Raw genomic sequence first — 288,358 nt, 5'->3', positions numbered from 1 at the left:
CCCAGGACCACTCTGTTAAGTTATTGAGGTTCCCTAAAGTGTCCCAAGGTGTGAAGATACACCACTTAATTGGTCCAATGAATACCTATCCAGGTGCATCTAGTTTCATGAACAATGTAACATGAGAATTGTACAAAGTTCTGTAGATTTATATACACTGGTCTAACAGGTTACATGAATGATTTTATCAGACTGTTATTCTTCTGATCTAACTGTAAACCTTAGTTAATGGCCTATATATCTTATTTTAGATGTCTCAGTTAAGATTTTGTCAGGGTGTTATAAGATGTTTGATAGATATATGATTATTTTCTCTGGTTAGTCTATATATATAGCAGTCATAGTAAGCTAGGTAAATGGCACTTAAATAGAAGCAATTCAAATGATGAGAATGTATCCTACATAATATCTATTTAATTTGTATTATATTATTCTTATCACCACTATACTTCTCTTAAACTCATGTCATGTATGTTTTCTTCTGCCCCCTTTATTTTCTCTTCAAAGAACAAGCTGGCTGGGGTTTAGCTTCACGCCTGCGTTCTGTGTGTCTCCCAGTCAAATCTGTGTTATAGGTGTGCATCAGCTCCCATCACGCACACATTCTTAGAAGCTGTCTGGAAAGATCGCGTGGAAACGCTTGCTTATGCACCACGCACGCACGCTGTCAACTAGCTAGTCAATCATACGACGGAGCCACAGTTATGTCTGGCAAACTAAACAGCTTGCAGGCCACGGTGAGGGAATGATATCCATGTGCCAGTCTTATTCATTGCTGTGCGCACGTCCTGAATTTAGTGTTGTCACAAGCATGCAGCTCTATCAAAGAAAGGTCTTGTTCTACATTAATTGGGCTAGCATTGTTTTTTTCTACTTCTGCAAAACGCACCAAGGCTCTGGATGTTATTGTTAAGAGACTTTTCCCTAGATCCGCCCCTAGAAGGTGGAATTACATGTCCTGTTTGGTGAACACGGTTAAAGTAAAGCATACTGTGAATCTCTTTTCGAACTGCTCCATCACATCAAAAGTAAAAGATCCAAGATCGCAGGATGGATTTAATTTACAAATAAGACAAATATTATTATTATATTATTATTTCTGTTCTGGCCTGCCGAGGCCTCGCGTGTTTGGGGGAGGGGGTCCGGGTTCTTGGAAACACAAGGCAGGGATATGGTGAATGCAGTAGTTATTTATTATGTACAGTGCTCTGACACACACGAATCCAAAACAAACATCTAGATCCTTGTTGAGCCTAACTAAACTGCTCTACAGGTCCCTCCCCAAATAAATAACTAATAAATACTAACACACTGACAAAACAATCCAAGTCCGTAATCCAATCCATAGGCAATGCTCACAAAGCAAAGTTACGATACCGTTTCTCAAACCTCGTCTCTCACTCACGCTGGCACTCCTCCCTGCCCCCCCCCTCATCGGGAATCCACACCTGTTTTATTGAGGCAGGAATCCATTCACGGAGAAGCAGTGGATCAGGTGTTTCCCCTTGTTAGGTCACCTCCCCGGTTTCCACTTACTGCTATACACTATGAGATAATAAAGGTGTAAACTATGTCATTTTACAGCAATGTTAATTTATTATCATTATAATAATAGTTTGGTGTTCTACAAGTGGTTACATGTACTGTTTATAAGGAAGACTTTGACATAGACTTCAGCTAGATAACAAACAAATCAAGAGGATTCATTCAAAAAATATTGTTACACTGAGCTTGTTATATTGTTATATTGTGTGGATTCAGTAATCGGGACACAAGTGAAAATCTTAATATTGTTATAAACAGTTAATAGTAGCAAAAGTAATACTATTAATGTTGCTACTAAATATTGTAGCTAATTATAATTAAACCATAATGGGCAATGGTTTTCACTCCTCAGACTGTTCCTATACTAGTAGTGTTGTTAGATCTTGCACTCAGAATAATCTTGTAACAGGTTTTCAGCTAGCCGAGATGTTGAAATACAGCGTATATGGGGGGAGGGGGGAAACACTCATGTTTTTTTCATACTGTTTTAATAAGATCTTCTTTATTTTTTTATTTGGGGGCGATCTTATTAAAATAGGCTATAAAAAAAACTGAGGTTGTTATTAAGGTTGGTCTTTTCTCAGCTCCCTCACTTTGAAGAGACCATGTTGTATAAGAAGAAAGTTTATTAGCAATTCTCCTTACCTGTCAAACTTACAGAGTGACCCATTCATCTTAGTTTGGCAATTCAAAGCTTTAGGTTTTCCCAATCTTCCACAGATTCCATGTGAAATAACACACTGTCTGAGTCAACTGCTACTCAGCAATGCATCTGACACTAGAAAAAAAAATCAGTGGGGTGCCTTTACCCCACACTGCCATCCAAACATTACCCCCGTTTGATCCTTTTACACACATTCCCAGAATAAAACATTAGTTGAATGAAGAACAGGATCTGTTTCTAAGTGCAATTTGATGTACTCTAGGATTGTTCTCATTACTGCAGTCACAATAAAAGCATTTTTACAAAGTGCACAATTCTCTATTTTCTAACAGAAACTTTATAAAGCTCCATTGAAATACAGCATGTTTAGCGACCCCAGAATATATTACTGTATATTTTCAGCTCACTTTTAAAGTAGTAACCTAAACATTCTACCAGTATCAAATTTCATTATATAGAATTGAACGTGATGTTCCAATCAGCTGTTACTGTACACGGCTTGTTAGAACCCAAAAGGCATTTTAATATCTAACTATGAATTATTTCAACAGCTCCTACTGTTTTGAAGATTTCAACATGAATATTTGCCATTAGGTACCCTCAGTCCGTGTGATGATTGCTTGTGCTTTTTGAACAGATCAGATTATTAACACTTAATGTCTGGCATCCTCTATTCAAGTGTTTCACATTAATATAGGCTAAGCTACACATATACATAAACATAAACAGTTCTTTCTTTACTCCACAGCCGTAACCTCTCTTCACAACATTTCAGAGCTGGGGTGGGTAGAATCAGCAAACATTTTCACATTTATAATGACCTATCTGCAATATTTTATACCAGGCATTCATTTTGCGGTTAAGCAATTCATCATCAAGACTTCTTAGTATTGAAAATATTACACAACCGGCTTTGCAGGACATTCTGTAACATTACAAACATCAGAAACACAAAATGCAGCCTCCACAAGCATTCCCCTAAGTTAAGCTATGGCACAGGCATGTCCGTTCCTTGTGGGGACAGGTCTAGTTCATTCATTTAGTTTTTAGTAGAAGCCCTTACTTAGAGTGACTTATAGTTTTCACAATGATACAAAGAATTAGGGTAAAATCACAATGAATTACAATACTTTCACTTAGGTCCAGCATCTTGACATTGTGGATTTGATACTTATTTAGTGGGCAGTGGGTTCATACACTCAGTGGTGCAAGTGAGATGGTGGTTTCAATACAGGATGCAACTGCATTAATAACATTGTTCACTTAAATGTCTTCTTTTAAATAATTAACATTATTCGGTTTGAATAACTAACCCTTCAGTTAATTGGAATTAACATTCACAGACATCCACATAATCCCTTCTGAATTTGTTTTGCTGTCAAAAATATCCATGTGAGTTTCTTTGCCATTTTATTTTTTATTGATTGTGATATCATACAACTCTCCTTTAATCTGGAAAAGGTCATCTGCAAGTTGAATTGAGTCAGGCTTTTTCTGTGAATGTTTACACTTCAGATTCCAAAACACACTTTATGTGCTGACTTTGAACAGCTTTATAGCAATGGAATTTCCATCCCATTTTTCATTGTCTTCTGACACTACACTAACTTATCACAGTTTAATAGATTCTGCCCTTTTACTCCATACCTTGTCTAGGTCTTCAAAGTTAATTGAGAGCCTTGGCTCCTCAACAGACACATTACAAAGCTTTATTAGAGTCAATGAAATCCAAAGAGAACATATTATGCATACAATATCTGTCTGCTGCTTAATCAGCAGATTAATCATATAACATACCACTGACCGTCGATTGAATTCTGTCAGATTACCATCTAAAACAGCTGTTATTTGTCCTGAAACATTGTCTGAATATTCAATAAAACATGTAATTGAATGTGGGTCATGCATCAATTTTCTGGTAAATTAATAATTGGTATTTCTCTGATAATAATTATTTTAAGAAACAACAACAATCCCTGAGCTGTAAAAAAACATTAACTAATCTAATTCTCATCTGTACCCAGTTATATTTACTATAAATTAACTCATCCTGACCCATAAACATGTGAATTATCTAATTTGGCCCATTCATTTGCCAAATTTGTGAAATTAAAACCAGCATGAATGAATTATTGATGGGTAATAATCTAATAATAATCTAAGTGGCGGCTTAACTGTAAATCAGAGAATTATTTTTCATATAATCATTGTTGTTATTGTACCATGGGGAAAACATAATTGCCTGTTTCGTCTTTGACTCTAAATAGTTCAATATTGTTGGAATGATTCACCAGCTGTAGCCAGACTCTCAATGAACTTTTTGTCCCTCCTCCATGTCCCCTTGTTGACCCTGCTCAAGGAGTCATCTCTTACCGTTTGCTGCAGACAGAATATGCATGACTGCTTCCCTACATGCTTGCTCCCAATTGGATGTTGAACAAATTATGTGTAAGATTTTTGATATTACTTGTGTGTGTAACATTCTCTTGCATGAAATTTAAGTAGGGATCCCTCCAGTGCAAACGCTAGTTGTGAGTGCTCAGTACTAAATTCAAGTTCAACACTGCAGTAATAGCGCCTTTCGGGGTGGAAGGATATGCTGTGCCATGTTAAACAGGCACAAAGGTTTTTCATTGTGTTCCCCAAATCTCTGATAATCTGCAGGATTAGTATTTTATGGACAGAATGAGATCATAATTGGAGAAATTAAATGCCTCTGATCCCCTTTTCTAAGGAGGATGAGCTCCAAACATGATACACCTTGAATGTATAGAATAGAGTTCAGAAGGTAAACACCTCGGAGTCTCTTTTAGGTATGTATGAAGCTATCCTTTAGACATTCTTCTGCTCTTCGGTAAAAACGATAGAACATACGTCCCTGCATTATATTCCATAAGGTTTGTATGTAATAGCAAGTATATTGTGCTAATTGTGTATATCAATTGGGTGGAAATGTTAAGTTAAGTGCCTGCTTCCAATTGTGCTACCTAACCAAAATTATTTTATAATATATATATTATATATTTTTGAAGAACTTCTTATATTCAGGATTCTTTCTATGTGTGTACAAAATCTCAACACAGCGTGTTCTATCAAGGTTGGAATTAATCTGCCTATAGCAGTCGATCTGATACTGTGCTGAAAAATTCCAGTGATCTGAATATGACTGGAAGCAATGATCGAAAAAAGACTTTGTTTAGCATAAGCCACATTGAATTCTAAGGTGCCTCAGTAGCAGAGAAACATAATATGTTGTGGTTATAATTTACATGTGTAGCCACACATCCACTGTACTTGCATTAGAGGATTGTGTGATAGAACAACAGTATTATTTATATACTGCTAAGTTATCCAATCCACATTAGTGTAGGGGTAGGATTTATCATAGAAAATTCATGGTTTATTGGAGCCTCAGGGAGAGTGCAGTGAATTTGTTAAGAGAACAGATTGTATATTCTGTTTAGGTCAGACATACACTCTGGTACTTCCCTGGCTTAATGCGAGAGATTATTGCTACTTATAGAACAACATTTAACTCTTCACTCACCATAGCCCTGGGCAGATTCACTGTAGACCACTCTTGTACAAGATGTGCTTCTGAATAGAACATCAGCAAAAAAATGTGCAGCCCTTTCATTTAAGGGCCTTATTGGGTTAAATAAAGAAATCACAGGCAGTTGCATGACTTATATATTTGTTATAATTACAAACTCACTATTATCAGTGAAGTTTTAATTTGATTTGAGATGACATGATGGATCCAATACTGACAGTTTTTTATTGGAACACCTGATTTGTAAAAGCAAGATTTAGTCTCTTAGCTAAGGTTCTTAAAAAGGTAGTGTTGACCTGATGTCTATGATGCCAAGCACATCCTCCATCAATTCCTTCAGTCTGTTTTTTAGCCCCACCACAGTACAGAAACTGCACTTCTGAAGTCTGTCAGTGCTGACACAGATGCACCCTCTTGTTTTCACGATATCACAGCAGCTTTTAAAATATTTGATCAGACAGTGCGACTAGGTCACCTGGGCAAATTAATTGGCCTGTCTGGTCCAGGATATGTTCCTCCTTGTTCATGCAGACTTCCCCTTCTGAAGTCATTTGTATTGTCCCTTAGGTTCTCCAAATAAACTTAAATTAATAGTCTAAATAATCCAGAGACCAGTTGTACGTAGTCTATATTGACCAGAACAACGTACTGAAGTTATCACAACAGTTATTAGATTGCCTGTACATTTTAAAATTACTTTATTTCATTTTAAGGAACATTAAGTCACAAAGCCCACATTTGTATCATTGGATTTCAGAACTATCTGAAAACTCAGTGAAACCAATGTTGGTGTTTTTAATGTTGGGGGGCTATGTTTTCTCAAGACATATTAGGAGGTTGCACAATAACAAAAAAATATAAAATGATTGAGGAGAAATTTTTGCTTCTGTAAGCATTGAGCACTTGTAGCTGAGGGGTAAATGCTATATCGATTGAGAAACTAGGAAACTGAAGTCATTACTCACCACTGGCTAAAGAGTAATTGCTAATGCTCTGGCAGAAAGATTAAAAACAGTTTCTGGAAGTATTTCTTACAATGATCAATGGGATATCATCCTAGGCCATTGGAACTCGAATAACAATTCATCCTTTTGGGAGGAGATCGATTTTTATAATATGATTCATTTGCCAGTTGGCACACTTTCCCTTTGCAATGAAAAGGCATTTAGGAGTCTCAAATTGGTAGACGTTGTTGTTATGAAGTGAGTCTTGACATAGATTTAACTCATATCCTTATTTATCTCAATATATCACACAGATAATATGCAAGACTAAGAAAGAAATGCATCCCTAGTGGTGAATTTCCCATTAATGATCAACAGAACTTAATTCAAACATTTAATCAACTTTGAAGTGTCTTGTTATCATTTCCTGCCTATGGAAGAGAAGCATGTTTCCTAGCTGGTCTCGAACATAAAAGAGGTTATGTTGGTATATTAAAATGAGACCCCACCATGCCTCTTTCAAATTAAGATATATGATCATCTAAAGTGAAGATCAAAATGTTTAAATTTACCTTATTCACTAAGACAGGGCCCACAGGACTGCAGACTACATGCTTGAGCCAATGGACACAAAAGGCTGAACTCTTGCAATGAGAATGTTTCATATAACCTGATCAAAACACTGTAGTCCATGGTAAAACTGTAATTACATTCTTTTTCCTTCTCCATTTACCATGGTTGCCAGTGACAATGTACCCAATTTATTTTACTATTAACACTTATTAACACTGATAATAATTAAAATAATACATTGCAAATTATGCATTACCTATGGCAGTTGGCTAATACAGCCTGAGTATTTGAAAATATATACAATAATTGTGCATTTACATATTCACCAAAAATAAGTATAAATATTTTATAATTTTATAACTATTTACCGTGGGAATTGGAACACTACAACTGTGCTGTCTGCATTTATATTAAGAAACACCCAGCAGTAGCCCACAAGAGAACGAGAGTCTTCAAATAAACTAATTCACCTGATAAGCTCATCAGCATGTCCTTTCAATGTTTAAGCAGCCTAATAGTTATTGCTAGGTGACAGATCGTTACAGCTATCTACTCTATCAACAGAAATGAAGAAATAATTTGTTCAAAATAACCTTCAAATGACCTCCTGGCAGAAGATGGTCTTAAAAGCACTATCGCCCATTACCTGTCAAGCGAGTGTGCAGAGAGTTCTTTTGGCCTGCAGTAATAGCAGGCTGCTGTCGAACAGGGTAATAAACTCCTACTGAGTGGGATGTAGCGTGAAAAGATCTCATCACCTGCCATTAACACGCAGCTGATGAATAATTCAGCAAGGCCTGCTGGAGAAATAGTACCCACTACAGTTGGTAGGTATAAGTGAGAGAGTGTTATGGTGGTTGCATGGGTAATTCATGCTTGAGTTATGGCCACAGTAAAGCTTGCTGATTATCAGTGGGCACCATACAGGATGGACAACACTGCTCATATTGATTTTAGATCATGTATTTCTTGTCAACAAATACATAATACAAATACTGATTGATCTGCCAGCCAGTCTACACCAGTGAAAAATATGAATTGTGATGGTAAAATGCACTCTTCTCAAAGATTTTTAATACCCCTTATTCAATAAATACATACATAAAAAATCATTAGTCAAGTCTACATGTAATGGAGCTCACTTTTCAATCATTTATTTGAATTAGTCTAGCAACATTCAATTCAGCTCAGAGGTCAAGAATAATTTCCTTACACAATAACTGGAGACAATCCACTCCTGAGTAGAATCGATGCCTCAGAGACACCCTGAGCTGTATGTCCACAGAAAAGGTACTGTTTTATAAATTATGCAGAATGGAGTTTCTCAAAGTGGAACAGTGCACATGCCATATAGAATACAAGTGCTTTTCTTTTTGTTTCTTATCATAGTTTCACTATCCCCTAAATATATTATATTGGTGTGGCTAAGAAGCAGAATCATAACCTCATAACTATATCCTAACATAATCCCTTAGACTGTACTGTAAAACAGTCCAGTTATCTTCCAACAAGAATGGTAGTTCAAATGCTTTAGGTAAGGTTTGGGACACAATAGAGTCTCAATAGTTAACATTTCTCATGGGTTTCATTCAGTGCCAAAGACAAGAGAGCTACACATCAGTAAAGAAGCAGGTATGTTTATCTCGGGAAAGAGTGTCTTTATGACACTGATGCGGTCTGATGAATTCACTAATGTGAAATTTCTGACTCAATAAGCAGTGATTGTACAGGGCTGAGATTCCACATATCATTCATAAAGTATGTGCCATACGGTGTGATCCCTCTCCCTGCAGACCGATTGCAAAGCAATTATTCATTTCCATCACTTTTCATGTATGTGTGTGTCTCCTTGTATTCAGTACACTTCAGAAAGCAGGCATTCGTGTTAAAATGAAATGATGCTTGTCTTGTTTGATTTTAAATAGGATAGCACTTCCATGTTTTAAAATATTGATGCTGCTTTATGCTTTAAGAGTGGCCTACGAGCTCAGAGAGAAGCTGGTTCATGTAGAAACATCTTTGCCTCTAAATTTTACATTTTAAGTAATTTTGATTGATTATCAAATATCAAGTTAATCTATTATATGCATTTCAAGACACCAACATCAATATAATGGTTTTCTTTACGTAAAACAATGTGTTTTGTGTGTGTGTGTGTTTTTGTATTAATGGTTCACATATTTTTCCCAAGCTGCTGGCTGGAGCTACATACTTCTGTTCCTTAAAGATTGTGTGCAACCCTCTAGACATGTACACAGCCAAGTACAAACTCACACTAGCAGCATAGATGGCTGAGTGACTGATATATATTTTATTATTATTTCCCCCTTTTCACCTCAGTTTGGTATGGCCATTTAATGATTATGACTGCTTTAAGAGGGATGCGACAGCACATGATATTGTTAACCTATTTGTGTAAAAGCTTGTTTTTATTTTTTATCAGCATGACATTATAAATTGCTTGGTGATAGTGTTCACCATGAATTTTGCTCTACACAGTCATGTCTAGAAAAAGTGTTCTGATAGCATTTGCATTGTGATACCCAAAACAGTTCTGTGCCTTTGACTGTTCCTATACTGAACGACCCATTTTCAAATGGTGTTTTTTAAATCTATTAAAATTCCCCTTACTTCAAGTAATACAGTTGCCAAGTGAATTAAGGGCAGAGTGATGTTTCACAGCCTAAAGCTTTTGTTGGGACATACATTTATGCAGTTGACTCAACCTTTACAAGGTACATTTGAGGACAGAAAGATCAGCCCTCAGAGAAATTTTAGCATTTACTTAGGGCTTTTAAGGCTGTATTATCCTATTTCTGTTGACCAAAGACATGTACAACCTCTTCAGGAATTGTATTTGAAATAAAAAAGAACAAAGCAAAACATGTTTGTATCATTTTGTTTGGTGAATGTTAGCCACAGTGCATGGGCAATACTTGTTGTTATTGTAATAGAGTAATTGTTGTCATTATGACTGTTATCAAAATTATCTGAATGTAGGCTGTAGGTACCTATATAAATTAAGTATAGTATCTTATTATGTAGTGACTGCAAAAAGGCATATCCAAGAGTTAGGACAAGAATTACCAAAAAAATAAAAACACATAAAGAAAGCCAGAAGCCTTTCTTTCTCCATGTCATAGACATTTGTAATAAAAGTATGTACATGTAAAGGTAAAAAATAAATCCTAACACTGACCATTTGAAACTGAAGAAGCATATGTGTACATAAGCATTCCCTTCAATTATAAATTGGCTGTTTAAGTAATCGTTACTCATTTTGATCTCTGATGATTCGTGTGGGCATCTGGTGGTCATTAACAGGACTAGATTTGTCAAACGCATCTACCGAGCTTAATTAGGTGGTTAGCTGGTCAACCTTGCAGAATACGGTTACAGTGACAGGAAGCTCTGTAATGCGCTGCCTAATGTTTTCCGACAACTAATTTAAGACATTTAGCACGTATTAATTTAATATAAACAAGAACACTTTTCTATAACCTTTATATATTCATAACATTCTGAGGTTTATGCTTTCATTTCAGAAATGAAAATGCAACATATTGACACAGCTGTCATTTAAGGATTTATCAGTTATTTGCATGATTGAAAATGTACACAGAAGGTACAACCTAGTTATTCCCATGAAGATTTTCAAATATGCGCATTTTAATATAAAAATCTAAAGAGTGGTTTTGCATTAAATGTACAATTAAACAAGGTTGAAGAATAACACAAGATACATATATTTTTGTTTTTCATGCATGTCCAGGTCAGTACAATTATTGGGGGTTACAATTGATGCTGCTTTATGCTTTAAGAGTGGCCTACGAGCTCAGAGAGAAGCTGGTTCATGTAGAAACATCTTTGCCTCTAAATTTTACATTTTAAGTAATTTTGATTGATTATCAAATATCAAGTTAATCTATTATATGCATTTCAAGACACCAACATCAATATAATGTACAATTATTGGGGGTTACAATTGTCAGACTAAGAGCTAGACCAAATTAAAACTTTTAGCTTTGCGATTCACAGGTAGGCCAAAGGTAGGCCCATACCACATCAACTTACCAGTACTGTCATTTGCCAATCAGAAACGACAGTACTGGTATTCAATGTCATCTTTTTATATGAGATCGGCTACCTCCCTATAGCTATTGTCTACCCCAAACCGAGGGCTATGTGTTTAATTTGCAATTGGTGTGTGGGTTGAATCAAAGGCTTGTGTTTTCCTCCACCTGCAGAACACAATTTCTCATCCCTCTGACAGCGCTGGGTAGAGCGAAACAGAAAGCAACTCTCATGTGAGGAGCATGTGGGTTGAAGTTCATATTTATTCCCTAAAGAAGGATGATTGAAATTGCAATACACACACATTAAAAACTGTTAGCTTTGCATTTTTCAGTAACCCCCCCCCCCACACACACTTTCCCCTGTTATGCACTTCTTTCATTTTCTTTAAGGGTTTGGGATGTAGTGTAAGCATGGAGTCACTGTGAATCAACACAACCCTTTTATCACCTACATAATATCAGACAGACAAGAAGAAGTCAGAAATTGGTGTGAGATGTTTATGTATTCAAAGATGTCACTGGCAGATGGAGTTAGTCAAGCAGTGATTTATCTGTGCCCAGGTTGAATGCTCTGAGTAGAAGCTGTATTAGATGGAAGCCCTGAGGCAGCTGATTTGATGATTTTCATTGAACTGGAAAGATTTCAGATTTAATAAGTTCTTTCCTGTGATGTTATTTTTCTAAGAGAAGGTGACACCATTAAGAGGGAATACATAACAGAAAAAGAATGTCTGTTTATGTAAAAATATTGTCTACTCAGCTTACACTAAAGAAGATGCCCAAAAGGGAATCGTGAATTATTTAAAATATATAAATAAAGTAGAGAGTAATGTCAAATCAGAAGATTCACATGTTCTGCTTGGGATTTACAGTGTTGGTGTAGAATTATTATATTATATTCTGTTTGAACTCCTCGGCTCCCTTTTGGGAGTTTTACAGAAATGACTGTAATAGGCCAAAAAAATATTAGTTTACTTGCACGTCTGACATACAGGACATCATAATGTAATACAAAGCTAACAGCAATATCCACTCGCAGTAAGGGCAGAACACACAGCTAGGTCTAAGTAAAAGCAGGTTGAATATTTTATGTAAAAACTAAAATATATTCCAAATGCTTTGAAATTCAGTTCGGTGTAGGTAATAAATGTATTTGGATGAAATATCTGGATAACTTTACTATTATTTATGTATATTTTCTTGCTTGCAGGTTTGGAATAGGTAAGTAGAGTCAATACCCCAGAGTACTGTTGTACAATCAGCCTACAGTACTAACCATCTGTAAGTTTCACTTTAGCAAACTATAAAACATCAAATTAACAGATTACTACTTTCACAGCTCATCAATTGTCACCTGGTGACTCGAATGCCAAAGGCCCTATATTAATCTTTCCTTAGTTTTGGATTGATTTGCCCTGTTTGTTTCTTACTTACAAGTGCTCTGTTTACATTTCAGGCCAGAGGCATAAAAATGATGTAAGAGACTAAGCAAGGGGTGCTGGGAAGTGTATTTCTTCACTAGAATGGATTCACGTTGGTTTCATTGTCACGATCAAGGACAATTTTGTCTTTCTGAGCAGATCTGCAGTTTTAGTATATGGTATGGATCCCATAAAATAACTTCACGGGAATATACCCGAGCCCCATGATAGCAGCTAAAGACAACCAATTCCAGGGCAACATTTATTTTATCTTTGGACTCACCAGGGGCATTATACCTGCTGTGGTTTTCAAAAAGATTCCTTACCTGTTATGGGAACTTATCTTATTGCTTGATTGTTTTCATGGTATGGAGTGTCCTGCAAATATTAAGTAATCAAGTGTAATTTGGGCTATATATTTTTCTTTTTTTTTTGTATACTGGTAATAATAATACATATTCATTAAGTTCCAAAGCCTATGTGCAGCTTAATGTTTATTTACAATTAATTTAAAGGGTAGCAAGATTTAGTCTTTTTTTTATTAATTATCTTATTTTAGAGTGGATGTATTTCTATATTTGAGTACATCAAATATACATAACTGTGTCATGGTTAGAGAGTATCACATTTGTATATGTCGTTAAGAAATAAACAACTCACACAAACAAATACATATATTTTAATGTATATGTGTAAAGTACTTATTATATTGTTGAATTACAATTTGAGTCATGACATTGATCTTAGAATGATAATAAGGTGAAAGACTGAAGAGAAACTTATTTAAAGGTGGTAAAAATGGGCCTTTGGTCATTTATAAAGATTTCTTTATTACATTTTTTATGCATCTCTCTTTAGAATTCCTTAGTCGATCCTTCAAAGGTGCTGCATTGTAATGCTTGGTTGCATCTCTGCCTGTTTCTCAAATACTTTGAATTCACTGCACAAGGTTCTTCAACCTAGCTTCCAATGTATGAATAAAAAAACATAAAAAAGCTGGTGCTTCACTTCTTAGAGAGACAGTTCAGTTTGATATTGAAAAAGGAAAAATATACCTAAAATAATAAAAAATAGATGCACAATACACTTGGCAAGCACAAGAAACAGCCTGAGGTAAATCTTAAGTAAATGTTTCAGTACTGTTTCTGTATTGTCACATGAGTATGGATTCAAATGTGTAAGTCAATTAATAAAGTTGATTGACGAAGTAAATGTTATATCGAACATTGATATATTAACATTGCAATTAGTAGCAGGTGGTTGGTAATACGCACAAGATAAATCCTTGCTAGTACTTTAAATACTCAGGCTAGATTACAGATGTTCTCACTCTGTCTAATTATGGTTGTATTGATCTGAAAATGAACATTTTTTCCAATGTAACAGATCCACTGATTCAACCTATTCACTGTTCTCGGTTCAATCATTGGGAGTATAGTTACCAGCATTACTTTACAGATGATGGTCACATTTATTAACTTCCCTCTCCAGCCCTGGAGAATACAAATATGTATTAAAAGATCTTGGTTTTTATATCTAATTTTAGGTTATGTGTATACCCCCAGTGAACAAGGTGAGTGAAGAGTAAATAGTTTACTAATAAAATGAAATGCCTTACAGATTAAAAAAGAGATACTGATGGTTTATGTTTTTGTTTCATTTTTTAAAAAGCACCTAGATACATTCCAGTCAATGCCAATATACACATATTTTTGATCAATTGTATAAAAATTTACATTGAGCATGTAGCGGTCTAATTTACGCAGGGATATATAAAATAGTGCCGCCTTCTCACAAAATGACCCTTAAATTACCTACTGTTATGTGACCTGGAAAGAGCCGGCTAGTGGTGGGTAATAAATTAGAGATCTTATTTATTTAAGCACCTGGGGGATATTGAGACAGTGCATTCTCTCAGAAAGCACAAAGGCACTTCCCAGTTGTATAGCAATTTATGGGCCTGTTAATAGCTTTCAGTATTTCCGGCGTGCAAGATGCCCCCAAAGCCTGTGCACCAAAATAATATAAAACTACAGAGAGGAATAAATCGATAGCTAGTAATACGTTTTTCACAAAGGAGACACTGTGTTCTGTCCTCCTAGCTATTAGCAGGTGTGCTCATCGCATACAGATGAGTTGATAAAAGGCCAGTGCCAAGCACTGATGAAAAAGACTTGCTTTGCTAGAGATGATTTTTTAAGTCTCTATACATCAAACAGGCAGTGTCAGCCTTTGAGGATAAACCTGTGATGGCTTGTTGTGTCTCACTGAACCACCTCCAAGGCCAAGGGAGCAGAAAAGTGCATGAGCGTCCTACTAAATCTACTGGGGGAAATAACTGCTTCAAAGATGCTAGAGGTGGCTGATGTGTGTGGTGGGGGTAGGGTGTGAGTGTGTGTGTGTGGGGGGGGTTGCACTGATTGAAGGAAACAGTCTGAGACTATTTCATAATAATTACTACAGAGCCAAAGCCGACTACATTTTTTGCTGACCTATATTTTATCTTTATTGGATTAACTGTGACACAGTAGGTTAAGTCAAAGGGAATCTGCATGAACAGTAAAAGTAAATGTGGTGTGAATAATAGATAACGTACATTAGATGCACTAGCATGTAGTGATGCCTTTATTTCTCCCCCAGGTAATTAGATCAATATAAATCTGCTGTCTAAAATGCATATCTCGAGTCCAATCTATTTTTTTATAAATCATATCATGCAGTAACTTGGTCCCAAAGCAAAAAAAAATCATGGGCACAGTTCAAACTGACAACATGAATAAGAAATTCATAATATAACTTTCCCAGTATCATCACTAGAGTTCAAGTTCTGCTGAATCAATTTCCTCCAGAAAATCAAAGAGAAAAAAGCAGTCAACAGCCCTTTTATTTACTATCTAGAGCAACAAATACGACAAGACTTTTAAGATTTGAATTCCCTGAATGTTATATATATATATATATATTAAGCATAAGATAATACTTCTGTTTAAGCGAAACACAGTAAATTGTGTCTTTAACTATCTTATTTTATAACTGTGCTCTGATTCAAAGGTATTTCAAAATTGCTGCATTTTCAGGTATACGTGATAGGGCAGTGGGGGATTTGTGCTTATTTATATAGGTAAACTATAATAGGGTGAGTGACACATTATCAATGGTAAATTATAGAGTTTTAATTCACCATCATTTAAATAAAAGGTTTGTTGTTGTTGTTTGTATGATAAGCAAGTATAGCCTGACATAGGGACAAATAACTAATGCCTTTCTAAATAAGAAATTGCTGAGTCTGATCCAAATTTTTGAGTTGACGTAAAATGTGGAGACTTTTCATAGGAGAAAATGAATCACATTAAAAAAAAAGTTACAGCATATAAAGATATTCATTATAAATATCAATGCTGTTCTTCATGAAATATGAGCCTCTTATGACCTTTATTATGTTAAAGCTCAATTAATGTAGACTGATCATTTTTATAATAAGCCATTGTGTATATTTTATTAGTTCAAATTAAGTGCAATAAGACTTTATTTAAAATTGTCTGCACTGGTTCATCAACATTTCTGATACATTTCTTCAATGTCAGATTTATATACGTTGGAGCAGCACTGCAAGACATTGATGATATTCCACAATATCTACCCAAATTAAGCTTTAATGTAACCCAAGGGTGTTTTAAAATAAAATAAAACTCTAATCAGCAGCATACTTAAATGAAGTATACCCAAGCGTTTTGAAAGATAAAAATGTGTCACTATTACTAAAGGAAACATTGTAAAATCTTCAGTTTTACACATGTCCTGTGTTACATTCTATAGTAAATGTATAGCTTATATATAAGTTAAATAAGATAAACCGGAAGTGAAATGGCATTTCAAATATTTACTCAACAGAGGAAAAAGCTACTATTTAACAATTAATATTGTATACAAATGTACATTTTGTTAAAAGTCATGGTTGATATATTGTCTCAGAGTATGGTAACTATTCTGACTTGAGTTTGACACTTCTAAATTCTAAAATGATAAGACATACCATGTTTGGAACTGCACGTGCACAATCTGTTAGTTGATGCAGGATTACAAGTTGCCCTTTTTAGAAGAAAGATATTAAGACTGTGTTTTACATATGCAATATTACATTTGCAAAAGTAAAGTAGTAACATTGTCAAAGTACACAAATTCTTAATAATATATTTTGCCTGGCATTTGCATAAATGTCTAGGTTGCACCGATATATACGATATCAGTAATACACATATCGTGACCATGAAAATACATTTCAACAGGTATTCTATTCTCATATCTTTCAAATGAAAAAAAAACAAAAAATAATTTAGAAAGTATATAATTACTGACCTGTAAAATAAAGCAAGCAAACAGATGTTTAGTTTCACTGGTATTGTTGACTCTTACTTACTTACTGGTCAGGAGGAGAAACAGGCGATAGTTGCTAACCTGAATATATATATCCTTCTAGGACTTCTAGAGAAAAAAAAACACTACACAATGTGTCAAAATAAAATGGACAGGAAGATTTTCAATATCCCAATTACTTCAAAAGTATTGAATGTGCTTATAAAGCTTCACACCTACCAACAGACCCAATAGGTTTTAGGAAGTCTTGGTGTTTATTTAGTTTAAAAATCAACATATTTTGCATTTAAGCATAAAACTGTAAATGTGATCTGGTACATACATCATGAAAGACTTAACTATGACCATTAAAAGGATGCTCTGTAATTAAGACATCAATATTGTCCTATCTAAACTATATACCTTATTCTGCTAACAATCCTGCTCAAATACTTCCTGAAGGGATATTTTAAGGATTGTTGTTGATCATTTTAATGCAACACAATCTATTAAGAGCTAATAAACAGTATTACTAGATTCATAGAAACAAAACCAAATATATATATATATATATATATATATATATATATATATATATATATATATATATATATAGTGGAAGTGGGAGAAATATCAGATTCAAAAATATAACATTTTGAAAACAAATACATCAGATAAGTGGGTATTAATAAAAAATAGAAAAGAAGGGTGGCTAATGTCCTTAATGTAATTTCCAAAATGAAAGTCACATTTTCACTATTCATTTTCTTTTGTTAATAGCATGCCAGAAATAATGCATTGAGGGAAAATAGGGTGGCTGTGTGTTGGTAATTTTTATGCAAATGCACCTAGCTTGTGATTCTGTTTTCAGACAGAACACAGGAGGTTTACATTTGAATTTGAATTAAATATGTGAACTGTAGATACAATGGCTATATTAGAGTGCTTTGAAATGACATTTTCCCTCTGCATATTTTTCCAGTTTAATTACATGCATGCCACCTATAAACATAAACAAATGTCCCCTTGTGAAATGCACCACAGTGAAAGATACTTTCATTTTAACCATGGCTGAGTCAACCCCCAACCCCCAACCCCCACCCTTTTGCCATAACACTAAATCTTCTCCTCCTGGGCACTGACTCAACAGAATACAGTCTTTTATGAATACAGGATGTGAGAAATATACCTGTACTTCTTTTCTCATTAATACTTAGAGAGCATGACACATTATCTCTTCTGTGCTCAGAAATCCTTACTTTTCTTGCAGAGGTATAATTAACAATTTTAATGGCATGTACTCCTGTCTTTGGAGTACAGTGACAGTTTAAATGTAACAAGCACCTCACAATTTAAGGCTTAATTAGTTTGCAGGTCAATCTAATAAGCTTTGATCTTCCCTAAAACGCTTAGTACTTAATGAACTGTTCTGTCATTTGCTACAGCAGTTCTTAATTGTGCCTCATTATGCCAGGGCGATCATTATTCTACTTGTCTACCTGATTTAGAGACCAGTAAAAATGTCTTTTAACAAATGCCATCTTCCACCGAACAATCCTTGAACTCTTCCCTCGTTATTCACATGCCATCTAATCATTTGCAATTAAAGCAATAAAAAAAGGTCTATTGCAGAATCATGGGAGGTCACACTGTCAGAACCTCACTGAGCCAAAATAAATAAATAAAACCTCACGCTGCTTTTAAGGCACTGAAAAATGCAATACATTATAATACAAGTAGTACCCCACATGCAGTTAGCTGTAAACTGCAATGATATACACAACGTAAGGATAACAAGACAAATAATATACATATAACATGACTTAAGGTACGCCCCCAATGAGACCCGTAAAGCTTGTCTTTCTTTTATAATTACTGGCTTTCTGGGAGATTGTAACTGTCCCGAAAACATAAAGCATCCTTCACTGTGGAATAATTGGATACATGCAATGAAATGCCCAGGCTCTGTGCAACTCCAATAGTACACCAGCCTGGGGAGTAGTCTAACTGCATAAACAGCAGGTAATGAAAACTCCAGGTTGAAAGCAATCCTTCCAGCTACTCTGAAGATGGAATATCTCACGGTTGACCCAGAATGAAGAACTGCGATGCACTTAATATGGGCAAGGTTTCTACTCAGTCACATCATATATCCATGCTGACCAAGTAAATGGTAATGACAGGGGGTGCCTGACTCAAGCATTGCAGCTACTATTGAAGAGCTACTTCTACCCTGGACATGAAATGAATTATATTTGTTGTGAGAAAGTTTGGCTCGTGTTGTGAAATGGCACACTGAGAGAGATGGTACATGCAGTGTTCTTTTTCCGATGAAGGCCAATATTTCAGTTATGTTATAATGACCTTATATTATGGTGCACAGCTTAACAAAAATAAAAATCGTATCTTACTAGAAAGGATACTGCCTCCGAGTTCCGGTTTGTAGTTCTCTTTTAGTGGGTGGGTTAAAGTTTGTATTTAATCCCAACCTTTGTCTGACTTTGGTACATCCATGTGGTGTTCAAATCACAGATTATTTTTTAATCATCATCTTTAAACATGACAATATCAAAACACATCTACTAAAAACTTACCTGAAAAAAATATGCTGTCTCCTAAGAATGGTATTGTTTATTTTCTGTAAACTTCATTTAAATCATAAATAACCTTGCTGACACTTGGTTGTATTAATGTCAAATGTATCAGAGAACAGTAATTGAAAGGTGCTCCTTGTATTAAATATTAACCATTACCATTAAAACTGAACATAAAGGCAATCATTTGTCTGTGCTTTTTATTAAGTGTTTTAAGCCAGTTATGGTGCTAGTGCAGGTCTTCTCTCCACTGAGAGCTTAAAAGTTAAAAATTAATAACTGCTTCGATATTTTAGTGCCCATATTGCATACAGCAGTCTTTTTAATATATAGAGGGAGACCAACTAAATTATTTATAACTGTTAAATATTTCAGATCTCTTCAATTACAAATTGAAAAAAGAAACACCAGATATCAAGAGACCACAGAAAAAATAATTTCATAAATAAATCACAGCAAATATATTAATAAAGTTTAAATTGACTCTGCCTCAGATTTAATCTCATATGGTTTAATTGATTAAGTTAAACACACCAGTAATTAGAACAAAGCTGTTTGTATGATATTTTAACTACTGCTTTACAATTTAGATAAGCAATATTTGTTTTCAATGAAAACAGGAGCAATATACACTAAATAAGAAGTATATAACATTTAATTTGTGGTTAATTAAAAGTACATGTACATTAACGTATACAGCTGGTTCTTAAGGCTAAAACATTAATTGACTGCTGTGGGAATCAAGTACTGTGATATCTTTTTTTTTTTTTTCTGATCAAGCAGTGAATTGTAGCTCTCCCAAAATGTGCCTTTTTATATTATTCTGTTTTGTTTTTGTGTTTTATGTACTGGCAAACCAAAAAACAAATGTAGGCCTATGTTGTATCTCAACAAAACCTGCCCTCCTTACTTTAGATTCTGTTTTCATGGCTTGGTTTGCATTAATGTCATTATTTGAAGGTGGGAGAGTAAGTACAATGCAGTACAAAACACCATGCAGAATGAACCAGCAAATAAATACATACATAGAAACGTTTGGTCTTACTAATTTGCACAAGGGTTTGAAATATCATTGATATCGTAAGCATAACTGCAATTCTGCAGGACAATTTTGTTTGCCAAAGTACAGCATGGTGTCACTTTCCTGCTTCTATTTAAAAAAAGAAACAAATTCAGGATACAACAGGAAAAGAGACAGCTAGTTAACAGGAGTCTGAGGGCAGATACACTTAAGAGAATGCCCATTGACCTCGCTGAGTATTATCCCCAATGGCTCTGAGCTCACTTTAAGATAACCTTGGTGGTGTAAAGGTACCAATTTGCCATCAGTCTCTTGCTGCTCACGGCAGAAGATAACAGCAGGCTGTGTGCACTCATTACGCTCAATTTTTAATAATACCTCAAAAACCAATCCATGAAATCTTGAAAATCAATACCCATCCAGAGGGGTGGGTTTTGGTGTGATGATACATCATACAGAAAATCACTGTCGTCTGTGAGTGTAAAATGAACACACTGATACAGCTGAACAGCATGCTTTGCGTAGTTCACATAAGGGAGGCTTATTTTATGGGCTGTCAGGTTTTTTTTTCTCCCCTCTCCCTTCTTGTTAGTATCTTTTGGTTACCGATGAAAGAAGAATGCCAAAGAAATAGCCTGAAAACAAATTAATAAACGTTGCAACATGTAAATATTCAATGGATCTGTCAGTCTTTATCCTGCAATGTTGTATTGTTATTGTCAGAACATGCTACTTCACCTGACAAACACTTTTGTACTTTAGAGAAGCTCATTATATATTTTAAATTCTATTATACACAGTTTATTATTAGTATTATAGGTTTATTTATTATTATTATTGTCCAGAGCATTTTATGTAATATTATTATGACAATGATAATAATGACAGGAATTATTTTTGTTTTTGAATGCAAGATACATATAAATAAATACATAAATAAAATGTATTATTAAAGCACTGCATGTTACCATTTGTAACATGTGTCTCCCACACACAAACTCACAGGTATTTTGATATGTAGGTCAAGGTAGAGTTTACTGTTTGGAGGTGTCTGATTGACAGTCTAATTTTCTCTCCATTTGATCAATAAAATAAATGCTTTCTAAAACAAAATTAGTGTAGGGCTGAGTCAAAATGAAAAGTATTCAGGTATGCATTGGAAATGCCCTTTTTACGAGGGTGAAGGGGTTACAGTCTAATAAAGTGTAAACTGGAGACACAGGAATGCTGTCCTGAAACATAACAAACTGCTGTCCAGAATCCATCTGTCAGGAGAGACAGTTCAACCCTACAACAGTCCCAGCACAGCCAATCAGACAAGCTGTTGCATGTCAGCAGGTGCCATTTACTTCTTGTGAAATTCATCAAACCAACAACCCATGAAACGCCAGCAGACAGGGCAATTCATTAATGTGAGATGCGATTTGTGCAGTGTGCATGGATGACTTCCTCGAAGTGACAAGAACATGGGGAAAAATGTATCAGATGTGCTGCAGGAAAATATTTATTTGATAAATAAATAAATAAATAAATAAATAAGTAAACAAACAAACAAAACTGGCCATATTTATTTAGTGCAATTATCCTGGTGAGTGAAGCAGACACTGTGTTCTGCTTCCAAAGTGTTTAGCGTTATGTTTTAAACATAAATAACATAAAATAAGTGCGATGTTAGTCTTAATCCAAACACCTCAATATTTCACTTTAAATTAAAGCATAAATTCTGAAATTCTCCAAGAAATATCAGTTTAAATGTAGTACATACACTGTCATTAATGTTGTTATGTTATGTTGTTTTGAAAGACATTGAGTTATTTTACTAATTTCAAACAAGGATTTGCTATAAAGTTTTTTGGGGAAAGAGACTCATTTGCACCTACATGCAGATGATATCATTTTCTAAAGTGCTACATAGAAGGGGTGTGTAACTAAATGATCGAAATCCTGCTCCTTAGGCAAGTCTTCACTTGCCCTCAAAATCATCTCTTTAACAAAACCACAACTGGTTCAACAGAACTAGTAGCAAACACCATATCTGATCATCGAGTACAAATACAAAACGAACACCAGGATGCTACAAACATTCTCAAAGCTGGCTCTGTGCAGATTACTGTGCACACATTTACAGACATTAATCACTCACCAGCAGACTGCAGATGAAGCATTAGTGAACTATTTTGTTCTTGTGTTTTTAAAAAAGCAACAGAATCACACTCACATGCACTCCTATATCATAGAGTCCTATATAAATGACAATTCTAATGTTTCAGTTCTATGATTTTAAATATGATCAAATAGTATACAGTGAGGGAAAAAAGTATTTGATCCCCTGCTGATTTTGTACGTTTGCCCACTGACAAAGAAATGATCAGTCTATAATTTTAATGGTAGGTGTATTTTAACAGTGAGAGACAGAATAACAACAAAAAAATCCAGAAAAACACATTTCAAAAAAGTTATAAATTGATTTGCATGTTAATGAGGGAAATAAGTATTTGATCCCCTATCAATCAGCAAGATTTCTGGCTCCCAGGTGTCTTTTATACAGGTAACGAGCTGAGATTAGGAGCACTCTCTTAAAGGAAGTGCTCCTAATCTCAGCTCGTTACCTGTATAAAAGACACCTGTCCACAGAAGCAATCAATCAATCAGATTCCAAACTCTCCACCATGGCCAAGACCAAAGAGCTGTCCAAGGATGTCAGGGACAAGATTGTAGACCTACACAAGGCTGGAATGGGCTACAAGACCATCGCCAAGCAGCTTGGTGAGAAGGTGACAACAGTTGGTGCGATTATTCGCAAATGGAAGAAACACAAAATAACTGTCAGTCTCCCTCGGTCAGGGGCTCCATGCAAGATCTCACCTCGTGGAGTTTCAATGATCATGAGAACGGTGAGGAATCAGCCCAGAACTACACAGGAGGATCTTGTTAATGATCTCAAGGCAGCTGGGACCATAGTCACCAAGAAAACAATTGGTAACACACTACGCCGTGAAGGACTGAAATCCTGCAGCACCCGCAAGGTCCCCCTGCTCAAGAAAGCACATGTACAGGCCCATCTGAAGTTTGCCAACATTTGAATGATTCAGAGGAGAACTGGGTGAAAGTGTTGTGGTCAGATGAGACCAAAATCGAGCTCTTTGGCATCAACTCAACTCGCCTTGTTTGGAGGAGGAGGAATGACCCCAAGAACATCATCCCCACCGTCAAACATGGAGGTCGAAACACTATGCTTTGGGGGTGTTTTTCTGCTAAGGGGACAGGACAACTGCACCGCATCAAAGGGACGATGGACGGGGCCATGTACCGTCAAATCTTGGGTGAGAACCTCCTTCCCTCAGCCAGGGCATTGAAAATGGGTCGTGGATGGGTATTCCAGCATGACAATGACCCAAAACACACAGCCAAGGCAACAAAGGAGTGGCTCAGGAAGAAGCACATTAAGGTCCTGGAGTGGCCTAGCCAGTCTCCAGACCTTAATCCCATAGAAAATCTGTGGAGGGAGCTGAAGGTTCGAGTTGCCAAACGTCAGCCTCGAAACCTTAATGACTTGGAGAGGATCTGCAAAGAGGAGTGGGACAAAATCCCTCCTGAGATGTGTGCAAACCTGGTGGCCAACTACAAGAAACGTCTGACCTCTGTGATTGCCAACAAGGGTTTTGCCACCAAGTACTAAGTCGAAGGGGTCAAATACTTATTTCCCTCATTAACATGCAAATCAATGTATAACTTTTTTTAAATGCGTTTTTCTGGATTTTTGTTGTGTTATTCTGTCTCTCACTGTTAAAATACACCTACCATTAAAATTATAGACTGATCATTACTTTGTACAAAATCAGGAGGGGATCAAATACTTTTTTCCCTCACTGTATATATTCCTTTAGAATAATAGGGTTGTGAGCTGAAAAAGGACAAAGTTTCAGTTCCTTTTCCATATAGATCACGCAACCATGTCTTTTTCATAATAAAAATAATAATACAATTATAATCAATAAAACAATTTGCAAGGTATGTGTAACAGGGCTCATGGTGTATGAGCTCATTACAGTAACGTAATCCCTCTCCAAACAAAGCTGTGTGTACAAATCTTTTTGCCGTAGTGGGTTTGTCCTTCTGGAGGTGTGCCCGAGTACCAACAGCTCAAATCCGAGCAGGGGCTCTGACCGCACACGCCGCGTATCTTTCAGATTGTAGGTTCTGATCAACTGGAAACAAAATGTATTCAAGGATTAAAGGTTTTAAATATATTTTTATTTACGTTTTGATCAGCTGTAATAGACAAGTGTGTAAACAATAAACAGTACTGTTTTATTGGAGAAACACAAATTTTTAGATGGATATCTTTAGTTGGCTCAAGATCTTACTGCAGTCTCGGGCCCTGCCTTTATCCGGGCATTTCACATTGATTGTTTTCTCCACAGTTATAAAAATTGAATGCATACTCCCACGGTCTCTTCGCTTTTAGTAATAATTTGCACATAATGGAAGAGCCTGAGGGGGGTTTGATCAATGACCTCTGTCTCAGAGATGCTGTTCAGAGGGAAACACATCTGCCAACATAAAGTATTGGTGCAATCATAGCTCAGTGAGTGCTGTAATAAGCAACTGTTACACTGGAGCCATCATTCATGTTTGGTTACAGACCTGAAAGGATACAGCACCTGAGGGAGCAATGTCCTTCTATAAATTTAGGTTGCAATGAAGAATGATTTGCAATCAAGCAGTAAAAGGGCACAAAGGTCCACCCTGCATGCTAACATTCAGCACACCCGCGACAAATAAAAAGGATCTCTTGAAAAGGACGAGGCTTGTAAGGCTGTGTTCTTCTGTGACTTCAGCTGTTCTCGTAATTAAGCTTGAATCTGAAACCATTTGCTTATTGACTTTGCCTAGCAGCTCTGCCCCATGAAAAAGCAAAGTGCTATTTGTTGAGTTTGAGGAAATCTGTCAGGTGTAATAGAACCATTAAGCATGGGATAGAGCAGGAAACATGCAGACATCAATATCTATAGCATCCTGGTTCTTAGGTAAATTAAGGACACTTACCCTGAAGCATCTCGGCATGGAAGCAAATAGATTAGGCTACATGTCTGTCTGTAAGATGGTACAAAGCAACACATGTAGTGAATGTATGTTTAACATTGACTTTGATCAGTTTAACGTTTGTTTGTTTGTTGCAAGATGTTGTATCACTAATAGACGATAGACTACAGTGAAACAAATGCCCTTCGTACACAGGTAGACATTGGCCTGCTTAAATTGAGTTTTCTACCATATAATTATTAGCATTAACTCAGACGTAATGTTGAAAGTTTACTTTTTTATATACCATAGACCCCTCTCATAAAGAGCAGCATCTCCATTACCCTTCAGTGGGTTTATGTGAAGATGGAAGCTGGTGCCTCCCTACCGGCTCATAGATTTATCACTGTCTGTTAGTGCGGTAGACAGTCCAAGCACCTGCTGTCACCGTCAAGTCGCTCAGGAATGGGCTTCAGCATTTTTCATTATTTTCATGCCTTGACAATTTTTCCCTTTCAGACACCTCCTAAATCAGGACCCGGCTACAATGCTGTAACATAAACTGGCACTGAGCTCCTCTCTTCTTTTTATCTCCCACATCTCCCAGCTCGGCTAACGTTTATTGAAACCGTAACCATTCTTTAAGGCCACACTACATAACTATTTACTATCTTCTGATTGCGTGTGTGATTTAATAATCTTCAACTCTTGAATTACAAGTAATCATTAACATTTGATCAAACTGCCATTTGTAGTAATTTAGGAATTTGCGGGTTAAATCCTGTAACATTGTCTAGAATTAAATCAGAGGTTTGCTTGACCTATGCCCTAATAACAAACTGACAACCTTTTCTCAGTGGCGCCTTTTGTTTTTGTCAGATTTGTTTTCCTTCTGTGCAAAAAAACAAACAAACAAAAAAAACACAACCTGCCGTCAAGTCTAGGATTATTATTTGCAATTTGGAGATGGGTCAAAGTTTTGATTTAATCTCAGCCACTATATGAATGAACAAGTAACAACAAACAGAAATGCAGTTTATCATTGTATTTACAGTACAAAAATATGAAATTGCTGAGAAAACTGTTTTCAATTTTTTGTACTGTAAATACAATGATAAACTGCAATTCAAAGGCAAGATTGTATTCAAATTATTTTACCATTTACATATATATTTTCAGGTAGACTACAATAAATAAATAAATGTGTGTATATAGGAAGAGAGAGATTTGTATTCATCTTGAAGTATATATGTTTTTTCTTAGAGTTTAAAGTATAAACAGGTGTTCTTTAACATAAGAGACTGTGAGGTCTTGTGTGTTATGTTTCCATTTACACACAATAAAGTTTTGGTACAAAATTAATCTGTGTTGGGGTTTACCAGTTTGTGTATATGGTGCTCCAGTTCTCAGAGAGTTCTCTTCTCCACCTGCTTTTGAATTCATCGTCTAATTAGATGTGTACCTAAAAATATACAGAAACAGATAACAAGGGAAAGAATTAGCTGACAAAAACAGTTTTAACTTGTTATGTATAGTTAAAATGAAAGCATCCTGCTTGCTTCTTGCTTAAAAGGGTTGTGAGCTTAAATCAAAAGTATTCTTCAAGCGTATTCTTTATTCAAACATCTGCTCATAACACTACAATCAGTTTGTCTGAAAATATTATTTTAAAGAGATTGAAAGGCTCCTTTGTAGTTTTTTTACATGACTAAGATTTGAACTCTGCCACCTATAAAATGTTGCTGTTTTAACGCCTACTTTGTTGCCTTGTTTTGATTAATAATTTAACTTTCTTGATTATTTCTACTGCCCATTGAAATACCAGTGTTATGTCTATATAGAATTGTGAAAGAAATCATTCAGCTGTCTGTTGAATTAAATGATTGATACATATTGCAATCTAAGGAGGCCTGCTATAAAATATTTAAAGATTTAATATCGGTTTATAAACAATCCAGTCTAGACATCATTGGTTTGATTATGAGCTGTCATGGTCAATTCTGATGTCATGGGTTGATGTGTACCTGGCTAAATACTGCCAGGGTTACGTGGACTTGAGTTGCCCAGGGGTCTCTCCGCCTGGTGATTAACAACACCTCCTGTGGCTTATGGGTTCCTGTGGGCCCACCGTGTTTTCAGCTGAAGCTGCTGCAGTTTACCTATGATGCAAAAGCCCTGCTATTTCCACTGTGGATGTCCTGTGTGAAAATAAGTATGTGACTCAGTTGCATATGTTAGCGGTCTACATTTGTACTTTGCAAATATAAACAGTCACATGGAGCAGTGCATTCTATTGCTTACACTCCAACAACATGCACGTGCTCTTCTCACTGGAATGGCCTTCTTGCTGCTTGTATGCTGAAGTGTTTTATCACATGAGACCTGTAGGATTTATTCTTGTTTCACTACATGAATTCCATATACTTTATAACTTGAGACTTAGACTGAGATAACAGCATCAGTGAATTTCATATATGTGTATTATTATTTGTGTTAACTGAGAACTGGGATTAAAATAAAAGTTGTATTTCAATGGTCCTTTGCTATTCAGTTGCAATATTTACATGTTCATTTATGTCTATTGCCATTATGTCCATGAAATGAGAAAAAAAGTGGTTTAACTCATCATTTTAAAGGACACGGTTAGACTAAACTAAATAAAATCCATTTGTTTATATGTATTGTTGGACACAATACTCAAAATACTGCAGTAACGCAGGCTTGCCCCTAGAGGGGATCCTTTTTTGTTTCGTTTTTCTAGAAATCATTGAGACAATAAGGAGATGTATCAAGCTTAAAACAAAGCATGTACTTTCCAAAAATCATTCATTTTTAAAAACCCTTTTAAGGTGTAGATTTTGGAAAGTATGTTTACATTTAATTAAACCAAAAAATCCCTCCACAAAAGTCTCATAGAATAGGCCTCCACAATTGTGGTGACATTTATTTACAAATGAAGGTTCAAGCCTGCTGCATAAAACTCACTACAAGAAAGATGCACGGCAACATGTGATTATTAATTTTTGCATTGCTTAGTATACATACTTTTTCCAAAACTTATGTGCTGTTTAAAATTACGTGTCATTATATATATATATATATATATATATATATATATATTACATAGAAGATGTGAAGATCAGAAACATTGCTGACATTACCAGTAAAGAGATGCTATTGATCAAAACATGTTGATGTACCAGCACAAACTATACTTAAAAAAAAGCATGTGCATGTCATATAAACAATGAAAAGTAAACAGTTCTAACAAGTATCAAGATACTAGTTTCAGTAGTGTTATACCTGTGGAGAAAACAATCAAGGTTTTAAAAAATGACTTTTCCTGTGTGTACTTATCTGAACTATGACTTCCATTTAATGAAAAAGTTCAATCGCATTTGAGTTGGCTGGTTTCATTTTTAATGGCAGAGACATATTTCATCTCTTCAGAAAGGCCCATCCTTTATTGCCTTCCTTGTCTCTCTTTGTTTACAAGTCCCTTCCATTCTTCTTTGTGACCTGAATGCTAATCTTTCCCAGGAGAGACATTACGTTGCTTACCGAATGCTGCAGCAGATGGTCCTTCCTGTTGTAACAGAAGGATGTGATTACACCTGAGTACTTCAAAAACTCCAGCTCACACATTAAAAGTCAACTGAAGGTCTTAAAGGATTACTCCGTCAATACTCCATTTGAAAGAGTTCCCTTTCAATCATGTAATTGTATTATTTTAAAGGTCTGTTAAATTGTTGTATGAAAAGACTAGGCTTTTAATTATCACAAAGTGCAATTCAGCAGCTGCTTGTTGTGCCTTAAATTCTTTGCTCTGTTTAGTTTGTTAATTTATTTAAAAAAGGGATGTCTTGTTTTCTGATATGCTAAATATGTCACATTCCTTACTGCTGTTGACGTTACTCCAATATGTTTGGTCCCTGCATATTCCATTCCAGCAGGAACTGAACAATCAAAAGATGGAAACTGGTCACAGTACCTCACGCCTGGGAGGATGTTTTTAATCTGCAGACTGCAATAATGATAACAGTACTCCACTTTAAAACTGCAATGCCAGCTGCTATCTGGCAAAACAAATCTCATTTCACTAAATGCATTAAGTAGACACCTTTTCCTTCAGTGGAGGATGCATCCCAGCTTTTAGCTCTCTCTTGTTTTTTTTTTTTTGTTTTTTTCGAGCCACTCAACACTTGACCTGCAGGCAAATGAAGCCATTCAAATATTTGCTTATCTTGTCATCTGTTCTCATCAGACCTTGCAATTCCAGTCATGCCCAGCATGTCAGTTTAAAGCATAACGTCATTAATACCTCCACCACACTAATGGATGCTTCACACATGAGCGCGTTAATGAAATGTGTTATTGTTTTCCCTCACAGGACATTTACCATTGCGTTTATGCTGCAGCCCCAGGACCCAGCACTGCTGGGGACCGCTAGATATCAAATGAACCCTCAGTTACGCCTCAGTTACTTTAAGTTCAAGTTTATCACTAAAGCGTCACTCATGTGTAAAGAGGATACAACTGTCTCAGAGGCCTTTGGGGCCCAGTTCCAGTTACCATTATGAGTAACATGAGGCTCTAGCTGCAAGAGAAATGCTATCACATAAATGAAGCCTTGTCAAGATTAAAGAGGGAAGATATATAGGTGTCATTGTACTGATTTGTTTCTAATTTTTTGCCTTTGAAAGAAATCTAATGGCATGAATGATTCAGAGAGGATTGATTTCCTATAGAGCGTTCGTTTGGGTGGCCTATTTAATTTGATGTGGTCTATGGTCTATTAGTGCTTGGTTACTGCAGTTGCTGAAGGGAGGCAACACAGTTAAAAATGTAAATCAATTATCCTCTCCGCTACGCCATTGTAAGTTTAGTTAGGATGGCCTATTTAATTTGATATGGTGCTCTCAGCAGAACAAAAACAAGAGAGGTATTATTAATGTATGGGTCATTTGTTATGGGAGCACATCAATTAAAATGACCCTAATTCCCAATTCTGCTGACAAAGGGGAGATATTTACAGATCAGCTTGCAATATAGAAAACATAGCTGGATTGTCTTGTTCTTCTCTGTGTCTTTGCTGTGAAACAAAGGATCTGGTTTTAGTTAACAGAACAAAGCATATACTCGTCTTCCACAAAAATACTCAAAATACCTACAAGCACTAAATGTGTGTAAAGGTTAACACCATAGACCTGAAGGGTTTGACTCCTTCTGCAAGAATGATCTCAAAATGTATGGAAATGTTTTGCTTCATTACAATTATTGTGCACCGAACGTGAAACTCAACAAAACCAACTCATGATGTGAAGGGGAATAGAAAAGCTAAAACAACACAAGAGGGGAAAAAAATAGAACATAATGGAATCAAAGTCAACATGAACAACAAAAACAGCAGCAGCAGCCTATCCAGACAGACCAGGCCACACACACACACAGAGACTACACTCTTGACCTTGGCAGTCAGCTGGAACTGATTCATGACAGGTAACAACCAATCTTTTAAAAGATGCCATCTTATCTATTGTGAAAATGAAACATTAGCTTCCCAACAGTAGGAATGAGCGGAGTGCTCACAGGCACGGCTTCTCTCTTGCAGATGGCAGCATTATTGGAGTAATTAGCTACCTGGGCAGAGGCAGTAGCAGTCCTTTGACTATTTGACCAGCGTGTCTTTTTTCATACATGGCTGTTTCATCCAGTGGACACGTGTGAAGGCCTGCAGTGGAAGTGTCATGTATACACCTGTTCTGTACAGTGAAGATTTCTCAACACGGCTACTCTTCTTGACAGAGAAATGCGGCACACTGTTTCATTGGACAAAAAGATGTTAATGCAAACAAAGACACGACTGTGCTTACTAACATTAGTATTTTTCTGAGTAAGAACAGGTGATATGCTTTATTTCGTTTTTTACATATTTTTACCAAACTGCACTATTTAATCAACTTTTCTTTCCTGCCTTTATTCATTGTTATTTTTCTATTTCCTGAACATAACTGTACTTTTCTTTCCCTCAAGCACAAACTAATTCCATGCCTATCTTTGATCAGGAGGAACTGCTCTAAGAAGACCTACAGTCAAACGATGCAGCTGTCACATTGATTACCACTATATTGAAATTTTGTCAGATTGACTTTCTTATCCTGGGAAACAATTCACTTCAAACTGGCTCTGACACATTGGGATAAGCATATATTCCTCTCACTGTCCTTCAAAGGAGAGAAGGAGATTATTGTTTCAGTTGTTTCTTTATGCCTCTAGGTGCATCACTGATGAGGTTGTCACATTTCTTTGGCCTAAATATAGTTTATGTATTTTTAACATTGGTACATTTTCAAAATGTATAATGATGCATGTAATATTTTGATAACATCTTTTTAAAAACATCTTTCTTTCACTGTACACTGCATTTGCTATGTAACACATTAAGCATCGTTCCCTCACAATCAATCCCTCAGAGTATTCCTAGCTTAGCACTGTTAACCATTTGAGGACTGTCGATTACCATTTTCCATGAGTCTGTATTCAGAAATGTAGAATCAATTGTTACCTCATTGAATTAGGACGTGTGCTCATTATATTGTGTATCCATTGAACAACTGCACTGTTGGGATGCTTTAAATTGTCTTTTGTATTGATTTTATTACTGCACTTTTGTACTGCTTTATAATGCTTCTCATATCCAGGTTGCCTGGATAAGAGAGTCAGCTAATAAATAAATAATAATCAACGTGTTTGTTCTGAAAAATGTGCTATATAGCTTCTTGAAGATCACACACATAACTCCATTTAAAAAAGTGGAAATACGGCATGGCAGTACGCAGTGAGCAGTGGCAGTACGCAGTGAGCAGTGGCAGTACGCAGTGAGCAGTGGCAGTACGCAGTGGCAGTGGCAGTATGCAGTGAGCAGTGCCAGTACGCAGTGGCAGTATGCAGTGAGCAGTGCCAGTACGCAGTGGCAGTATGCAGTGAGCAGTGGCAGTACGCAGTCAGCAGTGGCAGTACGCAGTCAGCATTGGCAGTATGCAGTGAGCATTGGCAGTACACAGTGAGCAGTGGCAGTGGCAGTACGCAGTGAGCAGTGCCAGTACGCAGTGAGCAGTGACAGTACGCAGTCAGAAGTGGCAGTACGTAGTGAGCAGTGGCAGTACGCAGCGAGCAGTGGCAGTACGCAGTGGCAGTATGCAGTGAGCAGTACGCAGTGAGCAGTGGCAGTATGCAGTGGCAGTACGCAGTGAGCAGTGGCAGTATGCAGTGGCAGTACGCAGTGAGCAGTGGTAGTGAGCAGTGGCAGTGAGCAGTGGAAGTATGCAGTGAGCAGTGAGCAGTGAGCAGTGGCAGTACACAGTGAGCAGTGAGCAGTGACAGCATGCAGTGAGCAGTACGCAGTGAGCAGTGGCAGTACGCAGTGAGCAGTGGCAGTGAGCAGTGACAGTACGCAGTGAGCAGTGGCAGTACGCAGTGGCAGTATGCAGTGAGCAGTGGCAGTACGCAGTGAGCAGTGACAGTACGCAGTCAGAAGTGGCAGTACGCAGTGAGCAGTGGCAGTACGCAGTGAGCAGTGGCAGTATGCAGTGGCAGTACGCAGTGAGCAGTGAGCAGTGGCAGTATGCAGTGAGTAGTGGCAGTATGCAGTGAGCAGTGAGCAGTGGCAGTGAGCAGTGAGCAGTATGCAGTGAGCAGTGCCAGTATGCAGTGAGCAGTGAGCAGTGAGCAGTGGCAGTGAGCAGTGACAGCATGCAGTGAGTAGTGCCAGTATGCAGTGAGCAGTGAGCAGTGGCAGTACGCAGTGAGCAGTGACAGCATGCAGTGAGCAGTGGTAGTGAGCAGTGGCAGTGAGCAGTGAGCAGTGGCAGTACGCAGTGAACAGTGGTAGTGAGCAGTGGCAGTGAGCAGTGAGCAGTGGCAGTACGCAGTGAACAGTGGTAGTGAGCAGTGGCAGTGAGCAGTGAGCAGTGGTAGTGAGCAGTGGCAGTATGCAGTGAGCAGTGCCAGTATGCAGTGAGCAGTGAGCAGTGGCAGTACGCAATGAGCAGTGAGCAGTGACAGTATGCAGTGAGCAGTGAGCAGTGGCAGTACGCAGTGAGCAGTGAGCAGTGGCAGTACGCAGTGAGCAGTGACAGCATGCAGTGAGCAGTGGCAGTACGCAGTGAGCAGTGCCAGTATGCAGTGAGCAGTGAGCAGTGGCAGTACGCAGTGAGCAGTGACAGCATGCAGTGAGCAGTGGCAGTATGCAGTGAGCAGTGGCAGTACGCAGTGAGCAGTGGCAGTATGCAGTGAGCAGTGAGCAGTGACAGCATGCAGTGAGCAGTGACAGTACGCAGTGAGCAGTGGCAGTATGCAGTGGAAGTACGCAGTGAGCAGTGGCAGTGAGCAGTGGCAGTACGCAGTGAGCAGTGGCAGTGAGCAGTATGCAGTGAGCAGTAGCAGTACGCAGTGAGCAGTGACAGTATGTATTATGCAGTGGCAGTATGCAGTGGAAGTATGCAGTGAGCAGTGGAAGTACGCAGTGAGCAGTGACAGTATGTAGTATGCAGTGAGCAGTGGCACCCCGTGTCTGTTGGCGCTCACACCCGGCTGTGCATGCGCATGACCGCTCGCCTCAGCACAGTGAACCTCCTCCTCAAGCACAGAACACAACGCGCATGACCGTCTCCACAGCAGCCGATCTGTGACGTAGCAGGCGCCGAGTTTTTCAATTCCCGGGGGGGCTGAGTTACTAAGCCGAAACCCCTACGACCACTGTCAGAAAAAATACTTAGCAAGAGCGGTAAAGTAAAGTAAAGTAAAGTAACTTATCAAAATTCGTGGGGGGGCTCTGACCCAATTTTTAATGTTCTGGGGGGGGGGGGGGGGTGCTGAAGCCCTTGAGCCCCCGCGTAGTCGGCGCCAATGAAAAGGTCCTGTTCAAATATAGCGCCAAACCCCGCGCACGGGTCCGACAGGAACTCACTGACGATAAAAGCCCGCCCACAACACGGTACAATCTGATTGGTTAGTCAAACAATCACTCCTAGGTTACTGCGCTATACAGGTTGTGGGAGCACCCACAGCATATTGTTTATCAGCATTTTAGATTGGCTATACCCTCTTATTATTCTTCCCATTTAAAAATACACAGGGAAAACTATGGGAGGGTTAATTTACTATTCAGTTTTGCTAATGATACTGTAAAAATGCTATATTATTCTTTACATTAATTTATTATACAAGATTTTTTTTTTCATTTGCTATATCCTAGGTCTTCACTGAAGGTCTTGAAGGCCCTAACGGTATGACACTGATGCATTGATCAAATACTTTTCTCTTCAGGCAAGTGGGGAGATTTCCTATCAACAGCGTGCTGTTTCTTCCAAATGTCCTCTGTCCCATTTTTACTCTTCCTTTGATTTCTTCCATAATCCCCAAGCTGTGCTGATTTGTTGTCCAAGACAGACATAACTTTTGACTTCGAGTATATGTTGATCTACTTCAGTTTTCTTAGATTTAACTAAGCTGTTAAACATGACTTTTGTTTTGCTCAGGTTCAAGTCCATTTTTCTTGCTGCATCCTTAGATTGAAGCTGCAGGTCTTCAGGTGTTTTTGCAAATATGACAATGTCATCAGAAAATTTTAAGTTGATCAAATAAGCTCTGCTTAAAAGGGCATGTACATCAGCACTGCTTATACGGAAATGGCCATAATTAGGCTCATTCGAAAGCTAGAGACCTGTGGTTTTCGGGAGTGGCAGCGTTGAGCACCTATGGGAGACAGGATTAGAGTAATATGACGTAGAACGCTCGGCCCATCCCCGGGACGATTTGCATAGGGCGGACCCCAGAGAGTTAACTCGGTTCCTTTATCTTCCCAGTCCAAAGTCTTGAACACTGTTTCAAGAGTTGCCGTGAAGATTTTTGGAGAGGTTGTGTCTCCTTGTCGTACTCCTTTACAAATCCAGATCTTGATATAGTCAGTGTCTTGGTGGAGTTGGATTGTTGACATAGCATTGTTGTAGATATATTTAATATATAGAGTTATATAGGTTTCCTCAATATTTTGATTTCTCAGAGGCTCTGATGACTGGGTTTGTATAGATTGAATCAAATGCTTTCTCACAGTCAACAAAGCCCAGAGACAGCAGAAGCTCATATTCTCTGTATCTTTCCAATACTTTTCATACAACTTGTATATGATCCAGTAGTAATATGTTTCCTTATAGCTTTGCACAGCTCAATGTAATTAACATTTGATTTGGGCACTTACTGTATTTTATTTCTCTTGTTTCTTGGGATCTTTTTATCTTCTTATGATGTGCTAGTTCCTCCAAATTCTCTTGCAATTTCCATGGTGTCACTCAATATTTTGTCACAAAACTGTGATGCATCCTAGGTTCTCTTGTTGGTCATAACTTACACTAAATCAGTTCTTCAATTCTAATGTGTACTTGGCTTTCAGCGGTTTGAGATGTTGATGGTCTTGTTTGGTTTTTTCATTAGATCTCTGCTTTCCACTTTGGCATTGATATGAAATCTGCACCGAACCATTCTGTGGTCACTTCAAGTACTGAATCTGTTTAGGACTGTGCAATCTTCTATTATATGTTCACGGTTTGTTAAGATGTAATCTATTTCACTCTTCCCTCCAGTAGGACGTCTCCAGGTCCATTGGCTTTTTCTTGGAGAGAATTTTTCAGCTTCACTCTAAGTAGCCATACATCCACCTGATATTAATTAATATTAGCTTTGCAAAACCAGCACACAATAATAACATTTAAATCACAACATTTACCTCATTTTCTGAGTGTACATTGATTGGTATCACTACAGGCCCTGTCTCAGCTGAAACATTTCTCTGCTTCGCTATATATATAAATATACACATATGTAATTTATTTATTTATTTATGAATGAGAACAGATTTAGGACATTTTCCAGTATGAATATTGTTTTTTCATCAAGCCTTTTAAGATGTATTAGCACATCATAATAGCTTAGATACATATAAAAAAATTAAACTTTATTTAAACCCTAAGTAAAGCGTTCTAGAAAATCAACTGTTTTAATATCATTTAGGAAAAAAAAAAAAACATTTCCTTCAGGATTAAGCTTTGAAAATCTGACCCATCAACTACATTATTTATTTGTCACTTATAATTCTGTTCTCCTCCATCTCTCTCTCAGTCCCTGTCTAGCCTTCCCTTTGGTGCTTTTTTACACTACCTTGCTTCTTAGCACTTCATACGATAATATGAAATATCATTCAGCCCAAATTGTGCTTGTTGTTTTTTGTTGAAGCCCTTGCCACCTGCTATTTGCACACCTTGTTTACATTGTGGGAATTGCCTTGGAGGGAATGGTAAAAACACTTCAGGATATAGGTAAGTCTTGGCCATGACCCAGTGACCCAGAGGGAAAGCCCAACTTCCCAGATACACATATTCACAAGTATCATGGGTGATCTGTCACATCACCGAAGCGTGAGGGTTCAGTAATCAGTGAAGCAGAAGGCCATGCTATTACATGGATTAATGCTCTCAAGTTACTCCTGCATCACACAAAAAAGAAGCCTTGACACATGACATACTGATTCATCGTGAAATCATTAGCAATACTGGTATAATATATACACTCACCTAAAGGATTATTAGGAACACCTGTTCAGTTTCTCATTAATGCAATTATCTAACCAACCAATCACATGGCAGTAGCTTCAATGCATTTAGGGGTGTGGTCCTGGTCAAGACAATCTCCTGAACTCCAAACTGAATGTCTGAATGGGAAAGAAAGGTGATTTAAGCAATTTTGAGCGTGGCATGGTTGTTGGTGCCAGACGGGCCGGTCTGAGTATTTCACAATCTGCTCAGTTACTGGGATTTTCACGCACAATCATTTCTAGGGTTTACAAAGAATGGTGTGAAAAGGGGAAAAACATCCAGTATGCGGCAGTCCTGTGGGCGAAAATGCCTTGTTGATGCTAGAGGTCAGAGGAGAATGGGCCGACTGATTCAAGCTGATAGAAGAGCAACTTTGACTGAAATAACCACTCGTTACAACCGAGGTATGCAGCAAAGCATTTGTGAAGCCACAACATGTACAGCCTTGAGGCGGATGGGCTACAACAGCAGAAGACCCCACCGGGTACCACTCATCTCCACTACAAATAGGAAAAAGAGGCTACAATTTGCACAAGCTCACCAAAATTGGACAGTTGAAGACTGGAAAAATGTTGCCTGGTCTGATGAGTCTCGATTTCTGTTGAGACATTCAGATGGTAGAGTGAGAATTTGGCGTAAACAGAATGAGAACATGGATCCATCATGCCTTGTTACCACTGTGCAGGCTGGTGGTGGTGGTGTAATGGTGTGGGGGATGTTTTCTTGGCACACTTTAGGCCCCTTAGTGCCAATTTGGCATCGTTTAAATGCCACGGCCTACCTGAGCATTGTTTCTGACCATGTCCATCCCTTTATGACCACCATGTACCCATCCTCTGATGGCTACTTCCAGCAGGATAATGCACCATGTCACAAAGGTCGAATCATTTCAAATTGGTTTCTTGAACATGACAATGAGTTCACTGTACTAAACTGGCCCCCACAGTCACCAGATCTCAACCCAATAGAGCATCTTTGGGATGTGGTGGAACGGGAGCTTCGTGCCCTGGATGTGCATCCCACAAATCTCCATCAACTGCAAGATGCTATCCTATCAATATGGGCCAACATTTCTAAAGAATGCTTTCAGCACCTTGTTGAATCAATGCCACGTAGAATTAAGGCAGTTCTGAAGGCGAAAGAGGGTCAAACACAGTATTAGTATGGTGTTCCTAATAATCCTTTAGGTGAGTGTATATATATATATAATTGAAAAGTTCAGATGAACAATCATGTGTCTTAGAAAGCACTAATGGTGTGTTTTCAGTTGGTTTGTTTTGTTTTAGTGTTCTTCACGAGTCATGGGGTAAAATAATGAGAAAGAACATTTTTGTTTCTATAGACACATTTATATAGAGGCCTCATATCCTTATGATAATTGCCCATTCGATCTTATGGTTTTATTCCCTGATTTTTTACTGTCCACCAATACTTTCAAGTTAAGTATTTGTTTTGTAAACCATACATGTTATTACAATGAAGAAGATTGCATGAACCTACATTGATGTGTGAGAGATGATGTACTATTTTTTAATCGCCAAAAGGAGTCCCTATCTGAACAAAACTATTTTATAATGACTGTGTTATTATGCTTTACTGGCACTGTGGGTGGATATACATGACATTTCCTTTAAAGTGTACATTGCCAGTCAGCATTAAGCAATCTTTAATACCTGCTGGCAAGCACAAAGAATGGGGTTTTTATAATGCAAAGTAATTTTAGAGTTTCTTTCATCATTTAAAATGTGGAAATGTGAGGATTGTTATCAAGGGATAATGAAAGGAGAATTTAATCTTATTAAAGTTAGGAAACTTGATATGTCTTTAGTTATCCACCTATTAGACTATACACGATAACGTTCTTAAAATTCAAATCAACTTGTACTTCTATTCATGATGAATTTAAAACATGCCAAAAAAGCCAGTAATTGAAATGTATTATACAGACACTAATGATGGGTTCGAGACAGGGAGGTGTTTTTTTGTGTGTTTTGGGTATCATTTGTACTGATCCTGTTGGACAATGCTGCCCTCAAGTGGAAGTAAATGAAAATTCCTGCTCTGCTTGAAACATGTTTATAAAGATTCGAATCCCGGAAAACACAAATTTCTTTCAATTATGTTTGATAAATGATAAATGATTTCTTATAATGGCTTATTGATGATTTATAAATTGAATTATTAATGGTTCCCAACTGTTTTTTACACTATTTACCAAACGTGTTAATGACAAGGTAATATAAGGTGTTACCTAAATAGTGCCTTAGTTGTGTTGTACTGAAATAAATGTTACATTCCCCATTTTCTTGGAATAAAGAGAAGTAACTCTGAGTCCATGTAGATGCATAATATATGTATGCCATTCGAAAATAATTATAATTTAAGAGTATTTTTCTTTTAATACATATTCAGGTATATTCCCTAAAATCTAAATTAAGTCACAATGAAATCTGGATATCTTCCATATAAATTAACTTTTCCAAAAGAGGATGAAAATACATAAATAAATCAAGAAGAAGAAGAAGAAGAAGAAGAAGAAGAAGAAGAAGAAGAAGAAGAAGAAGAAGAAGAAGAAGAAGAAGAAGAAGAAGAAGAAGAAGAAGAAGAAGAAGAAGAAGAAGAAGAAGAAGAAGAAGAAGAAGAAGAAGAAGAAGAAGAAGAAGAAGAAGAAGAAGAAGAAGAAGAAGAAGAAGAAAGAAAATATTACAGTTGATTGCAGAGAGTATAGTAAGAACACATAATTGTTTTACATACACATTATGTATTCTGGTGTGTTCAACACTCATTCCGCTTCAGAGACTCTGTGTACACTTTTACAGGGACAGCTAGATAAAAATGCATAAAAATAAAGCAGAGACTATGACAGAAAATCTAAGAAAGCACCGTTCCTACTACAATAGCAAAAATCACAGTCAGGTTAAAATAGCAGGATACGTACTTCTTATGGAAACTTCTCCTTTAATATTTGGTCATGAATTTCTCTGTAAGAAAATAATATTTTAACAGAAGGTCAATTATCCCATAAGATCAATGAAAACATTTGCTTTGTATAATTCTTTTTTTTAATTGCCAATGCATTCTATTTTTGTGTAGACTGTTTAATTGTGCTGTTGAAAGAAATGCACTATTCCTCAACAACAGGTTGTCAAGTTGGTCTACAAAATATAATAGTTGCCTAGAGAAAATCATGGTGCTTTAATTTTGGGGCCAACACTACACAGTATTTAAAATGTAATCATAATAAAGCCTTATCCAGTTTTAGTTTGATCCCCACTTTCAATATGCATTTTAATTTGATAATTATAATTATAAGCAGGATGATTCATTTCTGGGAGATTCCTATTTTGCACAACACACACATATAAAAACCTTCTGTTTCAGCCCTGTCTGGAGCTTTGTAATGCTTACATCACAGGATAAACCTGCACAGATAGAAGGTTTGCTTTTATTTTCAGTTTCACAGAGACTGAGCCTGTAGCTCCAACATCCTTTACTTTGTCATTTTTAAAGCAAATGAAAGACTTGACTTAAAACAAGTACAAAAATATCTACAAAGAATGTATGTTCATTCATTACATATCATTAATGCAAACATTCTTTCTGTAGCAGTCATCTAACAACTGATATGAGCTGAACATTCAGATCTTGGGCAAATTTAGTGTTTCAGCCTGTGACTTTAATGACATTCCCATCTCTAGCTGTTGCTGTCTTTTATGTGCCATATGCTTTGATTATCAAAAATAATGTACTTAACACTGAGAACACTTCTGTCACTGCAACTAATACCAGTTAATGTATAGGAGCAAAACTGAAATTGTGATGCATTGAAATGGAGAATTTTAATTGTAAACAACAGTTCACGAAAAATACAAAAAACTGAAATGTCTTGCTTAGAGAAGTAACACAACTAAAACCACCATTTCCTAACTGCATCCACTCTGTTAACTATCATACTCAGCTGCTTTAATGTGTATGTCTGGACTGATTTTCATTTTACACTGTGCCGTCATTCACACCGAGCTGTTTAGACCCTTTGACATTGATGAGTAATTGTGGGTTGGATTCCCTTGCTGAATTACACCCTGATGTTTATGTATGACTTGTGATTTGTTATGGTAGGTGTCATTCACAATAAACCCTGGGAGTGACAGGTGGGTTGGACACAACCAGTAACTGGGCTCAAATGGCAAGGCAGGTTCTGTGTCGAGGGTGCAGGGGTATAATGAGAGAGAGTCTGAGGCATGTTTATAATAATTACTGAGGTCCTGTCTGTGCCCTCTCAAGCTGCAGTACTAGAGAAGGGGACAATGACAGTTCCAGTTCTAAGTGTGAGTTCATGCCTAAATCTTCCCCTTCTAGCTATTTTACTGTCATAAAATAAATCTAGACTTTGTTTTGCCTGTATGTATTCAGGTTAAAACAATCACTTCCTGGAAAAAGGCATAGCAGCCAAAATGTAAATTAATTTTGGTATCTGCTGCCTTGATCTTTACAATTCATTTAAAAATGGAATTGAAAGCAATACAATTAAGTTTGAGTATTTTTTCATATGTAATGAAGTTAAAATATGGCAATGAGGTTAATATAAAACATCTTTCTGAAGGACTTGAGCTTCTGATTTGTAAAATGTTGTCAGCAAATAACGAACATCCATTTATTTAAATGAAAAGCAGTTTTCAGAGAGAATAAGAGATATGCAGAAAATCACTTGCTATACATACGTCTGCTTATCAATTTAATATAACATAACAGAGGAAGAAGGGAGTTAATCAAAAAACATGATTCCCCTTTTATATGCGCAAAACAAATAGCTGATTTAGAAAAGCAGATCTGTCTGGTGTAAAGTAGTTTCTTATTGGGTTCCAGACTTTCTCAGTTGATTTCCTCGACAATCAGTGCAAAGTAACATAAATCAGCTCCAGACCATTTTCTTCATATTTATTCTGCTTCTCATGCTGGTTCTTTTAGTTCACTTCACAATAGCATTTTAACTCTAAGAACTATTTTCAGAGAGAGACTGATTTCAAAGGCTACGCTGAAAGAGCATGTAATTCTGCATGCTCTATGTGAAATCTACAGGGCAGTGTAAGTGCCATGATAGATATTCGGCAACATATTTGTTACATTTCTTTTGAAGACAAGATTCACACTAAATTCCACACTGTCATGTTTCACACTGCAAAGGGTATTTGCAGTATGCTTGGTTAGTATAATCACAAAGTCACAAATATAACCTTTGAGTAGACAAGTCAACTGTTTCGTAGTGTTCACGTTCCATTTCTTCTTGGAAGCCTCTGCCAATGTGTTAATTCTATAGGAAATATACAACAAGACATGTTGAATCGGGTACAGTTCCTGATACATAACAGCTCTCGAAATGGTGCATTACCTTCACTGATCCAGGTTCCAGGTTTAATTGATAACTATTCTGAGACTTTAGTATTAATTTGGTCATTGGATTTGGTTGTCAACCTTTGTTTTGCTTGGGACGAATACCTAATGTCCATGTAATTTTGGAGGATTGGCTAAGTGATGATAAAATAGCTCTTTCTCCTCCTGTCCAGCAGAAATGTGAAATAAGAATTACAAAAGGGGGTATTTGCATATAACGGAGTTTGTAATTATCTGTACTTGAGTGTTTCATATACACCGATCAGCCATAACATTATAACCACCTGCCTAATATTGTGTAGGTCCCCCTTTTGCCGCCAAAACAGCCCTGACCCGTCGAGGCATGGACTCCACTAGACCTCTGAAGGTGTGCTGTGGTATCTGGCACCAAGACGTTAGCAGCAGATCCTTTAAGTCCTGTAAGTTGCGAGGTGGGGCCTCCATGGATCGGACTTGTTTGTCCAGCACATCCCACAGATGCTCGATTGGATTGAGATCTGGGGAGTTTGGAGGCCAAGTCAACACCTTGAACTCGTGATTCATCAGACCAGGCCACCTTCTTCCATTGCTCCGTGGTCCAGTTCTGATGCTCACGTGCCCATTGTAGGCGCTTTCGGCAGTGGACAGGGATCAGCATGGGCACCCTGACTGGTCTGCGGCTACGCAGCCTCATACGCAACAAACTGCGATGCACTGTGTGTTCTGACACCTTTCTATCAGATCCAGCATTCACTTTTTCAGCAATCTGAGCTACAGTAGCTCGTCTGTTGGATCGGACCACACGGGCCAGCCTTCGCTCCCCACGTGCATCAATGAGCCTTGGCCGCCCATGACCCTGTCGCTGGTTCACCGCTTTTCCTTCCTTGGACCACTTTTGATAGGTACTGACCACTGCAGACCGAGAACAGCCCACAAGAGCTGCAGTTTTGGAGATGCTCTGACCCAGTCGTCTAGCCATCACAATTTGGCCCTTGTCAAAGTCGCTCAGATCCTTATGCTTGCCCATTTTTCCAGGTCATTTTTCTTTGAGGACAAAATGTTCACTAATATATCCCACCCACTGACAGGTGCCATGATAACGAGATTATCAGTGTTATTCACTTCACCTGTCAGTGGTCATAATGTTATGGCTGATCGGTGTATATGATATGTATTACTATTGCTAAACTATCTTAAAATGCTAAACTGAAGTTACATCTGAGTGTTGACATCATTGTTGTGTAAGACAAAAAGCCTGGCCCTAGCTCTAGTTTTCTCTCTCAGACTTATTCCTCACCCTTCACTAGTGGAATAACACCTCCACATATAAAAACATAGTTCCTGCAGCTTCAATTAACACATACCAGTTTATTGTCAACAATGCCTGCATGAATATACCTAGATATTATACTCCAGCCTATATAAACTATGAATGCCCCAATGCTAGCAAAACAATAATGCATATTTTCATTTTTGTTGATATACAGCACTCTGCTTGTCAATGCCCTGTACCTCTGTAGAATTTATGTGAGTATATATTTATTGGAGCATGAATTGCACACAGTAGTGTGTCACATGTTATTGTTCTCCACTACAAATTACATGATTTGGCCTTTAGCATCACCCTTCAAGGTACCAATGCTCTCAGAGACATTCATTGAGGCTTAGTGTGCCTGACCGGCCTGACCAAGCCCAGGGCAGGGAGGCAGTCTAGCTGTCACTCCTCCAGTCAGATCAAATCAATTCTCAGGTAAGAACACATGGGTATGTTTAAATAGTTGAAATAAAAATGCTGCTTCAAAGAACAGTTTATGTAAATGGCACTGCAGTGTAAAGACTATTAACAACTCCTCTCTAATTTTCCATGGAGGAATAGTTTAGAGGGAGACTGTTTGCAAAAATCATTAGCTAATAGTATGAAAGAGTACCTTTTTTTTTTGAGAATTGCATATATTAACAAGCAGTCAAAGCCAGTACAAAGCAATTGGAGCAGATTAAAAGCACGGTGTTAGTCACATCTTATCTGAACTCTTGTTGCAATGATAACCCTCGTCATTTCCTCAGACAACTGGCAACTACACTTCACACTAAGGACCACAACACACAAAAGACTTCTACTGAGAATGAAACATGACAGCCTTTAAATTAAATGTGATTTGTAGTTTTAATTAAATCAGTATCACCTGCCCTCAATAATTTATGAACAAGATCAGTGAAAACGTAATCCAGTAAAGACTATAATTGTCAGTATCCTGTACAAATCTGTCAGACCATAATAGATACATGCATGTTATGATTTCGTAGAAGAGGTATATTGTTTATACCGATTATCTAATTTGTCCATCTGTATTAAATTTATTACGAGCATTAACCTTTTTCTGACACAGATTTCTTTTTAATTAAAATATCCAACCCATTCATTCAAATTGTGACAAATTACTTTTTATGGCTCATTAGAAGCATGACAATGTAAACAGATGGGCTTGTGACGGTAATGCCCAACAGTGGGAATGAACTGCTGAGTCTTGATTAGAGCTTTTCAAATGAACTAAAACAAATACAAAAAATAATCTTTCATTGAAAAGCTTTAGAACAAATGCAAACCCAATAATGCAAGACTTTTAAATGTGTAATGGCTGGGTCTAGAGTTGATGAAAATACCAACCGTGTTTCTGCAATACATCATAATAAATATATTATGTTTTAAATCTACATACAAATACATGCATATGTATAGAGAAAGACTAAAAAGTAATCTTTTATAAGCAAAACTGAAGGCTAAGTACTCTGTGAACACGACTACAAAGCTCGGCCAGTGTGGCGATTATGGGGTCATTCCAGATTGGTCTATAAATATACATATACAATGTTTTATAACCTCTTAATAGTAAAACAGTTCATACATTTGATCAGTCTGGGGGAACATACATTCCTGCATAAGCCAAAAGTATTTGAATAAATACAAATAATTATAATTATAGTGTTGGACTCCTGGCAACTTTAAACCTGATCCAGGGCTGTATCAGTTGTGCAGTAGTATGGAGACACAATGTTAAAACTAGGAGAAGAAAGAGCAGACATGGAGAGGGTGAAGAACTAAAAAGGAAATTAAATTTGGGAAAGATAAACATAATAAATTACTGAAGAGAGATGTATTGATCTCCATGTTTAAGACTCTTCTTCACATGATGTCAATCCTCTTACGGCACACAATTAATAGAGAAAAACACCCACCAATGAAGCATGAGGCAGTGAGAAATCTACTAGTTCGATGTACTGATTGACATGAAAGGATAAACCATGTTTAGGAACAAAGGCTGGATTAATCTTCAGAGAAGCTTTACTCCAAGATTTCCTCATCTCAACAAAGGGTTTGGAGCTGCAACCCTGTCCATCATAATATCTTTTCAATTGCAAATCTTCACTCGTTCATTTGATATCAAAAGATACGGGTAGGGATGTGCACCAAGTGAAGTGCTGGTTAGCAACGGATTAGACTTGGTCCTCCCTGTTAGTTGTTTTACGTGATATGTATAACCTTAAGTTTAACACTGAAAGAAAATCTCACATCATATATTTGCAGTAGGGAAACGCCAGTATGCACTTGTTTAATTTGTTTTAATTATAAAAACAAAAAGCTTTGACGGTGTAAAGGAAACTGAAATTGTAAAGATATGCATTCTGCAATAAAGACTTAAGTTACTATTAAACAAGGAATGTAAAAACAATCTTATCAATGCATGTTAAAGGGTGCACACATTTATAGTACTGGTACACTTCTTTTACTACATAAAAACTGTCATCTTGATTGGAAGAAACAGTTCAACTGCACAATATTCAGGTTTAAGTAACTTTAAAAAACACCTGCAAGATTAGATGAAAACAATAATACTTATTTGCAGGTAACAAAAAATAACATTTAATCTGCTGAAACGACATTTGTAAAGCACACAAATGGTTATTTCACAAAATAAATATCAAAGTGCATGTATTCTGTGGTGAAAACACTTTGCTGAATTAAATTAATCATAAATCTCTTCTCCGGGGATGTTTCATACATATAATCCAAACATGACTACCACAATAAACCTATATACTTAAAATATGTAGCTGTAAACAGAAATTCTTTAACTAAATCATGTGCGGTATAAGGTACATAGTTTATTTAGCCTTACAAGTAGCTTAATTAAAAAACTGTAGGTTGCTATCCATCATTATGTGTAAAACAAATTGAATTAGGAAATGTTCTTAAAACCAGAAGAGCATGTAGCAAATTTACATTTTCTGATTTTGTGTTTCTTTTTTTACCACTAGAGGGAGATAATATCAAGGAAATGTAGATGTACAGAAAACTCCAAAACAAGCTATTGTGCCAGGTATTGAGATGCAAAAATCCCACACTGAAAGGCAACTCACTGGATGTGAATGAATACTCCCACTCCTGCAAGACATATAATAAAACAGACACTTGCCTTTGTTAATATTCTCATATTCCTTACTCATATTTATAATACACCTAGCTTGCCAATTTCAAGTTCCACATTTAAGATGAGGGTCAATGGCACGGTACAAACACAGGAGTGTCAGAAATCTATGAATCAAAGCATGGGCTGGACCAATGGGACAAAGGCATATTTGTATTGAGTATATTTATTAAAAAATACAATATAATAAAATCTTTAAATCTTTTAACGATCAGGGCTAATGTTTCTTGATATAATTTTGTTTTAAACCAAGATTTGAAATGTCAGCTGCTGGAGTTGTTCAGATAAATACTGTATTATGTAACCATTTCAAAAATTGTTTTAAAAATTATGTATTTGTTTGTTTCATTGTTACTAGCATAACACGTGGCGTCACATTACCAAGTCCATTCCAGTCCCTTAATATCTACTGAGTCATCATGGTTAGGAAAGAGACCGATGGTTAACCGCAGATCTGTGTTTGTTTAGGACTGGGAAGGGCAGTTCCTGGGATCCTTCTTTCGGCACTTAATATTGCCCAGTAGGAAAAAAACGAATGGAAATGCAAATAACCCAACTGAACTAGTTCACTACTAATTTTTTTTTTTAAAGAAAGTATATCGCCTATTTGTGTAACATATCTGAACACTACCCTCATGGCATCAAAAGACATATTGAAAACTACCTAGGATTAAATCTTAAAGGAATTACTGTAGGTGTTCTGTAAGTTGAGACAACCACTCTAGGCATTTCACATTCAGGAGGTCACATTGTTGAAAAAAAAATATATACAACATAAATATTTGTTTAAATGTCCTAATATTGAGTAGTTTTTTGGTTTCTTTTTCATTATAATTATTATTTTTAATGATATTCTATTAAAAAGCTTAACTGTGCAGCAGTTGATCACATTTTCAGATGTCATGTTAAAACTAATATTTTTTGGTATAGGTGCCAGAGTGATGGACAAATCACTTCATTTATATAAGCATTCTGTGTGCCACACTTTTCTCTGTACATTCTTGGGTTTCCCAAAGTTGCAGCTACTATGTAGTCCACATATAGTTCACACAGTATAAACCTAATATTAAAAGTGGACATCCAAACAAGAACAAAGGAAAGCCTTTGGAACTGATCATTCCAGCCATAGAGAATGTAAAACTCCAGACCCAAGATGATAATGTTCTTCTTGTACTTCCATTATTCTTGAGATGGTTACCAGTCAGTCACAAGAAAATGAAAAAAAAAATCGTTTCTTCAAAAGCAGTCACTAATGGAGTCCTTAGACTGTGCAACATGTCTTCATATTTGTTGGTTTCTTGTTATAGTTTGAAGAGAGGGCTGCCACAGACTCCGGATCTCCGTCAGCACGACTCTGTTTTGTCACTTGGCTGGGAGATGGAACAACAAATTGTATTGGTTTACTGACATAACAACTGACTGTTTATTTTACTAAATGACCTCAAAGCTCCACTTACATACCCATACGCCAATTTCAAACTCCAATGTACCAACAATGACTAAGAATGCAAATATTATAGAAACTACGTGTGGTTCCAAGCAGAAACAACGCTGTTGATGTTGTCTGCCTGAAGTTAAACACTACTTCCAGTGAGTGATGCATTTCAAATAATACTTTGTGACAAAATTAATAATTGAATGGGTATTGCATTTGATCAGGTGACAAACCAATGGTATTTAATGGAACATTCGTGACGAAGAAGAAACGTCATTTTCAAAATCAAAAAGCAAATTCCAATGATTCGTTCTTAAACTAGGTAGGTGTTCATTAATTGAACTACTTGTACTGTACTATTACTAATGCTATGAATAACAGAATCAATGTTTGCATCAACCTGTCCAACTTAATTGCATGATATGTTGAATAGAAGGAATAAAGGAAAAATAATTAAATAAATTAGAGTAACCACCAGCAAAGGTAAAATACAGATAGTCTTACGCCCCTTGCCTGTTTTACAATATAGACATTTCCAAGATCACAACTGAATTTTCCAGAAATAAATATTCAGCCAAGAGACATAAAATTGTTAATCTTTTGATCTTATCTAAAATCGACACTAAAACCAACTCACATATTTCCGGCATAAAGTAACTACTTCTTCTATCAATGCTACAACAAACTACAAATACAACATTTCATGTAGTAACTGATAGATTAAATCAGTAATGTTTTACCACTGAAAAACACAACAGACTTGTTTGTACTGCAGGTAGTGTGGAGGAACTAAATTCACAAACAAAAAGCATTTCTATGACTTACCGGGCCAAATGTAGCACAGCTTCAATAATATTTGAACCATCTTTAGCACTTGTTTCACAAAACAGAGAGTTGTATGTCTGAATGCAAAAAGAAATGGAAGTGATTAATATGCATGACTCACGTTATACAGCACATTATACAAAGTAATTAATGTACAATAACTGTAAACCTGACAGACATTTTCTTGTTACAAACATATACATGTTTAAAAGACATCATTCCAGTTTAAGTTGGAACTCACCATTGCTAGCTTTTCTCCATAGCTGGTTGGAATACACTTTATTCCCTCCTCAGTTGCTTGTTTGCGTAGGTCTGCCTTATTTCCTACAAGCATAATGGGGATCTCACCTTGAGAGGCATCCTAAGAAATAAAATTGAAAAATAACTTTAAGCCCAAAAATTTTAATGAGGAAAGAACAAAAGAAGAAGAAATGAAACATGTAAAAGAGGTAAAGTATTTAATAACACACTGTGTATTATTATACAAACAAGTGAGTGAAAACCCAGGAGGTTGTCTGAGGCTATGTGACCCATGTAACATACCTCAATCATGTCCACCCATTCTCGAACATTGAGAAAGCTTCTCTCGCAAGTGACATCATATAACAATAATACTCCATCTGCCCGTCTGAAATATGATTTGGCAATACTTCGAAATCTGAAATAGGACCACATTTTAATCCTTAACAAAACCAAACAGAATCAATGTGATTATATACGAAAAGACAGACAATAACAATCACTGCCCATCCAAATCTGTAGGATCCTCACTGGCAAATCACAGATTGACATATATTCTGATTTTTTCATTTATGTTATATAAAACATTTTGCCATAGATATATTGCTGTTTTTTCATCAAGTAAATAATGGTAAACAAAGTGCTCTTCTGAAGAAGGCAATACCTTATTACCTTACTGCACTGCATTGAAATGAATCAAAATCCTATTGTAATGTAGACTGCAGAGAAATCATATTGTACATTATTCTAATGTTAGCCTTCATATCAAGAAAATGAAGGGAAGGGTGCTGACTAGGGAGAAGGAGTGAATATGAAAAGTGTTTTTTGATATACAATTCTGAGGCACCTTCCAAGGAGCACTGAGTAGGAGGTAATTTATATAGTGAATTTTATTACGACTGATATCAGTAAATATTTAGAACCTAACTTAGTGTCTAACGTAACACCAAGAAGTGGTTTGCTTGGTTGAGTTTTAGTATTATATTTCCATCGTTCATGATTGACAGAATATTCTAATACAGACTAAATCAAGATAATTACCTTTCCTGCCCAGCTGTGTCCCAAAGCTGCAGAACTGTAGGCTCTCCATCAACAACTAGTGTCTTCATTTGAAAGTCAACACCTAATTGTTAGAAAAGAAGATTTTAAAGAACATAAATACTGAAGCATTCACAGGGTTCAGATAATAAAACGTCTTATGGCCGCTTTATCTCCAGGTTTCCCTGTGTGCTTAGATGTTGAAAACATTTCTGAAGTGCACATTAAATCATTTATAAATAAGCAAATACATCGGTCTTGATACACAAGATACTAGTGACTACTGTGGCTGTTAAAAAGAAAAACTATGGCCTGAGCCAAAAGGTCTCGGTTTCTTTATTCATAAGTGATTAATGACATTTTAAACAGGTTGGCAAATTCTGAAATGATACTGATCATTTTTAAATATTATGTATTTTATTTGGTCAATATTTGAAAAATGGCCAAATATGAGATAATATCAAAAATAAAGCTAATTTTAAATGTTTTACTGCTCTGTGTCAGCATTTGGGGGGAAAAGAAAACTGACATTAGGTATCACAATATATAATTCTATTTAGTATGTCTCACCAGTTCAGGTCTCCGAGTCTATGCAGGACATGCACATATTATTAATCTTATAATTTGGATAGAACATATGTGTTGACAGCTTTTTAAAAGGGTGTTCTTTATTTTTGAACCAAAAATATAACATGTAGTTAATTTATGTATTTATTTATTTTATTTTACCATACATACCTAGTGTGGCACTGGTGTTTCCTCGGAACTCATTTTTGCAAAGCCGCAGTAGAAAACTGGACTTGCCGACCGCTGCGTCTCCGGCTAAGACTATCTTGTATGCTTTATCCGAATTTGGATATTTGAAGTCACTGTCAGCTTTGTCTGCCTGATAAAATAAAATACAACATAACAATAAGTAATCATGAATACATATCAAAACTAATTTAATGAAAAGCCTGACTCATATGGTTAAAATCTTCTATTTGCCATGTAATTCATGTATAAGTACTGCTCCAAGAGGGGCAAATATAATGGTTAAGAATAACATTATGCACATCCTGTATTTAGAGGCAGTCCAGTAGTACCAGGAACAAGTCAAAACATATTAGTCATGACAATAACCCATGGTGTTTCAGTTGAATGTCAAATGTGTCTTCTTTAATCAGTTGATGAAAGGGATTTTTTTCTAATTAAAAAGTATTCATTACTAATCAAAACCCACAGAGCCTTGTATAGTTGTTCTAGGGTGACAAAATATTAAGCATGATGTTATTTTGCCAACCAGAAACATTTTTATATAAAGCTGACTTCATTTATACATTGACTTCTTGTTTCATCTGCTTGTATGTTTTATAAGGCCTTTTTTCATTCTTGCCTTGAAATGTGTTCTTGTGTTGTGTTTACACCTATCCTTCTGTTTTGAGTGTTAACTATCGGGGACATGCACACAGGTCTGCATTTTGGATTATCTAAAGAGTACAAATGTAAAGAGTGCAAGCACAGTGATTATTATCTTCTGATTTACTGTGAAGACAGAGAATGCAGAATGAAGATATTTTTGTGAAACTAGAAAAAAATATGTGTATGAGTGTTGATGGGCTTGCATGGTGCAATTATTATGGAATGTAACCAGGAGATAAAATTAACTTTTTTAGCCACTATCCACCGTGTCTGGTAGAAGGAAAAAACTTACCAGCCACTTGGTATTTTTACCAGCCAAAGGCAAACATCACCAGAAATGCATGAGGGTGCGTAAATGTGTGGTGAACATGTTAAAACATGGCATTTATTCAGGTAATTAATCAATCACCATAACAAAAGCTATTTGCACACCTGCATAGACTAGACAGATGTGTATGACGGAAAAGGATCTGGATTGAAAAAACATGCTCCCACACAGTTTCTACTTGCAGGCGTTATATGGTATTTGATCAAAACATTGCATTCTATTGAATTATGACACTTGCTAGTAGAGACCGTGTACAGGAGCATTGTCTTCAAATTAATCAATCACATATGCAATAACATGGCACCTAATGGGGATCTGTATAAACACACTAAACTAACACATGAGCAGCGGTGTTATATGGTGGCACATTATTGCTCTTCATACTACTCTTCCTCTTCAGTGCTACTCCCTTCTCTGGGTTTCTGCAAGTCATTAAAAGGATTTCATTGGTTTGGCTAGATATTCATAGTCACGCTCTGTGGTTGGGTAAAAATATATAATCTCTAGGAATGATGACAGACAGTGACATCCTTTCCATTGGTCAGTACCATGCACGCCAGCAAAGACGCAATATTATAAACAAGCTGCACGTTTCTCTTCAGCAGCATCTCCGCTACGCAGCAAAACATGCATGTCTCTATCACAAATCGTTTCCCCATAAATTAATACGTTGTAATTGATGCAACAGATGAATACTTATCTAACACAACAACTTTGTTAAATAAATATCTATGTAAATAAACATCAGAAGACGTATGGAAATAGCATAATAACAGCAGACCTGTCAACTCTCACGCACCTCATGTCAGACTCTTGTATTATTGTCCCAACATTATCACGACTTTTTATTGTCACAATTTCAAATTAACTATAAGGGTTGTGACTATTTGTTTTAAAAAGGAATATTTTGCAATTACAGCTGTAATTGACTGAACAATATGTTTTTCTTTTAAATTTTTTATACATTTTCATTCAATTGACAGTTTAACAATGTGAGCTGCAATGAAAATGCCTTAACATTAGCATCCTTGTGGCAATGTTTTCCGGTCACAACAGCGAAATACAAAATGTATAAGACCTATCTAGCTTGCTAATTGACACAATCTACTTCTAAACGATTGACTTTTCCTCTCCAAACCACACTCAGACTGCTGCTCTACATTTGGAAACATAACTGTGCGCTCGAGTTACAGCGAATACAAAATAAATAGCAATAGCTGGCTGTGTATGTATTAATGTGTTTGTTGCTCCTCTTTCCTTTTCTGTCTTATTATAATTCTGACACACTTTGATCCAGGTATTTAATTCAGTAATTATGACTATGAAAAGTAATTAAAAGTCATTATTTTTCCACATCCTTAACCACCCTATTTCTGCTTCATTGCTCTCCATGAAGTATGTCTTCCCGGACCAAAGACTGTCCAGATGCCATATATTAAAAAAAACAACAACATGATATTGTGGTTTGCCAAATCGACTAACATACCAACACTACAATGTCAACAAATTAATTCGTATTTTGAAAAATACCAAATTCTGGTCCCAGTACAACCCACAAACAATTGGTTCCAAAATTTAGATTCAATAATTACTACATTTTACTGGAAGAATAAAAAACCTCAGATTAAGTTAACCACACTACATAAAAGTAAGCTACAAGGAGGTCTAGATGCACCGAATTGTTATCATTACTACCTGGCTAACCAACTACAATATATTACAAAATGGCTGTACTCAAATAAACAGATCAATCCGTGGATAGAAATTGAACAGTTTGTATCCAATGAAATTTCAATTAATGACTTACCTTTCATAAGCCCAACTGTTAAATGTCATAACTGCTTTAAGAACACTGCAATCTTCACAACCCTGACAGCTTGGTGTAAATTGAACAAAATCACAAATTCTACCATGACACCCTGCAACTTGCACCCCCAATATGGTCTAATCCTGACTTCCTGATTAATAAAATGCCAACAGTCTTCAGCATTTGGAAAAGGAAAGGTATCACACATTTACATCATATATTTGAAAATAATAACCTCCTCACATTCAATGATTTGGAACAGAAGTTTGGTATCGGTAAAGAACAATATCTCCAATATCTCCAATAAAAAAATGCTATCAAATAAAAAATGTAAATAATCAATAACAATCTACAACCCCCCCTTTCATGGAAACAATCGACAAATTAACCCTCTCCAAGAAATCATTATCAAAATTATATAATCTCTTATCCAAAAATGACAAATCTGCAAGAATATATTTACAATGAGTAATAACACCCTCACACAACTGATACAATTCAAAGTCATTCACAGAACGCACATTACCCAGCACAAAATGTTTAGAATGGGTTTCATAGGGTCTGATACTTGTTCACACTGTACACAGAACACCCCTGACAATTACATTCATGCCTTCATGCTGCAGCATCCCGCTCTCTCCATCCACGTCTACTCGGAGACCTGACCACACTCAACCTCCCTGAACAAAACCCAACTCAAGTTCTCATAGCGTTAACTATTGCCAAGAAGCGATACTGCTGAACTGGAAAAGCAGACACAAACTTAGCATCACACAATGGCTAAACCCGTTAACAGATTTTATTAAACAGGAAAAAACATAACCACCAACAATAACCAAGAAAACAGATTTACTGAAACTTGGGCACAATTTCTAATTTTTTTCCATTTACCATTGTAACTAATGCTTCATGCACACACACACACACACACACAACCCCAAACAGTCTGTTTAATTTATTATTATTTTTATTTATTCATTCATTTTTGGGTGTTTGTGTTCCCTCTTTTTTTTTCTTTATTATGCTTGGACATGAGTGATATATCTCAACTGGTCTCCTATAAGCGAACAATTTTATGTTCATATCCTAGGTTTACTTTTTTCTTTCTTTTTTTTTTTTTTTTACTAACTGTTAAAGTGATGAAATTAACAATAAAGTTGTGGGTGGGGGGAGGGGTGTGGCAGTGGCCATCAAGATCCTGAAGAGCAAACATGCCTATGAGGAGCAGGGCCTGAGAGCAGAGAGAGCCCCGACCAATACAACCTCGTCCGGGCTTACGAGTACTTCAGGTACAAGGGCCACTTGTGCCTGGTGTTCGAGATGCTGGATCAGAACCTGTACGACGTCCTCAGCTTCGGGCCCCTGCCCCTCAAGCACATCAGGCCCATCCTGCAGCAGGTCGCCACTTCCCTGAGGAAGCTGGAGAGTTTGGAGATGATCCACACCGACCTCAAGCCTGACAACATTATGCTGGTGGACTTATGCAGCCCCTCCGAGTCAAGCTGATCCACTTCGGCCTGGCCATCCATGTCTCAGAGGCAGTGTGCTCTGCCTGCATGCAGGCCGCATATTTCAGGGCTCCAGAGATCATCCTTGGCCTGCCCTACAATCAAGCCATCGATATGTGGTCGCTGGGCTGCATCATTGCGGGGCTGTTTCTGGGGTGGCCTCTGTACCCTGGGGCATCGGTGTACGATCAAATCCGCTACATTGTTGAGATGCAGGGTTTGCCTGCGGAGAACCTGCTCAGTGCCGGGAAGAAGACAAGAGAGTTCTTTAAGAGAGACTCGGCCGACTCTCTGTGGAGACTGAAGATGCCAGAGGAGCATGAGGGAGAGACTGGGATCCAGTCAAAGGAGCAGCGGCTGTACATGTCCAGTAGTTTTGATGACATGGCGCTGCTCCATATGCCAATGGATCTGGAAGGGAATGACTTGCTGGCAGAATTGACAGACCGGCTGCAGTTCATCGATCTGCTGAAGAGGATGCTGAAGACGGACCCAGATGACAGGATTACCCCTATCCAAGTCCAGAACCATCCATTTGTCACCTTGACACATCTAGGCGAGTTCCTCCCCAGCACATATGTCATGTCTTGTGCCCAGGACATGGAGGTCTGCTATAGTTGAGTTAATACCAACACAGCCCCCAGCACGACATCCAACAGCCAGCTCAAGGCAGCCCCCAACACGACGTCCAACAGCCAGCTCAACACAGTGCCCAACACGACATCCAACAGCCAGCTCAACGCTGCACCCAACACGACGTCTAACAGCCAGCTCAACACAGTGCCCAACACGACATCCAACAGCCAGCTCAACACAGTGCCCAACACGACATCCAACAGCCAGCTCAACGCTGCACCCAACACGATGTCCAACAGCCAGCTCAACACTGCACCAACCAGGCACATCAACTTGTGGCTGCAGAGGGGAATGAAGGGCACCAGATATAATCATCCCCACCATCGTACAGGCACCGGCAACAGACGCCCAACTGTACAACCCCCCCAGGCCAGGCACTATGGGCAGGGCTTGGCTCACCACGCGGGCCACGAGAAACATCCCCCCCGCCCCGGGCACTATGGGCAGGGCTTGGCCCACCATACGGGCCACGAGATTGTGCATTTGAGATACTGCTTCAAATTTTCACACAGGGCCAGTTGGTGTTGGATAACTTTTTTCCTTCAATAAATAAATTGATCTTAAAAAAAAAAAAAAAAAGTACTTCGTAGCAGTTATTAGGAGAATAAAGAAGCATGTGACTTATTATTATTATAATATTTAATTCCAAAAATCACTAGTCACACCTTTGTGATATGAAACGTCATCAGAATCTAGGCTACATACAATTTTTCCATTTCCACTGTAACTAAAGCTTCATGTACACACACACACACAACCCCAAACAGTCTGTTAAAAACTTTTTTATGTATTATTATTTATTTATTTATTCATTTATTCTTGTGTGTGTGTGTGTGTGTTTCCTCTTTTTTTCCCTTCTTTATTATGCTTGGACATTACTGATACATCTCTACTGGTCTCCTATACGTGCACAATTTTATGTTTATATCTTAGTTTGTTGACGTGTCATCGGGCTGTCTGTCTGTTTGTCTGTCTAATTGTCCACCTGTTGATTTTTTGATTACTCTGTTGGTTGTTTGTATGGCTGTCTGTCTCCTGGGCACGGACGGTTTTGGATGGGTAGGGAAGGGCAGTAGGGGAGGGTGGGTCGAAGAGGGTGGGATGGGGTTAGAGGGGCTATTGGGGGGTAGGGAAGGGTAAAGAAACTGTCAGTGTTTTTTTTTTTTTTTTTTTTTTTTTTTACCAACTGTTAAAGTGATGAAATAAAGTTAATTCATATTTTGAAAAATACCAACAACCATACCATACTCTATCAGAAAATAAAAGTTGAGTTCCCATACACTTGTTGGCTGTTGGTTGTAAATGTTATTCTCTGAATGTAACTTTAATTTAGATAATAGACATCAACACTAATACTTGGCCTAAACTGGCTATATTACTATTTACAACTTGGAGCGTTAGGCTGGTGTGTCAATTGACCCTGAAGCATTTCCAGTCAGACAGGTTAGTCTGCTCTTGAGTTGGCCTGCAGGTAGCGTCCAAAGTGAGTTGCTAGTCAACCTGTGATCACTGAACTGCTTTTTCCAGTCTCCTCCGAGGCATTCAATTGTTGATTCTCTTTCAAAGAGCAATTAAACCTAATGGGATTGATACTATTTTTTTTTGAGCGAAACACAAACACAGAAGTATATCACCATTTCCGAACCAACTGTAATACAAGAGTGTCACAATAATAATAATGTTAATAATAATCATCATAATAATGCCCTAGTAGTTATCCTAATTTGCTGTGGAATCCCCCATTTCAAATCCTTTAAAAAAATAAAGCAGACCATATAGACTACACAGAACCACATGTATGAAAAATGAACTAGAACCTATTACAACCTTTTAAACACCTGCCCCTCAGATCTTGCATTTTTTTTTCTGAATCTTGGAGGTGGATCTGCTTTCTAACACTACTTCTGACTGAACTGTATGGATTACACACACTAAAGACTTGCACCATGATGTTTTAGGGCCTTCAGTCAGTTGGTGGGCACTGCTAGATAATTAAGTGACAAAAATGAATCACAATAAATGTAGTTCCCGACAAAAGTGGTACTGTGTGAAACTGGTATTAAAAAGATGCTGGTTAATCTGTGAAACAAGCTAATATTTGATTCATACATTTGGAACAGTGAAAAGTGAACACCTTGTTATATTTTTCTACATCTTCTTTTAAGCATTCAAAGACTTGCCACACTTCTCACAAGACTGCACCACTATGAAAGCCTGCCAGACATTTTTCACAATTCAAGTTAATATGGGATGCTGTACCTGTGGAGAAATTGCAGAAATACATCTGCGAGTTGAGGCTCCTGAACTGCTCCTGCTGACCGGATTTGACGGTTTCCAGTCTAATACTGAGCCGCTGTCAGAACCACAGACCACCTCATCTCGGATCTCTGGCACCTATCAATGGAAATTAAGCTGTTTAGTTCCATTTCATTTCAAGACAATCCTATTTTTCTTCTCTCTGTGCACGTATGAAGCAAGAAACGTCTGTGTGTCTAATCATGCAGCATAAACTGAACCAATGAACAAACTACATCAAACACAGAGTTGCAACTGGGATGCATTAGACAAATGTACAGTTGAAATGTGTCTTCAGTAATTATACATTTATGCTAGAAGCACTGGAACACATGTATAATTTTATCCGTTTCGAGCCCAATGGTTCTATAAAGCTAGACTTCGAGCTCCTACTAAAGATCAATCCCAAAAGAAGAGCATTCGGTGGTTGTCCTTCCTGGGAAAGATCAACCTGCTTTATGCATAAATGAGCAGTAAAGGTCACACTTCAGAGGGTGAGCATCATACATCTGTGTCAGAAGCGTCTCCCCCCAGGCTCTCTGCCATCTCCTGTGACCTTTGGAAGGCCTTTTGAAGCCGGGTCTCGGCCTCCGAGTCGCAGTCATTGGAGTCTCTGAGGGTGGAGAGGCCACTGTCGAAGCAGCTCTCCGCCAGGCTCTCCACCTCGCAGCTCACCCTGCGCATGGGGTCGCACATGGCCAGGGAGTCACAGTCCTCATCCATGTAGGAAGAGTGAGAAGACCTGAGACGGTTCAAGACAACACCAAGGGAAGACTCCAATAAGAACATGACACACTTTCCAGGAAACTGTTCTGAAATTTGTCAAGGCATAAATTATGAACCTGATTTTCCATGTTGTTAAAGGAATTACTAATGAGTACACGTTAATTACAGTTATTGTAAAATACTTACAACTTACCTTCTCTCTCAAAACAATTGGTAAAAGCCCCAATGATTTATGCTTTTTTTTTTAAACTGCAAAATGTAATCAACTGAATTCAAACTGCGCTCTATGATTATTTGTTTATGTAACTGCACTTCAAAATTCCCTGTATTAATGCATCTCAGTCTCCTTTTCTCCCACAATCCACCTACATACAATTATTTAATTCTGCACTAAGTTCCTATAGAAAGCTACTATGAATTACTTAATGTTGTACATCATGTTGGGTTCTCTATTATTAACATTTAACCAATTAAAGGAAACAATATTACTATATAGAAGGGTTTAAATTAATGTCTAAATTCACATTATGTTTTATACTTCCTAATTCCTCAATATTTAATAAAAAAGTAGATACCAGCCATGTCTCACCTGTCAAAAAATGGAGATCTGGATCTTGAAATTGTACTTCCTGGGGACGTGTTGGGCAAACGCTGGAATATCAACATTAACATTTTAAATCAATCAGGAGAAAGACAAAAACCTTTGCTTTATATATGTCCAGTTTAAAACGTATGCTTATTTTGTGTTCATGTTTACAAACCTAAAAAGTAAAGAATATTTTCTTTAAATCCATCCAGTTATCCAAGAGAAATACATGGAAGCATTGGCATTATATATTTGACTGTATCCATAAACAATACAAAATCAATGTTTTTGTTTTATTTTGTAGCCTCTTTATGCCTGGTTGTTTTTGTTTTGCTTTATTTGGAAATTACATAAATAGAATATATATATTATATTATAAAAATCAACAGATAATCAGGTGACATAAACACAACAAATATGAGCTAGATAAGCTAGGACCATGGCCCCATGTTCTATGCAGCAACACCTAGACAGGATAAAGGATCAACAGCACTGTATAATTAATTAAACAAGGCTACACATCCAACACATACAGGTATTTCGATAATTGCCCAACCACTATATTATATTACAGTAACTGAAACCTATCATCAAGTGCAGGCTGTGGCATGCTGTGTTATGCTGTGTTCACATTGATCACCAAAACCCATGGCCACACCTGCACCCTGTGCTCATATCTGCAATATCTGCCACTAATCAAGAATTATAGGACCATTTGGACATCCTATATGGTCTTCCACAAGCCCCACATGGTGGCTTTGTCATATCACCAGACAATGTTGAATAGATGCCATAGTTGGGCCAGCCCAACATCGTAAACAAACATCAATTTAACATCCTTGTGGTTATTATAGAAATGCATCCAATACGCTCCCTGACTCTCATCATATGTTTAACGCATGACCCACAAATGGGTCTTATGGGAGACAAAATGTGATAATTTTCTATATATATGCTCATGTGATATAGTGATTAGCGTCATGTCAGCTGCTGGAACCTAATCAAGCAAAGAAGAAGTCGCAAAATGTTTCAGAAAGAGAAGTATGCTACAGTTTCAAGTAGAAAGTTCTCTGAGAAATTGCAAATAAAATAGCAAATCCTCAGTGCCCAAAAGTGATGAAGCACCTCTTTGTCCATTTTGATCTACACTAGAGCAATGGCTGCTGTATTAGGAATTACACATTGATTCACTAATGTGCTTAAACACAGTGATAATTGTTTGTCCCTGGAATCTCTCTGTCTCAACTGGGGGATATCCACAGAGCCTAGGTGGCTGCTGAGCCTCAAAGGCAGTTATTTAAAAGGAAACCCCACTGGCACAGCTGGCAGAACGAAGAGTGGGTGACAAATACATTAAAAATAAGGAACAATGTTAAGGTGGTTAACTGTTGATGCTTAATAATATATCCCTATAAAACATGCAGAGTTGTCACTAGAGAAGGCGTGTTTGATGTCTTCCTTGACAAGATACTGTACAAAAATACAAAATACAAATAAATCCGTTGATACTTACTAAGCTTTTATTGTATTTGCTGAAACTCTGTTCCAGTGCACTTCTTAGCCCATCATTACTGTCATGGAGCTTCCTATTAGCGGACCTTTAAACATTAAGAAATAACATTTCAGGTATTCATCAAAATGAAATAATTGAACTAAATTAGGATTTACATTACATTTTTCATATTTCTTTCCATTATCAGGTTTTCATTAGTGCAATTGTTTTCTAATTAGTATCTACAGTGAGATAAAAAATTAGGTGTCTAAATTATGTTACTACAAAAGTCACAAAGCCTAAAATAGAAGTCTGCAGTAATAAACAGCTTAGAAAAGTATGTGAAAAAATGTTGTATGGGTCTATAACCAACTAATCTTCAGAACATAGACACACCCTATATTTGTATATACTCTTACATACTTATATACTTATCATTATTGCAACATTAGCAAAGACAAATAACAAAATAAAAGAACAGAGCTCAGTAAATCTGAAAGCCTTATCTTCACAGATGGTTTTAAACTTACTGCAGCATCTCGATTTGCCGAGCTAAATTATCCCTTTCATCGCTGTATTCTCTGATAAAGTCTTCATCCCTGAAAAGATTGTAAAAAGGCTATCAGTAAAGAAAAACATTATTTTTAACCTATATTTAATAACAATAATAATAAGAAAATCTGAACTTTTGAAACAGATTAGTGCATGGAGAGCTTGAATTTTGATTACAGGAGTTTACTGCCAAGTAATTAAGTCCTGAAAGAAGAACTGCTGTGACACCCGTAATCTAAATGTCAGGCTCAGCGGAGTCATTTCAGGATATCCTGTTACCACCTTCCTCACTTAGTAAGTGATAGAAAACAAGCCAAAGGGATTTCTTACACTCACTCTCTCACTACAGCTAGAGTGCTTAACAAACATTATGAAACTGATAGAGAGGCTTTCAGTTTCTTCAGAAGCATATCTAAACGTGCTGTAATAAAAAAACAGCTGTGTATGTCTCACTGTGTGGTACATTCTGATCACATTGGCCCCGGAGCCATACAAACAGCACTGTATGAAACCAGAAATCACACACACAGATGGAACATAAACTCATATCCATATCCAGATTATGTGTGTAAATAGTTGCTATCATCACAGAAAGGGCTACTGAAGAACAGTAAAGTTGCTGTGCAGCGTGATCCGAAACTAATTTAAAGTTCAAGTTCAACATAAATTCAAAATCTGAATCTCAAACTTAAATTGTTAAATGCTTTCAATGTACTTCAATGGCTATCATTAAATTTAGCATGGTAATTAATGCAAGCTGTTCTCTCACCTTTCAAAGTTCATACTCTGATCTGTGAAAACACTTTTCAAAGAATCCAGTTCACTTTGGAGGGTTGCAATATTAGTTTGAGACTGAAGCAGATCCTTCTTCAGTCGCTGATTCTCCTACAAGAGAGACCCATATTATATCTCAAAACTATTTCCTACAGTAATGTTTTGTTTCTTGTTTTTGTTTTTTGTAAATCTGAACATTTTTAAACATTATCGGGGAATAAACATCAACCACTTACCAATGTCAGCTCATTTATTTTTCTTTTTAATCCCACAACCTCATCCTTAAGATTGATATTTTTGTATTGTTCTTCTATCTGAAAGACAAAGAGTATCTTGATTGCTGACCCTAAATTCTGTAGTCGGAATGCATAATTCAGCTCATGTATTGTCTTTAGATGTTTAATTACAGAGATACACTAACATACAACATACATACAACATACAACAAATAATTATTTCAGATTTTACTCATTTATGTATTATTTATGAATAATGTGACTTTCCTAAACTTAAACATTTTCCATAGGCCTACCCCCTCTCAATGTTCTTACTTTCTTTATGCATATTAATGACCATAATAAACGAGAGACCTTTTAAACTAAAATGTTGAATCTAAATTAAATTCACTATTTAAGACAGAGCACTTCATAGTTTATAATTTTCTTTCTGAAAGCTAATAATACCAGAGTTGGATTAAGAATCCTGCTATCAAATAAACTAGATAGCTAATTAATTTAATGAAATAAATGATGCCCCCTGCTAGAACAATAATAACAATAATAATAATAACAATCGATTCTGTTACGCGATGTAATTCCCGTCACACATTTTCAATAGAATATGCCACAAGAAACAAACATACTAAAGGCTGTTAATATAGTAAATGGCAGCTCTAAAAATTATTTAAGTGTACAGGTAAATAAAGGTCTAAAAAAAGACTAGTATAGTCTACACTTTTATGCATACTTTCAATTACTAACGTCTGCATTAGTAAAATGAATCCCGTAAATTACCAATTTCATCTTCTGGATTTTCATCTGTAATTCACAGACCTCGGATTCATACTGACTTTTGAGGTCATACAGCGCAGCTTCAGCTTTTTTGTTTTCCTGTAAAACACAAAATAAGCCAATTACTCTCTAGAGTGTTGAGATTCACAGTATTCACAGACAATGAGCTTTTAAAGAACCTTCTATACCTAAAACATTGTAATAATTGTCTAAGCAATCTGGTCACATATGCCTGTTGAAGAATGTCTTCATCTGACAGACAATATATGTCAAGTATTCCTAACCAGCAAAACATTTTCTATGTACACAAGAAACTGTTCTTTAATAGACTGGCTTAAGAAATCTATGAAGGAGATTAATGTAGGACTTTCAAAAGTGACAAACTAAGAGGCTGGTGGCAATATAATTTCTAAAATCAAATTGGGGCCTCTTAATAAACTCCACGCAAAGGGTTTATATGAAATGTATCATGTATCAACTTTCTGCCTCTTAAAAATATAAATTAAGTGGCCTGTTTAATTTCTTTTGAATACCATGTGGAAACTCTGCTGCAACATAACGCAACTTGTCTGCTATTATAACTGATTGTATTTCACTTTCCCTTACACTGCTACTATTTCAGAACAACTTTGTTTGCAATCCAGAAACATTTAGGTCAACACAGAATGTACTGAATACAAACGTTACTTTCTGTGCTTGCAGGCATTACTTTTATCAGTTTCATGCAAAACCTTGAACGTTAGCCAAGAAACAGGTGAAGTACACTTAAATGAGTAGCTTAGGCTAAAATTAATTATTATGTAATTCTTTCCACTGAGAAGCCAGAAGTCTACTACAGGAAAAATGTACAGGGGGTAACCCATATAAAACGGCCCATTAGCTTCACTATATAATAATAATAACAATGTCTTTCTAAACAGATGAATAGTTGCACCTGCACTAGAGGTCAAAATGTTATATGCTATGGTACATTTGGTACTTTCAGAAAGAGCACATTTTGGGAGACTCCTTAAATAGAGTCTGACAGGTGTAAATGCACATCCAGAGTGCACATATTTGATAAACCACTGCATCTTATCCAATCATTTGGAGATCCAATTTTAAAATCATAATTTTATTGATAGGTTTATACCACCTCTTGAAAACATCTTTATAACTTTCCCGCCAATGAATAATTAAATAAATATTTATAAAGGGCACAGTACATGATACAAGTGAGATTACATATTTGTCTCTATTTCTTATCTAGTGTCTATTGTTACGCAGTTATTTAAAAAATAAACCAAACAGAAAAACATAGCCTACTTAAGTAGACACCAAGCATTCATGTGACCTTTAGCAAACTGACAGGTTTTTAAAATGGGTGTCAGCTGCATAAGACACTGGGACACTCCACCCTCAATGCACTGGTGACATGAGTGTGTGTAGATGTGTTTGCTTATGTGCTGTATTGCAGGAAACAAGCAACTGTTTCAAAACAAATATGCAAATGTCAATGGCAAGACAGAAGCCACGCTTAAACCAGTCCTGGACAACCGTTACTAGGCCTAGAAAGTAAATCGTTAAACACAAACATAAATAAATACACAGTATACAAAAAGTCCTTAGTTAACTGTTGTTTTGTAACAGACTTCTGTATCGTGATACCAAAACCAATAAGGACTATTTGTACATTTATGCAGGATGACATCCCACTGCAAATAAAGTATACAATGTGCAAACAGGTAGAGATTCATTTTCAGAATATCAGGATGCTTGATTCATAAAAAGCTAAGCGAAAGGAAACAAATCCTTCAGTCTGATACGTACTTGTTGTCTAATGTTGTTTTCTGTTGCTTGTATTCGCTGATCCATCTCTTCCTCCATTTCACTGAGCTGCATTGCTGCTTTATCCTGAGCTCTGGGGTTTGGGTGAAAAAGTATAGCTTTTACATCACTGGTTATATAGTAGCATGTTGTGATTACAGAGGTAGAATTGTGTTATACCAAGGATTATACTTGTTTTGGTCAATGGGCATTTCACGACATCAAAAAACATAGCAGCGACCAAACCAACTTTCATGGTATAAAAAAGTAAAACCAAGCATATTTAAGTAGGCTTAATTACTTTTAAACGTGTAAAAACATAAAACTACTGAAAATTCAGAAGAAATAAACAACACACAAATGGTGTTTCCCTGTCAATGTGGTGCTCTGTCTTGTGACAACCAGATGTCTGTCACAAGGGTAAAACAAGCATTGCTAAGCTGTTCCCTCAGATTTGGTCCGATAAAATCCTGTTTCAAGGGTAATCAACGGAGGACTCAAGCTGTCCTAGTTGGATGAAGAAGCTCTCTATATGAGTTAGAAAAGGGCCTTGACTGGTTTGGCAGCTAGCAGTAGTCTTGAATAATAATAATTAAATATATTTTGTTTTCTAGATTATTTTAATGATTGGTTTAACACAATTAACTGAATTTTGAGCACTTCTGTTGTCTTCTGAGATGCTGTATGTCGTGCATGATGATCTTTTGCTATCCATACATTATACACTAAAGAAATGTATGGATAAAGGGGCCAGGTTTAGTTTCAGAATTGGAGGGGACGCTGTCAATATGAATATATTCTATTAAGACAACTTAACATTCTGGGTGGGACAATTTAACATTCTCTCAACATTGGGGGGGACATGTACCCCCGTCCCCCACTAAACCTATGCCTATGTATGGATAGCAATTAACATGTAACCTAATTCACTGATGATAAAACTGACATGTTGGGAACCTGCACCAAAAAAAGGGGAAGGCATTGAATTTGCATTTAGCTAGAAATCACCATTCTCTGTAAAGAAATTAATACAATTAAAAGGAATTATGGACAAAGAATCTGAATGTTAAGCAATTTTAACATCCACATGGCTTACCTTTTCACAGCCAGCGCTAGGTTCTCCATCTCCGAATTCTGAAGCTTGATTTCTCGAACAAAGTTCATTATGACTCGTTCATACTGAGGCACCATTCTGGGCTCGGTGAGGTTGATATTCTGGTACAAGGTGGCCACTTGTTCCGCTCTGTAAATAAATAAACATACATGAAAAGACTGTCTCTTTCCATTTTTATTTTGGAAAAAAATAAAATAATGTGTATGAATTGCAGGTCAGGGAAGCTCAACTGTTTGTTTTTTTAGAGTATGTAAATTAATTTCACAATGTAAAAATAAAAAATCATGCTGAAGGTGTCAATTCAGTGCAATGCTTAGAGAAAAATGCAATGTTCAGAACAGAACAACATTGTTTTTTGCATTAGTGTATGAATAAAAATGGAAGCAAAGGGGGGTATTGCAATGTTTCTGTATAAATAGGAGTGCATTTCCATCTTTCAATCATCGAATACAATTGGCAGAATTGGGGCAACCTAATACAAATATTTAAAAGTTCAATGTAAACATCTGCATTTCAAATGCAGTCAAGCATAGAATACAACTATCACCCAAACTGGTTTTCTTACATGGACATACTAGTCAGCTGATTCATTGAAAACAAATGTGAAAGTTAAAACAAGAGTAAATATGCAAAAGGGAAAATGGATTCATAATTGTTCACAGTTACGCAAGTTTCTGTTAAGCTTCTGTTAAGTCATACAATCACCACTTGTTTTTCCCATTTTAGAGATGGAGTAGCCAATTACTACCTAACCCAACCGACATCTACAACCCTTATGCCCAACCACACTAGAGATGAAACCACACTTGGGTGCTACTTCCTCATGTATGTGGCAAATAAAAATCCATAACTATCAGTGAGACAGCATTATTCTATGAACTACAGCCCTGATTGAGCAGTGCAGATTGCATTGTCAATGAGTGGAAGTGAATGAATAACTGTACAGCACATGAAATCCCTAAAAAAACATAAGCAATAGAAATTATCTGAAATAGAAGGGCAACAATACAGAAAGGGCTGGTAGCTACTCCTTGTGTAATGAAAACAGCACTCTCAAAGCATATGCCACCTGAACTTCCTGCCTAGCAATTTCACTGCATTTTCACTCTCGAGTTGCTCACACAAAGCTATACAAACATACTGCTAAAATTAATTTATGTTGCAATGTTATAACAAGAAAAACCTATTAATCCAATCTTGCTCATTTACTTTGTATAAGCAAAAACTATACAACAAATCCATCCAGCACTTTCTTGAAGGAACTTCAAGTCAGCTTCAGCTACACTCCTGGGTAGTTTGTTCCAGACACCCATTATTCCCTGCAAGCTCCTCCTAATTTCAGTCCTAAACATTTAACTTTGTGGGAGATCACAGGTGGGATGAAAACATTTTGTATTTGTAGTAAAACGACCACCTATTTGTGTGACAAATTGTGGTCATGTTGATTTTATTATAAAAGAAGCAACATGCAGAGAACTATATATTTGTAAATACTCAAAAGCTAAGCACTTAGTGGAATATTGTACATTTTGTATTTGTATTTGATTAGCTCTTCTCATGACTGCCTTTGTGTTAAAAAGTAATTAACAGTTATATAGCTAATATATTTGACCTATCAGACCATTCACTGGATAAATTATAGATCTTATCCAAACATATTCTGCCAACACGAAACCAAATTAAACAAAAATTGTATGCACGAGTTAGTGGGATGTATTCATAAAGCATGATATTTTCCTTCATGCTATGTTAAATAACCATAATTGTTACTATTTTCTCAATTTCTCACCCCAATCATTAATCTTGGTTCAGTGCTACAACCCCCTTCTTCAGGAGGTGCTGTGCCAATGCTCTACAGGAACCCCTGATCAGAGACGGGCAAAGGCAGGATTGGACCTCTATATTTGACTCTTATGAGTTAAAAAAGCATTTAAAGAATGTATGATCAATGCCTAACTAGTGCAATGATGACATAAGCCTGCACAGACCCATAAAAAGCTTGGCAGAGACTGAACAACTGCATTTTTGTATTTGTAAAAGCAATGGGGGGGAAAACACAGAAAAAGACACTAATAGAGATCCAGGGTAATTCCATCTCACATCAAACAAGGCAATTCCAGCATCCAGAACAAGGCCGGACATTTGCAACAGGATTTGGAATGCAGTTAAACAGAAACACCAATGTTTCCCAGGAAGGTACTGTAAATTCAGGATGGGCAGATAACACTAACATCTGTGTTTTTGGGGACACCATATTAAATGCAGAAAGTACTCCTAGGATTCTTCAATTTTTCCAACACAATAATACATAATAAAACATCATAAATATACCCTGAACTAGAGCCAAACCATTTTCTCATAATTAATCTTTGTAATTAATAAAGAATGTGTGTGACTTTTCATTAATTCAAAGATGATTGGACTACTAACCAAACCTTTCGATACCAAAACCTCATCTGTTGGAGCTTGACCATGACCACGTTTAATTCCAAAACTAAAGAATGGGTTGATTGAATGGGTTTTCTGAATCCTCAAATAACCATTCTGTGGGTCAGAAAACTTAGCATCCAAATTGCTTGTATTCATGTACATGGTGCCTCAATTCCAATAACGTGTATAATGTATTTCAAGGTTTCACTCAGCATTGTCTAATTAACAAATGCAAATAAATGATTGCACACGTTTGTCAACTAGCATACTTCTGAATGTCTTTTTTTCATGAACAGTAGCAAGCATACAACTGGTTAAGTTTACGTTTTAAATCATCACTTTTCCATCCCAAATCAACCCTAAAGAAAATGGACCAAGATATGCAACTCCATTAGCATTGTGTCAGTAGACTAGACAGGCATGTGTTTGGTCTTGGATTAATTGTGACAAAACATTGTTTCTTCTAAAAAAATAAATATTTTTTTTTTTATTTTGACTCACTGCCTAGGCTGTATCCTTGCAATCTGTAACTTTCTACCCAGCATTGGTGAGTTCAAATACCAATACAAGCATGCATTGAAATTTACTCCTAATCCTAATGCTTATCATTATTATTTGAACAACATGTTTGACGTACATGACAAAGATATGCTCAGGAACAGGACTAACTAAAATTAACCTGAAGAATTATAAACCTCTTATGTTGATAAAAGATAAGCTTTTTTCCATGTGGTGAAGGAATCTCATGGCTTTGCTCCTGACAGAAAGGGTTGTACTGAAAAAAGTAGGAAATATTACATCTAAGTGCCTAGTTAACTGCTGTCATCGTTAGATTTATTTTCACAAACAAAAACAACAGCTTATTCAAAATCTGAATGTATTGCTTGAATAAGAACTACACTTAAAATACAATTATAAAAGCTGTATGGCCTTCCTCAGGATAATGTGCACTTGTTTTAGGACAATAATCCTCTCAAAGCGTCCGGTTTTCCTTTACTGTGGTAACTGAACTATTTACTTTTTGAATAAGTCTACACATTGTAGATATTTTGCTAAAGCTATAAAGATTGAATGGATTCACCATATTTTTTATTATGGAAATTAAATATGCAAACATATTATAAGATTGTCAAATCTTACTCAGCCTCATCATCGTTTTTTTTTTTATTATTATTATTAAAACTGTGTCTTCTGTGCCCTGTTACAGGGACCTATAACTAAAGGTAAATGAATTCAACTAACTGGAAAAAAGGCTTATGGTTGTCCAACAAGTTCCTCGGAAGCAAAACATATCTACTTAACATAAACCTGTTCATAATGTAACCACAAGACAGACACAAGTATTGTAAAGTATTGTGCTTTTAAGATACATATTCCAAGTTCATGTTAAACGAGTTTGAGAAATATGTGAATAAAGTATAAAAGTAGGCAGTGATGAAAGTCTAGCAGATATTTCACCTTGGGATGAATTTCGCCTGCTCCCCGAGTCTGTGGTGAAACTGCTCCCAAGCCTGGCGAAAGTCCCCGTTTTCGCTCTCCATCCCTCGGAGGGAGATGAGGTCGGATACTCCTTGAAACCCGTTAGTAAACTCCTCAAAGTTAATGGACCCGTCCCTGTCCACGTCCAGCTTTGTGAAGATGGTCTCTATCTCAGCCGCCTGGACGTGCAGCTCTGAGCAAACGGTGAAAAACTCCTCTTTTTCAATTCGCCCCGAATTATTGAGATCACAGGCGTGAAACAGAAAGCGCAGTGTGTCCAGATCCTCTTCTTCCTCCATCGGGGAAGAAAAGCGAGAAGCCAATGTTTAACTGAAGGGACTTTTCTTCTCCCTTAGATGAAAACATACATGTGTCATATTCATTAAAAGTCTTTTCTATATCCCAAACGCCAGATGCAAGCAGATAATCTCCGTTTAAAGTGGCAACATATGCATGTGAAGAAGAAGAAAAAAACGTTTACAACAAATGAAAGATAAATGTAAATGATATTGAAGGCTTCAAAACAGTCCAGTTATGCATGCTTTTCCAGGTGTTCTTCCCCAGCTTTACTATCCCTAGTTCAGGCTCACCTTGCACGAAGGTAATTGTTTTTTTCCTACTTTTCCAAATGGGAGGAGTGCGTTTTGCTGACGCGGGACTAACCTGGTTTTGCTCTTTTTCTTGCCTGTAAAACTTTTATATAACAGGAGGAAAGAACAAACACTGGCTGGGCACACAGCCATTTAATACAATTAATCGCATGAATATAGAACAAGACCTTTCAATTAACACTGGTTAAATACATACAATAATAATAATAATAATAATAATAATAATAATAAAGTAATTAATATGCAGTTTGCTTATGCAGTACATCATATTATTATTCACATTTAAGGTGGATATGTATTCTGAAACTGGTAAACTAAATATGCTGAATAGAAAAGATAATTTAAAGTTCAATTCTTCACACATTGTGCATAAGTGGGACATTCAACTGATTTCTCATGCAAAGGCTAATTGTAGACAACAGTAATTGTAGTATTGTAGTAATTGTAGTAATTGTTAATTGTAGTATTTTTGTATTATTCATTCATATGCTTAACCAAACAAATTACAACACAGGTGTCTTGTAGCTTTTCAAATGAAATGCCACAACTATGCAAAGTTCTATGGAAATTCTCTTCCAATTTACTGTGACCTGGATAGAACCAGAATAACAAGCTTTTTTATTACTTTCACTTTTTAAGGAAATCATAAAAATGGTATACTTACTTTATGAGCCATTATTCTTCGAAGTAGATCTTAAAATATGTAGTATTACAATATTCAAAGCTTAATACATGTTGTGGTTTATATTTAAATATTTCTGACCATGCTCTTTGTATTTGTTTTTCTTTGCAAAAAGTGCACAGAAAACTACTGAAAATATTTGTTTTGTTTTTCATTCAACCCACCAATTTCTTCAAAAGTAAGTAAAGTCAAAGTTTTAATGTTAAACTACAAAAGTCAAATTCAATTGGTTAACTTCCTGGTATAATATGCTTATTCCTTAATAGTAGTTATTGATTGACTTATGTCCTTGATTACAGACATTAGTGTCATTGTGCAGCTATACTTAATTTCCTACCAATTTCATGGCTTTGTTCAGCTAAATATAACAGAATGATTTATTATTTATTAAATATCAATTGAAACATGCTCTTTTGCTGGATCCAGAGTCGGTGACTTGCAGAGTACTAGCAGAAAATATATGAAACAGGAGAGAGATTATTATCTTGAGAGAAACCTGCACAATAAATCTAAACAACCTTCATCATATTACTGACATTATGTTGGAACAAGATATTGAATGGATCCCAAGAGATGAAAAAAGACATAGAAGACGACCACATCCATTACCGGTTAAATGGTTTAGAACACCCCCATTGTTCCAGTTTTTAGACATTTAAGCACAGTTTTTAAGTACAGTTTCCTACACCATCAAAAGGCACTTGGAAACTGGAAGAAACTCTGTCAGGAAGAGGTCTGGCAGACCCAAAGCCACAACACAATCAGAAGACAAGTTTCTGTGAGTCAACAGCTTGTGTGACAGGCGGCTCACAGGCAAAAGCTGGAAGCACAGCTTAACACTGGTCGAAGTAAGCAAGTCTGTTTCAAGTGTGAAGAGAAGACTTCAAGCTGCAGGTTTGACAGGTCCAGTTGCAGTAAGAAGGCCATTGCTAAGATGGCAAAATAAGAAAAAGAGGGTTGCCTGGGCCATGAAGCACCACCAATGGACTACCAAAGACTGGAAGGTCTTATGGACCGATGAATCAAAATTTGAAATCTTTGGTTCATCACGCAGGGTTTTTGTACGCTGTTCTGTAGGCGAAAGGATGGTTCCTCAGTGTGTGACACCAACTGTCAAACATGGAGGAGGTGATGGTCTGGGGCTCTTTTGCTGGATCCAGAGTCGGCGACTTGCACAGTGTAAATGGCACCCTGAACCAAAATGGCTACCACGGCATTTTGCAGCGCAATGCAATACCCTCTGGTATACAAGTTGGTCAGGGGTTCATTCTACAGCAAGATAATGACCCAAAACATGGGATGAACTGGACAGAAGGGTGAAAGAAAAAGCAACCTACAAGTGCAACACATTTGTGGGAACTTCTGCAACAGTATTGGGAAGAACTTTACGAACATTGTAGAAAGAATACATTGAGACATTAAACTGCGTAAATTTAAATAAAAACTGGAAAAATGTAGGTGTTCTAAAACTTTTGACCGGCAGTGTAGAAGATGAGAAGATGAAATCATACACTTTGCAGGCAAGTCGTGGAAAAGAGAAGCTGTAGATCGAAGCAAGTGGAAACACCTTGGGGAGGTCTTCAACCAGCAGTAGATCGATATAGGCTGATGGTGATGTATAGTTCATTTTAGGAGACATAGTAAGAATGAACAACATTGTGGAAATAGATTCTATGTGGTCGATAAACACACTCGACATAAGTAAGCATCCATGTGTGAAGGAACACGTTTAGTCTGGCAGCAATGCACACCATGAATGACCGTGTGGATGATGTGACTCGTCTCAGGAGCACAGCCCATTCATGAAACAGAATCTGTATTATGCAATCCTGGAAAGTGGGTTAACTTGCTTTTATAGGGATCAGTGAATTATAGCTTCCCCAACCTTACTGGGGTAATATGCAGTTAATGGCAAGGTCATGGATGAGCTGTGATGTCTTATTTCCCTTTCCATCTTTGTGTGTCTTGGATGGTGTGAGCTGGTCTGTTATCAAAGCTAAAAACACTGCTCTCTGTGGACTAGATGACATATAGCATTGGCATAGGCAGAAGTCCATATTAAAGAATTAGCCCCTTCACAGACCACCTGATGTGACCTTCCAATGGGCCAAATCACACCATACACCAGTCATGGTCTGCAGTTGGTTCCCTGTGGCAGACTTTGCAACAGCTACACAAAACCAGCAGGTCTTGGCAGTGTTTGTGCTGCCCACTGCAGCTGATGACAGACATTGTGCGTAGTTTTGCAACAGTGTGCATGTACTACTGTGTCCAATGCTGTGTAAATAATGTCGGCTGGTTCTCATGGACTCCTGCACGTAATCTATCACATTTGCAGCCTTTTATCAGGGTTGGGTTTGTACACTCTTCTTCACAACATAAGCTTTCCCCTTGCTTTGAATGTCTAACACGCATAGGCACTGTTGTTCTTCGCTTCTCTTGAACCCGGCAATCATACTGAAACATTTGTCACCCAGTTTCATTGCCTGCTGACTTGTAATAGTATACTCCATGGCTCAAAGTCAAAAGATCCTCAGACTTGATTCTGTGAGGTTTATTTGAATCTCAGTGGGTTTCTTATTACTTATGTCAAGTCTCACATGTTAATATCCAGTTCAGGCTGAACACACACACTAACACAAACTCCCCAGCAATGTGGTTGAAGCTGAAAATTTGGTAACATTTAAAATCAGACTGGATAGGATCCTTGGATCACTTAGTTATTAATGGACACCAAACGAGCACGATGGGTCGAATGGCAAACTTCCTTATGTTCTTAATGAAATGTATTAATAACTGCATTATTTATGCATTATTGTATACTATATTGTATTGTATAGTGTTTTAAAAATAGCATTTTAGTACCTTATAGTATAGTATGTACAGTTAATATATTTTGTTCCTTCTTGTAGTTAATTGAAAATATTAATTTGACTATATTTTAGCAAGCAAATATGTTAAAAGTAATCAAATTTTACATTATAATGTGTTTTGTATCTAGACAGATTAACTGTAGCTCATTGCAGCATAAACAGCAGACCCATAATCTAATTCCAACCATGGTTTGAAACTTTCATTCCCAATTAAGAAGAGAAATTAGGTGAACTAAACTGTACAAAAAAATTATAATAATAAAATCAAATACAATAATTGCAAATTACTTGAACATTGTCAATTAATTAAACTAAGAGATACAATTAGGACAATATGTGTTGTATATAATGGATAAATATATTATAAACTTACATTGAATAGCAATTACTTGAGTACAATATGTTTAGTAATATAACAATGCTAAGACAGTAGGAGTGAAAAATATCCTGCTTAAATTAAATCACAAACTGCAGATTGGTTTGTTTAGAATACTTGTATAAACATCCATGAATTATAGAGACACTTATATGATTATAAAGACATTTTTAAGATTATTTTGAAAGACAACGTATTAAGATTTTTTGATAAAAAGCAGGGTTTTGCCATCAGTTCACTCCCTTATTTGGTACGATGTGCTGAGTGAAAGGTCATGATGCACTTCGACCTTGTGATTGATTTCCCTGATGTCCTTCACATTGCGGATACTGTGGCAGCCATAGAGGTGCAGCAGCTTCAATCTGGAAAGAAATACATTGAATGTGCTGGTTAATGGGATTTAACATGCCTTATATGCTGGGACACTAAATAAAGATTTGGAGTGCTAGGTGGGTGGTCTAAGATGGATGGATCACTGCTCACCTTTAGGATATTTACCCCCCCATGTTTACTAAATGTCTTGAAATACCTTTTTAGCTGAACACACAACTCAGTCAAATGCCATACAATGTAAGAGGAATACACATAACTGCCACTAAAATAAGTAACATATGCACAACATGGGTCTCCCAATTGACTCAGAGAGTAAATACCCCAGTACAGGACAAGTATCGCCTGGAGATAACTGATTTGAATCCAGGGTGTGCCACTCACTTGTTGAGGGAGTTTTTCAGCAATGGTACAGAATGGGCCAAGTACAGTTAGATGGGGGAAGAGTGATACCTGTCATTGCCAATATACTGGCAGGACTGGGAGATAGAGAAGGAAAGTGTAGACATGAATATATTCCTGTTGTATTTCAATCTGAATTAATAAAAGGTACTTTCTAAATTAACCATTTTAAATTTTTCTGCATTGGATTGCATGTTTTTTTTAAGCTTTACATTCCCTTGGAAATTCGTGTGATATGTCTTATCTGGAATTTGTATGTAATCCACAAACATAGACAGTTTATCAAAGGCTCTTTCTAAAGGTTATAAAAGGACTGAATTTGCAGTTTAATATAAAAGGGAAACACTGAAAACAATGAAAGGTTCATTTATGTATGTAATAATATGTAATTATGTAATATTAAGGGTATCAATTATCCCTCTGATTAAGAAATTAGACAAAAGTGGTGAGTATTGTGATTTTTTTTTTTAAATATCATAAAAGCTCACTAAATTCCAATGATTATAACCCAAATAAAATATGAAAATAGTACTGAAGGCAACTATTAAAAAAACTGACGAAATCTGTATAATGCTTTTTGAACAAGTCATTAACACAACACTATTCTTAATCAATACATTTCCATTGTGTCCAGGTTTAATACTTATGTAATGTCTTATTTAAGCTTTTTTGGGGGGTGAAAATAATATGTTATTATAACCAGGGTTGGGGAGTAACGGAATACAAGTAGCGGCGTTACGTAATCAGATTACAGAATTTTGATACTTGTATTCCCGTTACGTTCCTCCTGTCAGACGAGTATTCTGATGACTGATACTTTTTAAAAGAGTAAGATATAACTGAATACTTATACATAATTTACATTAAGTTCAAGTGTACAAGTGTAAGGGAATCTGAAGGGGCCCGTGTGTAGTTTATTTGCAACATAGTTTTTATTTACGGTCTCTGGCCAAAGAGTGGCTGATTTGGCGCCATTCTGCAACGAGTAGCAGAATGGAGCTGCAGTCAGCGCTATCCCAGCCAGTAACACACAGCTCTACTGCAGCTGCTGTGACAACAGTGTGTGTGAGCAGGGATTGAACTTGTGCAGGTACAGGCAATTGTTCACTTCCAAAGAAAGAAAATGCAACAAATATTAAAGTGCAATACAAGATGTGCCTACCACAGGACAATGTCTGCTTCCAAGGACTAAACTTAAAATAATAATAATAAAAAAAAAACATCTGGAGGTAAGATTTTATTTTTTAAATGTGTGCAACTGTAATACAGTTATGCTTGACATGCGAGTAGAAAATATAATTTTAATTTCTTAATTATAATAAATATGATTTAATAATTACTTATTTTTAAAGCATAATAAGCAAAACAGCAGCACAGAAATAGTATAACCAAAAATGTCATCGATAGGATAACTTATTACTGCAAATACAAACTATCTTAATTTAATATACTTCCACGTACATTACAAATAGTTCCTGTGCATCCTAGCTGGTTCGGTGACCTTAACAATGAAATAATAAAATACAAAAAAAAAAAATTGTTATCACCGGTTTCAATTCACCAGCACCGAAACCACAGTTTGAAATCAATGCAATTAGGATTTAATTTTTAAATATCAATGAATGTTATGCATCTTGTTTCTGCAATTAACACATTATTGATATGTTTGATTTATGTCGGTTTGTAAAAAATGTAAGGGTATCAAGATCAGGCCCGGCGCCATGGGCGGTTATTAAGTGTCCATGTGGAAATGTCTTATGGTAATGTGCATTCTTGTTACAAAACTGACGTGCGTTGCCATAGATTGTCTGTAATTGTACTCCCCCCCACTGCACTTCGCCCGGCACCTTCCAACCCCCCCACCGCACTTCGCCAGCAACATTCAACCCCCCCACCACACTTCGCCAGCAACATTCAACCCCCCCCACCGCACTTCGCCAGCACCATATCCAATCCCCCCCCTCCACCTCACTTCGCCGGCACCATACACCCCCCACCCACCCAGCAAATCCTAAATACCATTTTAATTGTTTGAACTGTGGATACAAATAAACAATTTCAATCCGTCATCCATATTAGAATGTGTAGTACATTTTTTTTCACTTCTTAAACTCAGCTGCTTTTGTTTTATAATAAAGAAAAAAAAAGTATTTCCAAAAGTAATCTAAAAGTATTCTGATTACCTTACTGACTGAAGTAATGTATCGGATTAGGTTACAGATTATTTTCAAAACAAGGTAGTCAGTATTCTGTAACAGAATACTTTTTAAAAGTAACCCTCCCAACCCTGATTATACATTATTATTACTCCATAATGATTGTTTGAATTTGGATATGTTAAAAATGTTCTTGTAAAAGGGCCATTTGCCTGATACCTTTTATGTAATAAACATGGCAATGGTTTAATAACTATTAATTGTACTTAAAACTGTACTAAATGACACTAACTGTATGCAGTATAAACACATGATAAGCAAGATCAGTAAACTGTGAAAACTATTTACTGCTCACATAATAAATCGGAGCTATGTCCAAGCTGGTTTCCACACTACAGTTTTAACTATTGTGCCTTGTACTATGTGGGAAAGGATCTGAAACCCAGTACAGCTAGGAATAAGAGTCTCATTGTATCCCTTACAAAAGAAAAAAAAAATCATGTGAAAATACCACTAGCATTTTATCTGGTTCTTTGCGAGCCAGGAGCATGTAAAATTAGATCTGATACTGCATGAATGCATTAAAGGAAATCAACACAAATACACACCAGTGTGGTCACACTCTATTCTGGGCCCAGAGAGAAAAAACATTTCTAGGGTCAATCCATATCAAGTGTGCCATTACCCAGAGAGGTTAAGTGGGTGCAATAGCATATGTTAAGATGTGAAATGAACGAGGAGGGGCAATAGAACAATTCAGACTTCTTTCCCATATCCAAGATGACTGGGGAAATGAACCCTTAGCATCTGTGTGTTAATTTGCCTCCTGAAAATAAGCATGATGTCTGAGCTTCACCTGATTCCCATAAACATAACGTCTCAGCTGACAGGGAAATCGATTTGACTAACTATGACTTAGTCATAAGTAAATCACAATCTCAAACTGATATGTGAAACAGACATTAGACTTTAACAGTAAGATGTTGTCAGAATCTTAACAAAGAAGAGAAAACATATCTTGTCTAGAGTAATAGTAAAACATGGAGACATGTATTGCAATATTGTTAGTGAAGGTAGCTGCTCCTTAATTTGCCAAAGCACACTGGGGCTAAAATAGATCAAGGGTACCATTCTGAATCATATTTTAAGCAAATTGTTGTGTTAGTAAAACAGAAACACTTAAGTAAAGTTTATGAAGCAGTGATCAATAAAAGGTGTTCACCTTTTACAGTTTCTGCACAGTTTCTTAACAGAATCCTCTGATAGCGCTTTGCAGAAGCTAAGTTTCAAACATTCCAGGCTTCTGCTGCAGTAATTAGCCAGGAGACAGACACTTCAATGGAAAAACAGAAGACAATAAACCATTTAATGTGATGAAAAGGAAAACACAGAGCTGAAATTGCTGTCAGATTTAACATGATTAATCTCAAATCAACTAACTTGCAAGACAACTAATTAACTAACATAAGTGTCTCAACTAGTAATATTCTTCCACACAGAATTTGGGCCCTATACTATATCTTTGTGATTCATTAAGAGCTATCACACAATAAAGTAAGCATCATTATTGTAATTATTATTACTGTAAAATGATAGTCATCATTTATATAGGAATATTTTTTTTCAGATGTCTGAATGTCTTAAGGGACATTATAAAAAATACAAGCAGGTTTATTTCAAACATGTCATAACAAACCAGAATGTTTTGAAGAAATCTGCATGATATTCATAATACAAAACACATTCATAATACACTGGACTACTTACACTCTTGTAAAATAGTTAGTGAGGTCAGTCAGTAAATAAAGCAACAGCAACACATAAACACATTGACACAAACTGAGATTACTGACAATATGAAAGACCTGAAATAAGCTGTTACTATGGTGATGCAGAATCCAGTGTGGTATTCTAATGTGCTACAATTCATCAATTATAATTGACACTGGATTGAAACATCTCCTTGGTTGTTCTTATTGGGGAATTTTAATAAGCATGCTTCTCCCTGTGTAAATGACACTGTGATGAAAGGAGATATTTTTTAATTCATCTGCAAGCAACTGTCCCGTCATCACAGAATACACTCCCTTTGACACAAACCGGACATTGGGATTCTTTTTCTCTTTGTAATCAAGGCATAATCAGGCCATTCAAAAAAATGAAAATCGTGCAAGAGCCTCTTACTAACACAGGAAAAACAGGCCCTACATCTGTGCTTTGGAGAATCACTGTATTTACAATACATTCTGTATTTAAAAGTAACCTAGTGGGGGGTGGAAATAGAAATATAAATTAATGTAATTCCTGATGCGCTAATTTTTGCCCTGATATTACTGTGTAACCTTGTCTAATAATGGGTTACATTTGAATGCCAGCAAATTCCAAACTATTGAGCAGTGACATTATCCCTTACCCTCGCTTTGCAGCCCCTGTTGAGCTGAGGTCAAGGTACTGTAGATGGTGGCAAGTCAGAGCAATTGCCTGCACTCCAGTGTCAGTCACTTTTCTACAGCCGCTTACATCCAGATACCTTAATCACAGAGGGGGAAGACATTATGAGCATCCTGCTGCTGAAAAAAACATGCCATTATAGTTAATTTATTTTTGTCTTGATTTATGCCTATCAAGGCAACTAGTTGAAACATACAGAATGTTCCTGCGTCTTAATCTGCTGTTCTATTCTTTAACAAGGACTATTGCTGTCACTGGGTTCATGGATTTAAACTAAAATTGAAGAACTTCTTATATTTGCATTTTCAGTTTAGAAATTGGTGCTCTTTGGTAAAATAGGAGGATTGGAACAGTATTTGGATTCTAATACACAATATAGTCTATTATCTTTGCTTCGTGCTTCTTGCCATACACATTAGTTAATTGGTGTTTTATATCTGTATATGGACTGTGATTTATTCATGGGAGAATATGTTTTGTAAAGCAGCCTAATCACACATCCTGTTTTGACCGATGTGTACTGACTTACTACCTGACAGATCATGTCACATGGGAGTGAACGTTTGTGATGTGTTCTGTACTAAAACAGAGAGACTGGCAAGAACACCAGCTGTCACCCTGACTTCATTAGAAATTCTGAGGTGTGGCAATATTTGAGGGAAGTAAGACAAAACTGAATTTGCATACCTGTTAGAGGAAAGGCCAAATGCACATTGTACCCCGTGCTGTTTTTATTTATTGTCAGACTATAAATAAATATACAAGGTACTGTAAGATTAAGGGAATTTCATGCTTCTAGTAGCACTGACTGTGTTATATTTGCAGATTCTTGTCTTATTTAACTACAAATTGATTATGTTTCTAAAATCAAATAATAGAGTGGATGACGGTGTTTAATGCTTTTTCAACATCAACTATATCCATTGGAACAATACACAATAAGACAAATATGTGAAGTGTGTGTATGGAGGGGGGGTGGTTAAAAAGAGGTCAGCAATGTTCTGGAACGGGTGAAAAGGGTAGTCCATGCCAAATACCAAGAGGGAGAAATAATGCACTTGTTTTAATCTGCTCAGAACATATTGTGGCTGAATTGCTGTCACAGACAAGATTATTTTATACAATTTTGATCTGAATGACTTACCTAATTGTGGGTAAATACGTGCTTATTTCAACCAGGCTGACATCAGTGACTAAGGGACAGGAACTCAGAATCAAACTGTCCATCTTAGGACAGTGCCTTGCGATGTAGTGGACAGTCCGGTCACGTACCTGCAGTTTGGCATTAAACAGCTGGTCTTGCGAAAAGCTTGGCAACTCAGAATAAAAGCAGAACTAATCAGTAAAGAAAACTATATGGGTGACATACGCAGAAAGACACTTTTTGGAATCCACATTAACTGGGATTTGGAAAGTGCAGAATTTTACAATGGGCCAGACACTGCTCAAACATTTTAGGGTGAAAATGTACAGCTCACATACTAACAAAGTCAAATTGCACTCTCCCATTCGTCGATTATAATACATTGATAAGTTTCACATGTTTGAGATGGTTCTCAGAAAGCTGACAAAAGCCTAAAGTTTCAAGAGACAAGCTTTTGTCATGAAGAGATTTTAAAAGCCAAAAACGTACCACGTTCAGGCCTGTCACATTAAGCCATGTTAGATGTTTGAAGCGGGGAATCATATGTGCCAGACAGATATCTGTAATCTTTGGTATCTGACCAATGTTCAAGACTTTCAGGTTAGGACATTCATCGGCCAAGGAGCGCATGCACTTTGCACTGAGGGCATGGCATCCAAACATCTCCAACCTGTTAAGACTAAACATTAAAATACACTATTTAATGCCAGTGTTGTCTAAATATATAAATGCTATTTCTGAATGAGCACAACAAGGAAGCTTGCTAACTTCATTTGAGTTTATATAGGAAACAATGTCAGCTAATGTCTGCTAAATACATGCTTTAATAAACCAATATTGTAGGTATTTTACTTGTAAAAGGTAAGTATGCATTGTCATATAATGTATATATTTGTCAAATTTTCTTATCATAGGTTGTGACTAAATCTAACAATTACATTGCTAAATCTTTCATTAAAACACTTAATCAAATAAACAGAATACAAATTTAATTATTCACCCACTTAATCATATTAGAGCACAATACAGTATTTCTAATTCATACCGCATCATTAAGTAAGAACCTCTTTAATTAAAAAAAAAAAAAGAGAACTGAAAATAAGAGCTCTAAAACCTGAAACAACACAGAAAAGGTAATTTGAATACCCACAGTACCTTTTCCCATGTCCTTTAACAAGAGCATTAAGGGCATCATCAGTCATTTGGCATCCATTGACTGCTAAACTTTGTAAGCTGCAAAAATGTCAAACTATAATCATTCAACTGATAACATGTAATGAAAAGATTATTATTGAAAGTGCCATATTTATTTACATATTGCCTACATGCTGTACAAATAAATTCACAAACTATAAAATATATAATTTGTAAAGATAAACATATAAGTAATTATAGTATAGTATAGTAACAAGTTAAAAGTCTTAGAAACACAAGCACACAATTAGCAACATGACAGGCTACTGAATCCTGTAGAGGCAGTTAGTGCTGTTGGAGCCATCTGCCTAGGATGTCCCAAATGTCTGGGCACTTTGCTTGTCTAGTTAAGTTTTGGATATTCCACCAAGGAAGTAGACCAAAACTATAGGGACTTTGAGCATGTTGATGAACGACTAAGATGTGTGATTCATTGGCTTTAAATCCTTCAGCTTTGCAGTATTTCAATGCCTCCCTGCTTTCCTTTTCACTTAGATTCTCCATGGTCACCACAGAAAAAAATCACTGAATGCATATTCTGTTACAACTCTTTTGTAATCACTTATGCCCTTTTGACATATCTTACACACCACGTTACTGCCATGAATTTAGACATGCACTAGTTTTTGTGAGCAGTATATTTATATATATATATATATATATATATATATATATATATATAGTTTTACAGATTAGAGACAATTACCACAAGTGGTAAAATGTGCATGAAGGACAGTCTCTAGACCATAAAAGCCTTATGTTTTCATAGAAAAAAAGTGTTATACAATAACCCATTCTTCTGAGTTTTAGTAAACCTCTGTAACCAAAAATGGCAATGAAGGATCCTGTGGGAAAGTGAATAAATTGCTACATGCATAACTTAGTTATAAATCCTTTAATCAAGTGTTCATTCATTAAGCATGCTTCAACTTCAATGCACATTACCTGGGACAAGCATTTACAAGAGATTTGATGCCTGTATCTGTGGCTCCTGTCCAGCTAATGTCAGCTGATTTCAGATTAATACAGTGCCTACTGCAATGAACTAGCACAGAGTTTCCATTGAGCTTGGGCCCACTGCAGCTTGTGATGTTCAGTTCCTAAATAAACAAAATGTAAACAAAAGATGAAGAATTAAGTTTAAAAAATAACTAATAAACATAAGTGACATAAGAGCACCTAGACCCCCCAAAATGGAATAGCTACTTCCAGTAAAAAGACAAATAGATTTGTTTAATGATGGTACACACAGTATGATTTTATATTTAAAAAAATATATTCTTAAAAGTACAATCAAGATTAGCAGAAAAAAAATGCACTACACTACAGTAATCCAATACCTAGGATTGATATATTGTTTTATTTTGAAAAAACATATACAGTATAATCTCTAGTTATTTATCAACAGAATTTTAGGTGACTTCACACATGCGCACAATTATGTAATGGTTGAAAAGTGTTTTTCAGTCAGTCCATGGCCCTGGTTGCTATCAGTTCTCTGTGACATCTGACACTATTCTCAGCTGCTTGTGCCACTGACTGTGCACAGTGCATTTGGTTGATATTAGAAATGGAAGAACTTTCAATTAAAATATTCAGATATATGCACTGTGTATTGATGAATGTGGATTAGAAAAATCTCTATAGTTGAAACATACTTTTATGTTTGTTTTTTAATTAGACAATGTCTACTGTTTTTCTCTTCTTCAACTGTCACAACTCCTTGAAATGTGTTTAGTGTTTCTGGATTTATTCATTAAAGAAATATCAGAAGGATGCACCTGATTAAAAAAACAACAATGTTCTTTATGCTTTGTAAATAGGATAAGTAGTGATAGATAAACCATTTACCATAGAAGTTGTATTTTCTTGACAATGTTTCAGTTCAATCGAATACATTTGTACTAATGTATTCCCATAAAGAATACTACAATAGAGCATTTTGCCATACAAAATCTAGAGAGGACAGCCTTCAAAAGGTCTCCTACGTGAGTGATGACTAATGCACAAGTTGGCATAGCAACCATTAACATTATATGACAACCAGTAATAGAAAAGAGTCTGAAGTGCTGCAGACTTTCAAAGAATAAAAGGCCTCATTTGTATTCAATTCTTTATATATTTTCTGTGAGGGGGGTTCAGCAGTGCAAAAACAGCGGAAACAGCAGGAATGCACTTCACATTCAGAATTGTACATGGTTCTATTCAATACAGAGGTTAATCTTTCATATTGAGAGAGGGGTTTTGGAAATCCCGGGCAGTCATATTAATATATCATCCTTAACGGTAATAACCGTGAAAAATTCTGTCACATTGACTGATCTTGTACAGGTAAATTGTAGGTTGAAGCTGGCATGTTGTGTAAGATTTTTTTAAACACTGTCAGTGCTTTTAAATACACCACACATTTTCTTTGTCTATATATGAATAAAGAATGTAAATAATAAGATGTGAAATGCAGGACAGTATATTTTAGTACATATACTATGGTTGTGTCTATGTCTATTTTGGATCATCACATTCACCTGTTATTCGAATGCCTTTTTGATTTTCTGGGAATAGCCTCACTGTTTCAATCCTATTATAAACTGTAAAGTAGATTCCTTATCTAGAAATCTATCTTACCTCGAGACAAAGTTATAGTCTCTGATAGGTCCTTCTACTGGCAGCACTCAATCTAAACACAATGCAAAGTTTGTTTAGCACTGTTTCCAGGATGTGGGTTCAAAACACAAAAGCACCCAATTATAGAGCTGAGCTATTGTTTATTTAAATGTGATGTTCACAGAACCTTAAAGATATATCCAAATATATGTTTTCTTTCTATACTAGTATTATAAGAACATAGGAAATCTGCAGCATTTACATTAATCAAATTCTTGTTTTTCTGTTTGGTTTTATTGTGATTTTAATTCTATCTTTAATTACATTAAGCACTGGGCATGTATTTATATATATTAAACGAAAATTACAAATGTGTACAGCTGGTTTCTATTTTCCGTGTGATTGCAATATACAAACTGACAATATACACTCACCTAAAGGATTATTAGGAACACCATACTAATACTGTGTTTGACCCCCTTTCACCTTCAGAACTGCCTTAATTCTACGTGGCATTGATTCAACAAGGTGCTGAAAGCATTCTTTAGAAATGTTGGCCCATATTGATAGGATAGCATCTTGCAGTTGATGGAGATTTGTGGGATGCACATCCAGGGCACGAAGCTCCCGTTCCACCACATCCCAAAGATGCTCTATTGGGTTGAGATCTGGTGACTGTGGGGGCCAGTTTAGTACAGTGAACTCATTGTCATGTTCAAGAAACCAATTTTAAATGATTCGACCTTTGTGACATGGTGCATTATCCTGCTGGAAGTAGCCATCAGAGGATGGGTACATGGTGGTCATAAAGGGATGAACATGGTCAGAAACAATGCTCAGGTAGGCCGTGGCATTTAAACGATGCCCAATTGGCACTAAGGGGCCTAAAGTGTGCCAAGAAAACATCCCCCACACCATTACACCACCACCACCAGCCTGTACAGTGGTAACGAGGCATGATGGATCCATGTTCTCATTCTGTTTACGCCAAATTCTGACTCTACCATCTGAATGTCTCAACAGAAATTGAGACTCATCAGACCAGGCAACATTTTTCCAGTCTTCAACTGTCCAATTTTGGTGAGCTTGTGCAAATTGTAGCCTCTTTTTCCTATTTGTAGTGGAGATGAGTGGTACCCGGTGGGGTCTTCTGCTGTTGTAGCCCATCCGCCTCAAGGTTGTACGTGTTGTGGCTTCACAAATGCTTTGCTGCATACCTCGGTTGTAACGAGTGGTTATTTCAGTCAAAGTTGCTCTTCTATCAGCTTGAATCAGTCGGCCCATTCTCCTCTGACCTCTAGCATCAACAAGGCATTTTCGCCCACAGGACTGCCGCATACTGGATGTTTTTCCCTTTTCACACCATTCTTTGTAAACCCTAGAAATGGTTGTGCGTGAAAATCCCAGTAATTGAGCAGATTGTGAAATACTCAGACCGGCCCGTCTGGCACCAACAACCATGCCACGCTCAAAATTGCTTAAATCACCTTTCTTTCCCATTCAGACATTCAGTTTGGAGTTCAGGAGATTGTCTTGACCAGGACCACACCCCTAAATGCATTGAAGCAACTGCCATGTGATTGGTAGGTTAGATAATTGCATTAATGAGAAATTGAACAGGTGTTCCTAATAATCCTTTAGGTGAGTGTATACTGGCAGTCAAAATGAATGATTTACATGAATACCTTGGTGAAATCCAAGTAGGAATGGATCATTATATGTAACCATTGACTTAGTACAATCTATGATCTCTTTATGGTGAGTTATGATGGCTCTAAATAAGGACATTAAATACAAATGCGCACCTATAATAATTTTTCACAAGGAAAGTAAAGTGATGGAAACTTGCATGAAAATGTGCATGAAGTGTCGCCTGATCTTAGCTCCTCAAAGGTGAAATACGAGTAAGACACAAACTTGGTTTCATCCAAATCATCTTTTTTCTTGCATTAATCTAAGGCAGCAATTCTCAAACTTGGGGTCGCAACCCCACGTGGGTTCGCCTGACATGCAAATGGGGTCGCGAGAGAATGCCCGAAATTTACTTTCAAATCAAATTACTGCACCTCGCCAGCATTCCCCTGCCCTGGACCGTACTTCATTTGCGTGTCTGCCTTCCCGGACCACACTTTGCCAGTGCTAGCCTGACCCCCCCCCCCAGACTGCACTTTGCCAGCGCTTCACCACCCCCCCATCAAGCAACTAAATAGAAACAGATATATTCACAATTGTATTCCCAATGCTAGATGCTAGAGATTACAGAGAAGTACTGAATGCACTACTATTAATTAGTGAATATGCAAGCCAAAAATACATTTCTATGAGGTCCCTTATTCTGCAGATTTTATATTGCAGTGCTTTCATTGGTACAGCAATCTGTAACCAGACACCTAGATCTACACAGAAGGTACTCTTTCACAGAATAAATCAGAATAGAATAGAAGCCTTTGTTGGAAACACAAAGTGTACTGTCAAGAGCAGGCTTCCACAACACATAATTGTTTCACAGTCCAGGAGATGTCTGTATGAAAACTCAGCTAATATTTCAATGTGCAATGTCTTTGCCTCAACGGGTCAGGGCTGTTTTGGCGGCAAAAGGGGGACCTACACAATATTAGGCAGGTGGTCATAATGTTATGGCTGATCAGTGTGTATATATATATATTTAAAAAAAAATGCTATCAATACAAGCTGAAGGCTTGGAATTAAGAATTTGAAACACTGAGTAGAATGACTGAAAGGTTTAAAATACGAATATCCTAATGATGCTGGCTGTGCAATTACACCGGCTCCCAAGCATTCTTGGGACTCCAAATAGTTCCCGAGTATGGATATACAGTTATATGGGCACCAAACTGAATAATTGTATTTGATTGAACATCACTGGGGAACTTCACTGACTCACGTAGATAGAAAATTCAAGAAAAATGAAACCATATAGGCCGCAAGGGTGACTGAAAGAATAATCAGTCACTTTAAAGAAATACCATCCATCAAGGAGGCATATAAAAGCAGCATGTCTTCTAATATAATTTCCTCAGTGCTACAAGTTCAACACTGTCAAGAGGGTGTGTAACACAGGAACATCTTTTTATCCCAGTCATACAAAGTTGTGGTATAGCACAGCTGTCTGGAGTAAGATTCAGAAGATGTGTAGTGTAGTGGATGTAGACGTCATGCTGAATATCATTACCTTAAGTGAGTCCTTGCATTGGCTAAATAAGTCATCCAGCCCGCCATCAGTAATGGCCTCCCCCTGACAACGGTATAGTGTGAGGCTCTGGGGGCAATGTCTGCCAATGCTGGAAAGCCAGTTGTCATTCAAGCTCACACTATTTTCAATCTGAACAACCTGCCCTGTAAGTGGTAAGAAAAGCAAAAGCAGGTTAACACTGCAAAGGAACAGATCTGAGAAATTTGTGATTTTTTTGCATAGACTCGTGCTCCAGAACTGACAGGATGCAATACAGTTGATTTTAAGGATGTAATTCTCCGCTTTTTTATGAAAAGGTTAAATTTAGAGTCAATAGTAAGCTTTCTATGATTAAACTGAGTTGTTTTATAATGACTTAACAATGTGCAATTTCTTACAATGGCAGTACATTACTCTTTTCAAGGAAACAGCTTAAACGTTTTAAAAATGTATACATTTCTCTTTTTTAATATATTTTTACAATTATCTTTAAAATTAAAAAGTAATCACATTGGTAATATATTAAGACGGAAATAATGTATTGAGTAATTGACCTGAAACATATATTTTCTGATAAGTGTTTTTAGAAAACTCTGAGATAAAGATATAAATAAATGTTCACTTCATACATGATACATATACAAAAAAGTAATTTACCTAATACCTAAATAATCATCAGAATCTTTATTCTTTAAAACATTTATTTGATGCCAGTAGGTTACCTATACAATTTCAGGCACAAATGACAGCCTAAGAGCAGGCAGCCTGAAAAGCAACCCTATAATTTGTACACTAGTCATTTTCAGTGTTTCAAGCATTGGTGTACGGTACTTTAACTGAACCAGATATCTGACTTAACTTCTTAGTTTGTTTAAAAAAAGGTTTATAATCCATGGTTTCACTATGAAACCATTTCAACAAAATCTGAAGTGACTGGTATTTTTCTTCCCAGCTTCTATGAAAACATTATATGTAGCACTTTGAATCGGTGCTCATCATGAAAAGGCATAATATTAAATAAATAACATTGCTGACAGGACCCTCAGCTGGGCACCTAGGGCTTCTATATTAAAATCTTCACAGATTCAGTCTTAAAATGAAAAAACAATATAAAATGAAACAATAAGAAAATCCAGTATTACTGTATTGGTTCCTGGCTTACAACTTTTGTCCCCATGGACGTCATATATCAGACCATACTGAGGTAAGGGTGTAACCCAACATTCCTCTACAGTGTACAGTAACTATGCTATCAGTATTTCATACTAATGCCGGTCTCCAAGGAAGTGTTAGCACTGTATCTAATTCCCTGTGCTTGTAGGAGCAGCATTATTCTTTACCGCTGTATTGTAGGCCTATGACGTCACCTAGTGCTTTCTGGTTATCTTTTTTGTTTGCTGAAGGTGTGGGTACTGCAGGAATTCAATGTGAGAATGGAGCATGTGGTCAACTGGAGCCAGTAACAAAGATTTTATAGCCTGATAGGGATCTGGGATATTGGAACATTTTGTGTAAACAGTAGGGAAAGTCTGGGGAAGCACTGGGGTAATCCCTGTGAAATGACAAATAACTATTTATTAACACAGATATTGTAGCGGTTTATTGCAATGCACTGAATTTAGAATCTACAGTTTTTTTGTATTATTAAACAAAACATATTATTCAAAATCTTTTCAAAGATTTGGTTGTTTCAGATTATAAATTCATGTTTTAAAGGCCCTTCACATCTTCACATGCATGTCAGTGCTCAATGTGGTTTGCATCCCTTAATAGTAGATCAGCTTAATGAGCACATAACCTAATGATTAATGTAACAGAAAAAAGATATGCTAAAACACTGTCCTCTGTGAAAGCATAGCAAGAACAGCCATTGAAATACATCCCTTGGTTTGTCATGACTGTCATGGGCTAATAATCCTCTCAGTAACACAATTCTCATACAAATACACAAATTCTTTGTTTTATTGGTGTTTTATTTTAAATTTGTTCAAGCATCATTACTCAGTATTTCATGGAGTGTAGATGTTTTCTAGACATTAATCTTCATATATAACAACATTTATAATAATGAAGTTGTATCTGTATTTTGGGACTTGAAAATATCTAATGTCTCTCATATTAAATTCATGTCTAATAATTGCACTGGTCTGAAGTATATATTTAGAGTTTACAGCATCCCGAGTCGTTCAGATTTAATCTGCAGGACACATCACAGACATATCATATCAAGAGCTTTATTGCAGGGCAAACATCAACCAGATGGCTTTCCCTATAAAGTGTCATGTGAATGTCATGCTACTTCATTTTCTGCATTGTACAGTAATTGTCCTGCTCTAAAAAAATTGTTTTTATTTGCAAAGGGACACAAACAAACAAATTATACAATCAGCTGTCCTTTCCTGCTTACACTCAGTGAAGAACATGTAATACCATGCCTACCCCACTGAATTAGTTGCCTATATAACCACAGATCTAAATGTTATTCTGAACAAAAATAGCAAGAGCACTAAGAGCTGTATCTGCTTCCTTGTAAAACAGTGACTGGTAGTAAGTGAATCAATGTTTCTAGCTGAGGCTTCTGTTTAAACAGAGACACTGGGAACAGATTCTAAACTGTACTTTTTATCTTCCCTGATTTATGATTTTCCATTTCGAATGATTTGCTATGCATCTCTAGCCATACTACAATAGACTGCTGTTTAGCCAAGCAGGACAAAAATCCCAAATTAAAGCAAGTAGTGTAATTAAATAACAGAGGCCAAAGAAAACAGAGGAATACTAAGCCAGAAACGATTACAGAAGAGAGCTACTTACAAAGGGTTTTATCATCTGCCAAACGATGAAAGCGACGGCAAGTTTGTGCAACTTTAGAGAGGTCCTTGTGAGAAATCATTGACAGGATTAAAATCCACAACTCATCAGGAAGGGAAAGCCATGAAATGTGATCATCATCACCTGTCTGGAATTACACAAAAATACATTTGAAAAAATGAAATGCTTAATAACAAGATTGTAGATTTTATTGCTGATCATGATCTATGAAACAAATGGAGCATCTCTACTGCACAATACCTTTAACCTACTAAGTAGAAATCAGAAGTAAAATGTTATTATCCTCCAGTATGGGGAAACAAGCAAACAGATTTCATTATGAATGGCAACATATTGTTTTTCTTTCATATTTACATTAGATAGATTTACTCTTAAAAAATCCATACATATCTTTTTACTGTTATTATTTCATTTAGGTTGTCAAGTCATTTGTTATTCTGGGGGACTCATATTCTATAACCGAGAAAAATAAGATTCTTCATTTGCAAACATATAAAGTCTGTAATCCTGTATATGTTTTTCATGTGGTTTCAGTGGATTCAGTTTGTTTCATACTTACATGATATAATTAACCATAAATATACCAGATAGAGAAAAGTCTTACCACAAGTTTCTGTTTTCTGGGATTTGGGAAAACATTTGTCACAAAATTTCGTTGTACAGCCCCTGTAAAATGTGAGTTATGAAATCTGGTTAATGTTTTTTGGTTTTATTTAGATTTTTCATAAAAGAGAACATTTTACAAGAAAGTAATGGAGGTAAAACGACTAATTGAAATGCACAGTATTGTCATTTTAGTGTTAATTTTATTGATGGACTATGTTGTAAACATATACACTATCTACAATTAAGTTTTGCACAGAATTGAGAAGGTTTGTAAAAATAAAATCACACAAGTTAGGAACTCCTGCCATCTGTTCACAGATCAAGAAAAGTATATTATTTTCACATCAAATCAGCAAAATAATCACATTAATACTCACATGTTTTTCTTTGACAGGTGTCTGCAGCATTGTGAATGTCAGTTAATGTTGCTTGTGTACAGTTCACATTACCAGCACTAGAAGATCTCTTCATAATATGTGTTTCAGGGGACGTGAAACCATAAAGAGCTAAATAATAATAATAATAATAATAATAATAATAATAATAATAATAATAATAATAATAATAATAATAATAATAATAAATGTTAACCTCTAAAAAATGGGAACAACAAGAAGTCTGATGCACTAAACATGTAATATAAAGGAACCCAATGAATAACCTGTTCAGGGTCACAAACATTTTTAGGGGATTTTTTCTTCCATGAGATGAATACACATTTGCTTTTTTGTTAACTGCAATATACAGGTTTGTTTCCTTCCATCAAATACTTACTTACTCAGTATCTGCTTTTGAGTGATATGCATTATTAATTTGCAATGCACAACTGTGACCATCTGTTGCTTTCCCAATTATAAAAACAAGCTATTTATACTACATACTATAACATTATCTGAATAAAGGAAGGAGGAAGGAGAGGTAGGAGAGTGTGGTGGTAATAAAAGTCCGCTTTTTAATTGCAGCTATTCCTTTCATTACAGCATCAAAGCATCGTGCTGCTTGATTAACTTTTTATCATGCAAATTTTATTTTTGCCTTGTTTTGATTCTCGCATGTGGAATTATAATATTCTGCGCCCCAAAAGGCTACAAAAGTGTGTGTGACATATAATTAAGGTTGTGAAATTACACTATATAATGTATTAAGAAAGGGTTATTTTGTTGAATGCCTAATTGGGGCAAAGCAAAAATTATTGTTTATTTGAATGATAACTCCTCAATAAGAGCAAGCAAGTTTTAAGCAGGAAATTGTTATTTTAAAAAAAAGCACACACACACACAAACATAGGAGACATGATTCATAAACCAAAACTGGAAAACTGCTGAATTCACTAATTAACATTTTCCTGCGAGACATTAATTACACAATGTATCAAGGATCCATATGTGTGTCTTTCAGAATGAAAAAGTTAGTTTTATGTTACAATTTTGGGGAATTCTGAATGTGTAATTAAAGACACCCAACAAAACAGCCCTAGTCATTTTAGAGAGACATTATTTTTGTTTGTTTAATATATATATATATATATATATATATATATATATATATATATATATACCGATCAGCCATAACATTATGACCACCTGCCTAATATTGTGTAGGTCTCCCTTTTGCCACCTAAACAGCCCTGACCCGTCGAGGCATGGACTCCACTAGACCTCTGAAGGTGTGCTGTGGTTTCTGGCACCAAGACGTTAGCAGCAGATCCTTTAAGTCCTGTAAGTTGCGAGGTGTGGCCTCCATGGATTGGACTTGTTTGTCCAGCACATCCCACAGATGCTCAATATGATTGAGATCTGGGGAATTTGGAGGCCAAGTCAACACCTTGAACTCGTGATTAATCAGAACAGGTCACCTTCTTCCATTGCTCCGTGGTCCAGTTCTGATGCTCACGTGCCCATTGTAGGGGCTTTTGGCAGTAGACAGGGGTCAGCATGGGCACCCTGACTGCTTTGCGGCTACGCAGCCCCATACACAACAAACTGCGATGCACTGTGTGTTCTGACACCTTTCTATCAGAACCAGCATGAACTTTTTCAGCAATTTGAGCTACAGTAGCTCGTCTGTTGGATCGGACCACACATGCATCAATGAGCCTTGGCTGCCCATGACCCTGTCTCCGGTTCACCAATTTTCCTTCCTTGGACCACTTTTGATAGGTACTGACCACTGCAGACCGGGAACACCCCACAAGAGCTGCAGTTTTGGAGATGCTCTGACCCAGTTGTCTAGCCATCACAATTTGACCCTTGTCAAAGTCGCTCAGATCCTTACGCTTGTCCATTTTTCCTGCTTCTAACACATCAACTTTGGGGACAAAATGTTCACTTGCTGCCTAATATATCCCACCCACTGACAGGTGCCATGATAACGAGATTATCAGTGTTATTCACTTCACCTGTCAGTGGTCATAATGTTATGGCTGATCGGTGTATATATTATATATATATATATATGTATTTGTAGTGAGTTGTTTCAGTGTTTCATATTGGACTCAGGGTTCATTTGATTATAAGGGTTTTTTTTAATATATTTGATGCTGAGAGTGGTTTAGTTGATTGTGTACTGTGTTCCGATCTGGGAACTATTGGTATCTTCACAGAAATAGCTGTTTTTCTTTTGCTGCAGCTGTTCATCGTATTTTCATTTTTATGAATTTGCCACAGTTAACCGTCTACATTTTGCTCTGCATTAGAACAGTCATGCTGGCAATGAAAAGGCTGTATTTATGGCTGCATATAAATTTAGCTCATATTGATATTTAGACAGTTTACCGCCATACCCACAAACAAAATTGACCTGATGCAAAATACTTATTCATAAGCTGCCCTTAAAACCTTCCAATTATTTTACTGAAATGAGCCCAGGCAAAACAAGACATACTATTTTTCTGTACAATTCATTGCTTAAAGCCTTCAGATCATCTGTTGAGGTTTCTTTATTTTGTTTACAGCTAAATGACCCAAATAAAGGACAGCACTGACCTTCAGAAGCCTTCCGACCATTTTAATCGATTCTTAGAACACTGCTTTGAAAATGTGAAACTGAGTGCGTTTGTCCTTCTGGGAAGGATCCCATGGAAACGGGTTATTAAAGCACACATAGAACAGATAGGGTACATTTCTTAAATACTACACAAAATAGAAGAAAAGCTGCAATTAGAACATAAGTACATGATAAAGGTTACAGACAGAAAGGAGGCTTTTTTGTCTCATCCAATCGGTTAATAGTTACTTATTGAACGAACAACCATTTATAGAAAGAGCCCGTGGAATCTGCTTCAACAACATAGCTGAGTAGTCTGTTCCTGACACACTCCTCCTCCTGTTTCCTGTGCTAACCAGTTCATAACCCCACATGCATAAATTACCTTGGATTCCTAGAGTATGTATTATGGGAAATAATCTACCATGTGCAACTTTATCAGAAACCTTCTGGAAATATAAATACATTGTATGATATGCCTCACTCTTATCCACAGCCACTGTTGCCTGCTCAAAGAAATCTAACAAGAACAGCAGATTTTGAAACCCACGCCTCCTTTATCATAGTATACTGTACCTTTAGAGATAATCTTCTAACTTTGCTCATATTAATGTTTCCACTGTTTAGAACATAGCATACTAGTAGCAGAACTGATTGTAGCGGATTCAGTTTTGTCACTCTTTCGAAGAAGGATTTAGACATGCAATGCTCTGATGTGAAAGTTGACAAAATTTAGTATTTTTTGTGTAATGAAATAAAAGCACATTCTAGTGTCGATCCTAATCAAATCATCAATAACATTGAAATACTCTTCTGAAGAATGTATTTAGGTCATTTCATATTTTGGTGAAGTGGCCCATTTTTGGGTCAAGAACTGTACCTAATTTACAGAGCATTACCGGCACTAATCTTAATGGTATCACAGGACCCATAAATCATTAATGGAAATGATGCATAACAATATTCAGAATCTAGACACTCTTTACATAAGATTTGGGAGTGTAAGAGCCACACCAGCAGGTCCTGTGGTAGATGCTGAATTACTGGGGATTTCAAAATTAGTTTTGGACAAGGGCATCTGCTAAGAAATAATAATAGTAATAACAATAATAATACTAGCAAAGTAATTTAGAAAAAAAATATATAATAACATAGTTTCACATTTTCCTTAGAATACTCTGTATGTCTCTATAGAAACAAACCTGCTTGGGTTGTGGTCTTTTGCGGAGGTGTTTCAGTTCCAGATGTTCTGCATCTCCCTGCTGATAATGGTCTGTTTGTTAGGTTAGATCTGCAAGAAAATACATAAACAGCATGAATATCAATATTATATTTGGAAGTGTACATTAAAACAGTTTAATTTGCATAAATGCGTATATGTTTAATTTCATGAGATGTGATCGTATGATATAAAGTATTGTTCTCCTTATTTATAATTAGAGGGTTGGCTAAAGTTTTAATTTGATCTGGGTCATAATGTATAACGGTATTTTGGTGTTGAATGTGAGTTCCCAGTGATAAAAAACCTCTATCAATAAATAAATTCCATCCATCTTCAAAACCACTTATCCTGGTGAGAGTCACAGGAGCACAAGGCAGGAATACACTCAGGACAGGATGCCAGTCCATCATTGGGTAACACAATTTAGAGAGACCAATGAACCTAACCCACAGGAAACCATAGTGGTTGGAAGAAAACCTACACAGACACGGGGAGAACATCCAAACTCCACTCACACAGGCCTCCCGAACCAGGACTTGAACCTGGGACACTGGAGCTGTAAGGCAGCAGCACTAACCACCGTACCACCATGGCTTATTAACTTTTACTTTATTAGTGAATGCACATGTTTTAGGTGCAATCTACATTAATAAATCAGATATATTAGATGGATCAAAAATTTGAATGGATAAGCATTCCAAGTGGACAGGTACTCTAACATCATGTATTTAACTGCTGCCACCCAGTGTCTGTTTCATACCAAGAAGAGGAAAGTGTCTTTCTTAGCTACATTTAGCCAAGAAAGAATCATTCTAAGCTACATATAGATTTGGATTACTCAAAATCATATATTTCTAAGATAACAATAAGTTTTAATTTAATTTTAAATAAATCAAAATCATTAGACTTCCTTTTATACATACATTTCCAAGTGTAGGATCTAATGAACATATCCATGCAGACATGCAGTTCGAATAGCCCAGTAGGTGGCAGTCTTGCCATTCTAAACAGAGACAGGGTTCCAATAGTCAGCATTTGTCAGGTGCAGGAGCCCAATTAGCAATTTTTGTATTTTTTTTTTTATACTAAACAGATAGCTTGTTATTTGTTTGTTTGGTTAGAGATATAATTGTTATTGGTATTCTTCAGTTTGCTGCTCTGTTATGCACTACGCTCCCAGATGTTACTGTATATGTATTTCCCAGTATATATACACTCACCTAAAGGATTATTAGGAACACCTGTTCAATTTCTCATTAATGCAATTATCTAACCAACCAATCACATGGCAGTTGCTTCAATGCATTTAGGGGTGTGGTCCTGGTCAAGACAATCTCCTGAACTCCAAACTGAATGTCTGAATGGGAAAGAAAGGTGATTTAAGCAATTTTGAGCGTGGCATGGTTGTTGGTGCCAGACGGGCCAGTCTGAGTATTTCACAATCTGCTCAGTTACTGGGATTTTCACGCACAACCATTTCTAGGGTTTACAAAGAATGGTGTGAAAAGGGAAAAACATCCAGTATGCGGCAGTCCTGTGGGCGAAAATGCCTTGTTGATGCTAGAGGTCAGAGGAGAATGGGCCGACTGATTCAAGCTGATAGAAGAGCAACTTTGACTGAAATAACCACTCGTTACAACCGAGGTATGCAGCAAAGCATTTGTGAAGCCACAACACGTACAACCTTGAGGCGGATGGGCTACAACAGCAGAAGACCCCACCGGGTACCACTCATCTCCACTACAAATAGGAAAAAGAGGCTACAATTTGCACAAGCTCACCAAAATTGGACAGATGAAGACTGGAAAAATGTTGCCTGGTCTGATGAGTCTCGATTTCTGTTGAGACATTCAGATGGTAGAGTCCGAATTTGGCATAAACAGAATGAGAACATGGATCCATCATGCCTTGTTACCACTGTGCAGGCTGGTGGTGGTGGTGTAATGGTGTGGGGGATGTTTTCTTGGCACACTTTAGGCCCCTTAGTGCCAATTGGGCATCGTTTAAATGCCACGGCCTACCTGAGCATTGTTTCTGACCATGTCCATCCCTTTATGACCACCATGTACCCATCCTCTGATGGCTACTTCCAGCAGGATAATGCACCATGTCACAAAGGTCGAATCATTTCAAATTGGTTTCTTGAACATGACAATGAGTTCACTGTACTAAACTAGCCCCCACAGTCACCAGATCTCAACCCAATAGAGCATCTTTGGGATGTGGTGGAACGGGAGCTTCGTGCCCTGGATGTGCATCCCACAAATCTCCATCAACTGCAAGATGCTATCCTATCAATATGGGCCAACATTTCTAAAGAATGCTTTCAGCACCTTGTTGAATCAATGCCACGTAGAATTAAGGCAGTTCTGAAGGCGAAAGGGGGTCAAACACAGTATCAGTATGGTGTTCCTAATAATCCTTTAGGTGAGTGTATATAGTATAGATATGCCTTTGAGCACTGAATGGTGACAGAGTTGGATGCCACGTTTCAACCGTTATTTTCTTTGTTATTTTGTTACTTGTTATCACATTACTTGATATTTATCATCTTTATGGTTATTTTATTATTTCATCTTTACTGTTAAATTAATAAATTGAGAATTATGGAGGCCGTATTGATTAATTATCCAGACATTATATTTTCAATTGTAAACAAATGAACTTTTACACTATGGCATTAGTTAATGGATTTGTCTGGTTTTACAAGAACAATTGTTCTTGTAATTGTTATTGTAACCAGAAAGACGCGTCGTAAAAGTATTGGTAACCCCACTACCACCAGGAAGTCGTATGTTTACTTGTTAAGAAGGCACCATAGTCAGGTGTTTGGTGATAGTGAATATATATATATTTTAAAAAAATAATAATCATCCACAAGTACAAACAAGTTATTTGACTCTCTTGGTCCAATTATATGATTTTCCAAACTATTCCAGACATTTGAGTTTATTTCTATTTTTCAGGACTTATCTTCTTCCATTACACAAAGATTTTAAAAAATATATATTTGTTTGTTTTGTTGTGACCTCTGTCAAATCTGCAACATCATCCAGAGACAGGTCTGCTGTTATTAGGGCCCTGTGTTCTGAACATTCTGACCATATAATTGATATGGCAAATTGACCAAACACTGGTCTCTAGTCATAAACAGATCTGTCACTAGATATCTACAACTCCCCATCCTTTTTAGCTGAAATATCATTTTTTGTGTAATCTCTAATTGGTTAAGAATTAATCTGCATTGTCAATTTATATTAACATCTTATATTATTATATTATTTAATATCTTAGGCAGCGACAGAAATTGATACCTTTGTTTTTAAGATCATAATATATTGACATACCCCAGTAGGTAAGCCAGTAAGTATTATACTTTGTAGCTGCTATAGTAAGGTTTCTAGTCTAAAATTAACTCTTCCAGCATTACTATGTAAACACTTAATCAATTATAATACCTATTTGTTTATTATACATTCAGAACACTCACAAAATACCTATTACTTCCATTTAATTTATTTAAATTTAGAAGCACACATGAGTTTTCATCTTATATAACCACTAATTTGGAACAGACATTTTTTTTTTTACTCAACCCAAATCACCACTACCACCCCCACACCAGTTGGGAAGAGATGACGACATACACATCCTCCAAGGTTTTGAAGCTATGCACTTTTTTATTCTCTTTCTTTCTTTCTTTCTTTCTTTCTTTTTTAACAGGAAAATAAACAGCTTTTGTACTGAACACATGATTAACATCACTACAACATTTGGACTCACAGGCACACAAATAGTGACAGGGGACACTGCAGCACAGTGGAACACAGATCCCCCAATTATCTCAACACCACCCAACCCAAGTGGGCTCCTGCCAAATCTTTCTCGCACCTTGGGGGTTGCCAAGAACATGAGTTAATGGGAGAATGTGGATTTAAACCAATACAGGGCACAACAATCTGCAGTGCAAGTGGAGCCTTTTGCCTATTACTGGATGTGCTAGGACCTCTGAAGTACATGGAGAACCAAAATGGTTTAATGGAAGTATGCTAAAAAATATCAAGAGAAAGAAAATGTTGTATAGTACCTAGAAAAGGGATAGAGATTAATCAAAATACAAAGAATATGTTGAATTGCAAAGAGATCTTAAGAAAGGGACCAGGAAAGCAAAGAGGGAAATAGAAACATAGCTATTGGAGCTAAAACTAATGCTAAGAGCTTTTTTCAATACTACAACAGCAAGAGGTCAATAAAGGAGGAAGTGAAACAGATAAAGGGCAAAAATTGAAGTATCTTGGAAAACAAACAAGATGTGGCACATATTCTAAATGAGTATTTCACAGAGGTTTTTACAAAATAAAAAACAGATAACATGCCACAGGTTGACAATCAGTCCAGTCAAACCCTAAGAGGGATCAGGATAAATGAGGAGGAGGTACTAAAGGGACTAGCAGAATTAAAAACAAACAAATCACCCAGGCTAGATGGTATATATCCAACAGTACTTAAAGAAAAGAGGGAAATTATTTAAAGGCCACTAACTAAAATATTCCAAATGACACTTAGAACAGGGGACGTTCCAACTGACTGAAAGATGGCAAATGTCACCAATCCACAAGAAAGGGGACAAAACTGAGCCAGGAAATTACAGACCAATCAGTCTCACCTGCATCACTTGTAAAATGTTGGAAAAAAAATTAAGACAGAAAATACAGGAGAATCTTAATGAAAACCATATTCTTGGAGATAGTCAACATGGGTTTAGATGAGGCAGATCATGTCTTACTAATTTATTATAATTTTTTGAACATGCAATTGCAGCTGTAGATCACGTGAAAGCATGAGAAAGATCTAGGAGTCTACAAGGACTCCTCACTTTCTCTGTCCAAACAATGTGGGGAAGCAATAAAAAAGGCAAACAGAGTGTTAGGGTATATTGTCAAAAGTGTAGAATTGAGAACAAGGGCAGTAATGTTCAGACTGTACAATGCACTAGTTAGAGCTCATCTGGATACTGTGTACAGTTCTGGGCTCCACACTTCAAGAAAGATATCGCTGCTCTAGAGGCAGTTCAGAGGAGAGCAACCAGACTTATTCCAGGTCTGAAGGGAAAGTCCTACTGAGAGACTGAGGAACTGAACCTTTTCACCCTGGAACAGAGGAGACTATGTGGGGACTTGATTCAAGTCATCAAAATCATGAAAGGCATCGACCACATCAAACCAGAAGAGCTTTTCCAGATCAGCAGGAATGCATGGACACAAATATAAATTGGGCTTCAAGGCATTCAAGACGGAAAACAGGAGACACTTCTTCACACAGAGTTGTCACAATCTGGAACAAACTCCCCAAGCGCTGTGGTTGAAGCTGACAATTTGGGAACATTTAAAAATAGACTGGATAGGATCCTTCGCTAACTTAGTTATTAATGGATACCAAAGAAGCACAATGGGTCGAATGGCCTCCTCTCATTTGTAAACTTTCTTAAGTAAACCATGGCACAGTCCATAATAGAAGTGGGTAGTTTAAGATATGAAAAATAACTAATTGAAATGAAAAACATTTTGAAAAAACCTTAAAAGGGAGTCTTTACGCAATGGAACTCCATCATGTCTTTCAAACAAGCATACATCTGGGATTGTATGGGTGCTTGGTGGATGTGAAAGGCCTTTGTAGTCACATTTCCCAAGACAGGGTTAATTAAAATAAACAAAGTAAACTCATCACAGGCCAATTCCTTCTTTACAAGACACAAAGTTTTAGCTGGCAGAAAACAAAAAAATCTTACCTTGGCTTTAGTTCCCCAGGACCATAAGATGACCAGGCAATACTTGACTTCTTCCAGTATCTTTTGCTGCCTGCCAGACTGGGACCATTGTTTTGACTCCTTTTGGGCTTAATTACTAAATAGAATTAAATAAACAAGTTTTATATATAAAATAAAATTAAAGTTTGCAATGTTCAACATATTACCAGGACTATCTATTTAACTACTCAATTTTATATTGCGAAAGGTATGTTTATTTTGTATGGCTTGGACAAATTCTAAACCAATAACCCACCTGGCAATCATTGTATTTGAGAGATCAAGTACTGTGTTCATAATTTGTGACAGGTGGGCAGCTTTGAAGATTTTATTTAATCCAGTTCTTATTTTATTCATTTTAGACCATAGTGGAAAATTGAATTTGCAAGGGAATCTTTACTGAATAAGACAAAGTTGTGTTAAAACAAATGTAGAAGGACAGTGTAAGTCACAACCAAGTACACTTATCTAACATTTTGTGTCTGGGAATTCAACATCCAGACAGGACAATTACATTTCACGTAGCCAAGGAATGTGGTTGTTAATTTCATTGGTTTGCTTTCCCCATCATGACATTAAAATGGCTTATACACCCATCTAAGCCCTAGGGATGTAGGCCCTGGACATTGACAATGAAGAAAATATGGAATTAAATGAGAAGCAAAGTTGAAGCTATTAAAGACAAATATGGTTCTTACACATAAATATCATATTGATTAAATCAGTTTGAATTATTTTTATTTAGTATTTTGTTAGAGATATGCTTTGCTATGAATCAATTCAAGTTTGCATTATCAATGTCCAAACAATGTTTTAAAATATAGGAAAACTAAACTGTTTGCTATATTCCGTTACATTATACTATTATTATATTGTATAATGTTGGATAATACCTAAACAAATAACAGAAAACTAGTTTAATTAATTATGTCTAAAGGTGAAGAAAAGCAGTGATTTTTTTCAGTGCCATTCCATTTGCTGATGATGTTTATCTTTTAGTTCATTCAGAACAAATCCTAAAAGTAGTATCATTTTATCATTGGTCAAAATAAATAAGAGTGGGTGAGCATGCAATGCTGATGTTATTGAAACCCCATCACTATGTATTATAGTGACTTTTGTACTGTTGGAACCCAAAACTGAGATTTATCTGCTGTTTTCACAATAATCAAAAACAAGGGAGTCTCGGTTATTTTGCCTTTGTGGGATACTGTTAATTACTTTTGCGATTGATAAATATACTAATCAAAATATTTCCTTCATATCAATCTTTTTATGTACATTTTTTTTCATAGAAAATATGCCTTGTGGCACAAGAATTTCTAGATCAAATGTCAAATGTTATCCCTTACATCATTCTTTACCACATTTCAAAGAATCTTATACGAAGTAGGGCAATAAATGAATAGGCCCCTGCGTGTTGTTTATGTATTACCTTGTATTATTTTACCTTTTGATTTGCTGGGCATTTGTGCTCTGCTTTGGTTCTCACCATGATCAAACGTTTTCTCAGCAACACTTCTGAACTGAGATGGTGCAGTTTGCTCTGTAGCATTCTGAACAGAAGGCATAACTACATTCTCTTCACAAGTAACAACATTGTCCTCCGACGAGAAGGATAAACCAAGATTTCTGCTATCTTCAAAATCCAGATCACAAGCATTTGACTGTTTTGTTTTTCTGGATTCCTGCTGCTGCAGAAATGCATTTTCACTCATATTTGCAGATTTACTTTCAGATTTCCCATATCCATCTGCTAGAGAATCAATGCACTCGAGTTCAGGCCCATTTCTCTGATCAGTGTCTCTGCCGTTGTTCAGTTCAGTCCCTTTTCTGCTGCACTGCTTTTTTGTGCTATTGAGATGGTCGACACACATGAGGTATTTGTCATAAACACTTAAATCAGATGATAGGTCTACATGGGAGTTTATGGCAATTTGTGCGTTTCGTTCAGTATCTTCAAAATCAGCAAAATTACGAACACTTGTTCTCTGAATGTTTGTTTTTTCTGAATCCCTAGAAAAATCTACACTTTCAGTATTTAAATTATATACATACATAGGAATGTTTTGTGATCCACTGTCATCTTTATCAGCTCTAGGAATAATGCCAATCAAAGCACATCCACAGATCATGCACCAATTTATATCAGACTCGTTTGGACTGGAACAATCAGGACAGAACTTAATCAAACCACTGTTTGGCTTTTTGTTTGTGCAGTGGGCAAATTGTTCAACTTTGTTGCCTGAACACAAAGCATACATCTCGTTGCCATTTCTGGTTGTGCCATCTTTAATTTCTTCTACCTCTGCTGTATATGTTGAATTAGTCTTCATCTCTGTGCGTTGTCCTTGATTCCCATCCATTGGCAGTGATTTGTTAAAAAAGTTGAACCCAGGAATTTCCTCAAAGTGTTTCCTTGGATCATTAATCCTAGCACCATTTTCTTCAATCTCATCAGCCCAGCAGCTCTGTTTTGAAGTATGCCCTACAGGGGCTGTGCCATTATCTTCCTTCGTTTCCAAGGAGGGAAGCTGTAAATGCCACCTAGAGGTAGTTTCTGACAGCCTGTAGGTTTGTCTACCTGGTGCATCTGCTGACCTATGCCCATTCATCACCGTCTCTTTTTTTAATGAAGGTTCTGAGAAATAATCCTTTAGAACATTTACATCAAAAGCTGATTCCTTTGAAAGCCGAGTACTTATTGTGGAACTGCACGCAAACCCACTTTCTGCAGAAATATCTTCAAGAAGGCTCCAAAAGTCATGTTGCCTAAAGTCACTGGAAGCTGATATACAAGGAGATATATGTTCTTTCCTGGGGCTGTCATTCATAGACATGTTTTGCACTTCAACTGACTTTAAGTCAATACACCTCGATTGATCCACTTCATCTAAACATTCATACCTATCTCCTTGCAGATCACTAAGGAGAAAAATCTGTCCATCTGTCTGCCTTTCTTGTTGGGCACACTTACCAAGAGCAGTACGGGCTGAACTGTCACAACTTGCTTGATTCAGGCAACAATTAGCAACAGGGAAAACAGGTGATTTGTCTTCACTGTCCCTATATGTCCATTTGATTTTTTCCTGGTCAGCGATCTTTATTTTCTCTGTATCAAACTCACTGTATTGTAAATAGTAGTCCTCTGGCATATGACTAATGAATAGACTAGGTGTAGCAGGTGGGCAATCTCTCATCTGGTCACTGCTAGAAGAGCTTATGTTACTCTCACTGAGTGTGCTGCTGTTAACCTCACCTGAACTCAATAAACCTGAAGGCTCATGATCTTTAGAAATCATAGATGTTTTACTACCAACTGTACTTGGGTTTTTTATGACATCACTCTCATCACTAAATGGAGTGTTTAAAAATGTCTGAGCCCAGCTTAAAACATGTCTCAGCTTCTGATTTTCTGGAACCTGTGTGTCCTGTAGCAAATGATAGTCAAGATCATAAGCACTTCCTCTTGCAAGAGACTGACTATCCAATATTGTTTCTTTATGGAGACAAATTCCCAAATCTTGGATTGGACTGTGATCACTTTGATCCTTCTCTGTCAAACAGTCGGAGAAGTCCTTAAGGCCAGTACTGCTCAGATCAGTAGCCGTGTTTGAATTTGACAGCACTGTACCACAATTAGTCTCGTTTACTCCCCCTTCACTAGCTGTAGTTGGCTTTTTCCCTAATTTCATGAAGTACGCCAGACGTTTTGCTCTCAGAGTTTTCAGGTCCCGTGTTCTTGGACTGTCTGTGGGAAACACAGTCTCAGCATGCAGACGTCTCTTTGTTCTTGCAGTGAACGGCTGATTCTAACAATACAAAATAAAGCAATAAATACTGTGAAACAATGAAAAAGAACATGAAAAGGAATTACTTGGGAGTATACTGCATATTGGTTTATACACCGATCAGCCATAACATTATAACCACCTGCCTAATATTGTGTAGGTCCCCCTTTTGCCACCAAAACAGCCCTGACCCGTCGAGGCATGGACTCCACTAGACCTCTGAAGGTGTGCTGTGGGATCTGGCACCAAGACGTTAGCAGCAGATCCTTTAAGTCCTGTAAGTTGCGAGGTGGGGCCTCCATGGATCGGACTTGTTTGTCCAGCACATCCCACAGATGCTCGATATGATTGAGATCTGGGGAATTTGGAGGCCAAGTCAACACCTTGAACTCGTGATTCATCAGACCAAGCCACCTTCTTCCATTGCTCCGTGGTCCAGTTCTGATGCTCATGTGCCCATTGTAGGCGCTTTCGGCAGTGGACAGGGGTCAGCATGGGCACCCTGACTGGTCTGCGGCTACGCAGCCCCATACGCAACAAACTGCGATGCACTGTGTGTTCTGACGCCTTTCTATCAGAACCAGCATGAACTTTTTCAGCAATTTGATCTACAGTAGCTCGTTTGTTGGATCGGACCACACGGGCCAGCCTTCTCTCCCCACGTGCATCAATGAGCCTTGGCCGCCCATGACCCTGTCGCCGGTTCACCGCTTTTCCTTCCTTGGACCACTTTTGATAGGTACTGAGCACTGCAGACCGGGAACACCCCACAAGAGCTGCAGTTTTGGAGATGCTCTGACAGTCGTCTAGCCATCACAATTTGGCCCTTGTCAAAGTCGCTCAGATCCTTACACTTGCCCATTTTTCCTGCTTCTAACACATCAACTTTGAGGACAAAATGTTCACTTGCTGCCTAATATATCCCACCCACTGACAGGTGCCATGATAACGAGATTATCAGTGTTATTCACTTCACCTGTCAGTGCTCATAATGTTATGGCTGATCAGTGTATATACTGTGTGAATTAAACTGCGTAGGTCTTGGATTTTATTAAGAAACGAGTTGTGCACACCTGATTTTGTGGTGATGAAGAGGCGTGGTCCTCAGGAGGGAGCAAAGCTGCCATGCTTGCCTTCCTGTCAACAAACCTGGAGGCACAAATTATAATCAAACGTTTTTCTTCTTAGTTTTCCATTTTTGCCCCAATATAACTAAACTAGCTTACCACCCAGTAATACTGCCAATGAAAATAGACTCAGTGGTGTTTATTACCTTCTCAATCCTGATGTAAATAATCAAACGTAAGTAAAATATAGAGATGCATGTGTATAGAAGGAGACATAATTCGGAAAGATCAGAAAATATAACATGAAAAAGCCTTTACGTTACGCAGCATGCGGGTAATAATATCAATAAGAAAACCAGTACTGGCTATTACGATTGTCGCTTGTTGTTTTTAGTTATTTGACATTAAAGTAGTTTAAAAACAAACTTCGGCTGTACAACATCAAACCAAAAGCATTCAAATGGCATTTTATTTTACCTGTGTTGTTTTCAAGGTCAGTAAACAACCTCCAGTAAATGAGAGCGCATTTCCAGCGCCTTACAAACTTCTGCAGGACTTTGTTGCTGTATCGAGCCGTCTCTGTGGAAACAGGGCGGGGCCTAATCCGGAAGTCATGGCTGACACGTGTTGTAATTATTATTATTATTATTATTATTATTATTATTATTATTATTATTATTAGCTATTTAGCGTGAGAGAGACAGAAAAGGCAGTTTATACAGAAGTGATGCACTCTGTGTGTCCTGTACTACACATATGGAATCGTCCATCGTAATTAGTTTTTTACTTTTAGTTTACATATTCACATTCTTTATGGATCAATGATATCTTGTCAGTTTGTCGACTACGGATTCAGATTAAAGAAAACCCAGTTCATATACCTGAATATACACAAAGAAGAACAAGAATACTAATTCAGTCTGAAGTTATGCAGTTAAATGATGTGTTGCATTTGTCTGACGAACACCATTGACTCTTGTGGGCAAATATTGTGAAGCTAGTCTTCCTATTTTTGGAGTCCCTTTCAAAATGTAAAGATGTAGAGGTATGAGTTTTGTGTAGACTGAAAAGCTTAAATAGACCTTTTTAATTATATTAATAGTCACATTCATACTGAAAAAGGAACAACAATAAAGGATCAATATAATAAATATATATATAGATAGATGTATATATATATTAATTTGGGGGGGTTTATTGTGGCAGTACTAACATATAAAACAATCCATATTTTGTTTGAACATACAAACATTAATTCAAAATTCACTTATCAAAGTTCATAAGGCTTGTTCCAGCATGGGTCAGACTGTATTTTTTTTAATTCCTCCCAGAGTTGAGTTTACAAACAGATTAATTAACAAAACATCTCCTACTAACAAATGACAACAAACAGCTACAGTTGAGAGAAAAATACAGTAATCTGTGCCAAAATAATCTGTACAGAGTAGGCACACTATTTTTGTATATTTTACATTAAAAAAACAAAACAAAAATTCCCTTTTCCATTTCAATCCACACATCCAGGAACAAAATCAGAAATTTCCATTACATTAATCTGTATTCTATAAATGTATTGTTAACCTGGAACATAGATTTATTTTAATATAATAGCAATTGTGTGCAGTGAATATGAATTGTTTATAGTACTAGTAGGGTTCTCTATTTTAAGCCATAATTGTGGTTAGGTCTTTTAAATATGCTGCTGGCATTTCTTGAGTCCCACATATTATTCTTTCATGTGCCTTTTGTTTTGTTTGATCAAATGTCCTTTTATCATTATACTGACAGTCATAGCATTAAAGTTAATATAAACAAACAGAAAGCTACATATTTCAGATGGTAATTTACAAAATGAAAACAAAACTACATTTCTTCCCCATGCAAAATATAGGCAAACGGGTTCAACTTAAAGGGGGAGCAGGCAGGTAAGGGGTTGATTACAGCAAATATCTATGATTGTATAATAAAGAGCATAACTATATTACATTAAATCAATGTCTTTTTGCTTCTCAAATGCTCATATGAATCCTTTTCCTCTTTCATTTGTCTGTTATGATTGCTATGAACATGGATAAAGCTTAGCAAAGCATGCCAAAACATAGACCAACTGTATTCCATTGGTAAACAATGCGAGTAAATGTTTTGTTCTTGTTTTCAGTCAGACAGGGTTATCAAAAAATAGCAGTAAGAAGATGTTTAAAGATTCCTTCATTTGTCGACTATGTAAACCCTAAAACAAACTTGTAAACATTTGGTTTTATGTTCTTCTTTTAGCGGAAATCCCAAAGACAACAACAGGTAAGTATATGCATGTTCTTATAGATAATCTAAATGGAATATGTAATTTTTGCTCAAATGTACCTAGTTAAAGCAGGTCATCAAGTGCAAATTACAAGGATTATGAGAAGTGTATGTCATGAAACACAAGCTGACCTTGTCTTGGGCAAACTAGTTACTGGCAATGCAGTTACAATGGACAAGTGGCCTTGGCAGACGTTTTGGGAAAATTCTGGTAACAGAAGCCTATTGAATATAAATAAACAACCTCTTATGTTGAATTGCAAGGTCATGATTAATTATAAAAGCCATGCACATGTTTAAGGGGATTTCAAATGAAGGAACATATTTTTTATAATTTGTATTACTATTTTAGGGCAATCACTTGAGAATCACAGTACTACAATATTTGTATTACTACTTGCTAAGTCTCTCAATTTTACATTATATACATCAATATGCATGCAATCAAAATATCCATAATTGTCCTTGAGTGAAGACCATTCATTCATTTGGTTTTTCTTTGCTGGTATCAGAAGATACAAAAAAACAATACAAAGCGCACACACACACAAAAATAAGCAACAAAATGAGAAAGTATGAAATCTATGTTGAAATCAGTTGACTACTGTATAAACCTATTAAGTGCCTCTTAAATAAGATTAACTTTAAAACATGGTAATATATATATAGGCATATAGGTTGACTGCAGCAGGATTTTGTACAGTATGTTAAAAACTCATCATTATTCCTGCATGTTCAATTCTTTTATATTTTTCTACATTATAGTACATTATGGAGTATTGCATGCTTTGGATTTAATTCATAATATGTTATTACAGCATGTATAATGTATGATAGTATCCTTGAATAATTTCTGAAGTATGAAAAAAGCAGGATGTTTTTTATATATATTTAGGACAACAGTACCTAACTAATATGCTGAGATACATACACTACAGTAATGAATAAAAATTTAAGGTGGAATGCAACTCCACAGCTTTATGAAAATATGAAGTTAGTACAGTGTCAGCTGAATTGTGAATCATTACTAAAATGCGAAAAAAGGAAAAGGTTATACTCATCACATACAGAGTATAATGCTTTGTGTGGAGGGGGTGGGCTAATGAAGCATATATTATATAGATCTACTGAGGAATTCAATACAAGAAGCTGATCGCAACACCTTGGGAATATCTGTCTGTCTATCTATTATCTACACAAGGACATTATCGTTCATCTGGTTATTTTCCTACATGAGAATGTAGTTCAGCTCAAATAGTTTTTTCATGATTTAAAATACTTACCTGTATTTTTAAAACTTATTTTTATTTTCAGTGGGCTGGTCCATTTTTGCATTAACCTTTCCTAAAAAGAACAATAACATGTCCAATGTATGATGATGACATTTTTCAGCTTCGAGGAAACCCATCACCTCAGGATATTGTTCCTATTGATCATTAGGTAATCCACACAACTGATTATAGTATCCCTATATCCCTTTCCCATATCCCATATGCATATCTGAGACTGATAGGTAACTGCCTTTGTTTGGAGCCAACTAATAATCTAATTCCTGATTTTGTAAAAATTATCCCTGCTTCTCCGGTTTTATGCTTTTACACAACTTTGTGAGATCTAATGCAGCACACTTTTAAAATGACAATCTCTTATATTCAGTGATAGTTTCTTCAGTGACATCTTTAATCTCCAACAATTTCTGTCTTAAAAGATTGTGCTATAACTTTTAACAAAACCAAAATGCTACCTACTAAGGTAAAACAGGCTGTTTTCATTAAAAAATTTGCTTTGCCCCATGCCCCTGTCATCAACAAATCTATATACTTAAATAAGTTAAAGTAGATTATCTGACTAAAAAAATTCCTGAAATACTTTTATCACATAAAAATGTACAAAACATTAAAAACAGCATAAACAAAGTTGTTTGTATAGGCCATGGTTGATTTTTTTTTTTTTTAATTATTATTTGTTTTGAACAAGAGTTGCTTTCAGACTTTGATGTGCTATTTCTGGTCAACAGATAAACAATAGAAATGTCTTTTATGTATTTTTTTTATTTATCATACCTATATTCTGTTTCATAATGTTTTAAATATTTAAATTTGGTTCTGCCAATAACAGGTCTAGATCAAATCAAAACACTGGCCTACCTTTGAACTGAAAGTTACAAACAGGTATAGGTTCGTAATTTGTGATTTGTGAGTAAGTCAAAATGTTGTTTTGGTCGAGACCATAGTTCGATTCTTGGATATCTTGCTGTAGCAGCATTATTTATTTATTAATTTGTTATTTATTAATTTATTTATTTATTGCTATCTTAAAAAATAAGAAATATATTCTGCCACCAAATGATGCTCCTCTTAGGGACTTCACATTTAAAGTGATGCCCACACATAACCTTTCAGCTATTATCTTTCAGCAATTAACATTGCCCAAAAACTGAACCATAACCTTAAATCTGTCCTACCTGATTTGCCTATTAACTTACATTCATATTCTACTTGAAGAGTAAAAATGGTAAAAAGTGACTGATTTATGTAAAAAAAAAAAAACAGCATTTTCTGCAATATAGCCTACTAGGCTTTCAACACAAAAGGTTGGTTTCACAGCGATTAACCCTCGGCTACGACTACCCTACCTAAATTAACATTGGCTAGTCCATGATTAGGGCTATTTTGAGTCTGTGAATCATTTTATTATGCATATAATGTAATTCCTATGTGATGGAAATATATATTGTATTACCCTTTTATTTAAAGAGTAAAGCATTATATACTCTAGCTCTATAATTTAAGTTGTATTTAATTTGAATCACTTTTCATCTCATCTTTATAGAACACTGGCTATAACTCTACAACCCACCACCTTCACCTTCTAATCTTTTAGACTTACTCCACAATACCCAAATACCCCCTTGAAATTGTCACTCACCGATACATTTCATATTGTCATAACCTTTGGTTACAGCCCAGCCCAACATGTTAATATTATCTAGTTACTTTCTCTTGATACATAAAGTTTATGGAGATCCCCATTACTGTAGCAACCAAAATGTTAATAAAACCTGCAGAATTAATATTTTAAACGTGAATTCTCCTTTACAGAGATGATTTTTACAACATTATGAGCCCTTCACATTTAAAAAGCTGAATTTAAAATAATGACTGAATCTCTGGTGTTATACTCTCACCAGAAATCACAGAAATAACCCACCAGTAAGTGAAAGCAACCCTGTTTTTTTTTACGTTTAAACATTTCAGGATAATGACGCTGCCACCATTTGCTCTTTAGGTGCCTCCCAGCTTGTCGAGGATAAGGTTCATTTTACAGGCCATCCACTGCCGGAGTGGACAGTAGTACTCGTAGTGGAACTGCTCAAACTCCGGGGTCTGGCGGATCTCATGGAGAAAGGAGATGTCAATGTCAGACTCCAGGAGCACCAGGAGAAGAGGAACGGCAAGCAGCAGCAGGCCGAGGCCCACGGCCAGGAGGCGGGCGAAGCTACGCATGCAGGCATTCAGCTGTTTGTTGCCTGTCAGCAGTTTGTAGCTGCAGCCAAGCACTCTCTTCACTTCTTTCATCTCCTCCTCCTCTGCAATCAGGAAGGCCCTCTCGTCGGCCTCCAGCTCTTCATAGGACTCCTGGTCGGCCTCAGGCTCCTTCACTGGTTTCACAGGGGTATCAAAGAGCAGGTCAATCCCTCCATCCTCCACCGGTGTGGGAAGCACACTGGCGCAGGGGTTGTACATCAGCTCTGAGATGGTTAGTGCTTCATCTTCCCCTCCTGGAAGTTCCTCTTTCCCCCCCTCATCCCTGGGCTTCTCTCCCAAAGCTCTGAATTCGCCGAAGTCCCCAGCGTCCACCTGCAACACTGGTGGTTTCAGTGGGGATAAGTGGACAGTATCCCTCAAAGCTAGCAGGCCTATACAGACGCAACAAAAGAAAATGAAACAAAGATTCTCAATAGAAATATTCAAAAGGCAGAATGAGAACAAATACAAATGTTACTTATCCATTCATTACTTTGTGTTAACCTTAAACCACCATGGATTCCCTTGGCTTTTTGTTAATCTTTGTTTTAAATGATTGAACATTTGCCCATGGTTATCTTCATGTGATTCACTTTCATTATCTTCCCCCTATGCAAATACATTGCAAGAACATACAGATGTGTATTATATGTAAAAAAGCTACAGTTGTGCCTAACAATAGCTTTAACAGGTTGATCTGCTTTCTTTGCTTAAACCTTAATGAAATAAGCCTGTAGGAATGCCATCCCCATCGATAATCAGTCAGTGACTAGTGCAGCATGTTTCTGGAAGAGCAAAGCAAGAGAAAAAATCCTCCACTGTCAGTCACTGCCAATTGTAATGTCAGGAGCAGTTTCTGGCTGAAGTTACACACATCAAGGTTTTGATTTTGATTTCCATTTTCACCTGAAAAAGATAAATGGTCTTAAATATACTGAAGTTGTGAAGCTTCTTAAACAAAACTTCTTAAAACTATTCTTCTCTTGTTTCTCTTGTATATTGCATTCCCATTTTAAGAACATCTCAATGATCCCATATGTGATCTCTGCAAACAAAGTTATACATAAGGATGCTTTTAACTTTGCCTAGCTGAAGATGTATGAATATGCAATATGTACCTTTGTTGGTAAGGAGATTGGGAAACTTGTATTATGTCACTACTTTCTTACTAACTACTATGTTACTCTTTTTAGTTACAAAAATATGTTATTAGTGATTTTGCGAAGAAACAAAAAATATATATTAGCAGTAGTAGTAGTAGATTTATTTGATTCATTTATTAATAATTCACAATACATACAACACATATAAAATATATATTTTTTATAGCTGTATCCAGGGAGAAAGTTGGTGTGCGTTTGTCAACAAATACACTCTCACCCCTGTACATTTTTAGTAAGCAATCAGATATGTCAGATATGTGTTAGTTTTGACACAGTGTGCATAGAGATTGTTGAGCGGTGAAAAATGTACCAGAAGCCAAGAAAGCCAAAATAAAACATTTATTTGTGTAATATGGGGATGTTGCTCAAGAACAGAATAAAATGTTGATAGTTTCAGGGTAAAAGTACGGCTCTTGGGCCCATCATTTTATTTCCTTGTTTACTCAGATCCAACATAACTACCTTTCAAAATGTTTCTGCATTGACAAGGATACCGAATCCGGGTTGAGGAGCCAGTGCATGTAAGCTTTTATCATCCAAGAATACTGACTAAGGAGACAAGTGATTTCTATTGATTTCTTGTCATGACTAACGTTATAAAGTCCTTCAAAACCTGCAGGATATACTGTGCTTATCTATGTTAAAGTAATACTTGATGGCACTTTCCTGTTTCCACACATATCCAACCTTTAAGATAATAATAATAATATATAATATAATCTAAATAACATACAACAGTTAAAATAATTCCAAGAAATAAAATCAAAATCAACAAGAGAAGTTTGATTAAACTAGTAAGATACAACTACTTGAAGATGTAAAACTTTGGGTTCCCAATTAACTGCAAACAATTTGCAACATTTAATCTATGACTCACTCCCTGAAATTCCTTCCTGATTATAAACATTACCCTTTTCCCCACACATATTTAATATACAAAACTATATATTTCCTGCCCTGAAACGTGATGTGTGGCCATTGGGCATAGCATCAAATGATGTTGCTGGTTTGAGTAGCCAATTATTATCCCTAAAGCTAGAAACCCAATACTAGCAAACAATATGAAGCTATGTCTAATCCTCAACTCAATAGTTAAGCCAATAGAAATAGAAATGCAACCCTTTACAATAAAACATGTCATCAAAAAGTGAAAAGGGATTTCCACCTCTGTTACAACAATCTATGAGAAGGTTTCATCAGATGTATGAAAACATTAATTGTAACATACATTTTTCATAGAATTACATTAATCACAGAAAGCCTGGTGCTATTCATCTTCACTAAAACACACTGGCAGTTAGGTTGTCATGCAGAGGAAAGTGGGGAAAGAGATGGGCTCATAAAATATACAAGAGCCACGATTAATAACAATGGTCTATGGCTGTCTGGACAAAATCCCATTGGACATAATCTCATATTACATCATCTACATGGACAAAAAAAGACAAGTAAAATCTCCCAATTAGCAAAATGGACAGAACTGTACATGATCTATACTTAAAGATCACACAATTAGGATAATGGTTAGGTCAACTCAAAGGGAATCTATTGGTATTGCAGGATGTATGTAAAGTATTTTTGGCAAACACTTCTGGTAAAGTACATAATTTGTTTAAATGTCCCCACATGCTTTGGAGCATCATGGAATCCCATTGTGATGGTTTCACTATGGCGACGCTGTGTTTCCCTCACAGCTTGATAATGTAATTGCATGTGGAGCCCCTCAGATCAAGTTACAGAGCAGGCTGAGATTGCTACCACAGGCTTTCCTTATACATATTTAAAACAACTCTTCTTTACAGTTTAAAAATGTTTCTATTATACCACAACAATATGTCTACATAGTTTAGTTTTATTGGATCAAAGAGAGAGGACATGATTTTAAATTCAAAAACATGGGGATACTCTGCTAGATGTTTTCTGTTACATGGCAATGTACATAATACTTCTGACTCACTGCAGTTGAGCTGTAGTGTTCTATTTTAAAACAATTACAAAGACATGTACTACTTCTAACATAAGCCAATAAAGAATACAGTCTTTAATGATGTCGTCAAGAAACAATAGGGGTTAACCTTAAAAAACAGCAAGCATAATAAATCTTCTCACTACTGTACACACAAACACACAAACATATATTTATGTTTTCCTACGGTATCTGTAGATATTTATCCATAGTGGCTTTGCCAGCAGAGAACAGTCCTTTTTTAAATAAAAGAGTTCTCTCTACCCTTTCCAGAAATCCTGTCTCCGTGCCCCAGCAGTCGGACGTACACATCCCTAGCGGTGTAGTTTGTCATTCGCAGCTGGACGCTTCTCCTGGTCGTGAGTTTTACCTGACATTTCATTTTTATCGACTCTCCCAGTCCTTCACCAGACCAGAAAGCACAGTACATGCTGCCTATGCCCTTTCACAGAGTGCTGCTGTGAAGTTTCATAAAGGACCAGCCCCTATCCCTGGGAATGAATCAGATGTCAGTACCCTAAAAGCTCTCACAAAGATAGGGCATTAGGGAGCAGATAACTCCTAATGCAAGATGTTATTTATATATCATCCTCCTAATGCTAGTTACTCAATCTCTAGCCTATGAATGCCCAACAGGCCCACCATAAGTTCCATTCAGTTAGAAACTTTAAGAGGTCAAACCAAATCTTAAAAATGCTTCAATGATTATTATGTTATGTTTATGTTGTTTATTTATACGTTTCTAGATTTTTTTTTTAAATGCTGGTAAGTAGCCTTTGGTGTTTGAGTACTTGCAGTGTACTGACAAAACATGGTAATAAGAAGCACTTTTCCCCATGTTTTCAACTTTATTATAATCTGAGCCAAAACAACCTTCAAATAATTATTTTTATTTTTATCATATTATATTATTTCCATTTTTCACACTTTATTTAGAAGAACCTTCATCACTTTAGATAGATTAATCAAGTAATATTTTGAGTACATTCTATCTTTATCTTTTCCTTAATAACAACGCCATCATATTGTTCCTCTATGACTATACCAGGAACTTAATCCTTACTTTGACTTTTGCATCTCAAATAAAGCCCTTTAATAACAGTTTACAACAGTTTAATGATGCAATGCAAGTAGAGACCTACAGTCTAGGAAGGAAACATTCGTATCGAATTATGCCTGCTTGAATTGCACATCCAGTGTTCTTGATCTGCCGTTTATTGCTTTGATATGAAACGTTTCACTGAGCTTTTTAATCACTCTACCATATTTTAACAGCACACTAATTTCAAACTACTGCTAGAGGGTTCAGGTTCCACATGCCTCTTACTGCTTCATTACATTCAGATGAGCCGGTGCTGATGGGCTTTGTAATTTTCCAGTTCACTCTCTTTGTTTATCTGTCTGTCTTCTTCAAATAGCTGAAGTTTGACAAAGGGCATTCACAGGAACTGCACGCTTTCATCTCAGATCCTCCTTCTTGTGGGTAATACCAAGATACCCGTTATCTCAAGATATGAAAACGTGTGATATAACCATCCAAAAGATCATTCAAATTCCTGCTTTTTATAATTATCAGTTGACAAATTTACTGATCATAATGCAATAGTATTTCCTTAAATGCAAGAACACTTTCATAATATACAGTTGGCAGGACAATGAGGCATGATTCCCTCTGCTTGTTGTAACAAGCAAAAATACAAAAATGGGAAAACAAATGTCAGCTAAACCCCATAAGGGAAGCTTGAACTGAAGCCTGCGGTGATCGAGTACGCACCAGTAAACAGCACTTGGAGGAGCTTTCCGATCAATTTAACTCACTAGCTGTACAAGAAGCACGCACCCTAATCCCCTGGCCTCCTTCATATTGTTCTTAGAACATTGTCTCTCTCGGTACCACCAGAAATAAAAAATAATACGAATAACATGACAAGATTTCTTTAGGAGCATTAAAAGTCACCTAGGTATAGATGTTCCTTGGATAGTACTTTTGTTCGGGATGATTTACGCTGGCCATCAAATTATACTACCAGATTCAAATATAAGCTTCTCTGTAAACTTCTCCCAGGATACTCCATAATCAGACTTGCAACTTCACAACCCAATCCCTCATTTCAAAAGCTGCTATGGTCAAATATCTATCTTCGGCACCCAAACATGGACCTCTCTGCCTCCCTCTCTAGTTGTTTGACCGGCAGCCAACAGCACTAACAACTGATTTCATGCATCCGTTACCAGTTACAGTTGTAGACAAGTTGTGGTCTATGAATAGAGTGTGAACTAGTAATGCAGTATTGTAATACTCAATGGGGAACATACTCTGGCAATTGTTCCCCAGTGCTAAAAAGCCTTCTTTAAAAGACAATGATTATGATTCTCAAGAGAGACCTGGGCATGGCCGAGTGCTGAAATCTAGCACTGTAGCTGATGGATGAGCGATAAAGCACTCCAAACAACAGCAGTTCACAGTTTGCAGTTCCCTGTATTTAGCTTTGGTTGTTCAGGCTTCAATGTCATTGTGACTGCCTGGCAGCAGAGAACCTGAGGGAAGGCGATCCTAATGGATTTAAAAATTAATCTGCGTGTCATCAATGGAGTGGCAGCTATATGGGCCATGCTGATGCATCAGTTCCCCCAGCAGGAGAGGGAAAATGTTAGAAAACAGGGGTCTGAGTAAAGAGCCAGGCCCGACTGCACACACAGAGGACAGGGAAACCTCTTTGAAAAAAATTATAACTGAGCCCAACAGAGAGGAATTCCATTGAACCAAAACTGGATTCATTAGCCTATATGTCTATGACATTTGAAAAACTCAAGAGATACAGTGCTTTACAAAAGTATTCAGACCCTCAAAGTTTTCACATTTTGTTGCTTTAAATCTTGCAGTCATGACACTTTGAAATGTGAATTCATATACACAACCAAATCCACACATTCAAAGCAAAAATTAAAATAAAGAAGTAAATAAATTATTAATATGAAATAAAAATGCAAAAGTCATGCATAAATATTCAAAAACTATTCTGTGTGCACACCTAAATGAATGAACAAGCCCCGCCATTAGTTGAATGTCCTGTCTGTGTGCAATAATAGTGGTTCACATGATTTCAGAATAAAAACATCTGTCTCCTTGAGGTTCCTTGGTCAGCTAATGATATTCTAGTAAAGACTCAACCATGAAGACCAAGGAGCTTTCAAAGCAAGTCGTGGATAAAGTCATTGAAGAACACTTGCTGACATTTACTGTAACTTATATTATACTTAGAAGGTCTACAGCTGAATCATTGAAGTATTGCAAAACATATTAACTTAAAAAACATGTGTTTTCATCATTTTGTAACTTCACAAAATGGGACACCACAGGAAGATTCTGAACCCTTTCGCACGGCACTGTATGTGACTGGAAGTCTAGTCATGATATAATTTACTTTAATGAAATGAAGTGATGCTCCATTGTTGGTGTCTCTGGTGTTTGCTAAATGTATACTGTAAGTTTCTCGACTTGCTAATGGTGGCTTTCTTTATTGTTAAACATCTCCTATACTTTGACCTTCAGTAGTTCACTAGTCACAAATATCCATGTAATTATATACAGCAAAAGACAGTGTTGTAAAGTATCAAGTTATAATCTTGTCCTTCATGAACAAATATAAAGTAAATAGACAAGATAGTGTTTTATTGTATGTATTATTAAACTAGTTATAGTAGGAGGAGGACGAAGAAGTCTGCAGTCCACATTTTGTCTTTCATTGAAAAGTGGTTGACCGCTCATAAAGCAGTGGCTTCTGAGTGGGTGCCCTCTATTTGTCTCAAAGTGAAACAGCACAATGTTTTGTACATCCAAATAAAGGCAGCAGGAAGGCTGCTAATGAAGCTTTCATTAGAGTTAAACCAGCCCAGTGAGATTGGGACCCCAAAACGTTTCCATGATGTCAGCTGATACATAGGCTGGTCATTAGCACAGTCTCCCCTTGGTATTTCTCAGATAAATATATAACTCTCTGATTGGGAGTACACATTCACTGGCCCTTGGGGAGAAAGGCTGACAGAAACATCAGCTGCTCACTTTTCACAGGGGCTGACAGAATACATCTCCAAACACCTGTTGCTGGAATGTAATACAAGCAAAAGGCCGCTCGCTTTTAAATGCATCCAGTATGACATGGGAGCAATTTGGAAAAGACTGTTTCTGAGCATTGTTTCTAACACTGAGAGCACAGCTGGGTTGTTCGTCACATATCATAAAAAAACAGGTTATAAATGTCAATCATAATACTGGGTCCTCCAAAAAGAAACACTCTGATCTTTGCCATTGATTTTCTGTTGGTAAAAATATTGAAATATAAAACAACCAAGGCAAAACATCACAAACCACAATAGTGCTTCTTAAGCCAGTACTATGCTTTCCCATTGGTTTATTGCCTAACCACTAAAACATATGTTGCAATACCTGTCCACTCCATTCTCCATCATGATCATGACTGTAGAAACAAGCAAAAAGAGTTCCTCTTACCATTCTCTGATTCCATCTCTTCATTCTCACTGGGAGTGGGAAGGGCTGGCAAAAGAGGCTCCACATTCATGATCAGTTGCTTGTTATTCAAAGAGTTAAAACTCTTGCTCTGACCAATGGTGGACCTGAAAGAAATTCAATTACTGTGGTCATTCTTTTGTTATAATTATTCATCAATCAAAAAGAAAAACAAAGCCCAGACGAAAAAGCTAAGGTGTGAAAGTCAATTTCTTCAATTCACATTTTTGGGTCTTACCTGTGCACTTCAGGAGGGTCCCTCTGAATTTTTGAGCTGGCCTCTATTACTTCTTTAGCCACTCTTCCACTACAAAAATACACATAATTGTATAGCTTAGTATAACAGTACAGTAGAGTATAGATCTTAAAAAAAAGTGTAAAGCATTTAATTTTTTAATTAGTAATCACATAGACATTCAATAATATGTCATGTTCTATCATGTCTATAGAATCACTTCACTTTCAATGTTGTTAATGAGCATGCTAAAAGCATCAGCTTTAATAATACAGCCTGGAAGGGGGGGGGGGGATCATGATGAATGTAATAGAATGACCATCTGTAAATGTATGGGTGAGGAGGTTAATAGTTGTGTAAATGTATGCCATGCTTTTCATTCTGTTACTTTGTTGATAGCGTTGTATGTGCTTATGTGTGATATATGGTTATGTTTTATGTGAAATGTGTTATTTGTGTTTTTTCTTCTTATGGGACGTATGGGATGTTGAAAGGATCTTAAACACTAAACACATTAACTTATATTCATATCTTTCACAAATCACCTCAAATTTAAATTCCAGCTTGAAGATGCAATAAAAATGACATCTTACCTGTATCTGAATCTACTCCCCTTAAAAAATATATTACTGCTGGACACTGTCTTGATCTGACTGGACTTTGCACATCTAGTAAAGGAGAAAAGTAGGTAATACGAGTAAGTTGAATGCATGGTATGTGCCTGAATGAAAGTGGTTGCCTGACCTTTATATGATTAATACAAAGCTTTAATCAGAATTCTTCCACAGTAACATAAGACAGTACAGACTTTTGAAATCCAATATGTCAATCCGGGCTCCTGAATGAGGATACAAAATCAACATCCTTTAATTAGAGCTCCCAATGTGTCATAGCATTGAAAGCGCTGTGCTTGTATCTAACTTGAGGCATAGACAGTAGTCGTATTCACTGGATAAAGTACTCCTCTCACCTGTGGAGTTACAGAAGAATAAAACCTTCACCTCTCCTGCAGATGTCAAATGCATAAAGACATATATGAAAACTAACGTAGGTTTTATGGTTAAACCCTATTGAATTTGTATATTGCCCTCCACAACATTGATACTAATTTTACATTTTATCTTGAGCTTTATGTTTAAAAGAAAATAGAAGAATATATTTGTTGTACTTCTAACAGTATAGATCAGAAATAGTCAGAGGCAGAGTACCATAAAAAAGCCTTTGAAAGATAATTTTAAATCCACTAAGTATTTCTTTAAGTGGCTCTACAGAATAAAAGTGTACAAATGGAAAGAGTAGGTGCATAAAAAAAAGGAGACTGCACTGCATGAATGAATCATCTAATTGGCTACCTGAGTCCATTTCCTCCATTTAAGATCCTCACTATGTACCTTGTAGATTGTAATTTATAAAAAGTACAGTTTCATAAGTACCCATATGTAGAGAGAAAGTGTTTTGAATAATATACATATACTAGACTATGAATAATGGCATTTTGCATAAACTATATTTCTCTGCAGGTGTACCAGAACCAGAACCAGAACCAGAACCAGAATATATTGTATTGTAACATCCTACAATACATTTAGATCTCTTATATGCTCATGTAGCTCTGGGCACTTAAACTGCAACATGAATAAGCTGAGAGTTACTTGTTAACCATCATCAGTGGCTGTGCCTAATGTAGAAGACTCCTCCATTCTTACTGACTGTAATGGTCTCTAATAAACAAGACCGAATCAGTGTTTTGCGTCCATTATGTCAGTAGTAGTAAGTACTACACAATTACAATACAATTTGGTATACTGTTTTTTTTTCCTGTTGTTTAACCTGATTTGATTTAAATGGCTGTGTCAGTTGTACCCCAAAACTCAGCCTGCCAGAGAAGCCAGCTGGATTGAACTGCATTTTGCTAACTTTGTCAGTAAAATCTGATTTCCACACGAATGCTTATTCTTTCTTGTTGGATTAAGACAATTTCACCAGATATTAAATAATTTGCTATTAAATAATTGCGTAAAAGAAAAAATATATATCATACAAACCACATAATATAATAATTGAGAAAAAATGTTTTTCCTTTAATGCAATGGCATCAGTGTCAATCCTCTTCCAATTAAATGTAATAACCTCTCTCCAAGGCTCCGGCAAAGTTATGTTGCAATAATGCATCAGATATACAGGAAGTCCAAGCAACCATACATACTTGTAGAAAGCTTGGTTTTCCACCCCACATTTCCAGAGGTGCTTGCAGGCTGCTGGTGTGGAGGTGTGGAATGTCAGGACAAGTTTCTTCTGTTAAATTATAGAAAGAAGAAGGATGTAAATGCATGCTGCTGATTCATTAAAAAGGGAATGCATGAGAGAGAGCTGAACAATAAGCTGGCAGAGCCCAATGAGAGGGAATAGAAGCTTACAGGGGACTTCGACTTTACCTGTACTAAGCAATTTGCACATAGCTTTCTTATGGCTATTGTAATGTTGATATATCTTGTGGATAAATAACCAGAATTTAGTGACTTGCTATACAACTTGATCTTTAATTCAGGTGTGTGTAATCAATGTTAATCGCAAGCTTAATATATTTTGTCATTCATACTGCAAGCGTTCCGAAACAATGACAGTGTCTGTGTCAGATGAATAACTGTTCCTACATACAGTGCGAAATGAGGACAGGGACATTTGAAAGGTCTGGGCTGTAGATCTTAAATTGTCTCAGCAGTCGCTCAACCTCTCTCAGAGTCTTATGCTTTCAATGCATGCCGATAGTGGGTACATGCATGTCAATTGTGTATTCACGAGTAATCTCTTATTTATCAAGCTACTCCTGATTTTCAGAAATAGTACAGAAATAGCAGCATCTTAAAATCAATAATTGCCTAATTGAAATATTCACATTTACAATCACTTTATGTTTAGCAGCGAAATGTGGGAAAGAAAGCAAATTGTTCACTAAATTGCACACATTTAAAACCTTGGTAATTGCTCAGAATACAAAATCATTTGTTAATTTTCCAGAATGCCAGTGTGCTTTAACTGCCAAACTGCAGTATAACAGCTACAACTGTTTAAAGAAGCATTCAATATATGTAAATCTTTATTTATAAAGTAGTAACATACATATCAATATTTAAGCATAATGTGTTAGTAATATTTATTTATATCCTACAGGAACTTAAATTTCCTTATATTACTCATGGATAACAACATTTGAAGGAGGAAAAAACAACACAGAATTCTGTACACGCTCTTCGATCACTCTATGGTATGTTTTACTCACCGTTAATGGATATGTATACACATAAAAAGAAAAACACAAAAATAGCTGTATATCAGTGAAATTTCACAATAATAACAGAAAATGAATGACATTTACATCATGCAAATACAACATGTACATTGATGGTTAAGTCAATAATTTGCAACAGTGAACACTTAAAAAGATGATATTCTGAGGCAAAGGATCCACAATGGAGAGACAGATATGCATAACAACAAACACAAAAAGTGTAGAGGCTCTCAGATAAACAACAGCACAAGTGTAAATTAGGTGCTTACGAAAATTGAAGAAAATAATTGATAGTTTGCCGTTCAGTATGCACAATCACCATGCTGGCAAGAGAGAGGGAACTACAGGAGCCTAACATAGCATAACATCTATTGTGACTAACACAAAACCACTATGCAATTAGTATGAATTATCAGGCTATACATAGAACAGAGCGCACTGGCAGTCAAATCCATGGGGTCACCTGAAAACCTTAGTAAAATTCTACTGAGAAAGGAAAATTATAGACAAAACATTGACTATTGCAGAGTTCATATTCATGTCTAAATATCATATGTAGTGGATATGCTTTACTGGAACGTTTCTTCCACAAAAGTGTAGTAGGATTGTACAGTCAACGAGTGACAACTTTTTACATAAGGACGACCTCAAGTGTTTTAAAAAGAAGGTGAAAGAAAGAAGTGCAATGCATGTTAAAATCGATGCTCTATTCTCCCTAGTTGCCTAACTTTAATATAATCAAAATGTTATGGTACGATATTTGATGAGAAACGTATGCAGACAAAGATACGGATGATAGCTCTGCAGTTAAATCAATGATTTATTCTGATACTTCCTTTTTCTCAGTTGTATTTCATTAAGATTTGTAAGATTTCTAGGTGATATTTTATGACATTTTGACAGCCACTGTATATTCTAGTAAATCATAATCATAAACCAATTCCTCAAATTAAATAGAAAATCCCTCAATAAATTAATGTAATCATTAGTCTTCTTGAACATCAAAGACTGTCAGTTCACTTTTTAAGAAAAGATGAGCCAAGTGAAATTTAACTTTCTAAAGATGTGAGGTATACCATATAGGGAAGGTGAGAATGAGTTTTAAAGTGACACTAAAAACACGATTCTAAGAACTTTTTACGGGTGAAAGTTAGTTTCATGATCTGTAACACAACCTTAGTTAGGCTCAATGGCATCAACTGTAAGTCTATAAACATGAAGCTATGTCATGTTGATCATTAAAATTAAATTGTTGGGTTCCTGCAGTTAATTGCAAAGAGTCTACTGTAGTTCCACTCTTGCAAACAATATTATTGCCATTCTCTTTAGGAATCTGAAAGGTCAAGGGTCAAGGGGCTATGGTGCACAGCAGGCCTCTAAGAATCTAAGACCCACCAGTTTATTACAATGCATCCTGCCTTTGAAAGAGATCTGTAACAAACATGTTATTCATTTAACAGGATGGGATAAGAGAGCAAATAAATACCTATGTATTTTAAAACACATAGCATATCAATAGTAGAGAATTGCATCTGAATTAAAAAAAATATATATATTAAAATCTCATAATAGTGAGGGATGGAATTATATTATCTGATACGAATACTAGGAAGCATCATTACTGAGAGACAGAGTACTCTTAGCATCATCTAGCACCAGAGAAGAAGTGATGTTAAGAGTACTACTTACATCCCTCAGTGGTGACACTTAAATATGTAGTTATTGAGCACATTTTCATAATTATATCATTCACAATTGCACCCCAGGACAAAGGAAACAAGCAATATGTAAACAAAGTAAACAATGAGACATAATAAATGACACCGATGGTGTTTTTTTGGGGGGTGGGGGGTAAGATTTAAAATCTTAAGTATATGGTATATATAACAGCTACCACAACATATAAAGAATAACAATTTATAAAGTATGAACAATTATACAGTCAAATACATTTTCAGCACTGTTGTAAAACAAACTGCACAATAAGGGATATGTAGCCATACTAACTAACCAATTAACTACTATCATAATAAACAAGATTAATAAGTATGATGTAAAGCCTAAAACAGTTATTAAGGAAGGCAAAGAATTCACATATGAAACAGAAATATTTGGTACCATTAGAAGTGCTATGGTATTAATTATTAATAAGTCACATGAAAAGATACAACCAGGAACCTACCTAGGGCTAATTTAGAAATAGATATTTATTAATCAAGTGCATATTTTTCATTTTATGCAAGAGTGAAAGAGTCCTTTGTTTCAAAATTATAGAAACTGGGTAGATAAAAATAATAGCATATTAACAAAACTTTGGTTTGGACTTTGACCCATCTGTCAATCATAAATTACAATTACAATACTTGATTGTGTGTTTTTTCTTTATATTTCACTTATGTTGTAAGTCACCCTGGATAAGGGCATCTGCCAAGAAATAATAATAATAATAATAATAATAATAATAATAATAATAATAATAATAATAATTCTTCCTTGTACCTAATGCAAACCGACCTTCAAGTTTCATGTCTTTAATGGGTGATTGGAGGACAATTTAAACATTGGTATGATCTGGGTCTGGTAAGATAGAACATTTGGGTGAAAGACTGAAGAGTAAAGAGTTCTCATTTTGCTTACCTCTTTCTGAATTCCAATCACATAGAAAGTCTTCCCTTCAAATTTCAGCTTGCTCACATCAGACCTACAATGAAAAGCAAATGCTACATTTGGAAAAAAAAAAGATCTTTCTAAAATAATAGTAGACATTGGTGTCTTATTTCTTAATCTTATCTTAAAATAAATAATTTCACACGCATTCCACTCAACTGCATGCAATAATGCAGTTTTCTCACTGTGCAGAATCAAGTATTTTACAACATAAAAAGGTGAAGCAATGAGGCAATTTAAAACAAAGGTTGCCAAAGAGTCTCTGAACTTTGAACAATATATTTTTCTAATTAAAGAGCAATACATTTTCATGGTTAATTAAGTCGAACTACTTGAAATTTTCAGATTGTCAGTTGATGTTTTTCCAGATCAAACAACATAATTGTATTTTCAATAATCTTTTAAACTTCTACAAAATACCATTGATATTCAAAAAGATAATGGACAGCCCTGCAGTCAATAAAACAGCCAGGATTCAATTATTGTTTTTTTTTTTTTTTTTTAATTCAATACTTTTTTCCATGTTAGAATGTATTACACGATCTCACTGTAAGTTATTATGCAGTATGTTCATGCAATACATTAATATTTTGTACGTTTTTTTTTTTTTTTTTGTTTTTTTTTAATCACTACAAACATATATGCCAAATGAAACAACAACTTAGGATTGAATACTTTCCTGACAGCCAACCCGATTAAAGTGCCTAAAGGTTTATTTCATAGTGACTGACGAAAATAGTTCTCAGTTTTATGTGACATACAGTATACAGTGCCATGGGACAGGAATAACAAATGTGACAATGTGCGTTTGTCAGCGGCTTTCTTCACATTCCCTGCAGAGAGATAAAAGATGCATGGATTCTTATTTATTTGACAGCTGGGAGTGTAACAAGCACCTCGGCTACTGAATCTGATGCTTGACGCTGCTATCATTTCAGATGAAAAAACCTAAGGCCCTGGCTATCCCCAAATTGTCTACATTAGGCCTTTGTATACAGCTGTATTTATGGGGTCTGTGTGAATACCATTTCAGCAGGTGAATCCGCTTATTGCCTTGGAAAACCACAAAGCCTGTGGCAGTGAATCCCAGGAAGGCCGTGGATCCAGTGAAATCCTGCAAAACGAGACACAAAATAAACCAGACAATTGTACAGTGTAAGCAGTGTTTGAGTGATACTGTACAAATTAAGTTATGGGGCCAGATTAAATCAAAACTTTGACCCACCCGCTAACAGAAAACTACAAACCTGCACATCATAGCGGTTACATTTATGATTAGACGAAAGTGGCTTCTAACTACAAATGAAGCTACAACGGAGTACAGTTCTGTAGTTTTCTATTAGTGGGTGGGTCAAAGTTTTGATTTAATCCGGCCCATGAACTAAGTCATGAATTGGTTAATCAGTTGAGTGTCAGTATGGAATAAAAAAACATTTGCCAGTTTTTTCCTTCTCAAAAACAAACGTTTTTTTATGTATTGTTACTCTAACCTCTTTGATATAATGTATTTTAAAGGTCAAATACTCTACATATTTGCATTACTTTGAAAACATCAGTTTGGAACTGTATTCACACCTTAACGATCCTACACAATAACACTTTCAGAGGGCAATGTCATGATTTATCTTAACCGAATGTCTGTCCATAGGATTAATTATGTATTATGAAACAGCCAAATGATGATTTACATTTCTTTTTTAAATCTCAAACTAACCTTGACACAAAAAGACAAGAACTACATTTAAATTGCTAATGGAACACCAGATAAATGAACTCATCAAATTGCTAAAATGGAAAGATAAGGTAAGAATTAACCATATAACGATAAGAAAGCACTTAAGACAACAGATAATAAAATATATTTATCAGCAGGCCTTTATTTGGGATTTACATACTGAAACACAATTTCAATATTTATGATGGACACTTTAGAATTACATGAGATTACTGAAGCAGAAGGTAAATAAGAGTTTATTTTGGCCTAGACTCACTTGACTAATGACACTGTGACCTGGCCATGAGGACGAGGCCATCAGAGCCCCCCCACTAGGTTGGAATGAGCCAAGGACCTGCTGCAGCGGCGATGTTAGGGGTGGAGGAGGGATGCAAACAAACAAATTATGCGCTTGTTGCTAGATACTTATGTTTGGTGAGGCAGAAGTCAGGCATGAGATGGCTGTCCCTCTACTGAACTTCAGTTTAATACTGAACAGATTATAGATTTGTACTGCCACATCCTGTATTATTCTCATTTTATATCAATGAAAGAAGACTGTTCATTATAAATTAACTAATTCAAAAAGTATTGATGGAGACATTATGCATTTTATGTTATCCTGGTAAGATTGTTGATTAATAATTGATAATTTCCTGCTCTTTCAGCAATATCTTATTTGACAAAAAGGTTTTTAGTTTAAGCTTACAGTTCTAAGATTTGGGGTCAGGGGTTATGTTGAGAGAAGTTCCTAATTACACCTCAATGAGGTGGTGCATTACAGCAGTTTAATTACCTTGCATGGGTGAGGGTCTACCCCATAGGTCTCTAATGAATGGGCTCTCTGCAGCAGATTTAATTCAGCAACTGCAGGACACTGACCTCTGCAAGGACAGAACAGAGAAGATGAAATACTGCATTATACAGAATTGTAGAAATATTACAAAAACTCTAAACCTTTAAAAGCCACGAGGTGATGATTTAATGTGGTCCAAACTTGTTACAGATGTGTACAATTTTTACTAACTCTTGTTTTCTAAACAAAACTAAAAATATGGGATCCAATGGAAATTAACTCATATAGGATATTCATAAACAGGAAGGAGGAAGGACTGTGATTAGAGTTCTTGGTAAACCCTAGCTACATATGAATTGTGTGAAATTTAAAACTCCACTGAAATCCACATATACTGCAATTCAGAGGGGCATGGAAGAAGGTGTTGAGTAGTGACTGATTTAATAGGGATTCCCTCTGGATAGCAATTGGTGCTTAGCAATTAGGGAGATTATTGAGGAATGAGAGTCCAACCATGCCTCCATGCCTCTTATAACCTTGTGCTCTTATCTGAGAATAAGGCACTCCAACAACAAGTGGGTGAATGGCTCTCACATTTCACACACTTAGGTTCTTATTCCAATTGCATATCATATTCTTTAGGTGTATGCCATGCATGTCATTTAAACACGATACAGTTTCTGTGGGAAAACAAATAAGAATGATAATTTGTATTAATCTTACTGCAGATGTAGGGAGAGTTTTGTTGTCTACGTTACATATATAGAAGGTTTATAGTAGGCTATCGGGCTAAAGTAAGAATTTGAGGAATAATGTGTTTAATATATGTTTTATACAATGAATAATCTTGGTCTGTGAAACCAGTCCGAATATTTCATTTTTTAATTTTTTTTACATCAGCTCTGTAACTGAAACAACACTGTACTGATCACATACTGCACAACGTATGTCCATTCACATACACCTTTACCTAAGTTCATTTTTATGAATTTCCACAATCTTCTTTTCCAGTTTCTGTGTCTGTTTCGGAAACAGTTTGAATTCCGTGATATAATCTTCAGGGTGTTCATCCAAGTCATAATCCCCCAGCTCAGCTGAAACAAAATAAAGCAGAAAATCCTTTGCAATGAGTGCCTGTTTAATTAAAAATGAACCTGACCATCTTGTCATAATTCAGTTGGCTTCAGATTGAATTAATTAAAAATAAACTAGGCAGAGGTGCAAAAGATAAAGAACTTCTCTTGTTACTAATTAATACAGGGGACAATATGGTTTATTATACTGACTTCTCTTCTCTGAGGCCTAAAATATCTCTCTGACCCTGGGATGAAATAGTCACTCTGCTGCATAACATAATTCAGTGCAAGTCATATAGTATTTCTTAATGCAAAAGAGTGAAAAGCCTTTATCCTTTATCATTAAGCTTTGTCACTTTAATCCATAATTAATTGTGTGTTTCTAAGGCCAATTCAGATTCACATTTTTCATTTGGAAGGTTTGGTCAAACACTGGTAGAAGAACACCATGGCAGAGGCCAATTCACCTTTCACTGGCTGGTACGTACTAATGTTAAAGGTAAACTATTGTATCCCAAAACTTACCCTGGACAATGAAGGCACCCAAATAGGCAGCATCAGAGAAGGAACACAACAGGCGCCCGTGGAAAATGTCTCTTTTCAACTGAAGATACAACAAATACCTGGAAAGACAGAATTATGGTAACACCTTAGTGGTGACATCACTTAATTGTGGACACTACTCAACAGACACATAAATAACTATTCTTTTAAAATCCATAGTATAACATGTGACCTAGTATTTATGTTATAGAGAAGAATGTTTAATGTTATCCAACTATAACATTATTATTAATAACAGGTTAGGGATTTCAGATCATTCATATAATATTAATCATGTGTGGTGAAAATATATCACTATTACAATTGAGGAGTACTGGATTAAATCAATCCTAAATTGACCTATACAGAAAGGGGGTTTGTGTTTCCTAATAGTTAGTGAACTGCTCACTTTTATACAAAAAAAATGCATGGTTCTTAAAATTTGAGTAGAAAACAACTTAACCATGAATAAATTCATTATTTTCCTATGGACAAACTATGACACTGACCGGCTAAATATTCAGAAGTTGAATTGTGTGGTATTCATCTCCAGCATTAATTAATGTTGACAGTAGAGGGAGCACCACAGTTGTACAATGCTTGGGTAGGATTAATTCTCTGCATTTGCCACTGAATGAATGGAGCATGCCGCACATTTTCATTGAAAAGGTTGCAGGAGATATTTCAGGGGTGTAACATTCAACATCATCTCCTTCAATATTACGAATCTAAACCTGAAGAATATGAGCTGAGGTTCTGACAGTATTCAGATCTAATACCCTGCTCATGTATTGCTACAGCATGGTGTGGTTACAGTCCCAGCCTGTTTCCAGGACCCAATCAATGGAAAGGTAAGTATAATATGGTGCTTTTTCAGGGTCACATTTTTCATAGTTAACATAATTGTACATACACACACTGAAAACTAACTCTGCAATAGAGCATTTCAAATAACTAAATTAAAAGATCTAATGAGGGGATCAAATAATGTGCTTCAGCATAGCCCAAAAACAGAGTGAATGTTGCCCATCTGTATAGGCTGACATCTGATGATAAGAAAAAACTAATGCCTGTGGAAATTAAACAGCTTTTCAGACATATTTATCCTTGAGCCTAAGGACTAGTGAATTAATTCCCTGCCAGTCAATGTATAGAGGTTTTGCTCCTTTTTGAGTGTACGAAACCTTAATCAGTTTTATGGGTCGTTCAGAAACATTTTCAAACATCTACACCGGAGGTCAGAATTATGGCAACACATGAAAAGTTTTTGTAAGATAAAACTAGGGAAGAAAAAAATGGGCATAACCTATTGATTGAAATAGAAATGTGATCCATCTCCAAAATTTCATTATGAGCATATCCCAGTCATTTTTTAGCAATCACTGCGGCACATACTCAGTGGCAGTTATTTTGTCAAACAACTTCCATTAGTGCTATATTTCCATTAACTATACTGGAACAACTAACGCAATACAAACAACAGCTGTGCACAATGAACAGAATTGAATAGGGTGTGGACTCACCCTTGACCTTCATGATTGCTGCAATCGATACAATAGATGCCGAGAGAATTACTATTCTATCCACAGCAGTTTCTAGTGGACTGAGAGAAGATGAATCTCTACAGTTTCTTACTAATTCCTATAGGTACTCTCTGGGTTTAAGGTCATGACTCTAGTGATCCTGGTCCTGGTCTAGTGATAAGGCATTGTGCCTTATCACTAGACCAGGACCAGGATCACTAGAGTCCTGACCTTAAACCCAGAGAGTACCTATAGGAATTAGGTACATGCTGGGAGGAGTAAAGGCACTCAGTATAAAGTCAGTGTTGATTTAGCACTCAGTGAAACTTCTGGTTTTATTCTTGTAAGTGTCAATTTTGGTGTTTAAACTCTCACAATTCTATCTACCTTTTGGTGAAATGGAATCTTCAAAACAACAAATCACAGAACATAAAGTCTCAAAAAAGGTGCAGCTTTTTTGCTTTTAAGCAATTCAAATCTTTAAACAGATCTCAAAGCAATGTAATTTCAGATACATCCATTCCTTTCTGTGGCTGTGTGACAGAAAAAATATCAGCAATATCAATTACATTTCTGCGCCCCCATCTCGCCACCAAGAAACTACTCTCTTAAGCTTGTAGTGCATTAAAATTTCAACTGAGCGTCTCTGAACGTCTCTGAATGGATGTATTTTTAGAATTCCAAAACATGAGGACTAACTTCATCTTAGACATGTGCAATAGTGCAGTCTTAAATGTATTGCTTGAATAGCCACAGTACTAAATGTTTGCCCCACTAATTTCAACGATATATAGAATCATAAACTATTTCTATGGCTTGAAATCAACTGGTATATAAGAGGACAACAATGCATGCAACAATAATAATAGTTGTACATTGCTGTGTAATAATTGCTGAACATTTAATTATTTTCATTAGTGTAGGCACAGTCAGATACCAGCCTTTTTCATCTATTACAGTGTAGGATTTTGGCAGGATCCTCCAATATTGATTAGAACTTTACATACATATATATTTGTACACGTTTTGTAAATACAGAGTGTGACCACCTCAAGCTGCCAACTAAGAGAAATGGAGTTCTATGTGTTTCCTCCAGCTCCCAGAGAAGTAAAAAATTAATAGCCTGCATGAAAAAAACACTACCGAGCTTATTTGTCTAAACTCTGGTAGATAATGTTTTCCTGTCTTCTCCCAGATCTTCCAGAGATCGCCCAACTCCCAAAACCTAATAAAACATTTAACGACCCGTGCACTTAAAAAGGCATCATCTTTAAAATGTCTTTCTCTGGGGATCACACTAAAGCAGAATATTTCTCTGCTACTACTTATAATGTCCACATATATTTTTGCTTTGTTTCCACTGCAACAAGAATGTTTATATCCATTATACATATATACAAGTCAATGAAAACAGATTACTGGTGATCAATTCCTTGGTCAATTTTCTCATGCGCAAAACAAAGGGAACTACAAATCGATAACCAAGTAGTTTTTTTTAAAGTGAACTTTATAATTGTCTGTCTTCATAGGCCACTACCCTTTCTCTGAGTAACTGCTTCATGCTCTCTCCCACAAATGGGTTAATGGGAAATACGTCTCTAAAACTGCTGAGATTTTATGCAATTAGAATCACCTCTTGAGTGAGACAGATTTATAGCCCAGTCTCTCAGAAGCCCCCTATCCAGAGTCTATCTACAAACTGCTGGTTACTTCATCGCAGCCCAGGGCGTGCACTACGGTCCACTTGCTTCTGATGCATGGCAGCTTGAAGGATTGTTCATCACAGAGTCGTATGGCAGAATGGTTCCTGGCCAGATGTTGTCATCTGCTATGCAAGCAGAGCAGAGAAGCTCACCGACAAAAAAACATACAGCGCTCTGGACAGCTGTGCGGTCATTGTCACAGCACTACCAGTTGATCGTCCCATTGGCAGGAAGGCTGATAATGCACCCCCCCCCCCCCCCCCCAGAGTCATCCCCCCCTGAGGGCCGGCAAGAGGCCCCCACCAGATGGAAGACCACAGCCAGCAGCACTGTTTAAGAACTTCATGATCTTCTTGCTGCTATATCACAGAATTATACAAATATTTTTGTATTTGTATGCCTCAGTAAACACCATGTAATACACCTGGTTAGGAATGATCAAGGAGCTGTGGTTATGAAGATAAGCCATTTTATTTCTTATTTTTTGTAATTATTTTGTAACTCATTGTTATTAATTGTGAACTACTGTTTATTGTTTTAAAATGAATGGCTGCTTTAATATTTATTGTTTCTCCTAATCTGTAGTAATCTTCAGTTTTTATATACTTTATTATAACCATGTTTGTCTTTGGGTACTTAAAAGTATGTTTTTAAATGAATGAATATTTATTTTGTATCATTCTTTCTTTGTAGCATTGAGTGTCCACATCCTAACAAGCTGCACAAGACAGAATTAAGTAGAAGACTGTGGAGTTATTTTCAGTGTGCATTGGACTGTGATCAAAACACACTCCTCCCTTTCAACAGCAAGCCAGCGATCAAAGGCTTCTCCTCTCCTGCAGCATCAAACAAAGCCAAATTCATAATGCATTTGTTTGGAATATATCAGACTACTACTTGGCTCCATTAAACTGATAAGGCCTAATTGAGGTCTACTGATTTATTTATTTATTTATTGTAATTACAAAGAACCCAGTACCAGATTTCACAAGTAATCTAATCACAGTTCATCATACACAAGCCTTTGATTTTATTATAGCTGTCTCTTCGGTCCTTACAGATGCAATATGGTTAATGAGATTGTTCATTGAATATGATGTAATGCAATGCACCTTGTACTACTCTGTTTTATAGCTTTATAATTTAATCTGCGACCCTAAGGTGGTTTTTCTTGATCTTTTACAAGAAACGTGATAATATGCCCCTGACACCTTGTTTCCCTTGTTTCAGAAAACCATTACAAATTATTGTGCATATATATTGTGACACCACACTGGGTGGCACGGCAGGAGACCACCCCAAACTGCACTGTAACAATTTATCTGGATTACTGGCTCCCCTCTCGATAAAACAGGAAGCGACCCGCTTGCTGGTGAGGAGAGGCAGGAGGAGAGCCTGGGAGGTGGAGTGGAGTGTTGTTTGTGATTGAGAGAGAGAGAAGAGTATTGAACTGATCGATCATGGTACAGGAATTTTGCTTGAGCATTACCACGACTACGGAATACGGACTGGCTTGTTTGCTGTTCATCTTGTTCGCGTTTTCATTAGTTATATGCATAGGATAGGGATCTGTTTAACTGTGTTTAGTTTAGGCTGGGGAGGAGCTAGGGTTTTATTTGGAGTTGCCCGTCTGACCTTTTGTTCGGAGCATGGCACACTGTATTTAATAAAAATTATACATTTTAATTATCTTTCTTCCCCTCATCCATATCTGTCACTATTCACTTAAAAATATATTTTTTAACACTGCTGTGGAACATGGATATCAAAATCTGTCGGCTCATGTCATTAGAATTAATTAATAATCTTGTAATTATTTTCTGTGTTCAGTTCTGGCCAGGAAATTAAATAATTTCTGTACTGCCACAAACTGGTTTGATTGACTAGTAAGGCTTATTAAGCAGTATGTTAATTCAAAGTAGCTGTTGTTACTGTCACTGGTTAAGACAGCTATGCTGTACCTGTGCCAGCTAAGTCTTGACAGAAATGGCACAAATATTGTTTGGCATCTAAATGCTTCATATATTGTTACATGCAATGCCTTTTAGTGGATTGACGTACCCCACGATTACTGCCATGCTAGTGGGTCTGAACATTTTGGTGATGTGGCCCTATTAGTTAGATCAGGGTTCAATTTCCAGTGCTGAATGCCAAACCCATCCATCATTACATTGATGTCAGATTTAAAACCTGTGGTGTCTGTTCTGTCTGTGTGGTCCAGTGGACCTTTTGCTGATGCAGCTGGGGTGTGGGAGATCAGGGCTTGATTTCTAACACTAAAATGTTTTTCTCTAAGAGCATCAATACACGGATTAAGGAACATAATGGGGGAGCTCTGACAAATACTACATTGTTCACATCCGGAATTTCAAGGCGTCCGGTTGCATTCATACAAGGGGTTTGTCCTCAAAGGTTCCGTCTGTCTTACATATCTCATAGCTTCTGCCAATCACAGTCACATCCCTTCCAAATACCTTTTATTGGAGGAAGGATTTCCCTTAGTGAAGCTGTGAATGAAGTTTATCTGACAGCAGCTTCAAGGAAATATGACTGTGAATGCAAGCTGACATCTGGAAAGTGATTGAACTCACTCTGTAACAAGTTTAAGTATCCCAATGCAGGAAGGTGAACAGTGAACCCCAAAAAATACAACCCAGTGTGGTGTGGAATTGTAAACACAATTAATCTCTCTTTAACACCCATCTGATAGATCCTTCGAATACTACAAGAAATACAACATGGACATTTGCACTCAGTCCTTATCAGCTTTATTATGATGCTGGGACAACAAGCAAGGACAAGACAATCTAGAGAAGCCTTAAGGAAAACTCTGTTATACATGTATGTTACACTTACATTTTCAGCCTGTCATTGTCAACTCCAGGGCAAACAACTGCACTGTAAAACTAAACATTTTATCTCCTTTTACATTCTTTAAAATGTAAATGCTCGGTCTCTCATCTTATATCTCAACTTATTCCAAAGTCATGACTTTCCTATGCTCATTAAAGGAATTTCCAGGGGAGCAAATTTATCTTTACGAAATATGACTCGAATTCCTCTGGGCTGCAATCTGTTTCCTCTCAGCCTTAATCTCAGTATTGAGTAAGAACTTCAAAAATGGCACACTCCCGCTTAATTCTTCCATCACTTAATTGAATGCATTGTATTCTGGATTTTTAAATTTACTTTAACAGCCTGAACGACATTTGCCTTTTCTCTGGTTGAAAATCCAGGTCAAATAAGAAAGAGCTCACTATCTGATATAGAGAACGTTTGTAGCTATGAACATTTATCCACAACAAAACATTTCACAGAAATCACACCAGTCACTTAATTTTCAATGTGAAAAAAGACTTTTATAGGTGATCCTTTGTGATTTCAAAAGAACTGGAGGACAGTCAACTTTCATAAGCACATGAAAAAATAAGAGACGGAGACTGAGAACAAACTTCTGTCTTAGTTTCTTATTGTTCACATGTTCTCACAATGATGTACTGTATAATATTACAATGCGAAGACAGCAACTGAAACTTAGTCAATTAATAAAAAACATTAATTGACCTTAAACCTTTAATTATTTTTTAAACATGTTCTAGTAATAAACACATTTCAGCATACTTCAACAGATATACTGACATTTGACAAATGCAGCAGTATGTAAACTTATGTAAGCATATGCAGTCACCATCTGTTCATACAGCAGATTGTCCAAAATAACTCTGTTAAGAACTAATGATGCAAGGAAAAGGATCATGTATATCAATGCTTGTGTCAGAAAAGTATCTCAAAGTAAATCTCATAATATTAATCTTTCCCCTAAACAAATGAATAAGTAAAGAAATCAGACACTATGCTGGTATTTCCACTGCTGTGGAGATTGTGTGAACTGACCACCTTCTGTTTCTCTTAGGGCTAATTTATGTCCATTGCAACATAAAGATGAATTAATGTGCATTTTATGTAATATCTTTTGCCCTGCCTCTTATGCACTGCTTTAAATAAAATACAGTTAAAAACAACATAACTAAAAAAAAATACCTTGTAAGTTCTTCTTTAATCTTCATGGGCTCATGGGGGTAGAATTTCACTCTAAAGCACATGGTGTACGGTGGATGCGCTGAAAGAATGCAATCAAAACCATGAGAACAAGTAACAAAAATAAATTGCTAACACATAAATAGGTGTAAAGAAATCTGTGCATTCAAAATAATTATAGCTGAGGTTTGAAATTACTATCAAAAGTGCAATACAGCAAGCAGCAAACACCCTGATAGAGTACATTAAGGTTATCTGGTATAAAAATGGGAAGGAAACTCCACTACTAAGGTTTTAAATCATCATAACAGAGCTGACGTGCTCTCAGAGTTTATTTAAAGTATGTTTCCACAATGTACCAACTCCCCTGTGATTTAAATGTCATTTTAAATTAATTAATAATAACATCATATCATATGCATTGTTTTATGAACCGAATAGTAATATGTGTTACTTAATCAAAACAAATTAATTGGAAATAGTTATTTATTATAATGTACTGCCCAAATATTAAATCATGATTATAGGATTAGCTGTAAGACAAATTTGTCTTTGTAAATAGGCTGTTATGGTCACACTTACAATAATGGGCACGGATTTGCAATTAATTAATGTATAATACCACAGGAATACCACATGAATACCTTATGTACTTCATCTGAGGTCTTCTGTTAATCACATGTATAACAAGGTGAGGGTCAGGGTGAGGGATAGGGTTACAGACTGGATTTGGGGTTAGGGCTTATACACATGATCCTGATCAGAATTCAGTGGGAGTGCTTGAGGCATTAATATGTTATTCCTGTAGGATTCATACATTTACTCATTAAGAATTGGTGTGCATTATGTTAAAGAGTTTCCATTATTATGAAACAAAGGAAAAAAGCCTTGAAAATCCATAGTATCTGTTTAACAAGTCAATTTCAATTATACACTGGAGTGGAATAGAAAGTATACAAGCCTAAACAGACATTTATTTCAAAATCACATAAGTCAATAAGACAAGCTTATTACATTATGCTGAAATTAAAGGGTTAATTTAAAAACTATAAATATAAAATTGCATACCTTACTAATAATGAGTACTTTTATTGTTTTATTGTTGTTACTATTATTATTATTATTATTATTATTATTATTATTATTATTATTATATTATGAGTAGTAGTAGTAGTAGTAGTAGTAGAACATTCATTGTTGTTAATAATAAAAATACTATATTTAACAAATAAAGTATGTTCACAGCTGACTTTCTCTAGGATAGGTTTTTTGAAAATATACTTCTGACAGCTGTCCTTTGCATTCAATGGTTTACAGTCACTGCCTTGCTTTACAGCTAGTTCTTAATTCAATGGCAGCAGCATGGGTACATAAATATTCATTATAGCATCATGCCCTGTGGCTAGATGTTTACCCAAAAATCTATCTTTCCATTTTAGGAATGACATAATGATACATGGCACCTTGACTGATTCTAAGCCCTATCTTTCTGTCTTTCAGAGGCCTGTCTGGCACAAGAGCAGAGAAAACCTGCAAATCATTGGCAACTGACACTACTTAATGAAGCATAACCTGGTTGTGCAAAACACGTCCTCCCAATAAACATACATGTTGCCAGGAGAAGCTAAAACATTTCAGAGAATTGCTTTCATAAAATGTAAAACGGACATCTCTAAATAACACTATGCAAGGAACACTGCCACTTTGTATGGCACGGGTAAGAAATCGGCAAACCCAGTTCATCAGCAGACCAGTACCTAAGTGTGGGGGATTTATATACCTTTGAGAACCACTTTTAGTGATGACACCAAGCTGAACTACACAATGAGCACCTGCTACAGAAATATACCCCGCGTTTAAGCTTGTTTTGTTAGTTCCTTGTAACCACCACTAGACGTTGCCCTAATTTTTATGATAAACGCACCACATATGAGTAATAGTTGTACAATGGTGGCCTTTGTTAAAAGCAGAAACATGAACAGTACCACATCAAAGCACATGGATGTTGACAAACATGGACATGCATGGTAAATAACAGCTAAAACCCTTTATGCAGACAAGAAAGAGGCAACTGAGGCCTTCAGACAACAGATGTTACCCTCACTGAGTTCACTGCACAATATGTTTTCAAGCAGTTATGCAAGACATTGAGGGGACATTTTCCATGGCTTTGGACAAATCATGCTATTCCAATCATAGCTAGCTGGTAATGACTGACCATTTGATTGATGGAGAACAATTAGTTTAGAGTTTGTTGTCCATTACACTGCACACCAATACCATGGCAGGAAAGCATTTGTTTAATTGTGTTAAACCCACTTTGCCTAATGAAGGTTTTGACATGAGGTAGATAGTGTCAATCATAAAAAAGCACTCCGTAGTGAAATGTGCAAAGCCTAGTGACGCACTTGCTAATGTCTGGCAATAAAAATGTAGGATTTTCAATGTTCCAAGTCTGGATATACACGCAGGCAGTTTAAAAGCTCTCTGTTGGAAAATATCTGCCAATTATGATGACCTATTGGTGCACAGTGATATCTGCAGGCTATGCAGAGGGCAAGTAATAAATAAGCTGAAGGAAATCTGAATATCTGTCAAAGAAATGATATGAAATTCCAGGACATAAAGCCTTGCATCTGTGGATGTAGCGAGTAACTGAGTGTATCTCTTCCTTCACTACACTTACGTTAAAACTCATCAAGTGGACCTATTACTATCTATGAAGAGTTTTTGATATTCTCATGCTATTGTTTTCAGGACCAAACTCAGTTAATCTTAAACTCAGTTCTTTTAAAACAAAATGTGTCATTGGGAGTTGTCAGAGCTGATTGAGACTACATTTGTGATAGAAAACAGAATTAGTTACAATTCCCTCAGAACATATTTAGTACATGACATTTCTCCAAGGTCAAACCACGATAGGGTCAAACAAGTACAGATGTCTGAGGCCTTTATCTCTGCTACCAGGCAGCCAGTTGACAATGTATGTAGCCAAGCCTTTCTAAGCATATTCAAATGTGCTGTAAAGCAAAAATAAAAACTTAATCCTTTTCAGGGTTTGAGTTTGGCATTGGAAAAAGCCTGCACCATCTGGGCAAATGTTTTAAAGAAGAGTTATTTTTAACAGAAAATCAAAAAGAAAGCCATCAACACTTACATTTCATTTGCTTCACAATACACTTGTTGGGCTCTAGCCAGTGCTGAAAGGGAAAAACGGACAGCGCATTAGTTCATGTGAGCAAGAGTCTGAACAAAAAGCAGTTTACCAGAGCCCCGAATGCCACAGGTGTCTGAGATGGCAGCGATCCAAACAGGCATGCGTCAGTGGGCACACATGTACAGACAGCAAGCGCCATGTCAGTTGTAAAAGCTCAGGAACACAGCAGTTTTCTGATGTCTTGGGAGACAATAGAGGTTTGTGATATAAAAGCTTGATTATATAAACCCCACAAGAGTCTGGGAAAGGCAGTGGCACTGTTAAACCAAATCAAAGAAAATAAAGAACAGAAGTTGGCTGAGGCTAGGAAAGCTTTTGATTTCCCTACACTAAAACACTACAAGGCTTGCATCAGTTGTTAAAGCGTGTTTTTACAGTTTTAAAAGGGGAGGGGGGTGGAAAAGTAATTTACATCTTACATAACATCACTACAGTAAAGTAATTACTAAAGTAACTCAGTTTCTTTATCTGCATCACTTTCACAAAAGAAGATATCTGTATCATTGTGATAAAAATAACTCTCCCTTTCCTTAAAAAAATAAAAATAATCTATTGTTTCACCATCTAAGACTGCCTGAAACCTAATACCAGAATAATGATCCAGGATGCTGACAAACAAAAGGAGTTTATGTTTCAAAAGTACAAGTTAATTACATTCAAGTGAAATTGCTGCTATGGACGAATAATGCTGCTGACACAAACAGCAGCAGCTCCGCAATAAAGAACTGAAAGACCAATATCAAGTAAAAAATAAATAAATGTCAAGAAATAATATGATGAACAGAAATACCCATATCCATTTAATAACTGGACTGGAATATGTCCAGTTTCCAAAACTGAAGAAATTGAACATGGTGTTTGAAAATTATTTTATTTAATGGAACTGTATAATAATAATAAAAAATCTTTAAAATATATATAATTAAATGTATATTGGAATATGTATGCAAAATACATTTTATAAATAGTGTGCATGTGTGTATGTATGTATAGTTAAATAATTGATACATTTTTTAGTTCAGCAATTGCAAATGCAATAAACCAGGGAAAATGTTAACACTAAATAAACTGATTAGATTTTACATATTTGCACATTTGTACTGCATTGACTGTTTTCTGGTTAAAAAGCATGAGGTAAAAACTGAAAGGAGATTCAGACTGTTTCATATGCTGAAGGAGATAAGAGTAAATACTATATTGTGGTAATTGCTATTATACCTAATATACCTCGAACACATAAAAGCTAGGTGTAACAGCTTTTGTTCACAGGATTTATTTATAGCTCTTTACCCTAATCCCTTACAAAATATTTTAATAAAGGCATTATTCTGGGGTGAAATCTTAGTCAGTGTACTATGAGTCATATTGTTTCTCCCACCAATTAAAAATGGAAGTTTTTCTATGTTCAAGATTCAGTAGCTTGCCTCCTGGGCTGAGTGGTGCATAATTCTTGCATAAAAGCATTCATATTAAAGCATACAGAGACGTTAATAATTCAAAATCAGTTACTAGGATCAGCATGCACAGTGTTGTCTGAATTGCGTTAGATATATTAGGAAACTGCTGTACAGTCTCTCTCATATGTATGCTATTGCCATGGTAACTGAGCCTAAAACTTCAGCACTGTCAGAGCTTTTGCTTTTACTGGCTTTTCACGTCATCCTCAGAACATGGATAAACATTTTTTTTTCTTTCCTGAAGCTGATCCTACGTCTTCTAATTACAAACTGAATCTAATAAGGGAAGATTAGTTATTTCATTTACAATAACATTTACACATTACTAAACACAAAATCCATCCTGATGGCAAAATGCTAAATTTCACTCTTGCGAATTAAAAGGAAAGTAGCAAGGGTGATAAATAGTGGATTATAGTCCTCTGAGTGAAAGAATTAAACTGTAAGGCGTGTGTGGGAGGCTTTCAGCTGTCATCAGTGTATCAATGTAGGAGTAAACTTGGAAGCTGAGGAGTACAATGACAAGCTTTGATGAAGTCCCAGGCATATTGCTTCTTTCACTCAGGAATTTAAAGACAGGGTTCTTTTTCATTTATGCCAACAGCATCCCTGTAATTAAATGACCATAATTCCTCAAATTCTTTACACATCATTATACATGAAAATACTTGTTGTGCATTGACCAACCTGAATGTCCAAATAGTCATTTTAATTTCAAGCACCCATAGTTTGAATGTATGACAATATTGGGTGGAAATGGAAATAAAAATAAAAAGCTCAGACCTTTGAACTGTCCATCTATATTGAGTGTAGTAAGCTGTTGTAAAACAAGACCTCTTACTTAGCCTTGTAATGCCCACCAAAGAAAAACCCTTAGAAAAACCCGTCTGCTGTTCTCACCTTCTGTGTGGGACAAGTAATTTATAAGAGTGGCTAATAATGGAAACATATGATCTCAACACAACTAATTGCCTTTCTAAAAATCTACAGTTGCCGAGGCTTTATTATGATAACTTCATCTCTGCCAGCTTGCCAATGGCAACCTGCTTGTTGTATTCAGAATGACTTGCATTAAATGTAAAAGCTCAGAAGTATGTTTTTATCTCATTGTGCTAATTGGAGTTTTTCTCCATATGTCCTACCACTAAATATGCTTTCCCCATAGAAAGCCATACACATTGTTGAGATTAAGTAAAAGAAAAGTCCAAACAGGTTAGGTTACTGTATCATTGTATTGAAGTCTGCATTTGTACTATTTATAATAAAGCTACTTTAATTTGATCTGACATGCTTCTGGTCACCTACCCTTTGTTTTTCAGGATCAACATATCTGATGCCGAAATAGTCCTTCTCCAGGAGACTGTAATGGTTGCAAACATGATCCAAGAGAAACTGGCCTTTCGTATCTCTCTGAAAAATAAAAACATGAATAAGACAAAATGAGAAAAACATAATTTACAATTTGCACAAATGATTTATCTGTTTAAAGACCCAACATCCAACACACGTAAATTAATATAAGAAACAGAGGGGGAAAATGCAGACACTGAAAGAAGCAGTGACCTCATTACAGAGTTGAAATTAGAAATGGAGCTTAAAAATTTGTACCAGCCATCACACATCCGACTACAGAAGCAATTTGAGAGTAATAGTATATAATATTTTTCTGATTTTCAAAAGGGCATAACAAGGAGTAGTTTGCCAAGGTTTTCCTAAACTTTACTCATGTCACTTAATAAACTGCTATCAAATGGGTTTATATAACATTTATCTGTCCAGTTTCTGCAACTTTTCAAGTATAACTGAGGTGATCTGGTTACATAAATTAGGCTTTACAAATGAGGCTTCTCATAAATTTCCACTTTCACAAATCATGCTGTAAAGGTCAGCATTCAAACATGCAGACTTTTCCTTTCAAAAGTAAAAAAAAAAAATCAAGAACAGAAAAAACGAATTCCTTATAGAGCCCAATTAAGTACATGTATGATTCCAAATGATCCATGTAAAGATTATATGCTGAAACACAGCCAGATCTACAATGGACAATTTTCTTTTGTACCATCCACTATGATACTACAAATACACTGAAAATGGATCAGAAGACAAACTATGTGACAAATACCTGTCAATGGAGGCAAACCTTTAGGATTATTCATTTATTTCCTTCAAGCTTTAGTTCTGTCAGGCAATTCTGTCTGCTTGACAATTAATGATTTTAAGACAGGGAAAAGCTAAGTGAATGAACTGATCCAAGCTAAAGCTAAATTAAATATCATGGCAGAAGGAGTCTGTCAAGAATAAAAAGAAAAAAAAAATGGAAGACCTGCTGCCTACCCAAGTATTAAAACAGTAATGTTACAGGTGACAGGTCAGCACCCCAGAGAATTATACCTTAATAATCCTACTGCTGTTTTTGTTTATGTAGCTGAAAGTACAGTAAGAGCGCTTAGGGAGCTAAGGTAGTCAATTGCTATGCTGTCATAAAGTACGAGCACATCAGAAATTGGTTGTTAGCACATGCTGCAGTTTGGTGCATACCATTTTATCAATAGCCTTACCATCACGACAACTTATAGTTATAATCGGCTTTATGTTCGTAAAAAGGTGTGCCGTTTCAATTTAATGTAATAATATTTTTACCTATGCCACAGTAGAATGCACAAAAATGGAGCAGTTCCTCTACTGAGAATTTAAAACATCCTGATATAAGAGGAATTCTAATTGCCAGTCATATTTAACTTTTAATATTGAGGACCATTAAGAATTGCACATAAATTAAGACACCAGAGTCCAGAGGAGTTGCATCCTCTATGTCAGAATGCTGCCAGTCTTCATTATTTCAATTGAAATGGCCTTCCAGAAAGCTGCGATACTTTAAGACCACTCTATCATACTACTGTCTTGGAAAAAGTGTCAGTCTTGCTGAATTTACAATAAACAAGGGCTATTAGCTGAGCATTATTACATACTGAATGCAGGAAATTGCACAAGTAATTGCAATGTATTGATCCACGATTACAACTAGGCAATATATTAGCCCATCCCAGGTGGTAATTATCAGCATCACTATATGGATCACAGTGCTCAGCAAAGGCAATTATTGACAAGTATAGACAGAAATTGCTATGCAGATGACAGGCTAAACACAACTGGGGCACTTATGAACTAATAAACCCATTTTATAGATGTCTTAATTCAGCACTGTGTGTGACATCTTTGGGACCCCAGATGAAGAGGAATTTAACCACATTGTTTTTCATTGAATTACCCAAGGTCAAAATGGAGACACTGCTATTTTCTCTCACCAATCTGCTTTAAATTAAAATATTATGATCATACTGAATATTCAGTTTAAATGTCACAATTAACACAATTACAGGAGGTCAACCAAGGAAGCTGAAAAGTTATCTTTGTGCTGCTCATAAAGCTTGCATCACTGTACCCTGGCAACCAGTTAAGATTTCTGACCCTGCAAGGTTGTCCTGGAGTCTCCAGGAATTAAGAGATTATTCATCGGGATACTGATGGGAGCAACCTAGAAGCACAAGCATTCATTATAATAATATGAGTACCTATGGAATAGTGATTAACAGATCCTGTTATTGGACTTTGTTATTTTATATAGCCTATACAGATTTTAAATGTTAAATTATTTTGTGTTTGTCCTCTCTGCTCATCTTATCTGTTTTGATAAAGACATCAGTTTATAACAGCTTCATTTTTACTCAGTTTAAACAGACTGAGTGATTGATAGTGGATTTGCTGTAACAAATTCTGAAGTTGGATTGATTTGGGGTTCTGGCTTGACATACAGTCAGTATGGACTGAAGCAGATGCAACTCTTGCCCCCACCATGAAAACAAGTAATCAGCTTGACAAAATCCTTTGTCTTGTATATTTTAGAAGAGGATTTATTTTCCAGCTACATTAAATTACAGACCATGATTAGAACTCATGTTGAGATGTAATCTGGTTTGTGAGGCAGAGATTGATCTTTACTGATCCATTTTAAGTATTTTACTAGTGCTCACTATCCTCGCATTACTTCAGTTTTGTAAAGGTATTGAACTATATGAAGAGTTTGGATTACAGAAATAATATATTTTACCAATTCCTTCAAACTGTAATTATCTTTTTATTTAACTATTTAAAAAAATATATACTATTTCTATAAGAACACATTATATTATAATATTATATCACATAAATAACATCAATACATTTGTAAAGACATGCAAAATCTGTTTCAGAGTGAATGCACCGCTTCTTTAAATTAGTTTGCAATAAATACTACAATAATTAGTCCCTTGACACTTACTGTGGTTTTGCGTTTCTACAGCCTCTAGGTAGTGTCACATTCTGCACATGGGTGATGATATTTTTTTAATGTCTATTTAGTTTCTTAAAACTGGGCTAAGATTTTAATAAACCTCGTGAAAATAGTAGCAGATACTTATTTAATCATTTACAGCTCTGTGTATCTTTCAGGAATAATAATAATACAAAAATGTCTGTCTCGGAAATAAAATAAAAACAATAAGTCAGATCTTGAACTACTTTCTTCTTTAATTATGGGATCAAGCTTTTCTTATTTTTTTCAGAAGACATTTAATTCAGCTGGTACATGTTTAAATGTCCTGAAGGTAGAAAACTAATTAATGGATCCTTTTATACTACAGCTGCTGTCAGGAAGGTGTAGGTGTAGATCAATGTAAAAAAAAAACTTGCATAGATATCACTGAAGTAAATGTAATAGATTTGTTGGATTTACAAACATATTTTTGAAATATTTCATTTGAAAATGATCTCCCATACAATGACAAAAATATAAAAATGAAACTGTCCAAAGCATTTGGTTGTGAATTATAGCATGCATTTGTTGAGAAACCTAATATTTTATGGCTGTTTTGCAAGTTGTTATTTATTACACTACTTCTCAGAACTGAAGAGATTAATGCATGCAGGATTTTATATCATGATGAGTGAAATAAAGAATTTAGTGTACCAGACTCCATATGCATTCATTGTTGGCATTTCTCCTGCAGTACCTAGAAAGAGTACTCTATCTAATCAATCACATACTTTTCAAATCCTGTCGGATACACACTTTGTTCCGTTTGTGAAGGCAAACTACTGATGCTCTTAAATTATAATGTAAGTCTTCTCAACCACAGCACGATCCTTCTCATTCCTCTGGAGTTGAACACATTCAGTATGTAATGATATAATTTAATGTTATATTTTTTTTCGTCATGTTAGCATTTTTAAACTGGCCTGTAATTGTCTTTTTGTTTATTTCAATAGTAACATCACAAGAATGTTTCTCTACTTTTCTTACCCACTCTGCTTTGTGAAGAGTTTCAAAAGACAATACCTTACTTTACAGGCAAAATGTGCTGCTTGTAAAAATACATATTTTTTTAAATATATAATAAAGTGCTTTGTGGTTTCTAAATCCATTATAGGAGATGCAAAATCAAAAAAAGAGACTCAATCAAGCATTTGACAGGAGTCAGGACCTTTGCTGCATGTACCATTCATCAGGAAAAGGTAAAGATAGGCCCAGACCATATCAAGTATTTATATGACAGTATAATTGTGTATCTCTGTGTTGCGCTCGCTGTAAATTTCAAAGGGCAGGCAGAGTTGCACTGCTCATGCTGGTAACAGACAGACTGGAAATAATGAAATGCCAGTTTTCTATATTAAAAAAACAGGATGAAAGGAGAAACACTGTCAAAGACAATGCATATTGTCATGAATTTCCATATTGAAAGTATGTCAGGAAAAATACATATGTCTATATATTTGTGTTTGATTGTTTTTTGTTTTGTTTTTTCACAGGGGAACATTTTCACAGCAAATTAAATATGTGCATACATACATATTCTTAACTACAAGCAGATAGATACAGACACACTAATTAAATGCATATTGTGTAAGTGCATTAAAACACCTCTTGCTCAATAATAAGTAAATATTTGGATTATTATTTTGCTAAATGTCATTAAAAAGTTTGCTAAACAAAGACTCCAGATTAATATATGGGTTTAAATTACATACTTTTTGCATTTCACTTTCCCCCCATATTTTGTAGCACATTTTAAAAGGGGAAAATGGGCAAAAAAGGGCACTATGTACTGTATAAAAGTCTCCCAAATAACCTGTACCAGGAACATGTAAACGCTCAATAGCTATGTAAAGCCATGACTAGCTCCTCTGTCCTGTATAGCATTCAAGTTGTCAATAACAAACTGAAGTGATCCGTAACATGGGTTCAAAAATATCTATGGGGGAGTTTGCTGCAAAACATTACCTCTACATGAACATCCTAGCCCAGCAATAAGTGAGAGTACAGTACCATGAAGAGGGCAGGCCTGCTAACAGGGTAATGTACTACAAACTCATCTTGCTACTTTTTCCTCTATCGGCTCCATTGCAAATTACATTTTAAACTCACTGAAGAACCAGACAACCACAGGAGAAGCAAGTGAACCATGATCTGGAGAACTAAATGGCAAATGCACTTTTCTCCACTCTGAAAATGGATATAGATTTAGCTCCGAAGAGACATATTTGCCAGACATAGGGAGAGTCTAAGACTAAAAACAATGTGAAAAGGTGTTTGATTTAATTTTAATACATACAGAATTATGGTTCTCTACAGAAGAATGCCGAAGCTTGTCTTGGTCCAGAACAAAATGTTGACAGACAGACAGAACAATTTCCATCAAGGAGACTTTCACATTGGTTTCATAGCACTCTGTGGCATTGAAGTTAACCTTCGCATTAGCCTTTTGCCCTCATAAAAAATCAATGTTTTGGAATTGGCCAGGAAAACTTCTCCTGAGGTAAATATATCATATGTCCCACATGAGACAGCTGAAGGTCTTCATCTGATACGGGCCAATAAGGTGACATGAAATACCATCCCCAACAACTGATGGTTTCATTATCACTCTTAAGACAAGAACCTTAATCACTGACATCCCAGGATGCAGAAAAAAGGCTTGGAGAGTGTTCCCCCCCGCTCCTATGATTTATATTATCTTACTGAGGCCCACATTAGTGTTTAGATACTGGAACCAATCTTGGCCCCTATTTAGAACCCAGTATCAGATGCATTACCAGTCTTCATTATGTAACAGTGTCCACTAATTTACTAAATTTGGCATATACATTACTATAAACTATATATATGCATAAGTAGCCTGGACAGTGGAGAACGAGATTCATACAAAGCGTGAAATTCAATCCGTTATCTGCAGATGTTTCGGGCTACACAGTCGCACTTCCATGAGTCTTTAAATGAGGCAGTAAATCTCCGAAGCTGCTGTGATAAAAGACATGGGTAACTGGGTCCTGTTTGGGTAATTAAAAAAAATAATAAGAGGATAATAAATATTTATATGCAGGTGCTAATTACATAGTTAAATAATACACATTGTATTTCTTCAGGTCTGTAGACTTGTAGATTTTCCAGACTAAATACAAAGAAAGAGATCTAAGCACACCAGACTGAACAAAGCTATTAAATGTGCTTCATGGTGCAGGATGCTTTGAAACATATGCACTGGCTGTGTTCTGCTCTTACTGCTGTTAGCACTATTTTGTATTTCACATATATTAACAAAGCAGCAACACAGCATAAACCAGAAGAGTGTTGTGTGGGATTTTTGTACTTAAGGAGCCGAGACCACAATTTACACGGTCTGCTAATATTTAATTCAACAAAGTTGTACCTGCTCCCTGCTTTGTTTACTGTAGTGTATTTATCTGGATGACAACACACATTATTTGTGTGTGCTTTATAGGGCACAATGCCAACACTATTTTTGCTAGCTAGCTACTTTTTATTAAGTGGGCTATGAATGATATCTGCACAATACCTGTAGCTAAAGTGATCTAATTGTGGATTGTGTAAATATACAGCAAAGAAGGTGTATTGTTAAGGAATTTTACATGGTGCGTAATAAATATGAATACAAAGTAGTTAAGATGTGATATAAACCTCTAGCACGAAATAGAAGAAGGCCTCAATAATTACTGTGCTGAGCTGTGGTCAAAGTGTGTCGTATTCTGTAAAACCTTGATCAGTGAGGAAGCTCCAACATTAATGCAATGCTGATTTCAAAGGGAATGTGATTATATGACTGTACTTCTGATATATTTGCCCCCATTTACATGGAACATCTCTATGTAAAAATATATACCCAAGTAGTAAAAAAAACACCCAGGTCTCAAAGAGAGATAACCCAAGTTTTTGGGTACCAGTGCCAGCCTCTAATTTATATAATGGGGACTATTAAAATGCCGGTTACTTTGGTGTTCTAACAAATGCAGCCCCATGCTTTTCCCTTGCAAAGTTAATTAATACTTTGTTCCAACGCCCCGGCATTATCACACAGCACCAGCACTGGGAATAGCATGGTTCAAAAGCTGGAATAAACAAAGTTCTTTGCATCTGCCTCAGCTCTCTGCAGTGTACAGTTGTCATGGGAATAGTGCTAAAGCAACATGCCATATAAAAAATAACAAAAGAGGAGTAAGATCAGGCTCTGGAGACTCCACAATGGAGGAGCAGCAAGGCTTAGACCAGTATAGCTTACTAAGGCCAAAGCAAATTAATATGTCCTGAATGTAGTTTCTTCTGGTCAAGTTAATTTAGGGCCAGCAACAGCCAGCAACTCTGAAATTGTATGAGAACCTGAGAAATCACAGAAGGCCTACTCTCTTCTAGGGGAGGAGAGACCTGCAATAAACATGTCTTTGGTGTTATAACTAGACAACATAAACCAATGTTATAGTTCTGCTTCATCATAATTAGCTCAACAGAGCACCCGTTTCCTTTGCAGTGCTGTATGTATTGCAGTGCAGCATGTAGGTATCATGGGAATGCATCTATATCTCATATTAGGTTTATATATGTTTGTCATACAGTAAATCTGGAAAATGTGTATAATTACCTCCATATCAAACTTTAACACCCCTCTGTATTTTTTGTAAAGTATATGAATGACTAAAGTACACAGATTGACCTATGGACTTTGGTTGTAGGGAAGATAGAAAAGTTGGACAATGCCTTGGGAAGGTCTGGCGAGTGTAATTAAATTATGAAAGCCATTGTTACACCCGTGTTCAGTTTTGACAAAGGCTGCTACATCTTCCTGTTTACGAGTGTAATAAATCAACAATATCCGCACACAAATTGAGCCAAGGACATCAGAGTAGAATAAATCACATTGCCATATTCTTTACAGTACTGAAACTGCCCCCAGAAGCATTGCATCGCCATGCCTACTGCTTTCTGATGATGCACTGGAAAATGCATCTGCTTTCACACAACTTAATACAGGATGAGAATTCTGGAGGAAACCATACACCTAGACAACTCTCTCTTCCCTTTACACAAACTGTATCGAACGGAAAGCAGCTCCAAATATAAGTGTGTAAGTGTTGCCACCAACAGATATATTGTTGGTGGAAAATTTCAGCCAGTAAATTTCAGTCATAATCTAGTTCAAGAGATATAAAAAGTATTTTTTAATGTGACAGTTGAAGCCTGTAGGCTGTGAACTCAGGTGATAGACTGCGCTCCCTTTACACCACACTCACAGATCATGGGGAGAGACATTCACTCAGTTTCTCTTGGGCAGCTGGCGATGATCCACATGGAGATGCCTTCCTATCTTTTCAAGTTTTTAGCGGTTTTAGTTTTCCATTCTTTTTCATATCAGATATTAAATATGACAAAGGTGTGCTGTTAGAGCAGATGAATAATGAACATTAGACACAAATGGAGTAAACAATCTCTATAAACCAAAATAATTATTCTGAACACTTATTCCATCTTTCCAAACCCATCTAAATTATGATTGCTACATTATACAATACATAACCGGTCTTTAATGAAATGATACAGCTGACAATTATTATTTTATAATTGTGTAAATACAGTATATCATACTGTATTTTAACACAAACTTGCAGTTTTCCTCCTTTTTCAGTTGTCTATATAACAGCAAGGATTTCAGAAATGTTTCGGTATTTATCAACAGTATACAGTTTCGGTTTCACCCGAAACTGACACGATGCAGACTAAAAACGTATTCCCCTTCAGGACTCTTACAGATTACACTGTCTGTTCGTGCCAGATGGGGGCTGTGGCATAAAGTCCTGCCAGCCTCTACTGGAAAGAATTTGCTGCTTATTGTCCTCTGTGAGGGGGGGGGGGGGGGGAAACTCATGTTTCACATGCAACTCAAATAACTCTGAAAACCTGCAGGTTCTCTAGCTTTGATTTCCACGATAATGGATTTTTTGGCCTTCGTCTGTTGTATCTGCCAAATTGTAAAAAGAACCCCTGAATTAAATAATGCATGTGAAAGGCTAGCTAGAGAAGTTCATTTATTCTAACCCTATCTCTTTCATTTGGAGTTATTAGGATAATGACAAATATTGTAATTTTCAGGCAGACAGGTTGCCAGGTAACTGCAGATCAGTCCCTGAGCAGTAAGTCACCACGTGCACCGTGTATGATAATAGCACACAAAACCTGATAATACAGGATCTCACAGGACCCGTGTGGTGTTAGGGATTACACAACTGTTATTATTATTTATTTCTTAGCAGATGCCCTTATCCAGGGCGACTTACAAAATATAAGCGCAATACAAAGTCCAACAATACAGTGCAGTTCAAGGCATAAAACTATACAAATTCCAATTTATATAATACAGTGGAATTCAAAGCATAATACTTTTTACGAATTCCAATTTACGCAAGTGAATACAATATGAGGTCTTACATCCTGGATTGTAAAGGCAGAGTGCAGACAAGATGTTAGGTCATAGTCAAGGGCCAAAGGAAAGGGAGCAAACGGGAAATCAAAATAACAATACGAGTACTAGTAACTATCTTATAGGAAAGTAAATGACTAAATTACAAGTACTGTCTGAAAAGATGTGTTTTGAGTAAGCGCCGGAAGGAGGTCAAGGACTCTGCTGTTTTGACTTCAGTGGGAAGGTCGTTCTACCACTTAGGGGCCAGGGATGAGAAGGAGCGGGTTCTGTAGGAAGGAGAGTGGAGAGGAGGCAGAGTTAGTCTTCTGGCACTGTAAGACCGGAGTGGCCTGGAGGGGATGTATGGAGAGACAAGGGTCTGAAGGTAACTTGGTGCAGTGTGGTCGAGACAGCGGTAGGTGAGGGTCAATGACTTGAACTGAATGCGTGCCGGTATCGGGAGCCAGTGGAGGGAGCGGGGCAGTGGAGTAGTGTGTGCGAATCGGGGCAGAGAGAATACCAGACGAGCCGCAGTGTTCTGGATGAGCAGGAGCGGCGGGTAGTAGTTGCAGGTAGGCCGGCCAGGAGGGAGTTGCAGTAGTCCAGGCGGGAGAGGACCAGTGACTGGACGAGCAGATGAGTCGAGTAGTTGGTGAGGAAGGGACGGATTCGGCGTATGTTGCTCAGGAAGAATCTGGAGGTGCGTGTCAGCGTGATGATGTGTTGGGTGTAGGAGAGCGCAGGATCGAGGGTGACTCCTAGGTTCTTAGCGGAAGAAGGAGAGAGTGTTGTGGATTCCAAGGGGATTGAGATGGAGAGATCAGCAGAAGGTGAGGAAGAGGGGGAAAAACAGGAGATCCGATTTGGAGAGGTTGAGCTTGAGGTGGTGTGAGTGTATCCAGGCGGAGACAGCAGACAAACAGGAAGAGATGTGAGAGGGGATGAGAGGGTCAGTGGAGGGAAAAGACAGGAAGATCTGGGCATCATCTGCATAGAAGTGGTAGGAGAAACCATGGGATGTGATGAGGGGTCCCAGGGAGCAATTGTAGAGAGAGAACAGGAGGGGGCCCAGGGCGGAGCCTTGGGGAACGCCTGTGAGGAGAGGTTGGGGGGTGGATGAGGAACCTCGCCATGTCAATTGATAGGTCTGATCGTTGAGGTAGGAGGAGAACCAGGTGAGAGCAGTCCCAGAGATTCCAAGGTCAGCGAGGCAGGAGAGGAGGATAGAGTGATCGACAGGGTCAAATGCTGCGGAGAGACCAAGAAGGATGAGGACTGAGGAGTGGGAAGCTACTGAAGCACAGCTGAGGGAGTCATTGACTTCCATGAGAGCAGTCTCAGTGGAGTGAGCTGTGTGGAAGCCGGATTGCAGAAGATCCAGGAGTGAGTGATGGGAAAGAAAGGCAGAGAGCTGACAGCACAGTTGAGGGTCTTTGAGAGGAAGGGGAGTAGGGAGACAGCGGTAGTTCTGAGGAGAGGTGGGGTCAAGGGTAGGTTTCTTGAGGAGTGGGATGACAGCAGCGAGGAGGAGGGGAGAGGGATTAGGGAGGCAATTAGGGAGGTGCACACTGAGTGGAAGGAGAGAGCAGGACAGGAATCGGAGCGATCGTCACGGCTTCTTATAGTTGCTGTGCGGTGTCTTCTCGCTGGAGTGCCACAGCTAGAGTCCCTGCCCTTTGTAAGCATGGCCCTTCGGAAGGGGGGCACTGAAGGCTGCTGGCGCTGACTGCTGGCACGGAGGTCCAGGGGGCTCTTAAATACTCCACCTGTAGCTAATTAGGACGGTACACACCTGCGTTGCGTTGAATGACAAAAGGCTGTCGTGATGGCACAATCCCTCCCAGGCAGGACTGCTAATAGTACACTTAATGGCTGCTTTGAATGTCAATACAGACAAAGACCATGCCAGACACATGCAGTTACACTGAACAGTAGCTCACAACAATACTAAATAATAACAGCCTACAATGTAACTGTTACCCACATGACTAACTCCCATTAGAAAGTCTCATACTTTATTTTTCTATACTACCACTCAAGTAAAACAGTGGAAAATCAAATGTGAATTAACTGAAGTAAACACTGGTGTGGTGTAAATCTCATAGCAGTAATCATATTCACAACACCACCAATGTGTTTCTACAAAAAAAAAAAAAAAAAAAACTTACTACTGCATGCCAACAGTCTATAAATAACTAGATTATATCAAATCTCAGACCAACTCACTAATGGCAAATTAGAACCAAATCACAAAAGGCCTCCACAGAGTAAGAATTTGTAATTTGTAATTAACGGCTAGGACAATTATTTTGAGAACATCTAGATTATTCACTAACTTTATTAACAGATATGGTTAAAGTTGTTCTCTGCACATAGAAGCTAAACTATCCCAGGTGGGAAAATCACACATTCTCTATTTTTAAACTGTATGCTGTTTTCACAGGGGAAAAATGTGCAGTGGTTTATCTTAGCTACTGAACAGTGTTCAAAAATGTAAAATTTGTACTTTATAGTAGACATCAATTAGGCTTATTTTTTTTTATTATTATTATTCTGTTCTGGAGCTGCCAGTTTTTCCTATCCGCTGTGCAGTTTTCAACAGGTGACATTTCTGAAGACAGAGTACAGCGTATCCAGCACCTTTTGAAACTGTTATTATAAAATGCAAGTGCTTTACATGATCTTTTTATGGAAATGTGTCAATGATTCCAGCCATCTTAACAATGCTTCCTACTGTCCGTAACCACTATAACCGTACTGTATAATAATCTTTTGCCATGCTGAATTATTGCGCAGGGGCTCCATTCTCAACTTGACACCTTGATTATGTTGTGAGCTATGGGCTGCATATAAGACAGCATTTGATGGATAGTATGTATTCATATGGGCCATTTGAACAGAGTACAGGAGCAAGGTTAGTTAGAGAGACGTCACATCTCACTGGGCAGGCAGCCTGTAGCACACACACCTCAGCCACAGTGTGTGCTGGAGAGAGGGCCCATTGAAGAGGGCCCTTGATCACATTGTTATATTCTTTAAGCTTTTTAACTGTACTCAAATCGTCTATTTTACTCTATGTGCACTTCTGGGTAACAGAGAGAAGAAATAATTAAATAAGCAAAGGCTACTAATATGAAGGGATAGTTTAATATGCAATCCAAGGTTTGAGGCAGTCAAAATCATATAAACAAACAATAATTCATCTTTGGTCTAGGATGCGTATTGATAAAATCAGTATTTACAAGTACTTAATTTTAGACTAAACACATACGTTTGTGTGGAAAAAAATAGTTCATTACCAGTATTTTCAAGATACTTGACACCCTCTTATTCGCTAATTATATATTTAGCTGTTTTTCTCCTTGTGTATTCCCAACCTTATGGCAAGATATCATACTAGCCAATTCTCTCTCTGTTTTGAGGAAAGAAGCTTCTGAATTTAAATGTGAAATTGGTACTCTGACAAAGTTTCACAGCTCCCTTAAGTGCCATGTTGAAAGCTTCAGCAAACATTAAATTATTTAATAACATTTGTAATGTTGGCGCCTTCATTTTCCACTTCATGTTTTCGTATTCAGCTGCCTTGTGCATTTCAGCCAGGGATTTCTAGCTTTGCATCACTCATAAGGACTGGTGTTTTATCTGAAAACAGGACATTGTTTGTGCTTTTCAAAACATCATTGAGTCTGTCGTTGATGAACTCTCTCAAAAACAACAAACACAAAGACAAAACCTGATGCCTTACTCCAGGAAAACAGGTATTATAATTTGAAACATAAAAAACAACCCTTTTTAAGGTTAGCTGCCTTTTTTGTTTCAAATACAATCTGTATTGTAAGAGGAAAATAAAATGTGAATATTACAGCACAAGCTCGATTCATCCGCTTGCTCTCTCCAGGAATATCTCTAGCTCCTGTGTTTCTGATTCGTGTACACCTGTGATGTTTTCCCATTCCTCCTCAGAAACAGAATAACCTATTCCAAAAGAGAAAAAACGCCATCATCTCTATACACCCATGAGGCAAGAAAAGATCAACCAAGGTGTTAAAAGGAAACTCTAGAAGAGATTTCAGGCTAGATTGAAGTGAACTCAATGTCAACCTTGAATTCAATTTTTAACACAATCACCCTTTATTGTCCTACAAACTCTGAATATTAATATGCTAAACACATGTTTTATGAAACCTAGGATCTTACACTTACAAGTTGCAAATAATTTTAAATGCTTAAAAAAACATAATGGTTTACCATGTGTACATGTTTTTTAAAATAAACTACCTGAATATGTTCATGTTCATATTTATATAAGCATTACAAACGGTAGTATCTTTGCATGGCATGACTATTGGGAATACTTTTAAAACTATTTTACTTGATCTAGTCCCTGACTTTTAATGATGTACATTACACTCTATATTGCAGCCCACGCCACACAGATCCCACCCCTGGTGTAAAACATTGAACTTTTTATTGTTTTGTATTTTTAAATCAAAGTGCCTGCCTCTGGCTCTTACTCGGATCATTTACTCCTTGTTGTAACACAAGCCCCTCAGATCCACTTGAAACAACAATCCTCTGTCAGGAGATGAGATCTATTAGTACACCTTCATACTCAATTCAACAGGCTTACACACTTACTTATATACAAATATTTGATCTATATCAGAATCACTATTAGTTCCAGGATAATTAAAAATCAGAAACATTCTTCACCTACAAATGAAAGATTCAGGGATAATTCATAATCTTTACTTTCTTAATTTTACAGAAGCAGAAGCAAGACAACTCCATGAATTATAGTTGCATCAGAAGCACTGAAATGTTGATTGTATTGGAGCAAGCTTCAAAATAACATATGCAGATTAATATCTTCAAAAGATAAAACCCTGCACAGACATTGTTGTACTGTTGCAGGCCTGACAGAATAGTGAGGCAAACTTTCAAACTACTACTGATGTTTTGTAGCCCTATCAAATAGACTTTGGACTGCAAAAATGTCTGTCCCGGGCCATTAATTGACTTATTGAATGACCAATCAGGACTTATAACTTCTGCCAATCCCAAAGAGGTTAATCAGACAGTAAGACCTTCTCTGGTGAGCTCAAGATAAAAGCCCTGATACAACAGTCCGTTACAATGGGGAGGTTAGCACACTCCACCAGAGCTCTGTAGAAATGTAATTAAATACACAGAAAGACCTTATTTGACACAGTTAAGATGCCAGTTGCTCATTAGCTGACAACTCCTTGCATAACCCCTTGCAGCTTTGGTTACTGCTTTTTGTTTCTCTGAACGACCAAACATAGCATTGAGCTGCAAGAGTAGCAGAGCAACGAAAACAGCTTTCTGTAGAATTAGAGACATAAATCATTTTCTTACACTATGTTAAGCTGACCCTAATCACAAGTCAATCTTTTATTATTTAAAAGAAATGGCTTTAGGAAACGCACTTACCATCAGTTCAGGTATATTTCATATGGATTCATAAGGTATTATTCGCTGTTTTGGAAATGCTGGAATATTTGTTATGTAAGGTTTACATGAAGATATGTTGATTGCTGGCAGAGAGTTGTGTACAAGATTCATTAAAAGTAAAATTGCATAATTGAATCAACTGAATTAAGATTGCGAAATGAAATATGTAGTTCTCTACAAACTTCACTTCAGTATATATACTTTTTTCTCATTTAATACAAATATTCCTGATCGTTTTATATCCAGCAGCAGTAAAATAAAAAAACAACATAAGAATTCAAGTTACTAAATGTATACACCAATTTGTTAATGTCTAGATGCTCTGTTCAGTCAAATGGAAACCTCTTAACCTATAACCAGGTGCTAAAGTGGGAATCCAGTAAAGATTTATAGCCGTGTTTAATCGTGTGCAGGTGTGGAAGGCTTTTTTCTTTTTTCCTCCAAGGCGCAACACTTCATTTTCAGCAAATGCCTCTAAAACTACTATCTGAAAACCTGAAGCACCACTGGCCCTGTGTATGAACAGATTTTGGAATGACTAACTTTGTATATCGAGAAAGGATGTCACTGTCAGCAGTGCTTCAGTATACCGATTCCACAGTATGGATCAGTGGATAGTGGTTAAGTAGAAATCTTTACTGTGAGATGCTGTCGAGAATTTTTTTTAAGACAGCTGGATCAGGAGAAACTTTTTTTTTTTTGAGATGGTGAATCACCGCACAGGGGACTGCTGAGTGTTTGGATTAACTGTAAATGTACTTATTCCTTCACATCTCATTTCTTTAAAAATGGATCAGTATCTACAGGCAAGTACAATCAGATACAATGACGTGGTTGAAGTCAAAAGCATTATAAATAAAGTAACGTACAGCTCACAAAATGCTACACGTACGAAGAAACACCCTGACATGAATGATTTACAAACACAAATTAGCTGCAAATCCAAAATATATTTAGGATATATGCAAAAACAGATTGTTACTCAGTGAGCACTATGCTCTCTTTAAATCTTGTGATAGAATACATCTAAATAAATGAGCATTTGATGGGCCCTTTTAAGCAGATAATAAGCTTAAATTGAGTGTGTGTAACCTCTGCTTTCGTCACTGCCGGCAAACCCATTCAATGTGCTATTTGTAACAACTGCCTGCGAGCTGGACAAATTAAATATGCACATGTATCATTCTTTGCAGTGTCAGTTTAGTCACCTGGTGATGCCGTTTCTGCCATCCACAGGAAGCCAGATGCAGGATAGTGATAATGCAGCATTAATAAATAATTCAGCTCTTGCTCTGTGTACAAGCCTGTACTGCCTAATGGATAAATGATCAAGCACTGAGTGTAGGCCATTTGTCCTTCCATTACATTTTACTTAACTAATTATCTTGAAATGCAGCTTCCATGTATCTGTATTGTGTTTGTATTGTTTTCATAAACCATACACCAAGACAAAGAAAAATTGCATATCTGTACAGATAGAAAATATGATTTGCATATCGAGTTAGGGGAAATCATGTAAAATAACAGGTTAACAAAGACGACGACGACATGATGATTGGCATCATTAAAAACAACAAGTGGAACAAAAGGCAGCATTGACTAAAGCCTGTAACATGGTTTAATTGCATGACAGTGTAAGTGACTGGGATATTACAGCAGCATGTAATTCTCCCGAGTCACTGTATGATCATCATGGTGACATGATGTCAATGAGGGTTTCTGTGTGCAACAACCATTCAAAAAAAAAAATCATTGCTGAAGGCTGTTTGTCGTTGATGGTAACAGCTGGGCTTTCCAATAGTGGCTGTGCTGTTTATTTTTTCCTATGGCTTCCCTAAAGAGAAGAATGAAAAACCTTCTGGGAGGACTGTTAGTCTTGATTTATTACTGAAAGCCTGTTTTTCCTTTTTTTCTTGAATATTATCAACAACACAGGATCCCTCAGCTGGCTTCTAAAATGAATGTGACAATCTCCCTGAAATGCCACAGTGATGTGCCAGAACGCAGAGCGCAGGGCCTTCCTCACGCACGCCAACAGAAAGGCTGAGAAGAAGGGAGCTGGGAAAAGCTTCCTGTCAGCAGGTTCATGCTGATGCCTCGTATTTCAAATGTACCTTTTCTACATCCTTTTAATCAAAGATAAGTTCTTCACAATTCTTTTAAGGTTGCTTGTCTTAGGTACAATATCCTGGAATGACTTTTTTACATAAATTAAAATACTTCAAATAATGAGACAATACTATGTTATTTTCTGAATATGTCTCTTGCTCTTTGCGTGCTACATCAGTAAAACTCTTCCTAGAATATTTAAATACCATCATCCATGTCACTTTTCCATCCCTCACCTCACTTGAGTTTCCAGTTTACAATAAAGCAGTTTCTTTTCAATGCTCTTCAATTATTAACATTATTACCCTGTATGCCTAGATCCAAATTGAATGAATTATACATCTGTGAATTTTTAGCAGACTATACTGTTCACTTACTTAGTAGTAAGTGAACATTAAAAAAAAATATTATATATATATATATATATATATATATATATATATATATATATATATATATATATACGGTGCAACAAAGAGCAGTGAGTCTCGTCTGTATTTGATTCCAGTGTGACAGTTACTATGTATAGATGTGTTCCAGAAATGACAGTTCACTGTAGAATAAAGGGCTTAATCTCGTGGAACACACAAAACAAAAGTGGTTTTGTGTCAAAGTTAGAAAAGTCTTTAATACCATGAAACTATACTAAATATATAAAGTAATTGAAACAATGAATATACTAAATTATGTCTTCCAGAACACAAATTAATTTAGGGAAGCAAACTGACTTGAAGCACTCTGCGTGTAGTCTACATATTTAATGATTTTGTGTTTCAAGCTACAGATTTAAGTCTCTTGTGTGATGAGTGCAAAAAGTAAACCTAGATGTAGGTCAGGGGTAGGATGAATTTAAGAGCAAATTCAAGAGAGTATGGAAACATATTTGCATGGCCTGCTTATGGTGGTGCTGTGTTGAAAGTCTGGGTTCAGTAACAAAGAGGCTAGATTGAAATCTAACTAGATTTGATTTACTGAAGGTGTAGATGAACTAAACAGGTCTTCCATAGGCTTGTGCCTTAATAAAAAAAAAAATTGTTTGATATGTATTCCTTCATACCTAACTGCAAAATGTAGCTAAATGCAACTTAAAATGAACAATGGTTTATATATAGAACCTGTTAGAACCAGACATGTTGCCATTTAGATATGCTGTCTATTTGTTGGATTAGATCAATAATTTCAGCCAACATATGCAAACACATTGAAAACAGTACAAATCTATTTCTATTGCTTCTGGTGAGTTCTGACCTGACTTTGACTGCCCAACCCCCATCTCTGCCTAAACAAATCTAAGAATAAATTTCTAAACACCAGACAACATGCCATAACACAAGTCCAATGTACCAGAAGGATGTGCACACACTAATACACTCCAGGGATGAGTACACACACTCCACATCTATCTTAATAAGATTGCATCTGCCTGCTAATGTGATATCATAATTGGGCACAATAATCACACAGAAGAAAAACATGTTTTTCACAATTCTTTGAATATTTAGGTAACATAACTTACGTCAGAAGCTGAAAGCATACAATTAAATGTATATTCATAAATATAAAATATTGTGACAAAATCCAGCATGCCTCTTTTTAGGTTGTTTCTGGAACCACATTAAAATAAAACCCATTCCTTTCTATCGTTTTCATTTGAAGAAGAAATCTCCAGAATATGAAAATTAGAATATGGGAAACAGAAGAAAACAACATATTCATCCACTAATAAAATTACAAACCCACACTTAATCTACAGCCGGTTAGTTAAACTGCATAATGACTTAATCTTTTTTTGAACTTTCACTTATTATATATTCACAAAAACATGACACTGGGATTAGTATGAAGTGCATCTATTATTCAACTTTCTGGTATGTATATACATAGTTAATACCATAACTAATACATTGAATATAAGCTATTGATATGAGATTAATATTTCTGATTGGCATCTTTAATTATATACTTACCTATTACTAGGATATTTCAGTTCAGAATCTATATAAGAGTAATCTCAGAAGTAGAGGATTAGAAGCAGGAATTACCAGCTAAGGGCAACATTCAATCAAAACTTCAAATCACAGTCAAATTCCCAAACCCATTACTTGATGGCAGTTTTCCATTAGGTAGATGCCAGGACCCTCTAGCAAACAAATAACTGCCAACAAGTGACAAGTTTAACATTCAAAAGTGATGGGTGGGTTGAGGTTTTGATTTAATCCAGGCCTAAATCTCCTTATCTGAACCCTACAGAAAGCCTGTGGTGAGAGTTGAAAGTAAGGTTTGAGGCAAAGCCACTAGCAACAACCTAGATTGAATTGCAGTATGAGTTAGTAAAGAGTAATCCTGTCTCATTAATATAAAGCAAGAAAGATAATGCCCAAAACACCTGAAGCAGTGAGTAACAGATTCGCCAAAATAAATTACCGAACAAACTAATCTCCAAATACTGTTGTGATCTTGTTTTATTATTATGTTAAAATGTTCCGACCCAAAACACAGGCCACACATGCCTTCCAATTTGATACCTTAAGTAGTAATAATCCTTCCCTGTACAGCATATTTAAAGTTTAAAATGCCACCAGCAGATACAGTGTCAATGGCATGCGTAAGTATAGACTTATATGAAGAGCATGCTTCTGTTCAATAGAGACTCTTGTCATTCATATTCACAGTACTCCATTCCCACAATAAAACGCAATGCCCATTCAAAAACCTATTCAACACCTTTAAACTCTGTCGTAGTTTGTCACTGTAATACATTCAAAACAATGCTGGTAGTATACAGAAAGGACTACGGACATTATAGGGAAATGGCTGAATTTGGAAACTGTTTAGCCTTCTGTACAAAAAATGTACAAACAAACCTTAGGGATAAATTGAAATTTCCATATAAAAATTGTAACAGGGAATATATTTTAGCTTCAAGCTTCCCATAAATTCTGTTAAAACCAAAATGTTGCATTACAAAAATCATGCATAAAACAAAAGAAGCTGTCCGGTCATGACCACGAACCTTCAATAGGTTTAAATGATAAGGAATTGAACTATGTCAAGTTGTAAAAGCCTTTTGGGCCTTCTTGGTGGTATGTTGACAGATCAGTATTCCGTTGAACTCTGTCATCACCAGAAGCCGTCAGGAAAATCAAAAACAATTTTCCTGGTTTCACAAAAGTGATTTATTAAGCACTACAACTTTCAGAGGGCATAACATGACAAACAACTGACCTTGTCTCTCACTAAGTGCTGTCATTTTCAGCTTTTGGCATCGGCACCGCTATCAGTTTTCAAGGAAGTAATCCCTGGTGTGTTAGACATTATAGTTTAAGAAGAACCATACCAGGTTCTTTCACTACTTACCCTGCACAGAATATTGTTACTATTGTGAGAGACAATGAGACTATGAGTTGCCCACTGGCTGGGGGAATCTGTCTGGGTTGAGGGCTAATTGACTGATTGGGCAAAATGAGAAAGGGAGAAATCCCACTGTGTCACTTAAATAACTGTGGGCAGACACCACAATACAGAGGCAGCTGAGAATAGTTTATGGAGAAACTCACAAAGGTTGCAAAAATGAAATTAATTTTATATGCCGTGTCAGGAGGGGAGTAACAGGACCGCCCCAGGAAAACAGGATACATAGTAAAGAAATTAAATTAAATGAGAAGATTGCTATGCGCTTAAAAATACCATTTCAGGTTTTTTAGATTTAGATTTCAACACTCCCATCAACACATTATAAAGCATTATAAAGCCACCAGATTGTCAGACTAATCAGGGCTAACTTAATGTATCCCTAAGGCATGTTTTTAGTTCTCATTTGAACAAATCCCTGTTTCACAGGCCCTGATGCTGTATGATGAACAAAAAGAAAAAAGAAAAATAAAGAAAAAGAGACACCAAGCTGGATTAGTTTTGTAGGCCGCAGCATGTAAGATGAATTCAATGGAATAACCATGAATAGATGTAGATAGTTATAATAGTGTGTCTACAGCATCACTTCATTATTAAAAATAAGGAAGACAGCCGTTGTTTTCACAGAAGAGTAACGCTGCCTGGCCTTTTCAGAAATTAATTCAGCATCAAGGCTTCGTCAGGCCACAGCCAGCACTGTAGCAATTCAGCAAAGCTTGGTAAAAAAAAAACTGCAAACCCACGTGTGCTTCTCTACTCTACATTCGTGAACTGTTCTAGACTGACATGAATTTAGTCCATTACTGAAATCCATGGCCCGTATTTGTCTTGGGTTTAACACTTATACCAACACATTTTCTCACTTAAATAAAACTAATGGAAGTTAATGCACAAGTCATGGTGCAGTTCGATTTAAAGATGCGGTTTGTGAGTAAGTTCATTTTCATTAATTGTACAGTTAATTTGTATTTGTATTCCTTTTAGGCAAATTGCAAGATGCAAATTGGTGCAAAACCCTTGATGAATAGTCCCTCAATAATAAGCACATAGGTTGCATGGTCTGCCATCTTTTTACTAAATGTCTCTGTTTGTAGACTCATTAAATATACATGTATTGTATTTGTATTCAACTGACTCTTCCCCTAGAGAACGTAAGGTATATTTCTAATACTTAATCTTATAAAAATGTTCTTTTACAATTCTACACAGTATTACTCAACACCGGATTGAGGGTTAAGCTTCTGTGTATCTACTAGTCTTTTATACATCATTCCCCACAGACAACAGAAGTTTCACAACATTTCTGCTAGTGAGGCATTGGCATCAAATCAATGAACAGGCTACAGCTCAATATGTGAACTGAAAGAAAATGTCAGCCAAATTTCTAACAGACACATACTGGAAAGCACAATGTTAAGGTTATTACTTTGTTAGTCAATGTATTCATAGTTTTGTCACTGACAATATTTAAGGAGGATTATGTCTAGTAATTGTTATGTTAACGAGTCAGATTGTTGTTTGTTTATCGGAATAATTAAATGTAGCTTTTTGACTTGAGTATGAGGGAAAAAAAAGTAATCACAAAAGTAAAACACAGTTAAAAAGCATGAGTTGTTACTGAACAATCTGTCAACCATTAATGTTGCCTGTTATTGATCCAAAACTAAGCTTCGCATTAGTATTACAGAAACAAAAACTATATTGCATTATAATGCATTTTGATAATGCTGTCTGTCACTTTCTTATGTTAGCATTTTAGACTAAAGCCCTTTTAGAAAAATAAATCTTCATTAAGCTTTCATTCTTCTGCATTCATGTTTAAACATTTTATTTATATAGGAATATTCAGTGAAAACTATTTATTGTACAATCAATTAGATACAGAAAGGCCAATTTGAGGAAGAAATGTATTGCTAATTTGCTACTTGCTAATACATAGGATTTATTTTGTAGTGAGTTTTGAAAAACTTTTCCTAAGGAAGTATAATAGTTTAATCTGAGAGATCAAAGATCAGTGACAAGAATCTATATTATTATTTTTAACAATTGTGAGATAAGATTTGCTTTCTTCAGTTTTTATCAGAACATGATCATATTGTCGAAGCCCTGAAGCAGGATAAAGACAAGTCTAAGAAACTGTAAGCGAATGGCTTGTGTTATTTATTGTAGACACTGTTTGACTTTAACCTTTCAATAAAATTGAATAATTCTAAACAATTAGATTAATTTGAGCATTTTCCTTCCTGCATAGCAGAGTAACATTTTGACTCGGACGATTTTACAGCACTACCCCATTATCTGGTTAAATGCTGAATGAAAATTGCACGTCATCTTTATTTAATTATGCATTTTCAAGTTTCAAGACTAGAATCAAAGATAGAAATGTGACCTGCTTAAAGGAAAGCAAAACCGTTAACTGCTCTGTCTACTTGGCATTGCAGTAAATGGGAAATTCGATTTCTTCTACTGTCTGATGCTTTTTCAATTGAATTAGCATCCATTATGGACAGGATGTAAGTGTAATTGGCTTAAAAGCATTTTTTAAGTGTAAAACATCAACCTTTGGAGATCCTTTCCCACCGTTTGGCTTTACCAGTATCTAGCTACATGCAAAACTGACAGATAGAGGGCCTACTTCATATTCCTTAACAATCTTGAGATTAATATCAACTTAATATTTAAGTTCCAGATATGTCCTTGTTATAAGGTTTCACAGGAATTCTTAATCTCCCCTTAGATGTTATGGTGACATTATCATAAACCTTCCAACGGAATGAGGACATTAGTAATGCTTTCTATTGATCTTGAATATGTACTTATGTCCATTATGCTACATGACATCTTAAAATGTAAATGTCTTTTGTTGTTCTATTGTTCTATTTGTTGTTGTGTTTTTAAGGGTAGTTCAATCAAAACCAAAGAGATGTGATAATGCAATGTTAACGTGAAGCTAGTTAATGTAGCCCCCAAAAGACAAAAGCGTACAAGTTGAAAGTTAGTATGATAAGATTCAGAATTTCAGACATACATAGATGTGTAAATAAAATGTTGCAACCAAAGGACATACTATAATGCAATAAGTACAAATGTGTTTAGGACAGAAAAGCACTTGTTTGAATAACATACTGAATCAATGTGTGGAATCACTTTCCTCCAGGACACAATTTGACAAGAGTATCACATCGCCAATGTTTCTGTATCTAACATGAAAACTTGATTTATATAATATATTGTAATAGGTAAGATTTTATTGAAAGGGTAAAGTTGAACAGAGTCTACAATAAATATCACAAGCCATTCACTTACAGTTTATCTTAGACTCGTCTTAGACGTGCATCTTCCAAACCTCTGGCAGATATATAAACTGCATAACCTTGGTTCTGGCCCAACTTCATATATTTCCACTAGACAGAAACAACATGACTATTAGTGAATCTGTTAGAGAACCTGAGAAGTCCCATTTGATTGGTTAAATCATTATTAAAAAGCAAGAAGATACAAAAGAAGAAATAAAACCATAAATTGATATATTCATATAAATATTAATGAAGTGTAAAAAATAGAAACAAAGGTATTTTTAGCAGTACAAACAGAACCCCTTAGGTCCTAGAAATTTGAGTGCGGTATCTCTTATCTTTTTATAGACAAGGTGAAACCAGGAGATAAAAATATGACAAAAACAAAGCACTAAGGGCTATTTCAGGATACGGTTTTTAATTTATTTGATAAAAAATGGTCTGTTTTGTTTTTAGAAAGAACATACTGTACAAAGCACAGGATAGACTAAAACTGATCATTGGGCAGGATCCAATTTCTTGCTGCTGGGAAAACCTTCTTCCTGGACATCAAAGTCATCAGATTTCAGATGCATCGTTGGCTCTTCTGGATTTGAGGCGATTTCTGGCCCTAGAAGGGTGAAGACCTGGGGAGGGATGGCTGCGCAAACATGCAGCTACCAGCACAGCATCATGCCTGCACGGTAAGTCAGTATGGCTTCTTACAGATATGCGATGGAAGGCATTCATTTGTCCTGGTATGAGTGACTTGATTTCATGGTTGGCCAGTTCAGCAGCCACCACCGCACCCTATCTGTAATCTGCTGGGACCATGTGACAGCACAAGGGGACAGATATTAGACAAGGACTACATGCGCAGGAATGCTGCTCAAACCAAGACATCAGAATCAGCATCATTAGATACTGATGCCCTAAAGGGTGATAAGTCAGCTTCATTAATTATACAATCCCCATCTAAAAAGGGCCGGAGGAGTTCAACACTGCTTATGAGTAATACTAAGAAAACAAAAATGAAAATCAACACTGGCTCATCTTTCATGATCATAAATTAGATCCAATCTGCAGTAATTACAGAGCAGGTACTAATATGACCAAGATTTCAAAACTCAAGTAAATAATTAGTATTTTGTTTTCACATAATAATGCAAATTATGTATAATACAGTGGTGTGCTTCTCTTAGGACTAACTTAAATCAATAGGGAAAAAAAATCTCTTTGAAATGGAAGTATTGTTATGGTGGGTATGAATTATGTCTACATGGATGATCATAAATTATACATTAGAAACCACCGTGGAATAACAATATTAACTATATACCTACAACACGACTGCTGCAGAATGTATATGGCTTATCTGAGCTGAGTTGTCTACATTAACTAGACAATAATATCCAAATAGTACGAAACAAAGTACCAGCATGACAGCTTATAACAGGAATATCACTAAACTGGTTGGCATACTGTCATGCAGAGCTAAGCAGTAAATCAGGAAAGGACAAAGCAATAACAGGTTTGCTCCGATACTCCTAAAGAACCTGCTGAAAACTCACTCGCTTATGACTTTCTGGAGTATCAATGTGTCCCTTCAGGAAACCATTCTCCCATTGCTTTGTGCATTGATTAAACCCAGTATGTGTGAATTGACTCAGACAGTGCCCTATAGTGACCGAAGGGGACATTATTTCACTGGCGATACCAACTTTGGCACTGCTTTTTTCAAGCATGGCAGAGGAAGTATCAAGCTAGTTCAGGATAGGGACTGAACAAAGGAGACATCTTTCCCTGCTCCCGTCTTTCTTCCACATTTCCTCTACACTTGTGTTTAATAGGGACTACCAAAAACTAAGCCTCAAAACACAACACCCGCTATTAAACTGCAGTATCTTAAAGCGATAGGCCTCCTACACAATGTGTGATTTTCTAGGGCTGTAGAAACTTGATCACAAACTTAAAATTGAAAGTGCCTGGTTAAAAACAGTTCTGCTGCTTCACATATACAAATAGACAACACATATGGTCCTAAAACATTTCAAAATGTACATCTGTCTGCCATTGAATCATAGCATCTTGACTTACCAACAAAACCATGCAGAAAAGTAAAGGGAAGGTAAGAGTAGGGCGTACAGTATAACTAGATTATATACACACACACACACACACACAAACTGCATCTAAAAATATAGGTGTATATAAACATTCTCTGGTCTGGAGTGATTTTTTCACATTTTGATTTCTTGTAAAAAGCACATCTCAATACATCTGGACAGCAGTGAGCCAGACATTAAGACTGTAAGGGTTCACTGCATTATCAGTTTTGATTTCACATTACAACTGCTCACCGAGATGGATTTTCAGCTTCCACTTCAAAAACCACATGTCTTGATGTCAAAAAAGCTCTGCAACACTACAGGCACAGTACAGCATCCCCACACTACTATGGCCACCTAAGTAACCCACAGCAGATCACAAACCACACCCATCTAAATGGGAGGAAGAAGACAGTTTATTATCATGTATGTCAGTTGATAACTCCATTGCATCAAGGGAAACCAACTATAACCATATATACCAATTATAACGAACAGTGTGGAACAATTCACGATAGTGTCCTATGCAATCACTACAACAAGCACACTGAACCCGTACAGCTTTCATTGGTGCTGAACTTGGGTCAGCTGTGCTACACCCACCATTATATTAATGTACAGCCAAGTGCAGCACTTTTTCCACGGGCTGTCACTGCGTTTTTGTGTTCGTGTGGAGACACTCATAGCTCATTTAAATCCGCAATAAGTTGCTCCTGCTTAAGTATGATCACAATATCAACACATATGTGGCCATAGCTCAACTGCTAATTTAAAACATGGCAATAAGTCGTGTACTACGCCTCACGCTTCAATATTAAGTGGGAATTATGTCTACATGGATGATCATAAATTATACATTAGAAACCACCGTGGAATAACAATATTAACTATATACCTACAACACGACTGCTGCAGAATGTATATGGCTTATCTGAGCTGAGTTGTCTACATTAACTAGACAATAATATCCAAATAGTACGAAACAAAGTACCAGCATGACAGCTTATAACAGGAATATCACTAAACTGGTTGGCATACTGTCATGCAGAGCTAAGCAGTAAATCAGGAAAGGACAAAGCAATAACAGGTTTGCTCCGATACTCCTAAAGAACCTGCTGAAAACTCACTCGCTTATGACTTTCTGGAGTATCAATGTGTCCCTTCAGGAAACCATTCTCCCATTGCTTTGTGCATTGATTAAACCCAGTATGTGTGAATTGACTCAGACAGTGCCCTATAGTGACCGAAGGGGACATTATTTCACTGGCGATACCAACTTTGGCACTGCTTTTTTCAAGCATGGCAGAGGAAGTATCAAGCTAGTTCAGGATAGGGACTGAACAAGGGAGACATCTTTCCCTGCTCCCGTCTTTCTTCCACATTTCCTCTACACTTGTGTTTAATAGGGACTACCAAAAACTAAGCCTCAAAACACAACACCCGCTATTAAACTGCAGTATCTTAAAGCGATAGGCCTACTATCCAATCTGCAGTAATTACAGAGCAGGTACTAATATGACCAAGATTTCAAAACTCAAGTAAATAATCAAAGTTCACTGTTCATTTCCACAACAGTCAGAAGAAAACAATGAAGGAATGATTAAAAAAATACCTTTGTGGCTAGAAACTGTAGAGAAGGTTTATAAAATAAAATCATATTCAGCAGTACTATCCCTGTAAAGACAACCAGCGTACCTCTCTGAATTAAACCAGTAGTATTCTCAATTATTCTGATCTAATTCATAAAATGCTGACATTGAAACAAAAGGGGTGGGGAAGGCTGACATGAAATAGTGGAAATGTGTATGTCTTAATAATATTTATGATCCCCTGACTCCACAAATTAAACCTGTCTGGTAATTCACCTCAGGGCAAGGAAAGCTTTCTCGAGGTGTCACAGAACAATCACTGCCAGCAGCCAGGGAAAGGTCAGCGGTGGGTGATTTCACTCTATTACACTCAGCTGATGAAACCAAAACGTTGACAGAAACTATCATAAAATCAAACAAAACTGTTCATATTCCATTGATGGACTCGTCATTGTCTGAAGATGAACTTTCCAACCAACAGTGCCACCAACACATCAATATACTGCCCATCCACATAGCCCGGGAATGTTTCAGTTGGTATCAAGTTGCTTTCATAAGACCTCCAAAGTGGTTTGCACCCTCAATACCTAAAAGCCTAAAGGCCTACACATTTGGAGTGGCTTACATGATTTAGTGGTTGGGTAGTGATGGAAACATTAGGTATGAAAAAGCAATCTCAAAGCCATAATGTGCTTCAGTCATGCATAGACTGAAAATGACAATGTGCAAAATCAAAGTCCGACAGATACATTGCAGGGCAGTATAGTGAAAGAACAAAATACAAAGTCAGCAACAACCAAGTCTTTACTAGACAGGCACAGTCATACAGCCTTTAAAAGTTATCAACAGCAAAAGACCAGTTTTGACCAATTAAGTAGCACTTTATCAAAAGGTTTGAGGTTGTCTTCTCTAGCTAGAATTACCTCCACATTTGTAAAGGTAAATGAAGATCTCCCGTAGGACTGAAATTTAATTGTCCCAGCCCCTTGACTTAGTACATTTATAGCGATTTTACCCTTGTCGCACGATTGTGGAGCTCTTGGGAAAATGAGAATATTTATGGGTCAGTGATTAGGTTCCAGTATTATTTTTTGATTGAACTCATCTGTCCTGAACAATATCTCTAGTATGCTTTTTAATTTCTAGGTAAGTTGTTTAATGAAACCTCAAATAAAATAGTTAAATCTGTTACTCAATACATTTTAGAACAGCTGTATGTGGATATTGTGCAGATGTTAGTAAGTGTTAATTATTCTTTTTTTTTGGGGGGGAAGGAAGTAAATAATTAATAGCTCTATTATTGCTGTGTTCCAAAAGATTTAAAGGAGGCTAAAAACAGGCTTTGTTTGTACTGTTGAGGTTAACACACCCCCACTCACACTCCAGCTGTCAAGTCTTCCCTGAAACCAGCTCTGAACCACCAAACCACACCACAGCACAATTATGTAAACCCACTGCAACTTCCATAGGGTTCACAGGCCAGAAAATATCATTGATCATGGTAATCATGAAATGTAAGTGTTAAGGAAGATGGTCCCTCAGTGTGTCAACTCATTAATTCTAGTTTTGGTACCAAAACCCCTTTTATTTTCCTGCCTGGGAGTGGAAATGTTTATTGCTTGGCATTGCTCGGCAACTTCTAGCTTCGTAAGCAAGACTGCAAACAATAAAAACACTGAGGCTCCTGAGAGTTGGCTACTGCTCTTGTGCGAAACCATGTACAAAAGCAAACCAAATAATTTGTTAGCAGTCTGCACAGCAGCTGTTAGCCTTCACTGAGGGGAGGGAAAACAATGGAGGTCTAGTTAGAGTTTGGTTAGAGAGAAATTCAAGAGACAAAATTCCCACAAAAAATACTTCTCTAGTGTGACGCATTTTATAATAAATATGTTATTGTGAAAACAGTCTAAAGGACTGGCTATTCTGGTTAGTGTTAGAATCTGCTTACACTGAGATCATTCTTATGTAGATTTATTTTTTCCTAACTGCAGTAAAAGAAAAAAAAAAAATCTAACTTTCCAAAAAATAAAAAATATAAAGCCTGATACAGTATTTATGTCTTCTCAGGTATAATTGGAAGCATTCTATATTTTATATATTTCAGTAATTGGGTGGAGAATGAAACGAGGACAAATTATTATTTTACTAACCATATGTTGCTTTTCTCAGGGAAAAAAAGATTTATATAACATGACTCTCTGTCCCATATTTTAAATGACGGTCCCTTTTGATAGAATATGAATAAAGACACTATTTTTGCTATGTTGCATTGTGGATAATGAGTATACATTCAAACACATTCCTGCACAGTCCTTTCAAACAGAATGGCAAATTAGCTCGAGTGATTAATGCTTCTTTTCTACTCTCACCAGCAAACAGTTTTAGAAGCACGAGGGGTAATCACTGTTTTATACTTTCTTGATTGTGCTAACAATCGCTATTATTCATCATAGCAACCAACTGTTTTTCAAAAGGTAATAACTCTGTTGTATCAGTCCACTGTGAAAGGAATATAGAAACGCTTTTTTAATTAACTGATATGCACATTTGATTTTTATAATAACAACACTTGGTGGCAAAGGATAATGGCAGTGGTTGTCATTAGGCTTAAATTAAAAGTGATACGGCTATACAAATTTTCTCAGCGTGCCCTAGAAGAAAGATATTTTGAAATCCTTAATAGCTTTCAATTTCTCTTTTCCAATTTACCATGAACCTTCACCTCCCTGTATCACTTAATTCCAGTTTCTAGTCTCTGTATTTCCCACCTAAATCTCCTCCCAGAATACACTCCCAGACCTCATTTGTAATGATACAAGTCTCCTATGCCCTATAGAAGACATGTAGCAGCAAGTATCCCGTCCCTCACAAGACAGCAGAAGGGTAAGACTCGGGGATGAGGCATATTAGATGTATTAAAAACCCCACAAGCAACAGAAATGTAGGACCCAGAGCTTCCAGATGATTAGGACTTAAAATAAAATAGCTGTGCCGTCCCTAACGAGACTGATGTTAAACCCATTCAACCTCAAGGACTAGACTACCTCTTAAAGGTAATTGTGTTTCACATACTAGACTGTATATCACAGTCTTATGTTAGGGAAGTTAGGGACACTGTTTTTACCAAAGCTGCTGGAAATAGAGCTTGAGCATTTTTATTTATCAAAACATTGTGCGTTGGCTTTTTTTGTCCGTACACGTCACATTTAATACATCTTATCTCCTCAGTGAAAGGCCATGTGCACAAAATGTTATATTCTGTGAATACATTTCAGGGACAAAACCTAATTAGTTTTGAAAGCTGTTAAGAGTATTTAGCAATGTCTAGTTTCAAAGCATCACAATGAAATAAGAAGGTTGTCATGAAAATATTTCTCTGTGTATTGAAGTATTTCTTTGTGTGAGTGTGTGTGCATTTCATTCCTCACGTCATTTTCCACCCAATCCAGATAAATGGGGGAGTCATTATAATGGTTTCTTCCCCACAAAGGAGAATTGTTTTTCCTACATACTGTAACAATACTACAATTGTATAGAACCATCTCCAGAATATTGTTTTACTTCGTTTAACTTGAAAAAGCAGCCAGAAGCATTGCACTGAATCTGTTCATTTTCTCCAGTATATAATATCTCAGTCACTATGCTTTAATCTCAATTAATTAGCAATACCTGATTGTATCAAATAAGGCTTTGTACCATGCTGTTACACCTATTTTGTTATTCTAATGCCGAGTTATTGAGCCATGCTCCTTGCATCAGGTGCAGAGTAATGCTTGTGGAAATCTGCCATGCACAATCACTTTCAGCAGGGTTGGTAGGGGGCAGGTGTCTCATTACAGACACATGCACTGTAAGATAAATAAAAGGTAAACAACTGCAGACAGTAAGAATAATAAACTGGGCACAGTCATTTAAAATGCCTACCTGGAAATTTGGAACAGATTTTAACCTTCAGCATTTGATATCTTGCTACCTTTTGTTCATTCATCAGCTTAAATGATAATGACACACAAAGTTGAATTGAACTCTGGCACAACTGTTTTGTTCTCAAGAGCAAACTCACAAACGCAAAACTATTTAGAAAAGGATACAAATTCCAATGATAAACCGTTCAATCAAAAGTGTGTTCTTTCAAAGATGTACCTCACACAATTCCACCGGAGTGGAAAATAAATAAAACCTCACCTAAGAACAACATCTAGATTAAATCAAAGCTTTATCCGACCATCATGTTACGGCTTTTGGGTCGCAGCTCACCAGATTTGACCTCATCTGGGCCTCATTTGTACTATTGCATGTTTAAATAAGATAGCCTAGTGTTGATCATCTGTATAATATCGATCTAATAGACCAAATAAAAGGGTCAGTAATTTATTATGTAAATTATTCTGCCTCTGCTTTTCCAAAACAAAAATACCAGAGTTGCCAAATACCAACCTGGATTGGGTCTAAATTGTTAAACAAAGTTACAATAATTGTTCTCCGGTGGACTGTGCTTTAGTAGACTGTACTGAGGTGGAAATGATCGATACTCTCCCCAGTATTCATCCTTAACAATGCATGAACGTTGAAAGAAGTGACTGGAAACAGCTGTCAAAAATAGATGGTATATGACCTTAAAAAAGAGAGAGCGATTAGTCCTTGATTGTCTATTCACCTGCATTTGATTACCTAAAGAGCATCATGTTTTTGAAGCAGTTAGGACACTCTTATCTGACCTTGACACAGCTAATGGTTTTTATGATTTGTCAAGTGTACTTTCCAGCAGTTCCCAGTATTAAGGATGTCAGCTCTTTCAAGCTGGTTGGTGAGTTTTTCCGAAATACCAGAGCCTTAACAATGCAGTTTACATGAACATATCCATTTCATGTCCAGTTGCATATGTACCTAGGGAGGTTTTGAGCCCATCTGTAATGAAACTTTTCTTTGACAAAATAACTGGGTATTATGTCAAAATGTAATTCATTATATCTGAACTGGAGGCAATGAGACATTGTCGCCTGTGCTCAGTTTCCTTTGCAACACCAATGACTTTCTGAATACTTGACATTATATTTGCTTCCCTGTCACACCTTGCAGAAAGAAAGGTTTACAAGCTCTGTGCAGAAGCCATTTCTCCTGAACTGGTTAACATGGCTGAAAGCAAAATGATGCAGACTAGATGTAATCAGGTATAACCCTTTTCTTTTTTATTGGAAGGGAAAATGACAACGAAATTATATAGTTACATTATTTCGTTTATAGACAAAAACCTCTTATATAACTGCAAAAATATATATAGTTATATTCTACATAGAAAAGCAAGAAGAAAAGCTTCCATATTCTTAAGACAGAAAGATAAATGTGAAAAACTAATCTGCTAGTTATAAAGAAGGTCCTAAACAAGTTGAATGTCAAACACTGTATACAAATTTTACATTATTTTTGTATTTTTACACCCAAGATATTAAAAAAATATATAATTGAGTATCCTTTCAGAAAAAGCTACTTTTTTATTTTAATGACAACAGTAAAGCATGTAAAAGCATGGCGTATACTGTTAAATAATTAGTATTTTGTTTTCACATAATAATGCAAATTATGTATAATACAGTGGTGTGCTTCTCTTAGGACTAACTTAAATCAATAGGGAAAAAAAATCTCTTTGAAATGGAAGTATTGTTATGGTGGGTATGAATTATGTCTACATGGATGATCATAAATTATACATTAGAAACCACCGTGGAATAACAATATTAACTATATACCTACAACACGACTGCTGCAGAATGTATATGGCTTATCTGAGCTGAGTTGTCTACATTAACTAGACAATAATATCCAAATAGTACGAAACAAAGTACCAGCATGACAGCTTATAACAGGAATATCACTAAACTGGTTGGCATACTGTCATGCAGAGCTAAGCAGTAAATCAGGAAAGGACAAAGCAATAACAGGTTTGCTCCGATACTCCTAAAGAACCTGCTGAAAACTCACTCGCTTATGACTTTCTGGAGTATCAATGTGTCCCTTCAGGAAACCATTCTCCCATTGCTTTGTGCATTGATTAAACCCAGTATGTGTGAATTGACTCAGACAGTGCCCTATAGTGACCGAAGGGGACATTATTTCACTGGCGATACCAACTTTGGCACTGCTTTTTTCAAGCATGGCAGAGGAAGTATCAAGCTAGTTCAGGATAGGGACTGAACAAAGGAGACATCTTTCCCTGCTCCCGTCTTTCTTCCACATTTCCTCTACACTTGTGTTTAATAGGGACTACCAAAAACTAAGCCTCAAAACACAACACCCGCTATTAAACTGCAGTATCTTAAAGCGATAGGCCTCCTACACAATGTGTGATTTTCTAGGGCTGTAGAAACTTGATCACAAACTTAAAATTGAAAGTGCCTGGTTAAAAACAGTTCTGCTGCTTCACATATACAAATAGACAACACATATGGTCCTAAAACATTTCAAAATGTACATCTGTCTGCCATTGAATCATAGCATCTTGACTTACCAACAAAACCATGCAGAAAAGTAAAGGGAAGGTAAGAGTAGGGCGTACAGTATAACTAGATTATATACACACACACACACACACACAAACTGCATCTAAAAATATAGGTGTATATAAACATTCTCTGGTCTGGAGTGATTTTTTCACATTTTGATTTCTTGTAAAAAGCACATCTCAATACATCTGGACAGCAGTGAGCCAGACATTAAGACTGTAAGGGTTCACTGCATTATCAGTTTTGATTTCACATTACAACTGCTCACCGAGATGGATTTTCAGCTTCCACTTCAAAAACCACATGTCTTGATGTCAAAAAAGCTCTGCAACACTACAGGCACAGTACAGCATCCCCACACTACTATGGCCACCTAAGTAACCCACAGCAGATCACAAACCACACCCATCTAAATGGGAGGAAGAAGACAGTTTATTATCATGTATGTCAGTTGATAACTCCATTGCATCAAGGGAAACCAACTATAACCATATATACCAATTATAACGAACAGTGTGGAACAATTCACGATAGTGTCCTATGCAATCACTACAACAAGCACACTGAACCCGTACAGCTTTCATTGGTGCTGAACTTGGGTCAGCTGTGCTACACCCACCATTATATTAATGTACAGCCAAGTGCAGCACTTTTTCCACGGGCTGTCACTGCGTTTTTGTGTTCGTGTGGAGACACTCATAGCTCATTTAAATCCGCAATAAGTTGCTCCTGCTTAAGTATGATCACAATATCAACACATATGTGGCCATAGCTCAACTGCTAATTTAAAACATGGCAATAAGTCGTGTACTACGCCTCACGCTTCAATATTAAGTGGGAATGACTGGCGCTGTTGGTAAACAAGCATGCCTAACAATACAGCGTTTCAACAGCCACACCACATCCCTCACCGCAGAAAGGGACACTTTTGGTCAATGCACAGCAGTGAATCACCTCCATAACTTTACACAAAAACAATGATACGCAACCCCCGGCAATAATAAAGAAAGACCCGAAACAGCATTTCCCATACCTGGATATTGCACGATATCTCCGAGTCATCCAGCAGCCGGATGCTACACTGAACCTCCTGGTTTAAGGATCTGATGCTGGAAGTGCGAAATCGAAGCATTTTCATTCTTATCTCCTTCTTTCCCAATGTCTACATGACCAAGCAGACGGACCCCGCTCTCAATGAAACGTAAAGCAGAGCCGCTGGTGTAAAATGCGGCTGGGAAAGGATGGAGTAGAAAGCAGTCGTGGTTGCAGGCAGAGGAGGACCGCCGCGCCGCGCCGCGCAGCTCGCATCCAGCCCAGCGCCGCGTCTCCGCCTCGATCTGCGCCTCTGCCTCGCAGTTACTCGAGAAACACATGGCTTTTTTTTTAACCCATATGACAAATATATTTAATTAGTCTACAGGGACAACGACTGCTGTTGTGCAACTAGATGAAAGCTATTACTGCATTGCTAGCCAAAGTAAATAAGTATTGCAGAGCTAGGTAGGCGAATGCATTTAACAAACTCATTTGGTTTTTGGAGCATTTTATTAGTGATATTGTCATCACCAATATTAAAACGTGCAATGCTTGCTTATTACAAACATCCCTATGGAATCTGAAGTCAGATTCGAAGTGCTACTGGGTTTTTTTTATAATGGTAGACCTCCTGTGTGTGTACAATACACCACACTACACTTTACTGCGTTTTTACCACGGTACACCACACTTTACTGTGATGTTACCATGGTAGACCTCCAATGTGTGCGTGCAGTACACCACACTTAACTTGACTGTGTTGTTACCACATTACCACACACTACAGTCTGCTGTGCACTGTGTTTTGTCCACGCACACTAATATAATAACACTCACAAGCAGCCAGTCAGTGTATGCTGTCAGTCCTTGTATCAGTCCAGTCACAAAATTTTCACAAGGGAGAAAAGGAGTGTCTTAGGGCAGGGGGTTACCAAAACCAGTCCTGGAGGACCCCCTACCCTGTTGTTTTGTGTTCCAACCGAGCTCTTAATTATATAATTGAGCCTTATATTGCATTGTTAGTTCAATTAAGGAATCAATTAAGCAATTATGATATTGGTTGGTACAAAAATCAGCAGGACAGGGGGTCCTCTAAAGTGGTGTAGGGAACCAAAAAAAACAACTTAGTAGGGGACGAGAAAGGTGTCTTCAGTGACAAAAGTGTTGCAGCCATATCAACAGCCCATATACTTGCTTATTATTTAGCACTGCCCTATTGTTAGTGTGTATGTCTGTCAGTTTCTCTGCGTTTCAGTCAGTGTCTTATTGTGTTCATACCACGGTACACCACACTACACTGTACTGTGATTTTACAAACTACACCACTTTAGTATGATTTTACATAGTCACTACCCCAAAGTGAGTCAGCCCTGTTTTAGTTTTTCCATTTCAGTGAATCAGTTTATCAAATGATAATCCTCTGAATCGACTCACTAGACTTGCCAGAGTCCAATTAATCGTTCCTGTTCTCAGACATCAGAATGATATTGAATGGAGATGATATACACCATTTCTTTTTGCATTTGTCCACTGATGTCTACGTTGCAATCAGTACATATAGTGATACTTATGAGGTGTTTTATGAAATTCTAACTACAAATCTTATGTAGTACTCTGATTATATAAGTACATATGAAAAGTAGAACAGTATATCAAAGCACAAGCTATTTTGATGATTTCAATGACCCAGGGAAATGGAAAAGTGTAGAAGTCAAGCAGATTGCTGGATTTTCCATGACTATTTATGTAATACTAATGTAACTGTTACATTTGCTAAGCAGCAGCAGCAGATTCAGAAGAAGCCTACATGTAGTGCATGTTTACACACATTTTTTTTCTTTAGTTTAACCAGTATGTACATTGAGTTTTTTTTATTGGAGCCAACAGTGGAAGCAAAAGTAAAACATATTTTACAAAGAGACAACTTGCTTAACTGAACATACATATTGTATAGGCCTATATTATTCAGCACACTATTGTAATCAATGGGTTATAGCCTAAGCCAGTGGTTTTCAAACCGGTCCTGGAGTACCCCCTGCCCTGCTGGTTTTTGTTCCAACAGAGGTCTTAATTGCTTAATTGAATCCTTAATTGACCTAACAAAGCAATATACCATTCAGTTAAGTAATTAAGACCTAGGTTGGAACAAAAACCAGCAGGGCAGGGTTAGGGACCGGGTTGAAAACCCCTGGCCTAAGCTACAAAAAGCCCAACGTGCACGGTTTAACAGATCATCTTTCTCACTAATGCTTGCTTATTTTTACTATTACTCTTTTACTATTACTATTACTCAGATAATCAATGAATACTTAGTTTCTGTAAGGAGTTAATGTTGGATGTCGCAGATTATATGGATTTTAAAGATTAAAGTCCATCCACATCAGTCACATGGCACCCACATGTGCTGTAGCTTTAAAAGATGGGGGCGGAGGCTGTTGACGTCACCGGCGTGCTGTGCGTCTGCGCGTCCCTCAGACGCGGTAGTGCCGTGCGGGATGATACTGGTGTTAATGGGAGTGTGCGGGAGTGGGAAGTATGCTTAACTTTAACGGAAACTATAGCACAGAAAGAGACAGTAATGCATATGATTGGAATAGCATGTAGATCAGTGGATTTTGTGTCAGTTAAAAGGAAGTACCTACTTTAAAACAAATATATATATATATATATATAGTAACTGAGCCCATCAATGTATAATGCTACTGAATGTATTTTACAACAGTGCATGCCATTAGGTGTTTGCTGGCTATCTGCAGTTGATCAGCGGGGTACAGAGGTGACGGGGTGTTGGGCAGTAACTTTGTAACAAAAGCATTGTGTAACAGTCATTGTGTGGCCACTCAGCACTCCAGTGTTACACCAGCTGTGCAGCTCTCTTTATTATAATTCATATTTTAATAAAACAAGGGCTTTTTATTGAGCTTCCCCAGCAGGCTTACCCTGATAGCACTGCCATTCCTCAGCTTGCCATACCAATGAATAGCCTGTCTTTTGTTTCTCAGAACGGCTGTGGGATCATTCCTTGCAAACCAGGTACATTTGCAGATATGAAGTGATATAATTGTGTGTTTTTCTGTACATCATAATATCAATTCTAATTGTCTGTATCTTTGCAGCTGGGTTGGACTCTATTTGATGGAGATGACTATCACCCCATGGAAAACATAGACAGAATGGCCAAAGGAATACCTTTATGTGATGAGGTACCCGAGCCACTAGGTTGCTCTGTGATATTTTCGATCAAATCGAGATTTAAAGTTTGATATATTATTTTGTTTTTTTTAAACCACACTTTAACAAGATACAACATAGACAAAAATATGCAATGTCTTACTGGAATATTTGGGTTGGAAAAGTTCCTGCTTTATTTCTTTATATATATATATATATATATATATATATATATATATATATATACTTTATGATTTAAATAATGTCTATTATATGATTCATATTAAGCATACAATCATTATGGGAAGTCTGACAATGCTAGTAGGTAAAATACCAAAATACTCTTGGTTAGTTAGTTTAAAACATGACTCCCCCCATACAAAACATTGTAAATTATACTACATAACAAATAAAAAAATCTGTCAATCATATTTTCTATAGCAACCCAAAAGTAAAGGAGTATGTTTTGTAGAGTGGAATAAAGGGCATTATCAAATAATAACAATAATAAGCGTTTAATGTGATAGGACTGAATCCATAAAAGGAATACAAAACCAGGCCTTGATTCTCTCTGCTGATTTCCATTACAGTGAACCTTTCTGTGACTGGTGACACCTAGTGTTAAAAGATGTTTTACCAGGGTTATGAAAAAGAAGAAGAAGAAGAAGAAGAAAAAAAAAAAATATATATATATATATATATATATAGGATGATGATATATAAATGCATTTTTTGTATTTCCTTTCTGACTATGTTTTGTACATTTATTCAACAGGATAGGATACCTTGGTTACTTGTTTTGCATGACATAATCCTGAGGTAACTTATTCATTATATTATTAGGATGTTGTCAGATTTTGTTCATCTTGAAAAGGGAGAGGGCTAAACTTTCACTTTAGAGTAAGAACAAAGTTGTTAGGATGCTACCTTGTTATTGAAGCAGCTGAAACAATAGAGAAGCATAATCTATGTTTTGACAACATGCTAATTAAATAACACCAGACTGAATATCTAAAATCCTTGTGGTCAGATTAATCATTCATGCAAATATTTCATCCCAGAAGTGTGCTGTGATTTGCTTGAAACTTGAATACAGTCGTAGACATGAACATGCAATAGCGTGTTGCATACAGAACACGTTATATGCAGGGTTGATAATAAAGTAGGTTAACAATGTCTGATTCTGTCATATTCTGGCAGTGGGGAAAGGGAATGTTAACATCATTTGATTTGTAGGTGCTTGAAAATACATGCCTCTGTGTATTTGAGGAGACAACTCGTGCTAGGTTTAAGAATCTCGGCTGAGTTTGAGCCCGCCACCAAAGATAATTGATTGTGAAATGAGGAGGTGTGGCAGGGAAGAGAGCACATTGAGGAATAGAAATGGTTTACTCACTCGAATCAGTGTGACAACTTCAAAGAGTGGTTGTCGTTCCTGGAGTCTGGTGTTATTACTGTCTCTTGATTGCTCCTTATTGTCATTTTTAATACATGAAATACAGATAGGGAATCATTTTAAATAATTCACTTTTTTGGTCCGCTGCCTCCGTTCGCCTTTCCTTTTTAATTGGTACGATGATGAGCCACAGCTTAAGAAAATTTATATTCTGATTGTATGAGTTTACCAAATTATGTGATTACAAATGCTTCTCAACCTTTTTGCAAAGATTCAAGTTTGGGGGACAGACAGCATTCTCCTTTACAGGCATTTAATTACACTAATCAGGAGCAGATTCAGACCAGTTCACATGAACCAGTCATACAGAATTAAATCCAAATCAGAATGTGTACCTAACATAAGCATTACACTGGGGCCTTGTCATATGCAGAGAATGTCAATTAAAGGGGACCTTTTGTGTCACTGGAAGCATTCAGTTACCCAGTCATCCTACAAGACTGAATTCTTCCCTACTAATGCCAGCATACAGCACTCCCACACATAATTTGGGTATGGAAATTCAACCTTTTTGTTTTTGTGTATTGGCACATAACCAAGGCAACATGTCACACGGTACAAGACGCAACAAGATGCTGACCACTGCTGTGAATCACACTGTTCGGACAAGCCCACATTGTAGTGGGGGCTCGGCCCATTGTTGGATGTGCCGTCTTTGCTCTTTGTTTCGTAGGCTTTTGATCATGGTGGGGGCACAGATTGCCAATTCTGTATTGTTTATATGCACAAAGAGCGTTGGGTCTGGAGATCATAGTGAATCCTGCCAGGTCACATTTTATGGAGGTCTGTCATGGTGTTGTTGGAATCAGCATTCAAGGGAAGGACAACTCTGCCTCTGATTTAGGACGGCCTCCTCACTTCTGTTAGATACCACATTCTGCATCCAAAATTCAAAACAGATATTGGTGGAGCAGGCCCAGAATGAATTTTGGTTGGTAACAATGCTTTTAAAAGAAGTTGATCAAGACCACCTGAAGTAGTGTTGTGCCCTGACATTACAGTACAGTCATTCTTTTTGACCGCACTGACACTAGCAAAGGTGACTTTATGTGTCAATAACTAACAAGACTGACTATTCAAGATCTGATTAACATTGTTTTTCTTGGATCGTACACAGGGAGATGTCTTCAGGGAGAAATGCAATTCTAATATGTTCAGCTTTGAAGAGAGTTTACAGAGAGACGCTGTTGTTTGGAACGGAAATCTCAAACTTAAAATGCAGGGAAGAGCAGCGTGATCGGGTTAAGGGGATCCTGTTTGTGTACCTTCACGGGTCCATTGAGCTCATCAGTAAGAGAATGGCTACCAGGAAAGGACATTTTATGGCACCGAGTTTGATTCAATCTCAGTTTGACATACTGGAACCCCCTTCTGCATCCGAGAACTCTATTACCCTGGATATTGAGAAGAGCATCCCAGAAATTGCTGCCGAGATCGAGAGCGCTCTTCCTTCATATCTGTAGCTATGGAAACACTTCAGGTCGACAGATTGGGGCGGATCCCTGTCAGAGCTCACACTGCACAGTGATGGGGAGAACACACACAAAAAGGAACGGACAGATTCGTTCAATGATGAAGAGAAATGGCTTGGTGTGTATATTTACTGAATTGTTTATTCGAAAAATAACGTAGAGATCCTTTATATTGCTTAATTGACAACTAACTCTTTCCTATACAAAACTGCCTAATGAAATGTACTCTTACTCGACACATTTATGCTTGAATTGTGCCGTGGTGCCTAGTTTTCAAACGATTAAACAAAAGCAAATGTATTCTATGTGCAGGCTTCTGTGATTGTTGGCAGTGGACCTGTGAAGCGTTCAGAATAGGTTTGTTACATTTGAAATACTTTGCTTTTGATATAGAAAATAGAGGTTTTCCCACAGCCAAGCAAATCATTATGCTATGAAGTTTTTTTTGTATATAGTTTCAAGTGTGTTAAAATGGGATTTCAGAATACAATGAAATGGAAAAGGATTACACACACGGCCCACATTCTTCTCAGCGTTTTGTTTAATGTATCAGCACCAATTAGGTGAATATTTAGTTATTTTACCCAATATAAATAATTTAATTATCTTGACCTGGACCCATAGCATATTCATCATGTAGTATAGAATAATTGGTGTTACTACAACTGTATCTGAAAAGCTATTTTTCTTTATTTCCAGTTTTAAGATTATTAGATACAGCTGTGTAAATGCATATATAATGAACATGCAGCTTTTTTCTTTCCCATCTTGTGAATATCTTGCTTCCTAATGTAAATTCCCAGATTATGGCTTGTTAAGGCATCAGTCAGTGTTATCTCACAGGGATACATTTCCATTATTCATCATATGTTTTTAGCAGTTGCTGTACACAAAGTTGCCAGCGTTACGTATTTCGAGAGACATTCAATCCAGATAAATATGGATCTAATAGTTGGTCTGTCACTCTAGTACAATGTCTTGTTTTCTTCCTCCTGGTGTTTATATTTATGCATATCTTCCAGGTATGTCTGTACTACAGGACTGTAATTTTACCAAAGACTTATTATTTCACTGTCATTTTGTAGAAAACTTTAAGAATCGTTTTCTTGAGCAATGATTTCAAAGCCAACTTGTGATCACAGCTGGAATGAGGGGAAAAAAATATTGTATATCTCTACAATCTTACAATGCTTTGTTAAATCAAGTTAGAAACCCAAGTTATACAGTTTAAAATATGAAACCTGTTTGATTTGCTGATTGTCTAATAGAAGTCAATTTAAAACTATTTAATGTTACATTTACTGCCATCTAGTGGCATCAATAGTTACTGCAACAAAACATTTGAGTGATCTTCATAAAACAGGAAAGAATTTGACTGGAATTCAAAATGTGAAAACCGCTTTTCTGATACATTGTTATTAAATTAAATTGTGCAAGCTGTAGGATGTTTATTATTCCACATGTCATGCTAATAGAACAGAATTTGAATCTTTATTTGCTAAATGCAAGTTAGAAAACAGATATTTAATTCATTCTGATGGCCTTACAAATCTCTGCAATCACAAACAGACCCTACTCATATTGTTGTGAATTATTCTGCATCTTGGTAAAAGTAATGTTTTTCATTGTTCTGGTGCAATTGCTGTTTTATCTTGTTATTTGTTTAGTTTGGGGGTTTTAATTATTTATAAATACTAAACAACATTTTTTCTTTTTACATTTGATTTTATTGACCTGTGCACAGGAAAAAAAATTGGCTACTGATAAAAACTGAAAAGATGTACATTATTTTTACAAGTCAGTTCGAAGTAATGAGATTAATATCACAAGTGACACTTGAATTGAATTGAAAATATGTCTGTTACAAATTCTAATGCAGTTCAGGAATACAGTGGCAACAGCCAATGAGCAGAATGATTTAAAAAGCACACAATTTCAGTATGGGTATACAGTGCTTTTCAAAGGATGTCAAACCAGTTAAATCAAGAATGGTTAAATCATTGTATATATTTATAACCCAAAAACTATAATACAGTGCTCTCTTTATCTGTACAGGTGTGTGTGTAGATTTCCAAATCAGTGTTCCAAACAAGATACTCCTTCAATTTATTTTACAAGTCTACAGTTGTTAATTTGCGAAAACAAGTTTTTTTTTTTTCCATATTCCTCTAGAAACACTGTTCTAGACCTGACATTAGCATACCAAGTTAATAGGTCTGGACACTTATGTTTAAGGCTCTGTTAGCAAAAATAACATGCTGTTTAAACAAGAAGCAATATACCATAATTTGCAGCTGTGACCAGTTGTAGTTTGACAGGTCTGATATTTCTTTTCCTTCACTTCAAACATATAAATTACTACTGAAGACCATAAACCAAAAGAAGAGGATAGGGAAATGCTGAGTATGACAGTTTCAGGTAACACCACCAGCTCACACAACTGTAAGAAGCCAATAATGCTTTTAAAAAGAAAAATCACAATAAATATGTTAGTCTTCAGTTTAGTTTTTGCTTCATGCAGCATAGTGATTGATCCCCACTGCTCTTGTGAATCTACGGAACTTCACTTTACAGTGCCTTCCTAAAAACACAAAGCCGCTGTCTCGAGGGTCAGAGTGAAATAAAGCGAGAATCTGAACGATTTAACAGTTGTTATATCAAAAATAAATTACATTTGTTTGCAGACTGAATGAGTGATGCTATGAGGGTTGTGACCCCAGTAACCTCTCGATTGCGGCATTGATGTCTCCTCCGGTGGCGATTAGCGCTTGCAAATTGGCTTCACGGTTAAGAAATCCCATCGCACTGAGTTGCTCTAGTTGCTGCTGAAATCTCACTTCAGGATTCTGGACCTGTTAGGAAAAAGGAAGCATTACGAGTAGCTTTTTTTGGCAGAGAAATAGATTAAAAAATGTAATAAAGCCAGCGCTCGATATTGGGTTTGTTAAAGCTAGCGGACTCTGATGAGTCACCCAGAGGTCTGGTGATCTGGGGAGTGAACAAATCTCTGGTGCTCCAGGGTTGAAGGGTCTGTAGGTTTTCCTTCCATGTTTGCTATGAATTACTCCAATTGATTGATTTTCTGCTTGACTGAATCAACTGAATACCTCTCCAGGTGAATGAAACACGCAGGACTGCAGAATGGGATGAGTACAGTTCCATTTGTCTTTATAAGGTACAGCCTCATCGGCATACTTTGACATATGCATGCATTTGCCTTACCTGTGTATTGGTTCCAGCAAGTGCTTGTAACATCTGTTGTACAAACTGTTGTTGCCCTACATCCGGGCTTCCTGGAGCACTGCTTGTTGAGTCACCAGGTGTGGTAGTAGAGCCTGTAGCTGGGCTACTAACCATGCCACCAAAACCGCCTAATCCTCCAAGACCAGTCAGGCCAACCCTAAGGGAAATACAGATAACAAGCCTAACACTAAAGCATAATCTTAAACTACAATATCTGTGTGACTGTCCATCTATCTATCATCCATCCATCCATCCATCCACCTATGAATATAAAACGTGTATGTTTGATATCCCTGGTTCAAAACCAGACATTTATTGGGTAACTGGTCTGACACTTCAATGGTCGAGTCCTGCTAGGAACAGGTCTACAAGGATCCTTGGCAAGCCTCACAAAAGCTACTCCTGAGGCCACAGAGTTACAGCTTCCCTCCTATTGGCTACCAGCCTGACAGCAAGTCTCACAGGACATTAGTTAGTCATAACACTTCAGGTTAAATAGCCTGACCATATTGTGAATCGATGTTTATTTTTCATTTTGCAGTTTTTAGCAAAAGAAAACTGTAACGTTGCCTTCCCATCTACAAAGGCTGCCCACAGTTCCTTACCCCGGAATGAAGCCTGGAGCTTCTGTTGCCAATGTCTGCAAGCCCTGCTGGATTTGTAACAGGGCCTGCATTGCTCTGGGATTCGACATGGCGGCTAAGGTTTCTGGATTCTGCATCTGAGAGCAAATCACATCAAACTGCAGATTTATAGCTTATCCTGGAAAATGCAGTTAAAGATTCATGTGCTCGTGATTGAATTAAAACTGATAGCTCCATATACCATGTTTTGATAATGGGATAAAAACCCTCAACTATTTATTACTAGAAACTAAAGCGAAACAAACAATGCTGAAACAATTTTAGTAAACAGAACATTTAATTTTAAACATCTCAACACGATCTCTCTGTCACTGACCTGCTGAAGGAACATGGGGAGCTGCAGTCTCATCTGCTCCTGCAGCTGCGGGTTCCCAGCAAACAGGGGGTTGTTCAGCATCATCTGCAAAACACCAGGTGGCATCAAACGATTATTAATAATGGTGGGATAACTGACATCTCTGTCCAAGAGTTATATTAGACAATAACTGGATGGAATAACTTTAATAACTGAATCAGAACATTGTATTCATAAATCTCAAATGAGGAGTGATGTTACCGTTATTTTAACTCCATGTATTTATAAGGCAGACCTATAGATAGACCGATGCATAATTTCTTCTAATCTTGTTTTCGGTACCTGGGCAGCTAAATCTGGGTTCTGGCTCAGCGACTGCATCATGCTTCTCATGTATGGCGCTGACAGCATGTTCTGCATCAGTTGGGGATTGTCTGTTATCTGCTGCAACAAGCTCTGCATTCCCGGTGTGTTAAACATCCCTGCTGAAAAAAACAAACGAACAAACAAAAAGTCCCATGAATTCAGATCAAGTATTTTTTCTTCCAGTTTCTGATTTCTTATGTGATGTAATTTTTACTGTACACTCTTACACTAACAGGGCTGTTCCTCATAGCCTGGCTGCTTTGTGGATCATCTGAAGCCAGATGCAGACAGGACGACATGTATCCCAATGGTGTGAGACAACTGGACAATTTGGATGTAGCCGAGGCAATCGAATCCTATTTTCAAGTAGAGGTCCTAACGAGACTATTGTGTTTGTAAACTCACCTCCCATCTCCGGCCCCAGGCTGGGGTGAGCAGTGCCCTGTGCTGGGCTGGGGGTTGGAATGCCAGCAGTGCCGGAAGAGGGGGTTTGCGAGGTGGCAGGAGGCGCCCAGGGATTAGGTAAGGGGTCTCTGTTCTCTGTGCATGAGGGCTGACCCCCACCTCTAGGAGAACTGTTTACTAAAGAAGCGAAGGGGTTCCCTCCGAACTGAAAATGAAAAACAAAACATATATCGATTGTCAATCGAAAGGGCCAGTCCAGCAATAACCAAAACATCACACAAACATTGCCTCCCCAGACCTGGCAGGCCTCTGTGGTGATGTCTCACCTGCTCCTGTGCTGCATTCAGCATGGGCTCCTGAATGTCTGTGTACATGCGCCGCAGAGCATTGTAGCCTCCTGGAATACTTTCAAGGTTACTCAGAGCCCTGTCCTGGTTTCTCATCATCTCCTGCATCATAGCTGGATTCCTGGCAAGCTCCAATGTCTACAGAGGAAGAGGGAGAGAGTCACAAAGAACAATGTATTCTTGTATTATCTAGCAACACAGTCAAGGGCAGGGAGGAGAAACTTAACCGTAAAGTGGTTTTCGAGGAACATGTGCTCTTGAGGCAGAACAGCAGCATCTGCACATCAAGCAGCCTATTATTTGTATGATAAAGATATTATGCTATACCGCTATTCACATTTCCACTGATTGTATTACTATTATTAACATTCACTGTCCATTTAGCTGCTTTGTCCATTGTTGCCATTGTTTCATGTCACTCAAGGGCAAAACCCCAGTCTCAACATTTCTACTTTATAAAGACACATTTTTCACAGTATTTTAGGAGACATTGAAATGCCATGCAAAAACATACAGACTTCTTGAGAACCCTCTGGGATTTAAAGGTTTTAAATCTAAATGTTTACATTTAATTACTTGCAGCCCAGTGTTTCTATTTGTTTTCATATCTCTTGTCATGTTTGCCAAGTTTCTCATTACGCAGCTGAATTCTGAATGATTAATTACTGCGTTTTTCTACCTAGGTAAACATAGATGTGCTGATGTGAAAATAACATCTGGTTAATGTGTACTGCTCTATATACACTCACCTAAAGGATTATTAGGAACACCATACTAATACTGTGTTTGACCCCCTTTCGCCTTCAGAACTGCCTTAATTCCACGTGGCATTGATTCAACAAGGTGCTGAAAGCATTCTTTAGAAATGTTGGCCCATATTGATAGGATAGCATCTTGCAGTTGATGGAGATTTGTGGGATGCACATCCAGGGCATGAAGCTCCCGTTCCACCACATCCCAAAGATGCTCTATTGGGTTGAGATCTGGTGACTGTGGGGGCCAGTTTAGTACAGTGAACTCATTGTCATGTTCAAGAAACCAATTTGAAATGATTCGACCTTTGTGACATGGTGCATTATCCTGCTGGAAGTAGCCATCAGAGGATGGGTACATGGTGGTCATAAAGGGATGGACATGGTCAGAAACAATGCTCAGGTAGGCCGTGGCATTTAAACGATGCCCAGTTGGCACTAAGGGGCCTAAAGTGTGCCAAGAAAACATCCCCCACACCATTACACCACCACCACCAGCCTGCACAGTGGTAACAAGGCATGATGGATCCATGTTCTCATTCTGTTTACGCCAAATTCAGACTCTACCATCTGAATGTCTCAACAGAAATCGAGACTCATCAGACCAGGCAACATTTTTCCAGTCTTCAACTGTCCAATTTTGGTGAGCTTGTGCAAATTGTAGCCTCTTTTTCCTATTTGTAGTGGAGATGAGTGGTACCCGGTGGGGTCTTCTGCTGTTGTAGCCCATCCGCCTCAAGGTTGTACGTGTTGTGGCTTCACAAATGCTTTGCTGCATACCTCGGTTGTAACGAGTGGTTATTTCAGTCAAAGTTGCTCTTCTATCAGCTTGAATCAGTCGGCCCATTCTCCTCTGACCAATAGCATCAACAAGGCATTTTCGCCCACAGGACTGCCGCATACTGGATGTTTTTCCCTTTTCACACCATTCTTTGTAAACCCTAGAAATGGTTGTGCGTGAAAATCCCAGTAACTGAGCAGATTGTGAAATACTCAGACCGGCCCGTCTGGCACCAACAACCATGCCACGCTCAAAATTGCTTAACTCACCTTTCTTTCCCATTCAGACATGCAGTTTGGAGTTCAGGAGATTGTCTTGACCAGGACCACACCCCTAAATGCATTGAAGCAACTGCCATGTGATTGGTTGGTTAGATAATTGCATTAATGAAAAATTGAACAGGTGTTCCTAATAATCCTTTAGGTATGTGCCTGTTCAGTTATAGCTGCGCCACATGACTTCTACTCAGTATAGGGGTAAAAAGAAGAGAAATAAATCTAACTATAAATTACTATATATACACACATATAAATACACATATTACTTGATTGATACTAATACTAATTGATCTACATATGTACACAGTATGATTAGAAGGATATACTGGTGCACTTACTTGTCTCATTATGTCCGGATTATTGAGCATGTGACTAATCTCTGGATTTCGTTGAATCAACTGCTGCATCTGAGGGTTTGCCATGATTAACTGTCTCATCAGATCTGGGTTTGACAGCATGCTTTGTACGAAGGGGTTCTCCATGATCTGAGCCATCATTTCCGGGTTGGACATTAACTGTCTCTGCATCTGGGTCTGAAGCTCGGAGAAGCTGGTGGAGTCCATTCCCAGTCCGCTCAAGCCTGCTAGCCCCCCGAGTCCCCCTGAAATACACACAAACCCATCCTCAGTGACAAGCCGAGACCAAAAGGCCCAGGTAAGGGTGACCACAGTCCTGAGGTGCGATGCTGAAATGGAATACCAACACCAAATCAGAGTACACAGAGTTACATCAGCCTGCAAAAACATTTGAACTGGAGTGGAACTCTTACCTGTCTAAATGGTTATGCTACATTTCTTGGTCTTTTAATTATACGTTAACTTCAACTTCAATTTCAATATAGACACAGTCTCTAAGTGTTCATATGATGCATACTTTATCCTGTACAAGACTATCTGATGTATACCATAAAGGTGTGTAAGGTGTGTGTACCGACAAAAATTCTCACTTAGAGCAGATTCAGTTTTGCTTTTACGCTGTTGCTTCAGCTAAGCTGCTCAGTAAGAAGCACAGAAAATGGTAGCAAGTGGTACTCAAATTCAATGGTTGGTTTCATGGTGTTGCTTTTATGAAATGGTTTAGAATCACTGGTTGAAATTAAACGTTTCAGTGACATATAAGCAGAAGCAATAATTAAACATTGTTTCTATGTGTATGCATTTACACAGCATTAATCTCAATATATATAATCAGCCAGGTCTGCTTTATAAAGACAATTTTAAGTGAAAATCTAGTTAAATTAACAGGAAATGTAACATCGCAATATGAATGATGACAACAATTTAAAACATTATACATTTCTTTCAAACAACGGAGACTTCATTACTGCACCCAAACATGTCAAGACCAAAGATATCCATAGGTAGTTTTTCTCAATACACATGCCTACAAACTTTCACATTGAGGCATCTACATTTCCACAGGTTAAGAAACAAAGTAGCAAGCCGTTTCTCCTTTAGAAACAACAGTTACCGTTGCAAAGAGCAGTCAGCAGCCATCTCTAGCAGGCTGTTTTGTTAAGCCATCAGAGGTTGAAAATGCAAGTTGATGTGTAGGCTGAAAAAAGTCATCATTCTGGTTGCTACCTGGCAACGTCAAAACATATCAGAAAAAAGGGAAAGTGAAGATTGTTCATTAGTGTGGTGGTAGATACCATGGTATGTGAATCCAAAAGAGGCCTCAATTTACCCATCCTTTCCTTTGAGCAACTAACATGACAAATAAAGTACTTTTGAACCTACATTAATGCTATATCGAATTATAGATTCAGTGGTGTGATTAAATTAATTTCACCTCGTCTGAATTATGCTGACATTTAAATATACTTTTTTCTTTTTTAGAAGAAGAATTACTTCACTTCGCTTATTTGTACTTTGAAGGTAGACCACCCCTTTGAATTTAATCACATTATCACTCAAGTAAAAATAAACCATATCTTGACAATGTAGCATGATTGGGCAACACACACAGAAAAAGTATATTTTAAATTGCATTGAACACTCACATTACATTTTCAATGTGTGTAATTTCTGAATGATTTCTGAATGTACACTGTTTTCATCTCTCCTTTGCATAGGGCTTGAATGAACCAAACATAATACAAATTTATATTAAAAAAAAAACACTATTTGCTCTGACCATTTTGATTTGGGATAACGGATACAATAAACATTTTTAGATAAAAGAGCTATAATGGGAGTCACCAAACATAAATTCACCTTCCCACCTTCCCAGTTTGCATTAAGGTATAATGAACTTTATCTTAAAGCACAATATCTAAAAAGACATGGTAAAGATCATTTCAAAACCAATTGTGTAATTATTGGGGGGTTGAACACTTACAAACAGTAGACAAATTCAAGCCACATTACGTTATTCTTACTAACAACTTGTACTCTGACTCCTGTGTGTTGTGAACAAATATTTTCATTACAAATCTATTGCATATGAGTAATATGAGCTTCTCGAATGCAGCAGTTGACAGAGGAAGTCCCATATGTGTGAAGACCTTCCCAGCAATTGAAAACAGGTACTGGTCTGGATGAAACCTGTGCTACAAGGTGCTTACTGTAAAAGCTACATCAAAAAGGGTACTTCTTGTTGCTTTCAGAGAGCTGGAGGATCTGTATCCTGTTCAGTTATTATTTTCATTTGCCTTTCTTTCCATGATCCAGAAAAGAAAGAAATGTATCTTTCTTTGTGAAAACTGTAATTATAGAATGCACAATGGAGACCATATGGATGCATGTTTTGAGTCATTGGAGACAATAACATAAATGAAAAAAACTGTTCACTGTGATACTGAAGATATGATGGGGAACAGTTTACTGGTGGGCTTTCATATTTCTAACCAAAAGGAGGAGGATACAGGAGGGAGATTAACAGGAGGTGGATAGGTCATGTCCAGGATGGGCTGCAGTGTAAAACAGACATAGATCTGTTCCATCTGGCTTTTAGTTAACTGGATATTTGTCAGGGTCCATAAATTAAATAGACAGCAATACGGCCAGGAAAAGGAACACTGTCATATAATGTTCTACCATGGTCTACAAAATACCATACCAATTATCTTCTTTAGGCATCACAGGGTCATGTATTGATGTTACACTAGATTTTGACCAATCTATTTTTGTTTCTAGATGCAAAGCTATAAAAATAAACACTATACATATGTGTGTGCGTGTGTGTATCTTAAAGAAACTTATCTTGACAAGGCTCATTCTTATCAATCTTATTATATAATTATTTAACCTAATTTATTCCACAATATAATGCATGTCTTTGTATATATATTGTGAACACAAAAACTGAACTGAAAGCCAGAGCAGCAGTGTTTATTCATACAGTCTTCAATTGCTTTGGAAAATAAGCCAAACAATTCTAACGGTGTTTCAGGATTCTCAGGTCTATGGATTAACATGTTAAAGTTATTGTGTAACTCACTGCATTAGGTTTATACTGTATATATATATATATACACAGTGGGGGAAAAAAGTATTTGATCCCCTGCTGATTTTGTACGTTTGCCCACTGACAAAGAAATGATCAGTCTTTAATTTTAATGGTAGGTGTATTTTAACAGTGAGAGACAGAATAACAACAAAAAAATCCAGAAAAACGCATTTCAAAAAAGTTATAAATTGATTTGCATGTTAATGAGGGAAATAAGTATTTGACCCCTTCGACTTAGTACTTGGTGGCAAAACCCTTGTTGGCAATCACAGAGGTCAGACGTTTCTTGTAGTTGGCCACCAGGTTTGCACACATCTCAGGAGGGATTTTGTCCCACTCCTCTTTGCAGATCCTCTCCAAGTCATTAAGGTTTCGAGGCTGACGTTTGGCAACTCGAACCTTCAGCTCCCTCCACAGATTTTCTATGGGATTAAGGTCTGGAGACTGGCTAGGCCACTCCAGGACCTTAATGTGCTTCTTCTTGAGCCACTCCTTTGTTGCCTTGGCTGTGTGTTTTGGGTCATTGTCATGCTGGAATACCCATCCACGACCCATTTTCAATGCCCTGGCTGAGGGAAGGAGGTTCTCACCCAAGATTTGACGGTACATGGCCCCGTCCATCGTCCCTTTGATGCGGTGCAGTTGTCCCGTCCCCTTAGCAGAAAAACACCCCCAAAGCATAATGTTTCCACCTCAATGTTTGATGGTGGGGATGGTGTTCTTGGGGTCATTCCTCCTCCTCCAAACACGGGGAGTTGAGTTGATGCCAAAGAGCTTGATTTTGGTCTCATCTGACCACAACACTTTCGCCCAGTTCTCCTCTGAATCATTCAGATGTTCATTGGCAAACTTCAGACGGGCCTGTACATGTGCTTTCTTGAGCAGGGGGACCTTAAAGGCGCTGCAGGATTTCAGTCCTTCACGGCGTAGTGTGTTACCAATTGTTTTCTTGGTGACTATAGTCCCAGCTGCCTTGAGATCATTAACAAGATCCTCCCGTGTAGTTCTGGGCTGATTCCTCACCGTTCTCATGATCATGGAAACTCCACGAGGTGAGCTCTTGCATGGAGCCCCAGACCGAGGGAGACTGACAGTTATTTTGTGTTTCTTCCATTTGCGAATAATCGCACCAACTGTTGTCACCTTCTCACCAAGCTGCTTGGCGATGGTCTTGTAGCCCATTCCAGTCTTGTGTAGGTCTACAATCTTGTCCCTGACATCCTTGGACAGCTCTTTGGTCTTGGCCATGGTGGAGAGTTTGGATTGATTGCTTCTGTGGACAGGTGTCTTTTATACAGGTAATGAGCTGAGATTAGGAGCAGTCCCTTTAAGAGAGTGCTCCTAATCTCACCTCGTTACCTGTATAAAAGACACCTGGGAGCCAGAAATCTTGCTGATTGATAGGGGATCAAATACTTATTTCCCTCATTAACATGCAAATCAATTTATAACTTTTTTAAAATGCGTTTTCCCTCACTGTATATATATATACACTCACCTAAAGGATTATTAGGAACACCATACTAATACTGTGTTTGACCCCCTTTCGCCTTCAGAACTGCCTTAATTCTACGTGGCATTGATTCAACAAGGTGCTGAAAGCATTCTTTAGAAATGTTGGCCCATATTGATAGGCTAGCATCTTGCAGTTGATGGAGATTTGTGGGATGCACATCCAGGGCACGAAGCTCCCGTTCCACCACATCCCAAAGATGCTCTATTGGGTTGAGATCTGGTGACTGTGGGGGCCAGTTTAGTACAGTGAACTCATTGTCATGTTCAAGAAACCAATTTGAAATGATTCGACCTTTGTGACATGGTGCATTATCCTGCTGGAAGTAGCCATCAGAGGATGGGTACATGGTGGTCATAAAGGGATGGACATGGTCAGAAACAATGCTCAGGTAGGCCGTGGCATTTAAACGATGCCCAATTGGCAATAAGGGGCCTAAAGTGTGCCAAGAAAACATCCCCCACACCATTACACCACCACCACCAGCCTGCACAGTGGTAACAAGGCATGATGGATCCATGTTCTCATTCTGTTTACGCCAAATTCTGACTCTACCATCTGAATGTCTCAACAGAAATCGAGACTCATCAGACCAGGCAACATTTTTCCAGTATTCAACTGTCCAATTTTGGTGAGCTTGTGCAAATTGTAGCCTCTTTTTCCTATTTGTAGTGGAGATGAGTGGTACCCGGTGGGGTCTTCTGCTGTTGTAGCCCATCCGCCTCAAGGTTGTACGTGTTGTGGCTTCACAAATGCTTTGCTGCATACCTCGGTTGTAATGAGTGGTTATTTCAGTCAAAGTTGCTCTTCTATCAGCTTGAATCAGTCGGCCCATTCTCCTCTGACCTCTAGCATCAACAAGGCATTTTCGCCCACAGGACTGCCGCATACTGGATGTTTTTCCCTTTTCACACCATTCTTTGTAAACCCTAGAAATGGTTGTTCGTGAAAATCCCAGTAACTGAGCAGATTGTGAAATACTCAGACCGGCCTGTCTGGCACCAACAACCATGCCACGCTCAAAATTGCTTAAATCACCTTTCTTTCCCATTCAGACATGCAGTTTGGAGTTCAGGAGATTGTCTTGACCAGGACCACACCCCTAAATGCATTGAAGCAACTGCCATGTGATTGGTTGGTTAGATAATTGCATTAATGAGAAATTGAACAGGTGTTCCTAATAATCCTTTAGGTGAGTGTATATAAGACATCAAACATGCAAGGAAGAAATAATAATCTTTGCAGGCATGACATGGAAAAGAAAAGCTGTAGATCGAAGCAAGTGGAAACATCTGGCCTTCATCCTGCAGTGGATTGATATGGGCTGATGATGATGATGGTGGTGATATATAACAACCACCACCATTGTTGTGATCCTGAGTAGCTCAAATGCAAGTTTGGCCTTTTAGTACATAGATAGGTTTTTGAATGTAGGTTATGTCAATGATCAACAATGACAGGAGTTCCCAAGGTATGGATCAGAACTGGCCACTTACCACTGCCTTGAGTTAGAAGTCAGAAATATTTCTTGGATTGCCATGCAACTATGACACCTGAAGCTGGCTTGCTGCTGCTGAGCTTGTATGGTTATCAATGAGAACCAAGTCAGCACTGTTGTGATTGTAGTGTTTGAAGAAGTGGACGATATAACAGTGCACATTTCAGGGATGTGTGTATCCTGTATCCTGTTTTCATCTCTCCTGTGCTAGCACAGCTTGCATAGTTGATTAACAAATGCCTCAGAAAGAATAACACTTCCAAAGTATATGTACAAAAACCTGTCTAATCAAAATCAATTAATTATTAATAAGAATTATAATCACAACCAATCACAATTAATTTTGTCACTACATGCATACATGGAGTAAAGGGAATTTTAAATGGCCTGTGTGTGCTTTCATTGCATTGGTCAAAAACATTTCAATGCAAGATTTTGTAAGACAAAAAATACCTAAAACAAATAATAATTAAATAACTATAGCTCACCTTGAGTTGTTATGCGTCCTAGTTTGCAACTACACTGAACCCTGGCTTTAGGAATACCTTGATAACTGTCAAAAGTCTTTAATGATCAGCTCTAAAATGCTTTAAAGGCACAGATCAGCAGTTCTTACCAAGGTGTAAAGGGTTGCTGGAGGCTGGTGTGGTAGTAGCAGTAGTTGTGCTGCTAGACTCTGTGGAGACTCTTGCACTACTGCTAGAAGAGTTGCTGGATGACTGGGCTGCTTGGTCCTGTGACCTTAAAATAAAAAGGAAATGTAAATAAAATGTCTCCTTTACTTACAGATACAGTATGGTAATTTCTGGAGCTAACCAGTCCCACTGAGGTTGCTTAATTTATTTACTTATAAACAGCAACACATTAATATTTGGATTGTGCTTAAAGAAGATGCTTTAATAATGTGTGCAGAGCTGTAAAATTACAAAACAAAAAGTCTTTGACACTCACCAGTTACCTCAAAATAATGTGAATCTACTGTGGTCACTTTAGTTTGACCTTGAATTGTCATCAAATCACAATTGCATTTCAGAAACAAATGGTCTGAAGTAATAGTTTATTTGCATGATAAATATTACATTTGTAAATATCAATAAATGTCCATAATCAAAATGGAATCATTCAATGGAAACTAATAATAATTATAGATAACCAGAAGAAAACATCTACTTCTAAAATGTATCCAGGTTCGAATTAATATATGTATATATAATGAGTGGTATGTATATCATGTGGGTCAGCTCAGCATAAAAGGTTTAATTACTTGGTTATATCACATTCTTTAAATTATATTAAAGAATATGCAATACTACAGTACAGAAGGCACTGAATTTAGTGGAAAACAAGCAAAACAGAATGTCAACAAAAAAGCTATGGAAGTACCATGGAGGACCAAACAATTAAATTACAATACATTTTACATTGCAGTACTACTTGTAAATAACCATTAATGATTTTTGGTTTAACAATTCTCAATAAATAATCTGCCTATAAATTCACATACCCTCTAATAGAGACTTTAATCACAAGAATCATTTTGAGTCAGAGGAACTGAGTAGAATTTTTAACAACCCAAGCAATTCTCTCCATAAGCACACTAAATTACAGTACATTTGAACACCATGATCATTATATGGTGCATCATTTTATTAAAACTTATTCAAACTTGGCTAGAATGCTCATTCTATAAAACCACATTCTAGTCCCTGAAAGACTAAATGTTAACACAGGCAAAATTCGTAATTAAAATAATATTGTCCTAAAAAAAAAAAAAAAAAAACCCATTCATGGCAAATAATACAACTGCAGAAGAAACATGAAGTCTCCTTTTGGGTCTGCATATCCCATGTACCTTAGACAGAGGTGGAAATCACACCTGTCATAATTGAGAACAATAATACATAAAATCCACCTCTTGGCTACAGTACCCAAAAGGGCAAGATTTATTTAGCAAATTGTGTTTTGTGGACATTTGTGTTGGATTTCTCATGAAAGTTTACCACTTAGACAGATCAACCTTTAGTTCTTGAAAGTTGTTATGATTCTTGGTTATTGATGGCAGTGACGTGTGGTGGGAAAAAGATTTGGAGTCGGGAGTTCTAATCAGAATTCATTACGTGCACAGGAAGAACAGCAGACACAGAACTCAAACGTATTTTAAGCTAGCATAACACTGTTCTTCAAAATATCTGAGGTAGAACAAAGCTTTTATTTGACTTAATATGTTAAACACAGTGCTCTTAATGGTCATTTCAAATAACTATAGCAGTGATTTAATTGGCATTCTAAACTAAGCCTTCCCATCTCATCAATATTATAATCATTACTCATGAATAATAATCATTAACCTCTACATTGTCAATTGCACTGGAAGGTGATTTGCAGATAATTGCTTGCAAGAAAGGAATGCGAGTTGCTGTTAACCAAGATATTGGTAGGACATTATTTTATATTAAGAACTGTTGTTTCTAATGTAATCAGATCTAATATGTAGTCTTCAGACCTGGCTCCCCTGAAATGTATCACTGTACCTCCTATTCTGAAAGTCTATAGTTGATTACTTGGCAGAAAACCTACAAATCTGTCCCGTGTGATTTCTGGCTGTACTACAGACCTGAATCCGCACAGTCAGTGACATACTGTGCAAAGTTAAGTGCGACTCAGCATCTGCTTCTTCTACACATTTCCCTTCCGTTTCACAGCACATTCAAAACTCTAGCCCGTAACTATGAAGCCACAAGAACTTTTTTGATCCTTTGACACATTTATTTCTGTATGGCAAATGCAATCCTTTGATGCTGTTCAGACTGCATCTCAATGAAAACAATATTTAGTGGAGTCGCCCTCAACTTGCCAGTTACTGTTAGAGAGCGTACCTGCCCTTTATTCTGTAATTCCATACCAAAGACACTGTTTTCTCTTTCTTTAATGCTTATATGTTGTTATAACCAGGGCTTTGGAGTGTGAAGTGCAGCTGAAGCACAGAGCACTCCAACTTTTTTTCAATTATTTTCATGCTGAAAGCCTCAAATGAGTAAATTCGCTTGTTTTGAAGAATTTGACCTGGCTGCAGTTTTATACATTGTATCTAAAAGATTGTCCATTTCTAACACAAACCTTCTGAAATGTCAGTTTATAACAAAATATGACTATTTTACAGAACCAGTAGCTGATGTATTAATTACTTAAAGTGCTTTGATTGACAACTTGAAGTTTCAACAACAAGGGGCAGGCAGTCACTCAAATCATCAGGGATTTGGGACAGCCTCAATCATAACCACAGTAACATTTTTCTTAAGTGCCAACCAGAAAACTAGTGACTTCTCTACCTGTTGACCTCACATGAAACCTTTCAGTTTCTTGTCAATATGATGTTATTCTGAGCCAGCTAGAATGTCAAAATTATGCGATTGTTATAGATTGGTTTTGAATCATGAATGTGAACATTGCCTTCTCATTGCATTTAAATCAGTTGAGTTCATGCATGGGCAACCATATTTTAATGAAGCTCTGCTTGAGGGGTTATTTAATCATAATTCTCAGTGTAAATGAATTCAAAAATTTAACTACAAGAAGACAACTGTATTTGAAGACATGAAGGCGTGTTAACCTGCTCTGTGTTTTGATGACGAGGTGAACAGTCAGTCCATCGTGGATGCCATGCTGGGTGAGTAGGTCCTGGTCTTTCAAGATTTTACCAGCAAATATCAGCACCAGTTGTTCTGTCTGCACCTTGAAACGCTTGGAAATCTCTTCTTTGAACTGCAAGAAAAATAGGTAAGAGATATGTTACCAACTAGCACCGTGAACAGGTCTGCACCAAGAAAGAATTTTGTGAAGTAAGTATTGACAGGCTTCATATAATAAAAAACAATAATTTAGAAAATATGTGTGGGACTAAAGAGTAGGATATATATATATAATTACTGTAGTAGCTGGTCACAGCTTAATACATTCCCTGTTACCAATTTAAAAAATATATATTCTGATATTGAATCAAGTATTCATACAGATATCTAAATAACATTATAAAACTCAAGCACATTCTTTATGATTTCCTTCCATGCCTCCAAGTCATTTTAAGCCAAGCTTTCCTTCGGAATAAAGATCCCTGAGACTAGAAAAGTGAATAATTTTTATATACAAAAGGTCTTTGTATTTGAATTAATTCACCTCAGCATATGATGTTGAACACACTTTTGCATGAGAATCCTGATGGATCCTGTGATTTTCTTATAAGAGCACCAATACTGCCCACTAGCCAAAGCAATTAGGCATTTTGTAATGTTTGCACTGATGTCAACCTTATCAACATTATATTGAGATTATGAACTATGACACTAAATACAAAATTATGATGTAGGCTACTTTCTCAGTGACATTACCAGCCCTGATAATATTAAATTAAGATATGTATCCATCTACCTATAGATCAATGTACTGCAGTTAGACCCAATATATGCAGTCTAAAGTAAATACATAAAACACAACAACCATAGATTGTAAGGTTCTCTCTTATACTGCCATAATCATTTTCTCCACTAAGGTGGATCTATTTAGCATGCCTATGATAATGAGCCGATTTCTGTCTAGACCATTTCCCTCACATCACACTGATGGCAAGCACTAATGTCACACCGAGATGCTAATCCATACAAATCCGTAGATGCTGCATTTAACAGTTCAGGTTTAGATTCAAATCATGTCCATGGTCCTGAAGGAATACTCACTCTATCTGCAACTTGTTTCTGCAAAAACCTTTTGATGTCCACAGAGATGGCACCAACTGAAGTACTTTCATTTTTAAAATTAGTTTATGAGAAGTACAGGACCAGAAAACATGTTAAATAGCATGTAACATAGTCGACCATGTCCTCTATGGGTGGCTTTTATGGTCTAATACTCATAGCCAAGCTTCTAAAAATATGTATTAATATAATGAAAATCTATTAGCATACTAATACTGAGTATCATTACTGTTAGTAAAATCGAAACATTTTCTCATGGCTGGATAGCAGTGCCGGCAGTAATGCAAGATGAAAGATAATGCTCATCACGTGGCTCAATAACACAATTTATGCTGTTGGTGAATTACAAGTTGTAACAGTGAATTATGATATGCAATTATAATATAGGCAATTAGCATAACCTAAAACAAAAACAACAATATATTTGCCTATTTTGAAAAGCCCCAAATTGTTGTCCATTTTTTATTTTGGACTAGTATTAAACAATTAGAAATAAATACATTTCAAACAGCATTCCAGTCTGAATTCCTGTCCAAATTCTTCCTCTTTCCTGTGCAGTCTGCGCACTAGAGGACTGTTTCTGCAGCAACCAGCTTTATCTTGGCAATCTCACAACAGTCGGCAGTGCTAATGAAACACCATTTTTACAGTAATTATATTAGATGTACAATTTGGATTTCCACTGCCACTATAAATACTTGCAAGGCACTTTTCTAAAATGATGGTACATTGCTAGATTAAAATGCTGTCATATAAGACCAAGGAAGCATAACTCACTCCTGGGTATGGCAATCTCTTTAAAACTACATTAAATAAAACTGATTTATTTTGATAGATTGTATATTTACCCCACACTGTCTTGACTATTTAAAAACAAATGCCTGGAAGCTATTGATAAAAAGAAAACAAAAAAACATTCAAGAAACAACAAAACATTGTATGATGAACATGCAAAAACAGTAGCTAACAGTTGTTGTTGGCACTGAGGTGGTCATAGGAAGATTAAATACAATGCTGTCCAGAAAGGTGTAACACTATACACTATTTAAAAACAGCTCCAATTGACTGTCAATTCCAGGAGACTGGTAAGAAATGATCCCCTTGCATTTTTACTAACTCATTTTTTTCCTTTCTTTTTCATTTAGCAAATTGTACAATTACAGTTATACATACTACTATACAGAAAGCTGTCTTATCAGCTAGCAATTCAAAAACAGCACTTTCAAATTACATGGTATCCCTATTGTGAGACCCAGACATATACTGGGCACTGCAAAGGACACACAATTTCATCAGTTTAGGACAAGGGGAAGAATGCAGTGCGAAAGCCTCTAGGTTATACTCGGTTTCCAATCTAACTGAATGTATCAGTACCTTCCTTGTCTTATATAGGATAGTATTTACAGGTATTTATAAAACCAGCCATATGGCGTCTCTGCAAGTCCTATAATCTAAGCAACAAATAGTCTATATAGCATACAGGCAAGTGGTATTCAGAGCAGTATCACTTTAACTAGTATTACATGTTGGTATTATAATAACTTCAGCCACACTTTACAATACTGGGCATCAATTCTTCATTAATTGATGTATAATACCACATGGATATCTTATGCACTTCATCTGTGTCCTGCTGTTAATGAAATGTATTACAAGGGTAGTGTCAGCTTCTCTAAACTGAGTGTGGGGTTAAGACTTGTACATGGGATCAACATCAGAGCTCAGTGGAAATGCTTGAGGCATTCATATGCTATTCCTTTGGATTAATGTATGCATTCACTACGAATTGCTGCCCATTACTTTACAGTGTTACCAAAAAAAACATTATTATTAAAAACATACGTTGTTTCTTATAGTGCAACACTACACATCCGACATTAAAGGATCGCACGTTTTTACAGGGTTTAATGACAAATCGTGCCACGCAGGAGGTACACTTTCCTTTATTAAAAAAGGGGAAATCACATGATATACAGAATATGCAAAACCTACTGATGCAAAGAAGAGGGCAAGAGAAGTAACTAAGTCAAATCACTGCAGCAACACCGGCAACTTCACATTTATGCATCGAGTCCCCAGAGTGAATAATGATCACTCTTTTTACTCACGATAAAAAGAAGAGCCAAAAGCTAATTATTCACAGTGCAGAAAGTGTGTGTCTGGGGGTGGGGAGGCGTCTGATCTGCCCAGACCACTGACTGTTGCCGGATATGGGTCGTCTTGGGTAGAGAAAGCAAGACAGCGACGCGCTCACTGGGTTAGCAAACGTCGTTTCTTGAAGATGTGACAGAGGATCTAATCACGAATAAAGATGTCGCACAAACTGACCTGTCTGATCGTGCTGTTTTCAGGCACGGCAAACTCCTCCTTCTCTTTGGGAGTTTTGACAGTCACTTTGATGATCTTGGGATCAGAGGAGGCTCCCGGGGTGTCCCCACTGTCCGCCATGTCCTCGGTTTGTAATTGTTTCAATTTCCGTCGGTTGTCAAGTGGCAATAATACCAATCGTCAAAAGGGGAAATTATGATTATACTGCGAAAACAAATGTCTGCGAAACCGATCACTTCAACTTACTGCTTCCTGATTGTCAGACAGTTTTGGGCATCATGGGTAAAAGCGCGGCGCCGTACAGAAAACCCCCTTTCCGTCATCCGTAGCATCCGTGCTTTCTTACACAACAGTGCTGCGCGTTGTTGGAAAGTAAGGGAAATAGATCAAATGAAAAAGCAACAGCTGACCTGGTTTTGTTTACTTGCTTCGTTATGACGTAGACCTTCGGGGAAGTTACTAGAAAAGGAAAAGCCACTTCCCCTTCCGCCCCCCTCGCTCACTCAAGGACTATATGCGCATGCGTCACATTTGGCTTTCACTGTAGTCGGGTATTGCCTCACCTGTAATGCATAGAGCTTTGGATACAACAGCAGAAGTATAAGGATCGCCTTTTCCTTCCCGATCTTTTATTATTTTCTCTTAGGAGAGTATGTCTGTGGGGTTTAGTATTATATTTCTGAGAAGTGGGCATGTTCAGTTAAAGTGAAGGGTAGCTTGTAGGCAGCTCATTCATTAAAATCGACCAGTGTAGTGAAATTCCATTTGAAAGAAAACGTGTTTTACATGCAATTTCTTATTTAAACAGGATATATTGCACAAGAAGTATTACTTTTGACAAATCAAGAAACTTTTAATATTCCAGGTAAAGCCATATTGCTTAAAACACTGAACTTGCCGTTAGTAGAGTTGCCATCCAGGGAAGACTATTCTATGGGCTGGTGTTGCAGTAATTAAGTATAAATATCAGTTTACCAAATGTTCAACAATCAACACTAAGTTTCAGGGCAACCTTAAAATGTCTGGAGTCAGTTGTATAAACCCCTTAAAATATATATATATATATATATATATATATATATATATATATATATATATATATTGAATATATTATTAAAATATGGAAGCCATTCCTTTAAGTATTTTGACTTCAATGTGTTAAGATGGTTTTGTGCAACACCTTTTTGGGCAACTTAATTCAAGTGATTTATTATTATTTCCTGGGGGTGGTTTGCATGAAATCCTGAGATGACTGTTGTTCCAGTTCTCTTTGGTGTTTCTTGGAGAAATGACAAGTCAGTTGGCACAATTCTCCATTTGGACACCAGATTATAACCTTATAACTTCTGTACAGCATACACCCACTTAAAGTGTGAGGTCTGGTAGAAGATTGAATAAATCGTTTGGAGAATATTTGACCCTTTTTTTAAATGTGCATTAGGTACACAAGAAACAAACATCAGACTTGACACTGGAAAAGTAGTCTATTTACTTTGCAGTTAAAAAGAGCTTTGCATTACATGTTTTGGCATTTCAACAGTAGATAAACAAAAGGACAGAATTATCATTATTATAGGATTAGGGACATTTAGAAACTTTTATTAGTATAAGATTTAATTAACAACAAAAAAAGAACGTAAGGTTCTGATTTGGGGTTACAATAACTAAACCCATCAAAGGTGGATTCTGTAAGAGTGAAACCAACTAAAATACCAATGCGATCTGAAAAATATGATGCTCCAAAATATACTTAGATTATTGTTTAGAAATGGCAATAATACTGTGTATATATTATTTCTGTAAAACAGTCAGATGAAACTTGTTTAAAGTAATTACAAAGAAAAAAAAACCTTGAAAATCAGAACCCTTTAACAACAAGGTTTGAATCTTCAACCAAATAATCTCAACAAAATTAATTGTTTGTTAAACCATTTGGGTGTTCTGTACATTTTAAATGATGAAACCCTGAAGATAAGTCTTTTTTTTGCTGAATTGTCCCTTATAGGTCTTCATATATCAGATTCAGAGTTCTTTTTGCCTTTCTTGTTTCCCTGTAAAATACAAAAAATATAAATGTTGAATATGTGTAAAAGATATACTTCACATGCAACATCTCAAAATAAAACTGTCAATGAGTGTTCCAAAAATAATTATTAAACAAATTAATTATTAAACCAAAATACTAAATTTCCCATCCCTGATACTGTAGGTTTGTACAACTTTATGCGTTTTACTAATTTTCTTAATTATGTCTGAACTATGAAAACATGAACTTAACCAGAATGCTGGAGAGCAGGGGATTTACCACATTAAATTATGGAGTATATGATCAAATTAAACTCCTGCTGCCATTGGTTTAACTCTCCCTCTCATTTTAAAATCTCACCCTCACCTTTTTTGTTTTTAAACACGGAGCAAAAAAATGCTACAGAAGTGAAGAGTTTAAGAACTTAAGACTGGTTCACAATAATAGAGTCAGTTTTGTACTGATTGTACAATGCACTTTTGTAATGCTTTAAAAAGTTATCTTCTGTAAACTGAGTCACCCTGGATAAGGATTTCTGCTAATTAATAAATAATTGTAAAAAAATTACATGGGAAGTACAGATAAAGTTTAATACAATATTGATGAGATTATAATAAATTATATGTTAGCTTGGAAAATATAGAAGTAATAAATACCCTTTTTGAGTAAATAAAACCCAGTGAAAACTCACTAGAAATCTTTAACACAGAGGTGCATGAACAGGTTTAGATTACCATTAGATTTTGTTTATTTATTTATTTATTTTATCTATAAATAAGATACACTGCTGCCAAGTAAGTATTTCAAGATTTCACACAGACCAAATAGTAAATAGCACTCAGTGATTACATCACAGGTTTACTGGTGCCCAGTACGGCACAGTGGTCACTGTTTGGAAGAAAACTATATCTCCAGCAGAATATTATTTTAGTCAGTGGATTGTTAACTTAATTTTTTTTCGATGGTAAGAATTATGTGCCATATTTTGGAGACAGTAATTCTATAAATTATACTTTACCTGATGATGCCTAGGCTGATCTGACTGTAATCCTTTTACTTTAGACTTTTCTTGTTCAAGAGCTGCATGCAATGAAGTGACCTTTATAAACAAAATAAAAAACAAAGTTGTTTCTCAACCTTAAAGAACGATTTTCTTCTCCAAGTTATTTTGACCTTTGGAATAAAGTATATACATACAGAAAATTTTAAAAAGGAGTAATATCTTATTCCATTCAATTGAGATTCTATTCCAATAATTATATATATATATATATATATATATATATATATATATATATATATATATATATATTTAGATTACATACAATACCATTCAAACAATAAACATTATTGTAATGTAATTCTGCATTTGACACATTTTACTTAACTCTTCAGCATGTTATCTGGACAGGTTCAAAACCTATTAATACTGACAGTAACAGCAGAGCCAGTTCATCATACCTGTGATGATAGCTCCTCCTTTATATTCATCAGCTCTTCAACTTGTAGAAGAATTTCTGCTTTATCCTTCACTGAAAAGCAAAAATAATGGCACATGGGTATCAATAACAAGAAATAATGCTCTCTGCTGTCAAAACATGATCTTGTAATCTTAAAAGATAGAGTGGTTTATTAACATTAATAATGTAAAGTAAGTTAAATGTAAATTAATAAATACAAGACGATAAACATGGCACCACTTTCAATTTGTGGGTCACCCACTTTTTTCTTGCAATTGCAAAATATCAAATATAACGCAATATAAACTGCAGATATCCGACATTTTCATAGCTTTTCATAGAGCTTATTTTTCTATTTTTGGAAGTAAAGACCACAGAAGAGAAACATACACCGCTCCAAAGACTCTTAATCTCAGATAACTATTCCTCTACTTTGAAGGTGTTATTGCTCACAGTACTTACTTTCCCCTTGCTGAAGCATCTTCAAAAGCTGTGCATTTCTTGCTTTCACTTCTTTATATTTCCCCTGAAACAATGTAAATATAGTATTAGCCCTGCACATGTACCAAAATACTAGCTAACCAATGCAAAAGATAATTAGTTAAAATACTTAAAATATAATACACACAAAAAGAAAACAAAAACAAATGTGTAGGCCAGAATGCAAATCACAAAATGAAGTTTTGACAGAAACTGGACTAATACACTAGAAATACCTTCAATAAATACAAACATTTAATCTCTTCCTCATTCTGAAACATATTTAATACAGCTGGATCAATTCTGGAAGTACTGCATTTATTCAACACAGCTTCCAGAATCACAACACTGTATGATAAGACAGTGAACATTTATGAGTTTAATTACCTCCCACTGTGAGATAATCTTCTTTAACTTTTCTATTTCCAAGTCTTTCTTTTCCAATTCATATTTAAGTTGTTCATTTCTTACATCCTAAAAGAAAATAAATGCAGTGTTGTAAAATTATACATTTCAACTACTTAATTTGTGCTCCTTTTAATAACAACATTGACAATGCTCAGACTGCCCATCTCTTTGAATTCATTATAGCCCCTGAAGTTCTGAGCCAATATAGGAAGAAACATCAAACAGTATTTATTTCCAGCTCATTATATCACATTGAGAATATTAGGTCACAGTTTTCTACATTACTGTGTTCCTTATTTATACAAGCATGTAGACCATCGTGGAAGCTGAAGATATAAGATTTAAAAACACTACAATAATCTATATTGCTTTCGTCAAAGTTTTGACTTCAACCTTTCAAAGATAACAAAAAAAGAATGAAAGCACATTTTCAATTTCAGCATAAATTATGATTTACATGCTAAAGGGGGAAGAAAGAGGTGTAGAACACTGAATTATTTGTCAGAGTATTATCAACCGATGCAAAAGCAATGGTCTCTGGTTCTCCTATATTAAGCTCAGAACACTTCCAAACCACACAGCTACTTTCCATCAGCTAAACATTGAACCAATTTCATTAGGTCTACTCACTGACTAACTAAATTGCTAGTGTAACTTATTTTACGGGATTTTTTTTTTTTGTAATTCAAGAAAAATATTGGCTACACAATATTAATGAGCATTTCCTTTTATAACAGCAAGTTTCTGATTTAAGCCCAAACTAAAGATACAAATACTAATCTTAAAATATAGTGAGTCACTGAAATAGTCATCAAACCGTTTCATGCTCTATAGGTATAGGGATTTCAATGCCACTGTTGCCAGTGAACTGCTCTCGTCTCTTCTCTTTAAGTAAGATTTTGCTGACGTCATCTTCCAGTTTATTGAAAAACCTGTCATCTTGGGTGGCTGCATTTATAGGTTTTGTTTCCTGTGAAAATAATATGGCATATCATACATAAAAAAGGGTATTGACACTGATATCTGTAAGTACAAAAAAAATAAAAAAAATTATTTTTAAAAAATTATATATATGTATTATATATATACAAATAAGTATTTGACCCCTTCAGACAGTGTTATCAGTGTACTGTGCTTAGACATAATCCACCTCATTCAAAACTTAATTTTTGTCCTAATTACCTAAAATAATAAAACATTATGCTTTGGGGGTGTTTTTCTGCTAAGGGGACAGGACAACTGCACCACATCAAAGGGACGATGGATAGGGCCATGTACCATCAAATCTTGGGTGAGAACCTCCTTTCCTCAGCCAGGGCATTGAAAATGGGTCGTGGATGGGTATTCCAGCATGACAATGACCCAAAACACACAGCCAAGGCAACAAAGGAGTGGCTCAAGAAGAAGCACATTAAGGTCCTGGAGTGGCCTAGCCAGTCTCCAGACCTTAATCCCATAGAAAATCTGTGGAGGGAGCTGAAGGTTCGAGTTGCCAAACGTCAGCCTCGAAACCTTAATGACTTGGAGGGGATCTGCAAAGAGGAGTGGGACAAAATCCCTCCTGAGATGTGTGCAAACCTGGTGGCCAACTACAAGAAATGTCTGACCTCTGTGATCGCCAACAAGGGTTTTGCCACCAAGTACTAAGTCGAAGGGGTCAAATACTTATTTCCCTCATTAACATGCAAATCAATTTATAACTTTTTTTAAATGCGTTTTTCAGGATTTTTTTGCTGTTATTCTCTCTCTCACTGTTAAAATACACCTACCATTAAAATTATAGACTGATCATTTCTTTGTCAGTGGGCAAACGTACAAAATCAGCAAGGGATCAAATACTTTTTTCCCCCTCACTGTATATATATACACAGACATAATATTTTCTTGGATATTTTGAAGTTAAATTCCATAATTTAAACTATACATTTGATTGGTCTGCTGTGCACATGTCCAGCTTTATAATTACGAAGTTAATACCAACCCTTACTAAAGTAAAAGCAGTGGGTACAGACATATTATGGAGTTTTTCATACTTACTTCTGGTTTCTTATTACTATGATCTGAAAGGAATGAGAGAACAAAAAAAAGTTTGCCAAATATATCTATATCATGTTCTGAATATACGATTAAAAATGAGTTTCCTGACTTACCTGTATTTGCTTCCGTCTGAAAGTCTTTTAGGGATACTGTGAGGGGTTTGTCTTTACCCTGTTGGTTCTTTCTTTTATCTTTCTTCCCTCCACCTTTGGATTTAGGTGAGGTAGTATCCACAGTTTCAAAATCCTAGGAATAAAAGTGTTGCGTTGCTCTTAGTATTGTATATTCATTAAAACCATTAGTCCTGTTTGGCAATGGCATTATATTTACATTAGCAATCCAAATGCAATCTCTTTGGCAACACCATTATTAAGGCGATAGTGAAGATTATATGAAAAATATTGCTGGCGTATTGATTTTAATGAATTATTTCTATGGGAGCAAGAAAGACATGTTTACAACGATCAGTGAAAAACAGAAGCTCAATTTGTATTGCTGCCTATTAAAGATATATTATTTTAGAGAATAACTCCCCTTTCACAGACATGATACGAGTTACATAAACTCTTCACTAATCACTAATGGAAGACACCTTATACACTTCATTGTAATTAAGAGTAATATGAGTACCATACAAAAACAAGCAAAAAAAAAACCAACCATCTGTTTAATACAAAGATAAAGTACCTGTTTATGTTCTTCATATTCCAACTTGCTTAAAATTAAGGCTTTTTCCAGATCCGCTTCATAAAGATCATGTGTTAACTAAGTTCAACATAAAAAAAAGGTTAACTATGTATATATTACAAAAGTGCATAAATTATTTATTTTAAAAATAAACTGAACTGTAATTCACATTCAATTCTTCATACCAGCCTACAGTGACACTGCAAAAATATGACACGCTCAAATTTGTGGAAAAGGTGAATGGTGGCGACTGATTTGAACAGCTGTGTTTCTGTCGACATAAGGCCTCCCTTATGGTTCTGCACAGTGCATTAACCCTGTGTGCCATCTGCTTTTATTGTGGACACAGGGAGCTATCAGATGTCAAGGGGAGGTTTGGAGCAGCATCTCTGGAGGTCTTCGGCAGGAAGAACTGTACTGTACCTGTTCATCTCGTTGTTTCCACTGCTGCCAATTGGCCTCGGGTGCCCGATGATCTCCCGAGTTGTGCTGGATGAGATCAGCAGCGATGTTCTGCAGATTGAGGGCCGGCGGTGGCTGGGAGGATTTCTGAGGGAGCTTCTTGAAAGCAAGACTCCTTAACTGAACAAAACAAAATCAAAGAACAAAACCCCATGTATTAAACACATTGCCACTGAGTTCCACTTTTCAGCACATTTAAACCCAGAAAGCCACACATACCACATGAAAACATAATAAAATGATGTATTTAAAATAATAAATGATCAAGTGTAAGATTGCCCACGCGTGGTTTGTTTGTGATTAAACGGGGCAGCAAAGATCAGGATGAATAACATTTTGTTAATACATAATTCATCAATAAACCATATGGGACTATTTTCTTTTTATGTCGCCAGTGAGACCCTCAGAGGATAAGTTGACAAAAGGACAAAAAAACAAAAGTAATGTTTCTCTTAAAATGTTCGTATTGATCATATAACTATTTAAACATGAACATGCATGCTTCTAATGTGCGCTTTAGGAGGTATAGGTTTAAATTGGCAGGACACTGTGCAATTTCCTGGAGAATGTCCCAATGAAACCCCAGTTTACATATGGTCAGAACATCTAATACGATCAAGCAGCTAAAACTCAGGAATGGGTATGGTATCCACTGATCAGCATAAACCTGTTCAGCTCTGAAGTTATATTCCAGAAGGAAAGGGAGAGGGGGAGATAGCCAGTCAGCTGCAAGATGTAACACAAGAGTGATCCTTTTAAGCATACCATTGTATCACATATCAAGACTTCCCCTGCACTCTAATTTTAGAAAATAATGTACTGTTAACTAATAATCATGAAAAGAAATACATATATCCTATATGGCGACCAAACCACAATCTCATAATGGAACATGAATCGAGTTTAAAAATGTGATGCTTCTAGGGTTAAGATTCTTAAAAGAATGAACCCGGTTCATTTCAGTTGTATGATGTTACCTCGTTGGCTTCGCTCTGCTGTTGTCCTTTCTTCTTCTTCTTTTTGTCTTTTTTCTTCTCATTGCTGTTGACAGATTTGCCAACTGCTGCCTTTCCAGAGCGGGACTTGCCGGCCTCCCGGCCTGCCTTGCTCTTTCCAGACTCGGAGTCGGAGTCAGAGTCGCTGTCCACCTGCAGGAGAGCGAAGCGGGAGGCAGTGGTGGGAACTGAGGACAGTACAGCGGAAGCCATCTCTGTAGTACTACCTGCAAACTGGGGCAAGCACAGCCAATATTAAGAAAGACAGTGTGCATACATTGGTATTTGAAACAGGGCGTATGACGTGAATACAACATAAAATAAAGTGCATTTTAATTCATTTAGATCCCTTTTTAAACTTGGATGCTACATGGCCATTTTCAAATTGCTTGCATGTATATATAGTAATGCTTTGGCTAAATTATTTTAGGTAATTAGGACAAAAATTAAGTTTCTAATGAGGTGGATTATGTCTAAGCACAGTACACTGATAACACTGTCTGAAACTATTCACATGTAACTGGATAGGGGATAAACAAACGAGAGGGGTTTGTACTGAAATATCACCAACTATGTGTCAAGAATATACATTTGATAAATAAATATATACAAGGAACATATATCAATATCAGTTTAGTAATAAAAAGCCTATACTGTATATATATAATTTTCCTGACATAAAGAACGAGATCATTATTAATGACGTATAACCTAAAATCGATCATTTCTTAATTCTGTTAACTAGACTAGAGAAACAAGCTGTTGTTCTTATATAGGCTATGTAAAGTTATCCCAGCATTACCTCAGTGATTGTTGACGTAATGCAAAAACAAACAAACAAACAAACAAAAACAACAACAACTGTGATTTCATTGCAGTGTAAAACAGAAGTACTAAAATTATAAAGTGTATGAAGGAATGTGTCCAGATTTGTTTGTTTAAAAAATGCCATGGACACACTGCAATAGCTTTTCCTTCCTTATGATCGGTCTGTGTTCACACTGAGGAAAAAAAAAAAAGTCATACATTTGCATTTACTCAAACTTCTCTGTACCAGATTATGGCCGAGAAGATTTAACCGGGATTTCAGAAAGCCAACCCCAGAAGTGCGTCGTGCATTTACACGGTTTACTTTAGCAACAACGATTCTCTTTTTTGTTCCAAAAGTAAAGCCAGAGAAAGACTCTTTCAAACAAGTATACCAAAATACACCGATAACACAAATCATTACAACAAATGTGCCAACAGAAAACCGAGACGCATACACTTAAACACACATACATTTATACATCACACAATAGATGTCTGTAATTGAGCATTAAAACCAATTTCTGAACCTGTTTGAGTGTCTTCTGCAGTCTCACGTCACTTCACAACAGAACCTTGGAGTACGGTGGCCCGGAAGTACAAAACCAAATCGCTACGCTTTACGCCGAGGTGAGGGTGGATTTAAATGTAGTTTGGGATTTTGTCTGGCGGCAACAAAGGACGAGGATTCATAGCAATAGTAAATGCTGCTTTGAAATGTAATGGATCATAAATAAATAATGACCCTGAATTACATATATACTGCGATTTCAACATTGAATGAAAATAGGCTATTTTATTTTATTCCAACTGGCAACATTGTGTAATCAGAGGAGAGTCAGTGTGTGCATTATTGCGATGTCTTACACTTGTGACCAGCACAACAGATAGGTAATATCTAAAGGAAAATATTAATTGTAATCATTCCTGCCAACATTTTTTTTATTATTGTTTCCCAAAAAGATAGTATAGCCTACCCATTCACAATGTCATATTCGTAGGTCATATTTTGTAATGACTATTAAATGATTAAAACATTAATCATTATTTACAAACAATACAAGGAAACATTTTTTTTTTACTTATTTAAAGTAGTATATTTGACTGTCTAATGTTAAAATATACAGAAAAACATTTGTTTGAAATGTTTCACAACATCAAGTGCATTAACAAATTAACTACAGGGATAAGAAAAACAAAGAATCATATTTTTGTCACTTATATTATTAGAAAATTGTTAACATTCAATTACAAAACAAACAAAAAGTAAAAACAAACAAACAAACAAACAAATACTGGAATGTCTATGATTCCCTTCCCCCCAGGAGAACAGAGGCTGAAAAGTCCTAGAATTAAGAATCATCACCAAACACACACAATGAAAAGGTCAACCAAACAAGTATATAAAATTCAACAATGAATCACAAATATGTTTCTCATTCCTTCTGTTTATCCATCTGTGGCCCAGTAAACAAGGCAATTTCTGCATTAGTAACTAATCACTTCACCATTGAAGTTAAATATTCACACAGCCTACTTTGTCCCAGTGTTTGGCTATTTTTTTTTTTTTTGTAAGTGTTCTCAAAAGATAAAATACAATAGGCACTGATGTTCATAGGCTTACAAAAAAACTTAGATTAAAGTTCTGGAAAAATTAAATGCATTGTAAAAGGTTTCAATGTGCTGCTAAATTATTATATCTATGTAATAAAAGCTTATGCAAAGAGCGTCAAAACACAGATACACACACATACATAGGCAAATATATATACATACTCATTTATACTGTATATGCATGAGTTAGAAAGAAATATACAAAAATCAGAAAGGTCTTTCCAGTCTCAGAGTCACTTAATTTAAGAGCTTAAAGACTTAAGAGCTAGACCAAATCAAAACTTTGACCTACCCGTGAAATCTAAATTACAAACTTGTACCCTATCGTGTTTTGATGTATAAGTAGCTGTAAAGTGGCTTCTGACAATACATTAAATCTGGGTAGGGTACAGGTTTAGATTTTTTTCTAGCCCTAAGAAAAAATATATGTGTAAGAAATATTTAAACAGTTGCATAGGGCACAAGGGTGATCGTGAAGAGCATGTTTGAAGTTGGTCATAAGTAGGGTTCAGTGCAATAACCATATAGATATATCTGAAAAGACACTTTGATATGGCATAAATGTATAAATGCCATTCTATTATTGTGCCCAGCAAACATTTTATAAATATAAGAGCACACAATACACAACAGTGTGCACAGATTAAAAGTCTAATGTCAGCTGCAGAAGAATAAGCTTTGACTTTCTACGGCTGGTGTCTGTTTTGTTTTAGTAATAGACAGTGCTGTTTAGATCACAACAGGAGGTGTTTATGAATTGAAGTCATCGGAGTTTCGGCATGCTTCAATAGAGTCTTCTTGGAATGACGTCACACTTGGGCCAAAGCTGGGCCGTCGAGCTGACAGGTTAGAGGCAGGAATTTGTCTCAGCTCCCTGCGTGACACTCTCACTGGAGTTAGTTCACGGAATTGAATTCCACTTTTTCCTGATTGCACAGATGCTGAATTTGAGGCATCAGGTCCTGCCAAAGGCTCATCATGGCTGGATACCCGTTGCTTGTTTTCATTGCTGACATTTGAGCTCCCATTCACTTTGTTACTGTCAGATAAGGAAGCCCATTTATGTTCATCAGGGAAACTAGAACTTTTGTTTTGGCCATTCCCGGTACCTTGAGAAGTTAAGTTGAGAAGTTACGAAGTAAAAAATTGACATCAGTTTTAAAACATATTTGATATTTGTGTTTGTTAACAATGCATCTAAAATAATAAGTATGAACTACTATTTGTTTTCTTCATATTTTTAAAGCATAGCATTAAAACATCTCATCACTCACTGAGTTAAGAGTATATGTAATTCAAAATCAAGGCTCTAGTTATATGGCCTTATAGTAACTGAATGGTACTGAATGTGGTTTCCAATTTCAAAGACAAACATCATTGAATGTATAAAGTTACATATGAAAAAAGGTTAATCTACTGGTGAACAAATTATTTAAAGTGAATTCTACCACCCAAAAAGTAATTATTATATATAATTTAACTGATAAACCAGAAGTATGTTTGAGAAAGGAGAGTAGGAATAAAATATGTATTTCTGTACAATTTTATGACTATTTAATTTCTTTATGAACTGTTGTCACACTTCTGTTTCTTCGTCTGGGAGTCCTACCTCTGGTCGCAGCAGACTGCTGGTTTAGGGAGTCTGTTACCAGTTCCTTCAGTTTCTTCTTCAGGTCTCGACTGGTCTTTTTATAGAAGAAAAGATCCTTCTCCAACTGCTGGATCTTAGCTTCATATATTTTAATATTTTCCATTAAACCATCCCGACCACCTTCTGTAAATGACAGGGAAACAAAAAGGCAACAAATCCTGAGCAAATGTGTTCCTAAGAATGATACATTACACTAACGGGATTGATCACTTTTATAGTTATCTGTACTGAATCAGTAGCTACTCATACATAAACTTATACCAAATAGAATAATCGGAAAAATATATCAGTTTAAAGTGTATGGTGGTAATGAATTGCTTCATGTTGCAGTAATCTTATTTGAAAAACACCTAGAACAGAGGGTTCCAGAAACCCCAGAAATGAAGGTTAATCCAGACAGGATTTACATTACATTTAGTTGAGTTAACAGCATTTGTGGGAAGGGAAAAAAGCTTTGAAAAGGCACTTTTACAGTTGATAGTTGAAAGATGAGCCTCACTATCAACCTCACTCATGTGATTCTCAATCCTGAAGTGTTCGGGTATCGGCTCCGTGTCTTTTGCAGATGTATTACCTTTAACCTCCTGCAGTATGAGCTGTATCTTGTGCTCGTGCTCTTTCTGCTGCAGTGTGAGTCGTCTGTCCATCTCCAGGGTGAGGCGCTCCAGAGCCAACTCCAGCTCACGCACCACGCCTGCCTCCTCCACCGCCTGCATCCCCATCTCCTCACACCGCAGCTGCAGCTGGCGCTCGGACTCGCGCAGACACACGACCTGCGGGGAGACGAGGGTGTATGGCAAACAAACCTTAGTGTGGGGTTAGAGCCCCAAGCAAATTGTTTAATAGGATCAATGTGTTTTCACTAAAATGATTTGACAATAACTAATGTGTTCCCAGTGTATAGAAATTGGGATCCCAAAACATCACCAGTTTCTAAACACTGGGAACACGTTAGTTATTGTCAAATCATTTTAGTGAAGAAAAAATACAAAAAATCAATCTACTTCTTCTGACCTTGTAACAGGAAGATGCCATTTAAAATAGTCATAACAAATCCTTCCTCTCACAGCATAAAGGTGAGACTGCTTTGTAGAGCTTTGTCATTCCCTGCAGATTGTCCTCATCATTAGCAGCAGCTTTTTTTTTTTTTTGCTCTGTGGAGCAGGTGAAAGGAAATTGCTCCAGGAGTGCCGTGTGCTCTCATTTCCCGGTCTTGGCCTTCATTTTTGCTCCCAAACTACTTGGATATTGACTCGACTACATTTCCATTTCAGATGCATTTGCAGAGCCTTCACAGTACCAAAGGAAGCACTATGGCAACTGAGAATGTAAACCAAGGATTAATTTATTTCTTTTCAGGATGGTAGCGGTATGATGGAAACACTTTCCTTGGCTCACAAATGCTCAGAACATTTGCCAAATTACAATGCGTGAAAAGGACAATTTGCATTTTGGGATTTTTCAGCAAATTATTCTGCAGTCAAATCAGTCCAAGTATCCTGTAGGCCAAACTAAGTAAATTACCTCCAGGTTTTCCTAAGATAGATATTTTATTCATTAAAAAATACGCTACTATTTACGTGGTACATTATATAAAAACAGTTTTGAAAAATGGAAAGGGATATATGTGTGTGTACATACACTACACATGTAGAGTGTATCATTTTCCTTTGAGAACAAACCTTGTTGAAGTATTTGAGAAGAAGAGCTTTGATCTCTGTGAAAGAGAGAGTGCTGAGTTTCTCCAGTATCCCTGCTTTGCTGGGCAACAAAGCATTAGTGGAGGTCCTGAGAGACTGCTGTCTGCTGTCGATAGTGTGGTTTTTATATTCTATGGCAGCATCCAGTGCCTCTAACCCTTCCTCTAACTGGAAGAGAACACGTTCCTCCTGGAAAAGAAGAAACCTGGATATAAAATCTTGAAGAAAAAAAACAAAATGAAAACACTTGTTTCATTATGATTCAGATTCGATCTTTAAAGCTATGTCTAAGAAAACAAACCAAAAACCAACAATAATTAAAAAAACAAGACTATTACAACTACACTTAAAAAACCGTACTATATATTAAATACAGGTGGACCTTGAACTAAAATTGTACTAATGAAAACTCCCTGTCCTGGTTCTCCTCAGTGTTGTATAGTCATGTCTCAGGTGTTAATGCTGATTGTTTCAACCCGTCTCTACTGTATTAAATTATAGTAGAATATTCTGTTATTGAATCCAGTGAAAATCCTTTGGTGGTACTGTCCTGTCCCTGGGGCTGTCCCTGTGTGCATGTGTCTCACCTCCACTGTCAGCACGCAGCCGTTCTTCAGCTTTTCATCCAAGTTGTCTCGGCTCTTCAGCAGCTGGGCCCTCTCCTGCTGGAGCTCCTCCACCTCTAGGGCAATCCTCTTCTTGTCCTCAGTGTCGCTGCTCTGGAGTTGGCTGCTCTTCTCAGACAGCTCCCTGTCCACTACACTCAGACGGGCTGACAGCTTGAGGATGTCTTTGCTTACAGCCTGATGTAAAGAGACTTGCAGGTATTAGAGATTTGTGGACTTCAACAAATAAATAAATGTATTCAACCTACAGTTATTTAAAAAAAATATATATATATACAGTTAGGTCCATAAATATTTGGACAGTGACACAATTGTCATTGTTTTGGCTCTGTATGCCACCACAATGGATTAAAAAGGAAAAAATCAAGGTGTATTTTGTGTAGACTTTCATCATTAATTTGTGGGTAGTTTCAGGGGCTCAAAAGTATTTGGACAAACTAACATAATAATTAAATAAATTGTGAGTTTCAATACCTGGTTGCAAATCAAACGCCCCAAGAACAAGCAGGAACTAAAGACAGCTGCAGTGCAGGCCTGGCAGAGCATCACTAAGGAAGAAACCCAGCATCTGGTGATGTCTATTGGTTCCAGACTTCAGGCAGCCATTGACTGCAAAGGATTTGCAACTCACAATTTAATTAATGATTATGTTAGTTTGTCCAAATACTTTTGAGCCCCTAAAGTACACCTTGATTGTTTCCTTTAAAATCCATTGTGGTGGCGCACAGAGCCAAAATGATGACAACTGTGTTACTGTCCAAATATTTATGGACTTAACTGTATATATATATATATATATATATATATATATTATAGACAGTAGGAAGTTCTCTCTGTGTCTTACCTGGCTGGATCGTAATTTCTTGATCTCCAGCTGGGTCTTTTCCTGAGTGAAAGCCTCCTTCTTGGCAACAATCTCTTCTCTCTTCTTCAGCTCTTCTTGCAGCTGTGTCAGAGCCTGCCTCTGCAGTAAGACCTTCTCAACCTCCTCATCCAGCCACTTGCGCTGCTCTCCCAATCTCTGCAATTCAGGGAATGAATACAACTTGGAAAAAAATTGAACTCATCCATGTATTTTTTAACTGCACTCTGTACAGCATTTTAGATCAAGTATTTATATAAGCATAACGCTCAATAAAGGGACAGTTTTTTGCCATCAATCATTAGGTTTTGTCACAAGTGCCATAATTGAATCAGAAACTAACAGGCTATATTTATCAGTATGTAGTCCAGAATTATAAATCCGGTAAGAAGTACAAGAGGTGGCTAATAATAATAATATTTCCTTGAAATAGATTTCAAACTGTATGTAATTGGAGTTGCTACATAACCTTTTCTTTGACCCAGATTATTAATGATAAATTAAAAATATATATAATCGATACCTGTTCTTCATCAGCAGCATTGTTGTTCTTCATCCTTTTAAAGGCCGCTATCTCATCCATCTTTACTTTTAGTATCTTCTTTTGCTGTTCAGTCTTTAATTGCAGTTCCTGTAAAATTGCATATAATAAGATTGTCTTGTTTCAATTTTTTCAAAATGCCATTGTACCATTTAACATTCTATAAAAAATAAATGTTTTTTTGTTTGTTTTTATCATCATTGAAATCTCTGTTTATGCAATCCAGTATGGGAACCTAGCTTTTTGCTAAGAATTATTATCTCTATGTAGCTACAATAATAATCTGGAAATATAGTTTGGAAAAGTAACAAGAAGTGTATCTATCTAACAAGAATGATCTGATGACATTAGAGCAACTACTGTAAAGAAAATGGATATCATTACAAATACCAGAAGGTCAGCAAAACAAAAGGTTGTGATTTCCTTTTCATAAACTGTGGCCCGGTAGGGTTCTACGCTACGTACTTTAATACGCTGCTGATCCCTGTTGATGTCAGTCTCCAGTTTTCTCTTCTTGTCAGTCTCCTCTTTTAGTCGTTTCTGTAAAAAGACCTGCTGTCGTTTCATGTGATTCACATTCTGCTCCAGCTCAGCCAAACGTTTCTCACTTTGAGTTGAGAGAGACGCTAGCTTCTTAGTGTCCTGCTGTTTCTTCTGCAGGGCCTAAGAGACCAGAAGAGATGGCTATAAGCTCTCAACTCCCCCTATTTCTCCACCTCCTTATTCTACAGATCCTACTACAGCCTTTACATAGGCCACACACAAGACTTCATGATCTACCATTCAGATTTCTCCTTTTACTATGTTTTTAAATAAGAACATTTTTAAATGTTAATTGTAGTGCCCTGTAAACTAAATAAGTGTATTATCATTCCATACCTTGAGAAGTGTTGACCAAAAATGTTTTGCCATTTCTGGGCCATGAACTGAGACTACACTATGTTACTGGTTTTGTTACTAGACTAGGAATAGACTTTGTTCAAAAATATGAGAGGACGATCTTGAGGTTGATTCTTTAAGTCAGTGCTTTATTTGGATTCTGTAGAAAGCTGACACTGTTTCGGGGCATTTTGTTTCGAATAAAGATGGTAACAGCACTGGATTCATGAGGACCTCAGCCCACCCACCTGCACTCTGATCTTGGCAGTGTCCACCTTCTTGCGCACCTCCCTCTGCAGCCGAGCGGTCTCTGTGCCCTCCGGCCCTTCTTTGGCCTCCAGCTCCTGCAGTTGCTGCTGTGTCTCTCTCAGCTCCCTTTTGGCTTGCTCAGCCTCCTGTTCCAGCTGCGAGATCTTCATGGAGTAGTGTTTGTTCACTGCCTGGGCATCTTTACCTAACAAAAGCACCAGAATACACCTTGGTACATTCATTTACGACAATAATGGTTTTATTTTTTTGCCTTGCATCCAACACACTTCGGCTATTATGTATTTTTGTTCAACGCACCCATCACAATTTCAAATTTAAGTCCATACCTGTTTTAACCAGCTCTTTGATTAGCTCCTCTTTCATTCTGATATTAATGGAAAGGTCCTTTGTCTTCTGCTTGGCCTGTGTCAGCCTCAACTCAGCCTCCTTGAGCTGGCGCAGGTTGAGTGTCTGGCTCTGTCTCAGGCTCTCCTCCTCCACTGAGGTCTCGAGACCAGCACTGGTCCCTGTGCATCACAAATCAGATACCTCTCTTAAGAACTGAACTGTATCAGATGATTCAAATAATGGTAAAATCACTTATTCCGTAATTATACTTTTCATCTTTCGGGTGTGCTTACCTGCAGTCTGTAGGCTGTGGTATTTGTGAAGACTTTCTTCATTTTGCTTTGAGAATTCACTGCGATTACTTCCAGACACCACTGGGGTTTGTCTCAGAGTCCAGGTACGATTCATAGAGCGTCTAGCAAAGAGAAAGAACATAATTTTCAGAGGGTAGGAAAAATAAAAAAGTTTAGTCTATGCATAGTCACGTGTGTGTTAATATTGTCTGGAGTCAATAATGTGTATAGATATAATGATGCTTTAGTTCTCCAAAGAAACATCATAGGCTGTCCTCCAAATAAGTTACATATGAAGTTTTACATTGTGAAAGAACACAGGAAGTCTTACAGTCAGTAAAGATGTGAGGGAATGTGAGTGAAACCAGTGTGAAGAAATGGCTGTCATAGAATACTGTTACTGTTTATTTTTTTAAGGAAATATTTAATCAGCTCTTTCCCTTCAACTCCACAGACCTGAATGTCTGCTGCTGGTTATTTTCTTTGTCTTTTTCATTTTCATCCTCCTCGCTGCCATCAGATATCTCTCTACAAAGCACCTCGTCCTGCTCCTCAATCTCTGCCAGCAGCATCTGGCTCCGGGTTCTGAAAGCTGCCATGACTCGCTCCAGGGAGTATGCTGGCGGGCTGGTATGAACCTGGCCAAACGCACGGACAACAGACGTTCAGCTGACCAACACATCGACCAGTTCAATGTGATACATTGCAAATCTCCCGAATGTAATGGGATGTCGAGTCTTTAGAAATGATAAGCACATTTTCAATGAAACCAGACCTAGGGTAGTATTAAGAAAAAACAAATACCACTTCTGCCCGTCTACCAAACTCACTGCATGGCAGCCTTCTGTTTAAGTGGGTTTGTTGACCATCCAGTAGAAGTTTGAATTGAATCCGGGCCTGGAGGATTCTTTTACAACAGGGGTATGGGCATTTAAGTGTTTACAAACTGTGAGTAAAATGTATTTATTTCCAGTTATTTTCTATTGCTCTGTAGTGTAAGACAAATGTTAACTATTCCACAAAACAGCTACTGTGTCAGTCAAAGAGAGTATTGTAAGAGCAGTATGGTGTGGAGATGCCTGAAGCCACATTGTATACCTTCCTGATGTCTGGCCTGGAGCTTCCAAGGGAATCGTCACTTGTGGCTCCCAGCTTACGCTGATTGGTGAGAGGAACACTATAAGGTCTTCTAGATGAATCCCCAGAGGTCTCTCCTTCCACAGACACACTGGCACCGCTCAGCTTGAAGCTTTGCAGATCTTCCCTCAGTTGATCAATCAGTAGCTGCTGTTCCACCATTTTCTCATTCTGTCATATGATCATAAACAAGTTGTAAATGATTTAATATTTGGAAGATGGCATGCTCCAAGGATCTGATAACTGTTTTGCCATTAAACTGACATCATCCTCCAAAATGTAGGATTTTGCTTCCTAACACAACTAGTCTTATTTTCCCTGTCATTAATGAACTTTATCTACAATACAACGTTTCTAAAGCATATTGTTTTTTTAACTTGCTCCATTAAAGTAATGTAAGGAGCATTAAGGCTTCAATTCGGCGGCCTTATGTCAGTTTCTACCTGCAGCCGACTTTTGCTCTGTTCCTTCTCAAGCGCAATCCGGTGCTCATTGTTTTCTTGAAGAAGGATGCTCATCTGATCTTGCAGTCTCTTCAGTTCAGATTCTTTCTGAATGAAAACATCTTCATCGGTAGCCAAAGCATCCTAAAAAGTAAGATCAGCACACACATGAGGGATGTGCTAATGTTATGTTATTTCAGTAAAAAAAAGTATTTAAAAATACTTTGTTGCATATTCTTTTCAATCAACAGTTTAAAACGGTTTAATATAAAGCACTGTGTAATACTAACTTCAAAGTTCATTATGCATTATGAAAAAAATCAATAAATGTGCACACATAGGCTAAAAATGTTCTTCAACATCTACATTTGTTCCCATATGTTTTTACTCTAGCAGGTTGTTTAATAATCTCAGCATTTCATTTTTTGATTTTTTGTTTCTGGTGATAAATGCTGGTCTGTTGTTGACATTTGAGTGTGGTCTAGTTGTTGTGCAAAATAAATTATTACCCATCGGGGTACAGAATACCAGGTGTATTAAGTGATTAGCTCAATGAAATGCTCTCATTGCAATGTTTTTGACTCAATGTTTTTTTAATGCATCAAGTTCAGTTTCAGTTTCTACACAGACTCGTAAAACTATTCACTTTTAATATATTAATTTTACATATATACAGCATTTTTTTCTTAAATCAGTATCTCTACATGTATGGCAGCCATTCCATTCCAGTGTTTGTTGAATTCCAACACAGGCACACCTCATTCTACTGAATGAGGTACTGATTAGGTGATCACCTGAACTAAATCTTATTTAACGAGGAAAAGTATAAAAACCACTGCTGTGGTCATTACTATCCTCTTGCAATAGGACCAGCTCGATGGCAAAAACAGTGCTAGTAGTACCTCAAAAGTAATTGGAATCAAAAAATAAGTACTGACCATGCCAAAAGAGATGAAAAGGAAAGTTTTGAGTGAGGAAAAGAAGGGTTCAATTCTGGCTTTACTGGCAGAGGGTTACAGTGAGTGTCGGGTTGCTTCCGTCCTTAAACTTGTCTTTGTGAACGACGCATTAATCAAGCCACATACAAGGTCTTGGAAGAAAACTTGCTTCCTTCTGCTCTGACAATGTTCCCCAACTCTTTTCCAGCAGGACAATGCTCCATGCCACACAGCCAGGTCAATCAAGGTGTGTATGGAGGACCACCAGATCAATGCACTGTCATGGTCAGTCCAGACATGAACCCCATTGAAAGCCTCTGGAATGTGATCAAGAGGAAGATGGACGGTCACAAGCCATCAAACAAAGCCGAGCTGCTTGAATTTTTGAATTTTTGCACCAGGAGTGGCATAAAGTCACCCAACATCTGTAACATCTGTGAAAGACAATTGGAGAGCATGCCAAGACGCATGACAGCAGTGATTGAAAGTCAGGGTTATTCCACCAAATATTGATTTCTGAACTCTTCTTAAGTTAAAACATTAGTATTGTGTTTAAAAATGAATATGAACTTATTTTCTTTACATTATTCGAGGTTTGACAACACTGCATCTTTTTTGTAACTTTGACCAGTTGTCATTTTCTTGTTGTAAATAAATGCTATAAATCAGGAGTTCCTGAACTTTTCAACCCAAGTACCCCTCTGGGGTTGGGTCATGGCAAAATAGCATGTGAGAGTGGTGGGGGGCGGGTGCTCACGGCAAAATAGCATGAGAGCGGGGAGGGGTCACAGCAAAATATCGTGACAGCCGGGGGGGGGGGAGTGCAGACTGGAAAAATGTGCGTGAGCGGGTTGGGCTGACAGTATTGTTGTCGAAATGAATGACAGTTTACATTTTATTTCTCGTGCACCCCTTGGGGTCAGCCCATGCACCCCCAGGTTTGGGGACTGCTGCTCTAAATGACAATATATATTTTTCTAATTTGGGAGAAATGCTGTCAGTAGTTTATAAAATAAAAAATAAAAAATGTGCATTTTACCCAAACGCATACCTATAAATAGTAAAACAAGAGAAACTGATAATTTTGCAGTGGTCTCGTAATGTTTTCCAGAGCTGTATTTTACTAGTAGGCTAGTCACTGTGTTGGTTTTTGCCTTTCAGGTATTTTTCCTCCACAGAACAAGAGCAAGCAGCCACAGTAAATCTGAAGCCCGGCTGCCCGGCCTGAGCCTCGGTCTGTCATAAAAGATCTCGGGCAGGTGAGGGGCTTGTGGTTAAATTTATTGTGGTTTGAGTTGTACACGAGCAAAATCTAAAAAGTTATGTCACAGTTTAGGAACCCAATATCATATTTTTACATATATTGTAATTGGTTTCATTTTTGAATGTCAAACTGAGAGTCTGAAGGGACAAAAAAAACAAAAAAAAACAAGTTGCATAAAAGGCAGGGCCCTAGTTATGACCTATCAAATTCCTAGGCAAATTCCCTTCCAGTGGTGGGCAACCTGCTGCCCCTTGCGGCCCACGATCACCCCCATTCACCCAAAAAAATAAAAATACGACGCAAAAAAAAAAAACCTCACTTACACATCATAATCCATCCTAAAAAAAAACCATCACTACGAACTCACTTATGAGTGAGTTCATTATTTTTTCTGTTTGATTAACAATATAAAGTTGTGTAGATGTGCGTGTACGTATGTGCGCAGTGGTTGCATAATGCATAATGTACCATGACATTTTGTAAGAATGGCACAAAAGACGTGTAAGGTGGCGCAGACCAGTGGAATTAGAGAATGAGTTGGAACTGAAAGAAATACTAATTTAGAAATCAAATCTTGTATTTTCTTATTTAGACTCCCAAGTCCCCTTCCCATATTATATTTTTATTGTGTATAATTAGACGGCTTCAGCTTTTCACTGCATATCTGTCAGATATATTGATATGTATTTAGGCTAATGAAAGGAAAAAAAAGGTCGATTTGTTACAAGGTTAGATGGAAAAGAATGTAGAGAGCCGAGTTCATCTGCTACTTCAACACACAGCGAAGGGTGTGTAAAAAAGCAGAACATAAAAGTAGGACAAAAGTTGGCAGTTGATTTTTTTTGTAACGGCAGAGGGGATTCCATTTTGCCTAATTTACAAGGAAACACTGTCAAGTCTAAAAACGTATATATTGCTCTTTTAAAATGTAGCATTCATGGCTTGTGATTTTGGTAAAGGGGTCTTGCAGCCCACGCAGTTATTTAACAGCTGGACTTGTGGCCCACTGATTAATTCAGGTTGCCCACCACCGTTTAAGCCTGTTACCTGGCACTTCTTGAGCTCTCTCTTCAGTTGGAGAATGGTGATATGATATGGCTCCTCTCCGCTGCTGTTACTGGCTCTGTTGTCCTCCCCAGCATCACCCGGGCTCTCACCCTGCAGCTGCTCTGCTGACTTCAGCCAATCTGTCAGCCAGCGCTGCAGTCCAGGAGGCAGGTCACTTGTTTCCCTGAGCTCTAGCAGCAATTGCATGGCATCTTGGGTGCAGGCTCTGTAGTGGTAGCTCTCCACCTGAAGCTGGGCCAGCTGCTCCTCCAGCGCTCGGACACGGCTCTGATCCCCTGGCATTTCCTGGGCCAGGTGACTGCCACGGGTCATCACGCTGGCTCTCTGATTCTGCAGAGCCTCTCTCAGAGCTCGGATCTCCAGCTCCATCTCATCTATGCGGTCCCAGTCAGGGTTGTAGTTGACAATGGGCTTGTTCTTGATGTTGCGAGCCCTGTTAGCGTACTTCAGGGAGTTCAGTGACTCATCCAGATCTGAAGAGGACGGACTGATGCAGGTGATCATCACCGTCTTGGCATTGCCCCCGAGTGAGTCCTTCAGGATGCGGGTGATCTTGGCGTCTCTGTAGGGGACATGCTGACTCTTCCGCTTCGGATCCCCCAAGGCACTGATGACATTCCCCAAAGCCAGCAGGCCACTGTTGATCTGGATTGATTCCTTAAAGCGCTCTCCAGTGTTGCCCGTCTTGGTGACCCTCTCAGAACCTGCCAGGTCCACAAAATGGAATTTGGATGAGATTAGTTGTCCTGAGGAGAGAGAGCCAGGCTCCCCCTCCACTCTGTGTTGCTGGCCTGGGTCAGGGTTGGGCCCCTGCTGAGTGACTGTGATGGTGAGAATGGCATGGGAGCGACTGGAGTGCTCATTCATTTGGGTCGTTCCTGTGTGACGAGCAGCATTCCCAGCCTCCAGCAGGCTCATCAAATCATCAGCTGTATCCACCAAGTTCTCTTTAGCACCAAGAATCACTAGGTAGAAAAAGTAGACATTCAGCAATGTCATGTGCCATGTAAAACATGAAGGAAATGTGGAAGCCATTAAACTGAAATGGGACAGTTGAATTATATTATGCAATTACATGATTTGAGGAAGCTAACTTTCATCTTAGTATCAAAAATACTACAGGCTCATCAATTTGCAAAAATGTATGCCTTGAGAGCAAATGTTAACTTTCATTTGTTATGTTACAGAATAGAGTATACTTGACTAACTGTAGAAAACAAAATGCAAGAAAGCAATGCAGTGACTTATTATTTGATGACTCTATAGTAATGGCTTAAACTTGTTTTATTTATGTATGTCAAAGCTTCAGGAATTGTTAGCTACAATATTTTATGTAAAGCACTGTTACCTGTATTTCCCTTCTCATCTTCTCTGATGTGCATGTCTTTTGAGTGGGTTTCAAGCTCCAGAAGGTCCCTGAGTTCCTCCTTATAGACCTCTATATAGGACACCTTGACTGTAAAGTCCGTGTTATGCTTTTCAGCAATCTTGGAATACATTTCCTGGATTGCACGTGGAATTATACCATTCTCTTCATCTGAGGTGGGAACTAGGGGGGAAAAGTAAGTAGGCACACTGTTAAGCAAATGTAGTTAATTCACACTGTGGATGTCAATTTAAAATGTGCAGCCTTCCATGCATACTTTCATTTCTAATGCAAACTCCTGCTGCAAGGTGTTGTTTTTTTCAGCATTTATATTTTCTATTCAGAAATCGATCAGGCAACTTAATATTTGAATCATTACCACATACAGACATTTACATCCTCTTATTTTAGCAATCTTAATCAGTTGCTGACTACACATGCATTCAACTCAATTTTGGGAGGATGCCTTTGTGTTGCATAGGTAATCAGTAAGTGCACAGTTTAATACAAATAAATAAATAAATAAAAATAAGCAGAAGTATCACATATAAATTAAAGAAAACTCAAGATTCACGACTCACCAAGGTGTCCACCACCAATTGTGTATGTCTTTCCAGACCCAGTCTGCCCATAAGCAAATACTGTGACATTGTATCCTTCAATAAGAGAGGACACCAGGGGTTTAATGCATGTAGTGTAAATTTCATCCTGTAGGGATCTCTGTCCAAATACAAAGTCAAAAGTGAAAGCCCGGTCCTTCCCAATAATGACTTGCTGGGTGTTGGGCACAATTCTCACACACACCTGGTGATTGTGCAGGATTTCCTTTGGGTGTAATGGCCTTATACGCACCGCTACCTTCACTGGGATCTCTGCCATGCTGAGTCTGGTTACTTACAGCTTCTTCAAGAACCGCGTGGTGCTCCAAATAGACTGATGTGAAATAAAGAAATAAAGAAATACAGATTGTATTTAATGCAAGGAAAAAAGGGATTGGAATGCTATTGTACAGAGTTTATGAAGACAAGGTTTTTAGTTGATTGGAGATAATGAATGCATATATTGCCAAAGTGCAGTATTAATTCGTTTTACAATTCCTCAAAAACATAAGTGATAGAATGTGTGAATCAAATAAACAGAGTCTGTGCACTGCACTCAAGATTTTAACATGTTCAACAACCCCAACAAAGTCAGCCTACTTACAGCCCAGGACCTACTTAGGTAATTCAATCGGTCAGTCATTTTGGGCAACATGACAACACTGTTAGGTTAGACCACTGGCAGGCTGAGAGTCTAATATCATTGTAGATCATTAAAAAATAGAAAAAATGTGTTGGCTGTTCACAACATTTTGTGTACAAATTAAAACAAGTCTGTACATAATCGATGAAAATGATATTAATCTGAAATCTCTCTAAATTGTATTAAAGTCGTTTTTAGGGACAACGATTAACATTATTATAATGTCCCATGTATGTTATTAATGGTGTATTTTGTTAAATACAACTGTAATATGTCGAGGCATGTATTAAAACTGCGTGGAATCAATGAAGCTTCACTTTTCAGTATTTCAATTACGAAGCTGAGATCAAAACAAACGTAAGTTATGAACTTGTGTCTGTTACTGTTAGAAAATACACTTACCATTTTGTTACAGCAACAAGTATGACTCACGCAGTGTAGACGATATGATTTCATAAACACAGTCCATGTTTGGTAATGTGATTTAACGATTTAACGAGCTCTTTTGACGACTCTGCACTGCTGTAATCTATACAAATCGCATTTCTCCTGCTTCCTCGGCAGTTTCTCTCTCGTTGTTTCTCTTCATTACCTGGCAACCAGTGAACGTTTACAGATTAGTCAACGAGTCTGGCGGCCTTTCAAGAGAGCCCGCTGCACTGAACTGGGGCGCAGGAGCACAGCGCCGCCCAACATCGCGCAGTATGGGCGGGGCATTGCGGGCACATGTTATTGTTTGTTCATTTTTGGTGTTTAACTTTATGCAACATTTAAAATTCCTAATTAAAATAAAATAAAATAAAATCATCATATAAGTAGGGCTGGGCGATATGACCTAAAAAATAAATCTCGATATTTTTAGAATGTTTGGGCGATGCACGATATATATCTGGATATTTCTTGTTTTTTTTTCCTCCAAACAAGCTACAAAATAAGGCCAAAGACATTATAATTCAAACAAGTCTTGCTTTAATCATTAAATATGCAAAACAAACAAATACCACTTGCCAGGCCGTCATGGTTAATTTGATTTTTGTTTGAACTGCCTTTAAATTAATACATTAAATAAAAATAACAAATACTTGCTGCCAAACTACATTTTTAACGAAAAAGCACAGAATACACACTAAAGGCTGCGGAATAGACATCATGAAGCCCACAGAAAATGTAAAAGTGTGTATATACAGCTCTGGAAAAAATTAAGAAACCGCTTAACATTGATTTCTGAACTTGGAGTGGTCTCTTAATTTTTTCCAGAGCTGTACATACACACACATATACACCGATCAGCCATAACATTATGACCACTGACAGGTGAAGTGAATAACACTGATAATCTCGTTATCATGGCACCTGTCAGTGGGTGGGATATTAGGCAGCAAGTGAACATTTTGTTATCAAAGTTGATGTGTTAGAAGCAGGAAAAATGGGCAGCGTAAGGATCTGAGCGACTTTGACAAGGGCCAGATTGTGATTGCTAGACAACTGGGTCAGAGTATCTCCAAAACTGCAGCTCTTGTGGGGTGTTCCCGGTCTGCAGTGGTCAGTACCTATCAAAAGTGGTCCAAGGAAGGAAAAGCGGTGAACCGGTGACAGGGTCATGGGCGGCCAAGGCTCATTGATGCACGTGGGGAGCGAAGGCTGGCCCGTGGGGTCCGATCCAACAGATGAGCTACTGTAGCTCAAATTGCTGAAAAAGTTAATGCTGGTTCTGATAGAAAGGTGTCAGAACACACAGTGCATCACAGTTTGTTGCGTATGGGGCTGCGTAGCCGCAGACCAGTTAGGGTGTCCATGCTGACCCTTGTCCACTGCCGAAAGTGGCTACAATGGGCACGTGAGCATCAGAACTGGACCACGGAGCAATGGAAGAAGGTGGCTGGTCTGATGAATCACGAGTTCAAAGTGTTGACTTGGCCTCCAAATTCCACAGATCTCAATCCTATCGAGCATCTGTGGGATGTGCTGGACAAACAAGTCCGATCCATGGAGGCCCCACCTCGCAACTTACAGGACTTAAAGGATCTGCTGCTAATGTCTTGGTGCCAGGTACCACAGCACACCTTCAGAGGTCTAGTGGAGTCCATGCCTCGACGGGTCAGGGCTGTTTTGGTGGCAAAAGGGGGACCTACACAATATTAGGCAGGTGGTCATAATGTTATGGCTGATCGGTGTAAATGCAGTACGATGTTCTAAATGTTTATTTATTTGTAAGAATTTAATTCCTGACAGCTTTTCACAACTAGCACACACACACAAGTCAAGCAATAACAGAAACTTTTAACTTTAAAGGAGATTACAGTGGTCAATTATTTGCCATCTATATTCATACTCAACCACTTTTGTGACTCTAGTGTGCATTTGCTGTCACTAAGGAAGGGGTCACCATTTTTTCCAAGGGGCAGGGTTTCTTACAGCCACTGGAAAATGAGCCGGAAAGAACGAGAGCGGGTGGTTTTTGTTGTTATTATTTTCTTGCACGGCCTGAATAGCGCTGCGGGAAACCCTGTATATAAAAAAAGATATTCGCTCTTGTTTTTAGTGTGTAATTCTAACATTTAATTAACACTAGGTAACTTCATTACTTCGTTCATTCGCTTCCATTGCTTTTAAAAAAGCATTTTCCTGCAACGTGATTGGCTGCATAACAACATTGACACTTACTCCTCCCACATTCCAAACATTCGATACTCGCAATACAAGTGTTTGGTACTTCGTCCAAAATAATCGCAAAAACTCGATATATCGCCCAGCCCTACATATAAGATATCCCTTATGCATGATTTTCAATGTTGAATATATTTATTGGTAGATTATTTGTTGACATTGTTATGTGATTTTAATAATTACAAAACCTTCAGGGGGGTGTGGTTATTAATTTACTGAGCAGTCTGCAGATACAAATAACACAGAATTTATGGATTAATATTCTCAGGGACTGCGTAACGGTCAGCAATCCATAGGGAAACGTCGGCTATGTATTGTAATGTGTAACGTTGTTGGTCATATGGATTATAGAATGACACATCAAATATTTTCTATGTATACATCAGTTTCATTAAGACTACTATTTGACTATATTCCGATGCTGACACACAATAACTGAAGCTGAGAGACAATAACAATACAGAATAATTAATAAGCAACACAAGACAAAAATAAAGACTAATAATGAAAACCATAACAATTGAAACTCAGAAAACACTTGTTTATTGTTCCCATATATTTATTTTCCCATTTAGCATAAAATACATTATTTAAAATTATGGATTGTACTCCAGCCTTTATTCCACAATTGAAAAGATCTCGAGTTGTCGAAGTTAGAATAAAGGCTGCAGTGAAACATCTCACAAAACCAAACGTTTGTGTAAATCAGACTGAAACACAGCAGACTTTCTGAATGAGTGTGAGCTGCCAGCGCTAGGTAAATGATTGAATGCAAGACAAAGCAACTCATCTTTATGTGGCCTTTTGACAGATGTCACATTTGTATTTGATTATTATTGATCTCTTTCTAACTGGGCTGTTTTCTTCTTTTTTATACTGGGGATTTTTTGATTAAATTAATAGCAATAAGTGAAATGTAATTACAGTTTTGCAGTGATAAAGGCAGAGGGAAGACTTGCCTCACTCAATAGTAAATGGAGCGTGTGTGGTGGATGGGAATGTGAGCCATTTCCATATGGTGTTCTTTGGCATAGGGCCATAGGAAGAAATCAATAATGGCAGAATTTATATCTTCAAGTCTGCGTCCTTCTCTCTGCTCAGTTAAATCCCACAAGGCCATCTTGATCCTCTCCACACACCAAATGGAACAGCCCCGGATCTCTACTTCCCTGCAGTCTCCAGATGGCAATATCACCCCTGTCATACACAGAAAGATTGTAATTTGGCAGGATATCATAATGGACACCATGAAGGAACAAGCCAGGCATTTTAACAATTACTTGTTCAACAATTTTCGATTGATATAGTTTACAGATTGCTATAGAGTTTCATCATTGCATTATGTCAAACAAATATCAACTTGAGTTTGCTTCTATTTATCTTATTTCCTAAACCTAAACTCAATATACAGAAAAGTAGGTGTTTTTGCATGCCAACAAGTCATTGGTCTACTCTTTTGTTTTTCTCATTGAATTGACTGGTAATCCAAAAGGTCTTGGAGACTTCATAAGATCTTCATATGGCAGAGATATTAAATCATCCATGTGCACACTTCCCAGTGCTCTTCAGTTATCTACTAGATCAGCATATCCAATATTTGAGTTGCTCTTTCTAAAGGCCCTATTTTTGTGCCTACGTGTAAATCAGTGAAAAATATCTTAACGTCATATTTCACACAAACCTTCCTTGAGGGCCTTCATCAGCTCATCAGAGTATCCGAGTGCTTTCAGGTAGACCAGAGCCTGAGGAATCCGGTAGTCTGCAAACATGGTCAGGAAGTTAAGATCAGGAATGCAGGCTTCTCCTCTGGCTTCCATGATGCCCCAGAAATCTGCAACAAGGATCTGGGCTCTCTTATGAAAGGAAACCTTCTTTCCCTGTAGTACAAAAAAAAATCAATCACAAAAATAAACAAACAGGAAAACAGATTGTAATGTTAACCAAAACCAGTTTGCATCTCTTGATTGCATGATTGCATAGCTCCTTGACAGTTTCATCAGTGAGGCTCACACAAGCTGCAATCATTTACTTCGCCTATATATTTCTGCCAGTGAGCAGGGAGATATTGCTCTGCAACAGCATATGAGAATTGAGGTAAGAACCAAAGGGAATCTCGCAGACTCCCCATAACACACTCATTGTAGAAATTAGACTTTGTGTTTTAGAGTTAGCTGGTACGTTTTCAGATAATGGCCAGGGCATAAGGAGCATCAGGAGCCAGCATCACTGGGGAAAGGAACACCAGGTCCAGCAGCAGTATCTTTCTGCTATCATATCCTTCTGAAATATTACAGCTCTCTTCTATTGTGGCACCTCTTCCAAGCTGATGGAACTCTGTAATCACATTCTTCACACTGCCAGATTTATTTATGTATGCTTAAAGAGAAGAATGTATTGCAGTAAATGAAAGGACGTACCTGAAAAGTGGCCTCATCTCTGTAAGATGGCAAACTGTCGACAATGAGCTTGACCATTTTCTCAGCACTGTTGTGGCCTCTACTCATAAACTTCAGGAAAGACCCGTCGTATTGCAGCAGCACTTTCCCTGCCTCAGTGAGTACTCTGTGCCGTTCCTCGATCATTGGCATTGGAATGTCATTGTCGGAACGCAGCACGTGTTTCAGATCGTCCAGAGTCATATTTGCAAAATAGGATGCATGTGTGATAGGAATGCCTATGAAAAACACAAACAGCAAATTTGGAAAGGTGAACAATTTCATTACATAAAAATGTTTGTCAGCCATTGGGTGATATGACTCTCCAAGTGGCTGGATCAATTCATGTCTGGTGGATTTAAGTCACCATTCGCAAATGTAGATTTAGGCATTCAGTAAGTACAATATTTTTTTGTTTACATCACCTTCATCCATTGCTCTGGTGATGGCAGCACAAAGTGTCATGTATCCAGTGTATGTTTTATCCTTGTATGTCACTGTACACTGTTGGTCCTCTTTATCTGGCCAGAAGGAGAAGTTCATAGTGTCCACCACAAACACCCAGTTTATCGCATCATCAGTATTCCAGGAAGGAGCCAGTGGGTTCATATTTTTCCAACCTTTGGCTGTGAATTCTTCACTATCTCTTTTCTCATATAGCATCTCTGCTACCCTTTTCACCCCCTCTTCATCAATAAAGACATCTTTGCTGTTCTCTGCTATGAACTTTCCAGATTCTCTTGGAGATAAAGGCGCTTCCATTTTTCTGACACTAGAGAACAAAGACCAACAAATAACATCTAGAAAATGCCATTTGATCTATAAATGTTATAAAATACAGTTTTAGTCTGCATTCACATCCTTCATCTGAAAGTTTTATTTGGCAATTAATTTTGTTTAATAACCACTGTTCATTAAACTATACTTGTTAGTGATCTATTTTCCAGTTTTGCTGAAGAGTTGTATAACTCCATTGCCTTAGAGAAGGGAGATGTAGATCTCAAAGTCTGAAGATAATATGTCTGCTTGCTGCAGGGAAAATGGCTGAAATTGACACATTAGCAACCATTATTAGTAACCTCCTTTTGAAAGCCAGGTGGCAGTAACTGACCACTTTTAAACAGCAGTCAATTGGGGCACTGCATCACAAACATTTATTTCCATATTTAGAATGACATACATTTCTACTGCAAGTGAGTATTTAGAGAATTATTTATTAATCATTTCACTCAATCAACCTAAACGGCCTCTCTTTAGGTTGTGAGAGGAAACTGCAGCACCCAGCAAAAAGGGGATGAAACAGATTCAGTCCTGATCGCTTTGCAGCAGCCAAAATAACATACTTGATGTACAAATCAACCTCTCATAGGAAAAAAGAAAAAAAAAAAAAAGGGAAATTACAAACAAAAAACATTTTAAATCACAAAGCATACAAAACCAAGAAGATTATTGGTTAAGTATGACAGTCACCTCTACTTGACCCATATTATTACAATGATTTCTTGGCAAAGACAACAGTGAACTGTCACCAGTACAGTGGATTACTGGAGACATGTTCTGATAACCTATTACATATAATTTAGAAATATATGTCAACAGATAAAACCATAGAGACTAGACCAGAGAGCAGACTAACCACAGTAATAGCAGTTATATATTTGGTGAAATCTCTATTTTTACAGGTATTCCAGTGATACATTTCTGTTACAATCTATATTTTGCCAAGGTAAATAATACATTTTCAACATAAAGATCATAATTACATGGTAATGATGTAACCCTTTGTCCATATGAAAGTCTTTTCAGAATTGTAAAACAAAAAATGGCACAGTAAGACTGGGTACAGCGTATTTATATACATCGTAGTAAAAAAAAAAAACCTTTTAAAACATACAACTACTAAAGGACAGTTGGAAGCAAGATATTCTAATAGGGACATTTTGATAAAGGGTCAGAGGAATAATGTGTCATTTCACACACATGATTTTAAAGGTGCAACGACAGAAGGTGATCACATGCTGCTTTTAGCAGATTCCTTATAAGCAGGCCATGACATATTTTCAATGTTTTTCTCCTTGAACAACTGCTAAAATGTCAGGGTGTTTTGTGACAGGGTGTTATCATGTTGGTAGGTTGACAGGCTGTATGCGTGATCAAAGAATAAAGTGGAACCTACAGCACACTTTGATAAAGTGATACATTTATATCTACAGACATTGCTTTTTACAACCTCAAATATGGATCACAGCTGTGTACCAGGTTGTTATTCCTGTATCACCTGCATAATCAAAAGTTTAAGAGAGAGAGCCTTATACTTTACAAAGTGAAAAATCTGAAACCACAAAAAATAATGCAATAATGCAAATCTTTTCATGAAGTGTAACTGCATGGAGTGGTAAAATATGCCTCATGAAAAGTTGATGACCCTCCAAACTAAAGGCTAAAGAAGTTAAATTATGAAGTACTGACTGCTCGGGCTTGTAAGTTTGTGTGTTGTGATCATGGAAACATAGCTAACTTTATGACAGATCTGCAGTGGTTGCACACGATACTGGTAATAACAATTATTTTCTATTTACTTGGGATCACACATACTTTGCAAACATGTATGTTCTGGTACATTAATGCACTGCAACTGTGGAGATCACTTGAGGCAAAGTTCATGCGGACAGAAAATATCAGGTCACCGTAGAACAGTACAAAAAATACATATGAATACGACTTTGTAACATATAAAAGCAGAAGTAAACATCGATCTAGTTGATATGCAAGACAAAATAAATCATATTTGAAAATGTATATTGGGAACCATTTACAAGAATTATCGGCAAAGTAGTTTGGGTGTTTTTTTTAGTGTTAAAGCGAAATGAACAAGACATATGTACCGTCACTATCCCTGTCCGTCGCAGGCTGGCTGCTCTTACCTTAGACCTCAGCGCCTATGCTCTGCTCGCCGCGGGCGCCAGTCCCCACATTGCGCCTCACAACATCCAAGTCTCGCGTGAGTAGCCCGTATTTTGCGCGGGATTTGATACACACGAGCTGCGCATGTGTACTGTTTGCGCAGCAATGGTTTAATACCACACGTAATATAAGACTATTTTCTGCATATATATGTGTTTTAACAATTATGCTCATAAGGGCAAGTTTACGGTGGCTTTAGATCCTATGGACGGTTATGTGTTGCTGGTTTAAAGCAAAAGTAAAGGCGTATGAGAACACCTCATATGTATGAGAAGTACATGTATCTTACCTGCTGTGAGGTTTCTAAACCTTTGTAAGCGAAATCGGTCTTAATCTGACATGCGTCTATGTTGCGTGTTATACAAGTTAAAATGTTTTACTTTATCAAAATGACTTACGAGTTTATATTCCATTGTATTCGTGATTTCAGTTGGTGTAGATCTTATTGCTAGAGACCCATTTATTTTCTTCTCAATTTTTAATACCCGGACACTATTCCTTTGCCACTGAGCAGCCGGCTGAGAAAATGTGATCTGATGTGTGCTAAACTGCATGTTTTGCATTTTGTACACTGAATAGCAAAATATTTAAGAAATAGTTGCTACAATGCAGGCAGCAAACAATCAACTACTGACTAAGAGGTTTAAGAATACTTTTACCATTTTATTGTGACCAGGGAATGAGCTGTAACAACTCTAAAAGTAATAACATTGTATGAAAATAAATTAACTTTCTCAAATAAAAATACAAGGGGTTGCACTATTGGTACCACCCCCAGTCACACATTCTCTAGGTAGAAGGAAGAATTCAAATTAATGAAGGTAAATTAACATTTATAATGCACTTATTCATCAATTACTGTTGTTGTATTAATTTAGGCTCCTTCATTAGTACCATCACCAGCAGTGAGAGGACCAAAGTCTATCAATATGTTGTACTATACATGATAACTGTACATGTACACCTTACATTTGAAAGGGTGCATAGAATTGGCAAATATGAGCAGGGTTAATACATTGTTGTACAACAGTACACTTCAATGCTGTAGATGATAGCAGGATCATGGTCTGCCATTTTGTGCCACAGCAGCGTATTCCAAGAGGTATTTTGCAGGGTTTGTTTCATTTTAAAATATGCAATGCCAAGCCTTCAGTGTGGACTGTGATTTGAACCAGCGGAGTCTCATCAGTCTCTGCAAAAAAAACAAAAACAAAAAAACCTCTGCTTCTGGCATCAAGCTTCACCAAAAAGGACTGCTACCATTGGGTACCTGTGCACATTCTCCAACAAAAACCCCCCAGAGCACCACTGGGTTACCCTTGACTAATCCCTTTCAAAAGCAAGGAAGTAAACAGACTCCTAGGATACCATCATACAGATTTAGATTGTGTGTGTGTATTTTTAAACAAATCACTCTCTCAAGAGGATATTTAAGATATGGTGCTGTACACAAGAAACATGCAAGTGCAACAAATACATTTTAAAGTTGAGCAGGGATTTTGTATGTGCAAGTATATGTATAGTCTTCAGGCACCCAGGATGAGTGAAATGTTAGAGACATATAATCCTGTGGGATGTATTCAGGTGTTTATAAAATCATCTAAGTCACCTAAGAAAAAGGCATTGCTGAATATTAAATTAACAATTAACTCTGGCTTCATATATTTCTTCGAGGGGCTTCTAGATGCATGTTAAATTTACTGGCTGTCTAAAAAATTAACCTCAGGAAGAACCGAGTAAAAATAAATAATAGGAAGCATTTACAATTCAGAGTATTGAGAGGTATTGCTGGAGAAGATCTCCCCCTTAGAAATGTCAATTTGACCAATCAACAGTGGAAGTAAATGCACTAAGAACACCTTTGAAACTCAATTCTTAACAAAACAGATTATCCGCAATAGAAAGCAAATGTTTCATATTCTTCGCTCAAAATTATACTGCATAGAATAAAGCCCTTTCCCCCTGCTTTGTGCACAGGGAGAGTTGATCACGATGTCACTGACTTGGCACACCAGGCAGAGAAACTAAGGAAAGTCATATATTCCCATAAGCAGACGAGGAAACACTCTTAGGTTTAATTCAGAGCTGGGTGAAGAGATTTAAGAAGACCTAATAATGATATTTGAGCAATTGTTTTAGCTCATAAATGAATTAAGATAGTGAAGACTCAGAATTGTTAATATTGAAGAAACACAAGAAAATCAAACTGGACATAGTAAAACGTCATCATTTACTTACCAATTAGGTTACAATTCTCCCAAATGAACTTTTGCAGGAATACAAGATTTAATAGAATATGGCATTTTAACCATCCCCAAAAAAGTGCATTTATTAAAAGGTGGCATTTGCTTTATTACGGAGACTTGCAGCAGATTCTACAGCAGGACTTCAGAAGGAAATAAGGGTGGAATGATGTACATCTAAACTTCTGGCAAAACAAAAAAGGCCTGCACATCTGAAGATAATCATACTGCATAAACTGACTGAATGGTAAGTGTAAAGACTATCGTATACTTTAAAAATGCTTACACATAGACAAGTAGAAAACAGGCTTCAGCAAGACCAATGGATTTTGTCTAAATCTAAGTGTTTGTGAAGAAAAAAAAAAGACTTGTGCACTACATAAATGATCAAATCCTATTTATATGGGGCATGTATTTAAAACAGGCAATGAGCTCAATACACTGCTGAATGCTGATTACACATCTAACATGACTGATGGGCTCTAAAGACACCCCCCCCGACTATCTCCCACTTTTTGGTCCAATCAGTACACTAGAATATAACCCACAGAGAAAAAAAAATCTTTATGCAAATTCAAATTCTATAAAAGTCTTAGAAATCATTACTGTATATTTACATTTCTTTATACAGCCCCTAGCCTTTAGTTAACTGAAAAATAGCAAGAAAGTACAATTTACTAAATTTATTTTAAAAATCATAAAATGTTCCTTACAAAACAAGATTACATTCCGCACATTGTACTGAATGGATGTCTGGCACATTTCAGCTACCAGTACTTTTGCCCATACAAACAGTGTACATACAGATGAGTTTACTCTAATTACAGAAAACACATTACAATAATCCATCAAAACAAGTTTAACAAAAAAACAAAACAAAAAAAAACAAGAATCCACTCATTCTGCTGCTGTTTTGAACATTTAGTTTAAGTTCTCTAAGAATTAAAAATGTTACATCAGATGGAAAAAGAAGCAGAATTTGAACTACACCCCAAATGCAGAACATCTACCTAAAGCAGAGGAATGTTGGCTCTTTTAACAGAAGCAGGGACAAAACAAGCAGCGCAGTATTCCTTCAATCTTACTCTCCTCCTTTAGAAGAACCGACCAGAGTACTGCTTCACACTGAAATATAAAACAGTACAAAAAAAATGAAAATAAAAAATAAAATAAAAAGAGTTTACAAGAGTCAATTAAGATCGGCAGACAGGCAAGCTGGAGGCATCCATCACAGCAGTTAGGCGTCTCTTCCTTAAGAAGCAGTGCGCTTGAGGAAGACTGTTAGAAAGGCACCCATGTTAGTAATGTGTGTGAAATGCTGTTTTCACCAAAAACCTGGTCACATTTGCTACTCATCCAGATGAGGCCAAGCCTGTGCCGTGTGGTAGACTGTGATTTGTTGTCAATTTATCTAACTAAAAACAACAAAATCACTAGTCTTCCACACAGAAGCAGGCCAACTTTCACCAGATCCTGTGTTCATTGAAAGTGGTCTTTTCACTTGAATTTGTTTTAATGGTTTGTTTTATCATTTTATCATTACAGCAGTTTCACAAAGAGGAGAAAGCTTTAACAAAGATTTCCCCCCAACACACTGTTAGTAGTAGACGTTAGTAGACATTAGCAAAGAGATAAAAGGCAGGAGAAGAAGCAGACAAGGGTGAGTTAAAATAAAACAAAATTAAAACACTTTTTTTTTTAAGTGAATTTAAAAAAACAATAAAAAAAAAAAACATCTTGCATGGGAACAACTAAAACATTGAGTCTAGCACTTGCCTGTTCTGCAATAGGTACTGTGCATTTTGGATCTGGTCCTGTGTGCCTGTTATGGTAATGATGCGATCTTCAGATCCTTCCAGAGGTTCGTCTATTTTAATTGACGCTCCAGACTCATGTCGGATTTGCTTGATTCGTTGACCTCCTTTTCCAATAATTGATCCAGCCAGCTGAAACAGGCAATGACAATTAATCAAGTAAGATGGCAGACAATTAACCAAATTGGATCATACTTGAATTCATTCAAATGTTTTTAAATTATACGTACATCTTTGGGGATGGTTACTTGCGTTGTGATAACAGGCCCTCCGATGTCACCATAGGACCCTCGACCACCTGTTTACAAACAAGAGAGTGGTTACAATTGAATATCCTAGAAAATAAGTGGCTGTTTTCAAATGCTGAACCCTAAGACCTTTGTAGCTCTTCATTCGTCTATTCAGAAAAACATGTAATATTGTACTAATGAAAACATTTTCCAAACTAGATTTCACAACTGTTCAGTTCACACCATATCTGCACTAATGAATCCTTAAATTTACATAAATCATAGCTGATAAAATGCTTTATGCAGCAATTAATTTGTAAAGGCAATACATTAAAGATGGTCTGTGATAAACAGACAACAGAACTAGACATTTAACAGGTTTAATTTGAAACACTTACCAGACTGGAAGGGTTCCCAGGAAGAATTGTTATCTTAAAAATAAAAAAATATACATCAGAAGCGGAATAAATATAACTCAAATACAAGAAACAGACATGCCTGGCACTTATGCATGTAAAAACCAAGATGGACCGATAGGATTTTGGTGGCGATTCAAATTCCAGATCACAGGCTTAACCTGCCAAACCCAACAGTGCACGTGTCAAAATATCAAACATACCTAATAAACATAAAACCGCACTGCAATTTATTGTATATATGCATGAATAAAAGGTAGGAAAAAAGGCACTCACCATATCCACCCCCACTCTGTTCCATTCATCAAATGAGAAGAGAAGAGAAAAAAAAAAAAAAAGGAAATCACATGACAGCTTTAATGCAAATAAAACAACAACTGCTTATCCCTTTTACATTGTCTATGGTATATTATAACAATTTACATTCACTTCTGCAGCTCAAACACTATTTGTAAATATACATTAATAATGCATGCAAATCTCACACCCTGATATTTTACAATAAGACTGACCACAGTGGCAACAGTACAGTCTTTATCAGGGCTTGTTTAGAGTCACATGCTTCGCTGTATGTACTCAGCATTCATTGTGGAGTTTGATGGCTTTCACCTACGTATTCAGCTGCTCCTTGGTTTCCAAGGAAACAAGTAATTCAAAAATACGTTGCCTAGCAATTGAAAGTACTGCCATTCCACTCTGTAAATGCTACAGATTGCAGAATGAAGGATCTGCCTGATGTCAACAGAAATATTTCATTTTTTATCGCTTTAGCACTGCATGTAACCAGCTTATCTTGTGCAATCTTTGTGGCATTCATGTTGGTTCTTGAAATACAGTCACCATCTGTTAGTTTTGGTTCTTGTAACTGGAGTTGTGACTATAGGTCCTACAGATATTAAACATGCAACATGATCAACTGAACACTGCACTAATTTATACATTTATAACAAAGGTTAACTAACTGTACATGAAACTATAATACACGTCAGTAGCTGCAAATTACTCTATTGTAAAGGCTTATGTAACACAGTAGGTCGGCAACTTCTGATGCAATTAAAATTGTTTCCATACAGCCACCATTAATTAAATAATAAAGTAATAACCTCCTGTAATAGAATAGCACATAACATTCATCTATGGCACTGGGCAGGGATACTAAAAACTGAAACCTCTCATCCACAAAGGAGATGTAGCAACAAAATGCAATTCCACAGCACTGCCCGTGCTAGAGGGACAACTGAGAAAAGCCAAGTTCAGCTCCCTGCACATCAATCTTTGGTCTCATATTGTGAAATGAGTATGAAATTGACTGTAGGTTTAAGACAAAACTGGCATCACATGATCTGGTTAGGATATGAGCATGGGGATCCAGAGGGGAGGTTTAAAAAGCTAGCAAATTCACTGCAGAGACCAGAAGACCATTAATACCGTTTCACCAAATTGTCTGCAACAAGCAGAACAGGGTTCATAATTCAGAGTTTAAGTAAGGGTCCAGAACATCTCAGCAGGTGCCAGAAGTAAAAGCTGAAATTTAGGGATAACAAAAGGAATAATTTCTTACCATTCCGTCATAGCGATCACCAGGTCTCCCTCTTCTATCATTACTTTAAGAGAAAAAACAGGTACATATTCAAAAACTGTTCGTAACAATGGAGTACTAAATATGCCATACAAATTCAAAGAGGTTTTCGAACATCAAGAACCCAAATTAAAACTTCACCTCACCCTTGCACCTATGACAGCAGTTTATTTCACTGACAATGTGTTGCCATTAAGCAATTCCTTTTACAATCAATCCAGCCCATTTCTAATAAGTATGATTTTCGTTTTGATATATACCAATTCATTGGAACTGTATTATACAATATTTGATGTGTAACAACTGTTTCACTCAGATGGGTTTCACACATCATGAATATTTATATTTTAATATTAATACTGGCAGCCATGTTAAATTTGGTAAAAATATTCAGATCTGTCAAATGCATAGTTTACTACATATAATAGCAGTATAGGAAAATTTGAAAGGGAGCAAATGTTTCCTTTAACAACCAAACAGCCACTTAAGGTCTACCATTCTTGTGAAAGGTTAAGGTGCATTCAGCAACATGTAAAACAAAAAAGTATGAAAGTAAAATCTTCTGTTGGTGAGGATGACTTATTTACATAAGTGTAAGACTTTCACCAAACCTGCATGTGTTGGGAGTTTTAAAATATACTTACATGATGAGAACATGGAGCAAAGTGACCAAACTTAGGTTAGTGCATGGGGATTACATTAGTATACTATAGATCTAAAGTAATGAATGGGTTACAATGAAATACACAGCAAAGACTAATGTCAGACCACTTCAGCAAAAGGATCAAGTTAGTTTAGGAATAGCAGTACCAATTGACATTTATTTTGGATTTTCCTTAAGCATCTGCTTTATGTTGTAGCCAAGATCTGTGAAATCTGTGTATTGGTTTGATCTTGTGACTTAATTAATTTAACATTGATCATGTAATTCAATTCATTCAGCATATAAATATAGACATATTTGTATCTCAATGAATGGAATTACAAAAAGGGATTTCATACGAAGAGATGACTGTTTTATTCCCATATATTTCATTTATACCAAACAATTCTGGTTGTGCAATGAAATCTTCATGATAATTGACCAGATTACCAGATGCCCATAGTCCCCCTATGAATCCTTTTATTACGAATTGGTAAGAAGTGTAAGTTTGAGAAACATACTGGCACAAAGACAGCACCTTTCCCCAATACCCTGCAATATGGACCCAGTTGTGGGTAAAACAACTTACTTTGGTCCGTCGTCTGCATTGGCATGAAAGGTCTCGTAGGAAAACTGCTCATCTCTGCAAACAATTTGAGAATGGGGTATATACAACCTTGTAACTTTAGATTTCTTAATACTTATTTGGTTTTGCAGCGTTTGAAGAGAACGAAAAATAATACAAACAGTTTTTAGTTTGTATTACTAATATACAGGTCCGCAGGGCTACCAGTCGGGGAGAAGAAATAAAATAAAAAAACACCAATTTATGAATTATAGCATCATTAGTGTGGGACAATATTTTTTAAATGTGTATCGTATACTTAAAAGGCAACAATGTTTATACACATACAAATATACACAATGTTAAACCTACAAAAAAAAGCAATGAACTGGTTAAAGAAAACAAAATGTAAACAGTATATTTTAAAACTCCAGTTTGGCCGTTTTCCCCCCTTTTACCTGGTATAAATATAACCAAGCAATTAGCTGGACCGAAAGACTAAGTAGCACAAAGGCACAAACATCATAATTGAAAATGTTTACCATTGCCAATTGATATGATCCTTATATTTCTAAGCAAAACGTATGTATGAGGTTGTATTCTTACCCTCCTCTGGGAGGTGGTGGCGGCGGCAGAGGGAGGTTTCGGGCTCGGCTGCCCCCTCTGCCCCCTCTGCCCGGGGGAGGTGGTGGTGGTCCTCGACGGGGACTCATATCATCATAATCCCTTCTCGATGGAGGCATAGGTCGCCCACCCCGGCCGGGAGGCATCCGGTCAAAGCCCCCTCGGCCACGCATTGGGAAACCCATAGGACGCCGGCCACGGTCATCGTACATCATGGTGAAACCGCCATAGTCATAAGTCTCATCATAGAAGTTTGGGTCGTAAGGCTGAGCACGACCTTTAATTGGAGCCTAAATGGGAAAGGAGATAATTAGATTTAGCCTACAAAAGGAGAGATATTTCTGCCAAGAGCTTTTTGGCTAATTGAGGATCACATATAAAGGGGAAAGATACAGAACAAATAAATTGGAAAATTAATAAACAAGTCCCCTACAAATGAAAAGGTTTTTTTAATCTAGGGTATTTCCCAGGTGCTATAGCCGGTTAGTCATCTTACCTCAGATATCAACTCCAGGATGATCTTAATGCACTCCACTACTCGGTCAGGTTTTCCTCCAACAAGAACTACACGATCCGTGGAATGAGGACAACACTCCTGAAAAAGCTTGATTGTCGTTTGAGTGTTCTGGAATAAATCAGATCCAGAGTCAAAAGAAACATCCAGAAAATTAAATAAACTTCAGATCTTGCTCGAGTGTCAATAACACCTAAAGGCACCTGGGTCATTGGCATGTGTAGAATCTGAGAAATACAAACCTAATGAATTCAGCAGGGCATTTGTAGACATTGAAGACTGCTAGTTCTACTCAAAGTAATATTTTTTTTTAAACAAGATTTTACTTATGCTAATTTTCTTTATAATTTATTCAGCATTTTGTAATATTTGCCAATACAAAATACTCTAGTGGACCAAGTGTAATCTGTATTACTTTCTAATGAAGGCTAAATATACATGAAACACACTTTAAATAGTTAAAAATAATCCTTATAATTTAGAAGATGTTTTTGAATCACAAACCTCTCTCAGCTCCTTGATCTTGGCTCCTTTGACCCCAATGATGCCCCCTGCCAGACTCTGATGAATGAGAAGTCTCAGCTCACAATCAAAATCAATCCCTTTATAATGCTGGTACTGGAAAAACAAAAACATTATATATATATATATATATTAATACAAACAATCTTTACAGATAACATTTAAACCATTCAAAAGACAAGGGATATATCAATTAAAACCTTCAGCATTAAATGTAATAGCATTATAGTATAAAACACCAAACGCATCACCAAAGCTAGAAAAAGTATTTGTTTGTTTGGAAGGGATCTGTACAAGCTAAACTCTTTTGATAAGATGAAGAGCACTACCTCTTAACATTTAAGTAATCTTCCCTGACATTTATTACCATATGAGATCCCACCCACATCTGCCCACTAGAGATTCTAGAACAAAAGCACTTACCTCTTCCAAAGTAGGAATGATCTTCAGCAGAATCTCTCCAATTGTCTCGATATCTGCGCTGATACTCAGAATACTTTGAAAATTCAAAATCCAGGAAATGGGGGGGAAGGGAGGGGAGGGAGAAAAAAAAAAAGACAGAAAAAAGAAAAACACGTCTTCAGACAAGCAGCCTTTAGAGCAAAAGCATACGTACATCGCATGTTTGTTCCGTTTTTTTGAGTGTACATTTTTAATGTTCCCCATCAACAATATAGGACTCAAATACAACTCATTGACATGCATATTTTGTTATATATATATATATATATATATATATATATATATATATATATATATAAACCTCACATTTAATAAATAAAAATGACAGGTCTTGAAGAATGGGCAACTGGAAGGGCTCAGATTAAGTGGGCAAAGAGAACTTCACATAGCTGAGAGCAGACTCCAGAAATTCTTTTACAAACACCGCCACCAGCAATTTGAGAGAAAAACAAACAAACAAACAAAAAAAAAGTCTCGCCATCACATTCGTAACACTGGCACACCTTCTCATAAGGGTAAGGGGAAAGAGAAAATAAAATAAAATAAATAAAAAGCAGGAGAGTATGCAAGTGGTGAACACTGTAGAGGTGCTGGACAGAAAACTGGAGCAAGGTTATGAGAAGTTGGAAGATACAGTATTACTGATGGGCCCTGTGAGAAACCAAATAAGAATGCAGGACAAAAAACAAGAGACAACACTAATGAGTAGTGAAAGAGTGGTCAGAGCGCTAGCATATTTTCTTGTAAAAGATTATGAATAGGTGATGTTTGGGGAGAGGGGAGGGGGCGGCACGGAAGGTGGGGGGGGAGCAAGGTGGGCCACAAGGACAGAGCGAGAAAGACTGCTTTCAACAATTCATGATTAATAAACGCAGCAAAAATATGCAACACTTCAAGCTGTGCTCCTTCCATTCAAATGAAGTAGTGGATTTCTCTGTGCGGGCAACTCACGGAATAAACTCCAGTGACAAAAAAAGGAAAATTAAAAGACTTAATGGGGAAATAAGACAGAAAAAAATAAAAACAGTACACCGCTTTAAAAAAGGGGATACTATTTAAAAAAACAAAAACAAAGGCAGGTTATAAAATACATTTTTCTCTTTCTAATCAGGCAGTGAGGCATAAACTGTTGGGACATACCGCTCGGGGCCACTGCTGTCTGGGACTGATACACTGGCATTGTACTGGATTGGTCATTGGCGTTCGTGGATGTTGGCATTGGGCAAGGGCATTCAATCAGAAGTTGTCAAGTAAGGTGCCCGTTTGGGAATGAGCACATTTATGGGCATGGCCAACCAGGGTGTCAGATGGGCGTTCAGGGGCGGATGGGCCAACATCATGATGGGCAACGCAGGGGCATGTCGATCCAGTACATGGGCAACGGAGATAGGTGGCCAAAAATAAAAAAAATAAAAAAGGAGAGGGAAGAGGGGGAAAAGGAATAAATTTTAATTGAATACAAACTATACTCATCACTATGATATTCTCTATAAGAGACTCAGGCTGTGAAGAATGAACAAGAACACTTGACTGCTTTGCTGTTACACACTGAACAGCGTTAAGACATTTAAATGGAATGATGGGCTACCATTTTGGAACTAGAATTTAAATAAGACAGTCTGCACAGACTATAGGTCCGCTCAAGGGTATAGACAATTGTTTAAGGGGTGTGTTGGCTTTATTAGTGCAAAATGAAACTCGCCGAAGACCACTTTCTTTAAACATGTAAAATGGAGGTTGTACACTCCCCAGTTAATGGTTTTGTGAACAGTACTTCTGAAAATGATGTCTTTTCACATGAGCCAACCTATAGAAGCATCACTCGAGCATCTGACCTTCCAGATCGATTCACCCTCAGAAAATGTTTTTGTACAGTCTTGAAATACATTTAACTCTTAACGACCCAATGTATTTTACAAGCATGCAACTCTTAACATATGCTCTTGAAGACTAATGTTTATAAAAGAAAGATAAAATTACGTGGTTATTCTAATCACGCATAGGTTTTTTAAAAATGACTGATTAGCCTAATTAGAGAAGATGTATTTTAAGGGATTTCAGTGTTATGAGTGTTACTAATTAAGATTTTAATTAATCTGGAGTGCAATTTTATGGAATTCTGTTAGTACTTGGAACTGCTGAATAACTAAAAAAAAAAAACTAAAAAACAAAAAACAAAAAAGAAAAGCGCCATTCGGGAGGATCAGTGAAAGCCTGTTTTTTCTTTTCTGGTCTGCACTCAACTGGGAACAGACAGCTTGCTAATTTACCCCCCCGCCCCCAACCCCCCACTGATGTTTTTCTTCTACTCATGATACTACAGGTCTTCACATCCAAAAAACACACAAAAAAGAAAAAAAAAATCCAGCGGGTTCTTAATTCTTAATAAATACTCACGTCTGTACGGAGAGCTTTAATGTTTTTTCCACCCTTCCCAATCACAGCTCCTGCATTCTTTAAATAAAAGAAAGTGGGGTTTAAACAAGGTTTCAGAATATCCTTTCAATTGTGACAAAGCTAACAGATGTGAACTACTCAGCTTCGAAACTTACTTTGCTTTGAAGCAGGACACGCAGTTCCACCATTTCATCAGTATTACGAGACCTCTTAAAGACCTGTTCTTCCTCCATGTCCTCAGCTGGGCGCTTTCCTAAGGAAACACAAAGGCAAAGAGCACAGATTTTATAGACAAATCTGAAATTGTTAATATTTACAGAACTAGCCCATCTGTTAGCTTAAACAAATTAATCTTGAAGACAAAATAAGGAACAAACCCCAAGGCCACTGGATTGTACTCTACAGGATAAATGTTGACATCATATTTGTTCGAAACTACCTTTGCTATGGTCTTGCCGATAACAATGACATGGAATAAAAATACCCAGTGCGCATCTCATGATTAAGCTGATTTTGAGCATACTTTAAATATTTGACTTCCCCATTTTAATTACACGCCTTTCATGTTATCAGCTGTTCTTACACCTGAAACAGCAAATAAAGGGGTGGCATTTACATCAGAAAAGATTAAAAAAAGGGTTATTCAAGCATGCAAAAATTTAATTGCATGTCTATTGTATGCCAAATAACCCCCCTTCATCTGATCCATTCTAATTTACAATGTCTTTTGAAAAGCTCATTTGCAAAATTGGAAGGACTGGAAATGCTTGAATTTATCCAGTTAGTTCAATTACCATTACGGCCAGTATAAATTGAAAATTCAGAAAAAATAAAGAGCTGAATTTAATTAGCAAGCATTGTCTCTAGCAGCAGTGTGAACTTGCCGTACCGCTTGTGACATTGCCATAGTAACCACAGACCCTGTCTCCTTGCTACCATTTTCACAAGCCATCTTTTCACATATAGGACAAAAGCTGACAGTTGTCTATTTACAGAAGCCAGGTCCATTTCATCTTTTTCCCATTTCCCATTTTCATGTAACATTTAAAAAAAAAAAATGTATAGGAATACAATTTAAAAAATAAAATAATTACTAGTTCTTATACATACATTATAAGCTTAATCAACAAACCAGTGTCTGGAATTTTTTTTATATATCTATATCAATATAATTAGAAAATCATCTTTATATAATAGAAAAGGTATAGAGTTTTAACTGCTATAAAACATTTATTTTTAGTTTGTGCCAGAAAACAAATAGGCTACTGCTTAATTTGCGGGTTTACACAATTCAGAAATGCTTTTACTAAAATATAGCTCAGCAATAAGCAATATGTATTATACTGAAAAATGTGCTGATCAGACTGTACACAACTAGACTGTTTGAAAAAGAGCTTAATTTCGTATGCTAAACATTAGCTGAGAGGAGCAGCCAGTCTTGATTGAATGCAAGCCACATTACATTTTTAAAAATGATATTAATATAGGTCTTACCGTTTGTCTCTGTGTTGCTGAAAGTAGTCTCTTCTTCCTGCTGTTCAATTTCAGTCTCCATTGTCTTCTAACAAAGCTGAAATGAAATCGGGCTCTTCTCTCTGTGAAACAGCTGAAAACGACCATCATACAGGTTTAGTTTAACATAAAAAATATGGAGAAATAAAATAACACCGAAATGACCAATGTTGGAAGCGATTGAATTTGCCTGGAGCACTTACCACTATTTATTGTGGTTAAATGGGCGTGTTGTGGGCGGGGACTACTAAGGTCTCCAAGAACTGCTTAAAACCTATCACAAAAAAAGGACATTTAATCTTGCCAGCACTTTGCACACGCATCCTATTATTTATTTTTTTGCATTTTAAAAATAATTTACCCGCGTTTCCGTGTAGCTAGTTACCTGTTGCCCGCTCCTACTTAAAAAAAAAAAAAAAACTAGATTTAATACGATTCCCTCCTCCAGGGTCTGCAATTATTGAAGTAGCGACAGAGGTTACGTTTACCAACTACAGACGACATCAATATTATTAGTACATAATTCAGAATACAAATACATATTTTTCACACACAAGATTAAATAATCCAAAATCTAGAATCTCACATTTGATGACGCAACACTCCACTATATCCGAATATGACTTTTCCATCATTACCTCTCTATCTATCTGTATCTATATCTCTCTCTCTATATATATATATATATATATATATATATATATATATATGAATGTGTGTGTATACAAGAAGCAAATTAAACATCACTACGATCGGTGTTTTTTTTCATTTGGAGGGGGTATATTTAGAATTGTATTTCACTCGAATTAAAAAAAATCTATTACCACTTTAATATTAATGTATACAATAATAATAATAATAATAATAATCATAAATGAGAATCAAATAAATCAGTGCACCACTATCCCGCACAACTGAATGTCTGAACTAGGAAATGGCTGCTGCATCGAAAACGAAATGTAGTATTTGCTCTGCTATCGAGCTCAACCTCCAATTCATCAACAATACAGTGAGCTGCTGTATAGTAATCGGTTATATTTAACACTATAAACTGTACACCATGCACTGTAATAATCCCGTTCATTCACATCATCTACTTTGGGACAAAGAACTCCATTGACTGCTTTGAATTCACAACAAATCGACACAGGCCTACTGTAAAATACTAAACATAAAATAAAATAAATCAAGTCTCAAAGCGATTGGCATAATCTCAAAAGAATGGCATGTATTTACACTACACGACAATCGCAATCTATACTGCATTCAATCTGCTAAAAATGAAAAGCTACATGAATACGAGTATCATGCATAATAATATACAGGCAGGCAGGCAGGCAGGCCAATTCCTTGAAACAGGAAGGCCTATAAAATTATATGCGCAGTCAGTTGTCCTTATGGGCTCATTTTCAAATTAATGTATTTGTGTTTTAAAAGGTGAAGTGAAACGGAAGGATTAGACCCCGTCTTTTAAAGGACAGTAAACCATCGAACAGCAATTGATTTCTGCGATTGTCTCTGGTTTTATAACCATTTTGAAATGATGCAAAATGATCCATTTCACCATTACTGTTCGCTTGCACGCCGGAGGGCTGACTCGACGGCCTTAAAAATGCAAGTGAGCCTTTGTGCTAAGGTTGATCATTACCAAATGTCATACTTAAACATTTCGATGCATATCGTCACTTGATTATTCCCTCGGATTAATGCAATCGTTTTCTACGGCATTTTTAAGTGATCGAGTGATATTTTTACTAACCTGCTTGCAGACCCCGTTCTGCCTTCCACTCCCAACACCGACAAGATTTACAACCAACCCTGATACTGTTCAAGGATCTCCCTAACCAGTCGTTCAGCTCTCTGATTGGTTGTGAGAGAGTGCCTGTCGACGCTATAGGTACAAGCATTGGGCATTAGGGCTGTCAATCAGAGTAGACAAGAATCCTAGGGCGTGGCTAACAAAAATATCTCGGTACGTAGTAGTTTGGTTGAGCTTTACAGTACTGGTCAATACTGCAGTCACGTCGTTTGAAATAGAGACATAAATATACGCATTCATATACTTATGTTTATCTATATATTTATTAATCATATAATTTAGTACATTTAATTAAATATTACCAACACAAATAAAAACAACAACAACATAGTCACGCCCATTCCAGTCGATTTTATCTCGCGTTGTTTTGCCGGCTCAGTTTGGCGGCTGGACGTTTACCGGAGGAAGGGAGATGCACGTTAAGGGTAACTTAATAAATACATCCTAATACAAGTGCCATGTACCTGTAATGATGCCATTCAGTGTTTGGAATAAACAAGATTTGATCAAGTGACAGACTGAATTTTAGATATGTGTCTAGTACTGGTTTGCCAATTCTACTTCGTTCCTAAGAGTTTACTTCATCATATAGCCTAACCTTAGTGATGTTTTTGGTTGTTTGACTCCCCAGCCCACAACTGAGACTTCGCTATCTTTGCTTTAATTATACCAAACCCACCCTGATTTTTACATTTATTTTGTTTTGCATAAGTTAAATCATGAAAATAACAATGTTAAGTTATCTGATGCAGTCCACGTGTTGATTGCAAATTAGATTTTAAGCAAAATTATGAATATTCGATTACTCTTCAAGTGTAAATGCATATAAATAAAAAAGTAGATAATCTTAGAAATATATACAATAATTGTATATAAACAATCCATTTTGTGTTATGTGTGTATGTATGTGTGTATACATATATACAAGCATTATGCATATGCATCTATTTAAATTGGAGTCCATTCTGGTTCAAATGACTATTGTAAATTGTAAGAAAGTATTTTTCCAAGGTATGCTTGTGTTAAGTCATAATGGTGAAATGTAAAAAATGGCAGACTGATGAAAAAACAAATTCTGATTTCTCTTTAATATCTCCCCCCAGAAATCCTTTCTACATCAATGACTGGAATGATCATCTGCTCCCTAAATGAAGGACTCTGAACATGGATATACCTGGTGTTGTGCAGAGAGCTCAGGCATGGCTGCAGTCAACTTGGCATATCAAAGTCCCATTCCAGTGGCTAGAAGCCTGTGTGGACTGGATTCAGCAGGAAAGTGCTGGTGCAAATGTAATGCAGCCTGAAATTAACAAGCAGGTCTTTGAACAGTGGCTTCTCACTGATCTCAGAGACCTGGAACAGCCAGTTTTGCCAGAAGGTACCTCAGAAGCAGCAAAAGCTGGAATTAATGGATTTTACTGTCTACAAATTGACTCCCTTGTCGATGTCAGCCAGCCAGCATATTCTCAGATTCATAAATTGAGAGGAAGGGACTTCACAAATGAACATGTTACGGAGGTTACACAAGTATCTCAGAGGCCCTGGGAAGCAAAACCTACCCGCATGCTGATGTTACAGCTCACCGATGGAGTTCAGCATGTCCAGGGAATGGAATACCAGCCTATTCCTGCTCTCCATGTCAACATCAGACCAGGTACAAAAATTCTGGTGCAAGGGGAAATCGTTTGTCGCCTAGGTGTTCTCTTGCTTAAACCTGGGAATGTGAAAGTTATTGGAGGAGAAGTGGAGCTCCTTGTGGAAGAGTTTTCTCAAGAGAGAGTTCTTAGCAAGATACTTGGTGAGCCAGAAGATGCTATTCAGAGACACAGCAATCAGATCAGGCATCTGGAGAATGCAGATCAGGGCTTTGAAAACCTTGTAGGTCCGTCCGATGAGGAGCTTCTTGCAAGTCTTGAAGCAGATGATCAATTAATGAGAAGCACTGAAGTGGTCTATGACAGTGGCTATGGTAGTAGGAGTGAAATTTCAAGCTTTTTGTCTCGAAGCTCTGTTTCTCAAGGCAACCATGCGAGTGTCCTTGCCCCGGAGCTTGAAATTCCCACACCACAAGTGATACCGGCAAGGGCCAGTCGGGAAATGCAAGAGCTTGCCGATGAAGATTTTGAAGATATCCCAGTAGATGACCTGGATGATGTCATTTTCATGGAAGAATTAGAAGCTGAATCTGAGTCTGCATCAGTTGAGCAGACCTTTCAGCGCAACCCCCTGCCTTCAAACAGTGCATCTACTAATCCCTGTGTAAACATTAACTCCAGCAACGTGGCTTCAAAATATAACCTGAGCATTAGCAGTGCAGAAGCACCAGCACAAGTCTCTACAGAAAGGGCTGTTTCAGTGAAACCTCAAAGTGGAGCAGTGGCTGGGAGAAGATTTTCAAACAGAACTGACAGTATAGATAGTAACAGCAGCAGTGTGAAAATTGTAGATGTTCTGGAGGGTGCACAATACCTTTCAGAGGAAATAAGCAGTACACTGCCCTCAATGCAAGAAAACTGTACAACTGTTTATAACCCCATGTCATCCAGTGTAAATGGAAGGCCCTTTGTGAAATGTCAGCCTTTTGGAAATGGGCCATTTGGATTAGCAGCACTTGGGCAAGCCAAAGAGTCATGTTCTTCCTCCTTAGAAAGGAACCTTCGATTCCAACACGATGCGAAAAGTGTCAGTCTGCACTCTCTACCCTTCACTTACCTGTCGGTGCTATTAGCACAAAAGCCAGCTGCCGTTAAAGTGAAAGTCAAAGCCTTTATAGTTACTCTCTTAGGGAGCCTCTCAAGTAGCACTGGAAGCTGGCATGTAAAAGTGAAAATTGCAGATGGCACTGAGTATTTAGATGTGGATCTTTCTAATGAAGTTCTCGAACGCCTGATTGGATTTTCAGTTGCGGAGATGAAGGTTCTGAAGAAAGACCCAGACCGGCGTAAGAAGGTGGCCGCAGGACTGCAACAATGTCAGCGTGCACTTATAGACCTGTGCTGTATCATGACAATTGAGTTCGACCCCAGACATTCTAAGGCAATCTTACTAGCTCTTCAGGATGTCACTGTGGAAGACTACATTGACTTGGAAAAGCGTATCCAAAGCAGAAGTCATTATTAAATAAGCTACGGCCTTCAAGCTTTCTATTAGTTTTGATACTTAGAGTTTTTTGTAATATTGCAACAATATTTTTCTTAATTAAAATAAATGTATTTAATAAGAATAAATGAAGAAATAGTGTGTGGTCTTGTAATTATTCATATCAAGATACCTTGAAGCCTGTAATCTTTCAGTAATGAATTACTTGTAGAATCCTTATGATACAACAACACTTGTAGCTAAATACTGCAGAAAAAGTATATTGGAAAAAATGGAACACACGCATACATAACGATTTATTAGAAAATTGAATGCTGGTTTTTAAAGTATACCTGCTCTGAATTTAACCTTTCCAGAATGAGAATGTTAACCTATTTTACAAAATAGTGATGAGAGGAATGGTTGTAATTTAAATGTAATGGATTTTAATTTGGATTATTAATTTATCAGAATTAGACATTATTTTTTAGACACTAACTTGAGTGGAAATAAGAATTTTGCTTATTGCAAGTAAATAACTTCAGTTAGGTTATTTTAAATCTGAATCTGGGACTTACTATGCAGCATGTAATTATGTATTTATTTGATTTAAAGTATTTTCCAAGGTAAAAACTGCTATATTACCTGTATGTAGCTATACAAATTGTGTGCGGTTTATAATGGGGAGATATAACTGGTAGTGAGAGCACATAAAATATAATCTGATTGAATACTAAATCCTTTTGGTAGTGATGCATAATATCACTGCATTAGTGAGAAAATGTGGAATGCTAATGCTAAAACTAGTCTCATTAAACGACTTTAGCTTTAGCGATGCTGTGCTGTGCTGTGCTGCAAATACCGCTTTCGCACTTTGCAAAGAGGCCACCATTGTAGGCCCTTAATATGGTTATTACTGAACAAACTCAAAGCAATAAAAGATTGTTGTATTCCAAAATGTGTATGTTGCATATTACACATCGGAGTGGAGTGTATTAGCAAAGCTAGTTTATGAAGGAATATCTGTAGAGTAAAACAGTAATATTTATGGTAGTAGTTTCAAGTTTTGTGTTTTTGGTGATCCCCTACAGAGTTCTATTAGTGTAACAACATTTTAAACATACAAGTCTTAATACAGTATGTTCAAGCTGTTGCCCTGTTGTATATAGTCTATTAGGGTGTCTCCAAGCACCTGGTATATATATATATATATATATATATATATCTATATATATAATCTAATAACAGCATGTTGTAAGTGTGAAAATAGTACATTTTAAATGCCAAAAAATGCTATTTGTATAGTGAGGATCCATTTTTTTCGCCTACATTTCCCTTTGCACTATTGACCATTCATTCTGCTTATTTTGTGTACTTAATAGCTTGGCAGGTCCTCGGCACATTTTCATTGAAATGCAGCACTGTGTCTGCGCATAAGAATTCATTGTCTGAATTCATTACTTGTTAATCAAGTTCAACATCTTAATTAGTATCCTGCATTGCATTTGATTACTCTGTTATTTGCTAATTACTCAGCATGCATTTAAGGCCAGCTAATAACTGGTAGTGAGAGCACATAATCTTGTAAAATTATAGGTACAGATGGACATGGCAAAGCAATAATAAAACAATCTTAGGGTTACATGATGGGTCTCATTTTAAAGAACCCACAGCAAGTATTCCACTGTAGAATATGTACTGTCATATCATATATATGTCTGCTTTTAGGGGGTGTTCATTATTAAGGAACCATGTATTATAGAAACTATTATATTTAGATATCTGATTTGAAAAATGTAAAAAAGAGCTACAACCCCTTTCAAAATAACAGGACTTATTAATTTAAAACAGTGAATGTAAAATCACAAAATATATGAAGTGTATTAAAACATGTTGAAATGCCAAATAAGAGCCCCCCTATACAAAAAAAAACCTTTAAAGACGAGTGCCACATTTTTCTTTTGGAAAATAATAATTTGATGTACAATAGACTTTAAAACCCTTCCTCTTTACAAGGACCATTTGCTTTCCGAACTGTCTTCTGGCATAGCGGTTGTGTTGATTCTCTTGACTGCAGCCCATTCAAAGGCGTGCCTACAGCGGCTCTGGGAATCCAAATATGTACACTTGATGTGACTGAAAAAGGAGTGACGCTTGGAAGTAACGCATGCACCAGGACAAGGAGCACTGTCCTATTAAATGAGCATAGAATGTTTCGCCATTTTTTGTTTTGCTAGCCCTCTCACTCCTTGCACAAATGTCATAACTACTTCTGTTAATCTTTTATAAAGTACCTGCATTCTCACCTAATCTCACTCACTCAGTGCAAACACTGTGATCCAGTTCAGTTTGGATAATCTGAACAATTGTATACTGGATGTGCCTTCCAGCTGGTGTTTCCAAGCAAATGTATTCACTTTTGATCTCTGATAACTTGACCTGCTCTTTACACACAAGAACTCGCAAGTACATTATTCCTATTATCCATATTCCTGTGTTTTTCCTTTTTTTCCCTTATTTTCTATTGGACAATTTAAGAAAAAAGTGGACAAAAATATCCAGTGGATATTTCACTCACTAAATAATGTATGATAAGATTTAGTTTGTAATATTTGTTTTATGCAGCTGTTTTTACAAATGTTTTCTCAAATACCTCATTACAACTATCTAAAGACATACAAAATTAAAATTCTCTTTCCAATTTTCTAAATAATGTATCATACTGGATTCATATATAAAATATGCTTTTATTTATTTATGTCTTTATTTATATATTATTTATTTATAATTTTTTGAGGTTAAAAAAAAATCTATGTTCTTGGGAAACACTAACCAGAGTTGTAATTTATGGGTCATAATAGAAAGGATAATGAAATCTCACTAGACCTCATCATTGTTTAAATGTCATGTAGTTCTGTAAATGGATTTCTTTACCTTGCCATGAGTGTTCTTCTATATTGGGATGGAAGTAATTAGAGAGAAGAGGCCACTCTACAAATTGGATCAACAAAACATCCAATTCATTATTTTATCATGTAGATGAGAGAAAATGCTGCTAATCAATGCCAAAAAAAGTTAGCAATCTTTTCAGCACAGAGACATTTTCCTTGCTTAAGCAGAAGAAAAAGCAACTATAGTGCATTTGTTACGCTGAGCAGCTGCAAGGAAAATCAGAAATATTGTATGAATGAGGCGAAGCAAAATGTATTTAATTAATGCTGAAGTGTTATTACTAAGCTAAGCAGTGCTTTTAGTCTACATCTACCATGCTGTATCTTGTTAATTCAATTAGAAGTACAGCGATTCTAGGCCATAATATGAATAATGACTGGCCTAATTGCTTTATGTAACTTTCAGGTATTTTGTGTGTGTCCTGCATTTCTCAGTAATTTCTAATGAATTAAAGCAAATTATGTTTCTGAGAAAAAAAATATATCAAGAGCTTATTGTAATAGTTAGTATTACTGTTAGCGTTGTAGTCTCCATACTTACTGTTTTGGAATATACCTACAGATTACTTGAAATGCCGTGATTGTCAATGTAGGCAGAATACTATAGGCTATGTATTTCCTTCTTTTTCTTCTTTTTATGCTGTACAGGTCAATTGCCATCACATTAAATCTTTTTATGATTAAATATTTCACCCATAAAACATTCTGTTGTATTTTCAAATTGGAATACTTATACTGTCTACCCATAAAACCATCACTGTGGATATATTTAGTCTTTCATTCATAATTACACTCTTCAAATTGTAGCGACATCTTCTTTCTACAGAAGCCATTTCAATATATATATATATATATATATATATATGTTTAATCCCACAAACTCTAATATAGTGCCAATACTACTATATTAATATAAATCAAGGCTGTGGTAACTATATGAAATGCCCTTATACAGGACTCCTGGACATGTTAAGTTACCATGGTAACGCCAACACTTAGTGGAGCACACAGCGTTTGATGCTTTCCCTATAATCACATTCTTTCAGGTTTAGTTTTTGGTTTGGTTGAGCACTAGTGCTTACTGGGAATGTTTATTAATGTATGCAATACACAAACTCAGCTAGTTAAATGTACGTGTGTGTATCAATTGAGTTAAAACAATGTTCGTTCTAAATATATATGTCCAGCTTTTGGAAATTCTCCAGAAGTCCAACAGAAGGCGCCTGTTATGGGAGACAGAGAGACACTACTGGTATCTCTGTGTTGAGCAAGCGTTCTTTACAGATATGAAACATAACATTTAGCATGTTTAGATGCAAAATCAGAAGTTAGTAATCTGCTAAAACATTATAACAAGTGCCTTTCAAAATTGTGGATTTCTTGTGTCATCATGTATGTTAACTATTTGGTAGTACTGGTGAATAATATAGTAATGACACCAATCAGTCATCTCTATTTTTCCCTCCGATAGCAAAATATGCCAGAATTTACTGTTTGTCTGGTATGGGGTGCCGTTCAGGAAAAAATTATTTGTTTATAGAAATATACATTCGTTCAGTATATATATGGTAAACCCATATATATCGGTAAAATGGATTCCACATAATATTTTTCTGAACCAATCTATTCCTACCAATATGTAAACAGCTCTGGTACAAATTAAGAGACCACTCCAAGTTCAGAAATCAATGTTAAGTGTTATCTTAATTTTTCCAGAGCTGTATTTATGAACCAATATACTGTAATGCCATTCTGCACGAACAGAGCAATTTCTGCACTTCAGTTAGTCCAAAATACTGCTGCACGAATTCTAACTAAAACAAAAAACATGAACACATCACTCCAGTATTGGCTTCTCTTCACTGGCTCCCAGTGCACTACAGGATAGATTTTGAAGTTCTCTTACTAGCATTTAAAGCACTAAAAGGACCGGTACCTCCCTACTTAAAAGATCTCCTTATCAAATACACTCCAGCTCGGCCACTGAGATCCCAGGAAGCCGGTTACTTAGTGCTCCCTAAAATACACAAGAAAACTGCAGCTGGTAGAGCATTTAGTTATAGGGCCGCAAAACTGTGGAATGATCTTCCAGCCTCTGTAAGAGATGCCCCTTCTGTCTTAGCCTTTAAATCATGACTGAAGACTCAACTGTTCAGACTCTGTTTTTCTAGCCCATAGTGCTGCCGGTATGCCATGGACATGCAATGAACAATTTGTTTTTGGAATTGTCCTGCATTGCATGACCAGTATCTGAGCACAACTGTCTCTTTGTTTTTCAGCAACAGCCCCCTCTGAGGGTCTGACGAGGCACACACACACTATATATATATATATATATATATATATATATATATATATATATATATATATATATATATATATTCATGGACCAATATATATATTTATGAACCGATTTATATATGTCTGAACCAATGTATATATTTATAAACCAATGCATATTTATGTGAAACAATTGATATATTTATTAACCGATTTATTTATTTCTAAACCAATTTATATATCTGAACCGATATATATTTCTGAACCTATATATGGATCGGTTCAGAATTATTTATTGGTTCAGAAATATATAAATCGGTTCAATATATCAATTGTTTCACATAAATATGCATTAGTTTATAAATATATACATTGGTAGGAATAGATTGGTTCAGAAATATATTATGTGGAATCCATTTTACCCATATATATAACTGAACCAATGAATATTTCTACAAACCAATAATTATTTCCTGAACAGCACCCCATAATCTGGTGTGCCCAAAAAATATGCATATGTCCATTTTCATAATTTTTTATTTCTCCATCTTTTGCACCGTGGGGGGGGGCATGTGAGTTTTTAAATATACATGTAGTGCAATTATATGTTTAAACTATACACTGTGAAAAATCTTTTTTTTTTTGGTATGTCATGGATTTTTTAAAACATATATGAGGCCGGAAAAAACCCATCTGGCATAAAAAAAGATCTTATATGGATCCTGGAAACAATAAGCATCAATGGATTTGCTAAAAATGACCACAATTACACAGTAATTTAATTTGGTGCCACACATTAATTTAGCATTATGACTACCTCAGGATTTGTATGAACTGAATCAAGAAAAAAAGGCTATTGCTTCCAAAGACCAGAATAAAGGTTGACAAGACCACAATAGGATTAAAAAGTAACTGCCATTTCTTTTTGCACATTTCTATAGCTGGGCTGATTTATTCATTATACGAAATAATTATATCAATTTGAACATGTTCTGAAAAAACGTAGTTCTATGCTGGCCTATCAAACTCTGAAAGAACAGCCTGGTCTCTGCATTTCAAAGATGTTGAGAGGCACTGTGCTGTCAATTGAGAATTAATCAATTATACTTATATGTCAAAAAGAAAGAAAAAATATATAATTTATCAAATGTTAAACCCTTTCTTTCCCGACAACCGTCTTAGAATCAAACTTCTGAATGAGCTCACGACAATATTATCCCCGTCCAAAAACTTATTGCAGAAAAGATAAACAAAAATAGGTTTGGTAAATAGATTAAATACTATCAAATTTCTATTTTCATCTCCAGATGACTGGCAACCTTTGATAAACCCTCACATCCATAAGCCATAAAATAAATTACATGAATACATTTGAAATGTCAATACATCATTACTTTATTTAGGTGTTTTTAAAATTATATTTTAAATGTAACAGTGCACTTTTACCTGGGAGAAAACCATATAGGTACATGTGATGCAGCTTAGCCATTTAACTCCAGATCATTTGGCTGACTGTTTGCTACTTTCCAAAATGAATAATAACACATCCACATGCATCACATCCATCTAGAATGCAAAGTAGGACATTTGAGTCTGTTTATGGGCCTTCTTAATGTTTTTTATTCATGAAGGAGGATGTGACTGAAAAGGCCATAGTCTGAAAAGAAAACCATATTATCAGGAAACAATAATGTAGAGAGACACTGTGTGAAATGGTAAATTAGGTTTAACAAAGGTCAGGATACAGCAGTTCTAATCAGTGTCACTCAGAATTATTTCCCCACCTCCAATAGTGTGCAACGTGACACTGATTGAAAACCTTTCTCGTGCGTTCAGATAGCTCTTCCTCAAAGTAAGACCGCTGAAATGAACGGATTTTCTTATTGTAAGTAGATTCATGTTTTCTAAATTGGGCATTAGAAGATTATTTCCCCCAAAGTCAGCCTTCATTTGGCAAACAACTCTTTGAAATAATATTTTCGCAAAATCATTTTTTCCCACAGATAAGACATTTGTACTTTCCCTGCTTTTCATTTTCTATGAGCCGAACTGTTCTCCAATTTGGTTCAGTAGACGCAAGCCAACTGTTGGCATACATACTATATGGATCACAGTAACCTGGATGTTCACCTAGTGGCTGTGACACAGAACAGCGACCGATTCCTCTGTACAGTATGACGTGTCCTTCTAAAGGGAATATATATTATATGGTGCACAGTATTTCCTGACACAGTGTTAAAAAATAATCTCAAGACAGTTTGTATAGGTAATGCATTTAATCTAAATACGACATCAATGATGATTTTTAGGGTGATTAAGATTAGAAACAAACAAAAATAATAACTCACAAGAGGTTATTAAAGAGAAAAAAGAGGTTATTAACATTGTTACATTGATGCGTTATTATGTTGTAACAGCAAGATTATTCTCATTTATTTGTAGAGGTCATGCAAACCTTTTTGCCTATAATATGTGTGCATCCACATTTCTCATAAATGTGAAATAGGACTTTAGTGGCAATAGCAGGTTTTCCTTTTATTCTGCAGATGCAACTATAATTTCTACCGGATGTCCCTTAACAGATTCTATAACAGTCACTTGTGGAGTACTTAAATTTAGAAAGTCAATTCATCTCCAGTAAAGAATTCATAGAAAATGATATCTTTTTTATGATTTATGATTATTTTTCCATTTGCTTTTATTTTTCCAAGTGGAGACTCTAATAACATAGGCCCATCAGTTGTACAAATAAATAAATAAATACAAACAAAAACAACAACATTTAGGCTGTAAACATTTTTTAAAAGCTGTTTTTATGTTGAGGCTGTTAGAGATGGGAAAGTGAATGAATCAGCTTAGAATGTATCCTTACAATGATTTCATAACTATAATAATGAATCCAAAGCACATTTCCCCAGCAATCCTAACATCAGAACTAATTCTGAGAAAAAAAAAAGGCAAATACTTACATTGTATGTAGAATAGTAAAGGCCTTATTTGAACTCTTATCAATAGCTTTTGACATGCTGGGTATAATTCATAAAGCTTTCATCTACCCGTAAGTGCTTTTTCAGTTCTGTAATTTTGACATCTTGTGATTGAACCAGTAATTACAGCTTCTGACATACATATAAAGCAGGGATCAAAATGGCCTTCTAATAGGTGAAAGGGTTAATTTCCACTTCAGAATTGGTCTCTTTGTCACACATTCGGCTGAAGTGCAATAAGATGTTGCAAAGAAATAGCTCCCCATGAGGTTAGGGATAGTTAAAGTTTCACATACCAGAAAGTGTATGATTTATTATTAGGCAACATGTAGAATTTCACTGTGGTAATATCCAATCTAATACCTTTTTGGTATTTCAGATATTTGTAGTTAGCCTATATTTTATATTAATTTACTGTGAATTGCTTTAAAAAAGACATTTCAGCAGAAACAGAAAACCCTTTTCACATAATCACGTCATCTTTTATGTATATACAGTGAGGGGAAAAAAGTATTTGATCCCCTGCTGATTTTGTACGTTTGCCCACTGACAAATAAATGATCAGTCTATAATTTTAATGGGAGGTGTATTTTAACAGTGAGAGATAGAATAACAACAAAAAAGATTTCAGCAAGATTCAGCAAGATTTCTGGCACCCAGGTGTCTTTTATACAGGTAACGAGCTGAGATTAGGAGCATTCTCTTAAAAGGAGTGCTCCTAATCTCAGCTCGTTACCTGTATAAAAGACACCTGGGAGCCAGAAGCAATCAATCAATCAGATTCCAAACTCTCCACCATGGCCAAGACCAAAGAGCTGTCCAAGGATGTCAGGGACAAGATTGTAGACATACACAAGGCTGGAATGGGCTACAAGACCATCGCCAAGCAGCTTGGTGAGAAGGTGACAACAGTTGGTGCGATTATTCGCAAATGGAAGAAACACAAAATAACTGTCAGTCTCCCTCGGTCTGGGGCTCCATGCAAGATCTCACCTCGTGGAGTTTCAATGATCATGAGAATGACCCCTAGAACACCATCCCCACCGTCAAACATGGAGGTGGAAACATTATGCTTCGGGGGTGTTTATCTGCTAAGGGGACAGGATAACTGCACCGCATCAAAGGGACGATGGACGGGGCCATGTACCATCAAATCTTGGGTGAGAACCTCCTTCCCTCAGCCAGGGCATTGAAAATGGGTCGTGGATGGGTATTCCAGCATGACAATGACCCAAAACACACAGCCAAGGCAACAAAGGAGTGGCTCACGAAGAAGCACATTAAGGTCCTGGAGTGGCCTAGCCAGTCTCCAGACCTTAATCCCATAGAAAATCTGTGGAGGGAGCTGAAGGTTCGAGTTGCCATACGTCAGCCTCGAAACCTTAATGACTTGGAGAGGATCTGCAAAGAGGAGTGGGACAAAATCCCTCCTGAGATGTGTGCAAACCTGGTGGCCAACTACAAGAAACGTCTGACCTCTGTGATTGCCAACAAGGGTTTTGCCACCAAGTACTAAGTCGAAGGGTTCAAATACTTATTTCCCTCATTAACATGCAAATCAATGTATAACTTTTTTGAAATGCGTTTTTCTGGATTTTTTTGTTGTTATTCTGTCTCTCACTGTTAAAATACACCTACCATTAAAATTATAGACTGATCATTTCTTTGTCAGTGGGCAAACGTACAAAATCAGCAGGGGATCAAATACTTTTTCCCCCCACTGTGAATGAATGATTATCATTAATCATTATATATATATATATATATATATATATATATATATATATATATATATAATGTAATTTCAAATTAATAATGATAATAATAATAAAACTGATAGTAGACCACTCTTTTCCTGTCTTCATTCTTACCAATAATGTACCTAAAATTATTTTTTCTTCTTCCCCTGTTTTAACATCAATTTATTAATTACATAAATTACACAAACCTCAGTTATATTAAATATATACATATAAAGTATACATATTTATTATTTTACCTTTTTACTAATGTGTTTGTATTTTAAGTTTTGGATGGACAGTTACTTCATGGCAAGTCAGTCTTGAAATCCATGGGGCCTTACCCATGAAGCATAAGTAAGCTGTTGAATTGAATTGCAAATGGTATACCAAGCCACCTTTGATGTAATTCAGGTATCTACTTATTTATCCATTCAGCAAAAACACCACCTGCTTCGAGAAGCCTTCTTCATATTCATTGTTACTTGACTCCTGGTACAATGTGAATGCAGAAGGAAACAGCAAGGGGTTTAATTAGATAATGTAGCAGTTGTCTGGTCATTCTACCAACACAAAACAGCATCGTGTGTCTAGCTTTGCTTTTTAAAATCTCAGCATAGTTTTTGATTTCAGGTTTTATTTACAGGTGACTGAATACATGACTGAAATTAGTTTAATAGAATCATTACCACATGATGTGGCACCATTATAATAAAGTGAACACAGAATAATATAATATAATGTGGCAACAAAGGCTGATCTTGTCTCAACTGTGTAAAATATTAATGTTCTAAAATTACATTTATCTTACTACATTCCACACAACAGTCATACAAATAACAAACTACATAGAATGAAAATATAATTAAAATACGCTGTATTTGATTTTAAAATAATACATTTGCAATTGGTATGTTTTGAAAGGCCTGAAACAGACCCATGAAATGTTCAGATGATGTTACATTGCAATAATCAGAGATCACTAACAATAGGACAATATGTTCCTACAAAATTGTTCTGATGTAATAGTTTGTAAAATAATAAAATACAACATTGCCAGAGTTAAATGTTTTAGATGGATGTTAGCTAGTTTTCAGATATATAACACTGATCCAAAATATGTATATTGACCAATGTAGTTGATACATTTTAATTAATGTTTTTTAGAGTCTAAATACAAAAACTCAATTCAATGTGTTCAGTAAAAGCAAAATTAAGTACATGGAAATAAATCTGTTGTAGTCAAGGTATTGGTTCTCCATTTAAAAATTTATATTTTAATAGCTTCACAATTTGTAGAAATACTATAGTCATCACTTTGTACTATGTCAGAAAATGATATTATTAATAGTTCAACATTCCCATAGCAGTGAACTCAAGGATGCTTTAATGGCTTTAAATACATTAAGACTACAATCACGCCAGCCCTGTGCTATGTCCTCAAAATACATAACAAATTGAAACATTGAATATAGCAAGGATGTAGCAACAAATATAAGGACAAATGGAAACACGTCTGATGGTCTATTACCTTATTTTGTTGTCTTTTACTTAAGAGAAATGAACCAGCATCCTAGAAACACTTTATTTTACTGGGTACCTCTTCATTTACTTGGATTGTACATATATTTTGTACAGTTGTTAAATCCTCTATTTCCTTTGTTAATTCGCACACACACTGATATACATTTTGAATTGCGTTATAATAAGCTTTGAAAGACAGACAAGGCATAAACGATTAATAACTAATGCAGATATTTGTATGATCACCCAGCATTTCATTGAAACATATTAGTTTGTGTGTTTTTTTGCCTCTCTCCCATGTTCTGACAGCCATCCACTTGAATGTCTGTTCCAGTTGAACTTGACTGTCTGTTTCAGTTTTAAATTAGTACCTCCAATACAAGGCTAAAGACTGTGGTTTGCCACTCAAGCACATCTTTACAATTTGTCAGACAGCATAGATTAAAAGAAAAACAACCTTCCCTCAACCTCTTTATTTTCCAGCCTTCAGTGCTGATGTGAAATCAACTGCATCATCCCTCATGGAAATACAGCGCTCAACCATCTTACATTCCAGATACATATCATTTATTATAAGCAGTTAAATACATCAATATGACCAACTGAATAACTCCCTCATGGCGAGAATTAAGAAATAAATTAATTAATCTATCAGATTGGTTTACAGGATAAACAAAGAACAAACAAGAACCTGTTCTAATAAATACGGACAGGAGCGACAATTCAAGTAAGAATCCAAGCATTAATATCTATTAATATCGATTTTGTGACTGGGTGATGGATGGCACAAACACACGTCATAATTGAATCCTAGGTGACTGAGTTACAGTCCTGTGTGAAAGAGACCACCAGCAGGGATTAGTAAGTTAGCTGTAGAGGAAATTGTGTTCAGTTCTACATGTCTTGTATTTCAAAATCATGGTCTTATTGGGGATTGGGGATAGGATTTTAATTAGCAATGACCAAAATACATGTAGCTGTTGCAAAATCTACCAATTATTCTGTATAGATAAATTCAGGAGAAAGAAATGGTAAATCCATTACAACAGTTTGTAGGTTCCGTAACCTGTTCCGTAATATTTAGTTAAGTGTGAATTTTGGATAGTGTAGAGACATAAGAAATGATACTCCATTTCCAGTTATGTCTGCCATGTCATCTGGCGACTCTTGATTGATTTCCAAAGCTCACTAGTACTTCCTCTGGTCGCAGTTCCATTTGACAAGATTGTCATGGACAATAAGCGGTTCAGTGACAAATCCTTTAGATAGCATCAATATGTTCTTCTTCCGTTAGCAGGCATACAGAAGCTATTCCCTTTAGAAGTAGGACACTGTGGCATTGCTTCAGTGTGACATTACCAAGGTAAAGTAAGGTGCAAGGTAAAAAACATTTACAATTGCATTCAGATTGTCTGAGGTAAACTTTCATCAGGGTGCTCATGAACTGTCATATTTACTGCAACTTAATTTAATGTCTTGAGCCTTGAGAGAGCAGTGTAATGGTTTTAGGTGTTAAATCTATCAGTAGACTGCTGTAGATGTATAGCCTAGTTGTGAGAAAAACATTAAATTGCACGGTATGAACAGTTGTAGACAAAATTCACAGAAAGTAGAATGAACTGTTTGCTTTGTTACCTAAGTGTTTTTCCCTGACGTCATTTCTTTGGGTCTGGTGTATCTTGTGGCACTGAATACATTGAATGGTTCTTTAAGATTTGGGACTGATGCATAAGCAGTACATTTTCTGTTTCTAATGAGAAAAAAAAACATTTTTTCAGTGGTTCCTATGCAAACAGCATTATTAAACATTACAATATATATTGAGCTGCTTAGACTGACTGATGCTCTGTGGATGAAAATCTTGCTTATGTATTAATAGAAGGTCTTAAGGTTGTAAATATTGTTGCCATGGATTCCTGAAGAGGGCATACACCGATTAAATTAAAGCATACAAGCATATATTGGAGCACCTCTTTAAGTTGAAAAGAAACGTAACGGGGATATGTTTGTAATATTTCCAAGGAAACCTTACAGATTTCAGGAATATCAAATACTGTTGTTTGTACTGTATACATGAACTATCTCTTGGAAGATGCGATTTTGGGGTTAATTGTGAAACATTTTTTCAGATCTCAGTTTGTTAATCTGCTATTACCTATCCCTATGAACCATTCTTTTGTATTTTATTTAGTATATAGACATATTGTTATATTAGCATTGTTTTGGGGTTCTTGATCATTAAAATCATGTGAATTATTCTGAAGAGCAATTGTTAATGGTTTCAAATTAAACATATATTTATACACCGCTAACAATATTGCCTTGCAATGTCAAATTAAGAAGTTTTGGTAAAATAGTTTTAATGTTAGCACTGTAGGTACTAACTATGTGGACAATATAAAAACACTGTATTAAATGCATGGTTACATTATGTTATAGACAGTTCTCCATAGTATTTTCAGTAAAGTAAACTACTGATTTTTGAAATACCATGGAAAAATGTCATTCTGTATGTCTCATGCTGGAGTGATTGTTTCTGAGAACTAAAAACGTAAGCAGGAAATGGAAAATTAATACGTCTGCATTATTATTCCAGGAAGCAAAACATCTTGTTATTACATTAAGGCATATATGTAATAGCATGTATTAAATCTGACAGTTTTCATATCCACCTGTTTAGTCTTTAACTTGCGCTATATTATCCACTCCATGCTTGATATTAGCATTAGAGGATATGTACCAAAAAAACTTGTGCCAAGGAATCGCAATTTGTAGCCTTTTGATGAGTATATACAGCATATTACAGTGGAGGCAGTAGACAGCCCACACTGTAATAAGATCTAACTACATAAATTACAAATAGGACAAAGTACATTCTAATTCTATGCATCACCTGCTGTTCAACATTCCCTTCATAATTAACGTACATGGTATTCGTTATATCTATTTTCTACAAGATGAGGCCTACAGTGCCACTTCCCCATATAATAAACTGTATTAATACTTAATTTCAAAATTGTAATGGCAAGAGAACATTTCCAAGGCCTGTATTTATATTTTTTCTTATTTAAAATTAACCACCAACTGTTGTTCAGATCTCCCGTTGTCCTTTAACTAAACTGGCCTGTAAGCTAATAAGAGACATAATGTGAGTACATATACACAGACAAAACATTGTTAAAAACATGTAAAAAGACGGAAACACGGAAGGAGTTAAAAAATGACATCTGAAGATTTCTCCGTCCATGAATTTCAATAAAAATGTTAAAAGCAAATACCAAGGCCAATAATGTTGCAATTACTTTCTGTGTACTTGCTGTTCTCCATGTTCTTTACACTGACATGCTTGTTTTTTAGGAGTCTTTGGGATTTCAGTTATCCAATATGATTCTGTATTGTCCCAAAGCCTTCTGTACTTACATTTTCTGATATGATTCTATGTATGCTGCATTTAAGTTTAAACATTTTTTGGCAGAAGAGTTAGTTCAGAGTTAATACAATCGCAGTTCTCAATGAGATGTATAATCATTTCAAACATTACATGTAAATGTTTACCAGCTGCTCAGGGGAAGCTGCATTTTCTTCTTCTGCTGCTTTTTCTTCTTCTTCAATGGCTCTTGGGCATCAGTCCATGGTATGATATAGTTCTAATTCCTAAATATTTCAACTAATATGTTAAAGAGTTAATTGGACTTAAGTAGCATACATAATTGGAGCTGTAGCTTAACTTTAAATTTTCATGGGGTGAATGCAATACAATTAAAGACAGTCCTTCTTAATTATAAGACTCATATTGGTTTCATAAACCAAGCAATAGAGGAACTGAAACAGGTTCAGTTACATTGAATATATTAATGTGTGAAGCTATCACTTATCTATTTGTGATAACTTCTGTTTCTCTGCAGGCTTTGTGTATTTAACTGATTTTATCCCAAACAGTTTCCAGTGAGTCTGTAATCAAGTCACCCACAGTAATATTAATGATTAATGATTAATGTCCATGTTGTTATACCTGGTGACATTGTATAACAGCTTTACAATATAATAAAGCTATTGTTACATTTTGAATGGCGTACTCGCTCTTTGCAGCATGTCAGGTGTTACAGATCGGTAAATAAGAAAGTTATTTAAAGTTATTTAAATTCAACACATTTCTGGATAATTGGCTGAAATGTAATTTATTTGTGAGGATGTATGTTTTTATTATTAACACAGTTCCATAGATACACTGATGCTGTAATGTGAAAAGCGAATAAAAACACAGTTAAATACCCTTCTCTGTTTCTTAAATTTCATTATTGCAGCAGACAGGTGATTGGTTGTTTTATTACATTATAACAGAGCCATGTCCTAATCAAAAATAATAGGCAATGTTGAATTTAAAGAAAATATTAACAAATATGTGAGGCAAAAGTGTTTGGTGTGTCCCAATTATTTGCAATTAACGTTATTACAGTGGTTGAAAAAAGAGAAATGCATTATTCCCTAAGCAGCACATTATGAAGAGTTAGGATGAATAGCTCATCCTTATCCCAAGCCGTAGGTAAACATGCTGTCTAAGTGCATTTAATAACTGGATGGAGTTCTCCTAATAGTTTCCATAGCAAACCAAAAATAGCTAGCACGCTGACCACGTACAACATGAAATTACTGCAACTTTCTGGAACATTTCAGGACACAACGTCTACATAATACGATTTCTTGGATTCTACAATGACACTAGAATCAAAATGTACTTCCCCACGATGGCTGTTCTTCTATTTTCAAGAGAACTTTTCAATTACAACTTCTGAATTATATAAAATGCTTTACTTGCATGGCACTGAAGTATAATACTTTTTCCCAGAAGTACTTTATATACTTTACATTGATACTGTTAAGTAATTTCAATCTAAATTGACATCACTTCTATATTTGAAATGTGTAAAAATACTACTAGATTAAACTGAGATACCTACTGGCAACAATTAGTTATTGGGGCCATTGAGGTGTGAAAATGTAGTGTCTCACTTTATTTATATTTCCTGTGGTTGTGTCTAGCAGTACATTCTGCTGCTTATCTGAAATATAACATTTTATACTCCCAGTGACAACATAATGAGAATAATGTCAAATAATATATATATAGATCTCTACAGAATGAACATGAGGAAAAACAATATTTACATATACATACTATATGCATAGGTTTGTAGTTGTATGTCTGGCTTTATAAATAATAGATATTCAAATGGAGTCAGGGGAAGTTATGCTTGCCAGGTGTTACATTTTAGATTTAATAAATTAAAAATACTTTATAATCTTTTTTAAACCAAGTGATTCCATTTCCACAGAGGGAAAAATGACAGGAGTTCCAATTAATGCTGTAAATTGTATTACCATAATTCAGTTCTATTAAGTGCAACTTCGTCTTTCCATAGCACTGTTAATGCACAACGAATTGTTCTTGCACAGTGCAGATGTGCCGACACCTAGTAGAGCTAACTGTTTTCAGCTGCTAGGAAATGCTCTAAAGAGAAACACTGTGTTCCTATTCTCCGTATATAATCTGGGCGGACAAGACAGAACATCAAATGTGGATTATTAGTACTCTATTAGGGTGTAATGTTTTCCTGTGTTTATTCATGTACAAGAAACAAGATATGTAAACAAAGCAATAACACCTGCAGGTTATTTCTACTCTGCTGGGTGGACTTCCCATGAATCTTGTTTTCTCTGTTCACAAAACAAGATACAAATCTTGTTTCATTCTAGGAAAGTCCAATTGTACATTAACTGTCCATGTTAACATACTCAGATTTGTTCTTCCTCTGAAAACATGGTAGATTGGATCATGAAAAGTGCAGTGTTAGCTGTACAGTCTTCCATCGGAAAATGGATTGCACAATTCAGTAAGAAAACATATTCCAAGAGTGCTTAAAAAATAGAATGATTTAATATTTTAAAATTATTACTTTTATGTATTTACAAAAAGATCTACAGAATATAAGATATTTTTTACATAGACCACTTTTTATGGTCGAGGGATAGATCATTTAAAATTCCTAGCAAAATAATAATAATTCCTTTATCCTTTACATTTTTCATATAAAGAAATAACGTATTTAGAGTAAAAGCTTTGATACTTATAAATGGAACTCAACATTGCTAACCTCCCTGTATACTCCAGCCTCCAGAGTGACCGTAAACCATGCCCAGTAAAAAGCAGGTGCAGGTCATTGCTGTTGCTCTGTGGGTTGTGATTTTAAACCAATCAAAATAAATAATAATTAAACAAATGCAATAAGATAGAAATGTAGGGGATGTCTAAAATATGTGTTCTTGTGTTGCAGAGAGCAATGATACAATACAGGACTTTTAGCCTGAACTGATATTATTATTTTCAACCATTTCATCTTTTTAAATATCTTTTATCTTTTTATCTTCTTAATATTCCTATTATTTAATTTCTGACTTTGTGCATATTCTATTATGTTCTCTGCTTTTTCTCTGAAAAATAACTTCTAAAAATACCCCAGTGAGCTCAGTTCAATATATTTATTTTAACTACAGGCTGTTACACTTTCCTGTCTAATTTCCTCACGCTCAGTCTTAGCATTGGAATAAAATACATCCACAATAACAATAAAATCAGATGATAGAAGATACTGCAGTACTTGCTTCCTTTAGAAATGATGCAGATGTTAGAGTTTTAAAATAATCAATGTGATAAGCATAAGGCTGTAGATTTATGAAGCTGGCTACTTTTCATAATTGGCCTTGACTGACCTTCAGTAAATCCTACCTGTCTTTAAAAGGCAGGGCAATGAAACCCAAGACGCCAAACAACTTGAAGCGCAACACCTGCTGAGCAGACTGTTTGAAGCAGCATTGATCTTCTTACTGCGACTGATAGGAAGGTCAGCTCAGGGAAAAAAGGAGAAATATGAATACATGTGATTATACCAGCGCCTACAATGAAATACACATTCATTTATTTTTAGTAATTGAATAGACTTTATAGGATGTGTGGCTGATACAAAAAAGATTATCCTTATATGTGTTGCATCCATGTACTTTTGAGAAGTAAAACCAACAAAGAAAACAAATGTAAAGATGTGAAACATTGATGTTATTTTACTTGGTGCAGATTCTCAGAAGTGACACCATATGCGATCATAATTTGGGTTCTTTATGATTCTATACTGTACTGTGTGCTATCACTCTGTTAGGTACAGGGGTTTGATGATTATTATAAATAACCACACAAGATGCAGACATTAACCTCCATCAAGGTTAACATGGTCTCTTTCTTCAACTAGTTTGACATGAAAGTAACCTCACCGATTTCTCCAGACAGCACTGCTCACTGTACACAGGGCAGGCTGTGATCGCTGACTGGAATGAAGATCCATAATAAAAATTGAATCATTAAGATGCAGTGGATAGATAATGGCCTCATCGTTGTCTTTTCATTTAGTATGTTAATTTGGCCATCACTTTAATTACATTTTGAAATCTCACCCACTCCAGGGAAAGTACAATTATATCATTACACTTTGCTGGAGTGAAACTTATCATCTGATTATCAATGCTTAAGCTATATACACACTTAAACCAATATAAGAGGGTCATTATTAAATAAATAAACACATACATAAATAATAAACAAAGCTGTGAGGGCACTACTTCTGCTCAGGAAAATATTGATGCGTTTTTCATGCATCAGGTATTTAATATCAAGGCTCTTTGTACTATGCATTCATGAATGTTCAGTTGTCTCTACAGTATAATTCTTCATAATTGTTTAAAACATCAACACAAAAAAACAGCCTTGTCAAGGTACAAGTTTGTAAAAACAGTAACTATTTTCAGTCATCTGATATGTTGCTTGTTTTATCCTGCATTGTCCCAATAATATCTACAATGCTTTTCTTACATGTATAACTGGCTACAGTTTCTTTTGAATTTGCTGGTACATTTTCAAACGGAACCCATAGCTGACAACAATGCACTGCAAACACAATGACCAGCAAAACATAAAAAAAAAGCATTTGTCATTTGGTCCTTTGATCAAATGCAGTGTGTGAAACAACATCGCCCTCTTGTGTTTGAAAAGTAAATTATTAAAGATGCTATGACAAAAAATCTGGATGATCAGATCTACAGGGCTCACAGTGGCCAGCCAGTGACACAGACCTCAAAAGAGTCTGAACATGTCATTATTAGCTGCTAAAAGTACGGCTCTGTAAGAAAAACATCTGTGAGGCAGTCAGTTTTAGCAAAAAATGTTTATCAACATGTTATACCTGTTTTATTTCACTTCCTTTATCATATGTGATATACTATTATTATTATTATTATTATTATTATTATTATTATTACAAGCCACAGCACTGTGAGTAGTAGTGGTTGACATATTTATTGATGGAGGCTCACTTTGCTAAATGAAATACAAGCTGTAGTTACATTACATGATTCAATTATAGATGCATTACATATATTTACACAATTACATAATAGGGTATATTGGAATGGAATTTAAAATATCAGTACCAGTTTAAACCACAAAACTACATAGTCTAATTGATTCTTTAAAGCTGAAGACAAATTCAATGAACGCTGTTTACCAATATATTTCCCTTCACTCTACATAATTACAGGTAGTTTAAGTATTTATTGTAATGTCTTCCTGCTGGATTGGAAAGAAAACATTTATACAATGTAAAGAGCTTTAATTTAAATTGCAAAGACGCATGTGTAAATGTGGAGTAGAAAATAAATCGTGCTGAACAGAAATTCCAACACTTCACAAAGTACTTTTGGTCAGTTTCAGAGCTGGCTAATGGATTTTAACAAAGGTTGTCTTATTAATTGAATCTTATAAGTTCATAATAGGAAACTGAGCCTGAAACAGTATATGGAAACATTAATATTACTCTCTAAAATATTGGTATATCAGCTACAAATTCATTTCATACAATAAGTGAAGGTAGTCTGGGAATGGAGATTGCAGGAAAAAACAGTGTGTCACATCATGGAGTGTAGAATCAACCTGTAGAGAAAGATAAGGGGCACATTGAAAATAAAATTATAAATCACATATGAAAACCCAGCCAATCACAGAGTACCATTTCCAAACAGAATGCACCCTGTGTATAAATGTCATCCCATTTATAAAATCATCAGAATTTAAACGTTCTTCAGTAACCAGCAGGCACTTAATGCGAGTGGTGCAGATTTCACAAAGATATACATTTGTTTTTAATAGTTTCGTTACATGTAACCAGCAAGCAAACACAACACAAGTTGGCTGTTGTGGAAGAAACTCAGTCTTCAATCAGGTTGAAGCATTTGTTGCAATGCCTTTACACGCAGCGTGGAGAACAACAGTGAATCAAGAAGATCCCAAAGTTGCTCTGACTCCATTCTAAAAGTCAGTGCTTTTTATACACAGAAAACAAAGATCTGGTTTCAATTAATAAGTCATTACTTACTGACAAGCTAGCTACGCAGAATATATTAGAGGACAGAGTCCATAGGTCAATACAAGGATTAAGGAGCAGACACTCAAATCATACTGTTTGTCATCTTCTCCAAGATGCTCATTGAAAATAACAAACAGGGGTCAAACTACCTTCTGGCCTGGCTGTTGACTTGACCTTATCTTTCTTTAGCATACATGAAGTAAAACATTTGAGAGAGGAATTTCTAGCTTTCCTTCCACACTGTTGTAGGTCAGTTACAGCAGATCTTAGAACAAAAAATTTTTAGACGGAGGGAAAGGGGGTTAATTGTTTAAATTTATTTTTGTTTTCTACAAAACTGTTTCTTTTGGGCCAAGAAGAGCTTGAAATAGTATTGTGTATAGTACTGATATATTAGCTGCGTCAAGAAAGATATATAAGTGTGAACACATGGAAGACAGTTGTTGTTTCAGAGGAACATGTCATTAACAATAATGCACTGAAAGGGTTTTATATTATATATTTTGTATGGGAACAGAACTCCACTAAGTAATAGATATTATTCTAAGGAGTCACAGGAAACTGTAAATTACCCTTGTAGCCAAGGGAACCTGGAAGAGATTATTACCCGTTACCTTGTGACGAGAGAAGGCAGTCATGTTTTATGCAACATCCTGTGTGCGACAGATATTCAACCCATTTTGGAAAGGGGGATTTGCTTATAAACATCAATAACCTACTGATTTGAAATAAAATGAGTATAACTAAAGCTTAGATCTACACTCTACGCTATGAAAACTGTATGGAAAGCTATCTTTGAAAAACATTACTTTTAGTGATTTGTTATAACCACCTGCATAATCGTTTGATTTTATACACACCCGTTCCTCAGCTCAGGAATGGACCACAGTCAAATGTTGTAGAATTCACCATTGCGCAGCAGTTTCTGAGGGACCCGAGACTGGGTACTGAGCTAGGACAGGAATAACACATGTTTTTAGTTAATACACTTCATCAGCACCCAAAACAGTTACTTCGTTCTTCAAACAATTATTGATAAATATGGTAGGCACACAACAATACACATTGTTCGAGTTCATTTGAGGTACTGAATAACAAATGTGGATATCTCTGCTGATTAATCTGTTAATTTGGCAAAGAACAGTTGCTGGAATTTAGTGGTATGATGATTACCTTAGATAAAATCAAACCTGCACAACCTATAGGTAACAGAAAAAAGATTCTTAACTAAGTATTATTTTTTGTATTATTATGATTATTAGAGCACAAATAAGTAAATCTTTCCAATTTATAATGCTTCAAACTGTTGTCTGTTACATAGCTGATTCAATTCAAGAATTTTACCATTTCCATGGATCATAATTTATGATGTTTTACCCTATTATGTTTTGATTTATAGTAGAAAGTGGTTTGTATCAATAAATTAAACTCTAATAGGGTACCGGATTGTGCTTTGCAATTTACAGATAGATCAAGGTTTTGTTTGAATTGATCCCATAATCACATAAATTTGATATGAATACCAAATAATTAAATAAAGACATACCTGTTATAGTTGTCATAAAGATCAAAACAACAGTTCAACAGCTGTGTGCTGTTTCTTGGTGACGTTGAGTTAAATTCATTTTCAAGGAATATGGTGCATGGTATGTGTTCAACAACAGGGATGTACAATATTCCTGTAGAAACAGTAAAGGGTTGAAACAAAAGAACACTCAAAACATTTTATTCAGTTTGCATAAGTGAAAAGCTACAATACGGCTATATAGGATGATACTGTATCTTCCTTACGAGTCAATTAAAAAGGAACATTTTTATTATTTAATGTTTTTAATTGAAGACAAACAGTATCTAGATGTTTCAAACTAGAATACCTGCTGCACTTAGTGTTCAACTGGGGACCGCAGCCAGTGCATGGGACTGAATGTTGTAACATGATTGATCAACCTTGTAGGACATTTTTCTAACTGTACACGTGGACTTCCTTACCTGCAACACAAGCCGTCATGAAGCACGCAACAGTCCCAGAAATCAGAGCTCTAATAGCACACCTGGCTATATCACCTCTCCTCTCTGGAGCCATGGAAGCTGACAATATAATAGAGTATGTGAGAATGATTATAAATATTAAATACTGGTGTAATGGAAGTTGAATAGATTGTGAAAAGAACTGTTAGGAATAAGGAGCATTTGAAAAATATTTGGATTGCATATATGGATCTCCTTGTACTAAAAGAATGTTGATATCACTATTTCCTTACACTAATTCCTCTGTGAGCCAAGAAGACATGAAAAAGGATAGCTATTAGAGGTTAGGATTACGGTATTAAAATCCAAGATACAAAGTGTTATTTGAACTTCACGAAGACAACCTAAGTGAAAGGTTTACCAAAATCACAATAAACACTACTCTCGATTAAATTTGAAATTGTAAAGAAATAATAATACAGGCCTAGATAAGGAAACGTTATAAAAATATCTTCATAAGTTACTAATTAAATGCTAGTGTTATAAGGTTTACAACTTCTTTATAACGTCTGCTAAAAATCTTGAGATTCTCGAGAGAAAACACAACAAATAAAAAATGTAAATCTAGATGATAATTGCATTTTTCACGTTATGACGTTATTTTCACAACTTTTAACCTGACAATTGTTACATGGACTGTAATGCACAAATATTTTGTATTTCATCTTCTATAGTTTTTATGAAAACTTTGTTCTGACATGACCATAGCTTATATGTTTTCCTTTTAATTTATTTTTAGCATTGAAAAGGTTGTGAAATGTTTGTATGAATATACTTGTCTATTTTGGAGTATTGTGTTTATCATTACACTACTTTTGTCAATAACAGTAGCTTTGCAGTTGGATTTTACTTAGGACAATTGTTCCTTCTTTTGTGAAAATGAATATATATATATATTTTTTTTAAATTGACAAATGTCGTGTCTTTTAAATCCAATCAGAGCAATCTAAACCAAACATGTAATATAACAAGTGTAAAATGAAATGGATATATTAATATACACAAGGATAGTTGATATTTGATAGTTAAATAAGCATAAAAAATGTGGTACATTTTGAAGGAATTTGATTTCAGGGTTTCAAAGAGTTGAAAGGTTAATGTTTCCCCTTACACAAGCCTCCAATCAATATTCCCAATGATCCAATATTTGCAAACCCACACAATGCATAGGTGGCTACAATTTCAGAGTGAACCTAAGGAAAGAAGAACAGAATAAAAGAAATGATGTTAGAAATGGGCAACTACTATCTTTAATTGTCATTTGGATTTATTTGATGACCTCCAGACCAAAGAATGTTCTGATTTCTCCCAAATGAATTTCAGCAACGATTTGACATATATTTGTTTAATTTTCGTATTAATCATATTGTTCTACTATTAAAAGAGTTATAGATCAACCAACAGTTTTCTTTCTTTCCACTCACATTGAGATACTGCTTTACATCATCCACAAACTCCGGCCCCCCCTCCAGTCTCTTATGTATAAGGACTGACAGCTTTTCATAGGCAACAAACTCATTGAAGAAGGTTTTGTATCCAATGAGCTCCCCCACCAGGAAGCTGTCCTCCCAATCCACTCCCATCATGAACGAAAAGGGCATGAAGACATAGGAACAAATCAGCTGCAAAAACACACACATGGACACACAGACACACAGACAATATGCAAAAGACAGAATAATGTCAAAAATACATCTAGTAAAACAGGTAAATAAGGCATATATGTATTACTAAAAAATTAAATGAGTTTAGAATTAGTTTGTAATACACAGTGCATGATATATCACAAGATTGGGAGTGAAAGGACTAGAGTCAAATTATTATTATTGATGTATTTATTTATTAGCAGACACTCTTATACAGGGTGACTGACAGTTATTCAAGTCAGAAATAATAGATACAAGAATGATAACTTTAGGCATCAAGCTATATGACCTAGAATATGCGGTATTCATATATTAATTCATGAGGAATCACACCCTTTTATTTTAAAGTGTAACTGAATATACTGTTTCCCTGAAATGTATAAATATATGAATTCAAAACCTAGTAAGGTTATAAAATTACCACGTTCTTTATTTTAAAACAGCGTTTTAAAATCAAGCTGTTGTGATGCTTTTGAAATAGATGTTTTACATCAGATTATAAGTATTGGAATCAATAGACGAATGTTATGTCTTGTACCAGATGCACTCTTTATATTTAAACACACGGAATAAGTCAATTTAAAGTGCTATGGATAGTTACCGAAAAGGTTAGTTGTGGGTAGTCAAACATATTTCCAAGCCAAGATAATGCAGCGTTCAAAAAGGCAAGCAGAGCCAGAAATGCTATCAGGTTGACAGCAATATTAGCTACCAACAGAATAGAGGCCGAGGCCCCAAGTGTAGCGGCTTCCAATAAATTACTTCCTTCACTATGGACAAAGAGAGACAATAACAGATAATTGGTCAACAGTTTCACAAAGACACTTTCATATTACTGAAGCACTTTGGTTATCAAATTAAGTAGCTGATGATTGGTTTTGTTTTGGTCATAGTCAAGTATTTACAGTTGTTTATTTGCAAAACATGTAGCAGGCAGTGCAATTAAGGTTAAAAGGATAAAAATATTACTATAATTGCATAGTGCATCTTTTCAAGTACAAATGCCTATAAATGCATTTAACAAACCCATTCATAAAAACAATGGGATACTACTACCAAAGAAAGAGTCATTTCAGTTATAATGAAAAATGATGTAGAAATTGAGTTCTGAGTGAAGTGTAAATTTGACAACCTATTTAAAATGCTTGCATATCCCATCCTAATCATTTTAATTCAATATGCATGTTCCCCCAAACTACACCTACCCCTTTTCCAGTTTGAGTCTTGTTTTTGTGGTGATCTTTGGTATCTCGGTTTCAGGCCAGGACAGCTTGGCTATGGCGAGAGCCGCAGGTGCTGACATCACAGACGCAGTCAATAAATGGGAAGCGGGGATCTGAGAGGGGTCAAATATCAGCATAATAGTTACAGTATATTACCCATCACCACACATATATTCTGGAAATCCTAGCAACAATCCTTTATTCAGTGATGAAGAGGCTAGGGAACTGGTAGCTTACACTGCACTAACTTACAGTCAAATAATAATGCTAATCTCTTTTAGAGTACTTTTATGTAACCTTCCACTAATGGAAGTCTCCAATCAGGGACAAGGACAGCTGTCTTCAAAAGACCAAAGTGGAGACAAAAAAAGACAAATGAACCCTGCAATCTTCTTAGAAAGTAAACTTTGTCTTACCCCAAATGAAATATAGGCTCCCAAGACACTTCCTGCTATAGTGGCATACCCCCCTGTCATCACTGCATGGATCTCAGAATTTGTAAGGTCCGATATATAAGGACGGATTAATAATGGAGATTCTGTCTAAAAATACAAATAAAAGCAGTAGAATTCAGTGTTCTGGGGAAACCATTGCTATATTTAACATAACTATTATTCTGCAATGTGAAATAAAGCAAATATGACATTTCACATTTAATCACTGCAATTGTTCTTGAAGTGATGATAATGCAATACATATATTGTTTAGTTTTATATGTCAGAGAAAACTTTAAATATATATATTCAAGGTTTGTGGGGTTGTGATTTACAGTACATTCATCATCTGTATCTTCTATAAATCTAAAGAAAGATTATATATTATATTTCTTTACAAAATTACATTTACTTTGGGTTATAGTCACAGAAGTCGGTAGTGTCTCACCTGCCCGACAAATATGTTTCCAGCAGCAACCATTGACTCGGTTGGTGAAGTTCCCATAGTGACTTGCATTATGAAGCCAACCTAGATAAAGGTAAATAGTGTAATAGGTATTTTATCATAAATTTAAACTGTACAGTTCTCAAACACATTTCCCTGGAGGGTTGCAGTGCTTCATGGGTTTTGCTCCAACAGGACCTCTCAATGTATTTAATTAAACTCTTTATTTAATCAATTACACACATTTTAAATTATTTTAGTTTATTTTCTTTAGCAAGTGAGGATTTAAAAGATTCTACTGATTCAAGGAATACTATCTATTATCAATTGCAGCCCGGGATGAAATACTACATTGATCTATTCATCCATGAGTGAATCACATCAGTGAAGCTACTGGGCGCGTGTTTGGAAGAACATAGGGAACACACTGATGCCACCCAGGTAATGAGTAAGAGTACTTCCTCTGTGGGCAACCAGCCACACAGGAATCATGTTAGGCTGCCAAATGGCAATGCAAGACCACCATGTAGAAATTGTGTATTTTAGGAAGAAACATCAGATTAGACATGGAATACTCTACCTTTAATATCAGCCACTGCATGAAACCAGCATAGTAAAGCATGGAAATCACAGTGCTAAAAAATACCACTATTGGCAGAACCTGGGAAACAAACAAAATTGAAAAGTCATTATTTGAGCACCACAGAGAGTAAGCTGAATAAACATTTGTTCTCTCTTTTTATTTCCTGATACCTACCTTAAATGCAAAGAAATGGTCTGTAAATGTGTCACCAAAGACAAACTTTGAACCAGCGTCAGTGTAGCCAAGAAAAATCTGGAATATAAAAGTGTTTAAACGTCATTCAAAATACAACGGAATTGTCTTCTTATCCTCTGAATCAAAATAAACATCTGTTATCAATACCATTATTATTTCTGACCTGTCGTCATTCATTCATTCAAAACATTAAACATTCTGGTATATATTATTGTGCATTTTCCACTGACCTCTGCTTGTGTGCCAAGCCAGTTTATGGCATCAAACCCAGCTTTAGTTCTTAGAATTATAAGTCCAAAAATAAATTGCAATCCTAGACCCCAGAAAACAGCTCTCCATGATACCTGGCCACACACGAGATGTTAACAAGCAGTTAACGGACAGACAATTAAAACAATAGAAATGCTCTAATTTCTGAAATGCTTTCTAGTTCTGAAACCAATACAGATTTTAATAGTGAAATTCTCTGATCATTGTTGGTGGTAGATGTGTTTAATACAACTTACCCTGAATGGATGTTTTGAGAAGATGCACATAATTATTATATACATGACAAGGCCGCCAAAGGATATAAGTTGGTTAGTACCTTGCTTTGCTGTGTCAATCACAAGCCAACATATTACTGCCAAAACAAGTGCACTATATACTACCCTGGAGAACCAAAAAGGGGAAAGAAACATATGAGCTATGATTGTTTTTCAAAATACTTGATTCCTCTAGGTCGGAAGACAAATCTGTACTAATCTTACAAATAGAACACTTTCACAAAAATCTAATACAGAAATTAGACTGCACAACATTCCCAAATAATGACATTATATTACATGTAATAATTGGACAGAGGCTATCAACTAATGACCTATAATGAAATTAGTCTTCATAAAGGTTTAGTCATATGTACTAAACTTGTGAAATTATTGCACATTTCCGTGCTTGGTAAAATGACAAAAAATGATTAATGTTCCTTTAAAGGGTGTGCCATTTGGGCAGTTTAAGAAGAAGTTATAATCTCTTGCAGGATCAAGACTGGTTAACAGTATAATGCAGGACATGGTGTAAAGAAGACATTACAGTGTGGTGAAAGTGAAAAGCAAATTGTTCCAGACTGTAACAGAAGTATTACCATTACCATTTCAACCAGTGCCAATGCTTCTTAAGAAGCTTTTTAGGAGGCTGGAGAAACATCACAATTTTATCTTCATATCTTGCCATTAGATTATCCCAGCAGAAAAAGAATATTGCAGCCAAAGTGAGAACAAAGAGTGCCAGAGCTCTCTGGAAGTTTAAGGCACAGGCGGCAATCACCATCACGAAGTAACCTAACAACACAAACAGCAAAGACATTGCATATGAAGGGGTTGTGTAAACTTTGGCTCACCACTGTACACAAATCAGTGACAGGCTAAAAATGTGAAATATCCCAATGATTGAAAAATATACTAGTAAGCCTTTTAAACCTGAACATACTTTTAAGTTTGTTTACCTGCCAGGAGAACTGAATAAAAGGCATATTTGAAACGTGTCCTGTGTTTCTCAAACTTTCCAAAGACAATGTCAAATTTCTTTTCCAAGAACCTAAAAAGTTTGGAAATGATTAGTTAGTGACTTAATTGCAGTCTTATAAAGAAAACAAATACATAAAATAGAAAAATCAAATAATGCATTTGTATTGTTTGTCTGATGTTAAAACATCTAATAATAAATGGTGTGGTATATCTAAACCATTTTGCCATCCTGATTCAAACACAATAAATTAGGCACAAAATCAAAATAATGTTTTTTGCAATGGTATCCTTGCCAATGTTACATCTTTGAAGATTCCTTAAGGCTGAAGATGAAGTGAATGTTGGCAGTTGAATTTATCAGCCCAACATGTTTTGTCCATATGACGCACCCAATCCGCACCACATCAAGTTCTGCTTTGTACTTCCATACATTTTCCCTTGCATTTAAAAAGCTGTATTTGTTACAGAGTCAACATTCACAGCAGGCTTTCAGAACACACATGACAGGTATTGTTGCTATATGTTCTTAGATAATTGCATGTGCAATTTTGTGACTTTATTTTGACAGCTGCAGGTATATTGGGAAACATTTCCAGGTTAATAATAAATAACATTTTTTTAGCAGGAATGTCTAAGCATTTTATTGACAGTACCTTTTCTTAGGCTCTTGCAGTTTTCCATTCTCCCCTACTGGTGAATCTTGGTTGTTGTCCAAATCAGTATTGACAGAATCCTTTGAATTGAAAGAACAACAAGGAAGTTGAATTTATTATGGTACAGTGTTTCTTTGCCAGGTCAATTTGTCTTGGCAATTTACCATAATAATTTATTACTATTCCTTCGGTAACATGTTACAGCCAACATAGCGACTGATAAAACAGAATCATGTTCATAGTCTTGATCATAGTTCACAGTTGATAATCTATTGCAGAGGTTCCCAAACTGGGGACCCACAAGGAGTCTGCGAGGGGGTACTAGGGGGTCCGCGGCAAAATATCCCCCACCTCCCCGAAACATTTTTTTTTTTTTTTTTAAATGCGGTCGGGCACTCTGTCAAAAATACCATCAGTCCCCACCCCAAACCCCCCTTGCACGTTTTTACCGTCAGACAGCGCTCTCCACCACCTTCATCAAAACACCAACTGAGGGAATATCTTTTGGAAGAATAGTGTTCATCCCTCCAGTAGAGTCCAGAGACTCGTAGAATCTGTGCCAAGAGCACTAAAGCTGTTCTGGCGGGTCATGGTGGCCCAACACCACACTGAGACCCGTTATGTTGTTTTTTCCTTTAATTTGTCACCCATCTGTATATGTTATATCAATCAGGGGAAGACCTGGACCAAAAAACAGCCCTGGACTTTTACCCAGGGGGCGACAGCTGGTGAAATCTGGGTCCAAGTAAAGTGTGGCCCAGAGAGTGGCGTTTCCAAAGT

The 288,358-nt window shown here is 36.6% G+C and overlaps 11 protein-coding genes across 22 annotated transcripts in view; 2 read left to right on the top strand and 9 right to left on the bottom strand.

Moving 5' to 3' along the window:
• Positions 1-46,386: 46,386 nt before the first annotated feature.
• On the bottom strand, positions 46,387-71,529 carry rasef (RAS and EF-hand domain containing). The gene is made up of 17 exons (XM_066711096.1): positions 70,733-71,529; positions 66,827-66,973; positions 65,734-65,824; positions 63,928-64,023; positions 63,151-63,228; positions 62,910-63,025; positions 62,119-62,187; positions 61,610-61,694; positions 60,100-60,161; positions 59,292-59,526; positions 58,749-58,883; positions 51,548-51,695; positions 50,813-50,894; positions 50,075-50,189; positions 49,773-49,892; positions 49,532-49,608; positions 46,387-48,641 (listed from the first exon to the last, which is right to left on the bottom strand). The coding sequence occupies exons 1-17, from the start codon at positions 71,050-71,052 to the stop codon at positions 48,533-48,535; spliced, it is 2,085 nt and encodes a 694-aa protein (XP_066567193.1). The 5' UTR covers positions 71,053-71,529; the 3' UTR covers positions 46,387-48,532.
• A 3,055-nt stretch (positions 71,530-74,584) lies between these two features.
• Positions 74,585-107,646, bottom strand: LOC136754885 (uncharacterized). 2 transcript variants are annotated; one of them, XM_066711094.1, is made up of 16 exons: positions 107,556-107,646; positions 107,085-107,160; positions 103,671-106,032; positions 102,203-102,317; positions 96,395-96,483; positions 92,585-92,713; positions 92,206-92,267; positions 91,584-91,728; positions 88,770-88,933; positions 83,918-84,072; positions 82,934-83,011; positions 82,268-82,457; positions 81,779-81,906; positions 80,597-80,713; positions 79,406-79,516; positions 74,585-75,657 (listed from the first exon to the last, which is right to left on the bottom strand). In XM_066711094.1, exons 2-16 carry the CDS (start codon positions 107,136-107,138, stop codon positions 75,531-75,533), a joined length of 4,026 nt encoding a protein of 1,341 aa, XP_066567191.1. In that variant the 5' UTR covers positions 107,139-107,160; positions 107,556-107,646; the 3' UTR covers positions 74,585-75,530. The 2 variants fall into 2 exon arrangements, with proteins under 2 accessions (XP_066567191.1, XP_066567192.1); XM_066711095.1 differs by lacking the exon at positions 92,585-92,713.
• A 611-nt stretch (positions 107,647-108,257) lies between these two features.
• frmd3 (FERM domain containing 3) lies at positions 108,258-179,387 on the bottom strand. Its single transcript, XM_066711093.1, has 14 exons — positions 179,103-179,387; positions 144,127-144,231; positions 141,305-141,347; positions 138,151-138,229; positions 130,866-130,963; positions 130,235-130,358; positions 129,265-129,352; positions 127,780-127,868; positions 126,725-126,788; positions 123,005-123,093; positions 121,392-121,466; positions 120,802-120,870; positions 120,546-120,670; positions 108,258-113,298 (listed from the first exon to the last, which is right to left on the bottom strand). Exons 1-14 carry the CDS (start codon positions 179,205-179,207, stop codon positions 112,664-112,666), a joined length of 1,788 nt encoding a protein of 595 aa, XP_066567190.1. The 5' UTR covers positions 179,208-179,387; the 3' UTR covers positions 108,258-112,663.
• Positions 179,388-181,508: 2,121 nt separating this feature from the next.
• Positions 181,509-185,508, top strand: LOC136754883 (probable gluconokinase). 2 transcript variants are annotated; one of them, XM_066711092.1, is made up of 5 exons: positions 181,555-181,637; positions 182,107-182,137; positions 182,221-182,307; positions 183,051-183,094; positions 184,849-185,508. In XM_066711092.1, the coding sequence occupies exons 1-5, from the start codon at positions 181,600-181,602 to the stop codon at positions 185,192-185,194; spliced, it is 546 nt and encodes a 181-aa protein (XP_066567189.1). In that variant the 5' UTR covers positions 181,555-181,599; the 3' UTR covers positions 185,195-185,508. The 2 variants fall into 2 exon arrangements, with proteins under 2 accessions (XP_066567188.1, XP_066567189.1); XM_066711091.1 differs by lacking the exon at positions 182,107-182,137 and having other exon boundaries at positions 181,509-181,637.
• A 1,418-nt stretch (positions 185,509-186,926) lies between these two features.
• Positions 186,927-206,306, bottom strand: LOC136754882 (ubiquilin-1). Of its 2 annotated transcripts, none has more exons than XM_066711090.1 (11): positions 205,852-206,306; positions 202,386-202,537; positions 199,392-199,516; positions 192,653-192,915; positions 190,483-190,641; positions 190,157-190,361; positions 189,728-189,867; positions 189,407-189,490; positions 189,052-189,167; positions 188,426-188,603; positions 186,927-188,055 (listed from the first exon to the last, which is right to left on the bottom strand). In XM_066711090.1, exons 1-11 carry the CDS (start codon positions 205,969-205,971, stop codon positions 187,903-187,905), a joined length of 1,695 nt encoding a protein of 564 aa, XP_066567187.1. In that variant the 5' UTR covers positions 205,972-206,306; the 3' UTR covers positions 186,927-187,902. The 2 variants fall into 2 exon arrangements, with proteins under 2 accessions (XP_066567187.1, XP_066567185.1); XM_066711088.1 differs by having other exon boundaries at positions 186,928-188,055; positions 189,728-189,870.
• Positions 206,307-207,320: 1,014 nt separating this feature from the next.
• gkap1 (G kinase anchoring protein 1) lies at positions 207,321-215,828 on the bottom strand. Of its 4 annotated transcripts, none has more exons than XM_066711084.1 (12): positions 215,744-215,828; positions 214,389-214,640; positions 213,373-213,531; positions 212,950-213,027; positions 212,376-212,508; positions 212,263-212,285; positions 211,043-211,195; positions 210,205-210,291; positions 209,800-209,863; positions 209,339-209,409; positions 208,896-208,976; positions 207,321-207,902 (listed from the first exon to the last, which is right to left on the bottom strand). In XM_066711084.1, exons 2-12 carry the CDS (start codon positions 214,617-214,619, stop codon positions 207,861-207,863), a joined length of 1,122 nt encoding a protein of 373 aa, XP_066567181.1. In that variant the 5' UTR covers positions 214,620-214,640; positions 215,744-215,828; the 3' UTR covers positions 207,321-207,860. The 4 variants fall into 4 exon arrangements, with proteins under 4 accessions (XP_066567181.1, XP_066567183.1, XP_066567182.1 ...); XM_066711086.1 differs by having other exon boundaries at positions 214,389-214,633; positions 215,744-215,805; XM_066711085.1 differs by having other exon boundaries at positions 215,688-215,779.
• Positions 215,829-216,758: 930 nt separating this feature from the next.
• On the bottom strand, positions 216,759-232,012 carry LOC136754879 (kinesin-like protein KIF27). 2 transcript variants are annotated; one of them, XM_066711082.1, is made up of 18 exons: positions 231,837-232,012; positions 230,774-231,125; positions 230,175-230,375; positions 228,806-229,791; positions 225,557-225,700; positions 225,075-225,284; positions 224,433-224,614; positions 223,977-224,098; positions 223,683-223,862; positions 223,335-223,540; positions 222,673-222,870; positions 222,190-222,297; positions 221,649-221,825; positions 220,766-220,981; positions 220,161-220,367; positions 219,053-219,251; positions 218,437-218,601; positions 216,759-217,936 (listed from the first exon to the last, which is right to left on the bottom strand). In XM_066711082.1, exons 2-18 carry the CDS (start codon positions 231,069-231,071, stop codon positions 217,578-217,580), a joined length of 4,158 nt encoding a protein of 1,385 aa, XP_066567179.1. In that variant the 5' UTR covers positions 231,072-231,125; positions 231,837-232,012; the 3' UTR covers positions 216,759-217,577. The 2 variants fall into 2 exon arrangements, with proteins under 2 accessions (XP_066567179.1, XP_066567180.1); XM_066711083.1 differs by having other exon boundaries at positions 222,673-222,747.
• A 2,609-nt stretch (positions 232,013-234,621) lies between these two features.
• Positions 234,622-239,537, bottom strand: qng1 (Q-nucleotide N-glycosylase 1). 2 transcript variants are annotated; one of them, XM_066711081.1, is made up of 5 exons: positions 239,461-239,537; positions 236,962-237,308; positions 236,519-236,775; positions 235,783-235,978; positions 234,622-235,298 (listed from the first exon to the last, which is right to left on the bottom strand). In XM_066711081.1, exons 2-5 carry the CDS (start codon positions 237,296-237,298, stop codon positions 235,066-235,068), a joined length of 1,023 nt encoding a protein of 340 aa, XP_066567178.1. In that variant the 5' UTR covers positions 237,299-237,308; positions 239,461-239,537; the 3' UTR covers positions 234,622-235,065. The 2 variants fall into 2 exon arrangements, with proteins under 2 accessions (XP_066567178.1, XP_066567177.1); XM_066711080.1 differs by having other exon boundaries at positions 239,422-239,501.
• A 2,174-nt stretch (positions 239,538-241,711) lies between these two features.
• hnrnpk (heterogeneous nuclear ribonucleoprotein K) lies at positions 241,712-254,887 on the bottom strand. Of its 3 annotated transcripts, XM_066711077.1 has the most exons (17): positions 254,781-254,887; positions 253,225-253,295; positions 253,004-253,115; positions 251,665-251,762; positions 251,510-251,566; positions 250,253-250,296; positions 249,074-249,146; positions 248,633-248,746; positions 248,111-248,239; positions 247,597-247,904; positions 247,015-247,068; positions 245,765-245,807; positions 244,480-244,495; positions 244,186-244,218; positions 243,788-243,855; positions 243,520-243,689; positions 241,712-242,868 (listed from the first exon to the last, which is right to left on the bottom strand). In XM_066711077.1, the coding sequence occupies exons 3-17, from the start codon at positions 253,062-253,064 to the stop codon at positions 242,838-242,840; spliced, it is 1,299 nt and encodes a 432-aa protein (XP_066567174.1). In that variant the 5' UTR covers positions 253,065-253,115; positions 253,225-253,295; positions 254,781-254,887; the 3' UTR covers positions 241,712-242,837. The 3 variants fall into 3 exon arrangements, with proteins under 3 accessions (XP_066567174.1, XP_066567176.1, XP_066567175.1); XM_066711079.1 differs by lacking the exon at positions 247,015-247,068; XM_066711078.1 differs by lacking the exon at positions 253,225-253,295 and having other exon boundaries at positions 254,781-254,855.
• A 150-nt stretch (positions 254,888-255,037) lies between these two features.
• rmi1 (RMI1, RecQ mediated genome instability 1, homolog (S. cerevisiae)) lies at positions 255,038-258,866 on the top strand. The gene is made up of 2 exons (XM_066711075.1): positions 255,038-255,265; positions 255,944-258,866. The coding sequence occupies exon 2, from the start codon at positions 256,005-256,007 to the stop codon at positions 257,958-257,960; it is 1,956 nt and encodes a 651-aa protein (XP_066567172.1). The 5' UTR covers positions 255,038-255,265; positions 255,944-256,004; the 3' UTR covers positions 257,961-258,866.
• Positions 258,867-277,777: 18,911 nt separating this feature from the next.
• Positions 277,778-288,358, bottom strand: part of LOC136754875 (solute carrier family 28 member 3) — a 12,257-nt gene continuing 1,676 nt past the window's right edge. Inside the window, exons 2-18 of one of the 2 annotated variants that reach the window (XM_066711074.1) lie at positions 287,579-287,658; positions 286,904-286,995; positions 286,550-286,739; positions 285,927-286,071; positions 285,651-285,764; positions 285,400-285,477; positions 285,223-285,303; positions 284,646-284,726; positions 284,180-284,305; positions 283,746-283,876; positions 283,142-283,310; positions 282,319-282,516; positions 282,006-282,087; positions 280,856-280,954; positions 280,413-280,545; positions 279,727-279,818; positions 277,778-278,433 (exon numbers count right to left, since the gene is read on the bottom strand). In XM_066711074.1, coding sequence (XP_066567171.1) covers positions 279,734-279,818; positions 280,413-280,545; positions 280,856-280,954; positions 282,006-282,087; positions 282,319-282,516; positions 283,142-283,310; positions 283,746-283,876; positions 284,180-284,305; positions 284,646-284,726; positions 285,223-285,303; positions 285,400-285,477; positions 285,651-285,764; positions 285,927-286,071; positions 286,550-286,739; positions 286,904-286,995; positions 287,579-287,658 — 1,884 coding nt within the window. In that variant the 3' untranslated portion in view covers positions 277,778-278,433; positions 279,727-279,733. Of the gene's footprint in view, positions 278,434-279,726; positions 279,819-280,412; positions 280,546-280,855; positions 280,955-282,005; positions 282,088-282,318; positions 282,517-283,141; positions 283,311-283,745; positions 283,877-284,179; positions 284,306-284,645; positions 284,727-285,222; positions 285,304-285,399; positions 285,478-285,650; positions 285,765-285,926; positions 286,072-286,549; positions 286,740-286,903; positions 286,996-287,578; positions 287,659-288,358 lie in introns of those variants that run through there. The other variant, XR_010817601.1, reaches the window with a different exon arrangement.

This window comes from Amia ocellicauda, chromosome 8, assembly GCF_036373705.1.
Source record: "Amia ocellicauda isolate fAmiCal2 chromosome 8, fAmiCal2.hap1, whole genome shotgun sequence".
NCBI classification, from domain to species: domain Eukaryota; kingdom Metazoa; phylum Chordata; class Actinopteri; order Amiiformes; family Amiidae; genus Amia; species Amia ocellicauda.
This window is presented reverse-complemented; position numbering and strand designations above follow the sequence as displayed.

Coding starts and splice junctions, on each gene's coding strand:
- rasef (XM_066711096.1), bottom strand. CDS start 71,052: ATGGAGGAAGAAGAGGATCTGGACACACTGCGCTTTCTGTTTCACGCC. Junction 62,188..62,909: donor CAGAGTATGAACTTTGAAAG/GTGAGAGAACAG, acceptor CAATCTTTTCAG/GGATGAAGACTTTATCAGAG. Junction 60,162..61,609: donor GCAAATACAATAAAAGCTTA/GTAAGTATCAAC, acceptor TTGATATTCCAG/CGTTTGCCCAACACGTCCCC.
- LOC136754885 (XM_066711094.1), bottom strand. CDS start 107,138: ATGGCAGCTTTGCTCCCTCCTGAGGACCACGCCTCTTCATCACCACAA. Junction 84,073..88,769: donor AATGCAAGGACTCACTTAAG/GTAATGATATTC, acceptor TTGTTTATTTAG/GAACTGAACATCACAAGCTG. Junction 79,517..80,596: donor ACAGGGGCTGCAAAGCGAGG/GTAAGGGATAAT, acceptor TTTCCATTGAAG/TGTCTGTCTCCTGGCTAATT.
- frmd3 (XM_066711093.1), bottom strand. CDS start 179,207: ATGAAAATGCTTCGATTTCGCACTTCCAGCATCAGATCCTTAAACCAG. Junction 144,232..179,102: donor AGATATCGTGCAATATCCAG/GTATGGGAAATG, acceptor TTTATTTTTCAG/AGAGATACGAAAGGCCAGTT. Junction 127,869..129,264: donor TAGACCCTCACCCATGCAAG/GTAATTAAACTG, acceptor CTCGTTTTGCAG/GATTTCACTGGATCCACGGC.
- LOC136754883 (XM_066711091.1), top strand. CDS start 181,524: ATGGGGGCGGAGGCTGTTGACGTCACCGGCGTGCTGTGCGTCTGCGCG. Junction 181,638..182,220: donor GGAGTGTGCGGGAGTGGGAA/GTATGCTTAACT, acceptor GTATCTTTGCAG/CTGGGTTGGACTCTATTTGA. Junction 183,095..184,848: donor TTGCATGACATAATCCTGAG/GTAACTTATTCA, acceptor GATCGTACACAG/GGAGATGTCTTCAGGGAGAA.
- LOC136754882 (XM_066711088.1), bottom strand. CDS start 205,971: ATGGCGGACAGTGGGGACACCCCGGGAGCCTCCTCTGATCCCAAGATC. Junction 202,538..205,851: donor AAAACAGCACGATCAGACAG/GTCAGTTTGTGC, acceptor TTTTTCTTGCAG/TTCAAAGAAGAGATTTCCAA. Junction 192,916..199,391: donor CAGCAACCCTTTACACCTTG/GTAAGAACTGCT, acceptor TGTGTATTTCAG/GGGGACTCGGGGGGCTAGCA.
- gkap1 (XM_066711084.1), bottom strand. CDS start 214,619: ATGGCTTCCGCTGTACTGTCCTCAGTTCCCACCACTGCCTCCCGCTTC. Junction 213,532..214,388: donor AGCAGAGCGAAGCCAACGAG/GTAACATCATAC, acceptor TGTTTTGTTCAG/TTAAGGAGTCTTGCTTTCAA. Junction 212,509..212,949: donor AATATGAAGAACATAAACAG/GTACTTTATCTT, acceptor TTTTATTCCTAG/GATTTTGAAACTGTGGATAC.
- LOC136754879 (XM_066711082.1), bottom strand. CDS start 231,071: ATGGCAGAGATCCCAGTGAAGGTAGCGGTGCGTATAAGGCCATTACAC. Junction 229,792..230,174: donor AGATGAGAAGGGAAATACAG/GTAACAGTGCTT, acceptor TTTTCTACCTAG/TGATTCTTGGTGCTAAAGAG. Junction 225,701..228,805: donor GAGAGCTCAAGAAGTGCCAG/GTAACAGGCTTA, acceptor CTTACTTTTTAG/GATGCTTTGGCTACCGATGA.
- qng1 (XM_066711081.1), bottom strand. CDS start 237,298: ATGGAAGCGCCTTTATCTCCAAGAGAATCTGGAAAGTTCATAGCAGAG. Junction 236,776..236,961: donor CACCAGAGCAATGGATGAAG/GTGATGTAAACA, acceptor TGTTTTTCATAG/GCATTCCTATCACACATGCA. Junction 235,979..236,518: donor GAGATGAGGCCACTTTTCAG/GTACGTCCTTTC, acceptor TTTGTACTACAG/GGAAAGAAGGTTTCCTTTCA.
- hnrnpk (XM_066711077.1), bottom strand. CDS start 253,064: ATGGAGACTGAAATTGAACAGCAGGAAGAAGAGACTACTTTCAGCAAC. Junction 248,240..248,632: donor AGATCAAGGAGCTGAGAGAG/GTTTGTGATTCA, acceptor GATTTATTCCAG/AACACTCAAACGACAATCAA. Junction 243,690..243,787: donor AAGTAACCATCCCCAAAGAT/GTACGTATAATT, acceptor TGCCTGTTTCAG/CTGGCTGGATCAATTATTGG.
- rmi1 (XM_066711075.1), top strand. CDS start 256,005: ATGGATATACCTGGTGTTGTGCAGAGAGCTCAGGCATGGCTGCAGTCA.